This window comes from Phocoena phocoena, chromosome 2 (genome assembly GCF_963924675.1).
Source record: "Phocoena phocoena chromosome 2, mPhoPho1.1, whole genome shotgun sequence".
NCBI classification, from domain to species: Eukaryota; Metazoa; Chordata; class Mammalia; order Artiodactyla; family Phocoenidae; genus Phocoena; species Phocoena phocoena.
The window spans coordinates 29090571-29378928 of NC_089220.1; the positions used below are offsets into that span (position 1 = coordinate 29090571).

The window sequence follows — 288358 nt, forward strand, 5'->3', positions numbered from 1 at the left end:
AGCTTACCCTTCCCCCTCCCCATATCCTCAAGTCCATTCTCTAGTAGGTCTGTGTCTTTATTCCTGTCTTACCCCTAGGTTCTTCATGAGATTTTTTTGTCTCTCTTAAATTCCATATATATGTGTTAGCATACGGTATTTGTCTTTCTCTTTCTGACTTACTTCACTCTGTATGACAGACTCTAGGTCCATCCACCTTGTTACAAATAGCTCAATTTCGTTTCTTTTTATGGCTGAGTAATATTCCATTGTATATATGTGCCACATCTTCTTTATCCATTCATCTGTTGGTGGACACTTAGGTTGCTTCCATGTCCTGGCTATTGTAAATAGAGCTGCAATGAACATTTTGGTACATGACTCTTTTTGAATTATGGTTTTCTCAGGGTATATGCCCAGTAGTGGGATTGCTGGGTCATATGGTAGTTCTATTTGTAGTTTTTTAAGGAACCTCCATACTGTTCTCCATAGTGGCTGTACCAATTCACATTTCCACCAGCAGTGCAAGAGTGCTCTCTTTTCTCCACACCCTCTCCAGCATTTATTGTTTCTAGATTTTTTGATGATGGCCATTCTGACTGGTGTGAGATGATATCTCATAGTAGTTTTGACTTGCATTTCTCTAATGATTAATGATGTTGAGCATTCTTTCATGTGTTTGTTGGCAGTCTGTATATCTTCTTTGGAGAAATGTCTATTTAGGTCTTCTGCCCATTTTTGGATTGGGTTGTTTGTTTTTTTGTTATTGTTTATTTGTTATTTTTAAATTTTCATAACCTTGACACTTTTGAAGATTATGGTCCAGTTAATTTGTAGAATGTCCCTCAGTTTGGGCCCTCAGTTTGGGTTTGTCTAATGTTTTCCATGATTGGATTCAGACTGCATGTTCAACAGGAAAATCAGAGAAGTGACATGGCATTCTTCTCATTGCATCCTATCAGGTGGCACGTGATTTTGGTTGGTCCCATTATGGATGACGTTAATTTTCACTTCTTGATTAAGGTGATGTTTATGTTTTATTTTGGTTAAGTATTTGGAATGTCCTTGTTTATAAGAATTATACCACAAAGTGTTTAAGTATGATGGGGCTTCCTGTTGGCAACTTATTTGCAAATGGGCAGGAAAACAAGAGGTCCTTTCTTTGTCCTAGTTTTACAAATTTCTTTGCATTTAAAATTATTTCTAAGTTACAAAATTATCTAGACAAAAAGTGAAGTGAAAATAAAGATATTTTATTGGCCAAACAAAAACTGAGAGTTTGCTATCAGCAAACCCACTAAACAAAATTCTAAAGCACGTTTTTTTTTTTTTTCAGGTAGGATGAAAAAGATCTCAGGTGAAAGGTTAGAAATACATTAAAGAATAAAGAGCAAAGGAAGGGATAAATAAGTGGGTAATCTAGGAGAATATAGACTGTAGAATTTCAAAGTAAAATACATGACAGTAGTAACATAAATTAGAGGGAGATATGTGGAGTTAAATGTTCTAAAAATTTATTGAATTTTTGGGGAGGAAGGTTAGATAAACTGATTTCATTAGATTTTAATAAGTCATGGATATGTATTTTAATTTTTAATGTACACACTAAAAGTAAAAGAATAGAAAAATTATATAGAGCTTCAAAGTGTGTAAGAAAATAAAATGATAAAAAAAATGCTCAGTCAATCCAGAAGAAGGAAAAAAGGAGAGAAAAAGGAACATAAAACATATGAAACAAGAAGCAAGCACATGATAATGTAATAGACTTTAATTCAAATATATCAGAATTTGCATTAACTGTATGTGGACTAAGTGCTTCAGTTAAAAGACAAAGATTATTGTACTGGATAAAAAACAAAACAAAACCTAAGTATCCACTATTTACAAGAGGCACATCTAAAACATAAGGATACAAAAAATCTGAGAATCAAAGGAGAGTAAAAATATACCATGTTAAATAGAAGAGACAGTTGTATGGCTCTGTAAGTACTGAACAAAATAGATTTATTTTAAGGCAAAAAGCATAACTAGAAATAAAATGGTCACTTCATGATGATTACAGGTTCAATTTACTAGGGTGAGATAATAAATCCACCTTTGAACATATAAAATTATATAAAACAAAAATTGATAGAACTAACAAGGAGAAACTGGCAAATCCATAATAATGGGCTGTTTTAATGTATGTCTCTCAATAATTCATAGGACAAGCAGACAAAAGTCAGGAAGCACATAAAAGATTTGAACAACATGATGAGCAAACCTAATTTAATGGACATATCAGTATGCACAATACTGCATCCAATAACTGCAGAATACATACTCTTTTCAAGACCAAGTAGTATTTACTAAACTTGGAGATATCATGGGCTATAAAGCAGTCTCTGACAGACTTGAAATGATTGAAATAATAGTGTGCATTTTGTGACCACAATGCAATTATACCATAAATCAATAACAAAAAGATAACTAGAAAATAAATACCCTTGTGTATGCAAATCGTATTAGGTGTCTTTAGTTAGGTTATCCTGCAAATAAACAACCTCAGACTCTCCTTGACTTACAACACATTTGTTTTCCATTCATGTTAATATTTTCGCTGTTGCATCTCTGCCCCATCTGAGCTATGGGTTAGCCTTAGGTCTGCTTTCTGTGTCTCTTTATTCTGGTATCCAGGCTGAAGGAGCAACCTCTAAGTGGGACATGCCATTCTTGTGGCAGAAGGCACTGGAGTGCAAAAGGCCTAGCCAAACCACACAGTTTAATGTAAAAGCTCTGCTCCAATATAGCATACATGTAACAGTCCATGGGCCCAAGAAAGCCACATGGTCAAATCCAAGGTGAATGGGCATGTATTATCCTATTACAGTTTAGGAGGGAGTGACTAACTGAGAAAAGTAATATATCTACGCCTTAAGAAATCCATTTCTACATAACCCATGATTCAAAGAAGAAATCACAATGGACATTAGGTAAAAAATTGAATTAATAATTAAAAAACCCAACGTATTAAAACCCTAGGATACAGCTAAAGCAGTTCTTAGAGGAAGTTATATACTTAAATGCATATGTTAAAAATGAAGAAAGACTGAAAATTAATGGGATAAGCATTTACCTCAGGAAGTGAGAAAAAGAATACTCCATAGTGGTTGTGTCTTAGGAGGGTACTGGGTGGCTGGGGGACAGGAGTAGAAAGAATTATTTTTCACTGTGTATCCTTTTCATCTTTTAAATTTCATACCATATGCACTTATAATTTATTTTTAGGAAAACACGGTATTGAATATGGCTCATAATGCATCCATTTCTTATATGCATTTGGCTTGAGGGGATTGAAAGGAAAAAGAGGAAGAACAAAAAGAAACTAGTTTAGGAATGAGAAGGGAGACATAACCATAGTACAAAACAGAAAGATCAAAACAATTTTGAGAGACTGTGACATACAACTCTACGCAGCAAGTTTGAAGTCTTAGAGAAAAGGGTTCTTTCCTATCAAAATACAAACAATCAAATTTGACCCAAGAAGAAATGAAAAACCAGAATAGATTACTTATCATAGGAGAAATCAGAAAGATGATTCAAAATCTACTATTTTAAAAATCTAGTTTTTAATAAAGGGGGCCTGGTAGAGTCAAAGCTGAATATTACCTAACCTTTAAATAATGGATGATTCTAAAGTTATTTAAAATCTTCCAGGCTACAGAAAGAAGGTAAAATCCTCCAATTTGTTTTACAAAGCCAGTATAATTTTACAACCAAAACTTGATAAAGGTAGTACAAAAGTAGAATTATAGGCCCATCTCACTAATGAATATGTATTTGCAGAAATTTTAAATAAAATATCAGCAAAGAGAATCTAGCAAAAAGAACCTAGAAATCTCTCTCTCTCTCTTTCTGTCTCTCTCACACACACACAGACAAAACAACAAGAACAAACAACAACAGAACCCTCCTGATATAATCAGGATTGGGAGGGCTTTGTTAAGGTGATTCAATATCAGGACACTTTTCAATAAAATCCATGATTTAAATAATGGAGAAAAACCATACGATCATATCAATAGCTGCTAGAAATGCATTTGATAAAATGTATCTCATTCCTAATAAAACTCTAATAGTAATAGAATGAAACAACTTAAATACGTTGAAAGCTATTTACCAAAAACTAACAGCAAATATTGTCCTTCATGGTGAAACATGAAAATAATTTCCATTAAAATCACCATTATAATTTGACTAGCAAATTGGAAAACAAGAGAAAAGTTATCTTTTTGTTCTTGATGATATGATTAAATACTTAGAAAAACTGTGAGACTCTAGTTAAAAAAAGATAATTTGGTAGTGTGGATAGATTTTAAATAAGTATAAAGATCAGGAACTTTATTAAATGTGGAAATGGAAAAAGTATTGCATTTATAATAACAACAAAATGGAAAAAGTATTGCATTTATAATAGCAACAAAAATAATGAAATACTTTGACATAAATCTAACAAGACACAGGACCTAGGTAGAGAAAAATACAAAATCTTATCATTAGTAGTATAAAACCACAAAGATCTGAATAAATGCAAAGCCATATCATGTTCTTGGATATAAAGACAATATTTAGAATGTCAATTCTCTACAAAATAGTATATACATTTAATGCAAGTCCACTTACGGTGCTCATAGGTTTTTTCTTTTTCTTTTATAAAATTTTTATTATTATTATTATTATTTTGGCTGAGTTGGGTCTTCATTGCTACATGTGGACTTTCTCTAGTTGTGGTGAACTGGAGCTACTCTTCGTTGCAGTGTGTGGGCTTCTCATTGCGGTGGTTTCTCTTGTTGCGGAGCACAGGCTCTAGGCAGGGGAGCTTTAGTAGTTGCAGTGCGTGGGCTCAGCAGTTGTGGCTCGCGGGCTCTAGAGTGCAGACATAGTAGTTGTGGTGTTCGGGCTTAGTTGCTCCATGGTGTGTGGGATCTTCCCAGACCAGAGCTCGAACCCATGTACCCTGCATTGGCAGGCAGATTCTTAACCATTGTGCCACCAGGGAAGTCCCATAAGTTTTTTCTTAATTAGATAAAATAATCTTAAACTTTACACAAAGGATAACTGAGATACTGAAGGAAAAAAGAATATCAGATATAAGAACTTATTGATATAGGGATTGATGTTGGTATAGGAATTATTAGAGCAGTGGACCGCAACTGAGAATCCAGAATTGGTACACATGAGAGGTTAATACACAATAAAGAGGCATTTGAATTTAGTAGATAAAGGATGAACATGTTTAAATAATGTTGGTTCAGCTGGTTATTCTGCCAGAAGAAAGTAAATTTGGACCCCTATTTTACTTCATATCCACAAATAAATTCCAGTTGGAAAAAAAAAGATAAATGTAAAAAATAAAATAAATATTTTATAAGATAATTTAGGATGCTACATGTATTTTCCAAGGACCAAGGAGATCTCTTTAACCAAGACTGGAAATCCAGAAGTTATAAAGAAAAGATAAATATATTGGATGAAAACATTTTAAAAACTTTTATATTATAAATGGTACCATAAACTAAGTTAATGGGCAAATGATAATATCTGTAATGTAGATGAAAGTCAAAGACTTAATTTCTATAAAGTTAATCTTAACAAAAATTTCAGCTCATAAAAATTGACAAGAAAAATACTAAGTAATGCAATAGAAAAATGAGCAACAGATATGAAGAAAAAATGCACAGAACAAGTGCAAATATCTTCTGCCATATAAGAATATGCTCAAATTTCTCGGTGGTCAGGACAAGGCCATTGGTAGCACCTTCCCATAAACTAGAAAAGGTCAGGGAGCTTCCTCTGCACTGAACACAGCAGGGAAGCTTGGTTTTGCAAGCCATTTGTGGACTGGATTTAAGCCCCGACAAACTGTGTGCAAGCTGTACGATGCATGCTGCGGTCCAGACTAAGAGAAATGCAAATTAATCATGAAATATTGCTGTAAATCCATTAAACTGGCAAAAACTTGAGCTATGGTACCTGTTGCCAGCAGGGGTGTGGGGGAAGTGTGCTCTCATACATTGGAGTTGTTCCAGCCCTTTTGGAAGGCAACCTGGCAATATCTATTAAAATTAAAAATACAGGGCTTCCCTGGTGGTGCAGTGGTTGAGAGTCTGCCTGCTGATGCAGGGGTCACGGGTTCGTGCCCTGGTCCGGGAAGATCCCACACACCATGGAGCAACTAAGCCCGAACACCACAACTACTGAGTCTGTGCTCTAGAGCCCGCGAGCCACAACTGCTGAGCCCACGCACTGCAACTACTAAAGCTCCCATGCCTAGAGCCCGTGCTCCGCAACAAGAGAAGCCACCGCATTGAGAGGCCCACGTACCGCAAAAATAAAAAACATATTCCCCTTGACCCCAGAATCCTACTCCTAGGAATCTATTCCATAAAAATAAAAGTGCTAATTTGTAAGGACATGTGTGCGAGAATGTTTATTGCAGCATTGTTTGTAGCTGCCAAGAACTGGAAACATGGTGAATGGCCATTAATCAGGGAATGGCTGAAAAATTAAAATATATTACTCCATAGAATATTACATGGCCATTAAATGGAATGAACTGTAGCCTTGCCAGATGTCTGAGAGAGATATCCATGAGATACTGGTTAGTGAGAAAAGCAAGATGCAAAATGAGTGTAATATTATTCTGTTACGGTAAAAAACAGAACCAAAAACCCTCCTTATATATGTGGGTATATATGAATATGTATGTGTGAGTGTGTATAATAACAAAAGGAAATCTATGTGGACTCTAGATTGTTAATGTTGAGGGAAGAGAGGAAAAGAGGGAAAAAGTTGCCTGCGATAAAAACAGCAAGTATGATGTAATCCCATTCATGTAAAATTGTGGGAATATCTGTACATAGGTGTGTATGCACGTACATATGTGTGTATGTAAATGCAGCAAAGGAAGTTTACCTCAGTATTACTGGTAGGATGGTGAGATTTCAGTGGACTTTTATTTTCATGATTATTTCTTTATATATTGTTCCAATTCTTTATAATGGACACGGATTATTTTTATATCCAGGAAGAAGATGAAGTTATTTTCATTTTGAAAATAAAGATAGCAATGAAACCCAAATAAACCCCAAACTGGAAATACTAATATGACCCAGTAACACACACATTCTTATTTATAGTTGGCTGGAGGGGACTCAGCTTGAAAAGGGGATGGAAAAGAAAGAACAAAGCGAAGGTCTATTGCTCTGATGTATTGCCTCCATCGCAAATTATGGGGCAGTTGGGAAAATGTTCAAAGTCACACATATATTTGTTACAGCACCTCTTTTTGATGGTTTCACTGTGTCAGCAGAATTACTTGCTGCTTTTTGTAAACTTTTAGAAACTTTCAGTAGAAGTTTGATATTTTGGTATTTGTTTTTTCTTTATGGGAGAACACAGCAGGGGGGTGGAAGGTCATGAGAGGTAAAGGACTGTGTAAGGAAGAGGTTGGGAGGCCTCTCCAGCAGCTGGGGTCACTGGCTCAGTGTTGCTTGCTGCTTTGAAGGGGTACAGGGCTTTTCTTTGGCCTCGCCCTGCAGCATGCGGGATCTTAGTTCCCTGACCAGGGATCGAACCCTGTGCCCCCTGCAGTGGAAGCATGGAATCTTAACCACTGGACCACCAGGGAGTTCTCTGAAGGGGTACAGTTTTGTCTGAGAGAGATGTTTCCTCCCTGCTTTTCAGATGGCTAATGAAAATAGTATTATGTGATGTTACAAACCCAGCATTGCACATTTTAGATTTGAGAATGAAATTCACTTTTGTGTTTTGGACTTGAGAGAGGAGTCGATGCTGGTAGTTAGCCTGGGTTTACTTTTACTCAGTTATCCTTTCGCAAACTGAGAAAAACAAGGGAGATCTTTCCTGCCCTTAAAATGAGCATCCTGAGAGTATGGCCAAGAGTTGTTGAGAGATTTAAGTGGGCTCATATGGATAAAGTGCTTTAGAACAGGGCCTGCACTTGGGAAGCATGCCATAAGTATTGATCTTATTATTATTACCATTATTATTATCAGCCTTTTCTCGTAGGTTGGGCTTGACTGTCTGGTTGCACAGTGAGCACTTTGGTTTTTTTATTTTGGAAATGGCTAATAATATACTGTATTGATGTAGTTTAAGATTCTGAGACGCTGTGTGAATTACTTTGCATATAATACTTCATCCGACACCATGAACTTGAGGGCATTAAATTCTATTTGGTGGCAAAATTAAATCAATGGTTACATATAGTCACCTCCTAATGACACTTAGAGATTTAATAGGATATAAAAAATATTTTTGGCTTCCTTAACTAAATGTGGTTTTCGATAAAATCAGGTGTTACAGATGCTCTAGTTGGGATAGGACACATAGAAAGTATAGGTCTGCGGGATATCTAGCAGTTTTTGTCAAGGGTGTCTTTTTCTTTTTTTTTTTAAGGGTGTCTTTTTCTAATAATTAAAAAAAAGAACCTTTTACAACATCATGCGATAAGGATGAATTAAGGGGTTTTGCTCTTGGGTTTTGTATTTTGTTTCATCCAGATATAATGTCCCATCACCTATGTGACCTCTACAGTTCTGAGAGCAGAGTCTTAGAATACCATTACTAACTCTTTGTACCTCCTTCACCCTCCCTTGAGTTCTGGATTAGCTATTTTTTTTTATATTCATGTTCCTTATGGAACATTTTTTATTGAAATATAAATAGCTAGTTTGACCCACTCACTGGGAGAGCACTCCTGGTATTGGAAGGTCAGGAACCCTGAAAAGAAGGCAGGAAATGAGAAGGCCTCATTCCTCCTGCATTAGCTGTGAGCCAGCAAACCTCCTGCGGGGCTTCCAGATTTTAAAAGCACCCTGGTGCTTAATGACAATTGTGTGAGTGCAGAGCAAATGCAGGAAGACTCTGCCCCTCTCCAACTCATTCCATTTCTGTTAAAATAGAAACCAGTCAAATGTGCTGACCAATGGTAGCCTCAGTTTTTACTCTCCGTGTTCACCTGCCTGCCTTACTTTTGGAAATGTTGAGTAAGTTCCAGCTTGTTTTTGGCATCTCTCCTAAAGGGCTTTGTCTGGAGGACAGATTTGTATCTCTTTCCTAGCAGTACCATTTGCCCTTGATGCATTTAAGGCATCTGGTCTCCCTTTATTCTCTTGGTACGGGAAAGAAGATTGGGAACAGTCCTTTGAGTTCTCAGTCTGTGCTCTGGGCACCTCTCTCCAGACTGTCTGAGGCATAAATGTCTGTGACTTCTAGGCCAAATGAACAGTTATCGGAAGTATCAACCTTCAGGAGGTGCGGCCTGTAGGGCTTTTCCAAAAGGCAGGGCAGGGTATCTCAGGCCATTCTGCTGGATATTCAGTTTCAGGTAATTGACCATTCATCCAGGGGACATAAATAAGGGCTGTAGATACAACTTGGCATTCTCATAGAAAGAAGTAGAAGTTGTTGTAGATTTCATAAGTGAAGGAAGTAATATGGTGTCTGTCATATATTCACCCTGAAGTTGTATAGGGATTGTCTCTCCAAGTTCTCAAAACAGGGAGAATGCAGGTTCCAGTGTATTGCTGGCTGTCCCAGAAATCCAGGTGCTCTGATAAAAGTGGATCATTGCATGCTGGGGCTGGGTTTTTTTCTCCTTAAGAAAAAATCCTTGCAATCCTCCTGGGCAAACCTGGAATAACCAGGGAATGTTTGCTCCATATATTGTCGAATCCACTGAATATAAGTTTCTGGCAACAGAAGAAACTGGCCTGGCAAGCAATTTGAGGTAAGTGTGTGTGTGAAGTTTTTCTTCCCCTCATAGTGAATCATAGATATGATGCCAAAACAGCTTTGGCTATGGAACTGGGCATTTTTTTCCCCACCTGACTCAGCATGGGTGATAAATAAATCAACTGTGTTTTACTGTTTTAACAGTAGGTGGGATCATGGGTAATCTTTCTTCATAGGCAAGCCGTGTTCCCCACTTCCCCCAGCTTTGCAGATGGACTCACCAAAGCTCATAGAGGAAAAGGTGACTTACTTTTATTGACAGTATGCACATTTGGTAGACCCAATGGAGCAGTTCCTTAATTTCAAATAGGTGACCCTGCCATGGTTCTTACTCAACTGTATCACTTAGAATACATTCTAAAATTTGAACAATCAAGTTTTCCATTGCTGTATCCATTTGACAGGTGGCATGTTCATTACATGTCAATACCCTGATGTGGCATTAATTCAGGACTGTTTGCCATGGACCTAATGCCATTAAATCATTCAACAAACATCTTGTGAATACCTACGATGTTCATGACAGAAGGACTCACTTGTATCATCCTGATTCTTTTTCAACCCTTTTCTGCCTTGGAGGTATTTGTGTAATCATTGCCGGTTTGGCAGTTTCTTCCAGGGCTGGGACCCTGTAGGATTTCCCAACTTTTGCCGCTTTCAAAGTCTGTCTTCCCCACTAACTGACACTAGAGGGCGCTCAATTGCCAGTAACAAATTTGGGCGGGTGGACTTCGTGCATTTTTTCAAGACTTAGGTTTTATTCTTTTAAGTAAAGAACAGTTGCACAACTCCATCCTCCTCCTAATGGGGTGTCAAAAGAGGAGACACTCTAACGTTGACTAGATGTTGGTTTCCATGACGGCTTTCTCCCCGAAAATCCAGGCTTTTGAAACATCCCTGTTAACAGTAACTTGCTAGTACACACATCCTGGATATTACATTTAATCACATCCTATTGTCATCCACCACATCCACAACTAATCCCTAGATATCCCAAAAGGAAATTCTTGAAAGGACGGACTGCTTTATAAACTCAAAGAATTTACTGACAGACCAATTTACCTCCCATTTTGCTTTCTGTTACGTCTAATGCCCTTTTCCCTCGCGCACAGGCACGTCTTGCCTCCCATTTTGGCCGAGGATTATCTGGCTTCAGCAGATTTAGTGGACCACATGCTGTTTACCTCAGACTCCCCCTAACTCCACCGTCCCTTATCTTCTGTTCTTTCCCTTCTTTGTACCTCTTAAGCACCAAGGAGCACTCCATCTTTCATCCTCTTCCTAAGGAGAAGGGAGAAGTATTTCTCAGGTGCTTTTCCTTACGTCGCTTACGCTATGACATGTGTTCTTCCCAGAAATCCTTAGGAGCTGGTATCGATATCCCCACTTTATAGATGAATCAACTGAGGTACCGGGTTAAATCATAGGCCAGAGGTTGTATATCTTGTAAGTAGTCGAGCCAGGGTTTAGTTCTGAGGTTTTCTGATTATGCTTTCCTCTGTACCTCCCTCCTTACTCTTCAGTATTGTCATCAGTGTATCCAGTCACAGCATTCCTTGTCACGTTCCTTGGTTTTACCATAGGAGAGTTTAACCAAAATTCACAATTTATGATAAACACTAGCTAAAGACATTATGAAAATGAAAATAGACCCCAATTCTGATGAAATTGGCCCTTCTACCCCCCGTATAAATAAGGATTAAAAAGAAATCAAACTTGGGATAGGAGTAGCTTTGGTCATTAAGTAAAATAGATTCTTGGTTCAGCCCCCACTTTATGAGATTTCACTTTAGGAAGCACCCCAGAGAGGCTATTATGCAAGATCACAACACTTATATTTGACTTTATAGAAAGACCAGAAATCCATCGGCCTTCAGAATCTCTGTTAATGAGCTCATTTGTTTGGTCATAGTTATAGTTTCAATATTTCAAGCTTTTGAAAGGAATTGGCAAGGAATTTCCCTCTGTGTTACTTGGTATAAAGCAAGAGGCTAACGTGAATATAGAATTATCCAGTTGAAGGTTGAATTCTCTCCAGTAGTCGACGTTTTCTACTGTCTGATGCAGTTCTCAGGGAGAAAGTGGCCATAGAAATTTCTGGGTTAGTGAGCTTCTGCCATTATTATGAGTAAATAGCAAAAAGCACTTTACTGAGATATAAATTTATATATTGTACAATCACTCATTTAAAGTATACAATTGAATGGGTTTTATTGTATTCACAGATATGTGCAACCATCACCACTGTCAACTTTAGAACATTTTCACCTCAAGAAGAAATCCTGTATCCTTTAGCTATTACCTTCCTGCTCCCCTGCACCTGCCCTCTCCAGTCCTAAGTAAATCACTAATAAATAATAGTTTTAGTCTCTATGGGTTTCCCTATTCTGGACTTTCATATGAATGGAATCACATAGAATGTAGTCTTTTGTGACTGACTTCTTTCTCTTAGCATAATATTTTCAAGATTCATCCATGTTGTTGTATGTATCAGTACTTCATTCTTTTTTATGGCTGAATAATATTCTGTTGTGTGGATATACCATCTTTTGTTTATCCATTCATCTGTTGATGGACATTTGAGTGTTTCCACCTTTTGGCTATTATGAATAATGCTGCTATGAAAATTCATCTACAAGTTTCTGTGTGGACATATGTTTTCACTTCTCTTAGATCTATAACCAGGAGTGGAATTGCTGAGTCATATGATATGTTTAATTGTTTGCAGAACTGCCAGGCTGTTTTCCAAAGCAGCTGGACTATTTTACAATCCTACCAGCAGTGTAAGAGGGTTCTGATTTCTCCATATCCTCGTCAACACTTGTCATTTGACTTTTTGATTCTAGCCATTCTTGTGTGTATGAAATAGAGTTGTTTTTTTAATAGGATGGGATTTCTATTACTAGTTATAGTTATTTATGCTTTTATTTATCGTTTCAACTAGCAGGTATTAACCATCTGCTAAGCTTAGGGCCAGGCTCTGGAGATTTAAAGGTGCCATACCTACCCTCCACATTTTGTGGGAGACAGAAAATGAGATATTCTAAAATACAAGCGTATTTTCCTTTCTTTCTTTTTTTTTGGCCATGCCATGCGACATGCGGGATCTTAGTTCCCCAACCAGGGATTGAACCCGTCCCCTGCAGCGGAAGCACAGAGTCTTACCCACTGCACCACCAGTGTAGTCCCTTGAGATCCATTTAATCCACATAGGTTTACATCCTATACCCTACCAAATGGGTATGATTAAAATATTTAATATCAGCTTTATAAAAAGCCTTTTTAGAAACATGATAGTTTTCAGAGTCTTTGTGAGTGAGCCCACTTGTGTTTAGAAAATAGCCCTGTTTTTCAGAATTGTCAGTGAGCCCCAACTATTACAAAATGGCAATTATACAAAGTTTTGTCTGTTGTGCAGGGATAAAAAAATTTGGTTGGTGAGAACAGAGAACATATGGTGACTTTGGGAATCTAGGTACCAAAATAAATTTCATTTCTTGTCTAGACCCTAATAATCCCCTTTCACTGGATTTTGGTTCTCCTCTTTACAGGAACAAATTGCTTCCATTCTATTTTCTTTAGCAGTCCCACCTCCCTCACCCTCTATCATTATTTTCATTTGGGTTCTGGACCCCCTGGGAGGAGCTGTCCCCAGGCTGGCTGCCCCCGTTGGCTTAGATGCATTTAAAATGTACTGGGTCCTCTGTGGACTTCAGGAACGTTTTCTCATCTTCCTTTTTCCTCTTGAGTAGAATAAACATGGAGTTGAGGTCCTTCTGCAGCTATGCAGGCCAGAGTTCATCGCCTAGAGCGTCAGAGTAGAAAACATCTGCAATTCAGCCAGCCTCTGTCCCCTACTTTGCCAGAGTGTGGGACATTTTAGGTCCTGTGGCTTCTGTCCATCTCTCCTGCTTGTGGACACCTATTTTTATATGGTGGTGTAAATATATGCAGAACAACCAGGCTTAGTATGTTCTCCTGTGCTTGGCTCTTCCACTCTTCCTGGATGAGTCCTGCCTAATGACAGAGGACAAGCCCGAGGTCATGTCAGTGGTGTGAGTGAGGGAGACAGGTGCCTCGGAGTGTTACCGCACGTAAAGCAATACCCCGAGGAAAGCCCTCTTTGGGGGCTCTTGGTGCAGCCATTTTGCAGATGAAAGAAAGTTTTTTTACCAGGAAATGGCTGAGGGGGTGAGTTTATTTCTTTATGTGTGGATACAGTCTGAAGGGAAATTGGTTCATTTATGTCTTGGTCCAAACATGGTTCTAGTCACTCCCCGTGGTGGTAATGGTGGAAGGAAGTTTCCCCCCTCCCTGCTCCATTCTGTTCTTCTCTGCAGGAGCACCTAGCCAGGTGCTTTGATTTAGGATGCAAGAACTGCCAGGATTTCAGATATGGTGTCCATGTGGATGAGCCGAGGGCAGACTTGGAAAATTTGGGCTTGGCAGGTAGAGAGAGGAGTTAGCTATCTTAAAAAAATAGACTCGGTGAGAGCTCTATAACCAGTGCCTCTATTGGGAAGAACCGAGGCCCACTTGTGATTGTCTGGCATTAGTGAGGGAGAAAAGGGACCAGGGCCAGTCCTCAGAGTAGACTGATTACTCCCTGTGGTTTGAGTGGAGAAAGCTCTTGTATAAAAATATCCCATTCGCTGCCTTTCCTGGTGCCTGCGATTCTAATCAAGCCACTGCTTCTGCGTGCGTGTGTGTGTATGTATGTGTGTGTATATCTCATGAAGTCTTGATCCCTTTCTTGTGAAAGTTTTTTTTTTAATTAATTAATTTATTTTTAGCTGCATTGGGTCTTTGTTGCTGCGCGCGGGCTTTCCCTAGTTGCGGTGAGCGGGGGCTACTTCTCGGTGTGTGGGCTCCCCACTGCGGTGGCTTCTCTTGTTGCAGAGCACGGGCTCCAGGCGCCTGGGCTTCAGGAGTTGTGGCTCGTGGGCTCTGGAGCTCAGGCTCAGTAGTTGTGGCGCATGGGCTTAATTGGTCCGTGGCATGTGGGATCTTCCTGGACCAGGGCTCGAACCCGTGTTCCCTGCATTGGCAGGTGGATTCTTAACCACTACGCCACCAGGGAAGCCCTACTGTGAAAGTTCTGAGGTGTCCTAGAATCCCCTCTTAAGATGCAACTACCCAGGAGGAGTTGCTTCTTTAAGCCGATTCAGAACATGCCCTGAAAGAAAGGGTGGAGATTAGCAGGAAGGGATTTGGAAGGGGCCCTTAATGGAAGGTAGAGCCCATTGAGAAAGGAAAAACCAGAGGAAGAGGGTATAAGAGAATCCCAGCCTAGGTCACCATTCCCCCAGGGGAAGAGATTTATACTAACATTATGGGGGAGTTTGGACGATTTTTAGTAAGGCATGCTCCTCTCCCACAGTAGAAAGTCCTAGGGCTTCGCTGGCCTCCAGCCTTCAGGCCTTGACCTTGACTTCATATTTCTGTAGTCAAGGGGAGCTGGCTGCTGGCATTTCCAGGAGCCAGAAACCTGGCATTATCCTGGGCCCCTCCCATTTCCCTCAATCCCACAGCAAGCCAGACACCAAGTCCTGCAGGTTCTACTTCCTTAGAAATCACCGATCCTGCCCTTTATCTTCACCCCAGTGCCACCTACTAGCAGGTTCCCTGCCCTCCAGCTCAACCTCTTTCCAATCTGTGGTCATATTGCTGCTGCAATGAGCTTTCTGAAAAGGCAACCATTTCATTTTCACCCCTAGCTTAAAATCTTTAAGTATTGGGCTTCCCTGGTGGCACAGTGGTTAAGAATCCGCCTGCCAATGCAGGGGACACGGGTTTGAGCCCTGGCCTGGGAAGATCCCACATGCCACGGAGCAACTAAGCCCGTGTACCACAACTACTGAGCCTGAGCTCTAGAGTCCGCGTGCCACAACTACTGAGCCCGCGAACCACAACTACTGAAGCCTGCACTCCTAGAGCCTATGCTCCGCAACAAAGAGAAGCCACCTTAATGAGAAGCCCGCGCACCACAACCAAGAGTAGCTCCCGCTCACCACAACTAGAGAAAGCCCGTGTGCAGCAATGAAGACCGAACACAGCCCAAAATAAAAATAGATAAAAAACAAATAAACTTATTAAAAAAAAATCTTTCAGTGCTGCCTGGTTGCCTTCCAGATAAATCTCCATATCTCTTATTATTGGCAACAGCCCCACCTCTCTAGCTTTTTCTGTCTCATTTGTCCCCCTGCAACTACCTTCCTACTATGGGATCCCCTGAAATCATGATGCCCTGTCACACCTCCCGAAGGTTTTATATGTGCTGCCACCTCTGCGGGGACATCTCTTGTCCCACAGGTCATTGGGGACTCAGCTCGGGTATCACCTCTTTTTTTAAAAATAAATTTATTTTATTTATTTTTGGCTGTGTTGGGTCTTCGTTGCTGTGCATGGGCTTTCTCTAGTTGTGGCGAGAGGGGGTTACTCTTTCTTGCAGCGCAGGGGCTTCTCATTGCGGTGGCTTCTCTTGTTGTGGAGCATGGGCTCTAGGCATGTGGGCTTCAGTAGTTGTGTCACGCAGGCTCAGTAGTTGTGGCTCGCGGGCTCTAGAGTGCAGGCTCAGTAGTTGTGGCAGCCGGGCTTAGTTACTCCGTGCCGTGTGGGATCTTCCCGGACCAGGGCTCGAACCCGTGTCCCCTGCACTGGCAGGCAGATTCTTAACCACTGTGCCACCAGGGAAGCCCTCACCTCTTCTAAGACGACAACCCTGACCTCTTGTCTGGTTGGTGCCTCATCTAACCCCACAGTGCCCCCTGTTCTTCCGCCTCACGACATCATCACTGCCTTCTCCCCCTTCCCCTACCTTTCATATATGAGTCCTTTAAAGGTGGGGACTGTCTCAGGTCTCAGTATACCCCGAGGACCAGCAGAAAGGATCATAGTGGCACAGAGTAGGGAATCTACAAATATTTGATGAATGAATTAGATGTTCTTATGCTATGTTTTGGGTCTGGAAGGCCTTTTACCCCTTGGCTCACTTCTGAAATCTACCCAACCAGGGCCCAAATTAAATATGACTGTCTCCATGAAGCCTTTCTCTCCCACAGCATTAGAGGTACTTGCTCCCTCCATTGAGGCTCTTTGGCATATATCACTTCTCCCTTGTTTTATGCCAATTTATGAAAATCTCGATACCATGGAACCTTGAAAACCCAAAGGAGTGAATGCATTCAATAAATACCCGAGGGGGAATTCCCTGGTGGCGCAGTGGTTAAGAATCCATCTGCCACTGCAGGGGACATGGGTTCGAGCCCTGGTCTGGGAAGATCCCACATACCGCGGAGCAACTAAGCCCAGCTGCCACAACCATAACTACTGAGCCCGTGCGCCACAACTACTGAAGCCCACATGCTCTAGGGCCTGTGCTTCGCAGCAAGAGAAGCCACCACCACAATGAGAAAGCATGCGCACCGCAATGAAGAGTAGCCCCCACTCGCCATGGCTAGAGAAAGCCCCCGTGTAGCAATGAAGACCCAACGCAGCCAAAAATAAATAAATAAAATAAATAAATTTATTAAAAAAAAATAAACACCCGAGGATGGGATTATGGGCACCATGCCAAGAAAAGGCGAGACTGGCTGGGCAGACAACTTTTCCCTTTTAAGTCACATCAAGTAATTACTTTGCTTGCTTGTAGGGTTGGCCTACTATTTTTATTCTCTCTCCAGATGGATGGGAATTGCTTTTTTGAGGGTTGTTTCCACGTCTGGTTTATTTTTATTTTGCCACCTGTGCCTAGCACAAAGCCTCCCTTATAGAAAGCCTCCGATAGATGAGTGAATGAATGAACGGAGTGAGTGGAAGCAGCATGCATTGGTTTCAATGCGACTCTCCCTGCAACAGGAGGTTTCAGAGGTCTGGCCCTAGGAGCATCTCCCATATCCAGATTTTGATTTATTTTTCCCTGTGCTTTGAGATTTTGGAATGGATTAAGAACCCCTCCACCTCCATCCCCAAGAAGAGAGCAAACTAGATTACAGTTTTGATGCCCCCTCTTCAGCTCAGTGCCTAGAACATACCAGAGCTGGTTCTGGATCTCAGGGAACCAGCATGGCCAACCAGCTGCCAAGGCCATGATTGTTCTGTGGATGAATGGAGGGATTGAGGGTGAGCTTGTTCCTGTTTTTTTAATACCCACAAGACTTCAAACTCCTTCAGCTCCCAGAGCCCGCTGGGAGCTGCCTTTATTTTGGATGGCTTTTGTGGCGAGCTTCCTCTTTCAAATGAACTCTTTGGCTGTTTGTGAGGCCTGCATCTCCTTCTCTTACTTCTCTTATTTCCATGTGCCTTAAAGAAGTCAGCTGGAAAGGCTGACACTTGATACAGAAATGCCACTCTTCCCTGCTTCTGGATGAGCATCTCCTCACAGCTTTGATTCATTGTCTGCTGAAATAGTCTTCAAACTTTCTTTAAGAGAAAACAGATTCCAGTGCCCCTAGTGGTTCAGGTACTTGGGTCCTTGGTCCCACCCCAAATGGTCCTCTAGATAGGTGGTGTGGAACACATACTTAAGCGGGACCAGGGAGTTTTGCTAACTGATGCCAAAGCTGAGTTTGAGAAGACTACACAGGATGGATTAACGTGATTGAGAGAGGCCTCACCCTTCTTTCCCAGGTCACATACACTGTCTAGAGCAATGCTGTACGATAGAAACACAACATGAATATTTTAAAATTTCTTAGTAGCCACGTTAAAAAAGTTAAAAAGAGGTAAAATTAGTTTTAATAACATTTTTTATCTAACCCAGTAAATCCCAAATATCGTCATTTCCACATGTAATCAATATGAAAATTATTAATGAGATACCTTACATTCTTTTTTGGTCCTCAGTCTATGACATCTGGTGTGTGTGTACACTTACAGCACATCTGGATTCAGACTAGCCCCATTTCAAATGCTTAGGAACCACATGTGACTTATGGCTCCCATAGGGGACAGCACAGCTCTAGACTCTCCAGGTAGGGTGGGGAAGTGTTTATTCTGGACCATCTCTGTCCTCCAAATGAAGCCACCTAACCAACTAAATCATGATGAAAGAGATGGGGAGGGGTGGAGTGTATTCAAATATATGACTATCTATAGAGCTTTAGAGATGGGATTTCAAAAGTCTCTTGAGGGCTTCCCTGGTGGCGCAGTGGTTGGGAGTCTGCCTGCCGATGCCGGGGACACGGGTTCGTGCCCTGGTCTGGGAGGATCCCACATGCCGCGGAGCGGCTGGGCCCGTGGGCCATGGCCACTGAGCCTCCGCGTCCGCGTCCGGAGCTTGTGCTCTGCAGCAGGAGAGGCCACATCAGTGAGAGGCCCGCGTACAGAAAAAAAAAAAAAAAAAGTCTCTTGATATGACAGTCAGTAAGAGGACATTTGGGGGTTTAAGTAGTTAAACCCCCCAAACTGAACTAGTCCTATTTATTATTTCATTCTCATCAAAGTTGTTCTTTGCTTATTTTTCTTGGATTAATGAGTTTAAAATCTAAACTTGATGGACAGTTTCACTTTCTGATGTGTCTTTTTATTTGGATCCCCTTCATTCCTTATGCCAACAGGAAAGAATTAAATATCTATATAAAAATAATAATCAGCATGTATTGAGAGCTTGTTATGCACCAGACACTTGACATGTGTTACCTCATTTAAGTAGGTAAGTAGGTTCTATTATTACTGCCATTTATCAGATGAGGAGACTGAAACATTCAAGTTCCTAAGTAAACTTGCCCAAGATAACCCAGCTGGCAAATGGTGACCTCAGGCAGGTGGATACCAGAGTCCACACTTCTAAACCATATACAGCACTTCTTTGCAAGATTAATGTAAAATTTAACATTCTCCCCCAATTTTTAGGGTTCTTGTCTCATTTAAACATGTCTACTCTAAGCTCCTTTGCTTTTGGGCATTCTGGCAAAAAAATATGTGCCTTTTTTGTGAGGTGAGATCAGTACATTTTAAGTCCTATTTGAACAAGTTGCTCTCATTGCAGATGGGATTAATCTGCCAATTGACACAACGTGCCTTACTGTAGAAAAAATCTTGATCTATGACATAAAAACCAAAGTTAAATTGATAATAACTCTTATATGTCTTATAATTTATAAAAGGTGAATTCACAATTCTGTTTATTTAAAAGTCATACCTATGTGGACAGAGTTAAAATGACATTCCATTAGATTATAAAAGGCAAGGCTATAGTACTTAAAAAACCCAAATCCCATCTTTAATTAATAATTTTTTTTCAATTCAATCATTATAAAATGTAACTTAAATGTTTAAATTCTGGATTAGTTTCTCAAAATGAAGACATATCTGGTCTGCCATTTTCAAGTGTGCTGGATATTTGGAAATTATGCTGGTGTCTGCATCTTGGCCTTAACTCAGTAAATGACCATACATGCTTAGAGTATGTATTTTTTCTTTAATATGTAATATAAATTTGTCTTCCCTTTCCTATTGTAAGCCTTGTTCAGGGCAGGCACTACCTTTCCTGCTTATTTATCTAGCTGCGTATATTACAATGCACTGCTGTCTTCTAATCTGAATTGCTGTGCTTTTGATATCTCAAAGAGGCTTTGGGAGTTCTGACTGGTAGTTCAAACTCATACTTCTTGGGTCAGAAAACAGTGCTTACTTTTTAATGTTGTCAAGGCCCATCCCAGAAAAGTATTAGCTTTTGAACCAATCCCTTGACAAATTAATAAGAACAGGATTTTTTGAACTTAAAGGGGATAACTTTTTCAAACTGCAAGATGCTGTGCAAAGAAGTTACACAGGGAGGTTGGGGTTAGCAGATGTTAGATGCAGATGTAAATGATTATATATAGAATGGATAAACAACAAGGTCCTACTGTATAGCACAGGGAACTATATTCAATATCCTATGATAAACCATAATGGAAAAGAATATAAAAAAGAATGTATATATATATATATATATGTATAACTGAATCACTTTGCTGTACAGCAGAAATTAATACATTGTAAATCAACTATACTTCAGTTAAGAAAAAGTTACAAAGCAATCTATAGAACTTGACTCTGCTATTAACTAGGCAGAAAGAAGGGGTTAAAAATGTCAAGTCTTACAAACATACTGATTCAGTCATGTTCTGTTTATCTGTAACTCTAATAGTATATGGAGTTGAACTCTGAAAGTTGTGGAAGGTAAAAAAAATTTTTTTATTTTATTTTATCCATTGCTCTGAGGGGAGCACTGAGAAAGGAAGCGAGAGGGCACAGCTTTGAAGAACTGGCAATTTGGCATCTCCTCTCCCCCCTTTTCACTCCTCCCCCACTATCTTAGCTATTTGACCTGATTAAACAACTTTGGGATGGTAGCCAGATTTCTGTATACTGACGAGGCCCCTATTCATGATTTAGTGCGATTTCATCCACCCCGACCTTCCAGACTGCCCAGTGGAAGCTTGGCTTCGCAGAGGTCTCCTGATTTTATCAGGGGTTTGCCAGTGAGGCGTTCGCACTGACTTGAAGCAGAGACTCTGAACGCTTCGGGTCACATCGGATTATTCATTAGCAAATTCTTTTCACCTTCTATCTAATCAGTTAAAGTTGACGCCAGAATCGCGTGTGCTACTCCCCGAAAGAGAGCCTGGCAACACCCAGCCTAGGTTCCACAATTTCTGTCTAGTTACTCGCTTTCCTAGGGGTAGAAAGCGTTTCCAAAGTTCCCTTAAACCTCTCCTCCCCTAATCCTAAAGGTCAGAGCGTCAGGCCCCAGTTAGCTCTCAAGCCAGCCGGAATCTGACCATTTCAGAAGTTTCTGGTGTGTGCGAGAACAGAAGAGGTGGTAGTGGGGAACCGCCAGAGTGACCACCGCGCCTTACGTAACGAAAGCCCAGGCTGCAGGAGGGAGCGAGCCTGACATTGAGACATTGCAGGGGGAGGGGAGTTGCTGTTCTGGAGTCGCCAGGAACGGCGGCGGCAGTTCAAGAAACCAAGAGAGGAAGGTGGCCGAGATAAAGACAACACTTCGGGAAGGAGAATATTAAGAAGCCGCAGGACCCAGAGTATTAGCAAACGGCAGGACACGTGTAGTAATTTGTTAGACGAAACGGCCGCCTTTCAACTTTTGCACGGGAACAAGGGGATTTGCCCTTTGGGGGATTAAAAACGTAACAGCAAAGCCAAAAGCTAATGAATGGGGTTCAATGGTTTGTTGGCAATACTTAAATATTTCTGTCCAGGACTTAAACATTTCTGTCCAGGAGCGCAACTCTCTGCAGTTATTTAGAAAGTAGGGATTCAAACCAAACTAAAATACTCTCCCGTGCGTCTCCACTTTCCTCAATCCGAAAAAGAAGCTGCTCGCGCGGTACTGCCCCTTTAAGACCTGCTTGCTCTCGGGCTCTACAAAAGGGAGTGACCTCTGGGCTTTGACAGCTCCCCTAATAACTACCACCGTGCAGGCCCCGCCCACCTGGCGACCAGCCGCGCCGATTGGCCGGCGGGCCGGTATCCCGTGCTCTGATTGGCTCTCCGCTTCCCCTGAGCAAACCTTTAGAACTCCGAGACAGACAATATTCTGTTACATTGTAGCAAAATGGCGACTGTCATTCACAACCCCCTGAAAGCGTAAGTAAGACTAAAAAATGTACATATTCCGCGTGGTTTCAATTTGAAAAAAAAAAAGGCGCCTTCTGCGGACCGAGCGCTGCCTATGCACTGCGCTTGCAGGCGCCTACAGCCGCGGCGGGGCTTCTCTCTTTTCTTTCAGCTCTTACTTCTTCATCTTTTTTTTTTTTTTCCCCCAATGCGCAGAAATGTCAGGAGATGCAATTAACAAGAAGAAAATTGTTACATCTGTGTTCTTCTAAATTGGCGGACGGAGAGAGAGGGGTTATCGGCAGGGAAGCCAGGTGCTCGAGCGCTCTACAGCTAGGGGATCGTGGGCAGCTCGGGGACAGCACGGTCCCCTGAGTCCCCGGCTTCGCGGGGAGGTGAGCGCGGCGCGGGGGGCGGCCCTCCTGGGGGCGAGCGCCGGGCTGGGGTGGCCTGGGTGCACTTGGCTGAGCCCCGCGCCTCCGGAGCCCGCGGCCCCCGCCCCGCAGCTAGGTCCGCCGGGGTGAGCGGACCGCTGCAGCTCCGGAGTTTGCAAGACGCTCTCCGCCTTCCGATCGCTTGCGGGGAGTTTGTGCAAACCTTCCAGAGTTGGGAGGACCGCAGGGGGAGCAGCGGGTCCCGGGAGCCCTGGGGCCCAGGTGGTTGCCCGGGGCTTTCCTGCCGGGGCAGCCCCCGGAGCGTGACGGCGCTTCGGGCGGTCGCCGGTGTGTCTCCGGGTGTGTTTGTGGGGGAGCTGGCTGTAGTAAATTAACGACTTGGGTTAACTTGGGGTTGATTTGGAGACCGGGAAGCTGCAGGTCTTATGAATGGTGTTCTCGCTTCCCCCGGGTGAAAAGCCGAGGCAGGCGAGAGGCAGCTTGGGGCTCCCCGCCTGAGCGGGCTGCGTCTGCTCCCGGCCAGACGAGGGGCAGGTGCCTCTGGCCGCCGCCGGGAGACTTTGAGCGGACGCCCAGATCCGGGACGGAGGGGGCGGGCTGGGAGAGGACACGCGGGGGCCAGTCCCCGGGTCCGACAGCCAATTCCTGCTCGCCTTCCTTCCCCCTCCTTTTTATCCTGGCTTCCTTCCTTCCTTCCTTCCAGTCGGTGGAACTGTTAAGCCGCCAAGTCCGCTCGCGATCGCGGAGCCGGGGGTGGCTTCGGAAAACTAGCATCTCTCTAAAAGGGGTGCTATTGGCAGTAATGTTGGCAGAGGGGCGCTCCCTCCGGATCTCGGCGCGGCGTGGGTGGGTGGGTCTGCGCGCCTGGGATTAGGACTTCCCAGCTGGAAGTCGCGGGAGAGGGGAGGGAGAGGTGCGCGTGGGGGCCGTTTCGTGCCGAATTCTCGCGGGTGCGTGGCGGATGCCCACCCAGGTTCTTTCAACTTAGCGCATCCGCGTCAGCACCCGGGGCTCCCCTAGGAGTTGAAAGCCAGGTTCGCACGCGGGGAGGCGGGAAGGCGGCAGGGGGTTCTTAACGCGAAGGAACGCGCGGGGAGAACGGGAGGTGTTTGCACCAGCTTATCTCCTATCGGTAATAAGGGAAAGGGGTAGGAATGTCCCAGATCTCGGAGTTTTAAATGTCTGTATATGTATTAACGCTGCTAAGAGGACACTGGAAGCTGAGGCTGATTACAGAGCAGCCCTCGGCTTCAGTTCTCGCTCGGAAGCTCGGATAGGATACGCTGCACTTGAACGCCACAGCGTTTCACCCAAGAAAGAAGATGTTTTATGGCAGAATAAACGGGCGTAACTTCGCCGCATCTCCTCTCCTCGTCGCTAGCGCTGCCACGCAGCTGATGCTGTGAGTTTTTACCGAACCCACAGCCGATTTGGAGTTTTCACATTTCCAGCCGAAAACGCGTAGCGGGGCTGATGCCTCCTGGTAAACTCAAGTTAGAGAAATCTATTTTCACATGTGCGCCAGGTTTGTTGCCTACTGGGAAAGCGGTACCCTAGTTATTACCCGGGAGCCCGCTTAAGCGCGAGCGGGCGCAAGGTCTCTACACTGATTCCTGCCGCTCCAGTTTTTTATTTTTGCTTTTTGGACCGCAGAAGGGTGCGTATTTGGGGAGGGTGGCTGTGTGGGGTGGGGTTAGAAGTGGGGAAAGGGACAGAGAAGCGGGGAAAGGGACAGAGAAGCGGGCTGATTATTGGAATTAGTTCTGAATTATTACACTTGTACTTTGTGTAATTAGAAACAGTTGCAATGTGATGTATTTGTAATTCTGTGTCGCCATACACACAACACCCCAGCCTGCTTTTTCTAGGTGGCAGTTGAATGGTCATTTATAATTAGCCGCTCAGTTTTTTGCATCCCGACCCCTTTCCCTGGTGGTAAGGGTGTGTAAACAATACCCCCGACCAGCCGAGCCTCCTGCGCCCTAGATGGTTTTTAAACTGCTAACGTAGGAGCACGCATGTTGTTACAGCGAGACCTACAACATCTGCCTTTATTTTTAAAAACAACTTGTTTAATAGATCACCTTTTTATGTTTCATTTGTTTTTAAAAGTTGCTGATCAGGAAACAATACACACGTGAATAAATTATGCATGGGCTAAATTAGAACAAAGCGCAGAGACACATCCAGCGGAAGGGATGGATGGGGGTGCTGGGAGGAGGGGAGCAGGGAGAAAGGTTTGGAGAGCTATGTTTTTATCCTCCTGTGTCTCTCTTGACAATGAAACGGAGCTGAACAACATCAGCATTTTCTGTGTGCGTTCTGAGTCTTTCTCTCCCTTCCCTTAAAAAAAAAAAAAAAAAAGGCCAACACCAAGGACGCCCCCTATAGAAACTGGTCACACAAAGGTTTCCTCTAGGATTGGGGGATAAAGTGGTGGTAGGTAATGTTCTGGGAAGAAACAAGCCCAGGTTTCATGCAACACCTCTGTAGGGCTCTTCCTATGCTGAGTGTAGACCATTTTTCATCACACTAGCTTTTTCCACGTGGGACATTCAATAATTCAATAGCTTGAGTAACTGGATGGCACAATTTGAATCTCATTGCTTTGGGGTCTTCTGTAGGGCCCCAAGCTCCTGGAGCCACATCTCCTCTCTCAGCAGTTTAGCTTTCTTCCTGCCTGTCTTTGATCTCCCCTCAACTCCCTTTCTTATTCCTCCTCCTTGTACCCTTCACCCCTGTCCTCTCTGAAGCTGACAGCCTGGCTTTTCTGTCTGTTGTCGCCTTTAACATCTTATTACTGCCCAATAGGGTGTTAGAGGCAGAAACAAGAGCCGCCTGGACTGATCAGATCACAAAGGGGACACGGCAGGTGGCTCCACAACCAAGCAGTCACATCTGGGCTGATAGAATTTAAAAGCATCGATAGACATGTATGATGTGTAAATAGGTATTGCACATTATTTAATTTAGCAGCTACATTGTCTGAGCCTAGATGTGTGAGTCACCCTTATTTCTTACATGTACATGCAAGATAAGGGCCATGTAGTGAAGTAAAAGGCCATGTTATATAGGTAACATAAATATGGATTTGATAAAGGTCTATGTGTAAGTCCGCCACATTACCTATCATATTCTGGTTGATTTCTACATACCTAGGAAACAAAGCTTTTTTTTTTTTTTTTGCCCTGCTATATTCTTTTTTTGTTTTTGCTTTTAATATAGATTCTAATCTTATTTGACATTCTACTTCAGGTTAGCCAGCCTCCCCCAAATCTGCTATCAACAGTTTAAACAACTTACTCTTTTATTAAATTATCAAAACCCTGGTTTGTATGCACTTAACTGGGAATGTCTGCCACCTTCTGCCAGACTGGATTATGCACGTATATATCTATTATACTAATTGCCTGCTTAGAAAAGAGTAACAGTTATTATTATTTAATTATTCCGTATAAGCCAATAGGGATTTACCCCAAGAAACTATTTGTTTGTAAATAATGAGAGCAGAAAACTATTTGGTCATGCTTGTAACATGTGAACATACAGATACGTAATTGTATTGAAACTTTTTTGTAAGGAGTTTCCCTTGCTTGTAGGCATGGTTTTACATCTTTGTTTTGTTATTAAGGACACAGCTCTGGGAGAAGCAAATATACTTACTCAGCCAAGGTCAAGCAGCTGGTCATGTGCATAGATGGACCTCAGATCTTCATCTTTTTATACATTCTATGATCTGGAGACAGTGTATTCTAATCTAAAGTGGTTTTGTGCCTGTGAAAGTTGTGTAATTGTCGCCACTTAGAAGCCAGACCTCACTCTTGCTGTGGCACTCAGTTTAGATATCAGAGAAGATGGTGTAGGGGGGACACATTCCTGGTTCTAATCTCCTTCTGGCTTTTTCTGTTGGGGTGGGGGGGCGTGGGTAGGTACTAAATGGGGAACATTGCAGTTGGGAATTTGTGAACTTGCAGCTTTTTTTTTTTTTGTGGTATGTGGGCCTCTCACTGTTGCAGCCTCTCCCCTTGCGGAGCACAGGCTCCGGACGCGCAGGCTCAGCGGCCATGGCTCACAGGCGCAGCCGCTCCGCGGCATGTGGGATCTTCCCAGACCGGGGCACGAACCCGTGTCCCCTGCATCGGCAGGCGGACTCCCAACCACTGCGCCACCAGGGAAGCCCAAACTTGCAGCTTTTTATGGGCATTATTTTAGCCCCTTATGAAAAAGGACCCTCAGACATTTTAAGCTGACAGATGCCTAAGAACCACCTTCTGCATCTGCTTATGGTTGCCACTGGAAAAAAGAATCCTTAAAATTTCCAAACTTTGTTAGCACACATTATTTTTCAGTGGGAAGAATGTCTGGTTTGGATGAGATACCCATAAAGGATATTAATTTCTGCCAGAACCCAAATGAAGGCATCGTCACAGGTTAAACCTCTGAAAATTGCCGGACCTGCAGACCACCTGGGAGATATCCAGAGGTCTCCAGTTGAATGGGAGCTGCTCAGTTCCATAAAGTGGGCAGGAATTCAGAGGCAACTTAATTGGAGATTCCTTATCCTCCTTTGTCATTTTGGAATCATGCAGGTAGCTGAAATTTAGGTACGTCTGAGAAACACCGTAATGTCTAAAGCTGTTCCAGAGCCATCTGCTCAGATCAAGGCAAAAAATAAAATGCCACCGTCAACAGGCTTTGTTTTGAGCCTGTGCCGGGACAAAAAAGGAAACTGAGGCTGATGTTTCAGTTTTGAAAGTGCAGCCATGCTGATTGTAGTGGTGCTGGGGGTGGGTCATAAAAAGGCACCAGAATCCAGTCCTGTTTGTTATCCCAACCTCTGCAAAGTAACTTTTGTGGTTTCTGAGTGTTCTGAAAGTCACTAGAAGACAAATGTAGCCCAATGTGGCAAGCTCCTGGCCAAAGAAGTGCCACAACCACTGAAATAGTTTTTGCCCAGCCAGGGTTTTCCAGTAGGGGCCTATGTAAGCATGACCCTAGCTTTAAATAATCTTTAAACATGTAGGTATTTAACAAGAAAAGATCAAAGAGTGGCCTGGGGTGGGGGTGGGGAGAGGATAGGTAAGTGGATAAAACCACTGTGTGGTCTGGAACTTTGAAAAGATGATTGTTTAACAGCAACAGAGACTGATATTATGATCTACTGCAAGTTCCAAAGTTCTGTTTTTTTAAAAAATTTTTTAAATTTATATTTACTTTTGGCTGTGCTGGGTTTTCGTTTCTGTGCAAGGGCTTTCTCTAGTTGTGGCGAGCGGAGGCTGCTCTTCATCGCCGTGCGCGTGCCTCTCACTGTCGCAGCCTCTCTTGTTGCGGAGCACAGGCTCCAGATGCACAGGCTCCGTAGTTGTGGCTCACGGGCCCAGTCACTCTGCGGCATGTGGGATCTTCCCAGACCAGGGCTCGAACCCATGTGCCCTGCATTAGCAGGCAGATTCTCAACCACTGCGCCACCAGGGAAGCCCCCAAAGTTTTCTTTAGTTGTGTGAGCAACTGTGGAGAGATGAGGTGTTGTGGTGTTTTTGTAATTTGTTTCTCTTATTGGTCCGGTTACTAGTGTTTCACAGTCTGTCAAACCATATGGATGAATGGAGCTTGCATCATAAAACTGTCACTGAAAGAAGGTTGGTTTTTTTTTTTTTTTTTTGCGGTATGCGGGCCTCTCACTATTGTGGCCTTTCCCGTTGTGGAGCACAGGCTCTGGACGTGCAGGCTCAGCGGCCATGGCTCACGGGCCCAGCCGCTCCGCGGCATGTGGGATCCTCCTGGACCGGGGCACGAACCCGTGTCCCCTGCATCGGCAGGCAGACTCTCAACCACTGCGCCACCAGGGAAGCCCTCAGTTTTAAAAGTAGTGGTTAGGAGGTGTTTTGGCGGGGGGGTGGGAAAAGAGGAGCAACCTGTGCTGGGAATTTCTAGGTTGTGTGTTTGTGAATAGTAGTAGTGGGTGGGAGTGGCAAGGGAAGAGAGAAGCCTTGAGGAGACTAAGATTTAGGGGGTTGTGTTTGGAAGCAAGGAGGGGCAAGGGGATTAAGCTCAGAGCTCTTAATAATGGGGTTCGAATAGCCCACATTGAGTCCTGCGCTCTCCAGGCCTTAGTTAAGAGCCCAAGGAACAATGATGGCACATGTCTAATCTGCCTTGTGGTCATCTCATGTTGCTATGAAATGAGTGAGATTTTTTCATTGTTATTCACTTTGAAAATCTGCTGTTTGTATTAACTTCAGTTGGAAGCTCCACCAGAGAAGGTTTTTCAGTCCTCAGACTTTCACCAGCCATCAGCGTGGCCCTGTCTCAAACTCTGTCCCTCTTCCACATTGGTCTCTCACCAGTGGCTTTGCTTTTGTAGCTTCAGAGTAATGGAAGAGAAGAAGCTCTGGGAGAGGATCCCAGAGATCTGAGCTCTGTTTTCAGCCCTGCCACCCACCGGCTATTCGGTCTTAGACACAGGACTTCTCTGAGCTGTACATTCCTTGTCTATAAGACGAGGGTGATGCACCTTGATTGCCAAAGTTCCTCTCAAGTCAAAAACTTGTGGCTCTTACTATGGTTAATTAAGATGAGAAGGATACTTAGGGTCCAGTGTTCAAATTCTTCCTTGTTTTTATTTTATTTATTTAAAAAATAAATTAATTTTTTAATTTATTTATGGCTGCGTTGGGTCTTCCTTGCTGCACGCAGGCTTTCTCTAGTTGCGGCAAGCAGGGGCTACTCTTCGTTATGGTGCACGGGCTTCTCATTGCAGTGGCTTCTCTTTGTTGTGGAACACGGGCTCTAGGTGCGCGGGCTTCAGTAGTTGTGGTATGTGGGCTCAGTAGTTGTGGCTCACGGGCTCTAGAGCACAGGCTTAGTGGTTGTGGTGCACAGGCTCTGTTGCTCCCCGGCATGTGGGATCTTTCCTGAGCAAGGCTCGAACCCATGTCCCCTGCATTAGCAGGCAGATTCTTAACCACTGCGCCACCAGGGAAGTCCCCTTCCTTGTTTTTAAAGTGTGGCTCTAAAGGCGAGTTAAGACTGGTAGACTCTTCTGTAGTTTCATCTTCTCTGATCCAGTCTTGCCACATTATGCTACCATTTGGGGTTCTAATCTCTCCCTTCTCAGGGCCCAAGCCTGAGGACCAGGTGGTGGCCCGTTTAAAATGTGGACTTTTCTTCTGATTATCCCTTTTGAACACTTTTCTTCTCATTAGCACTCCAACTAGAGGATGGAAAGAGAAGTGGGAAAACTAATTAGCCTATTTTGTTGTTTACAAGCACTCAGATAAAGTTTTTGGTTGTGCAAAAGACTGGAATTATTGAGAACATCTATCTTTTTCTTCCTCTTTTCTTTAAATGTATGGAGGGAGACAGGGAACCAAGCAAAAGATTTTTCTTCTCTGGATTTCATTTATCTACAGTCTCCTTGGAACAGCTCTCCCCTCTACCACGGCACCCATCCCAATTAACATGTAAATAAAGTGCTTATTTCACTTCCATCTGGGCAGCTGCAGTTACCTGACTGTTCAGTGAGCCGAAGCAGGTGGGCCTGTCCTGATGTCTCAGTGAGCTCCCTCTGTTGTATCCCATGATAACTGCTGAGGAAATGGAGGTGTCTAGCAGACCCACAGAGTCTGGCCATACCCAAGTGGGTATTAGCAGTGTCTAAACTGGAATTCACTGCCTCTCATTCAGTGACATGCCTCCAGAACATCCCAGATTCTTCTGGGGGCATTATTATCAGGCTTTCCTTTGTGTGGAAGCTCCCTTGGCAATTTGCTACAAGTCTAAAGGAGGAAGAGGGGTTGTAAAACCTATCAGAATTCATAAAAGCCTAAATTGTGAGAGATAAAATGAAAGAAAAACAGAACAATATGGTCACCCTGACCTCCAGCATACAGAGGCAGCCCCTTAAATTTTTTTACTACTAGTGGTAAAATGCACATAACATGTATATTTAGCATATATGACATGTAGATGTGCCATTTTAACCATTTTTAAGTGTCAGTTCACTGGCATTAAGTACATTCATAATGTCGTGCAACCATCCATACTATCCGTTTCCAGAATTAAAAAAATCGTCCTAAACAAACTCTGTACCCATTAAACAATAACCCCTCATCCTCCTCCCGCCCCCATTCCAGTCCCTGCTAACCACCGTTCTACTTTCTGTCTCTATAAATTTGCCTATTCTAAGCACCTCATATAAATGGAATTATACAATATTTGTCCTTTTGTGACTGGCTTATTTAGCTTAGCATAATGTCCTTAAGGTTCAGCTTTGTTACAGCATGTGTCAGAATTTCCTTCCTTTTTATGGCTGGATAATATTCTATTGTATGTATATGCCTTATTTTGTTTATCTGTTCATCCAATGATGGGCACTTGGGTTGTTTCCACCTTTTGGCTATTGTGAATAATACTGCTATGAACATGGGTGTGTAAGTAGCTATTTGAGTCCCTGCTTTCAGTTCTTTTGGGTATGTGCTTAGGTCCCCCTTCATTTTTAGACTTATTAAAAACTAGGGAGTACATTTCTAGATAGTACAGGCAACTCCCTCCTTGTAAACTTAAAAAAAAAATACTGATAGTATCATAGAATTCAACCTTTTTACCCCCCTCCCCCGTGGAACAACCACTGTTTTGGGGAGGAGGGGTAAATGCCCTGGGAACCCAGAGACTCACTTCTCTCATCCCCAGCCACAAGGATTGCCTTCACTTTGTACCCCTAACCCCAACCCTTTGAGGGCAGTGGCTCCCTGTGGGGGTCAGGGTTTGGGTTTGGGGGGGCTCCAGAAACTGCAGCAGTAGTAGTTACCTGGTGAGGCTTGCAGTGAAGGTTTCCTAGGCAGAGTGGAGGTTTCATCTGGCAACAGGGGTTCAGGTGGAAGGAGCACCTGGGATGACAGGACAGCTTGAAAGTCAAGAGGTAGCAAATCTGGCCTATTTTTTCATAAGGTGAGAAGGGCTTGTATCTCCTTTCGCTTCCTTTCCCTGTACCCAGCCCTGCTTACCCCCTGCAAGGGGCCCAGATGAAATAATGGTTGTGAAAACATTTCAGAAGGTGTAAAGTACAAATGTGAGGTGTTACTAGAACTGCAAAGTTTCTCGTAGCTAACTGAGGCCTTCTCAGAGAGTCAGCAGTGTCTCATAAACATTACTATATTAAAACTAAAATAAACGAAAAGATCCTGGCATTACACATCATATCTAATCATTGTTTCTCAGTAAATGCAAAGCCTCACTCGTCCAGCTGTGTGTAAATAGCCCTGGGATCTCAGTGGGCTTTTTTACATCGTCTGGGTTTGAAATAGGTGAGAATATGAGCTCAAGGGAAGTCCTCATTTCATTTCCCACTGTCAGCCCTGTACTGAGTCCACCCGTGATCAGAGGAATCAGACGCTGGCGGGCAGAGGGAGTGCTCTCCTGGAACTTGGGCTCCTGTCATCAGCCAGTCTCTGGCTCCTCCTTCTACCAAGAAGACTCCAGGGAGGGAGAGGGGGTGACAGGGGGGCTGGGGTTTAAACCTGCTTGTGAGCAAGGAGGGTGTGCTGTTGACATAGGGAGTCAGCGGCAAGAATTGATCCTTTATACAAGAGTAGACTATGGACAGCATCGTGGCGACGGTCAAATATCAGAATGACAGAGTTATTTGCCAGCCTTGGAAATGCTTCAGATCCAAGCTTGCTGCAAACCCACAGCATTCCTGTACTTTATAAAAGCAAATTAAATGAGAAACGTCATCCCTACTCCCATTATCCTCAACCAAGGACTCTTTACATATATCTGTTTGCTGCTAGTTGAGCTCAGGGAGAACTGTCTCACCCTCTTTGGAGCTTTCTTCATCCTGTCCTGGCCAATTCTGATTGCGAGCCTGCCCCTCGCAGCTAAGCGGCATAGAGCCTCCCTCCCTGTATCTAGGAGCTTCCACTCCAATGAAGGCCTCCAGTCCGTTTCTCCTTCCAGACCCTTGTTCTTTGGCAGGGCAAAGTAAGTGCTTGTAAACCAGGAGGTGGACTGCTCCCTTAGGCTTCTAGTGAAACCACTGTCAGTTGTGGGGTTGGGGGGAGGGCAGAGGCAATGTGGTGCTGGAGGTGGGGGAGGGCAGGGTGGATGGGGTAGTTGAAGTGGAGAGAATATATTCTCTCCTGCTAATTATTTTCCCTGAGGACTTAGCCAATGCAGAACCATCTATTATCGTGGGAGTGCTCTATGGTGGTTTTGCCTGTGATGAATGCTAAGTGGAAACAAGCAAGAAAAATTAACAGGCGGCTGCTTCTGTCCACCTAATTAAAATGCATATCCAAATGCATAATTCCTTATGTTTCCCCATGCACACACCCCCTTCCAATCCCAATTCTACGGAGGGAAAAAAAACCCCACTTTCTCCCAATCATTTCTCTTGATTATATTTCCATCAAGGAAGAACTGGAGGGTTCCCTTAGAATAGAGAAGGGCCGTTTTTGTAATACACTAAAATTGCTGTTTTTTTTTTTTTTAACTTAGATTGGCCCCCAAAGTTCTGAGCTCTTTTTTGTTTAAAATGAAGAACAGAAACTTTATCTGACTGCAGAGAAAAGGGGGAAGGAAGGAAGTAGAGAAAGAAAGGAGGAAAAAGAAAGGGAAAGCAAGAAAGAAAAAAAAAAGAAAGTTCCCACAATTTCCACTGACCTTTTAGTTTTGCGCTAAAAGTCTGGCTTGGATCAACAATGAGAATTTTGAAGGTCTTTTTTATCTCCTATTCCTCTTCATTTCTTTCCCTGACTTTGCACTGCTTCCTCCAACCCCCAAAACAAACATAGCCCAGGTTTTTGCAGAGAGAATTTAGCAGAGGCATCTACCTGTGCAGATCAGGTAGAGAGAAGAAACAAAAGCCTCTGCATCTGAGGCAAGGTCAGAGATGCTGACATCATGGTCCCAAGTATGTCTTGAATCAAACAAAAAATATCTCTTTACCCTTATCTTCCTCACTTTCTGTTCACCCGAATGATCATTTTCTCCCCCCTTGGAAGAACAGCTTTATTCAGTGGTCATAAAATATTTAATAAGACACGAAACTTAAGTCACTGTGTTCAACTGGACGTCACTGCCATCTCTGCAGCAGCCCCCCTCCCCCGGCCGGCAGCCCCCCCCGCCCCCCGCACCCCACTCCTGAAGCCCCCTGACTGCCCTCCACAGAAGCCCCAGCTGTTGATTTATCAGGGCCGGCTGGCTCAGCAGTGCATGGAGATTGCTTTTAATTAACTCTCTTCATTTTTCCCAATCTTCAGGGAGCAGCAGCCCTTTAATGATTTTAATATTTTATCTGGATTTATATCCGCCTTATTTGTTGTTGTTTGACTTCCGCATTTGTTCTTCCTGAGTCGCTTCCTGACTGATATATATTTGTTTGCCCCTTCCCCCTGGCCCCCAAGACCTTCCAGGAGAACGGGTTCTGAAGAAGGCCCAAGCTTTCTTCCCAAGCTTTCTACCATTGCGCAGGGAGAGGTGCCTAGTGTTGGCCTGTGCCATGATTTGGATTAGAACTTTTGTCTTAGGAATCCCAGTCTCACCTGCCTCAGCAGAAGGAGTTTCTGAGCTTTTCATTAAAGAAAAAACAAAAAAATCTGAATTTTAGAACGTGAGGTCTCTTTGCCTCTTTGGTGCTTGCTGCCTCTGTAAGGGAGCGAGCTGCCCTGGAGAGCTGGATAAAAACTGCTTCCTGGGTCTGGAGGTCTGTCATCTTGCTCACCCCAAACTGACGTAGTTCAGTGGAACTGCTAGAGGACGATGACTTCAGGGCAGGGCTGGATGTAGGTGCAGTCAAGTCTTCCTGCCACTTTCTGCATCTTAGGTATGGCTGGGATTTGCTCAGCAACTGCTCAGAAGAGTAATTGTAGGTACGGTCTGAAAGAGGACCTGCAGAGGCACCAACTGCCTTCTCTATTTGAGGCTGCCTGCTCCCTCAGCCCTCGGTTCCCTGTTTCTGTGCCCACTTGTTACACACCACCATCTGAACACCTTCCATCCCCTCTTCCAGCTGCCTTTTGGCTGCAAAGTCTGCTTCTTCCCCCAACAGTCCCAGAGAGGCCTGGAAGACAAACTTGCGCGGGGGCTAGTTTTCAGAACCAGCTTGTCCACAGAATGCCCTTTTGGCATCTCTATTTGGTGATGTGTCTTCAGGGTTATTCGTTGCTAGGCAACTGCCAACTAAAGTTTGAGCCTGATCTGGGATTGCAGTGAATTGCCCTGGGTGACTTGTATCCACATTTAGGGACTTGGCTTTGCAATCCTGTGAACAGGAAATTGAGAAGATATTTTTCCATGTGCCTTTATGTTAAGGGGTATTGGTTTGTAAAATCTAGCCCACTGACTGGCACACGAATGTCTGTGCACACAATGTTTGTTCTGATGATGAAAATGGCGATTTCTTCCCATCTCCTTGTATTCATCCCTTGAGCTCTGCTAATCCTGAAAACCTATGATATGTCAGGTACTAAGCTATCTTCAGGGTACAGAGACAGAAAACCATGGCTTCTAACATCACAGTTTGGTGTTCAGGCAACTCAATGTTCTATTGAGTGTTTCTTTTTCACTTTTCCTTGGCAATTACAGGCCCTTTTGAGAATCCTATGAAAGTTCTGGATCATCTCCCCAGAAAAGATGCAGATAGGTGTGAACATCTGCCTATGGTTTTTTGGGGTTCACAGACTTGGAGGAGCCCATCAGCGGATGCCCTAGAGGTACATGGGCTCCAGGTTAAGAACCTCAGAATGAGCGATGTGGGTGAACTTGTTACCATGAAAGGATGCTTCTGTATCCCTGCTCAGACAGGTGGCACCATTCCCACTTCCCCTATAGTCTTACCAAACTGCTTGTGGCTCCTCAGCCCTATCCTGCCCCAGAGGCACATGACGAACATCTACTTGCTCATCTTCCAGACACTTCAAAGTCCCCTCTTCCCTGGCAAAGCCCTTGCTGGCCCTCAGGTAGAATTGGCCAACCCTGTCCTTGGCCCTATAGTCCCAAGCATACTCTTCTCTCCCCGCCACTGAAATACTTAACGCTGGTTGGTTAGAATGTAAGGCCTTGGAAGACTGGGAGGGTGGCTGCCTGTGCTTTTCTATCCCTATAGGATCTAGCATAGCAGGCGCTTAATAAATGTGTGTGGAGTAACTGAGCAAATGAAGCCAGCAGGCTCTTCCCGCCTAATTTGCTTCTAGCTCTTTAGAGTCCACTTGTTTCTCATTCTCTCCCTGGCAGGAGTTTGGAAAAGGCAGCAGAATTCCTTTCCCCCAATTCTTCAATTTCAGTAGTTGGAAAATAGGCACAAGCTTGCCCTGCTTGCATGTAGCGTGTGAGGCTGTGATGATTGTCAGCGTCATTTATTCTAGCCCTTTGTCTCTTTACCACTTCATCCTTGTGGATCTAAAAAACTTGGCTTTCCTTCCCTTTGGTCTTGGGAATTAAAGGCAAGTCTTTTTGCTCTGTCCTCTTTCAGGGACTAAGTAACCCAGGGCTTGTGACTAGCCACTGATAAATCAACCACACTTTTACTAAGTGCCTACTGTATACTCAGCTGTGTATGGGATTTCCTTTAGCCTTCGGTATACCTGAGGACTTTTATGGGTTTTTAAGATGGAAGAGACCAGAAGGTACAGGTACTATAATGGTTTAACCCAAAGTTGGGATCTGGTGAGAGTCTGTTGCCTGTCCTACTGAGCTTTGGAGGTAACTGTGGCCCAGTCACTGTTTTCAGATAGATATTCTTTGAGAGAATTTCCTATACTTTCATAATGCCTACATAGATATAACTTTCCCTATGACTCTCTCCCAACCATGTTCAGTGCAGGTAAATTCATGTGACAATGAAACAAAAAATGATGTCCTGGGGATCATGTGAGGGCCTTTATTCTTCATATTGAGAGAGAGAGAAATCTCTATCCTCATAACTTTTGCATGTCCTCTTGCTGCTTTTCGACCCTCCGGAACATTCAGTGTTGGGACCATGTGGAGGAAGGTGCCACCCTGGAGAGGCCTTTCTGTGTCAGAAGGAAGGTGAAGGCCAGAGGTGGAGACAGGCTATTCAAGTCAAGTTTTAACTCAGATTCTCGTCCACTAGACATCCTTCAACGTGGAGAGCTAGAAAAAGTGCTGATGGTGCACGAAGTATAGGCTGGAGGAGCAGGATTGTACCAAAGTGTTTGTGAATTTAGAGAGGTTCATACTGCACCAGCACCTACTCTGGAAGTTAACTCTCCTTCAGTCCCGGGTATAGCCCTTCAGTACAGAGGGTGCACATGGGGCCATCCGGTTCCTGGTGCTCATTTCCTTTCTGGGCAGCCATCCCAGTATAACAGATACTTATACATATTCTGTCCTCATTTTATCTAATTACACACATCTCTGGGGGATGGGAAACAGGTTTGGATCATTTGATTTTAGGTCAGTTACGCACAGGGTAGCTGAGATGAACACTGATCTACGGAGTTCTATGAAATTCAGAAATTTCCCATAGTTCCCTGGTCCATAGCACACCAGGGGGCATTGTTTGCTATCTCAGAGGCTGGAGATCCCAGTCAGCATGGGGGAGGGATAGAGCCTGACTGGTTCATGGGTCTGAATGTAGGAACCTTTCTGAGACGGAGCTAGCTCTTGCTATCCTTGGAGCAATAGGATTCTTTTATTATTTGGTGATCTGCCTAACTGAGAGACCCAATTATATAGGTCCCTCTTCTGGTGATCATTTACGTTCACCCATTATCTGCCTACAATGTGTTCAGCTTCTTGAGAAATACAGGACAAAAGAAGCTCTGATGGATGCAACCATCTCTATCATTGCCCAGTGTTGCCAGGAGTTCCTGTCTCCTTTGTGACGCAGATGAACTGGTCTGGACAATATAAAAGCTCTGAAGTGTCCCCACCTTTCTCCAAGACCCAGAGCTGGCAGCCTTGGGCAGTCCAACTTCCTGGCATCTCTGCTTCAGGCTCTATTGTAGCTTTTCAAATCCCCAGGAAGGAAAAGCCCACTGGTTACTCTTTTCTTTTACTTTCTGCTTCTTATTTCATTCCTTGACTCAGACCTAAACCTCCCCAATGCTCTGTGAGCCCTAGATAGAGGAATAATCCACTTAATGCTTCATATCAAGGTTTGCACCTCCAGCCTTGGCTTCGTTCTGACCTTGTCCCCTTCATCTGTGCCCTGTTGACATCTTTCTCCTTTCCCCATGCATCGCACCTTGATCAAAAAGCATTGAAGAGGGCTTCCCTGGTGGCGCAGTGGTTGAGAGTCCACCTGCCGATGCAGGGGACATGGGTTCATGCCCTGGTCCGGGAAGATCCCACGTGCCGTGGAGCGGCTGGGCCCGTGAGCCATGGCCGCTAAGCCTGCGCGTCCAGAGCCTGTGCTCCGCAACGGAAGAGGCCACAACAGTGAGAAGCCTGTGTACCGCAAAAAAAAAAAAAAAAAAAAAAAAAAAAAGCTTTGAAGAGGCACGAAAGGAAGGGAAGAGTATTCTGCCTAGTCCCCAGGAGGGCACACTCTATCTTATCAATGTGGGAGCAGGGAGAGAGAAGGAGGAAAAGGCAAAGCTTGCACACAGCAAACAGGTGAGAAGAAGCCGTGGAGAAGAAACAGAGTGCGTGAGGTTACATGGTGGGATTAACTGCACTCTGTGAGCAGTCCAGCCCCCGAGGGGTCTGTGAAATTGGAAGAGAGAAAGTGGTCCCATGGTGGGGATGTCAGAGAAGGTTTCAGGGAGGAGGTGACTTAGAGCTGAGCTTGGAAGGAAAGCGGAATCTGGTCAGGCTCAGGAGTGGGGGAGGCTGAGGATGGAGAAGGTCAGGCCTGAAAGGGACGTGAACAAGGATTTGGGAAGCATTTGAGTAATTCCTTAGAGAACCCTCTTCCTTTGGGGTGGTGGTGGGAGGGCCAGGTCGGAAGGGATGTGTAGGTGATAGCAAATGGATCCATTTGGCTGGATGGGAGTGGGAGGGATCTATGAACATAAGGTAAAAAATGAAATAGCCTGGGGCCAGGTTGCTCTGAGTGGAGCCCCAGCTTGGCAGCCAATTCTCGGGAAGAACTTGAACACCTCAGAGGCCAAAAGAGAGACACCAGGGGGAGGTAGGGGTTGCCATCCTGTGTCCCTCAGCAGGGAGGATGTCCACCTCCAGAGACTCCCTCTCACTGATTCTTGGTCCTTGGTTTCCTTGGTTATGTGTTCTGGGTCTTTCCCAGGGCACCTCCCAGAGGGGGTGGGGGTGAGGGGGACTCTCGGGGGCTTGCCCTGGATGAGCCATCCATCCCATCGGGTACAGGACAGCCCTGGCCAGCTGCTTGGGCACATTTGCCAAGTGGTGAAGGATTGTAGGATAAAGCCTGTCCTAGTGCTGGATCTAAAGGTCTTTCCCCCTTTCTATACTTTAATCACCACCCCCTTTCTTCAACAAAAGCAATAGTGATAACAACCCATACATGGTTATAAATAAAATACACAAATCCAGTCTAGGGAAGAAAACATAAATGCTGACCCTCGTAGTGCAATCAAAGGCTGGTGCCCCGACGATTGGTTTCATGGTTCACATGGGAGTGGGGTTTGCGGGGAGTGAGGTGGGAGTGTGGGACGGGGCGCAGGCAGTGAGGCTACAGGTCTCTAAGACTGTGTTTCTTCCTGGGAGCATGGAAGTGGTTTACTCTGAAGGTAATGCCTCTCCACTCCCACCCAGGCACCCAGGCACCCCGTTACCCATCCAAGCTGCTCACCTAATGTTTATTTCCTCCTGCCGGAAGGCCTGGGCCCCAGGGAGCTAGCTTTCAGGGGGAGGCTGGTGTTACCCCAGTCCTCAGGTTCTTTGGAGCCTGAACTCTTTGAGAGCTCAGATGCCCATCCTAGGGAGTGAGAGGGTGGCGAGCAGTGCCATGTGGCTTACAGCTTGGCTATGGGCTCTAGAGCTGGAGAGCGTGGGTTCACATCCAAGCCCCATGACCATGGGCAGGATTCCTAACCCCTCTGTGCCTCAAATTTCTCCTCTGCGAAGTGGGAGAGATGGTTTCTGCCTTTAGAGGGTTGTTGGAAGAATTAAACAAGTTAATACACGTACAGTGCTTAGAAGAGTTGGTGCTTCTTACCCTCGTAATAGACGTTGGCAGTGACCCCATTTTTCTATCTGTAAAATGCAGTCACACTAGCTGATTTTTCCCACAGTGGCCTCTTAAGGAATATGAGATAATAAGTAGGAGAAGCTCTGATTTTCTTAGAAGAAAGACACTCTAGAACTCGATGGCATTATTATTAGTAACTCTTAGAACAAATGTGCTAGAAGAGACTTTGAGAGAGATTAAGCTTCGGGATTCTTTGTCTGGGAGTTCAGGTTATTGCATGCCACTGAATCAGTGCTGATACTGGGTCCTTCTGAGAAAGAATGAGAATTTCACAGCTGCGGAAACACAACACATTGAGGTGAACCGTCATGTGATTGAACGCCTGGCTCCTGCTTCCATTCACTGACGCCTCCTCCAAGGGAGAGGCAAGTGTTTTCTGCCCGAATGAGCTCTGCCCTTTCCATAGCTAGAAAAGGGCTTGAACATCCTTCAGACCAGAGTGTGTAGGGGTGAGAGCTGGTCTGTGCACTTTTCTCCCATGTGGCCCGCCAACCCGTTGTCGGACACCTTGCTGATCGCAGCCCTCCTGTCCCGGCGGGTGTGTGTATACATGTTCCCAGCACACGCTTTTTGTAGGCAGCGATCTGTGCTTGACAAGCTGGCATTCCAAACTCCAGATCTTCCAAACACCAGACCCCTATGTTATTTTTAACTGTCCAAAGTTTTTTCCACGTCGTGTAATTGATGGGACTCCATAGCCTCGTCAGAGAATCTAAACTTCAGCTTGTTTTGCCTCCCTTGAATGGGCATATGTTTGATGACCAAGCAGAAAAACACCCTGTTTTCAGAGCTGACTGGTCTAAATCTTCATGTCCACCCCACACCCCGCACATCTCTGGGGAACAGAAGTGAACACAAAGATAACCTGAGCTCGCCTGTTTCTGTGGCTCCAGATAGGAGGGGGGCAGATCCCTTCTGTCTGTGACCTTCTTGTCCCCGCTCTCTCTCGGCGTCCTGATAGTGAGGGACAAAGCTATGTTTTCAGAGAGATAACAGGCAGGGCATTGAGGAGTTGGGCGTGCAATCTCTCCTGGCCCTCTTTTTCAGCCCCCACATTCCCCGAGGGGCAAATCACATTCTCATCATCCTCTGGGGACAGTCCTGGACAGACACTCTTATTTCAGAGAACCCGAGATCTTGTGGCGTCAGTGACCACCATCCTTGTGACACTGGAGAAGATTCTCAGCCCTCCAAGTCCAGGAGAAAGTGCGCCATCTCACACTGGCCTGTCATTTGCATTGTGAATTTCTCCAGCTTTGTGTGCCATTTCTCTTTTTCCTTCACACATCTCTCTAGACCATGGTGCACTTAGCACCTATGTTAGTCCAGCATGTACGGGTTACCAGCTACTGTGGCACTGAGTATACAGCGGTAAGCAAAATCGATATGGACTTCTATCTTTGTGGAGCTTGTGGTCCAGTTGGGGAGATAGACATTAATCACATAAATATATAAATAAAAGTTGAATCTGTGTTATGTTGGAAGGTCCAGGAAGATAGAAGAGAGTAGGCTGAGGGAATTGCTCTAGTCTAGTATGCTGAGCAAAAGTTTCCTTGAAGAGGCAACGTTTCATCCCAGGCAGAGCGAACAGCACGTGCAAAGGTCCTGTGGCATGTTGGAAGAACCAAGGAAGGCTGCTGTGGCTGGAGTGCAAGAAAGAAAGGGAAAGTGTGGCTCATGATAGGGTAAGAGAGGTCAGGAGGGACCAGAACATGCAGGGCCCTGATGGATATTTTAAGGGTGTGCACTTTCTCCTAAGAGCAGTGAGCAGTCCAGGGTTTAAGTCAGGAAGTGACTTAATCCCATTTATGTTCTAAAAATTTCCCCCTGGCTGAAGGGAGATTTAGCAATAGAGCCTGGAAAGGATGGGATGAATGAGTTCTGAGGAGGCTTTTCTGGGTAAAATTTAGAAAATAAAAATGAGACATGTGCGTGTCATGAAGGACAGGCATTAGCTGGACAAGGTTGTGACGATAGAGTTTTCCCTTGAACTGCTTCCCTCCTTCCGCTCATTCTCAGTTCCATTTGGTAGTTTTTATTTTTTATTTTTCCATTTGGTAGTTTAAAGAAGCTGACAGGCCGCCCCCATCCTCGGAAGTTTTTGATACTATGGAGAGATCTGTTTTCCTCCTAAGCAGAGTCTGGAGCAGTCCTCCTGCTTGCTGTCCCTGCTGCTCCCTCCAACTACCCTTTGAGCATCTCAAAGTGTTGCCCGAAGATTACGTACACAAGGGGCATGGGTGTGACTGGTGAAAGGTGGATTCTGGGCCGCCTCCTGGACCCACTGAATCAGGGCTGAGACCATGCACTCCGGTTCTTAGTTCTTCTAAAGCTTGGGAACCGCTGTTCTTTTAGCCCTGCACGTGCATCAGTAAGTGTAATGACGCTTTAAATGGGAGGTGGGGGGTAGATGGGTACCAAGTGCTTTCGAGGCAAAGAAGGAAAGAAGGTCTTCTTTAGGCCTCACAATAATTTGCTTGAGGAGACAAGGCTCTGGTAACTTCATTTACCAGATGGAGTTGGTGGGAGGAGGGAGCTCCAATTGATGTCTGACTCCAAGCACTTTCCTTTGCCTTTCTTTCTTCCCACTCTATTCTCCAGTGGGCAAAGGTTAAAAAGTACTGACTTATAATTTCCAGGTGTAGTTCCTTTTTAAAAAAAGATCCAGGGCTTCCCTGGTGGCGCAGTGGTTGGGAGTCCGCCTGCCGATGCAGGGGACACAGGTTCGTGCCCCGGTCCGCGAGGATCCCACATGCCGTGGAGTGGCTGGGCCCGTGAGCCATGGCCGCTGAGACTGTGCGTCCAGAGCCTGTGCTCTGTAACGGGAGAGGCCACAACAGTGAGAGGCCCGCGTAATGCAAAAAAAAAAAAAAAAAAAAAAAAAAGATCCAGTACCTTTTTGGGGGCTCATGAGATCCATCTAGAAAGTGAGTATCCAATTAGTACATGAAAGGGTGGAATTAGGTGAGTTAATCGTAATTATTATTATAACATTCTAATTTGGAAGATATCAAACCTGTACAAAAATACACAGAATAACACAAAGAACCTCCATGTATCTAGCACCCAACCCAGCTTTAACAGTCACAAGGGGGGTGGGCATCTTTTCAGTTGTTCAGACTTTGCTCTGTGATGCTCTCATTTCTATGTCCATTGGATAAAATACCTGATAGGTGAGTGGGCATCAGGAACAGAGAAGCTTTCAAAGTACCCCACCAACTAATGACCAAAGAGGGACAAAGCTCTTCTGATTCAATTTGTCTGTCAATTGTACAGCTCATAGGCAGAGCTAGTGCTTGGAACTGTAGATCTAAGAAATACCTTAGAGATCATTGATGGTCTCCCTCACTGTAGGACATTGCAGCAGAGGCCAGAGCAAGGTCTGGGGACAGTCCTCAGGCTCTGCACAGCTAATAAGAGGCAGGTCCTCCAGCCCTGCCTTCCTTACACAGCACAGAGGGTCTCTTGGCATTTTTGTTCTAGTATTTTCTAGCATGAAATTGTGGCACAGAAACCCCACCAGAGCCCTCATGGTTGAAATACCAGTATTCGACCACCTCAGCTTTTGCTTCCTCTTTGTGAAAAAGATCCTTGGTGTAGCCCAGCGGTGTCCTGGTCTGGCTAGGGTAGATACATCTATGAGTACTGGTGAAAGCGAAGTGGGTCACATGCTCAATCTCCCTTAGCTCTGCCTGCCCTAAAATTTTAGAAGCCCTGAAGCAAAATAGGGCAAGTTCGTGAGTGCCATAGACTTTCAAGAAAGGAAGAAACTAGTTTCACTGACCAGCTTCCTGGAGGAGGTGGGGGTGGGTGGTAGGTATCGATGGGTGGGTAGAAGTTAGGGAGTTGAGGATAGAGAAGGCTTCCCTTTAAGAGGGGAACCAGTCTCTCGGCACCGCACATCGATCAGGAATTATTTAGCACCTCCTGAAGCGGAAGGTTCTGTACTTCACAGTGAGGACGATACCGAGAAGCAGAGGATACAATTTTTATTCTCCAGGAACTTTCTGTCTAGTTGAGGGACAAGACATATGTTGAATATTAATAAAAGTGGCAGACTCTAAGACGGTAAGATGCAAGTTGACTTTTAAGATCAGCCTGAGGAAGAGTGCAGTGGAAACTAGGAGGTGAATCACAAAGCAGCACGTAGTAGCAATATTAATGGCATGGACCCAATGTCTTCTGCGTGTGTGGCCGTGTGCTGGATGCGGCGATAACTGCATCGTTACACGGCAGCTTTTAAAGTAAGAGTCACGCTCGTTCCAGCTACCATCTCTTGAACACCTATGTCTGCTCGGCAGCCCTGTGCTGTGTGCTTACACACATGAACTCATTTAATCCTCCTAGGAAGCAGGCAGTGTTAACTATTTTATAGATGAGAACACTCCAAAGAGTTTAAGCAACTTGCCCAAGACGTGAAGCATGGACCTGGGTCTGTCCATCCAAATGAACTTGGGTTCAAAAAGGAAGTGTGAATACCAGCCAGGCTGAGTAGTTGGGAGAGAGAAGGCTGAACAGGTAACAAAGGACCTATTATAGACACCTGTGTTAAAAGTTTGGCACTGATCCTGTAGATGTTGGGGCGTTATTTAAGGTATGTCAGGATGGACGTTGAGGGTGATTAATTTGCAGGATGGTTTGAGTGGGAAAGCTGTGGCAGGAAGCCACTGGGGTCTGCGAGGAGGTGGTGGTGGAAATGCGCCTGGTCAGACCAAGTAATGAAAACCCTCACAGCCCATCAAACTTAATTAAAATCAAATAAACACTTTGGCAAACCCGTCTCATACCAAGTAGAGGTAGAGATTCTGGATCTTACTAGGGCATTATTTCTGGTTTCAGTATAGCTGCAGGGACATAGAGCTTCATCATTATATAATATTTTAAAAATATGAATATGCTTCGCGTTGGTCGGCTACCTTACACATTCACAGTGTCAGCCCTCAGCTTGGTCCTTGGTGCCCCACCATAATCTCTTTTCTCACCCCTTTTTATTTCTCCCCGACAGCAGTTGTTTCAGTATTTTGCCATTTGCGTGAAATTCCTCTCCATCCTCTTACTCTTAGCAGATGATTTCACCCCAGACTTGTTCAAGAAAATCAAAGTCATGAAGCAATGAACTTCCTTGTCATTCTTGCCCTCTGCCTCATCATGGCAAAAGCCACTTCTTCAGAGGGGCCTCCCCTGCCCACCCCATGTAATACTGTCCCTGCATAACCCTCCCATTACTCTGGTGTATTTTTTTTTCACAGTGTGTACAACCATGAGAAATTATCTTTATGCATTTGTTCACCTGTCTTATGTTTGCCTTTCCTCTTGGAATTTACGTTCCATGAGAGCACAGACTGTGCCTGTCTTGGGCACTGTGGCATCCGAAGTCTTAGCACATAGTAAGTGCCTGGAGCAATGGAAGGTGCTCAGACGTGGAAATGAATGAGTGGATTCCCATGACTTCAGCCAGCGCTCATGATTTGATCTTCCTCTCTCCTCCTGACTGTCCTACTGCCTACTCAGCTCCATCGGGTTGTCCCTCCTCAAACTTATATTCTAAATAAAACTTTCTTCTTCCCCTAAAGCTGCTTATTCCTCTCGGGGTTCACTATCATTTAAGCAAAAATCTCAGGGTCATCTTTGGCTCTTCTCTCTCCTCACTCCTACATATACTTAGTCCCCAAGTCCTGTTGACTTAACCTTGGCAATGTCTCTGGACTCTGTCCCTTCCTCCATTCACCTCTCATTCAGGCAACATAAGTGCTCACAGGGACACTGGCAGGAGCTTCCTAAATGACTTCCTAATTTGTAATGTCTCCTCATGTCAGGCTATCCCTACCCACAGGGAGAGCTTTGCACTGTTCAGTTCCTTTTTACTTTCAGTGGTGCCTACTGATTGTAGAATCCATCCATCTGCCAAGCTACCCATCCATCCATCCATCCATCCATCCATCCATCCATCCATCCATCCATCCATGCTTCTGCCTATTCACCCATCCATCCATCCATCCATCCATCCATCCATCCATCCATCCACCCATCCACCCATCAATCCATCCACCCACCCACCCAACCATCTATCCTTTCCATCCATACATCCATCCACCCATCGATCCATCCACCCACCCACCCAACCATCTAGCCTTTCCATCCATCCATCCATCCATCCACCCACCCACCCAACCATCTAGCCTTTCCATCCATCCATCCATCCATCCACCCACCCACCCAACCAACCATCTAGCCTTTCCATACATCCATCCATCCACCCACTCACCCACCCAACCATCTAGCCTTTCCATCCATCCATCCATCCATCCACCCACCCACCCATCAACTATTTACTGAGAACTGATCATGTGCACTATGGGAGGTGCTGGGTAGAGAACTGAGAGCACAGTCTTTGCTTTCATATCAATTTTCAACCTTGTAGCGGGGGACAGATATAAACAACCCTGATCTTCAAGTGTTACAGGTGCTTTTTATTCATTCATCAACTATTTATTGAGTTTCCGCTATGTGCCACGCACTGCAGGTGCTGGGGATACAGCCAGTCAATAAAACAAAGTCCCTGCCTTCACGGAACATACATGCTAGTGAAGGAGACCAACAGTAGACAAAGACACAGGTATAAATGCTATGGGGAAATACAGTGAGGGTAAGGGGCACGTGTTTGTGGGTTGCCCCCTGGAGAGGGAATTCAGAGATGGCTTCACAGAGAGGGTGATGTCTGAGCAGATACCTGGAGGGTGGGAGGGAGCTGCACTTGCAGACAGCTTGGGAGGAAAGCATTCCAAGCAGAAGGAACAGCCAATGGCCTGTGCCAAGGCCCTGCTGGGCTGGGAATGTGCTTTGGGGAGTGTGTACAGGGCATGGTGGGATACAAAGGAGGGGAGGAATCTACTCTACCTGGAGGGACCAGGGGGCACTCCTCAGAGGAGGATGTCAAACTCCCTAGCATGACAATTCAGCCTCCCATTCCACCACCTGTCCATGGACTCTGAGCTTGAATCATGCCAGATTGTGGACTTTCCACCTCCAGGCCTTTGCTTCTCTGACCATCTCTGCCAGGTCTTCTTCCTCTGACCCCCACGCCTCTCCCTGATGATCTCTTCCAGCTTCCACTCACCCTTCAAGAACTGAGCCACCTCCAGGCAGAACCAGTTGCCCCTCTACGGGTCCCATAGCACTTTGTTCATGCCAGGGGAGCACTTAGCACAGTGACATCCGGTGAGCTGTGTCTGTGCTGGTCACCTCTGCCTGCCAGAGCTCCCTGTAAGAAGGAACCATATCTTAGACCTTCCTGGGTCTCCAGCACCTTGCACTGTTTTGGGCACACTGTAGGTGGTTCGGTGCATGTCGTGTTGGAAAACATCTTGTTTTGTTACCAGACCTCTTTATATAGACATATGGGCAGACATACATGCCCCTTTCCTTCACATCAGTTGTTTAAAAAAAGTTCTGCAGTTCTTAGTGAAAGCAAGAAGGTCATGAAATTAATTTGTCACCCTGATGCCAGCTTCACTCAGCCGACTCATGGGCTGGGAAGGGGTTTTTAAACATGTGTTTCTAATCGCTGCGCTAATTTTTCTTCCCTTTCTCAGTCATCTTCTCTTCCCCTCAAATTTGTGGGTGGTAATGCCTTCAGGTCTGGTGGCACCTGCACCTCCTCCTCCATCCCTTGAGCAGATGTTTTCCAGCCTTGGGCCTGATAGAAGGGGAGGCGGTCTCTGATTTAGGAAGGGTGAGAGGGAGTAAAAATGAAATGAGATTTCCTCCCCTCTCGAGATTCATTAGAACTTGCTTGTTTGCTTGAGAAAGGCCTGAAATATGTATGTTTTGCTATGAACTGGATCACATGTCTTTAAGGGGATTCTGTGATTTATTTTTTCTTCCATGATGGGGAGTTAAGACTATTTCTAGGTGTCCTGGGATTAATTTATTAATTCAGCAAATATTTACTGAGTACCTAGCACTATTCTGGGTGCTGGATACCAGCGGTGAAAAAAAATGGGCAAAATCCTGGCCTTCTTTAAGCTTTCATTCTAGCGGAGGCAGACAGATGGTAATCTAAGTAAGTGAATAACTGGGATGGTGCTAGATCTATCAGGGAGTTGTGGTAGGGGGTGTTGGGGGAGGACAGTTAAGGTGGCCAGGGGAGACCTCACTGAAAAGTGACATTTGAGGGTCATCTGGGGGAATAAGATTCAAGGCAGACAGAGGAGCAAGTGCAAAGGTTCTGAGGTGAAGCTATGCCTGATGTTTTGCAGAACAGCAAGAAGGCCAGTGTGACTGGAGCAGAGTTGGGGGAGAGTAACAGGAAAACTTTGGCTTATCTTTGGAGTTGGGAACCTACTGGAGGATTTTTACAGCATCACCCTGGCTGCTCAGTTGGGAGTGAACAGAAAGACCAGTAACGAGGCAGGGGCTGGGGCCAGGGTGGTGATTGCAAAGGTTGTAAGAAGCGGCTGGATTTGGAATACAAATTGTAGATAGGGAAGACAGCTTTTGCAAAAAAATTGGAAGTGGGGTGTGACAACAAGAGAGGCATCGTGGATGACTCCAAGGCTTTTGACCTGAGCAAGTAGAAAAATGGGATTGCTGAGCTGGTGAGGATCACGGGGGAGCAGGCGTGTGTGGGCCCCAGCTTTGCCCTTGTTAGGCTTGAGATGCTGATTCAACATCTGGATGGAAATGTCCAATAGGCAGGGGCATTGCATCTGCCCTTGTTGGACATCCACCCGGGGAGGACATTAGGATGTGGTCCAGTGAGTCTTGTTGGGACCTGGATTCAGATTAGTTGCGCTGGGCGTGTGCCATTGCACTCTTTTTTTTTTTAAATATGTATTTCTTTTCTTATTTTATTTATTTTTGGCTGCATTGGGTCTTTGTTGCTGTGAGCGGGCTTTCTCTAGTTGCCGCGAGCGGGGGCTACTCTTCATTGCGGTGCATGGGCTTCTCATTGCAGTGGCTTCTCTTGTTGCGGAGCATGGGCTCTAGGCGCGTGGGCTCAGTAACTGTGGCTCACGGGCTCTAGAGCGCAGGCTCAGTAGTTGTGGCACATGGGCTTAGTTGCTCCACGACATGTGGGATCTTCCTGGACCAGGGCTCGAACCCGTGTCCCCTGCATTGGCAGGTGGGTTCTTAACCACTACACCACCAGGGAAGTCCTGTGCCATTGCACTTTAATTAAAAAAATATTTTTAAAGCATATTTGGATTCAATTCAAGAAATATCTACCAGTACCAACTATATGCCAGGCATTGTGTTAGGTGCTGAGGGTAAACACAAAAGTAGGGCTGAAAGATTTTTTTCCTCTTTGAGTTTGTAGTCAATGGGGGAAAATGTGCAGAGCATGCATTTTTAGTAGAACAATGGTGAATCCACAATTAATACGAGATTAGACCCTATATCTTTTTTTTTGCGGTACACGGGCCTCTCACTGCTGTGGCCTCTCCCATTGCGGAGCACAGGCTCTGGACACGCAGGCTCAGTGGCCATGGCTCACGGGCCCAGACACTCCGCGGCATGTGGGATCCTCCCGGACCGGGGCACGAACCCGTGTCCCCTGCGTCGGCAGGCGGACTCTCAACCACTGTGCCACCAGGGAAGCCCAGACCCTATATCTTGATGAATAAGTTAAAACCTTCACTCATAACACTATTGCCATTATTGTGATAGAGCAAGAAAATTGGAAAATGTTTGTGGTTTTTCCAAATTGAATTTGTTTTTTGGCCAAGAAATTTGATTTGGAAGTCCTTGTGCCCTGATTGCAGGCATAAGTTATCACTGAATAATGCTAAACATTTTCCCATGACCACACATTCACATAGGAGGCCCCTGGTTGTATTATTGAGGTCGTATAAGTCATTCCTGTAAGGGAAGTTTTGTTTTTAAAAACTGCTACAGTCATGCATCCTAGTAAAACTTTACCTAGTTCACTGTCAAATGTGAATGCAAATCCTTTGTCAAAGTGGCAGCAAAGGTTATAAACACTCTGATACGAATGTGGCAAGTGGTGGGCCCGGCGTAGTGAGGTCTGGCTGCCCTTCCTCTGCCATCATTTACTTACCCAGTGGTTGCCTTGGTTTGGTCTTTGTGTCCCATGAAATGGGGAACCGGGTTGGGGTGGGTTGTTGGGTGTAATTCCATCTCTTGGCATCAGATAATGTTTGTCTTTATTTTGGACAAGATCCCACGTGATTCAGGGATGTCTTAGAGAATATACCCCTGACCTTAAATCTTGGAGCTACATCTGCAGTAGCCCCTCCTCCAGTGTGAAAACTCTGCGAAGGTGGCACTTTTGTCTTGTTCACCATCCCTGGCTCAGTTTCTGGCACAAAGTAGGTGATCGGTAAGTATTTGTTGAATGGGTCAGTGAAACGTGCCCCCCACCATCTACAGTCAAGCTGTTCTGCTTCTAAATAAACAGAGCCTGATAGTAGCTGACTTTGAACAGGGGTGTGTGGGAGTATTGCTCAGGCCCATACCTTCTGTCCCCTGGGCAAGGGTAAGGTCAGATAGAGTGGCCTGGGCACAGAATGTACCAACAGACCTGATGGATGATTCTAGAAAGTTTGGGGGAATGGTGTGGGAGTGGAAGAAAGCCACAGAAAAAAATGAAGTTGAACTGTAACAGTGAAAGAGAAGAGTTAGCCTAGGATGATGAAAAGCTCAGGTAGAAAGATTGCTGGCTGGGGACTTAGCTTAGCTTTTGGGAAATATTGCTTCCCTACTGGCCTTGAAAGAGGCGTCTCTTTTGCTGTATATTATGAAAAAATTCAAACATACATAGTATAATGAATGTCATATACCCATCACGCAGCTTCAACAATTAGCAACTCATAGCCAGTCTCATCAAAAGCCTACCCCGACCCTCCCATACTAGGGATATTTTGAAATAAATTCCAGACATCATTTTATCTATAAATATTTCAGTATGTCTCTGCAAAACAAAAGGATTCTGTTTAAAACCAAAGTCACAATCTCACTGGAGTTAACAGTAATTTCTTAATAATATAAAATATCCAGTTAGTGTTGAAATATATATGTCTGTGTATATATGTATGTGTGTGCATATAAACATGCATATATATATATTGTTTTAGTGGTGTTTCAAAATGAATTTATTATTTTTATAAAAATGATGTATATTTGTTACTAAAAATTCAAGCAACACAAAAATGTAAAAAGATGAGAGCAAAAATATTACCCCAAATCCATTAGATGAACGTCATTTTAGACACTTCTCCATGCCTATGTTTACAAAGAAGAACAAATAGAAGATGGGTATAAATGCTGTCAGAAATACTTTTTTATATCAAAAAGGAATCGCTGAGTAGTATTTTAGAGCTGAAAGGGCACCCAAGGCTCTTTAGCTTTTGCATAAGGCAGGGCTAGTCTGCAGAGCCCTTGAGAGCAGGGCCGTGCCTCAGTTATGTTTATACACCCATTCCCCCATCACTCAGGTGGCACTCAGGTGGTCAGTGACTGTAGTTTGAATTGAGGGGGCCCTTAAGAAATCACTCAGCCATCTTATGAGATAGAATGGCCCATGAGCTGAAATCACTTGCCGAGATCCCGCAGCTACTTAGGGCATGTGTGGGGCTGGAGCCTGTGCTCCCAAGTCCCCTTTCAATGCTCTCTCTCCGGACCATGGGATTGAGCTGTAGCAAAGCAGTTCAGTGCACAAGCTTGGAGTCAGACACACCTGGGCTTAATTCTGCTCTGAATCTTTCTCCTGACTTAGTGGCTGTGAGACATCTCTTACCCACACAGTTTGCCTACCTCAAAGGGCTGTTGCAAAGAGTAAAGGAGATAATGCCTAAAAAGCTTGTAGCATGGTTCCTAGCTCGTACCAGATGCCAAATAAATGTTAACTGTAATTATTATTATTTGTAGTAAGAGCAGCAGCCGTAGCAATAGTATCATTATTTTCTTATTCTACTAGAATTGTCAACTGGAACTCAAAGAGAGCTCAGCCCTTTCCTAGCCTCCACTCCCCTCAGGTTCCTGGTTGCAGATGGAACACAGTCTATAACTTTGACTTTCTCTTTCTTCCTGCCATTGGGAAGAAAAGCTTCTCTCATGTGGGAATCCTTTTCCCGTATTGCATCAGCTTCTTGTTGGCAGTTTGGTGGTCAAGGTTCGTGTGTCTTCTCACTGTATGTAGTTTAGTGGTGCTGCCTTAACAAGAGCTTTGCAAATAAGTATTCTAAGCTCTTCAAATAGAAACAGCGGGCAAAGGGCTGGGTGCAAGACATTTGGCCTTCCCCGTCGCCCCTCCAGTCTGCTGACTCAGCAGCTCTTCCAAGACCCTCCTCCAGGTCCTGGGTCTGTCAGGTCACTAGTGGAATCTGCTGGAAGCAAATTAACTCATGAAAAAAGGGCTAACAAATCGCTCCAGCTGTTGGTGTCCGCCCCAGGATGGCTGGCACTTCCCCAGTCACTCAGAAGAGCTCACCTCACATTTCATACCTCTCTGGGGGAGCCCCGCTTTCTTTTGCATGGTTACTGAGGAGCATAGGGGTTGTGCTGGGATCTCAGCCCTCACAAGACCTATGGCCTGTACACGTGAGGCTGCCATCTGTGCAGCCTGACACGCCTTCCTGTGCGGGAGGCCCGAGAGCTGGCTGCATGCATTATTCACACTTCTGGGTTTGGGTTGGTTAACCATTTGCTTCAAGTTGAGGCTGGGAAGGGTTGGGGGTGTGGGGGGCAGGTCTTAAGCATGGTCTTTCCTTCTTCCCTCATCAAATATGTGCTCTTTTCAAAATATCGTCTCCTGTGGGGTGGGATCCATGCTCCACCTGGGTCTGTTCAGTCCCCTGCAACTCCTGGAATGCAGTGTCCCTCCCTAGACCAGTGCAGGGTTTGGGGGGCCTTCATGAAGCAGGCTGGGAAATGCTTGCATCCTTCCAGAAGTGGCAGGCTGCCACTGTGACATTCTTCCTTCTCTCCTCACCCCTCTCGCCTCTCCCAAAGTTGCCTCATGGATTCCTGAGTAACTTGAGGGTGTTCTGGTGGGGGCCCTGCTGGCTACAATAGGGGTGATAAGAGAAGACGGAAAGGTGTTCTCCTTCTGCCTTGGAGAGAGTCGTTAAGGGGAGGATTTTGGGGGGTCAGAGAAGCCCCAGCAGCATCCCGTGGTGCCTGTGGAAGAGAATTTGAGTAATGGAGTGGGGATGGGACAGTGACTGATAATGTGTCTGGGCTGGAAGGAACCAGAGACATCCTCTTCCTCATTCTGTCAGTGGAGAAAGTCCATGTCATGCCTTGCCTGAAGCCATTGCATGAGATGGACTCTGTGAGGGCCCAAAAAATAGGCCAGGCCTTAGAGAAGATGCTCATTATACACTTGTTTCTGTCTTTCCTTCCAATTCACCCAGGTCTTTGATAGCAGTGGTTGATCCTAGATTCTAGAACATAAGTTTCCTGACGTTTCATAAGAATAGAAACTACACCTGAGTGCAGGAATCATTATCTGGGGCTACTGCTGATCACTCATGCCTTGAGCTGTTAAAAGCCCCTGAGATAGGGGTTCCCAGCTAACAGCACCCAGGTGTTCACTCCTGACCTCTCCATCTTCTCTCCTGGACTCACAACCCAGGGATGTCCATGTCTGCTTTGTATCAAACTGGCACATGGGATAAAGAGTCAGTAGAAGCCTTTGCTTTCCCTACTACCCCCTTGGCCAGTGGGACTCTGAGACTGTCTTAGTTCAAAGACTCTCTGTGCAGAAGCAGGGTGAGGTCAAGGAGAGAGCTCTAGGCTGGTACAGAGGAAGCCTGAGTTCTGTATCTCCAGGTGGCTGAGTCTTCCAGACTCAACCCAAGACCAGTATCACTGGAATGCATTTCAATGTTCTGAACTGACCAGTGCTGCTTCTACAAACCACACTGCCCAGGTCAGTTCACCACTCTGTGCCTCAGTTGCTTTTTCTGTAAAATGGGGCTAATAATAATGGTCTACTATCTCACCAGGGATAATGATGAGATAGCATATATGAAATCTCTTTGAAAAGAAGGCAAAGGGTGGGCTCAATTCCTAGTTCCCTTATTTGTATTGTACTGTGTGTTTTTTTCCCCCTGTCATGACAAATAAGCCATTTGAGAGGTAATTGCATTCATCTCACAGATAAAAAGGTAGCGAGGTAAGTGTACATCATCCTTGCTTAATAAATCAGAGCGATCATCATTGGTGAGTCAGTACTGGAGCTGGCAGAAGCTGGGCCCTGGGCCTCCCAGTTTGGTCTCCCCACCCCTCCTGCCTGTTACTTTTTCATATTCCATATCAAAGTCTCAATCGTTCTTTCAAGTCCCGTATAGTCTGGGCTCTGATCATCCGGGGACTGCACAATTCTTATTAATATTAAAGGTGAGATTTTTCTTAGCCTACTTCCCTTCGTTTCTAAATCAGTCTCTGGAAGGAGAGGGCAAAAGTAGAATTGGAAGGACATCTATGGCCCCCAAGGAATGCATTCTGGACTGTTGCAAATTCGGGCTCCCTCTGGTGACTTTAAGGCTTGTGATGAGTGAAGTGTGAACACTTAACTGATTAGCTACAGAACTTCTGTGACTATTAGAGTTTTGATTTCAGTGTCAGGCTGAAATCGACAATTTGATCCTGCTGCCCAGCTCTGCCAAATACTAGGAGTTAAGAGACCCAGAGTGTACATTTTCCTTCATTTCAGACTCCTAGTCACTGATTTGCTGATAATAACTGTATCTAGCTGTATTCGTGAGGAAAACAGATGTAAGTGAAAATTTTGTAAATGAATTGGATTTTCCTGTTGGCCTCATCACTTAAACCCTGGTGGTTTTTTTTTTTTTTTTAAACCTCATTTCTAATTCCTTTGCAAATGGTTAAGAGCCCTTTGAGATTAGATCTGCATCTCTCAAGCTTCCAACAGACGTATTCTCTAAATAAACACTTAAATGATGGAAGAGGTTGGTGTCACTTGCAAAGTCCATTCTTTAAGAGAAGAAAAAGATGATTTTTTTTTTTCCCGGTACGCGGGCCTCTCACGGCTGTGGCCTCTCCCGTTGTGGAGCACAGGCTCCGGACGCGCAGGCTCAGCGGCCATGGCTCACGGGCCCAGCCGCTCCGCGGCACGAGGGATCCTCCCGGACCGGGGCACGAACCCGTGTCCCCTGCATCGGCAGGCGGACTCTCAACCACTGCGCCACCAGGGAAGCCCGAAAAAGATGATTTTAATAATTGGAGGGATTCCAGCCTATCGGCTGTTTTTGTGAATTTGTGTGTTCTGGCCATTCATAGGGACCAAGAATTGGGAGTGCGAGTCGTGTCTGATTTGTGTAGAATGATGGCTTTTCAGTTGTGTTTCTCAGATAATCCCTAAGGACGGCGAGTCCAGAGGCCTCAGTTGTTTCCTAGGTATTAGAGGTACATTTCTGCCCCTGACCGATGCAGCTTCACCCTCCTCTGTGAAGTAGGTTTCAAGATATTGTCCTTTCTTAGCTTGGTGCATTTTAGATGAAGCAGCCAGAGTGTTGACAATATTGTGATGAAAGTTTATAATATTTTTTGTGTACAAGACAGCAAGCTATTTCCAAAACCTACTTGCTTACTTAGCACTGGCATGGGGACAAAATGCAACACTTGGGGAAAAAATGATCTTAGAATGACTTTTCATTTTATAATTTTAAGCATTTAAGATGTGATGCACTGATTGTAAAAAAAAAAAAAAAAGCACAGTACAGAAGGGCATAAAAAGAGGAAAAAAAAGAACAGGAAAAAAAAAAAAGACTTCTTCCCCTCTTGCCCATTCTGCCCCCCACAGTTAAGGACAGTTTTTTTGTATATCCTTCCAGATATTTTCTACGCCTCTGAAAGCATACACATGTATACAGAAGGTTATGTCAGAATGGCTGTTGGTAGTTGAATGAAAAAAAAAAAAAGGTCCATTGTAGGATGATTTCTTTTATTTCTTTGACTAAATGGTAAATTGAGAGCAAACTCATTCAGACCCTTTAGGAAAATCCTTTCTATAAAAACTTAAGTATCTCCAATAAGCCTGTAATTTGCCCATGGCATGGGCTCTGTTTAGGGGTGCAAACAGCACATAGTGTGCGACAAAGAAAGTTATTTGAAATTTTTGACAAAACACAGACTAAAAACACACAGTGTAGAAATCAGTGTGTAAGGTTACTGCCTGTGTGTGGAGAAGAGATTGTGGGGTGTTTTATAACATTTTTAACAGTGGCATACAACTTTTCCAGGTGTCTCAGAGCAAAATATTAAAGGTCGAATAAACGTTTAATGTGAGAATGTGTGACATTTATTGCCAAACACAGTGACAGGCTGTGATCCTTGTGAGCTGTGGGAAGCTCTGGATTGGTTCTCCTGAGATGGAAAGACCAGCCTGGCAGGGGATGGCCTCTGTGTACACACATATATCCTCCCCCTCCCCCTTTCAAGAAACGGGCTGGGAGTACCAAAACAGACTCAGTGTGGCAAATTGGGTCCAGATTTCCGTTTTTCCTCCCATGTTCAGTGGCGAGTAGGCTCTAAAGAAGGGGTTTTGAGCCCAAATCCAGTCATTTGAACTCTTTCTCTGGTTCCGGGCTTGGTGCACACAGAGCCGTGCTCAGGGCTCTCGCCCTGTTTCACTTTGCAGCCTCCTCTGGGATGGGGCAGTAGGAGCCTTGAGGGGCACCCTCAAAAGCAGTGGCTTCTCAGCCGCCTCCTCCTTTGCCCCAATTCTGTTGGTTCATTCTTCTCCCGCAACTTGACTCTCTCCGGAGAACAGATCTGGGGCCCAGGGCCCAGTGTTCTGTTTTCTCCTCTGCCCTCCCTTCAACTACCTGCGGTACCTCTTAGCTTCCACATCCTCAAAAGGGATAATGTTCTCCCTGAAAGCATCTTTTGAGGATTAATTGATGTTTGCTCTATGCTTTGAAGAGAGAATCCTATCAAGTCGCTCTGCTGTCCTCAAAGCTGGCCCTGGTTCCAGCTGGTGCCAGGCCTGGCCAATAGGGACGCTGGGCAAACGTGCCTCTCTCATTGGCTGCCTTTCTGGGCATATCGTTTGCCTGCTCAGTACCCACGGTAGAAGGGCGATTACCCAAATAGGAGGCACAGATCCTCAAGTGGACGTTTTGTACGTTGTATGTTTTTCACTTGGAGAAAGAGTATTTGCATCAAAATGATCATCCCACGGGAAGCCTGTTTGTGGCAATCTGTGACATTTCCTCGTTTGGAGATTGTTCTTTTCTCTCTCTTTTTAAAAAAAAGCCTTAGAAGTGAAGGAGCCAGAGTAGTTATAATCTGCCACCTCCCCAAGAAGTCCCTTTGCCTGCCATTTCTATGTTTATTGCGTGTGGTCGGGGAGGAAAAGGGCGTTACCTGGTTCATGATAAGCACTTTCATCTCAATGAACTCTTTGTTAGAGTTGCTTAATCAAAGGAATGGAAGCTGCAACCTACTTATTGGACAGATCCACATAATGCAGTGTGAGTTAAGAACTTGAGGGTTCTAAGGAGAAGATGAATAAGAAAAATAAGGTTTGTTTCAAGGACAGCCCAAACAGAGAGTTAGGAAAAAAAGGAAACGAGTCAAAGACACCTTAGCTGCCTTGTCATCATGGAGGACAAAGCTGGAGGGCCAAGCCAGCCAAGCAGGCTAGGGTCCTCTTCCAGGTCCTAGGATGGGTGTCAGGACACCCAGGATGAAGGATTGAGCACCTGCTGCTGACCGTTCCAATGGGGCGTTTCAAGGGGAGCCTGCATTGCCCACATTACCTATCAGCCCTCCAGCACCTGTTCCTTGTAGAGTCTCTCAAGCACCGGGGCTGGGGGTGAGTGTGCGGGTGGTTTGTTTCTCAGCACAGGTTTTATTAATAGCAATCATTGTTTCCCTTTTCTAAATTATATTCCTGGATTCTTGAAAAATCAGAGACGTGGCAACCCTGAACCTTCATTCCACCAAGGGACCACCAGCAGCTGCTGCCCCTTTTATGGGGCAGGGGGACAGATACTGGTTCACCAATTGGGGCAAATGTTGACTTCTCACCTGTGTGGGAAGTTCATGAGGAGATAGTGTTAATCCAGAAGCACATGTGTGAGCACACTTGTGTACAAACACACACACACACACACACACACACACACACACACACACACACACACACCATCCAGGATTTCGGCCCCGAGGGGATTACCTTATAGAAAGGTCACATCTCAGCAGGTTCAGAGTGTATAATCTGAATGAGAGGTTTGAGAAAAGTTAATCTGGGGTGAGATGAGGAGAATCAGATTATCATGGTACACGATAAAAGAGGTGTTTGTGATCTGAGTGTTGAAAAATACAGTGCTGGGAACGTCCCTGGTGGTGCAGTGGTTAAGAATCCACCTGCCAATTCAGGGAACATGAATTCAAGCCCTGGTCCGGGAAGATCCCACATGCCTCAGAGCAACTAAGCCCGTGCGCCACAACTACTGAGCCTGTGCTCTAGAGCCAGTGAGCCGGCGCTACTGAAGCCCACGTGCCTAGATCCCGTGCTCCGCAATGAGAAGCCACCGGAATGAGAAGCCCGTGCACCGCAACGAAGAGTAGCCCCCGCTCGCCACAACTAGAGAAAATCCCGCGCGCAGCAATGAAGACCCAACACAGCCATAAATAAATAAATAAATAGACCAGGGAAAAAAAAAAAGAAGAAGAAGACATTTACATTATCAATGAACAAGTAAAAAAAAAAAAAATACAGTACCTTTCTTCGGCCTGTCCATGCGTTTGGAGCAGCAGTGTGGAGGCGGGTAGTGACTAGAGAGAGGCAGGGGCAAGGCACCTGTATTTAAACCTCTGTGATGCTCTGGACATTGCCTGGGACACCCAGGAGCTTGATAAATAGTATCTAACAATAGGCAGCCTTGGCTTTGCTGATGAATTCAAATTTGAGACCTGGAAGAATAAGCTGTCTCCCCGCTTTCTCAGTTTGCTCATCAGCAAAACAGAGACACCACAGCAGGCACTGCAAACACAAATGCCCATAGGGGCCAGGCAGGCCGCGTAAATGAGTGAAGGGATGTCTGGATGGGAAAAGTAGAACAGGGAATAGAGAGGACTGTGGTAAAATGGAAGTTCATGTCCACCCATCGGGATGTCCAAATTCAACTCCAGCCATTTGCCACATGGGAAGGAGGGCCCACTGTTGCCAGGACTCCTGATTTTTCAAGAGAGGCTTGAAATCTGAATGTGTACATAAGCTCTAACAACTTTTTTTTTCACATCTGTATAATTGCTTTATAATGTTGTGTTCGTTTCTGCTGTACAACAAAGTGAATCAGCTATATGTGTACATACATCCCCATATCACCTCCCTCTTGCATCTCCCTCCCACCCTCCCTATCCCAGCCCTCTAGGTGGTCACAAAGCACTAAGCTGATCTCCCTGTTCTATGCAGCTGCTTCCCACTAGCCATCTATTTTACATTTGGTAGTGTATATATGTCAATGCTACTCTCTCACTTTGTCCCAGCTTCCCTTTCCCCCTACTGTGTCCTCAGGTCCGTGCTCTACATCTGCGTCTTTATTCCTGCCCTGCCACTAGGTTCATCAGTACCGTTTTTTTAGATTCCATATATATATATATATATATATGTTAGCATACGGCATTTGTTTTTCTCTTTCTGACTTACTTTGCTCCGTATGACAGACTCTAGGTCCATCTACCTCACTACAAATAACTCAATTTCATTCCTTTTTATGGCTGAGTAATATTCCATTGTATATATGTGCCACATCTTCTTTATCCATTCATCTGTTGATGGACATTTAGGTTGCTTCCATGACCTGGCTATTGTAAATAGTGCTTCAATGAACATTGGGGTGCATGTGTCTTGTTGAATTATGGTTTTCTCAGGGTATATGTCCAGTAGTGGGATTGCTGGGTCATATGGTAGTTCTGTTTTTAGTTTTTTAATGAACCTCCATACTGTTCTCCATAGTGGCTGTATCATTTTACATTCCCACCAACAGTGCAGGAGGGTTCCCTTTTCTCCACACCCTCTCCAGCATTTATGGTAAGCTCTAACAACTTTTGATATAACTAATTCAATTTTCAAAAAGCATAGTACAACCAAAGAAAACATACTTGTGGGCCATATTTGTCCCATAGACTCTAGGTTTACAGCCTCTTTGGATAAAGCCTGCTTGGTGCCTCCCTCCCTGGCTGCTGACTCTACTTTGCTGAGTGTAGGGCATGAGGAGGAAGGAGCTGGTGGAGGTGAAGAATGGCTGTGAGGACAAAGTTGGGGTGATGGTGGGATGTGAAACTTGGACCACACCATTACCAAGCTAGATGGGCAGATCTGGACTATGCGGCTTCAAGGAGGAGAGTTTCAGGGCCTGGCAAGAATTGTGCATGGAGGCAGGCCAGAGAGCAAATCTAGGGGAGGCAGCTGAGGGGAAAGGATGCAGTCTGTGGGTGGCAGTGGTGTGGGCAGCGGGGTGCAGAGGTCCGGGGACAGCAAGGGCAGCCCAGGGAGCAGGAGAAAGCAAGAGGGAGCTAGGTGGGTCCTGGGGCCGAGTCTGTTTGCCCTCTGCCCTGCTGAAGCCTGGTGGGTGTGTGTAGCCTCTCACCAACTATGCACAGAGGAAAAGTGTCATGTCCACACTGTAAGCTCGGTGTATTAGGCATCTATTCAGATAAGCATAAAACTTGGCCCAGCCCTCCCAATGTAGTAGGGAACGGAAGCCTGCCATACATGGAGAGAGGCAGAGTAGCATAGTGGGTAAGAAGAGTAAGTATAGGGCTCAAGCAACTTGGGTTTGACTCTGACCTTTGCCACTTACTAGCCATGTGGCCGGGGCACGTTACTTAACTTCTCTCTGAGCCTGGTGTGCTCATTTGGGGATAATAAATGTTCCTACCTTTTAGGGTTGTTGTGAGGCTTAAATGAAAACGGTGCCATAATGTGTGTGGAGCGCTTAGTACGGTACCTGGGCTGCAGTAAGTGCTCAAATCGAACTCATCATTATTGTGAGACAAGCGGTAACCTCAGCTAACTTGTGGTTAAGCGCAAAATCCATCGTCTCAGCAGAGAGCTGACACAGATACAGTACAAATTTACTCCTCCCCTGTTACAAATGCTTCCCTAAACATAGGCTCTCTGGCCAGAGCTCCTGTTTGCCAGGAAAGCGGGAGACATTGTACCCACCTGGATAAGGGTCATCTACTGAGCTTGGGTAAGTCTGTTTGGCCCCAGTATCACCTGGTTTACATAATGGCCCCAGTATCATCTAGTTTACATAATGGTGTTTTCATTTATCTTAACAAATATTTGATGAGCAACCTACTATGTTCCAAGCACTAAGAGAGGGTTTTGGGGATGCTGAGTAGAATAAGACAAGGTTTGGGACTTCAGATGCTGAATCTAGCATCTAAGGGTAAGCTGCTATAAACTTCCCCAAACAGAATGGCTAAAGAAGACAGGTTCTTATTTAATATAAGTCCTAGGGGGAATCATACCAGGCTGGCAAGGTAACTCTGTGAAGTCATTCTTGGGCCCAGGTATTTTATTTTATTTTTACCATTTTTCATCTCTTAGTCTTTCCAAATGTGGGAAGCAGGAGGTGAGGAAATCCAAGGCAAGCAGTTTGTCATTAAGGGGCTTCCACTCACATCTCATTGGCTTGAACTTAGTCACATGGCCACATCTAGCTGCAAGGGATGCTGGGAAATGTAGTCTGGAGCTGATGACCATGTGTCAATACTTAGGTAAAGCTTGGGGGTGGAGATTATTATAAAAAGGGAGAAGGAATGAATACTGAGGGGCAGTTAGCAGTTTATGAGTCAGGGAGATAGAGAAGTAAATGAACTCTCACAACACATTTAGGTAAATGCTCCTCATCAGAGTACCAGCTGTAATCCTTGAGTAGAGAAATATGTTGTGGTCTTCATGGGAGCCTGGGCTTGGGAATCAGACTTCTGGGTTCAAATCCCAGCTCTCTCTTTCACCTCTGACACCTGCCCCATAGGGTTGGTGTGAGGATTAAATGAGTTAACCCACACGAAACTCTTAGAAGATGGTCTGAACCAGTGTCAGGGCTCAGGAAGTATAAACCATTCCCACTGGGGAGTGAGGGTGGGCGTGTTTGAGAAAGTCAGTTGACTCAAGGGTATCTGGGGCAGTGCTCATGGATTCACCACCTCTCTCAGGCTTATGTCTTCCCGTGGGCCTTGTCTCTCTGGATGCAACATTGGGCATTGAACCCTTGGTCACTGAGAAATGGTAATGAAGATGAACAAAGCCATCTGAAGGGGCTGGTGTTTTGAGAAAATAGAATCAATTAGTGTTTGCCTGGACTGGACATAGGGGAGGAATTTAGAGAGGATGTTTCAAGGTCACACTTAGCCTTCTATAGCTTGAGTAGGAGCCAGTGCCTTTAGTTCATGGTCCACGGGCCTCTTCTTGGGTGTGTCTCCAAGTAAAGAGCTCCAGGAATTATTTTAAAACTCTACTACTCAGCTAAATAAAAGGGATAGTAAGCAGTGAGGCCTCACTGGGGGCCAGGGAGAACTTTGCCCTTGGGGAAGGCCCTGGTGGCCTTTCTAGGGCCCCTTCAGCAAGAGGAGAAAAATGAAAAAGCTGCCGCCACTGGGTGCTGCACTGGCAGGAATTGGGGTGTCCGCTTACCGGGAGCTGGTGTCCTGTGATATGCAGAGGGTATCACATTTTCCATCTTCTACAGGTGTTGTGTGGAAAAAGAACCTTCCTCGCTTTAGAACAAGAGCCTTAACTTTCCTTGGCAACTCACACAGTGGATAGATTTTAGCAGAAAAATAAATAGACATTGGAAAATTGTTTTCAACCAGCTTTCTGCACTCTCATCTTTGGGTCTGAGGAGCTTTCATACCTTTTTACCCCAGGTCTTAGAATTGGACCTCGCACTATTCTGGAAAGGAGCATAAGATGCCATGTCACAGTGGGCACCATTTTTGACTCTCTAAAAATATCTAATTGACTCCCAGGAAATGGGATGGACTTGGGAGAAGGGAGCACATATTGGAAGGTTCATATGCATTTAGGACCCTCTGTGCCTGTAGAGAGGCCAGCAAAGGTGGGCCAGTGGCGTGGGTGAAGCATCTGGCCTGGGTCAGAGCTAGTTCATGGGCAAGTAGGCAGTGGTTGCGTTCCTGCCTGCCTCTTGTAACCTTAGTTGATCTCCTGGATTTGACCTCTAGGTATCATGAAGAGCCTACATCTGGCTGGCCTGGGTCTTTAGTGGCCATGTCCTCAAGTTTTCACCCACATTTTCTCCAGCTCTGTGAACCTCATTTCTTCTCTATCACTGCTTCCCAGCTAGGCTTTCATTGTTCCTTACCACTGGGATGAATCACTTTATTCTTCTTCCCTTAAGAAAGGCTTATTAAGAGGGTGGGGGCGGTAGTGGGAGCTGATTAAACTTGGGTCTCCCATTCATTGAGGACTCAAATGAAACTTTGTTACCTCTGCATGAGATTATATTGTGTAGTTACCAAGGTGTTCATCACAAGACATCCAATGTATAGTCTGTGGCTAGACCACACTGTCCATGGGGCACTCTCTGAATTAATATTTTAAAAAAAGATCCTGTTATTCTCTTGAGATCATAATTATTTTACATTGTATTTAAGTTTGTGTGTGTGTATATGTAAAAAGTGTGAATTTGTTAAGTGTGAGCATTTAAAACGTGCCATAAGTGTAGTAATCCTGCTTTGCATTTCTTCCATTTTTTAATAACCTGGGCACCTTTTGAGAGGCCCTGTATTGGAGCCTGCTAGATCAGGGGTGAGCAATCCATTCTACACAAGAGGGCAATTCAGGAAAAGTAAACAAACATATTTACAAGTTTTTTTCCTCCCCCAATCAAAATGAAGAGAGCTTTATTGAGTCTCATGAGCCAGGAGTGGGTGGGGAGTCAAGGAATATTTATCCATATAATTTACTGAGAAGAATAGTATCAAGGAATTTTTTTTTTAAGTATTAAGGAATTTTATTCTTTTAATTTACTGAGGAAGTGGGCAGTGCTTTTTAGTCATTGAAAACTTACATCCAGGCGTTTGGAGAGAGTTTTCTAACTTTTCATTCTGGAATTAGACCTCTGGATGCCTGTGTGAACTTCATCACTGCATGGACTAACCTTGTAACCCACGGATCGGTGTTTTCTGTATATCAGTACCTCTGTTGCCCAGTACAGTGCCCAGCACGTAATAAGGGCTTAGTAAACGCTTGTTAGAAAGCAATATGATATAATGGTTAAGAAGGCAGATTCTAGCCAGACTGCCTAGTTCTGTCACTTACTAGCTGTGTGACTTTGGGCAAGTTTCTTAACGTCTCTGAGCCTCAGTCTCAGTCTGCAAAGTGGGGGTTATACAATCTTTACCTCACAGATGGAGATTGAATAAGTTAATGTATCTGAGCACTCAGAGCCATGCCTAGCATATGTAAACCCTGCATATGTGTTAGCTGTTACTGTAAATATTGTTATTGAAGTGAATGGAAACCACGTTTGTCTGTGGTATTAGAGCCTTATAGAGAATCTCTTTTCATCTCTGGCTTCAACTTTGATATCGTTGATCAGTTTTTCTTTCCAGTCTCTATCTGTAAAAATGGATTTGATTTCCATATAAAATAATGATGCCTTTCCCCCTCATTCCAAACATTTTTTTAAGAGAAGAAAAGCAAAAACGAAAATCCCAAATGTTTTTGAAGGAAACCTGGGTCCATCTGTAATGGATAGTGCATTGGGTTAACTACCCAGCTGGAGGCTGCACATCTAGATTTTGTGAAACCGCTCTTTTCCAAAGAAAGTGCCAGTTTCTGTTCCCACTTTCATCTCTTCTCACAGAAGCCTCTTCTGCCACATTCAGCTAAGCAGTCTTTGCATGGACAGGAGAGTCCTCGGGAATGACACATGCCAGATAAAACCTGGCTCCAAGAGCCCTGTCCACCTGATTATTTTCCTCTTAATCACTTTTATTTTTGTTCAGTGTTTTATTTTTTTAAAAAATATTTATTTAGGCTGCGCCAGGTCTTAGTTGCAGTGCGCGGGATCTTCGTTGCAGCATGCAGGACCTTTTAGCTGCGGTGTGTGAACTCTTAGCTGAGGCATGTGGGGTCTAGTTCCCTGTCCAGGGATCAAACCTGGGCCCCCTGCATTGGGAGTGTGAAGCCTTACCCACTGGACCACCGGGGAAGTCCCTCAATGTCTTATTTGTTAAAGTTTTAAAACTTGAAGTATAGCATATATACAGAAAAGTACACACTTATTCAGCTCAAGAAATTCTGACTAGTTAAATTTACTTGTGTCATCAATGTCCTGATTAAGAAACAAGAGGACAGAAGCCCACCTGTGCCCCTTTCAGTTACCACCACACCTCCTAGCCCTGCCCCCCACCACCAAGGGTGACCATTCTGATTGCAGCCCCCCATGGAGTGGAATCTTCTAGTATGTTCACTTTAGTGTCTGGATTTCCCCCATCAACATTGAGAGATTCATCCATAGTGTCGGCTGTAGTTATAGGTCTTGTAGGTTGTGCATTCTGGGTGCTGTGTAGTATTCCGTCATGTGAGTCTACTATGATTTCTTTGCCTGTTTCTATTCTTGATGGGCTCGTGGCAATTGCCGGTTTGGGACTTCTCTGAGTTGTGCTGTGAGGAACATGCTGGCACATTTGGAGATCTGAAGTGTGCATACCTGCCAGTGGGGCGGCTAGGTCCCAGGGTAAGCTATGTTCAATAGATGCTGCCAAGAGCTCGTCTGGAGTCGTGGTGTCCATCATCTGCTCGAATTTGATGAAGACAATTGTTCCGTGTTCAGATTTGATTTGAGTTTTAAAGCAGAATAACTTTACACTAATTCTGTTGATTTTTATCATTCCTATTGCTCTGCTCTCATGTGCTATGAGCCATATGGTAACCAGGCAAATTCACTTGAGTTGCCGTAACTGCTTCTTTTCAGGGAGGTTCTTGAAAGACTTAAAACTGCTACCTGAAATGGAAGGTTTAGGAGTCCACCCCTCCCCAGAGTGTCTCCTTTTTTTCAAGAACAGAAAATGCTATCACCACACCCCCTGCAAAAGAAGTACACCCCCTCTCCCCAACCTTATACCTTTTATTGAATGAAGTTTGGAGCTTAGAGAACTTTTGAGTGAAAATCAGATGTCACTGAGATCACTGATTTTCCAAAATCTGGTCACTGGATCATTCCTCTCATAACTTCAATTACAGCTGCTCCTCTTTGGAATGTGACAAAGCCCGGCAGGTGGAGAGTCAAAAGTCCCTCTGTCTAGTCCTGACTTTGGGTTGTAAACAATCTCAGTGCAAAAGGTGCTTCACGAAGGCGGAGAGACAGAGGCCTTCCTCTCCAGCCTCAGCAACTTTCTAAAGCGGGACCTTTGAGTCTTTTATAAATTTATTTATTTTTGGCTGCATTGGGTCTTCTTTGCTGCGTGCAGGCTTTCTCTAGTTGCCGCGAGCAAGGGCTACTCTTCGTTGCGGTGCTTGAGCTTCTCACTGTGGTGGCTTCTCTTGTTGTGGAGCATGGGCTCTAGGCCCACGGGCTTCAGTAGTTGCAGCACGCGGGTTCAGTAGTTGTGGCATGAGGGCTCTAGAGCGCAGGCTCAGTAGTTGTGGCACACGGGCTTAGTTGCTCCGTGGCATGTGTGATCTTCCTGGACCAGGGCTCGAACCCGTGTCCCCTGCATTGGCAGGCGGATTCTTAACCAATGCACCACCAGGGAAGCCCAGTACCTCTGAGTCTTAAAGGGAGTTTAAGTGAAACTCTTAGTTTTGGCTTACCCTCCCTTCCTTGACCCCCCAAACAACAAGCTAGAAGCAACATCCTATGGAATAACAGCAAAAATAGCACTTCACACACTGCTCCCTCATAAACTCACTCTTGAATCCTACCCCAGTGAGCAGTTATTATTTTACTTTACAGATGGGAAAATTAAGACCTATAGAGTTGACACCGTAAGACCCTGGAAGAACTAGGGGTTGGAGGTCAGACCAATGCTTGGGATTTCTACTTCTGAGACCAGGGGAGTCCTTTTCTAAGGGGACTTTTTTTTTTTTTTTTTTGCGGTACATGGGCCTCTCACCGCTGTGGCCTCTCCTGTTGCGGAGCACGGGCTCCGGATGCACAGGCTTAGCGGCCATGGCTCACGGACCCAGCCGCTTCGCGGCATGTGGGATCCTCCCGGGACCGGGGCACGAGCCCGCGTCCCCTGCATCGGCAGGCGGACTCTCAACCACTGCGCCACCAGGGGAGCCCTCTAAGGGGACTTGTAAGGATGATGTGACCATATTGGGAGCTCATCATCATGTCCTTTTGATGGATGACTTACACATCCAGACTTGGGCATTTTGTCTGGTAAGGAAATGGTCTTTGGTAAGAAGGACATATACACAAGGATTTTATAGCTGTTTTGTTTGTTAGTGGCCAAGAATTAAAGCTCAGTGAATACCCATCAGTAGGAAAATGGTCTGATAGAAATGGTAACTTCATACCATGGGTCATTACAGAACCATTAAAGGGATTTTAGCAACGAATGGCAGAATAAACAAGAGGGAGAAGAGTGTATACCTCTCCCCAGACCCCTATTTATGTATGTTTGTGTGTGTGTAAAATTACATGGGTATGGGGACAAATGTGGAAGGACACAGACTAAAATGTTAACATGGGCCACCTGGGGAAAGCAGGGTCAGGGGTGGGATGCTAATGTGGGAAAATAGAGTATAGGAAAATAGCATAAGTGATAAAATGCATTTGAATAAATTATATATATACATATATGCATAAAGAAACTCATAAAAAGAATATGCCTAAATAAAAAATTCAAATAAACAAACGAACTGTTCCAATAAGAACAAGGCTGTGAACCGTATATGGGTCAGTTAGCTTGGCAAGGATGAGAGCTTAGTCTTGTGAGCGAAGGCTTTACCCTCCAGGTCAGTTATGTTGCAAGTGAAGGACACGGGCAGAAGGGGATCAGGGAAAATGTGTGAGTGGCTGAGCACAGACACACTGCTGCATCTGGCAAACCGATAATCATAGGTACCATCTTTGAAGAGTTGGCATTTTCATAATTTCTCAAAGTTATTTATTTTTTTTTATAATTAAAAATTTTTTTTAAAAATTTATTTATCTTTGGCTGCATTGGGTCTTTGTTGCTGCTTGCGGGCTTTCTCTAGTTGTGGCGAGCGGGGGCTTCTCTTGCTGCAGAGCACGGGCTTTAGGTGCACGGGCTTCAGTAGCTGTGGCTCGCGGGCTCTAGAGTTCAGGTTCAGTAGTTGTGGCGCGTGGGCTAAGTTGCTCCGCGTCATGTGGGATCTTCCCGGACCAGGGCTCGAACCCGTGTCCCCTGCATTGGCAGGCGGATTCTTAACCACTGAGCCACCAGGGAAGCCCTCAAAATTAGTTATTTTTATCCCCATTTTATGGATGAGGAAAACTGAGAGCAAACACTCAAGGCCACATAGTGAGTGAGTGGTGCTGAGATTCAAGCCCAGGTCTGTCAGATTCCAGAACTCCTGCTTTTTAGGCCTCATCATGCTCGGAGTTCACATCCTGCCGCTCTTGGTGGGGTGAACAGGGCCAGCTTGCTTTGATCCAAACTGAGATTTCTGCAGGGCTCTCTCTCACAGGTATGGGTCCTAAAGGACAGGTTTTGCTATTGAAACCAGCCAAGCCATCATCTGGTGAATGTTCCTGTGTGTACTCACTGGCCTGGTTTTGGATGGTAAAGCTTCTTACCTGTGTGGGGGCAAAGCAGTCTGTTTGGGCCTCTGGTCCCAGGGGAACAGGGCTACATGGAAAAGTAGGGCATCTGGACACCTACCTCAGGACAGGTGAAAGGCAGTCTGGCTTGTTAAAAAGGAGGACAGTGTTACCAAGTCTGACATCTGGCCCCTGAACCATATCAGCAGCCTCTTTGGGAGTAAATGGCTGGGCTTTCATGGGGCTCTGTCTCCCACCTCTTCTCACCACTCGCCCCCTAGCCCCACTAAACACAAAAGAACTAACAGTAGTGGCTTGTTTGGTGGCCTGGTAATTGGGCTTTCATCCAAATCACTGAGTGCCTGTGCTGTCACCAAGGGTCCCCCAAAGTGAGTACATAAGATAAAAATCTCCGTTCTTCATATCAGTGTCACCTGGGATGACCTTTCTCTTTTCTTTGCCCTGGTTTCCTCATTCATAAAATGGGGATTGGATTTTTTTCCTGCTTAAGAATAAAAGAATATATTTATGATGTATGCTTTTTTTTTTAACACAAGAGAGATGTTATAGATTTAGCAAGATAAAGCCAGTTCTGTGTGTTAGGTTTCGGCTGAAAACAGCAGTGCTGCTGGCACCAATAGCAATCGCCATTTTTATTTCATAAGTCTGGACGCTGCCAATGCTGCAGGACCACTGTTTTCTAGCTGGTGCTGTGTCTTAACAATGGCATCGATGACTTCCAGGAGCAGTTCCGCTGCATGAAGGTTAGCTTGACCGCAGAGGGCGAGCTGGCTGCAGGGATGACCTTCCCTGGGCTCTCCTGCCTCTCTGCATGGCCCATGGCCGCCGTTTCCCTGCTGGGGCTGCAGCAGCTGGAGCTGGAGCCTCCGCCTGCTGCCTTCCGTCACTGCCCGGGAGAAGGATCCTCTGCGGATCCCAGAGCAGAGGACAGAAGGAGGAGAAAGCGTGCAGCAGGCTGTCGTCTTCACTTGAGGCTTTGGGAAGAGGCCTGCCCATGCCTGAGCTTTTGCTCCCTGCCCACAGGTTGTAGACGGAGGCTCCTGGCCATGGGCAAACTGCCTGGTCTTTCAGAGCCTCAGTTTCTCTATCTTTTTAGTGGAGCAAAATCTTTTTGGACAAACCTGTGTAGCTGTCATGATTGTGAACAGTCATCTTGTTATTAGTTCCTTGAAGACTGGGACTCCAGTACCTGGTGCAGTGCCTGGCACACAGTAGGGACCCAATGAAATGCTTTTCATTGACATGGAACCCCTAGAGCTTCATGGCTAGACAGCGTGGAAAGTAATCATTTAGGAAATATTTTTCTTTCTTCTTTTGCATTCTTCTGTGCATGATAATGGTAAGTATGGGGTTTGTAAACCTTTCCCTCTAGCCTTATTTTTCTTTGCCTTTATTTTACTTAAAAAGTGATTTCTTTCTGCCCAGTTAAGTAAAGCTGACAGGACCTTATCACACATCCCTGTCCTGTTTGCATTTCTGAGAGCTGGTGAAATCTGTACTCTGCTTCAATGCAGGGAGAGATTGACCAGATGGGAGGAGAGCTCCTCTGTGTCCTGAGAGCTGCTCCTAACTCTTCTCTGCTTCCATTAGGGCTGTAGAGTCTTCTCAGGTCCCCAGACAGTGTAGTTTACCTGGGTCTAGATTAAGACAAGGGCTAGAGCTCCCACTGGGCTCCCAGGCATTGGATAGGAGGATGTCCTTTAGAGAAAAGGAAAAAAAATCCACCCAGATGGAATGATAAAAGGAATGACATCACAGTAGGCATGGCAACCACAGGGTAATCATAATCTCCCCACGAGGTGGTCAGAACCCCAAGGGAAGACCTGGTTTCATTGTGCTCCGTTTCCCTTTGGGGCGGGCAGGAGCAGGGAGGCATGGAGGAGGGGTTACCATGACCTTACCCAATGGCTAGAACAGGCCAGAGGTTTTGCTTTTCACTCCAGATCTGCCTCCCTGCTCTGATGGTCTCTCTGGGGTGGTGGGGTGCCACCTCGAAGCATTTTCATTCTGTCACTTTACTATCCAGGGTTACCCTGGGAGTTTGGCGGGAGAGGGGGAGCAAAAAGAGAGGGAAGCACGTCATTGGAGAGGGAAGTAGAGATGAAATCATCATCGGGAAGTTCTGCGGAACCCCAGAGCTCCGTCCTCAGGTTCTGCTCCCCAGAGACTCTGAGCTCCTCTGATAAACTCACGGTCCGTCTCCTGTCCCACACTCGGCTTCTTGGGGCCTTGACTTTTGCAGCCGACGGTGTTGAGCTGGGTGTCAACCACGTAAGTTGTGCTAATTTCAAAGTCACTTGTGTCCAAAGCCCAATGAGATTCAGAGCAACTGCCTGAGGCACCGTGTGGACAGAGAGCTGCTGTATATATGTGGTGAACGCTGATGCTCTGGACAGCTCGGAATGCTGTCTCACGAGCTTGTCTTGAACATAGCGCAGGGGTTTTAGGTGTTGAATAAGGGGCAGGAACTGGGAGGTTGCCATTCTGGGGCTTCTGGGGCTTACCCTGGACCCGGAAATTATTTCTCTTTTCTGTCTTTGTGGAGTTACTATGGCCGGGTCATGCCTGGTTGCTGTCTCTCTGTAGGTCCAATCAGAGGCTGCTTGTTTGGCATTTTGGGGTCGTAGAAGTGAGGCAGCCTGGCCAAGGCATGAGTAGCTGTCATGAGGCTCCTGCTGCATCTCTGCTCATCAGCAGGGTCCCTCACCCCCAACCTGTGGACATTTGAAGACATTTAAGTGTCTTTTGAGAAGCATGCTCTTTGGCTTCTTTAATTAGAGTATCTGGAGTTTGGGCTTCTTTAGTCAGAATATCTGGGCAAGCTGGAGAAATTGCTTACCCAGCTCCTCTTGCCTATGGGTAACTTTGTAAAGTGAGTTTATTGTCTAAAATGTGTTTTTATTGAGATAAAATTCCTGTAACATAAAGTTCACCATTTTAACCATGTACAATTAATTGGGTTTTTTTTTTCCAGTATTTTATTTTAAAAGTTATTTATTTATTTAAATGGAAAGGATTAAAAAAGAATAAAAACAGAACCATGCCATTCTTCCGCCTGAAAACAGCATAAAATAATTCCTTACGACATTTATATCCAGTCAACGTTCAAATATTGATTTTTAGTATTTTAAAGTATACAATTGAGTGGTTTTAGTATATTCACAATGTTGTACAAACATCGCCACTCTCTAATTCCAAAGCATTTCATCACCCCAGAAAGAAGTCTTTTACCCAATAAGCAGTCATTCTCATTCTCCCCTCCCCCAGGCCCTGGCAACTACAAATCTGCTTTCTGTATCTATGGATTGCCCTGTTTTGAATATGTCATACAAATGGAATCAGACAATACATGGGGCCTTTTGTGTCTGGGGTCTTTAACTTACCATGTTTTCAGTGTCTGACCATATTGTACCGTGTATCAGTCCTTTGTTCCTTTTTATGGTAGAATAATATTCCGTTGTGTGGATATTTTATTTATCCGTTCATCAGGTGATGGACATTTTGTCTATTTCTACTTTTTGGCTATTATGAGTAATGCTAATATGAGCGTTCAAGTACAAGTCTTCGTGTGGACACATGTTTTCCGTTCTCTTGGGTATATATGCCTAGGAGTGGAATTGCTGGGTCGTATGTTAACTCTATACTGAATTTTTTGAGGAACTGCCAAACTGTTTGTAGAGTGGCTCCGCCATTTTACATTCCTACCAGTGGTGTATGAGGGTCCAACCTCTCCACATCCTTGCTGACACATGCAATTATCTTTGCGACTATAGCCATCCTAGTGGATATGAAGTGACATCTCTTTGTGGTTTTGATTTGCATTTCTCTAATGATTAATGGTGCTGGGTATCTTTTCATGTGCTTATTGACCATTTGTATATTTTCTTTGGAGTAATGTCCATTCAGATTCTTTGCCCATGTTGTAATTGGGTTGTTTCTCTTCTTGCTGTTAAGAAGTGAGTTTATTTTAATACATTATTGTTCCTTCCTCTACTCCAGCATGGTGTGACCAGCTTGGGGAGATGGAGGAGTTTAGTGGGCCACTTAAAATCAGGCTGAGGTCTCTGCTTCTTAGACCAGTCCTCAGTGTTCTTGGGGGGTGGGGGTCTCCTCTTCCTTGCCTACCCTCAAAACACTTTTGTTCCCCAGAGTTTCTGTCCTTGATTCAATTCTTGTTTTGCTCTCAGTTTCTCTCCAGTTGACCACCTCCACACCCATGACATCCATGACCATATGTATGCTGATTACTCTCAAATGCGTATATCTGACCCGCACTTCTCTCTGGGGCTCCATACTTACATATGCAGGTGAAACCTCAGCATGTTCAAAGCTTCCTACAGTCCTCTGCCAAACCTTCTCCTGGATCCCCCATCTGAATGACCAGCAGCGTCATTTACCAAGTCAGCCGAGCTGGAAGTCACCTTGGACTCCTTCTCTCTCTCAGGCACATCTGCCCTCTTCCTGTCAAGGACTATCCATTTGCTGTCTTTAATAGCCCACTCTAATTTGTCCTCAGTTCTTCACTCCCACTCTGTTCAGATTTTCGTCATTCCAATTAGACTCCCTAGTTTTGAGTTACTGCCATCCATCCATCCTCTGCCAGAATGATCCAATTATATCCATCCCATCTTAAAACCCAGTGCTTCCTTGTTGCCCTCAAAATAAACTTCTTATTCCTTTGTCCAGCGTACAGGCCCTCCTGGATCTGACCTCTACCTATCTTTCCAACCTCATAGCCTTCTGCCCATTCTCCTTTCAACCCTTACTTTGGCCGTAAGGAATTCCTTCAAGTTTCTTGAATGGGTTGTATTCTCTCAAACCTCCATGCCTTGAATGCTATGCTATTGGCATGAGTTTTATATATATGGTCAAGGGTAGATTTTCAGGGCTGGATTATGGATTCCATATGACCCAAATTAAATACTACTGTGAATAGAGAACATGGTGACTGTGGGTCAGGTGTGGATTTTGTTCAATAATTCATTTATGTGAAAGAATTTCCATACTGAATAGGAATTAAACTGCATTCTGTTGTATTTATGAACCACCTATATTGAAAAGGTGATGAACTGTTTCGGGAAAATTCTGACTTTGCCCCATCCATAACCTGTTGTGACTTTATTTTCTGAACCAAAACCACCATGATACATGATGTGACAAGCATATGTGTATTTGGGGAGCTAATGGGACAAAATATCTGAACTCAGATATGGATCCCAAGGTTGCCATAGCTGCTGCCTACTATGAGCACATACTTGTCTGGAGCCCTACGCCTCTTAACCTCTGGGATGTCTTACAACTCTTTCTGAGGATGTTGGTCCTTAGATAGAGAAGCTGTGAGAAACTGAAGGAATGAGTCCTGATTCCTTCCAAATAAATAAAACAAGTTAATTTAGATTATGATCTAGTGCTTTCTCTCCCTGAAATTTTTACGTAGAAAAATTTCACACCTTCTGAAAAGTTGCAAGAGTGGTACAATGAACTCTTTGCTTAGATTCACCATTTACTAATATTTGGCCACAGTAGTTTCCTCTCTCTCCTCCCATCTTATGCACGTGTGCCCTGCACCCCCCAACACCCCCTATCCCCCAAACGGTCTTTACAGTTCTCCTTGTATCTTGGTTATAGTATTTTGTATTTTGGTTATAGTATCAAATGGTCTGGAGAAGACAGATGACACATGATGGGGCAGAGAAAGGAGTTTCTGGATTCTCCTGTGGAAGGTGACTTCTTCTCTTAACAGTTTCCAAATGGAAGGAGAAGCCATAGGACTAGATCAGTGGCCCCTTCCGAGAACTTGTTAAGCCTCTCCTCATCTGAGGCTGCAAATCTGAGCAACTGTATTTTCAGGAAGGGTGAGGTTTAGTTCATAACACACCTCGCTCTTCTCTGGGTATGTCTTGGAGCCCCCAGCAAAGCTGTGTGCTAAAACCATAGCCTTGAGCTCTCAGCTCAGTGCTGCCGCTACCTGGAGCGCACTGAGATGATCCTGAGCAAGTTCCTTTCTCTCTCCAAGCCTCAGTTTCCCCGTCTGTAAGACGACAGCTTGGGTCAACTGCTCTTTAAGTCTCCTCCCTGTGATTATGTCCTATGACCCTGTGATGGTGAGAAAATCTCCGTCCTTCGGCAAATTGTCAGAAGGTGCTTAATGTACGTGTGAGGTGAGCCCCAGAAATGTATGTTGGCTGGGCTTCGGCTAGCACCATGTCTGGTTTATAATGAGGAGTGTTTTTTCCTCTTGTACGAGCTACCAGTGCTCTGTCTGCTGGGGCAGGAGGTGGGCTTGGTGGGGACAGAGGAAGCAGCGGGAACTCTGACCCCTTTGTTGGAGCCTCCCCACCTCCCCTTCCCTTGAGGTTGCCTGCTTGTTTAATTTGTTGTTCGCCTTGTTTCCCATGCCCTTTTATAGCTACTTTTTTTTTTTTTTGCGGTACGCGGGCCTCTCACTGTTGTGGCCTCTCCCGTTGCGGAGCACAGGCTCCAGACGCGCAGGCTCAGCGGTCATGGCTCACAGGCGCAGCCGCTCCGCGGCATGTGGGATCTTCCTAGACCGGGGCACAAACCCGTGTCCCCTGCATTGGCAGGCGGACTCTCAACCACTGCGCCACCAGGGAAGCCCTCTAGCTACTTTTGTTCAAGGATATTGCCACCTCCTTTTTCTGTCCCTGGCCTACCTCCAGTTTAAATATCTAAGGAGGATGAGAGCAACCTGACGATGTTGATGGAATGGTTGACTTAAATGGTGGACCTGAGGAAGGCTGCACTCTCATATGTGGGGCGAGAGTTACTCAAAGTCCAGGTAGTGGGTGGGTAGTGTGTTGATACAGATTGTTAGAGGGTTCCCCAGAGTTCTCACCCGCAGAGCAGGGGTCCTGGAGTGGCCAGACTTCTTTTATGGGTTTAATTCCCATGAGTAGGTTTTGAGAAAGTTCTGGTAACAGAGGAATGAACTTAGATGTGCTGGGATTGAGGAAAGAACTGGTGAGAGCAGGGTGATTGGGGGTTCATTTATTCATTCAATAAATGTTTCTTAAAGACCTTCTACATTATGGGCAAGGTCCCTATACCCGGAACATCCTAAATCTGGGTAGCCATCATTATGTGACAGACACTGTGCTATGTGGTATAGAAGAGGTAGAAATAATATTAGTAATTGCCGTACCCCCTCTGCCAACAGTCACGTGCCAGGCATGTTGCTAAGTGGGTTACATCGATTCCATTTAATCCTCCCAACTCTGATGGAAGGTGCTGTCCTCATCCTTCAGGAGAGGAAAGGGAGGCTTAGAGCAGGCACTCATTCAAAGTCAGGCAATGAGTAAGAGGCAGATTTGGGACTTGAGGTCAAGTCTGATTTCAAATCCCATCTTCTTAACCTCTGTGCCTCTCCTTCCTCAAAGCTGTTTTATGGACTGATGCCAGTTCGTGATGAAGTTTCCATTGCTCTAAAATATAAGGATGATATAACTAGATTTTTAATAAGGCTTACTTTATATAATTCAGTGGTTCTCGACTGAGATGATCTTGGCCCCAGGGGCTGTTTGGCAATGCCTGGAGACATTTTTTGGTTGTTACCAAAAAACTTGAGAGTGCGACTGGCATATACTGAGTAGTTACCAGGAATGCTGCAGAACATAGCACAGGATCGCTCCCCATTCCCTTCCCCCATCCCCACAGCAAAGCGTTATCTGGCCTAAAGTGTCTGTCAATCGTGCTAAGATTGAGGAACTCTGATTTTATTTGAAGGATTATCCCTAATCTTAAAACTATATTATTCTGACTTGTGGGACATGTATTGTGTCCTTTCTTTTAAGAAACAGTGAAGTAGATGGCAGTTGGGTTTTAGAATGTCCTTATTGGGCAAAATAAACAAGTTGGCAAGACTATGGTGATCTCTCTAATTTTTTTTTTTTTCTGTTGTTGTGAAAAGTTTCCTGAACTTTGAAATCCAAACATCAAAGAATTACTCCATCTAGGTATTATTTAAAAAACGCTGTTTGTTAAGGATTAAAGAAGGAAACAGTCTCACATTGCAGTTAAGGCAGGCAATGCCCAAGGTGCCCTTGGGGCTCCTGGATTTGATTTAACAACTAACGTTCATTGACCACTTAGTGCCCAGTACTGTGCCAGGCCCTATGGGAGGTCAAAGGAATTTTGCCTTGACGGGCTTGTGATCTCTGTAGGATAAAAAGTGAACATGCGGGGCTTCCCTGGTGGCGCAGTGGTTGAGAGTCCGCCTGCCGATGCAGGGGACACAGGTTCGTGCCCCGGTCTGGGAAGATCTCACATGCCGCGGAGCGGCTGGGCCCGTGAGCCATGGCCGCTAAGCCTGCGCGTCCAGAGCCTGTGCTCCGCGACGGGAGAGGCCACAACAGTGAGAGGCCCGCGTACCGCAAAAAAAAAAAAAAAAAAAAGTGAACATGCGTAAAACAAGTAGGGAACAAGGAAATAACCTGGCAGATGATGGCTAAGTCACTGGTTGATGCTAACGTGGCAAACCAAGGGGTTTCTACCGGAAAGAATTTTAGATTCCTGGTTTGGGTCTGCCATCAGGTAGTTTACGTGACCTTAAGCAAAGCACTTCATTTCTCTGCCTCTTGCTTTCTTATTGGTTTCCTGTCTTGGACGAGGGCCTCTCAAGCCCCCGCGATAAAGCCGTCTCTGACACCTCCTTTCCCTCCTACTGCCAAGGGGACACCCAGTCCTGTTGATTCTATTTTGGAAAGGTCTCCAGGGCCTGCTCAGTCTCTTCCTATTCCAGTGCATTCTTCACCCAGCGGCCAGAATAAACTTGCTAAAACATAAATCTGATCACGTCACCTGCCTCTGCTTAAAACCCTTGGTGGTTTCCTCGTTACCCACGGGACAAAGTCCAAGCTCCTTGGCAAGACTTTCCTGGCTCCCCAGCCCACCCCTCCAGTCTTGTTTCTCATGCTGTGCCCTTCACCACCGCTCACCCTGTGATCTGGACGCAGCATCACTTTTCTCTGAGCACAGACGGCAGGCCCACCTCCTCGGAATTTCCTTTCCTCTCGGCAAGATCATACATATTTTTTAAGGTCTGTCTCAGTCATCTCCTCTGGAAGCTGCCGCAGATCCTGGAGGCTGAGTGTGTGTCCCGTCTCTCTCTCCCACCGAACTGTGAAGCTGTTGAAGGTGGGGCCCGCATTTGTCTTGCTCTGTCTTGTAAACGTCATACCCTGCGTGGTACACAGTAGGTGCTCAACCGTTGCTGAGTAGAAAGCAAATGGAGAAAGGAGGAAAAATTTAGAGTGGAGATAACAGTGTTTATTCTTGGTTACCATCCAAGGTTACTCGTGGCATGAACGTGAGATAATATTTTTTGAAGAACTGAAGAATGAGAGGCTATACCAATGCAAAACAAGGTATTCATCATTGTTTTCAAAAGGAGACATTGTTAACTTTGGAACCATGGATGAAAAACCTTAGAATTGCCTCCATCACAGCATCATTCACGTGTGTGCACGTGTTTATGCCTAAACACACACACACACACACACACACACACACAGAGCAGGTCTAAGAGTAAAGGTTGTCGGGTGCTGGGAGTGGGTGTATCAATTAGAAAAATTCAGATAGCCAGAGCTTTGCACAATTCAGCGAAAATATGCCTCGTTGGTGCAGGAACAAACGTGGCATGAATTGTGACTCGGTGGCCTGGACCTGCTCAGGGCCTCTAGTGACAATAGGTCCTCTTCTTTCCCAGAACTGGGGCTGAGTGTAGAGAGGACAGTGGCAGGAGGGGGAGGGGCTTGGCTTCCTTTTTCTTTTGTGTCCCCTTTCTTTCCCCTCTTTCTGATTCCTCTGTTTTCTGAATATTATCTGCCCTAGTCACCCACATTGAACATGGTGCATCAAAGAAAGAAGAAGCAAAGAATTGGAAATAGAGGTCTGGACATGGGTAGCACTTTGCAAATACTATTGTACCCACCTTTATTATTAATAACTGCATAGGTACCTTATTCCCAGCACCAGCCCCCAGACTGTAATTCCATCCTGAGCAGGTATGTTCTTTGTATACTTTGGCACCCTCTGCAGGTGCCTCACACCGTAGTAGGTGTACACGAGTGTTTGCTGAATGAATGAGTGAACTCAGAGTAAAGACAAAGTTTACCCCCTGTGCCAGTTCCCTGGTGTGTTGTGTCTCTCTCTTGTTTTTGGTATTTTCTGAAAGGAGGGATTCTTCTTCCTTTTACCCAGATGGAGGACAAAGCAATTGTCTTTGACACTCCCTGTGGGTACCCCTGCTGCTGCCCCACAGGTTTGATATTTCTCTGGACACCACCTGAGGACTCAGAGGCACTGAGCCTTGGGCCTGGATCCCTCCTCTTCTCAGACTCCTGAAGGTTGCCCTGTCCCAGAGCTGGGGGGAGCGGGGCCCTACAGGGTGCAGGGAGGGAGCCTAAAGAATGAATTGGTTAAACTTTATTACAAAGGCTGGTCCTAATGTTTACAGGCCACTAGAAACCATTATTGTCTTCCCAGGCTGGGCAGACAGCAACTAGCTGCTTTGATGCGTGTCTTAGAGCGATAAGGAAAATTTATCCCTTGTTTTGACTTTAGAATTTCTTCTTGGTTTATTATTTGACGCACTAGTCAACTTTCTCTCCCAAAGTCCCTGGTCTCAGACAAGTTTTTCGAGTTGCTGGCAGGGGAGGTTCAGATTAGGATCCCATAACTTTGGAACTGGAAGAGACCTGAGATAAATGACTCTCCCTAACCTACCCCCTCCCTCTCCCACCTCTACCCCTATTTTCCCTCCAGAGCAGAGCAGTTCCTGGACATACCAGCTTCTCAAGGAATTTGCACCTATTGAGCTCTGAGCAGGGCGACTTTTCCCATGACCTTCAGCGAATCCTCCCGCCTCCATGATCATGTCTACTCTGCTGAGAAGGCTTCCTAGAGCCCTCCCCACACTCCACATTGCCAGCCCCTTACCTAGCATTCCCAGAGTACTGTGCCCTTAGATGGAGGGGTTGTCTTTACTCTGCCCTCTTCTGTGATAGGCTTATCTAGGCTTCCCCTGAGTGGGCTGGGCAGAGCCCTTGAGGGCCCTCACCCACCTCCCAGACAATCGATCTCCCCCAGGGATCCTTCTTGAGGGGTGTGACTTTCCATCTGGACAGATATGGGCATCAGGATGTAGGCTGCACCCACCTTGCAGTGGTCAGGTTTTTGTCCTGTGATTCTGTGGAATGTTCTATGTCCTGGACCTGAGAAGAAGCCCTCATACTGAAGCCTGGATACTGAAACTCACTTTTCAGCTGATTGAGTGAAGTGTTCCAGTGTGCTCTGTTAGAGATGAGCCAGCTTGCCAGATCTTGGGCACTCACATGCTTTTTGGACAAATGAATGGATGGATATAGGAATAAGGAATGTCAGCCAGTACTAGGTCAATCCTTATGGGTCTGTGTAGTCAACTCATTAAGTATTTACTGAGAGTATGCCGCGGAAGAGTTGGTGCTGGGGGTCAAAAGATGTGTCAGACCTTGTTCTTGACATTCAAGCATTTATATCTAGAGGGAAGTGAGACTCTTATAAGACAAGGCCGGTAAGCACACATGGAAATAGAGATACAGCGACTTGTTGAAGGAGTATAAAGGGTGGTGGGTTAATTCTGAATGAAGGGATCGGGAGAGCTTGGGGAAGGATATGGTTTTTAAGGATTTCAGTGAACAAGAGAAGAGAAAGGACAGCAGATGCAGACTGGTAAACAGCAAGGGCAAAAGTTTTGATACGTGACAGTACCCTCAGCTTGCCACAGACCAGGCCTGGCAGCGCCACCCAAAGCCACTTCTGTCTTCAGCCAGGGTGGCTCCAAATCCATCTCAGACAACACCAAATAATCCCAGGAATTTTTTCCAGGCGTCTGACCCTGGGGCAAGGCTTGGGGCAGACATTCCTTTCCTCCAGACTACTAGGGCCCCACCACGTTGCTGGATTTTGCTCTTTGGAGGGTGCATAGGACAAACTCAGGGATACCCTGGAGTTGGTGAAGGGTGTGGATAAGCTTCCAGCACTAGATCCCTCAGTCTCCATAAGTTTCTTGCCCCTCCCCCCAGCCGTTCTCATTGCCAGGACTGGCGTCACCCTCTTCCCAGGCTTTTCTACTGCTGTTCCCTCTCTAGGAAGGCCTTCCTCTCATTTCTGTTTGTCCAACTTCATCCACCCTTCCCCAAAGGCCCAGGCTCCTTTTGGTAGGAAATGCACTTTTTTTTTTTAACATTTTTATTGGAGTATAATTGCTTTACGATGGTGTGTTAGTTTCTACCTTGTAACAAAGTGAATCAGCCATATATATACATATATCCCCATATCCCCTCCCTCTTGCTTCTCCCTCCCACCCTCCCTATCCCACTCTCTAAGTGGTCACAAAGCACTGAGCTGATCTCCCTGTGCTATGTGGCTGCTTCCCACTACATTTGGTAGTGTATATATGTCCATGCCACTCTCTCACTTTGTCCCAGCTTACCTTTCCCCCTCCCCATGTCCTCAAGTCTATTCTCTACGTCTGCGTCTTTACTCCTGTCCTGCCCCTAGGTTCTTCAGAACCTTTTTTTTTTCTTTTTTTAGATTCCATATATATGTGTTAGCATACGGTATTTATTTTTCTCTTTCTGACTTACTTCACTCTGTATGACAGACTCTAGGTCCATTTACCTCACTACAAATAACTCAATTTAGTTCCTTTTTATGGCTGAGTAATATTCCATTGTATATATGTGCCACATCTTCTTTATCCATTCATCTGTCGATGGACACTTAGGTTGCTTCCATGTCCTGGCTATTGTAAATAGAGCTGCAACGAACATTGGGGTGCACGTGTCTTTTTGAATTATGTTTTTCTCAGGGCATATGCCAAGTACTGGGATTGCTGGGTCTTTTGGTAGTTGTATTTTTAGTTTTTTAAGGAACCTCCATACTGTTCTCCATAGTGGCTGTATCAATTTACATTCCCAAGGAAATGCACCTTTTTTTTTCTGAGCTCCCAAAGCAGATCTCCTGCAGAGGGCAGGGTTGGAGATTGGGCCCTCCCTGTCTGATGGGGCATGCCATAGGATGGCCATCCCAGAGACGGAAGGAAAGAATGGAGCTTCCTACTGTCCCAGTTTTATTAAAAACAAGTATCCAGGGTCAACATGTTTTTAACACATTTAAAAAAAACGTTGCAAACCCCCCTGATTTTTCATGTTCTCAAGGTAACTGCTTAGTTACCGTCCAGAGAGTGGGAGGAAACCAAGAAAGAGAATTCTTAATCTTGAGGAGCAGGATTGAGCACAGAAATGTCTTGGAAATGGAAGATTCCCTTGGCTCCTTTTTCCAGCAGCACTACAGCCGTATATAACTGGGCGAGCGCTCCCTCTCTGAGTTGCTTATCTCTGCCTCACATTCACAGACTTACCAGCCTGGAGTCTCCCTGGATTTTGGCCAAGCCAGTTGGGAATGCATAATAGCTGAGATATGGGATGGGGCGAGCCCACCACATCCTTGCACGCTGCCGTGAAGTTCTCCCTTCTCCCCTTTCCCTGCTTCCAGCCTTTCTCTGGCATTGGGAACTCGTCTTTGTGGTCCCACCTCTCTAATCTTTGAAAGAAGGGAGATTCAGATTCTGTGTTTGCAGGTGGCTGTGCTGGTAATTATGGACACCCCTTGGAGACTGGGAGGGAGGTTTGGGTGAGCAGATTTAGGCCAAATGGCATTTAGCTAGTTGCCATTTTGAAATCTCAGTTAAAGGGCCTTGTGAGCTTAAACCTTCTCTATCAAACCCCACCCAGTCACTTGCTTTTTATGACCAGTATTTTGGTTTTGCTTTAGTGTCTTTCTGTTTTGCTTTTTGACCTGGCAGAAATAGGGACGAGAAAAGGAAAGGCCACTGGAAAGAAGAACCTATCTAGCCTGATGGGAGCAAGGGCTGCTGGGAAATTTGGGGAGGTCTGGTTGGGGGTCTGGAGCCTGCACTGGAGGTGTGGGAGAGGCACATGGTGGGGGAACCTGCTGTGCGTGCTCTTGTTGTGGGAGCAGCTCTGTTTTGGGTGTATACTGGGCACAGTGGCTGATAGAGCTACAGTACAGTTGTGGAAGCTAAAGCTTCCTTGTTGAAGATGTCTTGGGCGCTGTTAGAAAGGGTAGTTTCCATTTCACAGACAAAAGCTGAGTCACTAGCTAGAGTTACCAGGGGTCTCCTGGTGTGTCCTTTTCTTCCTGTACCTTTAATGCAACACCATGGGATTCTGGACAATGGCTCAGTTCTCTTTAGGTGAGTGGGACAGTACTGACACACGCACAGGATTGTAATAAAGTCAAATGGCTTTGTTTGTTGTTTTACGTTTTTAAATTAAGTGGTGTGTGTGTGTGTGTGTGTGTGTGTGTGTGTGTGAGGGGTTGGGGGAGGGAGGGAGAGAGAATGTGAAGAATTTACCCCATAGCTACAGGCATGGGGGTGGAGTAAGCGGATGGGTTGATTGGTTATGGGACAAGGTGCTGGGGATGTTTGTTTCTAGGATAGCTGGTTTGATCTTTGTGAACCTTATCATTTTTTTTGTCTGTTTGATTTCATGTTAATATTCCTCCCTGTATTAGTCTGCTTGGGCTGTTGTAATAAAGTACCACAAACTGAGACACTTAAACAACAGAAATGTATTGCTTCATGGTTCTGGAGGCCAGAAGTCCAAGATCAAATTGTCAGCGGGGTGGAATCCTGAGAGCTGTGAGGGAGAGCTGTTCCGGCCTCTTGTAGCTTCTGGAGGTTTGCTCGCAGTCTTCGGTGCTCCTTGTCTTGTAGAAGCATCACCACGATCTCTCCCTTCATCTTCACATAGTGTTCTCCCTGTGTGCATGTCTCTGTGTGCAAATTTCCCCCTTTTATAAGGACAACAGTCATATTGGATTAGGGCCCACTCTAATCACCTCGTTTTAACTCATTACATCTGCAATGACCCTATTTCCAAATAAGATCATATTCTGAGATACTGGGGGTTAGGACTTTAACATATGCATTTTGAGAGGACACACACAATTCAATAACACTCCCCTTTCTTCTTCTGAAAAAGTTGTTGTTTTTTTGGTTTTTTAGGGGTTTTTACTTTTTGAAAAAGAAAGACCTCTATGTGGTAAAAAATTAAAACACTACAGAGAGTAAACAGGAGAGGAAAGTAAGTCTCCCTCCCATCCTCAGTCCCTAGTTCTTCAGTTTACTTTTTTTTTTGGCGGTGCCGCACAGCTTGTAGGATCTTGGTTCCCCGACCAGGGATTGAACCCCGGCCAGGACAGTGAAGGTGCCGAGTCCTAACCACTGGACCACCAGAGAATTCCCCCTAGTTCTTCAATACGGAGCCAAACACTGTCACTCATTCTGTTTCGTCCTTATGTCTTTCTGGAGATGTTCTATGAGCATAAATGTCTATCCTTTTTTTTCCCCCTTAAAATAGTTGCATTCTACGTGCCTTGTTTTTCTGCACCTTGCTTTTTCAATTTAACAATATATTTCAGAGATCCATATCAATAGGTTTACGTCTGTCCTATTTTTAAAAGATGCACAGTATTTCATTGTGTGGGTATACCACGATTTATTTAACTTCACCTCTCTGAACAGACATTTAGGTGATTTCCAATCTTTGCTGTAATGAAAAAATTTATATACACATTTCTGTACCCACTAGTGGAAGTCATCGATATATTTCCTTCTTAAAATTCTTATGTAGTATATAAAGAAGTACATTGAAGCGATATTTGTTAAGTTCCTACTATGAACAAATATTTGTTATTTCATCATATTGATATTCGTATTTACTTAGCCCAGTGGCTTGTCCTAAGTCACTAATGAAAATTCTTGCATATTGATCTCTAGTTTTGATTATTCTTTAGCATAGGTTCCTAGAAGTAGGTCAAATAATCTGGAAATTGTTAATTGGATCCTTATTGCCAAATTATATTCCAGAAATGTACCAATTTATGTTTTGCCAGCAGAGTGCTTATCTTACCCTACAAGACTAGCCTTATTATTAAAACAAACAAACAAGAAAACTTTGCAAATTTGGTATGGAAATACGGCATTTCATTGTTTTAATTTTTTCTTGTTTATTAGCTATTCTTTTTTTTTTATAAATTTATTTATTTATTAATTATTTTTGGCTGTGTTGGGTCTTCGTTGCTGCACGTGGGCTTTCTCTAGTTATAGTGAGTGGGGGCTACTCTTTGTTGCGGTGCACGGGCTTCTCATTGCGGTGGCTTCTCTTGTTGCGGAGCACAGGCTCTAGGCATGCGGGCTTCAGTAGTTGTGGCACATGGGCTCAGTAGTTGTGCCTCGTGGGCTCTAGGGTGCAGGGTCAGTAGTTGTGGCTCACGGGCGTAGTTGCTCTGCGACATGTGGGATCTTCCCAGACCAGGGGTCAAACCCATGTCCCCTGCATTGGCAAGCGGATTCTTAACCACTGTGCCACCAGGGAAGCCCTCATTAGCTATTCTTATTTCCTCTTTTGTGGCTTGTCTGTGTCCTTTGGCCTTTTATCTGTTAAGATCTTAATGCTTCTTATATCAATTTGTATGGGTACTTATTGATATTGATTTGTCATATCTGTCATATATGTGGCAAATGTTTTTCTTAGTTTGTGGTCTGACTTTTAAAAAATTATTTTAAACCAACTTTATTATGGTATAATTTACATACAATAAAATGTACTAATTTAAGTATGGAGTTCTGTGAGTTTTGGCAAATGTATATATCCATGTAACCACAACCACAACAGAATATTTCTATCATCCCCCAAAATTCCCTTGTGTCTCTTTGCAGTCCACCCCATTTCTTGCCCCAGGTGACCATTGATCTGCTTTCTGTCACTATAGATTAATTTTGCGGTTCTACAATTTCACATAAATAGAATCATAGAGTATGTATTCTTTTAGATCTAGCTTATTTTACTCAGCCTTTTTTTTTAAGATTTATCCATGTTATTGTGTATGTTTGTTTGTTCCTTTTTATTCCACTCTATGAATATACCACAATTTTTTATCCATTCACCACTTGATGGACATTTGGGTTGTTTCCGATTTTTGGCTACTATGACAGAAGCTGCTATGAGCATCTGTGTATAAGTCTTTTTGTAGACAAATTTTTTCCTGCCTTTTTGAGTAAATGCTTAGAAATGAAACTGCTCAGTCATACAGCAAGCATGCTTCTATATAGGCAACTGCCATACTCTTCCAAAGTGGCTGAGCCATTTTATATTCCCATCAGCAATGTATGAGCATTTTGGTTGCTACACCTCTTCACCAGCACTTAATATTATCAATTTTTAAAATTTTAGCCATTTCAGGATAAAAAAGATGTGGTACATATATACAATGGAATATTACTCAGCCATTAAAGAGAATGAAATAGTGCCATTTGCAGCAACATGGATGGACCTAGAGACTGTTATACTGAGTGAAGTAAGTCAGACAGAGATAGAGAAATACCTATCGCTTATATGTGGAATCTAAAAAGAAATGATACAAATCAACTTATTCACAAAACAGAAACAGACTCACAGACTTAGAGAATGAAATTACAGTCACCGGGGGGAAGGGTGGAGAGGGGAGGGATAGGTAGGGAGTTTGGGATTGACATGTACACACTGCTCTATTTAAAATGGATAACCAGCAAGGACCTACTGTATAGCACAGGGAACTCTGCTCAATATTGTGTAACAACCTAAATGGGAAAAGAATTTGAAAAAGAATTGATACATGTATATGTATAACTGAATCACTTTGCTGTACACCTAAAACTATCACAACATTGTTAATCAACTATACTCCAATATAAAATAAAAAGTTAAAAAAAATTTTTTAGCCATTTTAGTGGGTGTGATATAGTTTAAGTTTGCATTTCCCTGATGACTAACGATACTAAGCGTATTTTCACGTGCTTATTGGCTGTCTGTGTTTTTTTGTGAAGAGTCTGTTCAAATCTTTGCCCATTTAAAAAAATTGGATTCTTTGACTTCTTAGTACTGAGATGCTAGCGTTCTTTATATGTACTGGATATAGGTCCTTTGTCACATATATGTATGATGAACACTTTCTCTCAGTCTGTGTTTTGCCTATTCATCTTCTTAACAGTGTCAATAAAATTATATATAACACACAAGATGCCATTTTAACCATGTTAAGTGTACAATTCAGTGGAATCAATTACACTTGCATAGTTGGGCAACCGTTATTCCTGTTTTTAAGAGTCTTTTGAAGAACAGAAAATTTTGACAAAGTTCAAATTATTCTTTTCCTCTTGTGGTTCTTGCTTTTTGTGTCCTAAGAAAGTTTTGTCTACACTAAGGTCATGAAGATTTCCCCCTATGTTTTCTTTTGGAAGTTTTATAATTTTAGTGCTTACTTTAATTTTATGATCCATTTGGAGTTATTTTTTTGTGTATTACATGAGGTCAAGTTTGATTTTATTTATTTTTAATACTGATATCCACTTAAATTAAGTAGAACTTAGTAGATGTTAAGTATTATTCCTTTTTGTTAGCCACTGATTTATTTCATTGCTGTTTAGCTTAGAAATTCCTCACCCCCATTCAGCCATCAGATAGATGATAATTACCTATATAATTGTTTCTGTTTTTTTTTTTAAACCTCAGTTCTTTGATTCACTTGGAATGTGTTGAGCTTTATGTTAAGAGTTGAGGGACTGATTTGATTCCCCCTCAACAGTTAATTGAATAGTGGGAGAGGGAGTTCTAATGGGGACATAAGGTGGGCAGAGGGTAGAGCTTTTGTGAAATGCGGGCCGCTTGGGCTCGCCTGGGAAGACGTAGTTGTCGGAGACAAGCCAGAGAGGCTAGCTGGGGTACCGGCAGCCCATGGAGGACCCCTGGACTCTGTCCCCTCGGGGGTCATGAGCCACTGAGAGATATGATGGGAGTGTTGCTTTAACAATGTGTAGGTTGGTTCTGACCAGGAAGAGACAAGAGGGATGAGAACAGAAAGTGGGAGCTGGCAACTTCTAGCATTAAAGGGGGACTGACTGAGACAGAGAGGATGGGATGGGGGTGGGGGTGAGGAATTGCCCCCAGAAAGGGTGAAGCTGGAAGGAGGAATTAAACATTGACCTTGAGATTCAAGTTGACCTGTTGGGTAGAACTTCTCTGCTCTAACCAGAAATAAAGAAAGCAGGAGGAGAAACTGGCTTTCCGAAGGAATAAAAGAAACTTTATATTTAAAAAAATTTAAGTCTTTAATCCATTTGGAGTTAATTTTTGTGTATGGTGTGATATAGGGGTCCAGTTTCATTCTGTTGCATGTGGCTGTCCAGTTTTCCCAGCGCTATTTATTTATTTGTTCTTTGGCCACGCTGCGAGGCACGCGGGATCTTAGTTCCCTGATCAGGGATCAAACCCGCGCCCCCTGCAGTGGAAGCGCAGAGTCTCAACCACTGGACCACCAGGGAAGTCCCCAAAGAAACTTTAAAAAGATACTTCTGGAGAGAATTTATGACATTCCTTCAGAGTATAATCAGAACAGTGCCTTACCTTTTGTACATTTTAAAGTTTCCAAAATGCTTTTATACATACTTTCTTCCACGTTTTGAAATTCTTTCAATTATGCATTGTGTGATAGGCAAGGCAGATATTACCCCATTATCCGTCCTACAGAGGAGGAATGTGAGGCTCAGCGAGGTTAGCAGGCTTGGCCCAGTTCTGTTCTCTGAGTTACAGGCACTGCGGCGTGGGGAGCAGGAAGCCTGCAGTAAATTCTGATTTGGCTTCTATCTACTTGCTGGGAGCGTGTGGCCAGCCTCCCACCCTCAGTACCTCAGCTTTCTGATCTATTAAGTGGGGTTGATAATATCTGCACCCTTAGCCTCACACAATGGGGAAGTCCAAGCAAAATAACCTGTGTGAAAGAGTGCTGACAAATATACAGCAGGATGCAAACATCAATCTTATTAAGGCTGTAATTTCATCAAACTGGGGCTGGGAATCGGTTGGTCCCAGGGCAGGGAAAGCCGGAGACCCAGGGTCATGCTGACTCCACAGGCTGAGCTGCTGCTGAGGTGTCCAGAGGCAGGTACCATCTCTCATGGAGCGGGGAGGGGATGCAGGGCTCTGAGACGTGGTGAAGATGCCCATTCAGCCTCCAAGATTAACATGCGGACATCTGAGAGCTCACATGTACTGGGAAAAACTCTGGATTTGGATTCTGAGGCCTTGGGCTTGCACAGGATTCTCACCATGCCCTAGACCTGGGGTGGGATACTTGATCTCTCTGACTCTCAGTTTCCTTATCTCTGAAACGTCTCATTATAATACTCTGGAAATACGGAACTGCTTATAAGTTCCCCAAACTTGCTATGCCTTTGTGCCTTTGGTCAAAGTCCTGCTCCTTCAAAGCAGAGGTGAGAGAGAGAGACAGAGAAGGAGAGAGAGAGAGGAAGAGAGAGAGAGGTGCCATACTGCTGGCCCTGAGGAAGGGACATGAGCCCAGCAATGCAGGTGGTCTCTAGAAGCTGAAAAAGGTAAGGAAACGGGTTTTCTCTTCAGAGCCTCCAGAAGGATCTAGTCCTGTTGACACCTTGACATCACCCCAGTGAAACTGATTTCGGACTTATGATCTCTAGAACTATAGGATAGTAAATGTGTAGGTTTTTTTTTTTTTTTTGCGATACGCGGGCCTCTCACTGCTGCGGCCTCTCCCGTTGCGGAGCACAGGCTCCGGACGTGCAGGCTCAGCGGCCATGGCTGACGGGCCCAGCCGCTCCGCGGCATGTGGGATCTTCCCGGACCGGGGCACGAACCCGTGTCCCCTGCATCGGCAGGCGGACTCTCAACCACTGCGCCACCAGGGAAGCCCTAAATGTGTAGTGTTTTAAGCCACGAAGCTTGTGATAATTCATTATAGTAGGAATAGGAAACTAATACAGTGTACTTAAGATTCATCCCAGTTATTGCATGTATGGATGCATTCCATTGTATGGATGGATCAGCACTTGCATATTCATTTATCAATTGACAGACACTTGGGTTGTTTCCATTATGAATAAAGCTGCTGTGAACATTCATATATGTAGGTCTTTGTGTGGACATATGTTTTCATTTCTCTTGAGCAAATGCCTAGGAGTGGGATTGCTGGGTCATAAGTGTATATTTAATTTTATAAGAACTGCTAAAGTGCTTTCCAAAGTGGTGCATTCCCACCAGCAGTACGTGAGAGTTCCAGTTATTCTATATCCTTGCCAGTGCGTGGCATTGTCAGTCTTTTTAGTTTTAGCCATTATAATAGATGTTTAGTGATAGCTCATTGTGATTTTAATTGCATTTTCCTGATGACTAATGATGTTGAACATTTTTTCACAGGCTTTTTGGCTATCTATATTACTTCTTTTGTGAAATGTCTATTCAGTTCTTTTGGCCATTAAAAAAAATTGGGTCATTTGTCTTCTTATTATTAAGCTTTAAGAGTTCTTTATATATTCTAACTACATAACCTTTATCAGATATATGTTTTGCAAATATCTGCTCCAAGTCTGTGGCTTGTGTTCTTATTTTCATATTAGTGCCTTTTTTAAAGAGCAGGCATTTAAAATTTTGTTCAAGTCCAATATATCAATTTTTTTCTTTAATGGCTTATGCTCTTTGTGTCCTAAGAAATCTTTGCTTAACCCAAAGTCACAAAGATTTTCCTCCACATTTTCTTCTAGAACTTTGATAGTTTTAGCTCTTATATTTAGCTGTATGATCCATATTGAGTTGATTTTTATATATGGTGTGAGGTAAGGGTTAAGGTTTTTAAAATTAAAAAAAATTTGATAATGCCTTTGACTAGTTAGGGTACCAGGTTAATGCTGGCCTCACAAAATGAATTAGTATTATACTAGGTGCTGCGGGGAATGTAAAGGTCAGATCCAACTCTTGCTGGAGTCACACACATAAACACACCCCAAGAATTATAAAGGCAGAGTTTAATGAGCTCCATAAGGGAAGTACAGATGAACTGCTTTTGGCATTGCAAGAAGGAAGAGGCTGTGGGAAGCCTTAGGAAAGGCTTCCTGAAGGTGGTGACACTAAAAAAGCGCTTCAGTAGGGCTGAAACTTTGCCCGCCCTTGGGGTCACTGTTCAAACGCTAGTCTATTGAATGGTGCTCCCTTCAGGGCTCATAGAATAGAACATGGATGGCACCCACCTAGAGTTGTAAGCAGTGGCCCTGCTAAAATACATCTACCAGCTGAAAGACTATGGGGAAGGTGGGTGGGGTGGGCAGGGGTACCGTTTTAGAGAGGATTCTATTAAACTCATCACTGGTTGTTTTATATAAGAATGCTTTTGTCTCCCCAACTTTTTAATTAAACTCCCACTGATCTGCATCCTCCCCCCCATTGAATATGGTGCTGGAGGCTCTGCAGAGGAAGGGGCCCAGCCCTCATGGAGCACCCTGGCTCTGTGCTTGATCTCAGTTCTCCCACCAACTCTACAATCGCAGTTTCTTTATCTCCACTTTTGCAGATTAAAAAATGAGACGTGTAAAGGCTAAATGCCTTGCCCAGGGTCAGCGGCTAGTGAGTAGCAGAGCTGAGATTGCAGTCTGCCCCCCCTAGCTCCTCTCGGCCTCTGCAGCATTCTCCCCCTGGGCTCTGAGACAACTTCACTTCCGAGGAAGGCAGGCACATAGACAGGGAAGGAATGGGTGCCAGGGGGAGGTCAGGACGAGATATTTATGAGTGGGTTTGTTCTGATTTAGCAAAAACACTCAGCGCTCTGGGCCCGGCTGTGGCTGACTGGCTGTGTGGTCAGGGTTTGCAAAGCTTCCAAAGATCGTTTTGCTAGCAGGGCTTTAAAAGCTGCAAGCTCTCAGCAGTTTCTATCAGTCCAGATTTTTTCCCCCCAGATTGAATCCTGTCAGGGTTTTACTGGCTTCTGTGTTCCCAGATTGACTCATGTCTCCCTCACGTGAGCAGCCCTGCTTTGTCCTCATACTGCTTCCTGTCACCAATGCCTCCTCAAGAAAGAATTCTTTACCATTCTTTACCAGGTCCCCAACACCTGTCTCTTCACTCTGTCAGAACCCTCTGGTTTCTCCAAGAAATGTGGACTCAAGCACATCAGGGACAAAGGAACGCCAGGACCTAGTTTTGATCCAGCTTTGGGGGTTTACTCCTTTTCCTGGTCTCATGTTTTGAAAAGAGCACTCAAAAACAAGGGCACCATGAGAAGCAAATGCTTGAGGGGCTCGGATGCGCCTGGGAAATCAGAGGGCCCCACGTATGAAAGTTCCTGTTGCCCCTGACTCTGTTCCAATGCCCTGACCACGCGGAATGCCCTTATCCTCAGACCCCTCTCAGAGAGTCTTGCCGGCTTGCCCTGGGCATTGGCTTCTTGTTCTTTGTTTGGTCACCATGGGCCCTGCTCCTGCCAACTCAGAGGCAAACAGAGATAGGGCCGGGCCCAGGCTGCCCGGCATTGCGGACAGCATCACACACTGCTCTGTGTCAGCAGAAAAAGCATCCACCGTCACCTGCATCCTAGAGCCCTCCCCCCACCGCCTTGTGAGGGCTCTGCGCCCGCTGGCCCTGCCCACCAGGCCAAGCACCCTCTCTGCCCGCCAGCAGCGCTCCAGGAATTCTGAAGTGCAGCCCCGGTGGCCCTCGGTGACTTCATGGGAAGTGTTCTGGGTTGGTTCTCCTTGCCTCCACCTCCTTCCAGGACTTGCCGAGGCTGATGCCTCCAAGCCCCTCCCAGCTCCCAAAATACCAGCCCTGCCTCCTGGCCCTGCCAGAAAATGCTTAGCACATTAGCGGGTTTAGCTGCCACAGTTGCAGCCATTTAGGAAGCTGCAGAGGCACATAGATTTCATTCTGGAATTCTTTCCAGCTGCTCGCTATTTTGACAACACTGGGTGGCACCGTTACCAGGAACCTGCGGGGCCTGTGAGCTGGAAGTGGCTGGGGGCCTGGGGGTGGGTGGTGGGCGCAGCAGCCTCTTCTCCCTGGCTGGCCTCCCTCTTGCCTTCTGGAGCTAGCTTGGAACAGATCTTGGATACCAGTTGCCACTGTGCTGTGGCTTCTGCTTGTGGGAGAGACAAGAGGCAGAAAGACAGAGTAAAATGAAACAGCCCCACCAAACATCTTCTTGGACTCGCTGCAGTTGCTCTCCTGCCACTTAGTAGCTGAGTGCTAGTAAGAGAGTCACCAACTCTCCAGAACTCAGCTGTTCCCATCTGTGGAAGGGCTCACGTGACCCTCCGCTCCATCTCAGTATAATGTCTGGGGTCTACAAGAGATGATGTATGTGAAAGTGTTTTGTAAACTGTAAAGTGGCAAACATTTGTATTTCTGTGAGCTTCTGGAGGGCAGGGACTCTGTTTTGTTCATCTTTTTTTTTTTTTTTTTTTTTGCGGTACGCGGGCCTCTCACTGTTGTGGCCTCTCCCGTTGTGGAGCACAGGCTCCGGACGCGCAGGCTCAGCGGCCATGGCTCACGGGCACAGCAGCTCCGCGGCATGTGGGATCTTCCCAGACCGGGGCACGAACCCGTGTCCCCTGCATCGGCAGGCGGACTCTCAACCACTGCGCCACCAGGGAAGCCCTTTTTTTCTTTTTCTGTTTTGCGGTACGCGGGCCTCTCACTGCTGTGGCCTCTCCCGCCGCGGAGCACAGGCTCCGGATGCGCAGGCTCAGTGGCCATGGTCCATGGGCCCAGCCGCTCCGCGGCATGTGGGATCCTCCCGGACCGGGGCACGAACCCGTGTCCCCTGCATCGGCAGGCGGGCTCCCAACCACTGCACCACCAGGGAAGCCCCTGTTTTGTTCATCTTTGAATTTCTTCTACCATGTTGGTTTGTTGGATAGAAAAGTAAATATGGTGACTTTCTGGAAGTATCTCATTTGCCCATTGATGGTCACTGTGGTGAAGAAAAGTAAGGCTATGGGGGTATTAGTTTGGTAGGACTTTTGTAGCAAAATACCACGGACTAGGTGGCTTAAACAACAGAAATTTATTGCTTCATAGTTCCGGAGGCCAGAAGTCTGAGATCAAGGTGTCCGCAAGGTTGGTTCCTTCTGAGGGCCGTGAGGGAGAATCTGTTCTAGGCCTCTCGTAGCTTCTGGTGCTTTGCTGGCAACCTTCAGTGTTCCTTGGTTTGTTGAAGCATCACCCTGATCTCTGCCTTCATCTTCACACAGTGTCCTCCCTGTACGCATGTCTCTGTACCCAAATCTCCCCTTTTTAAAAGGACACCAGACATGTTGGATTAGGGTCCACCCTCATGACCTCATTCTAACTAATTACATCTCAGCCCTATGTCCTGACATGGTGGACAGGGGTCTTCTGAGCCCAGGGGCCAGTGGAGGAGAGGGAAGACCAAGGCAGTGTGCCAGGCCTGACTAGGAAAAGAGTTCTGATGCCGATGCAGGTGGTTGTGGGTGAGGGACCCCATTTTCTACTACCATTCTTGGATTTGGGGTGTGGGGGTTTGTTCCTAGACTGAGTTTTGGGTTTTTTTTCCTTCTGAGCAGTTCCTGTTAAATAAAATCTCTCCATTTGTGTTTAGACCCAAATGCAGTACCTGTTCTTGCTCTTCATCCTCCTTTCTTTTTCGTGCCCCTCTTTCCCTTCAAGACACCGACCCCATACACGCAGGATTCACCTTTCTTCCAACTCTGAAACGTGGGTACTCAGTTGCCAATGCAGGACATTGCGGGGTGAATATGGGTCCCATTCTCTGCCCTTCCCCTCCTCCTTTTGAAACTGCACAACTCAGGTGGGACTCGAACCCAGCCAAGACTTTCAGATTGGGTCTTGAACTTGAAACAGGAGGGAAGGAGGCGGGGCACAACCTTTGAAAGAATGCCATAGCTCGAGGACATGACATAAACCGATTAAAACCAAATGGGTCCAAGATGGCGGACAAGTCGACTTCCACTAGACCTTGAGCCTCAGTACATGCTCATTGTAACACATCAGCAAGCTAAATGACACACCCGCAGGCCCCATGACAGTTCTAAGGCGACCATAAGGATCAAAAAATGGGCGGTGGCCCAATTCCTGGAAATCCCCGCCCCTTCCTGAAATAGATGGAATACTCCTCCCACTCCTTAGCCTATGAAATTACCCACCACTATAAAAACTGACAACCCCATATCCTGGTGCCTTTCTCACCTTCTGAGATGGCCCACACTCTGTGGAGTGTGTTTCTCTCTAAGTAAATCCACTTCTCACCTATCACTTTGTCTCTCACTGAATTCTACGATGAGACATCAAGAACCTGAGTTTCATTAAGTCCTGAAACCAGGTGTGTGATCTCAGTTGGAAGATTGTGGGGTTTGGCCAGGTTCAAGTCCTGGCCATGTGGATTCAAGTCCTAATGTGAGGTACACAGTTTCAAACCCACTGGCTGGGACTCGAACCCACTGTCTTTTAATTGAGTCTCAGGACTTAATGAAGCTCAGGCTCTTTATGTGTCAGTGCAGAAGGAATTCAGCAAGAGGCAAAGCCATAGGTAGCAAGTGGATTTATTTAGAGAGATATACATTCCACAGACAGAATGCGGTCTGTGTCAAAAGGCAAGAGCAGCTGAAATACGGGGTGGTTAGTTTTTATGGGCTGAGTAATATCATAGGCTAACGAGTGGGAGGATTATTCCAACTATTTTGGGGAAGGGGTAGGGATTTCCAGGAATTGGACCTCTGCCTACTTTTTGACCTTTTATGATCAGCCTCAGAACTGTCATGGCACCTGTGGGTGTGTCATTTAGCATATGCTAATATACGGAGGCTCAAAGTCCACTGGAAGTCAAATCTTTGGCCAATTTGGGCCTAGCTGGTTCTAAGCAGTTTATGTCGTACTCACAATTCATTCTTTAAGGGTTGTGCCCTGCCCCCTTCCCTACTGTTTCCCTTGTCACCCTTTTTGTCCCCCACCACAGTCTCTTTTCGGGGCATATCTCTGATGGGATCCCCCTCATTCCATGAGCACCCCCCTCTGCTCTGGGTGCTTGCACATCAAAGCATGTTCTGGGTGGTGTTCCTGGACCATGGTGTTGGTGCTGGTTGTGAGGGTACAGGGATGCCTTGGTGCCCTGCCTTCTGTGTTTGAGGCTTCACTGCGGGCCATCCCCATCTTTCCCGTGACATGCTCCAATTTAGGAAGCGGCTGACAAGGAAGAAGGCATTTATAAAAACCACCCCCTGAATAATAAGAGGGAATCTACTGAATTCTTACCATGTACGAGGCACAGTGCTAGGTGCTTTCCATCCTTTTTCTTATTTATTTCTCTCAGTAATCCCAAGAAGCAGGTACTTTCCTTATCCTCATTTTGCAGGTGGGCAGTTGAAGTTTTGAAAGAAAATAAAGGAAATATGAACTTCCCAAACTGTCAGCTAAAGAGGGACGCATACAGTCCTCAAGTAGAACCTCAAGTTCTACTCTTCTTATCCACAGGGGGCCTCAAAGGGCGGGCAATGGCCCACCTGCATCAGAATTAGCTGGAGAGCAGAGTGAAAAGTCAGGCTCCTGGTCTCCACCCTAATCTACTAAATCAGGGGAGAGTGGGGCGGGGCGCCGGGAGTCTACATTGCATAGTTGTTCCTCAGGGACTCTGGTACACGCCATGGGCTGTTAACCCTTCCCAGGGGTCTGCTTCTTCCCCAGCGCCTTCTTCCCTTCCTGTTCCACCGTGGCTGCCCAGAACCTGCCCTTCCCCACAGATCGCGTCTGAAATGTAGGGCACGTGTGCTCTGCAGCCCCACGTCCTCCTTCCCTAGTGTTGAGCTCTCCGGAAGTTCTGGTGCAGGGAGGGCAATCGGGTGTAGGGGAGCAGAATATGCCACCCCCAAATATGTCTCTTTGGCATATTAATTATTTTAAGCTGGTTATTTTCTAAGAAACAGACGACAGGGAAAAAACTCTGAACACCAGGTAGGAGTTACAGCTTTGTAAGCAACATTTACATTGGTAAGGGAAATCTCCATTTGTAAGGGCATCTCCCTCACTGTACCAAAGAGTTGACCAAATCTCTGGAAACACTATCCATGGAGAAGGCAATGACTTTAAGCTGCCGAACGACCTTACCCTTTTTGGCTCTGCTTTTGCTGGTCACCCCCCAGAGCTGACCCCCCCTCCCCCAGTCCCAGCAGCCTCTCTGGTCTTCAGCTGAGAATGGTAATTAGGATGAGGACTTGGGCCGTTTGGGGGGAATTACTCAGTTTTCCTGGATTTCTCCTATGCATACATGTTATTAAATTTTTGTTTGCTTTTTTTCCTATTAATCTGTCTCAAGTCCAGGTAATTCTTAGACCAGCCAGAAGAACCTAGAAGGGTAGAGGAAAAATTTTTCCTCCCTGACACGGGCTTGCACACAGGTTGGGAGAAAGGGTGGCTTGTGTGACCTGTGCTGACCTGCTGGCTTCTTACCCTTTCTCCATGTCCCCGTGTCCTTCCCCGGCTCCACTCTGCCCCAAGGCCCTGGTGGAGGGACCAGGTCTTGGGTCATCAGGCAGTAGCCGGGCAGGGCTGGGCAGGCCTGAACCGTGTTTGGTGATGATATTAAAGTTTCCCGTGACTGAAAAGGAAGTGGATATTCTGGAGTGAAGTCTTTGACCCTGGCAGAAGCGTGGGGTTCTCCCGGGGCCTCCATTAGAGTCACACATCTGTTCTCTGCTCTGTCTTCCTCTGCACACATTCTGCCTTCCTCAAGGTTCTTCCTGTACCCACAGTCCCATTTTGCAGCCCCTCATCAGAAAAAACACACCACTACCAAAAAATAATGCCCCCCCCCCAAAAAAAAACCCAGTATATTTCAGCAACTTAAAACTTTTTTGAAGGAAGAAGTTACCGTTGTCCTACTTACTAACTGGGTGACAATTACTTAATCACCCATAAACTTTACGTTCTATTCTATGGAGCCTCTGCCCCATCTCTTTTTCTGAGATATACAAGCACACCATACAGGGTATATTCTTCATAGGCTCTTAGGAGTTCATAGGACGTTGGAGCTAGAATGTAAGCCCCATAAGGGCAGGAACCTGCTGTATCCCCAGAGTCTAGAAGGTGTCCGACATGTAGTAGGTGCTCAGTGAACACTTTCTTTTTTGACTGAATGAGTATTAGAGCTGAAAGGCACTGCCAATAAGCTTGTCCAGAAGGGCCAGATGAGCAAACAGAGGCTCAGAGAGGTGAAATCACTTGCCTGAGTTTGCACAGCAAGTAGGTGGTCTGGCTGAGGCTGGAACTCAGATCAACAGGACTGTTCCTGAACTCCCAAGAATATCAAAATCCAAGCCATGTCTTCTGAATTACATTCTATGAGGGCTGGCCAAAAAAGTTCGTTCGGGTTTTCCTGTAACATCTTACAGAAAAACCCGAATGAACTTTTTGGCCTACCCATTATGAGCCCAGAGACCTCTGGCTGGTTCCCTGGTGGAAGAAGCTGTTGAGACCCCTCTCTCTTTCTGGGTCCAAGATCTCAGAGGTCTGGATAGAAGCAACAAGCTTTTGGGAGGGTTTTTTCCCCCCTCCCAGAATAGACAGCATCTCTGAAAATGCTAGCTTGGATTTCTAGGCTGGTATTCTAAACACTACCTCATCCTAAAAGTAAATGGTGAACTATTTTCACACACTAGTAAAATTTTAATTTGGAAAACTCTTGTCCTCGGAATGCAAAATTCACCAGTCATTTTATATCCTGTGGGCGGACCTAGTTACTAGAACCTTCTTGCCAATCCCACTTGTGAGCCCCACTTGTGGAGAAGGACCAGTGGGATTGGACCAGCTTAGTGGCTTTTACTGTTTGAGTTCAAAATGTCTTGTTTGTTTAAAAATGTTCATTCAGTTCAGGGTTCTCCCCTCTGCCCCCCCAGCACATGCACTCCTCTTTACAAAGTAGGACATTTTGATTCTATAGTGGGGGTGATGGTGGTGGAAAGTTAAAATTGTTAATGTGAGCGTCCATCAGATATTCCTAATTTCACCTAATTTCTGCCGCTCTCCAAAGCTGACCCTTACTCCATTTCTGATCTCCCCTCTTCCAGACCTTCCATCCATCCTTGACCCTTTTCTTTTCCTTCTTCTTTTCCTAATTATCACTCGATCCCAGATCTTTACCCCAGTTCTAACCCTCACCACATCCCTCACCCCATCTCTGAGCTTATCTTTTCCAATCCCTGAGGTCAGGGTAGGGTGACCTTAGGAAGAGAGGGAGGTTATCTGTTTCTCACACTACCTGGTATTTTCTAAAAGCTGAAAGTTTAGTGGTTTGTTTTTTAGGCATTGTCAAAAGGCCCTTCTGTCAAAGCTAGCCAAGTCAAAGGGCAGTATGAAAGTTATGCTGGAGTCACTATCATGCCCCCTTTCTAAGCTGTTAATAATAATAAAGTATTTTTTGAGCCTTTATTACGTATTAAGCATATAGCACTAGGCACTTTCTCTAGTACTTGTTTGCCAAATCCTCACAGCAAACCCTAGGAGTCAGGTATGTTAATCCTTATTTTATTGATGGGAAAACAGGAACAAACCTCTTAAGGAGTTTGGTCAAAGGCATACAGTAAATAAGAAAGGCAATTACAGAATTACAGAGCCTTGTGTCCTGAAAGGCAATTACAGAATTACGGAAACACCTTGTGAGGTGTTTCTTTCAAGGTCCTCCTTGTGGATGTCCAACTGGTGGGCCTGCTTGGATATCTTGGTGCACTGTGATGGTGGCCTCTGAAATGCCCAAGATCAGAGAAAGCTCTCCTTCTTAAACCCTGTAGGTAGGTAGGCAAGTACTCCCTTGGGCCATGCTAGAAATAAACCTGGGAATAGTTTTCCAAAGGGACGAATCGTATAGAGATGAGATTTGGTATTGAACTTCTCCCTGATCTTGCTGCATTGCGACTAATATTTAAGCACTGGGCAGTATGGGGACTAAAAAGAGACCAGCCTGTCCTCCAGGATCTCACAGTGCAGGGGAGACTGACACAGTTAATCTGTGGTAAGGCACACGCTACCGTGCTAAGGGAGAGTGGGTCAGTGAGCGGAGGATTTGGGGAGAGCGTGTCACATTTCAGGAGTCATTTGGTTGCATTTCCACTACAGGTTTTCCGTGCTTCCAAAACAGTCTTCCTCGCAAGAGTAGCCTCTCTCTAAGTGAAAGAGATTATTGCAAATGTAAAATGATTTCCCAGAGTTTGCAGGACTGAACTTTGTTATTTTAAGAGGCGATGAGTAGGGGCTGGTCAGAGTGCAGTGGTGTTTACACTTAATTGATCATAGCCAGTTACAGATTTCTGGGACTTCCCTGGTGGTCCAGTGGTTAAGACTTCGCCTCCCAATGCGAGGGGTGCAGATTCGATCCCTGGTGGGGGAGCTAAGATCCCATATGCCTGGCGGCCAAAAAACCAAAACATAAAAACAGAAGAAATATTGTAACAAATTCAATAGAGACTCAAAAAAAATAAAAGAGGTGATGAGTATGGAGGTGCTTTGAGTTCTTTACAGCCCTTGGCTGATGTGAGGTGAGAGTTGGAGCCAAGGTAGTAGATATGGAGAGATGGGTAGAGGGGTGAGGACTGGGTCCTATGATTGCCCTATAGCCCCACCACCTGGCCCCGGCTGCAGGGAACTTTCATTGAGGGAACTAAATGAAAGACAAGAATCAAGGTTCTGTGGGTTTCAAGGAATACATGGCTAATACTGTCAAATGTTGGTAAAGCAGCATTATGACTAGGAAGTGGTAAAAAAAAAAAAAGGAGGAAATTAATGACTATGAAAAAGTAGTTCTGAGGAAGGATGGTGAAGAGCTCAGCAGAATGGACAGATGAGAATATTGTATATTTGAGGAGCTTCTCAGTAAATGTAGGAATGAGGTTGGATCATTGCTAGAAGGGCCTTTGACGATTTAAAAGAATAATCGTGCAGCCCCTGTGTTAGTGTGTGGTGCAGGTGAGAGGAAAGGAGGCTGAGAAGTGTGGAGGCCTGAGCGGGAGGGTGCCCGGCCTGGAGTCCAGGAGAGGCAGAACACAGAGGCCACCCTTCAGGAGGATGGGCCCCTTTGGAGAGAAGAGACACCTTTTCCTTAGAAACTAGAGACAGCCCTCTTTCCCACACGCTTGCTGTTACCAGGACACACGAAGATGACCCTGCGTGTCCATGGCATGCTGTTCCTACTCCTTTGCTCAGAGTTCAGGCTTCATCTCAGCTTTAGAAGCAGCAGACTTTCTCCTTCCTCCGTGACAGCCTATGGAGGCCGGTCCCATGCCGGGCTGGGGCTGCACCAGGAACTTAGAAGCATGCATGTGTGTGTGTGTGTGTGTGGCCAGGGCTGGTAGGGACTCTCATTTGGCAATAGTAGGAAACTAAGGCTCAAGAGAGGAGAGTGATTACTTCTTTGTTGTTTCCCTCAGTTGCTAGCTCGATGCCTTGCATGGGGCAGAAATGAAACACCTGTTTCTTGAATAAACCAAGGAAAGAACTAGTTATTGCAGAGAGGTGAGAATTCAATATTCTGATTTTTTTTTGGTCGCTGTCTTTTCCATGACACCATCCAGGGTTCTGTGTATTTTATACCAAAGTCCCTGGAAACTAGTTTCATTGGAGTAGTGAAATGGCATCTCTTTATTAAAGTGGAATGGATTCACCGAGTAGAGGCAGGTTCAACTACCTTTGTGTCATCCCTTATCCTTGGTGTTTTCTCATGCCCCACCCACCCCCTGACTGCTTCCTCTACATTTTGCCTCGTTATTGAAAAAAAAAAAAAAACCAACCTTCCCACTCCTTCCCCCAATACTCTTTATCAATTCCAATGAAAGAAGTCCTTGTACTTAGATAATTACGTGGAAAAAAGAAATCCTGCCCTCAGATAAATGTGAAAGGGTACCAGCGTGGGCAGTTTTCAGTCTTTATTTGAATTAGGGATTTTGTGGATTGCTGTTGTTTTGTTGTTGTTCTTGTGGGATGGTCTCCAGTATCCCAGTGTTCATGCAATGTCTTGACTTTACTATCGCTTCTCCTAGGATAATTATAGGTTGGCATAATGTAACTATTGTTCTGTTTCACAAAGAAGCACTGTCATAGAGTGATAGGATGGGGCTGGGGGGGTATGCAGTGTGGATCTAGAAGGAGGATCTTTGTGCTTGTGTGAGTGTGTATGTCCTGGACAGCCATGCTGCATCTTGAATTATTTTTCTTATGCCATTCTTTGGATCCCTAGCCACCTGTGCCCTATTCCCCCAGTTGTTCATCCCTTATTTTCTTCACCAAGTTCCCATTTTTGGCTTCTTTATACTCTTCCCTCCTGGGGTTATCACTGGGCCTAGTTTGAGGACTTCAGCTAGAGACGCTGAGCAGGGGTGTTGAAGGAAGTGTTTAAAATTGTTTCAGTGCCATCTCCAAATACAGTTGTATTCTGAGGCACTAGGGGTTAGGACATCAGCATATGAATTTGGACCTAATTCAGCTCATAGCACCCTTAGAATCAAGTATTGAAATAAACTGAATTTAGAACTGATCTTTGGATTGTTTCAAGGAAAAAAACATCATGTTTAATCACATTGCTTTTACTTAAAATATTTGTAATTAATCATATTTTAGTTACAGTGAAATGGTTATTTTACCTTCCTCTTACATATTTAATTTTTAAGAAAGTAATAAAATGATTTTTAAAATAAAAAAAAATTGTTTCAGTGAAGTTATTTTCCTGAGTCTGATGGCTCAAGGGCTCGTGGTATTGCAGATGACCTCAGACATCATCCAGGCCAACCCCTTTCACTGGACATCTGAGTTGTTCAGAGCCCTTGCGCTACAAAGCTCATGTTACTTTCTGGGACATATTGGATAACTGGGCATTCATCCACTCATTCAGCATAAGCTTACCAAGTGTTTGCCATGAGGCTAGGTCCTGGACTAGACGGTGGGTATATAGTGATGAGAAGAAAAGGGCACCAATCCTGCCCTCATGGAGCTTCCACTCCAGGTGCTCAGGTGAAAGATTTGCAGGTGTTGTTAGGCCCACTCAACCCTTGTGGAATCCAGGGTTGGGGGACATGCTGGCCTTGTCTCTTGAAGCTAGAAATTAGGACCAGATCTTCATGGCCCATGTGTCAGCTATTGCCAGGCAACACCTTTCTTTCTTTCTTTTTTTTTTTATTAAGGGTAGTGAGATCTCTTAGACTGAGATCTCCCTTGGAGATTTTTAGGGTAATACCTGTCTCACATTTCTCCTTCTCTCCCACCTCCCCCTCTCACCAGACTCTTCTGCACTGAGGCTGGTAGTTATGTGTAGAAATGTTTTGGATTCTAGCCATAAGCAGTTTTTTTTTTTGACCAACCACCACAGGCATCTGAATGGGATGACTACCTATGTTACCATGAACCTCAGAGGCCATGGCCTTCACAGTTCACCCTTAAAGAAGCAAAGGCAGGCTTCACTGAAGCCAGGCGACTTGAGGGCCACTGGGCTGAGATTCTGTAAACACGCTTAGAAGGAGAGAAGATCTTTTCTGTCCTCGGAAGGAACCTGCCTCAGTCTTGCCACCTGGAAAGGCAAATGTTATACTAAAAATTTATGTTCTTTATCTAACACTCAAATTTAACTGGGAATCCTTATTTTATCTGGTGACCTTACAGGGCAGGGTAGGTAGAAAGGTGGGCGGTGGGCAGTGGGCAGGTACCCTGCATCCCCACAAGGCTGACGGTGGCAGGATGTAGTTATTGGAGTGCCGAGGTCCCGAAGGATGATGTGACAGTTCCCCATGAGCAGGGTAGCGAACAAGACAGATCAGAAGACAGGAGACTGAAAATCTCTGCCATTTGGAGAAATCGCCACGGAGGAATTGTACTCTCATGAGCCAAGAGAAAAGAGTGGTCTTTAGCCTTGCTTCTCACCCAGTTGTATCTGAAAATACATTCCGTAAAATAAACAAATGTATTCCCTTTGTGTATATTTTAAAAAGAATCCAAATTCTTTCCTCCTGATGAATTAAAACAAACACCCAGGGCTGAAAGTCCATGTGCTCAGGGACAATCAAAATTGTGTCTCAGGCCTGGGGCTGCTTGGGGGCCTGTGCCTTGAGGTGTGTGCTGATGCGAGGGGTTGGGGGCTCAGCACCTTTGCGCCCAATCCTGGAAGTTAACCCTGAACTTTGATTTCTACATGACTCTCAAAAGCATAATGTATGAACACTGGGCAAGTCCTTGGAGATCAGCCAATCTGAGAACCAGAAACACTCAGAACTGACCAGCTGTGAGGGGTCTCGCTTTACGGATGAGGAAACTGAAGCCCAGAAAACTTAGTGACAAACTTCAAACACCCAAAGCAACAGAGCGGGGTGAGATCCAGGTCTCCTGACTCCCAGGTTGTATGTGTTTTACTGTGACTGTATACTCACTGGTCTTGTAGCCTCTCTCAAATACAAGCATACTGAGGGCAGACACCGTGTGCCTCGTCTGTTTCATAGTGTCCCAGGGGGCCAATGACAGTCCTGCACACCAGCTGTTCCTGTTAGCCACAGGCAATGGCACATTTGCTGACTGGTACCCACATCCTGCCATTTGTTGGTGCCATTCCCTTTGCTCCTCTGTGGCAATTTATTTTACATGGCTTATTCGATGCTTGTGATTCCTGGGCTCTGGGACTGAGTCATCCTGAAGGTGGATGCCTGGCAGGGATGGTATACACCATCGAGAGTTATTCTCAAGGAAACTAGTACTTCTTACCCCCCAGCAGCTACCCTTCTTTTATGTCCTTGGACTAGTTATGTGTGTAGCTCTATTTTCTCCCACTCTTGTAAGCAGTCATTTCCTGGCTGTAAGGAGAGATGAAATGCAGAGCCTCACATGTTGTGTTTGTGACTCACCTTTGTGGTGGCTTACCCAGCACAACTGTGCCTTGTCCAGGTGCGTTGAGTATGGGTGCTGCTTTCCTGGTCTGTCCATATCCCAAGCAAAGAGACAGCTGAACCTACCTGGTTATGGCATCAGCCCGCAGTAATCCCTGGAAAGATTCTTTTGCTCAGAACTTTGTGATGACTTCACAGAGACAATGAAAGGGGGACTGTGGTTCATAGTGGAGTGAATGGTATGTGGTTTCCTAAGTGATTGCCTGTGAGCATACACAACCACAATGAATGGTTCACAGTGTGGTTCTGTGTGAATCACCAGTTACCTCCCTGAGGTCATGGTGATGCCTTCAGCCAGGGGGCAGAGGAACAGGCCTTGTCCTTGCTCTGAGCCTTATCTCTCTAGCTGCTATCTCTCTGTTTGTTTTTTTTTTCTCAGTTCTTTGAGCCACTTAGTGTCCCTCCATAGCCACCCTGGACTCCTCATATCTTTGCTTCAAGGCCCGAGCCTCACAGATCCATTTGTGGACATCTGCCTGTGATGACTCCAAGTCCAGACACCAAAGCACAGGGCCTGCATCCTTAGTAATTCTTTCTGTTTGTGCGGCTGCTGCCCATATCTGAGTAGATGCTGAGGATTGACGAGAGGCCACTGCCTAGGGCCAGTTTTTCATGTGAGGTAGCTGCCTGTGAATGCCAGGAATGGCTCCTTCTTGTGCCGCAGTATTGGTGGGATTATGTTAACCGCCCTGGCTTGGGAGGGAGGAGAATAACTGCGGGGTGAACGCTACCCAGAGAGTCTTGTCCCCTAGTGTTCCAAAGATGAAAGCCACATGGAATTAAGCATGTGGTTATTTCCTGTCCCATATTATCAAGTGATCCCTGAATGCAGTAGCCTGAGGGTATTATTCTTTGTCTCATGCCTATTTGTAGGTAGGCTCAGTTTGCTTGTCTGCCCATCTACCATCCATCCATTGGTTGATTAACTGATCTATACATTCATGCATCCATCCATCCGTCCGTCCATTTAAGGAGACAAGGCAGGTAGAGTAAATGAGGAAAATGGGCTTGTTAAATACAATAGGGAGTGGTGGGGACTGTGGTGAGCTGGAGAGTACAGTTTACTGAGCTGCCATATATAACATTTTCTGGCTCTGACCTCTCAGGTTTGATGTGTGGCACCTGATGGCCAAAGTGAACCATCTTTATCTCAAAAGCATTTGGGTTGGAGTGGCCTAGAGCTGTTTGGATGGGGCCCCTGGCCTCTTCTTCAGCCTTGTCTAGAGTGTCTTGGTAAAACCAGACTCTGGAATGTGCATCAGTCACGGCTTTTAAAGGTTGCAAATGGCAAGAAACTCAACTCGAACTGCTTAAGCACGAAGACAAATGTAGGGGCTCATGAAACTAAAAGTTCGGTAGCACATCTGCTTCGTTTGGGCCTGGATCTAGGGGCTCACCTAGGTCATCTGGATTCCCTCCACCTCCCCTCTCAGTTCTTCTTTTCTCTACATCTCCTCTGCAGAGCGGTCTGCTTCATGGGGGTCTCCCAGCAGCTTCGGATATACAGTGTGTTAGCTTTTCCATACCGAGAGAAAGTAAGTGCCTCTTTCTCACAGCAATTCCAAGTCTGGCCCAAATTTGCCTGCCCTGGACCACATGTTCATTCATCTTTGAAGCAATCACTAAGGCCTGGAGAGGTGGTTTTCTCACTGGCCAGGGCTGGGTCACAAGCCTCTCTCTAAAGTTGAGGGATGAAGTGGGGTTGATTTTACTCAGCTGATGGTGGGGAAAGCTGGTTCCCTAGAGGAAATCGGAAGTGTTGTTACTGGAAGGAGGTGGAATGGCAGCTTGGCAGACAGATAACCCATGCCCAGCGCAGGGGGGATGGGTTGATGTACGGTGTCTGTGAGCGAGACCCAGGACACCGAGCAGGACCAGAGCTGCCTACTCTTTCAGCCCTACCCGCCTGGTTTGAGTGGCGACCACTCCTGACCTCTGTCCCGCCCTCATCCGGCACAGGATGAGTGTAGCACAGGGCTGAGTGGGCACAGACTATCTGCCCTCTATGCTCCGAGATGCTTGGGTCTAAGGAAACCTGATGCTCACCCCAGAACTATGGCTTTCAAAGGTTTTGCAGTTTGGGAGAGGGCAGTAAACCAAGAGGGTCACAAAGTGCTCAGAGAACTCTGTGAACTTCCAACCTGGTCCTGCCATTGTAGGAGGAGTCGCCAAGACTCGTTTCAACAGTGCCTGACCTGGGCTTGGAACTCGGCTACACTGATCCCATGACTGGGCCCAAGGCAGGAACTGAGGCTGTTGGAAGAGCCTTACTTGGAATTTGGAGACTTTGACTTTCCACCCTGGGCAGAAGCTGCTGGAAGAGGAGTGGGACCAGGCTGTATCCTCAGCAGCTGGCAGCCCCTGGTGTGGCCTAGTGGGGACCCAGAGTTCTCTATTGGGACTTTGATCCCGGACAGTAAATCAGGCAGGTGTCAGGTTTGACCTTAGTCACATGGAATCCTCAGTGCCAGAAATACCACCTCTCGGATTGAGCAACAGTTTTCCCCTCACCATCAAGGATAATTTTAACTGTTTCCTACCTTGTTTTTGAAAAGATGGCTACCAGAGAGCAAAATGTGGGAAGAAAGATAGAGAAAGGGTAAATGGAGCTTATAGAAGGATATATTTATAAAAGCACTTGAAACCATCAATAAGTAAAACTCTGCTTAGTAAGAAGTAGAATTATTGATGGCGAAAAGCACCCAAGAGCCTTCATACTCCATCTCATTTGCTACAACAGCTCAGTGAGGGGGTGACAGGGGAGGGTCATTTTCCTTTTAATATCTATCTTACAGAGGTAGAAATGGTAATTAAGAGAATTAGTAAAGTCTTGCAGTTATTGGAAAAGTTGAGTCTAGAACTCAAATCTCTAAACAACTAGTCTAGTTTTTTAGTCACCGTACCCTACATTATAACTTCAGGTGAAACTTTCTTTTTCACTTGACTAAACTTGGTGAAAAAGAATGTTGACTGAGAAGAAGAAAGGAAGTGGGTCTTCTTATTAGGTATCTTATAACCCAATTTGAGAAGATTCCTTAAACCAAGGTATCTCAATAGAATTATGCGATCTGACATAGTTTCAGCTTTCCAGCATGTCATTCATTAGTTCACAGTTTTATTGATTCAATACTTTATTCATGAAGCAGTTACTGTGTAACTGTTATATGCCAGGCCTTGTATTGGCTATTGAGGACATAAAGATGAAAGAGACACTGGTTCCTATTAGTTTTGCTTCTTACCAAAACGCCCCAAGGCTTAGTGTCTTCAAAGAGCAACCATTTATTTTGCTTACTATTCTGTGGGTCAACAGCTTGATCTGGGCTCCGCTGGGTGGTTCTTCTGATCTTGGCTGGGCTCACTTATGTGTGTGTTTCTGGTCAGCTGCTGAGTAGGTTATGGGCTGGCTGGACTAGAAGAGCCTCAGCCAGGATGGCTTCTCTCTGCTCCACATCTATATTCACCCTCCCACAGAATAGCCCACTCTTCCTCACATGCCAAGCAACTAGGCAGGCTTCCAGGAGAGCAGGGTGGAAGCTTGCAAGGCCTCCTGAGGCCTGGGCTTGGAACTGGCACAGCCTAGCTTCCATTGTATTCTACTGGCCAAGGCAAGTCAATGAGTGTATCCTAGCAGACGCTGCAGCTGCAGGAAGGCAGTTTTACTTAGTGTCCGATCCAGGTGCTGTGCTTAGTCCTATCCCCTACATGCCTTGCTTCTCACCTTACCCTGTTGGGAAGACCTACCCTCTCTCCTTTTTGCTTTTCTCTAATTCTACCTACCTTTCAGATTCTACCTTCATAAAACCTTCTGGGGATGATTCTAGACTCAACTGACCTCTCAGTTCTTTTTTATCAGCAACAGTATTTATAGATTACATTTAGCACTCACAGCGTATTTGAATTAGGGGCTGAAGATGTAAAGAATATCCTTGCCCCAAAGAGGTCTACTTTCTAGGAAAACAGAAACAATAATAATAATAAGCAAAACCTACCTCACAGAGTTGTTGTAAGGATTAAATGAATTAATAGGCACAATGCCTCTCAAGGTGTCTAAAACGTGGTAAGGGCTCCATAAATCTGACATGCTAAGGGTTTTGTGTGATATTTAACCATTCAACCATGTAAAAGGCAAATTTTCCTATCTCCTTTACAGAAGAAGAAAGGGATGCTCAGATAAGTTATCCAGTTTTCCTGAAGTCACGCAGCTAATTTAGCAGGAGATCTGAGATTCAAATTCTAAAACTCTTTTTAACCTCACTTGAGATACTTCAGTGCAGGAATCAAGTGACTCACGATGTTGTTGTAAGATAAAGTCCTTTTTCTTTGGGTCCCGGCCTCAGTTTGCCCATCTACAAAATGGGAAGGTAGAAAGATTCATAACGGGAACTGTTGACTGTAACCTGCAGCCCGAATTGATCACAATACAAACTAAAATACTACGCCATTATCTGTAAGAGAAAAAGACACACAGGGGAATGGAGTATGAGTTTGTGGAAGAGAAGAGTAATTGGGCCTCACACTCGTCTTCTTTCTGCATAAGGTAAACTGAGATCCCTGTTTCTGGACTATGTGCCGACTAGGAAATTCTGAGCATGAATTTAGGTCTTTGGGTGTCTCTGCTGGGGCCCCTCTGGCCTCACAGGGTCAGTCTGCATTGGGCTGAGTGGCCCTTCTGCTTCCTAGGGCCTGACAGGGCCTGCTGGTATTTGCTGACAGTCAAGTAGTTCATGTCAAACTGGTTTATTTAGTGACTGGGCTGATAAGAGCAGAGTAACTGACCAACGGGACCAGTAGGTAGCTCATTGGTTGCCATTCACTAAGCATTTATTGTGAACCCAGCGTAAAGAGAAGGGTGTGTTTCATTCTTTATTCCTTATGATATAAGTGGTAAGTTAGTACATACTTCTAGTTGGAGAAACAGAAGCTGACACAGACACTAAGTAATGGAGCCAGGGCTGGGTGTCCAAAGCCTGTGCCCTTAGGCACCATGTGCCTTCCACTTTAATTAGATTTTTTTCCTCAAAGTAGGACATCTTCAATATTCTTTTAATTTTTATTATTTATTTTAAAATTAAACTATAGTTGATGTACAATAGTGTATAAGCTTCAGGTGTGTACCTTCAGTATTCTTGAGTTTAGGGAGGAACCTTACTCTTCACAGTCTCACTGTTGCTATAACAGTTCTCCAGTGCCCTTTGCAGCAGAACCCACCTTTGGCAGACAGACTAGGGGCCCCTCAAAGATGTTCACACTCTAACCCCTGGGACCTGTGAATATGGGGAAAGGGACTTTGCGGATGTGATTAAATTAAGGACTTCGAGATGGGGAGGTTATCCTGGATTATGTGGGTGGTCCCGACGCAGTCACAGGGGTCCTTGTAGAGGGAAGCAGGACGATCAGAGTCAGAGATGGTGATGTGACAGGGGAAGCAGAAATCGAAGTGGTGCAGTGGAGGGAGGGGCCACAGACCAAGGAATGCGGGCGGCCCCTAGAAGGGGCAAAGGGCAAGGAAACAGATTCTCCCCTAGAGCCTCCAGAGGGAGCACAGCCCTGACTACACCTCAATTTTAACCCTCTAGGACTCATTTCAGACTTCTGACCTCCAGAACTGTCAGATATAAATTTCTGTTTTCTTATGGCACTAAGTTGTCATCATTTGTTACATCCAGCAGCAATAGGAAACCACTGTATCACCTTTTCACGTCCTGTTGAATATTCCAAAGTTCCAACCTGTGAAGGCCTTTTCCTCTTTTGTGACCAAGTGCCCTTTAAGCAAAGGGGGTAGAAGCCCTTGACCCACCACTGGGAAGATCTGTGCTATGAGTTAGGTTCCTGCTGGTGCGGATGGTTTGTACTGAATCAACCGCACACTCACGGTTGAGCTTCTGAGCACTGATCCTATTGGCTAGACAGCTGACTGGTGGTGGAGGTGCTATCTGAGCCAGTGGCATTGAGCTGTTTTATTTTTTAATACATTCTGCTGCTCTTCATCCTGGTGGACAGAGAGCCTAGTGGAACAGACAGTCCTGTCTGAGGGTGACGCCAGCTGTCTTTTCTGCCACTGATGGTAGCAGCGAGTGGAGGTGAGACCCCAACTCATAGTAACAACAGCTAATATTTACTCATCGCTCGCAGTGAGGTTATGTCATCTGTTCTCAGTGATCTACGAAGACGGTCCTATTATCCCCATTTTACAGATGACGAAAGTGAAGCTCAGGTCAACAAGTCAAACAACGGATACATGAGGAACCAGGAATCAAACCTGTCCTCCTAAGGCCAACGCCCAGCCCTTCACTGCTTTGCTGCCTCTCAGTGGTGTGGCATGCATGGAGTCGGCACTCCTGACACTCTTACTGGCTCAATGAATGAATGGCTGTCACTCAGATAGGCCAGGAGCAGCTTTGTGAACCCCCATCCAGGAGTGGCAGGGTAGACTGAGGGGCTGCTAGGAAACCCAGCTGGACAGAGAGGAATTTACTCCTGCTGGTGCAAAGATAACATGGAGCTGGCTATCTCACTTAGCATCTTGTGCCTGGACTTGTGGGCGGGCCCAACTAAATTCTTGTTGAGTTTGCTGGTGTCTTCTCTCCAACAGAGCTCCAGGCACCAAGCAGGAGGTGGGGATGGTGATTTCTCAAGGTCTCCCTTTTCCTGGGGCTTCTCTCACCCCATCTTTGGATGCTCCAAAGGGCCCAACTAGGGTGGGAGTTGGGTGTAGGCTTATTAATTTCCTTTCTTCCTCCCGGAATATGGAAGAGAGAAGGGAGGAGAGTGTTGATGGATTTAAACTTAGTGTGAAGCTGTCGGGGGAGCCCACATGGCCTTTGCCTGCTTAGAAATTACCATGTCCCTAATAGATTGCCAGCTTGTGTGGATACGTCCTCCCTTTTGCTTTCTTTTATGTCTTGCTTTTGTGAGAGAGAGTTTACCACTGATGAACCTCATGGCAGATAATGAATAGAAGGCAAGTGACCCCAGCTGCCTCTGCCCCTCCTACCATCCCCAGGAATGCCTTGTCAGCCATAGTGGTCTTCTTTGCTCAGCCAGTTCATATGGGACGATGCTCCTTCATTAAATTGCCTCATGACTGCTGTCTGACAGTTTTGGTTTCCTTCCTCTCCAAATCTCCCTCAACTTATGACTTCATTTGCAGCACTGGTCAGAGCAAGGCAATTCTATTGATTTTCCTTCTTTTGTTCTCAGTTTCTCTGTATATTAATTGTGTCTAATCATGTTTGCCATTCTCCTATCTTTAGGGGAGATTAAACTGTTGGTGTTTAAGGGGAAGGGCAAGGAGTGTTTTTGATTAGAGTGAGAGTATTCAAATTACAGCAGTACACAGATTTAGAACGAGTTTTGTGTGTTTCAATATATATTTTTAAAGGACATTTTCTGTCTGGCTGTTTTCCAAACAGTCTACAAAATGCTGTGGGAGCCATTCACCTAGAGATGTCACGTCAATGGTTTCAGATTTGGAGGGACTGGGGGAGAGGAGATGGGAGCCATTCACCTAGAGATGTCACGTCAATGGTTTCAGATTTGGAGGGACTGGGGGAGAGGAGATTCAGGATGGCTCTGGAGGTTTGGGCCCCGTCTCACGCTGGGTCGCTGGAAATGGCTTCCGCTAATTGGACCTTGTCCTGTCAGGACACATCAGGCAGGGCCACGGCGACACCCGAGCATGTGGGGGTGGAATGGTCTGCAGGAGCAGGTGTCACTGCTGCCGGGCCCTGGGAGTGCTTTGTTACTCTGGGGAACGAGCAGGCCAGCAGTCATGTGGACTGAGGTCAGGAGGCTGTGCCGAGCTGGGTTCTCCAGGAGCCCAGGAGCCAGGACCAAAGCGTGGACTATTTTGGGCTGTGTGGTGACAGAGCTGGGGTGTGTGTGTGTGTGTGTGTGTGTGTGTGTGTGTGTGCATCCTCATGAGTGCGTGTCCTCCAAAAAATCACTCCCAAGACCAAAAATGTGTTTTTTTTGCCATTGCCTTCCAAAAAAGAAACAAGGTCTTTAGTCCCTGAATTGGGGGAATGGGGAATATTAGGTCCCACAGCAGGGAGACTTCCTCCCTTTTTGTTTCCACCTGGTCCCTCTACCTTCCCCTTCACAGTTGCCTCATGACTGTCCAGGGCAGGGGCGTGGAAGGTCCGAGCCTGCGGCGGGTTTTGTTGAAATGCTGGTGTGTGCCCCAGGCTGAGCACACAGCTTCCTGCTGGCTCTGCAGGTTCCCGACCCCCGGCTGATCAGTGCTCGCTGTGGCCAAGCGATGCCGTGCCCCTTGGACAAAGTGATTCCAGGCAGCACGGGGCCCTCCACACCCTTCCCTAGCCCATACCCCACTCCACCTGACTCCCGTCTGGCCGTGGGCGGCCAGTGACTCAGCTGCCTGCCCGGACTGGGTTCGCGTCTGTGGCGCTCCTGCAGAGTGAAGCGCTGGGCTGTGAGAATGCGTGGACTGGTGGGAAGTTAAAGTCTGTGGTCTTGGACTGGCCTGTATTCTAATCCCAGCTCTACCACTTAGTAGCTTTGGTTAAACGCTCTGTCCTCTTTGAGCTGCAGTTTCCTCATCTGTTGATTTTAGGGCGAACGTCTGCACATGGCAGTTGAGTTCTGTACCTGCCGCACTGTGGTGGCCCGACAAGTGGTACTGTGATCACTGAAGTTGGGAGGTTGGCTTTGTTTGAGTCACTGGTGCATATCTGCAGGGTCCCCAGCAGCCTGCCCAGGAGAAGCCTGAGCCCAGCAAAGGATACCCCTACCCTGGACCCGATAACCTCTGCTTTCGTTCTTGTCCCAGGCAACAGCTTGTTGTGGCCCTTGCAGGGCTGCCCTGGAGCGCCCCTTTCCCCCCAGTATTGCCTCAGTGATTGGCAAAGAGCAGAGGCTGACAGGAAAACCTTCCAGCCAGCAAGTCAACGTTTATTTCCAGGTCTTGGAGGGAGACAGCCCCCAGGCCATGAGGAAGGGCCTGGCGGAGGCAGCCGCAGTGAGCAGGGGCAGTAGAGGGGGCAGTGACCATGGTGGGGGGACTGGAGGAGGAGGCGTTTCTGTGTTTCAGGGTTCCAGCAGAAAGCCACGGAGGAAATGAGGAGTGTTTAATAAGATGGCTATTTATGAAAATGTGGACAGGGAAACATACAAGGGGATGGCAGCACCCTAGGACGAGGTCAAGGGGAGAGGGGAAGTCACTGGCATGGCAAGGGGTAGCTGTGTGGAGTGGGCTGCCCGACAGGAGCTGGGACCTTCAGTAGATGTTGCAGCCACCCCACAGTGACCCAGTGAGGAGGCGACTGGGGGAATTAAGTACCCCATCTCACTCTTTTTCTTCTCTCTGATCTGCCGCTGGCCCAGGCCACCGGAAGCAGAGGGGAGGGAGCAAGTGGCTGATCATACAAGACTCCTGGGGGCACTCAGCCCGAAGAAGTATGGCAGAGAGGACCTAGCAGGGCCAGTGCAAGGCACTCAGGAGGCAGACAGAATGGGGACTGAACTCACCCTGCTTCTGTGTGGTCTTGGGTGAATGTGTGACCTCGCTAAGCTTCAGTTTCCTCATCTGTAAGATGGGGATGGTAAAGACATTCTCTCTCTCATAGTGGGGTACAATGAAATACTAAGTACTCAGCAAGATTCCTGGTACACTGTAAAGGCTCAATAAATGAAAATTGAACAGATCGGAGGGTTTGCGTGAAAGTGTCCAACTGAGCAGCCGCCATGTGTTCCATAAGGCCCAGTGGTATATCGTTTATACAGTGCCTACGGGATATTTATTGAGTGCCTCCTCTATGCCAGGTACCCAGTCTTAGGCACTGGGAATACTGGGGTGAGCAAACCAGACCAGTCTTTCTCCCAGGGAGCTGACATATCTAGTGGGGGGAAGACAGGTAGTAAGTAAATATAAATAAAATAAGTTTTGATAGTTTTGATATCTAGTGGGGGGAAGACAGGTAGTAAGTAAATATAAATAAAATAAGTTTTGATAGTTGGCAAGGTGCTGAAAAGGCCCTAAACCAGAGAGATGGGTTAAGAATGGGTGCTGTGGGTCAGGAATTCGGGGAGGGCCTTTCTGAGGGGGTGGGCTGAGCGGAGCAGAAGCAGCAGAAGCAGCCCGCCCTGTGATGATGAAGAGAGGGCGCCTGTAGAGGGAGCTGCAGGTGCAAAGGCCCCGAGCCAGGAGGAGGTTGGTGTCTCTGGGGCAGACAGGCGGCTGGAGCATGGGGCCAATAATGGTGTCTCCCTGCAGGGTGGACGGGGGGACTGGCACCTACACATGTGCAACTACACACGTGCAATGACTGTTAGCTGATGGCTGTGCTTATTATCACTTTAATGAAAATTATTATTTTAGAAAAGAGTACCGTAAATAAGTGGGTAGGTACAATATAAAATGTTCCGATGGATCAGCAAACTTTTACTGTCAAGGCAGCGTGAGTGGAATGCTGAAGAGTGGAGATTCTGAGACAGATGGCCTGTTCACATCCTGACTCGGCCACTCCCTAGGTTATCTTGGGCTCATGACTTAAGCTGTCTGAGCCCCAGTGTCCTCACCTGTAATGGGGGATAGGAGGAGCATCTCTCTCACGGGGCCATTGTGCAGATGAAATGCATCTGTATTTCTTTTTTTTTTTTTTTTTGCGGTACGCGGTATGCGGTCTCACTGTTGTGGCCTCTCCCGTTGCGGAGCACAGGCTCCGGATGCGCAGGCTCAGCGGCCATGGCTCACGGGCCCAGCCGCTCCGCGGCATGTGAGATCTTCCCAGACCGGGGCACGAACCCGTGTACCCTGCATCGGCAGGCGGACTCCCAACCACTGCGCCACCAGGGAAGCCCTCTTTTTTTTTTTAAAAAAATATTTTTTATTAAATTTGATTTCATCTGTGTTTTTCACTTATTATTATTTTTAAATTAATTAATTACTTAATTTTAATTTTTGGCTGTATTGGGTCTTTGTTGCAGTGCGCAGGCTTTCTCTAGTTGCGGCGAGCGGGGGCTACTCTTCTTTGCGGTGTGCGGGCTTCTCATTGCCGTGGCTTCTCTTGTTGCAGACCATGGGCTCTAGGTGCGCGGGCTTCAGGAGTTGTGGCGCACGGGCTTAGTTGCTCCATGGCATGTGGGCTCTTCCCGGACCAGGGCTCGAACCTGTGTCCCCTGCATTGGGTGGATTTTTAACCACTGCGTCACCAGGGAAGTCCGTATCGCTATTTCTAAAGCGCTTAGAAGAGTGTGTGGCCCGGTCAGTGGTACTGCTGAGACTCAGGAGCAGATGCTGGCACAAGGGGACTTGAACCAAGGCCTGCTCTCAGGAGCTCCCAGTTGGGGCTGGGACATGTGTTTATAGAGACCCCGGCCACCCAAGGCAGCGTATGATGGTTACTGCATAAACGGCCGGACCATTACTGGAGGGAGCCATCATCGGAGCGCTGCGGGTGGGGACAGAAGGCTTTCAGGAGGGATGTGAAGACAAAAAAAAAAATTAACGCTAACCAGATCTGCTGGCATCAGTCAGCTGAAGACAAAAATAGTTAAATCAGTCTGCCCCAAAACATTGCTTCTACTTTGCCTGTGTAGCCCTTTACTGCATCCCCTGGCCTGGCCTCAACTTATCTCTCATGTCTGTCAACACGGGACAGCCCCCCAACCTCCTCGGTCAGCTCCAGTGAGCCTTTAAATCTGCTGGAAGTTATTGAGACTCTTCTTACCCTCAACTTCCCTCAGGCCAGAGAGGCGAGGAAAGGTTAGAGGTCAGAGGACTGGAGCTGGGGAGCTGGGAGGGCTGGGTAGAGGTGGAGGGCAGGGTGGGTGGAATTAACCAGAACCCTGTGTTGTCTGGCAACTGGCAGATTCTTCTGGTAAGATAAGTGGAAGCCTCTGCAAGGTAATTATTAGAGAGCATAAATTCCCCAGATAACCTGTCCTCAGAAGAGATATTAATGACTGTGGGGCAGGCAGGTGCTCCAGGCTGCTCCCTCTCTGCTATATTGACTCCTGTCCCCGGCCTCCTCCTCCCCTTCCTCTTCCTCCTCTGTTACCTTTTCTCTAATCGGCTGCCCTGCCCGTCCCTCTTCCCCCACAGACGTCAGCCTCTCGCTCAAGTTGGCTCTTCTGTTCCTTTCTTTCTTTTCGCTTGCCTCTCAGCTCGCTTAATGACGGAGTTCCCAGAACACAGCACGGCCACGTGCATCCCTGTGGTTGAGCAGGATTGGTAGATGAGGTGCAGCCCCTGTGGGAAGGAGTTTCTAAGAAGAAACGGAGGCTCTGAGCTTCACTTGGGTCCAGGTCCCCAGAACGAGTCAGGGTTGGGCTCAGTGAAGGGCCTGGACTGGACCTGGTCCTGGGGATTGTAGATCAGGTACTGAGCAGTGCAGGCAGGTGGTAAGTACCTGTTGGTACATCACTGCTCTTACAGTACTTTCTGAAGCCCCCTCTTCTCTCCAGGGCTGATATTCTCTAAATATTTATTTAACAAATATAAGAAGAGGCAAAGGGCTGGCTGAGGGGCCACCAGAGAAGCCGGGTCACTGGAGGCAACCTCTCCTTTCTCGTCCCCAACAATTCAGTTCTGGCCCGTGACCTGCACCCCAATTCTTGACCAAACTGGACATGTCTTCCTTAGAAGCCCATTTACTGCTATCACTGACCATGTTCCGGGTGAGGGGAATCTCACCGTTCTCTGACTCTAAACAGCTTATCAGTAGGGTGACCTGATCATTTATCAGCCAAGCAGAGGCACTTCTGAGAGGGAAAGCAGAAGTTATTAGCAGTTATGCCAGGACCTCAATGTGAACCGAGACTGTTCCACAAAGACCGGGTCCTACTTCTTGAAGTTCTCTGCCTGAGATAGTGCTGGTAAATATAAGCCTCTGCAACTTTCCACATTCCTGGTGGGGTTTTACTATGACTTAGAGATTGGACCCAGGGTGCTGCCTGGCTGACCTGCCTTGTCCCTTAATTGGGCTCTGTCCATATTCCATCATTTGGAATATGTGAGGATGATTCTCTCCATTTGAGAGGTGGGAGCCCAGGGCCCAGAGAGGCTGAGAGACTTGCCTACTCCCAGTGATTAAGTTCCAACTCTGACCTAGAACGGAGGTCCAGCCTTGATTCCCACCTCAGCCCGTCAGGGGCCAAGCACCATCCCTCTGTTCCATGGGATGGACCATCCTCATCAAAACAGCCAAGGGCTGGGATGCTTCTCTCAGCCTTATGCTGATTCTGATCGCTTTCTGGGGAAGAGAGAGATGGATGAGAGAGGCAGGGAACACCAGGGGCAGAGGAAGCATGAAGCATAAATGAGAGTCTCTGCTGTGCCTGGTTGTTCCTGACGGTTTTATTCAGAGTGAGGGGGACAAGTGGGTTTTAACACCTCCTCTTTGACAGAGGGCACCCCAGGGAGGGGCACTGCTCTCAATTCCCCCACTGCCTCAGCAACAGTCTTTAACTCATCAGGAGGAAATGAGGTCTGTGCAATTGTATGAAGTATCATTTTGCCCATTGGCCGAGAGTATTTCCTAAGTGCAAAAGGGCTTTCAAGGGAGGCTAGAAAAAAAATTTCAGTGATGAGTTTTACTTGCTGTGGTTAATGATAATTATTAAATAGGTAGGGTGAGCTAGTGCTTGTTTTCCTTATTATTAACTGTATTTATGGGTTTTTATTAAGTTGTACCCAGCTGGGATAATTGTAAAACTATCTGCTTAAGACTCTTTGGCCTCCCATTCTATTTTCTTTCACCCCAAAGGTGGAGTCTTTTCATTATTCAAGGCTTATACTGTAAACCAGGAGTTGGCAAACTTTTTCTGTAAAGATTCAGAAGGTAAATATTTCAGGCTTTGCAGGCCGTGCGATCTCCATTGGAACCACTCAGTTCTACCACAATAGCATGAAAGTGGCCACAGTCAGTACATAAATGAATGGGTGTGACAGTCTTCCAATTACACTTTATTTATAGAAATTCACGGTGGGCTAGATTTGGCCCAGGGACTGCAGTTTGCGGACCCCTACTGTAAACAGTGGAGAAGTCCCTGAACTGGCAGCCTGGAGGCTGAGGACTGACTCTCAGCCCTGCCCCTGTGAGACTGGAGGAAGTCACCTCATCTTTCTGGTTGTTGGTTTTCCTTGCAGTACAACAAAGGCATCAGGCCAGACGGTCTCTAACGCTCTGGGGTTCTTAACTCTGACCCTAGTTTATGATAACCTGGCATCTTTCTTTTCCTCCCTTCAGTAGATGTTCAGACCCACAGGGCCTCTCAGAGTCCATCACCACTTGTGCACCTTCCATATGGCTGTGGTTTCTAAACTACACCATGACATTTTGTATTTCTCTGATGGTATCTTCTCAGGCAGCCCCATAACCAACCTACTTCTTGAGTTACTGAGGATGACTCTGTGATTGGAAAGTTTACCTCTGGACTGTTTGGCAGTTTGGGAAACTGAGGCCCCAAAAGAGAAGTAGCTAAGATTACCCAGCAAATTGGTGATGCTCTTAGAGAAACCAGGTGCCTCCAAAAAAAGACGTATTGTCCAAGTCATTCCAGTTCTAGAGGCTCAACTCACCGTGAAAGGGCGGTGGTGTCCCTGTGGGAGGTTGATAGTGTAGCAGCCGAGAGCAGGACTGAAATTGCCTGGGCTTCTGTCTTCACAATGCCGCTTAAAACCCTAGGCACATCGCTTAAAACTCTGAGTCTCAGTTTCCTAATCTGTGAAATGGGGGGAAATAGAAGGATGGGGTTGTTGTGAGGATGAAATGAGATTATACATATAAAGTGCTGAGAACAGTGCCTGGCACACATAGTAAGTGCCCAACAAATGGAAACCTTGCCACTGTTATTTTTATGATCATTATCATCTTGTCATCCTTCTATAAATATGTTGAGGGTGTCTCGTCCTCATTTTTATACCAGACTCATCTTCACCTTTTGGGTTGGAGATGTGGGCTGAATGCTTTTCTCCTGTTCTGTATGTTAACTGACTCTTGATGAGGTGGAAAGACTGGGGGAAGAAGGTGAGGAAAGGCATGGGAGGGGAGGAAGGAAGGAAGGAAGGAAGGAAGGAAGGAAGGAAGGAAGGAAGGAAGGGAGGGAGGTAGGAAGGAAGGAAGGAAGGGAGGGAGGGAGGGAGGGAGGGAGGTAGGAAGGAAAGATGGAAGGAAGGAAGGGGACTTGGGAAAATAGGTCCATGAGGAAAGGAGAATCAGGTTCTAAATCCAGTCATGTTTCCTAATAGTTGTTGGGATGGGAAGAAAAATACACCTCCTTTAAGCAGTGTGGAGGTTTTGTATCCTTTGTCATTATCCTGGGATGTAGAGGTTATGAGGGCAGATTTAGGTATTTCTAGAGTGCACTCACCTTTCAGTTTTGGTCTTGAGTTTTCAAGACAGTTCTACCTTTTCCACCAGAGAATTTAAATTTGGAGACATGACCAGCCTCTCGGTTAGCCTGGCTTTGTTCTGTCTTTATTAAAAGGTTTACAAGTATGTGCCTCTAAAAGCAGCAGGCCTGGGACAGTTTTCCCAGGGGGCTGCCAAGAGAAATTGGGGTGACTCTCAACCTTGTGGCAGGTTAGATGAGACTCAGTGCTTCTTTGTTTGGCTTGATGTCCCTTCGAAGGACGGCCCAGAGATCATTTGGTCTGCAGGGTGTTTGCTTCGGCAGGCTGATTTTAACCAACTCTGACAGGAGGGCAGAGGTCTCCAAGCGAGGTCAGGACCACAAATCCCATCCCAGCAGGTGCATGATGGGGAGACAGCGCCCTCCAGATGACCTTCAAGTTCCCATTGATTTCCCATCAAGCAGTGCTTCCCCACCCGCACGCTGCTCCTGCCTCTGCCACTACCGGTGGGCTTGGGGCTCTGGAAGAGGACATGTGGATCAGCTCTCTGAGAACGTACACACAGAGGACGTTAATTCAGAGAGAGGCCCTTTCAGGGAATTGGAGTAAGTTACTCTGGGGACCACTTCTGGCCACCACTAGTTTATGGTGCCAGTATCAGTCCTGGAAAGTCCTTTTTGGGCGTAGAAAGGAGTGGCTGATACCATGAATGGCAGCATTTATCCACTTGGTCCCACTTCTCTCCAGGCTTTGGGGTGTATAGGTGGCGTTGTGGGGTCCTGAGCAGGATTTGGGTATGGACAGTAGACTTGGTCCCTCACCCACTGTCACGGGTGTGTGAGAGGATCGGAAGTGAGAAGGTGGAGGTGTGATTTTCACTGCCTGTGCTGGGGGCACAGTCCTCTCCTGAGCACTGAGCTTCTTGCCCTCTGCAAGGCTGGGCTTCCATACCCTCCAAACTCTCTGCTGCAGGTTGGCCTGGATCTTTCATTTATTTGTTCAGCGTTATCTGACTAGCATTTCCTATGTGCCAAATCCTGTGTTAGGTGTAGGGGATGCAGTTATCAGGAAGATAAAGGTCCTTCTCGCCCAGAGTTCACAATTTTGTTACGTAGAGGTGATCAGCAGGCCAAGAGAAAGCAGAGACTTTTTTATATTTTTATTTTTTTTTAATTTATTTATTTTGGCTGCATTGGGTCTTCCCTGCTGCTTGCATGCCCTCTCTAGTTGCGGCGAGCAGGGTCCACCCCTCGCCGCGGCGCATGGGCCTCTCATCACGGTGGCCTCTCTTGTGTGGAGCACAGGCTCCAGGCACGCGGGCTTCAGTAGTTGTGGCTCGCGGGCTCCAGAGCGCAGGCTCAGCAGTTGTGGAGCACGGGCTTCATTGCTCTGCGGCATGTGGGATCCTCCCGGACCAGGGCTCGAACCCGCATCCGCCGCATCGGCAGGAGGATTCCCAACCACTGAGCCACCAGGGAAGCCCCAGAGACTTTTTTAGAGCGGTAAATATTATGGAAAAAACAAAATAGGATATGAGATAGTAAAGGCTAGAGCAGGAGTGGAATAGGTTGGGCTACCCTAGATTCAGTGAGTGAAAAAAGACTTCTTTGAATAGAAGCCAGCCATGAGAAGATCTGGGAGAAATGTATACCAGGAACAGGGAATAGCATGTGTAAAATCCTGAGATGAGATGATTTTAGTTTATTAGAGAGACAGAAAGAAGTGCAGTGAGGATGGAGTCCAGTAGGGAAGGGGGGTAGGAGACAAGATGAAGTAGGAAAAGTGGGCACAGCCAGATAGTCTGGGGGCCTGTAGCCACGGGAAGGAGTTCAAATTATATTCTAAGTGCAGTGAAAGCCATTGGAGGGATTTAAGGAGGAGAATGTCGTGATCTGATTTCCATTTTAAAAAGATCCCTTGGACTGCTGCATCGAGAATTGACTACAGAGGATGTGTTCTTTGTGGCTGTGTTTTAAATGCCAGACCAATATTCCCTTTACTGGGGAGGGCAGCACTGAGGCTCTCATTTTCCAGAAGCAAAGATGGGGTCTAAGGATGTGTTTGTCTCTAATCCATGGGCTGCTTCTCCTGGCCATCACCCTCGGGGGACAGCATACTGGTGTCCAGCACATAGCTGGGATTTCAGAAAGGACTTAGTCTATGAACCAGGGAAACTAAAAATACTTAATCAATGAAGTTTCTGTGGTGGGTGTGTATTTTCTTTCTAGGTATGCTTCACCCTAGATAAAGCAACCCCCCCACCCCCCCCACGCCCCCCCACCCCCGCCCCGCCACTTTTGAAAGTTGGTTGCATTCTACACATTCTTTAGCCTCTGGAGGAGAGATTTATTTTGTCAAGTCTGGATGCCATTTGAAAGGCAAACCTTGGATACAAGAAAAGCTACAGTCTTCCTCCCCCCCCCCCCCCCCCCCCCCCGCAGAGCATCTCCCTTTTCTCACTCCCCTTCCCCCATTCTCCCATTATTCACTGGAAGGAGTCACACTGCTTTTCTCCTACCTCTAGTCTCCTGTCCTTGGCTGCCCCTTGACTTCAACCCCAAGTTGCGTATGTCATCAGAACGCCCAGTGGCAGCTCAGGAATCATGGCCAGGTTCTCAGTATAAATTCCGTCTTGCTTAGGCAGCTTTGCATAATAAGTCCCTGAAAAATCTTCACCAGAGCAGATGCCGGAAAAAGGATTTGTTGGGTCCAGCGGGCCTGAACGTCAGACTGAGCGGCATTTCAAATCACAATGGGAGTTTTAGGGTTCAAATTCTTCGTTTGACTTGGCTTTTGCAAGGCGATACCCTCGTTCCCCAGGTGCCTTTCCTGTGATGTTAGGAAGGTCAGAGTCGCCTCCAGAGTGACCGCCCTAAGGAAGTCAGGATCTCCGTACGGTTGTCTTGACCAGGCCTTGTGGATGTTTTGTGAGAGATGCGGACTTCTGTGGGACTCGTCTGCTGCAGGTGAGTGCTGCCAGGTTAATCCATGTCTGCTGCCTGAAAAACATTTCCCACAGGAACGAAACAAGCTGAGTTAAAGTCAGTGAACCAGGCTTTCCTGCTCTGCTGTTACAACATGGCTGAAGAGCGTCACAGGGTTCTCTTGTTCTTGCCCTTGCTCTGGAGTTTGGGGGAACTGTCCTTCAATTAGTGAGTCTCATATTTCTCAGAATCACCGGGGTAATCTGTCAAAAATCCAGATGTCTGGATCACAGGCACATCTCCAGCATCAGAATTGCACAATGCCACCCCACCCTCCTGCCCGCATTGATGCTGATACAAACCAAAGTTTGAGAACCTCTGCCCTAGATCCCTCTTCTGGAAGGTGGGGTGACGGCATTCTTGATAAGCACAGAAGGGGTGTTTCCTACATCAGCAGAAGAGGAGCAAGTCTTCCTGGGGTGATCTGATGACAGCACAGCACAATATTCAGTGAGCTTCTTACAGAGTTCACAGAAGAGGAATGTTGGTTCTGCATCTTGGTGTGAGTACTGTAGATGGAGAAATACAATCTCAAGAGCTGAAGCGACCCTTTTTAAGATGATGAAGAGAATTCAGTAGAATTTGAACTTATAGGATATCTGTTTTCAGATGCCTAACCCTGTGCTCTGGAGAAGCCACGTAACTTCAGGCTCACTTCACTGTCATCTGGAGAAAGAAGGTCCTCAGCGTCCCTCAACTGTGAAGCTTCCATGAGTTTGCTAAGGATGGCGTGACATTTCAAACAAGCAATCTGTATTTATCACATGCTTCTCCATTCTCAGCACTGTGCTTGGTGGGGTAGCACAGAAGTATATAACTCGTAGTCCCTGTCTTCAAGATGTTTATAATCCAGTTGCGTGGGGAGAGAGAAGGACGGTGGTAGAGACTGGCCAAACATGAGTGAGACAATTAGGGAGCTCAGAGAGGCAGAGAGCAAGAACCATTGGCAGGAATAACTGGGGAAGCTTCCTGGAAGAGGTGGGACTTCAGCCAGCCCTTGAACAGGGTAAGGTCAACCAGGCCAAGGCCAGGAGGCAAGAAGAATTCCAGACTCGGGGTGGGGGGGGGGGGTCTGAGTAAAGTATTTTGTTGGGGTCCAGGGAAGGCCTGTCTGCTTCATATACGCAGGAAGGTCAGATAAGGATTCATTCATTCATCCACTCAGTCCTTCATCATCAACCCAACACAGCAAGCTCTGCTGGGCTTGGGGATAGAGCAGCAGACAAGCCAGATGCGGTTTCTGCACCTGGGGCAGGCTTTAGACTCCTGAGATCACCGTGCAGCATCTACTCTGTTCTCCTTGCTGCCTGAGGTTGGCCTCACCACCCTGCTGCCTAATGTCTTGGGTTGGAGGTTTGTGTGGGTACCTGACAACCTCAAAGATACTGTTGTGTGTATGTGTGTCACATGGAGGGCATTAGCCTGCTCAGACAGAGGGTCAAGTGATAAAGTGGCAGAAAACACTGCTCTTTGAAGGAAGGAGAGAGGAATCACCACTGATGACAGGCATTTACCTCTGTGAGTCAGAGGTTCTCATTTAATTATCTTGGAGCTGAAGTAGGAGCTATGTACCCATATTGTGGGAAGGAGAATTTAGGCTCAAGGAGAGTAAGTAACTTGCCCCAGGTTCGTGTAGCCAGTAAGCAGTGGAGCTGGACTCATCTGCCTGATTCCAAGTCTCTGTTCTACCTCAATACCAAGACTCTCCAAGGGCCTGAACAGCTCAGTAGAAGAATTTGGCACTCTTGGGAGCCATCTTGGCTTCTGTACTGAGGAATGCAAGATTGAAAACTGGGTTCGAGGGAGACTTCTTTCTGTCAGCTGGGTAGGAGGAGAGCTATAGCGATTGCAGTCAGGACACTGCTGCAGTAACAGGGGCCGGGTGCTGAGGACTAAGTGGAAGTGCCTGCGAACGTTCTTCTAATATTTTTTTTAAAGTTGCAAGTAGACAGTCATGTAATCTAAATCACCACCCTATATGTGCAAAAAACTCAGAAGACCATGCATGCACCATATGCTTTACTGCTCTGATTGAAACTCCTACCATAAGTGAGTGGTATATGAGTTGTTGAAAGCAATTCAACAAAGAATTCTCGGACACTTACAGTGTGCTGGGCTCTCTGCTAGATGCTGGAGGTGAACCACTGGAAAAGCCAGGTGTGCAGGGCTGCTGGGTTACACTGCTCCAGTACGATTCACACTGGAGTTTATATGAAAGGTGTGCCTGGTGTGGTTTAGTGTAAAATCTGAATGGCTGTGTGCAGTGGCCCTGAGGATGTGGTCCCCGCCCTCATGGAGTTTGTAGTCTAGTAGGGAAGACAAGTATTAAACATTGAGTTGAGTTAAAATTGCCATTGTTAATAGTATTATTATTGTTGTTTTTGTTGGAAGAGGACAGAATGAGGAGGAAGGGGATTGAATCTCTCTCTTAAAATCCTCTATCTCCCTTCCTATTTTATATAAGAAACCCTGTCTTAGCTGGGGCTGCTATAACAAAATAACCATAGACTGGGTGGCTTAAACAACGGACATTTATTTCTCACAATTCTGGTGGCTGGGGTGTCTGAGATCAGTGTGGCAGCATGGTCTAGGTGAGGTCTGGTAAGGGCACTCTTCTTGGGTCACAGGTAATTGCCTTCTTGCTATGTCCTCACATGGCAGAGAGAGAGAGAGAGAAAGAGAGAGACAGAGACAGAGAGGGAGGGAGAGGGAGAGAGAAAGCGATAATCCCATCTTGGGTGCTCTACTCTCATGACCTAATTACCTCCCAAAGGTCCCATCTCCAAATACCATCCATTGTGGGGTCAGGGCTTCAACACGTGAATTTCATGGGTGTGGGGGGGATGCAGTTCAGTCCATAGCAAACACTAAACTTGGTTTTCTTTCAAGGGCAGCTTGAGGAACAGTGTAACGGTGAGGAAAATGAAAAGGTTCCCCCACCTCGGCAAATATTGCCCCCTGCTTGCTAATTATTACAAAACACGACACAAATGGGAGATGGCTTTCCGTGCCACAGTTAGAGTTAAACGTGTTTAAATGCAAACAGGAGGAAGTTAGCAAATTGGTGTAGATGAGTTTTAATGTGTGTGTGTGGGCCATTGTGGAAGTTGGGCAGCTGAGTGAGACAGCAGGAAAGCCAGGTGCCCACAGAGAAGAGGGGCCGATGGGGGAAGGCAGGGCCAGCAATCTGCCACAGGCCTGAGCTCCTCTTTATCTCTGCTTATCTCTGTTTATGAGCACAAATAGCTGTGATGGGCCAAGGTCCTGTTTTTACAGCTGGAAGGGACCTGTGGCCACGGGGTGGGAAAGGAGAGAATGGGAGAGCTCCCCGAGACATGAAAGACTTTGGTGCCAGCTGGGCTGAAGGATAGGGGAGGGTCAAGGACACGGTGCTGGGGAGAGACAGAGCAGGGTTCCCTCAGGTCCCCGCTCCCACCCCTGTGGAGACTGGGGAGGGAGCAGTCTTTGGCAGGGCATGAAGAATTCACTCTTGGACACATGTTTGAGGCAGGGCAGGACACTTGTCCTTGGGTCAGAACATGGGACCACAGGGACAATGAAGAGGGAGGGGCCCTAGGTGTCTGGGTTGGGGGTCGGAGTTGGGAGTCTGTTCGGCACAGTGGACATGGAATCTAAGAGAACAGGCAAGGTCTCGAGAGAGGGAGGTGGAAATGTGAGGAAGGGGAGCAGGGCGTCTTGGAGAGGGTATGACAGGCTCTGAAAATCACATGTGGAGCCTAGTTGGCAGTCCTTTTAGAGAAGTCTTATTTTTTTCCACTCTGAATCCTCTTTGGTGCCTAGAATCCATTTCTCCACAGATATGCTCAAGGAGGGCCACCGGAAAGCTCTCAGAGCTAGGATGGCTCTCTCACTCCAGAAGGGATCGCTAAGGATCCCACAAAACCCTTCACAAAAGCTCCAGTGCGGGGCAGCCAGCACTGCTCCAAGCAGCAGGCCGTGAGGGGCTCCTGCTCTGGCAGAGAGCCCAGCACTTTGTTACCCCTGCCTTTCCTGCTTCTGATTCCAGCCTTGAGTAGCCTGAAGTCAGTTGTTGATGAGACCATCATTCTACTCTGCCTCGTGCCAGCTTCTTTGAGCCCAAGACATCTATCACCCTGTGGAAAATCTAGCCCCCTTGGTTTGATGCAGACAGGTGATGGCTGAGGCTGGGCCGTGCCTGTCCCAGCCTGGGGCACACTGGTCACCACTGCACGAAATGATTCATTTGCTGCCAGCCTTTCCCAGCTTCCTCTGCCCCTTCCTCTGCCCCTTACAACTTTCTTTTTTTTTTTTTTTTAATATTTATTTATTTTTTATTTTGGCTGTGCTGGGTCTTAGCTGCGGCATGTGGACTCTTAGTTATGGCATGCATGCGGGAGCTAGTTCCCTGATTCGGGCCCCCTGCACTGGGAGTGAGGAGTCTTAACCGCTGGACCGCTAGGGAAGTCCCTTTCCCTTGCAAGTTTAATGCAAATGTCACCCCTGGGATCCTATCAATGTGGGATTTTTTTTGTTTGTTTCCGGTACGCAGGCCTCGGGCCTCTCACTGTTGTGGCCTCTCCCGTTGCGGAGCACAGGCTCCGGATGTGCAGGCTCAGTGGCCATGGCTCACGGGCCCAGCCGCTCCACGGCATGTGGGATCTTCCCAGACTGGGGCACGAACCCGTGTCCCCTGCATCGGCAGGCGGACTCTCAACCACTGCGCCACCAGGGAAGCCCCAATGTGGGATTTTTAAAAAAGAAATACCACATGGGGAGAGGAGAGATAAATTAGGGGTTTGGGATTAACATATACATACTACTATATATAAAATAGGTAAACAATAAGGACCTACTGTATAGCACAGGGAACTATACTCAATATCTTATAATAACCTATAATGGAAAAGAATCTGAAAAAGTATATATATATATGTATGTATAACTGAATCACTTTGCTGTACGCTTGAAATTAACACAACGTTGTAAATCAAGTGTACTTCAATTAAAAAAAAAAAGAAATACCACATTGAAAAGGACATTTGTCCCCTCTCCTGTTTAAATTGCTTTCCATGGGTTAGGGAGACCTGGCCATTGATTTTCTTCTAGAGAACAGAGCAAGCCCTGTGAAGCTTTTGGCTAATTAACTTTTGGAGAAGTGCAGCTTGAATTTATCAGAGGATGAAGTCTCTTTTCTCCTCACATATCTTAAAAAAGGCTTTAAACTTTTGTTTCCAAATCGCTGCCAATGCCTGGCCTGTTTAAAAGTGACTTCCCTGGGGACGATGGCAGAGGGTGATGGCTGTCACACTTTTGTAGCTTCAGTCTTTAATACGGTTGTTCCAGTCCTCAGAAAATCTCCCCTGTTTACATAAGGGAGGTATCATTCACACAAAGATTACATTTAAAAATACACATTTCCCCGCAGCATGCCTGTTACTAATAACATTGCATGTTATGAAAGTGGAAAGTATTTAAGATGAAATTAATTTTCACCCAGTGAGCCACTTTGTTTGACTTTTTCGTTCCATTCAGTATGGGGCATGGACTTGGCCAAACGCACTTCTCATTTTCAGCAAGTTCACTTTCTTGTTTCTCTTTTTGGGATTGAAGCTGTTGGAAGCGAGTTCCAGGCATATCGAGAAAAGTCTGATTTGAGATCCTATTGTAGATTTCTTTTGTACTGGCTTCCAGAAGTTTGTTTTGAAAATGGAAACCCTCTTCTCTCCAGTTGATGAGTTTTTTTTTTCTTTATTTTTTATTCTTTTGAAGGCATCTTTATTTATTTTTTTAACATCTTTATTGGAGTATAATTGCTTTACAATGGTGTGTTAGTTTCTGCTTTATAACAAAGTGAATCAGTTATACATATACATATGTCCCCATATCTCTTCCCTCTTGCGTCTCCCTCCCTCCCACCCTCCCTATCCCACCCCTCTAGGTGGTCACAAAGCACCGAGCTGATCTCCCTGTGCTATGCGGCTGCTTCCCACTAGCTATCCAGTTGATGAGTTTTAGTGTACAATTTTCTTCCTTCCTTCCCCTCCCTCCCTCCTTCCCTCCCTCCCTCCCTCTCTCCCTCCCTCCTTCCCTCCCTCCCTCCCTCCCTTCCTTCCTTCCCCTCCCTCCGTCCCTCCCTCCTTTCCTTCCATGGTTTCTCTTTAAGCAGAAGTTTTGGAGTTGGAATAGTTAACATCTTTCTTGGCAGTCTGTCAAAATATCCTGGGAAACCAGATAACGGCTTCTCACATCAGACGCTTCTCTGTCGTGTGTTCTTGTCAGTTCTCGTCCATGTGATGTGACTGGTCTCTGTTATGTGGAGGGAAGCTGGAGCCCCCAGGACACCCTGGACAGGCTGTGTGTCACCTTGCCTGGGCTGAGCTGCCCTCGACAGTTCTGTTACACTGAGCTGCATCGCCTTAGCAGAAGGAGGTATTTAAACTGGTGGGACACAGATGTGAACGCTTCGCAGGAAATGGTTCTTTATTTTTGATCAATCTCATGATCCTTGTTACTAACTTTGATTACATCAGCTTATGTGCAGTTCCATTTTATAGCATTTTGATGGGCTTTCATTCCCCCTCCCCAATTCATTTCCAGCTGTGTGACTATTATAATTTGATTACAGTTAGGTTTTGCAACTGCTAGACACTTTCTGAGCTGTTATGCCGTCCTTGCGAGAGGGAAGATGCCCAGAGGTAAAAAAGGAGCAAAGGGCTTTTTTTTAGGAGGCACGTCCACAAGTAGTTTCCAAAAGATGCCTCAGAAGCTTCAATGATTGTATCCTCCCAGAATAAGGAATTTGCTTTAAGATTTTTGGTACAGTCTGACCCATTGACTTTTAAAAAAGGGTAAGAAGACAAATACTGTATGATAACACTTATATGTGGAATCTAAAAAATACAACAAACTAGTGAATATAACAAAAAAGAAGCAGACTCACAGATAAAGAGAACAAACTAGTGGTTAACGGTGGGGAGAGGGAAGGGGGAGGGGCAAGATAGGGGTAGGGTATTAAGAGGTACAAACTATTACATATAAAATAAGCTACAAGGGTATGCTGTACAATACAGGGAATATAGCCAATATTTTACGATAACTATAAATGGAGGATAACCTTTAAAAGTTGTGACTCACTATCTACTGTACACCTGTAGCTTCCAAAATACTGTACATCGACTACACCTCAATAAAAAAGTGAAAAAGAGTACAGAAGAATCCATTTAAATTTTTCTTTCTTTACTGCTCTAAATATTTTGGTTAAGAAATATATTATGGGCTTCCCTGGTGGCGCAGCGGTTGAGAGTCCGCCTGCCGATGCAGGGGACACAGGTTCGTGCCCTGGTCCGGGAAGATCCCACATGCTGCGGAGCGGCTGGGCCCATGAGCCACGGCCGCTGAGCCTGCGCGTCCGGAGCCTGTGCTCCGCAGCGGGAGAGGCCACAACGGTGAGAGGCCCGCGTACCGCAAAAAAAAAAAAAAAAAAAAAAAAGAAATATATTATTTTAAACTTAGACCCCTCCCCCCCCCCCATTTTGGCATCCTTGGATCTACATAGACCAAAAAAGAGGGACATTCATAATGTCCCTTCAAAATGAGCTACTCGAGTCTCCCTTTTGGCTCTGTAATCCCTGAGGCTCCTCCTCTTCCTGCCTTTTCCTCACTCTCCTCACTAAGAATCTCTGCTTTACCTGGTAAACGTCATGTGATTACATCTGTAATTCCTTGGGCCATTATTTTTTTTAAATTTATTGTATTTATTTTTGGCTGCATTGAGTCTTTGTTGCCGCGCGGGCTTTCTCTAGTTGCAGCGAGCGGGGTCTACTCTTTGTTGCGGTGCACGGGCTTCTCACTGCAGTGGCTTCTCTTGTTGCCGAGCGCGGGCTTCAGTAGTTGCGGCATGTGGGCTCAGTAGTTGTGGCTCGCAGGCTCTAGAGCGCAGGCTCAGTAGTTGTGGCACACGGGCTTAGTTGCTCTGCGGCATGTGGGATCTTCCCAGACCAGGGCTCGAACCCGTGTCCCCTGCATTGGCAGGAGGATTCTTAACCACTGCGCCACCAGGGAAGGCCCCTTGGGTCATTATTAACCTCTGCCATATGCCTATCTTTTATTTGTTAGGTATTTGATCTCATTGATTATGTTTGTGTTTTAAGATTGATCAATTATAGAATGTTGTATTTTTGGTTTTTGAAAAGGACATTATCTTAAAATTAGTAGCATCACCACATGTCCAAGGATACCAAAGATTCAGACACCTAAAATTTACTGTGCTTAATCAGATCACCACTCCAGCAAACCAGAAAGGTCTTTCTATTTGTGTATTAAACTCTTGGAATTGAATTATTTTGAGGTCAAAAATCAACTATTATTATTTCAAATGTTTCTTTTGTTTGTTTTCCATCAGAAAGTTATTTTTCTTTAAGTGTGTGGTTTTAAAAGATTGGTGCATGCCCTTCTTCACCTCCTTCCTCCATAATAGCTCTACTTTTACAGGATGTTTCCTCTGACCTTCTAGCCTTTTCTATGGAGTGTTTCTCTTCTATTGTAATGGAAATCTTTGTATCTGTGCTGGTGGTTTGGGTTCAATCTAGAGTGCCTTTGTTGGTTACCACTGAGAAAAAAGTGTGGCTAATGGGGGATTTTAAGGGGCAGGGGGCTCTAGAAGCCTGGTGTCCTAGTAGATCCCATGCAGAAGGTTGTTCTAGAGCTACTTCCATTCTGGAGTGGGACCTCATGCTTCCTAGAACAGGGAAGTGTCACTTTTACCGGTGGCTTATTCTTGGGGTCCTCATTTCTTTGTTAAAGGGGTTTCTAAGTTTCCTGGTGGATTTAGTACAGGAAATAGAACCTATTGGAGACCTGACACTGAGTTGGATTCTGATGCTTGGCAAAGCTCTTGGTACACATTGCCTTGGTCTTCATAACCGCAAAATCTTCCCTGGGAGGTGGGTGGGTGACTTCAGTTTCCTTCTGCGTGTGTTCTGGTTTTCCCTGGCCTCATTCCTCCTCTCTCTGTCTCCCGGCAGGCTCGGGGACCAGTTCTACAAGGAGGCCATTGAGCACTGCCGGAGTTATAACTCGCGCCTGTGCGCAGAGCGCAGTGTGCGTCTCCCATTCCTGGACTCGCAGACCGGGGTGGCTCAGAACAACTGCTACATCTGGATGGAGAAGAGGCACCGAGGCCCAGGTGAGCCATGCCACCCCTGGGACTTGCACATGTTCGGGATCCCAGCCTGGATGCAGGCCGACTAGAGATTGTCTGGCAATCCCCGCAGCTCGGGTGTGCATGGGGGTGGCGCAAGCTGTACAGGGAGCCTAGGATGCTTTCAAGAAACTCAACTGCTTCTATAACTCCAAAGTGCTCCAAGGGTGCTCCAATGATGGTGTGGGACATTGAAGCCACATTGGCAGGGAGGGGCAGAGTGAAAGAAGTCAGGATGCTTAACCCAAAAAAGGGAAGACTGAGGCCATGACAGCCCTCTTCACCTTTTACCCTGTGTGTTGGTGTAGCTTAGTGGTTATAAGCTGGAAATCCGCAGTCAGATTTTGGTTTGAAGCTGAGCTTTGTCATCAAACCTATTGCCCTCAGGTTCCTCATCTGTAAAATGGGATAATAATTGTACCTACTTCAGGACTTTGTCAGGATTACATGAAAATCTTCATAAAAAGCTCATAACCTGCATTTAGCACATAGTAAGTATGTGCTCCAAAAATATTGGCTGTTATTGTTGATATTATTTTTATTACTATTACTGTGATACTAGTCTTCTAGGCTCCAGAGAACAGAAGAAAGACCAATAGGTGGAGATCAGGGAGGCAATTATAAGAATTCAGTTTTCTGGCTCTATAAGGGTATATTACAAAAATTTGTTTTTAGTTTTTAAAGTTTTTTATTTTTGGCTGTGTTTTGGGTCTTTGTTGCTGTGCGCGGGCTCTCTCTATTTGCGGCAAGTGGGGGCTACTCTTAGTTGAGGTGTGCGGGCTTCTCATTGCAGTGGCCTCTCCTGCTGTGGATCAAGGGCTCCAGGTGCGTGGGCTTTAGTAGTTGTGGCCCATACGCTCAGTAGTTGTGGTTCGTGGGCTCTAGAGCACAGGCGCAGTAGTTGTGGTGCACAGGTTTAGTTGCTCTGTGGCATGTGGGATCTTCCCTGACCAGGGCTCAAACCCATGTCCCCTGCATTGGCAGGTGGATTCTTAACCACTGTGCCACCAGGGAAGCCCTAAAATTTTTATTATGAAAGGTTTCAAAGCCATACAGAAGTGGAGAGAATAGTAAAATGAATTTCTATGTACTTATCACACAGCCTTAACACCCAGTGATCAACTCATAGCCAATCATTTCATTTATACTCACCTCCCACTTTCCTCCTTGAACCCAGGTTATTTTGAAGCAAATCAAGACAGCATATTATTTCATCTGTAAATTTTTCAGTATGTATCTCTAAATGGTAAGAACATAAACATACCAACCATAGCTATCAAAGCTCAAAGTTAAAAACAAGACATTAATAGCATCAAATATTTGTTGAACATTTATTTCCCCCTATAGTTGAAATCAAGATCCAAATAGGACTCTCCTACATTACAATTGGCTGATGTGTCTCTTAAGTCTCTTTAAATCTGTAGGTTTCTTTCTCTCTCTCTCTTTTTCTCTCGTTATTTGTGGAAGAAACTGGGTTGTTTGCACTGTAGGGTTTCCCAGAGTCTGGATTTTCTCACTGCATCCCCATGGTGTTATTCCTGTGAATTGGTAAGAGCAGATTCACGTTCAATTTTTGGGGCTGGAACAGTTCCTAAGTGGTGATGTGTACGTTCCTCAGGAGGTTCATGGGGTCTAGATATCACTCTTTTACTGATGTTAGCAGCCCTTGATGAAAATTGCCTAGATCCTTTATACTATACAGGGTTGCAGAATGGTGCATTCAATTCGAGGATATCATTATTTCTTCATTTATTAGCTCTACGGCATTTATAAAGAGAAATATCTCCTCATTAAAGTTTTAGTTATTGTGTGGTATAGTTCACATATGAAAGGATGGATAAATGATTTTTCTCCTTTATTTATCAGTTTTCAAAATAATGAGTTGGTTCCCTAGTATTCTCCAAAGGTGATCAATAAAGTTATTTTTATTATCTTGAGTACCATCATGAATTCACAGATTTATACATTTTGGCTACATTTTAATCCATTGCAAGTATTATTCTTGATGCTTAAATTGTCCCATCTTTGGACAGTAGGGGTTTTGTCCGGTGCTAGTGTTTTGATACCGCCTAGTAGTTTCTCTAGCATCCTTGATATCCTAATGTTGGGACAAATGTTTCAGGCTCATCTTGTACATGTCCTGGACCAGACCTAGAATCAGCTATTTCTCTAAGAAACCCTGTTTCCTCTTTTTTTTTTTGCGATACGCGGACCTCTCACTGTTGTGGTCTCTCCCGTTGCAGAGCACAGGCTCTGGACGCACAGGCTCAGTGGCCATAGCTCATGGGCCCAGCCGCTCCGCGGCATGTGGGATCCTCCTGGACCAGGGCACGAACCCGTGTCCCCTGCATCGGCAGGCGGACTGTCAACCACTGCGCCACCAGGGAAGCCCCTATTTCCTCTTTGTAGGAATATTATTTAGAGACCACAATCTGGTGGTGCTCATTGCTCCTGGGTTGGTTGTTGATTCTAGGCCTTTGCAGTGAGCAGAACTAAGAAATATGATTTCTTGTTTCATTATTTCTCTTTTTAAGGGAAAATACATTATGAAATTTACTGGTATTTCCCATTCAATTCAGTTTTCGACAGTTTTAACTATCTTAATTCTCTGTCTCCTTTCTCCCACACCAGAAAAGGATACTGGCTCTTAATGATGCCAGCATAATTACTTATCTGTTTTATTCTGTGATAAACACACAGCAATATCAGAATAAAATGAGACTGCCATCAATAAGGTTACTTAAATGGTTTAAGTTTTTATTTCTTTCTTTGCAATTGTTTTTTTGTCCTTAGCGTATTTCCTATTAAGGATGTAGAGTCAAATTACTGTGTTTAAGGTCACTTAAAATAATTCCTCTGTGTGGTTGTACTACTAACTCAATACACAGTTGGATTTATTTGTTTCATTTTTGCTTTCACTTATTAGGTATTGCTGGGGTTTTTTTTGTATTTTATGTAATTACATTTTTAAATTAACTTTTTATTTTGAAATAATTATAGATCCACAGGAAGTTGTAAATATAGTACAGAGAGATCGCCTGTACCCTTCACGCAATTTCCCCCAATGGATATATCTTGTGTAACTATAGTATAATATCAAACCAGAAAATTGACATGGATGAAATGTGTGTGCATAGCTCTATGCCATGTTATCACATGTATAGATTTGTGGAACCACCACCACAATCAAGATACAAAACTATTCCATCACCACAAAGATCTCCCTCATCCTACCCCTTTATAGTCACACCCACCTCTTCCTCTCTTCATTTAAATCCTTTATCCTCTCACATTTATAACAACAGTATCTTAAATATTTCCTCTACATACGTTGGAAACCACATCAGACAGACGTCTAATTCTTGCTTCAATTGTCAAATATAATTTAGAAAACTTAAGTGTCTGTTGTATTTACTCATATTTTTACTCTTTTGCTGTTGTTTCTTCCTTTCTGATGTTCCAAGATGCCTGCTTTTATAATTCCTTTCTGATTAAGTACTTTCTTTAGCCATTCTTTTTAAGTAGGTCTGATAGTAACAATTCTTAGTTTTCCTTCTTCTGAGAATGTCTTGATTTTTCCCGTCATTACATTTTTTTTTTTGGCCACACTGCACAGTATGCAGGTTCTTATTTCCCTGACCAGGAATTGAACCTGTGCCCCCTGCAGTGGAAGCGCAGAGTCCTAGCCTGGGCCTAACCTGGACCACCAGGGAATTCCGCCCCTCATTCCTGAAAGATATTTTTATTTTATTTTATTAATTTATTTTTTTATTGGGGTATAGTTGCTTTACAATGTTGTGTTAGCTTCTACTGTACAGAGAAGTGAAGCAGGGTTCCCTGTGCTATACAGCAGGTTCTCATTTCAAGTGTTGATCTATTTTATATATGTTAGTTTATATATGTTAATTCCAATCTCCCAATTCATCCCACCCCACCTTTCCCCCCTTGGTGCCCATACATTTTTTCTCTACATCTATGTCTGTATTTCTGCCTTGCAAACTGGTTCATCTGTACCATTTTTCTAGATTCCACAAATATGCGTTAATATACGATATTTGTTTCTCTCTTTCTGACTGACTTCACTCTATATGTCAGTCTCTGGGTCCATCCACATCTCTACAAATGACCCAATTTAGTTCCTTTTTATGGCTGAGTAATATTCCATGGTATATGTGTGCCCCATCTGAAGGATATTTTTTTTGTTGGATATAAAATTCTGGGATGACAGTCCTTTTATTTTAACACTTGAAAAATGTCTTGCCACTGCCTTTTGGCCTCAGTAGTTTGTGATGAGAAATCTGCTGTCATTCAGATTGTTTTCTCTTATAAGTGAGGTGTCATTTTTCTCTCACTGCTTTTGAGATTTTTTTGTTATTAGTTTTCAGAAATTTGATTTTGATGTCTTGGTATAGATTTCTTTGAGTTTATCCTTGTCAGGATTCACTCAGCTTCTTGAATCTTATGTTTTTTTGCCAAATTTGGAAATTTTTCAGCCGTTATTTCTTTGAATATATTTTCAGCCTCACTCTCTTTCCCTTCTCCTTCTGGGACTCCACTGGGAAAGAAAATTCTGGAACTCCAAAATGTTAGATCTTTTGTTATAGTCCCATAAGTCCCCCAGGCTCCCTTCTTTTCTCCTCCTCCTCCTCCTCCTCCTTCTTCTTTTTTCCAATCTATTTTCTCTCAGTTGCTCAGATTGGAGGATTTCTATTATACACTCTTCAGATTCATTACTTCTTTCATCTATCCTCTACATTCTGTTGTTGAGCCCATTCATTGAGGGTTAGTTTGGTTTTTGTCATTAGTTCTTCTTTATATCTTCTATTTCTATGTGGGACTTTATATTTTTTCATTTGTTTCAAGTGTTGATGATTGTTTGAAACATTTTTATGACGGCTACTTTAAAATCCTTGTCAGATAATTCTAACATTTGTGTCATTTCAGTGTTGGTACCTGTTGTATTTTCTCATTCAAGTTGAGATTTTCCTGGTTCTTCATATGACTGATTTTGATTGAATCCTGGACATTTTGACTATAATGTTATGAGACTCTAGATATTATCTAAATCTTCTGTTTTCACAGACCTCCTCTGACACTGTGCTGACAGGGGAAGAGAGGTGCCCCTTGTTACTGTCGGATGGATGTGGAAGTCCATGTTCCCCACTCGGTCTCTGTTGCCACCCTGGTGGGGGAGGAGTACCTTATTATTGCTGGGTGGGGGTGGGAATTCAGATTCCCCACTAAACCTTCACCAATACCACCCTAGTTGGGAGGAGGAAGAGTGCCTCATTACTCTTCCCTGTGCGGGCTCCACTGACACGACGGGGGGTCAGTTTGTCACTTCACCTTCTCTGACACTAACCCAGCAAGGGGATGCCCTGCTAGACTGCCCCTTTCCTGGTCCTTTAGCTAGAGAGAGCAGGATTTCCTTTCTTTCTTTTTTTTTTTCCAATTTATTTATTTATTTTTGGCTGTGTTGGGTCTTTGTTGCTGCACATGGGCTTTCTCTAGTTGCAGTGAGCAGGGGCTACTCTTCGTTGTAGTGCACAGGCTTCTCATTGCAGTGGCTTCTCTTGTTGCAGAGCATAGGCTCTAGGGCTCTCGGGCTTCAGCAGTTGTGGCACACAGGTTTAGTTGCTCCATGGCATGTGGGATCTTCCTGGACTAGGGCTCAAACCCATGTCTCCTGCATTGGCAGATGGATTCTTAACCACTGCACCACCAGGGAAGCCCTGAGAGCAGGATTTTCTTGGGGCTTCTTTTGTCTACATTTGTAGGTGTTTCTGGATTATCAACTTTTCCAGAACTCTGTCTGGGATATATAAAGCAAAAGGAATGCCCAGGGAACTCACCACCCTGTTGTTTCTTGGGTCTGAAAGTTCCTAGCTTGTCAGCCTCTTTACCTTTCAGTATCTTATTTTTGTTGTGTAAACAAAGTCTAAGAGTTTTAGTTGTACTTAGTGGGAGGAATATGTAAGAGTATATCTACTCTATCTTTCCAGAAGCAGAAGTCCCTGGGTTGTTTTTTCATTAAAAATGTTAACAGCTTGGGCTTCCCTGGTGGCGCAGTGGTTGAGAGTCCGCCTGCCGATGCAGGGGACACGGGTTCGTGCCCCGGTCCGGGAAGATCCCACATGCCGTGGAGCGGCTAGGCCTGTGAGCCATGGCCTCTGAGCCTGTGTGTCTGGAACCTGTGCTCTGCAACGGGAGAGGCCATAGCAGTGAGAGGCCTGCGTACAGCAAAAAAAAAAAAAGAAAAAAAAAAGTTAACATCTTTATTGAAGCATAACTGACATACAGTACTCTGCACATATTTAACATGTACAATTTGATAAGTTTTGACATCTGTATACCTGTGAAACTATCATGACAATCAATATAATGGATATATCCATGACTCCCAAAAGTTTCCTTGTGTCTCTTGTAATTCCTCCTTCCTGTTCTTCCTCCTACCTCTACCTTATATGTCTCCCAATCCCCAGGCATGCTTTCTATACTGGAATCATATAATATCTACTTTGTTTTTTGGTGGCTGGTGGCTGGGGTCTTGACTTCTTTCACTCAGAGTAATTACTTTGAGATCATCCATGTTCTAGCATATATCAATGATTCATTTTTTTATGCTGAGTAGTATTCCATTGTATGGCTATATCACAGTTTATTCATTCATCTGTTGATGGACATTTGGATTTGTTTCCAGTTTTTGGCTATTTTAAATAAAACTGCTATGAACATTTGTGTATAAGTCTTCATATGGACTTATAATTTCATTTCTCCTTGGTAAAGTACCTAGGAGTGTAACGGCTATATCATAAGGAAGGTATATATTTAACATTTTAAGAAACTGTCAGGCTGTTTTTCAAAGTGGTTGTACCATTTTATATCCATTCCAGCAATGTATGAGAGTTCCAGTTCCTCTATATTCTCACTAACATTTGGTATGGTCAACTTTTTAAAGTTTTAGCCATTCCTATTGTTATATAGTGGTATCTCATTGTGGTTTTACTTTCCATTTCCCTAATTAATGATGTTGGGCATATTTACATGTGCTTATTTACTATCCATGTATATCCTTTGGTAAAATATTCAGATCTTTGGACCATTTTAAAATTGGGTTGTTTGCTGGTTTTCTTGTTAATGAAAATAGATACAAGACCTCTCCAAATTTGTCCTTCTTTTTTGAAGTTATTTCAGCTATTCTAGGTTCTTCGAACTTCCATAAGAATTTTATAATCAATTTGTAAATTTCTACAAAAAGTCTGCTGGGATTTTGGTTGACATTGTGTGGAGGTTTTTTTAAAAAAATATTTATTTATTTATTTTTGGCTGCACTGGGTCTTCGTTGTTGCGCACAGGCTTTCTCTAGTTGTGGGAATAGGGGGCTACTCTTCACTGTGGTGCGCGGGCCTCCCATCGCAGTGGCTTCTCTTGTTGTGGAGCATGGGCTCTAGGCACGCTGGCCTGAGTAGCTGTGGCGCTCAGGCTTGGTATTTGTGGCTCACAGGCTCTAGAGCGCAGGCTCAGCAGCTGTGGCACACGGGTCCAGCTGCTCTGCGGTATGTGGGATCCTCCTGGACCAGGGCTCAAACCCATGTCCCCTGCATTGGCAGGCGGACTCCCAACCACTGCACCACCAGGGAAGCCCTTCTGTGGAGTTTATAGATCAACTTGGGGAAAACTGACGGTTCTCAATATTGAGTCATCCAACCCATGGATATAATATATCTTCCCATTTATTATTATCCCTTTTAATTTTTCTCATCAATAATTTTTAGTTTTCAATGTACAGTTCTTTCACATTTTTGTCAGATTTATCTCTAAGTGCTTAATATTTTTGATAATATTGTAAATGGATTAAAAAAATTTAAATTTCTGATTTTTCTTTGCTAGTATACAGAAATACAATTATTTTTTGTGTATTCACGTGAATCCTACAATCTTGCTGTACTCATTTATTAGTTCTAGAAGCTTTCTGTAGATTCCACAGAATTTTCTACATAGTTGATTATTTTAGTGAATAAAGAAAACTTTTCAATATCTATGCATTTTATTTATTTTACTTCTCTATTGCACTGGCTGGAATGTCCAGTACAATATTAAGTAAACATGGAAAGAGTGGACATCCTTATGTTGTTCCTGATCTTAAGGTGAAAGCATTCATTCTTTCATTATTAAGTATGATGTTAGGTGTAGGGTTTTTTTGTTTTTTATTTATTGCCATACTGCGTGGCATGCAGGATCTTAGTTCCCCCAACCAGGGATCACACCCCTGCCCCCTGCAGTGGAAGTGTGGAGTCTTAACCAGTGGACTGCCAGGGAAGTCCCAGCTGTAGGTTTTTTGTAGTTGCTCTTTATGAGATTGAGGATGCTCCTATTTCTAGTTTGACAGTTTTAAATCAGGATTGGATGTTGGTTTTTGTCAACTGATTTTGCTGAGTCTATTGAGATGATTATGTGGTTTTGCTTTTGTAGTTTGTTAATATGATGAGTTACATTGATTGTTTTTTTAAATTTATTTATTTTATTTATCTTTCTTTTTGGCTGCATTGGGTCTTCGTTGCTGCGTGCAGGCTTTCTCTAGTTGCGGCAAGTGGGGGCTACTCTTTGTTGTGGTGCGCAGGCTTCTCATTGAGGTGGCTTCTCGTTGCGGAGCACGGGCTCTAGGTGCGCGGGCTTCAGTAGTTGGCGGCATGCAGGCTCAGTAGTTGTGGCTCACGGGCTCTAGAGCGCAGGCTCAGTAGTTGTTGCGCATGGGCTTAGTTGCTCCGCGGCATGTGGGATCTTCCCAGACCAGGGCTCAAACCCATGTCTCCTGCATTGGCAGGTGGATTCTTAACCACTGTGCTATGAGGGAAGCCCATATTGCTATGTTTTTAAGTGTTCTAATATTTTCTTCTCCAGTGTCTAATCTGACATTAATTCCATCCAGTATGTTTTTAATCTCACACACTGTAGTTTTCATTTTTAGAAGTCAAATTGGAGTCTTTTAAAACAAACTGTTTTTAACTTTTAAACATATGGAATACAAATAATAACTGTTTTAGTGTTCTTGCTGCTAATTCTAACATCAGTGTCAATTCTGGGTTGGTTTCAATTGATTTTTTTCCCCCTCTCATTGTAGGTCATATTTTCTAGCTTCTTTACATGCCTTGTAATTTTTGATTGGATGTCCAACTTTGTGAATTTTACCTTGCTGGGTACGGTATATATTTTTTATTCCTGTAAATATTCTGGAACTTTGTTTTGGTTCACTGTCAAGTGACTTGGAAACAATTTGATCTTTTCTTATCTTGCTTTTAAGATTTGTTAGGTGGAACTGGAGCAGTGCTTAGCCTAGGGCTAATTATTCCTCATTAGTGAGGCAAGACCATTCTGTGTACCCTACCCAGTACTCCATGAATCATGAGATTTTCCCAGCATGCTTGTGGGAACAGACTATTCTCAGCCCCTTGTGCAAACCAGGCACACCTCTGTTCTTACAGGTGGTGCTTTCCTCGGCATTGAGTAGATTCCTTACAAGCATGCTCTCATCAGTACTGAGCTGAATACTTGAAGGGGACCCTTTGTGTATCTCCGCAGTTCTTTCTCTGTGCCGCTTTCTTCTTTTTACTATTCTTTTCCTTGAATTCTAGTTACCTTGGTCTTCCCAGACTCTCAGCTCTTTCTCTTCAGTTCAGACTCAGGAAGTTGGCTGGGTTCTACCCATGTTCCTCCTCCTTGTGCTACACTCTGGAAACTCTCTCAAGGAAGTAAGCCCGGGCAGTCATAGGACTCATCTTGTTCATTTTTTTCTCTATCTTGGCTTCAGGTGGGAAGGTAAATCTGGTCCTTGGTAAACCATTTTAGCTAGAAGCAGATGTTTGTTTTTATATTTTAATTTAATTTAATAATATAAAATATTTACATGGTTCTAAAGTCAAATCTACAAAGCATGGTATATTCAGAGAGAGAGTCTAGCTCTATTCTATCTCTGTTCTTTTACCCTGTTCCTTTCTTCTTTCTAAAGGCAACTTTCTCTTCTTCTTGTTACTATTATTCTGTTTTTATTTTCCCTGTAACTTTTTTAAAAAATTAATTTTTGGTTTATCTTTCCATTAAAAAACTCTGTGCAAGCACACAACATATATGTATGTATATATATGTGTGTATATCCCCATTTGTTAAAGAAATGGTAGCTAGGCTACGCTTATGAGCTGTATGACCCTGCACCAGTTACTTAATCACTGCTTTCCTCACTATCCTCATCCTTTAAATGTCTCGTAGGCTTTTTGTCACAATGAGATAGCATTGAGTATAAGGTGCTAGCCTAGAGCAGAGTAAGAGCTCAGTAAATGTTAGCTACTGTTACTCTGTCAGCATTTGTGTGTGATGGGACCAGTGAGGGGCTTGGGAACTTCTGGGCCAGAAGAAGCAGGCAGAATTATGGATTTGAGGTCTACCTTGCCAGGGCAGTCCTGGCACATGGGACACTGAAATTGAATCTTAGAGAGAAGCTTACAGGGAAGAATGGGAGGGGAGGCAGGAAGGGGATGGTCGGGGAGCCAGACAGAGAGCCACGCTGAGTGCTGTCACGTGGTGCCAAGTGCCCAGGACTCCAGACTTTCAGGGAAGAGAAGAGGCACTGTGGCCTGGGGTGGTTCAGGAATGCTCCACTGAAGAGGCGGTCCATGAGATCAGGGCAGCTCTTATATAAGCCAGGAGAAGAGAGGATGACAGCACTAAGAAATGACATGGCTATAAGTGCTTGGGAAATACATCTTCCCCACTCCTCAAGCCCTACCCGGGGCTTATCACTCATCCCTCCAACTCTGCAGTTGGTCCAAATTGGCATCCTCAGCCACAAACATTAATGGAGCACCTATTATGTGCCGGGCCCTGGGGAAATAAATATGAGTAAGATTTGATCTTGTTCGAAGTTCCTTATGTGAGAGTTTTTCAAACTACAGTTGTCTTGGTGAATCTCTGTTATTCTGGTTCGGTAGGATTGGACTGGAACCAAGCTGCCATCTGCCCTTTTCGATAACTACTTCTGCAATTCTGATGCCCAGTCTTGGTGAAGAATCCCAGGCTCACGAGCAGGTGTAGTCACTGCCTCTTTCTTCCAACTCCCATTGCCCTCCAGTTCTCCGTCCTCTCCGTAGGCTCTCCTTCAAACCCAAGCAGGTGGATGGGGTGGGTGGCTGGGATGCAGATGACACCTGTTCACTCTTGGGACCGAGGGTGGACAAATTGGCATAAGTATATAACAGGAAGGTAGATTTTGATTCAAAATAAGGGCAAGGTGAGGCTCTTTATCACAGTAAGAGTTGGCCAACAGTCTGTCCTGTGAAGTAATGAGCTTTCTGTTGTGGGGAGCCTCGGGCCACCTCCCTGAGCTGCTGCAGGCAAAGCCCTTCTCTGGGTGGGTTTGAATGCCACTGCTCAGCTCTGGTCTGGGGAAGAGGAAGCCATTCTGTTTCTTCTTTTCACATCTGTTCCCATCCCATTTCATCTTCTGAATTCTTAATGGCTCATGCTGTGTCTGTCAGAGATGCTCACACACTCAGGACCCACCTGCTGAACGCAGGACACACATATAACAAGTGATTTGCCTGGAGTCTGCCGACTGCTCAGGCACCGAGCTCGTCCTGCTGAATTTTCCTATGAAGCCAGTTCTCCCACCATCCAGTGTGTGAGTTCCCATGTGCATGTGCGTGTGTGCATGTGCGTCCGTTGTGCTTGCACCTAAGTGTACCTGGAGTTGCAGATCAAAGTAATAGCAAAGCAGTTTGCTCAGTGGGGTGTGTGAATGGAGGAGTTGCTGTGGCCTTGGTTACGGGGAGGATTGGTCCCCCCTCTTGTCTACCGCCTCCCCCTTCCCCTCTTCCATATCCCCCCTAGCCCCAGGCTCCTTCCTCCAGGTTAATTTCCCAGGCCGCAGCTGTGCCTCTATCCTCCCCCTCCCCCCTCCTCTTCCTCCCTCTGTCCACCACACACATGGGCTTGAGTTATGTGCCTCCTGTTCTAATGAGATAAACAATATAACTCTCACGGGGCTCTGCTCAGCCCTCTATAAGTGGAACTCCAGGGCTGAACGTGTTGGCCCTGTAAAGGCACCCTGGTGCCTACCAGCCCAGGGAGGAGGGCAAGGAAGGGGGCTGGAGCCCTGAGAGAGTTCTTGGGGCCATTTGCTTGTTGATACGAGTTGAAGCAGACATCAAAGGCAGGCCTGTTTCCACCCTTGTGGCTAAAGGAGCAAAGAGCAGCCTTGTCATGTCACGTGGGCAGAGAGTCCAGGCTCGTCTAACTCAGCTAATTCATGATAATTAATAACTGACATTTGTACAATGCTTCATGGTTATAAAGAGCTTCTTCTTGAATATGAGCTAATCCCCACGACAGTCCTTGTAAGGTGGGTATTATTACCGCCTGTATCTTACAGGCAAAGAGACAGGCTCAGATAGGTGTGGTGAGATTTCCAGGGTAGCAGGGAATGGGGGTATGAGGACTCGCCCTTGTCCTCTGCACTGTGGAGCTTCTCCAATCTACTAGAGAAAGTTAAAGAATGAAATAAAGACAATCCCTTCTTCTGGACATTCAAACTACTTACTAAAATGGACTCTCCTGGGAGAGTGGACCCACAGCCACAGGCTGAGTGGCCCCAGGCAGCTGACCAACAAGTGTGGTGACCGCAGTCTCAGGGAGGGTGGAAGACTTGGACGAGTGCTGACAGTTTTGACCTCTTGTCACTTAGATCTTTTGCGTATGCTGGCCTGGACCAGTTCCTTCTCACTAACCTGCTTTTGGTCAGGTTGGAAATACCATGAAGCAGCGCGTGGGGCAAGAAAGAGCCTAAGGCACAGAGGCTCCGGTCTTGGCATGGGTGAGGTGGGTTCTGTGCTCCGTTCAAGGGGTCCTTCCTGGACGGTTTGGATGTGGATGGAGGAGTCTCCTGGAGCCAGGAACAGCAGGGGCTAAGGGTCATTCACTTCCCGCGTTTCTGAGGCTGGTTCAGTTGTGGTTGAATTTATTTGATAAGCATTTCTTGATATGCCCGCCAGGCACTGTGCTAAGCACTGGGGATACTTGAGGTGGACATGGTTCCTGCCACCCTGGATCTTATAAAACCAGTGGAGATGACAGTCTAGTAAGTAGGCAGTTAATGACAGTGGCTTGGGAAAAATACAGGGAACCTTGGGAATCTACTGGAAAAACCATTAGACTAACTAGTCTTGGTACATCAGAGAGGACATCCAGGCAGTAACTAGATGATGCTTAGACATCCAGAGGTTCTTTGTCAGCTATTATAAAAAGCTATAGAGTTCTTAAATAGAAAAGAGTTGCTCAATTCCCCCACCCACCTACATTTGGATTGGGTAGCTCTGGCATGGATTTGGGGCATTGGTGTTAATAAGAAGTTCTCCAGGTGATTTTGGCTTCAGCCTGGATTAAGAATTGCTAATCCAAGATAAGTGGGATTATGGGACCAGTTCTGGGATATAGAGCAGCAGGCCAGCCCTTGTACTTGGCCTTCTCTGGGATCCTGGGGAACACTAGCCCCAGAAGTGGCCAAAACATCTGGAAGGGACTCTGACTCAATGTACCCATTCAGGAATTATGAGGTGAGAGGTGACATGGCCCTGGAGTGAAACACACCAGAAACATCAAACTATTCCCAGTGATGCCTTCCCTCAAACAGAGGTCAAAACTGGATCTCATACGGGAGCGAGACCATGCTTATTTTTTGGATTCATTGTGTCTTCTATAAATCAGTCACAAGTCTGGTCCTCAGAGCTCAAGGCACTCAGAGCTTCAGGATCCTCCTCTGTGCAGAAGACCTTACAGCTATCAACAAAGTCAAGTATTAGAAGGACTCTAGGACATGATGAGCCCTCAGCTCATAATATCAGAGATATTTCTGGAGCCTGTAGGCTCTGTCACCCTTGATGGTTTCTAAGAATCAAAGGGGGAAGGGTCAGAACCTCCAGCTTGTTCACAGCCTGGCAACCTGTGGGAGCAGCTGTGTGATTAAAAATGAAACTTAGCACATAGAAAGAATTGGAAAATTTTGTTTCCTTTAACGCTGGTCCTCTGCTTTGGACCCAAATCTATGCATGGGTAGAGATGACAAGTACAAATGAAAAATGAATGAATGGACGTGTAGCAATGAAATTTTTGTAAGTTTTTCTCTGAAAAATGCAAAAATGAAGCCGTTTTTTCTCTTAACTTTTAAACCCCCCAAAATGGAAGACAGCAGATGGGAATAGGGTCCTGATGTTTTCTACTCATGGTCCTAGGTCTAGGAAGTGCCCCTCTCATAGGAGGCTGCCTGTCTCTAACAGCTGTCCCATGCCATGTTTACTACAGAAGACTGAGTTGTGACTTCCATGAAAGTGAACTGGAACATATTCTTCCATTCACTCACTCACTCACTCACTCATTCTGCAAATGTTTAGTTTGATTCTTCTCTGGTCAGCCACAGTTCTGGTTCTGGGGATTCTGACCTGAACAAGACAAAGTTCCTGTCCTCACCAGGCTTTCCCTCTAGCGGGGGTGGGTCAGTGGGCTTGCTGGTTCATTTTGGGGTGCATTGAGCAGTCTTTTTAATCTGCTAACCGCCTAACCAGTCTTCAGCCCTCTTCCTCTCCCCTCAGCCTCCACCCGCTGCCCTTTTCTCTGGGAACAAACCAGGGTCTAGTGCAGGGAGTCCACATTCCTCCAAGGCCTCTGGCTGCCCAGCATATGCCACAGGAGCCACGAGAGTGTTGTCTGTTGAGCTGGAAGGCTCCTCATGGGGTGCTCGGCATGACAGATGATGCTGCTGTGGAGCTTTCGTGTCAAAAGCCAAATCTAAATGGTGATTCTTGTTGGGAGACCATGTGACACATAAGGCCAGCCGCTGAACTCCTGCCCATTTTTTTTTTTTGTAACGCCCAGGCAGGTGGGCAGGGCTGTACAGGTATGCTGGCTATGCAGGCTTATATTCTGATGGAGGTGGCACAGGGCTCCCTTTGGCTTCAGCGAGCTGCCAGCAGCTATCAGTGGGTGGAAGAAGCCAGTGGGTAGGAGATCTAGCGCCTTGATCCTGTTTCCTTGAAATGTTTCCCAATCCAGGCTGTCCGTAGGTAGACAGAATGACTTCTGCTGCTCCCCCCTTGAAGGGAACCTGCTTGACCTGGACAGAGGGGCAGTTGATGGGCAGTAGCTGGATATGCACTGCCTTGGAAACACTGTGATGAGGGTAAATCTGGAAAAGTCCTTCTTGTGGTTTGGAGGTCCCTCTGATTTTCTTCCTAGGCCAATAGAGCAGAACTGATTTTGGTCACAGTGATGGCTCATTTTGGCATGTGTCTACTGAGGCAGCATGGTAGAGCAGACAGAGCAAGGGTCCTGGGGTCAGATGACCTAGATTCTGCCCGGGCTCTACCATCTACCAGCTGTGTGACCTTGACAAGTCACTTCACGTCTCTGGGCTTCACTTTCCTCACTGTGAATGAGAAGGTTAGATCCAGCCTGGAGCATTTAATCTTTACACTGTCTCTGTCCACAGGCCTCGCCCCGGGCCAGCTATACACGTACCCTGCCCGCTGCTGGCGTAAGAAGAGACGATTGCACCCACCTGAGGATCCGAAGCTGCGGCTGCTGGAAATAAAACCTGGTCAGTGCCCTGTGGAGCTTGGCTGGGCCAGCGATGGGAGAGGTCGGGGGTGCTGGGCTGGCTGAGGACAAGGTTGCTCTGCCGCTTTGTCCATAGAGCTGAGTTTTCCAGCAGAGTGAACGTGCCTACATGGCGCTTTCAGGAATAAACACATCCACGTGCCCCCAGCCTCACCAAGCTTCTCTCCCTCTAGGTGTTTCGGGCCTTCCCCTTCCTCTTGTCTTTCTCTTGCCACCCCAGGAGAGGAGAGTAAGCAGGCACAGTGTGGGAACAGGCCCAGGATGAATGACTTTCCCAACAGAGCTGAAGGAGCTGCAGCTCTTTTGGGCCAGGTGATGCCTTCCCATGGCTTCAAGTAAGGAAAACTCGTCCTAGGCTGTCTCAAAGGAGGACAGCGCACCATGCACCCTCTCCCACCCTTACTGGAAACGAGCTAATGGAGCATCTTACACGAGTGGGGCCAGTCACTAAAAACAGAACCCATCTTGGACATGGAGATGAGAGAGTTTGAGTTCAAAATTTGCCTCTAGGTGATGTTGATTGCTTTGTGGCCGTGCAGAAGGAATTGGTTAGTTTTCTTGACTACTGATCTGTTGTTACACTTCTGAGCGGGTGGCAGTCTTCAGACCTTGCTGCAGCAAGGCCAAGTGATTGCCCTGGGTCCTTAGCTTTAAGGGAATGTCTGGTTTGGGGGATGCCAGAGCTGCGACATGACTCAGAGTGGTGGCCACAGTGCTGTTAAGTGGGGCAAAGGCAGAGCTGACATGCCCCCTCCCACTGTCATCAAACAACATAGGCCTGTCAAGGCTGGCTGCCTGGCAATGTTACCTCACTCCTGCCTTTTCACACTGGCTCCTTAGGCTGTGTTTTTTCTGCAAAATCTCTACTTAACGGTTCTTCGGGATGCTTTCTCACAGTTCCCTTGTTAAGCATGCTTCAAATTTTCACTCTAACTCACATTTCACTTGTGCAAAAGTTTTATTTATTAGGGGTGGGTGCTCCACCCAAGTTCTCAAACGGCCTTGCACAATTTACAGACCCTTGCAGACACTCCAGGGTGATGACTGGGCTGTCCCAAACTCCCTGAGATGCAGGCTGTAGGAGAGCCAAGTCTCCTGGATCACAATTGTGAGCCACATGTGTCATTTTACATTTTCTAGTAGCCACATTTAAAAAAGGAAAAAGAAACAGGTGAAATTAATCTTAACAATAGATTCTATTTAACTTAACATATGAATAATATCATTTCAGCGTGTAATCAGTATAAAAATTATGAACGAGGTATTTTACTTTTTTTGGTATTGTTTTTTAATTCCATTGTGTATCTTTTAACACATTTCATTGCAAACTAGCCACATTTCAAGTGCTTATTGCCGCACGTGGCTAGTGGTCCCCATATTAGCCAGAGTGGTTCTAGAATTACACTCAAAGTATAATCCAGGGCTTCCCTGGTGGCGCAGTGGTTGACAGTCCACCTGCTGATGCAGGGGACACAGGTTTGTTTCCCGGTCCGGGAAGATCCCACATGCCGCGGAGCGGCTGGGCCCGTGAGCCATGGCTGCTGAGCCTGCATGTCCAGAGCCTGTGCTCCGCAATGGGAGAGGCCACAACAGTGAGAGGCCCGTGTACCGCAAAGAAAAAAAAAAAAGGATAATCCAGTTAAGGATTACCTCATCACTCATCCGTGCCACTTCCAAGAGACCGGGACTCAGACCACTTCCAGATCTGGGACAACAAAGGAGGAAGCCCATACCTCCAAAATAAATTGTTCTTATTGACAATCGTTTATGTTTAATAAAGAAGCTGTAGATGGTGTGGAGTCATGCCGTACTGACTTGTGGTCCGGCCACCTGTAAGTCTTCAAAACCAGTGTTTCTCAAACTTCAGTGTGCGTACTGGGGATGCAGTCCTTGGGATCTGATAAAATGCAGATTCTAACTCAGCAGGTCTGGGGTGAGGACCAAGATTCTGCATCTCTACCAAGCTGAGCTCCCCTTGACAGGCTCTAGGAATGCAGTTATGTCTATGATTCTTGGAGCCTCCCTTGGGCTCTACCATCAGTAGAGTTCTCAGAGGAGAGAGTTCCCCTGACTTGTGAGAGACTGGACACCGGCCTGGAGAGGAATTGTCTCAAGGCATGAGTTTCCTTCCATGTCAGACCTTTCTATGCATAATAAGGAGATGCCACAAGCAATTTGTCACGCCAGCACCCGGTTTGTCCCTCCTGTCTTCCTTTGCGTCCCTGCCTGAGTCCAGCCAGTGGCGGGCAGCTTTCAGCAGCAAAGGCCAGGGTTAAACGTGGCTTAGACTTGTCCTTGACCCCAGGTCTTCAGAGCTGAGAGCTTTGTCAGGAAACCAGGTCAGGGCAAGGGGAGAGGGTGTCCACGCAGGAATCTGAGGGGCCTCGGAGCAGGTCTGAGGGCAGGGCTGCAGAGGCCCCGCCCAGCACAGAGCTCATCTATGGCACCACAGGGTGGTGAGTGGGGAGCCCATCATGGCTGCTGTGAAGTCGTTTGTTCCTGGGCTAAACTTACACTGATGGAGTCCTCCCTAGGCCTGCAGTCCTCAGCCCGTCTCCCTCACTGTGAATATGCCATCCTGCCTATATTTCTTTACTACTTGCTGAAAATAAAAATGTGTCTGTGTGTGGGTGGGATGAGGATGACAGCTGGGGCGAGCTCTTTGGAATTTGAAAGCATTCGCAACGTCCCTGGACCTATGTGTTTCTCACGCCTGACATCACCCCTCCGATCAGTCCTGAATAAACATCTTGCAAACCTCCCACTTGCCTGGGCATCTGAAGGACAACACACGCAACATTATTTCTCTCCGCTGACTGACAACGGAGTTCAGCGTTCTCTGCAGCTTGCACCTGGCTGCAGAGGTGCATGCAAGGTGTTTCAGGGCACAGCCATCACAACTCAGACAACGTGAAGAGGGGCAGGAGCCTGGTGCCAGAGAGGGGCCTCCCCTGGACCGTTCCCCCAAGAATGGAGCTCTGCGCTCCCAAAGGGGAAGCTGAGCTGGCAGGAGAGAAAGGTGGATAGTGAATATCCACCAGAAGGCCCTGAAGCCGAGCAGATGTTGGGCAAACGCCAGCTGATTAAAAAAGAGCCTTTAATTTCACTTTTTTTTTTTTTGAATGAGGAAAAAGGGCTGGGAACAAACTTTTAACTTGTGTCCTTCTGGGTTAAATCCTCAGATAGTCTGCTTCGATCAGTTTAGCATCTTCTGACCCCAGACCTTTTGGTCCCTGTGGTCTGGAGCAGATTTTATCTTTGTTTTAGAGATTGGGAAACTGTGGCACTGAATTAGGAAGTTAATTTCCCAAGGGGCTATCAGTGGTGAAGCCAAGGAAAAGAACCCTATGGGGGAACCTGTTGGAACTGGCGCCATGTTGCTCCAGGACTCAACACGCACATTCATCCTGGTGTCTCAGACCTGTAGGGCTCCCGGAATGTACCTGAGGCCTTGTAATGCCCTTCCGCTCCGGGACACTTAGGGAGCAGCCTGGCTCTTTGCCACCCTTGCCAAATTCCAAGGGTGATGGGAAGGAAGGCAGCCAGGAATAGGGTTCTGGTTCTTTCTCTTCTTTTTTTTTGGCAGCCACTCAGTGACTGGGCATGAATGACCGGGATAATCACCACCCTACCACATGTTGGGGGAACGTGAACAGTCAGGCAGGGACCCTCAGGGGATGGTAGGCTAGGGTACGGCCCCAAAGCAGAGGGTGCCATAGCTGGCCAACAAGCAAGTCACAGGGGCCCTCGGAGGGGTGCCCCCCAAGGGGGCGGTCCAGGCAGAGGCCTGAGTCCCACCTGTGAGGGCAGCGGTGGAGAGGCCTGCTTTGCCTGCCTAGGGTGCTGTCCCTGCTGCACTGAACTGCCAGGACTCTACAGATGGGAGCAGGCTGTGGCCAACTTCCCCAGCTTTTGAAAATCCTGCATCTTAATTAGTTCCCTACTGCTTTTGTACATGGCCCACATTTTAATAATCTCCCGGCTTCTTCCACCGTTTTCTCTCTGATGTTCGGTGCGATTTCTCTTCTCGAGGCAGTCCCCCCGACTCCTCCGGCACCCTCCCAGCCCGGGAACAACTTACGGAACGCTGCCGATGTGCCAAGCATGTAGCCTGAGATCGATGAGCCTGTCAGCTGGCTCCCTCTGCCCCCGCCTCCCCGTCTCCCGTGTGCTCCTCACAGGGATGAGCCAGGTGGGGTGGGCAAGACTGGGGGAGGTGGGGGCAGGGACCCGTGGAGCCCCCAGCCAGGTGTGAGCCAACGGACAGCGTGACCTTCCCCTGGCCCACAGAGGAGTCTGGCTGTGCTCTTCCAAGGGGGAAGGACGCTGAACTCCCACCCCATATGTCAGTGCTTATCTGTCTCTGCGAGGGGGTTCCTTGAGCGTGGTATGGCGGGGAGAATGGATGCCTTCAAGTGCATCAGGGGGAAATGACCAGTCATTTATCTCTTTCCTGCAGTGTCAGAGCTGCAGCCATCCATCCTGGAGGCCGGCAACAGCAGCTTTTTCACAGCTTTTGTTGGCCTCGTGAGCTGGAGAGAGGTGGGCAGGCCACTCCGGCCCCTGCTTTGTGCCCTCCTGGCAGTCTGGGGGAAGGCGCTGGGTCCGGGGGACTGGGCCTGGGCCTATGACACTGCTTGAGTCTCTCAGGGCTCTGGGAGCCTGGGCTGGCCCAGGAAATGGGCGGCAGCTGGGAGTCGGCTGGGTGGCGGCGTGCACAGCTGCTGCAGGGTTTCCATGGCTGGGTTTTTCAGTTGGACCTGGGGGAACCATGTTTAGAGCGTAGGTTGTAAGGCTGTCGCCCTGTTACGCCAGGGCCTTTTTACTTGTATCTCTCCCTGCTGGAAGGCGCACATTTTGAGTGCAGAGGCCCACTCAATCCTTCATCTGTATCCCCAACACCCAGCGCCGGACTTGGCACATAGTAGGTGGACAGCAAAGATTTATTAAAGGGACGAAGGAAAGAAAAGTGCCTGGTGTCTGTTCTCAAGCTTGAAGAACGTGGCTTAGCTCTCATCATGCCCATTGCACGGATGAGGGAGATTGAGTGGGAGAGGCGGAGCCTTCGGCCGCTGACCTGGCCTCCCCATCTAGCACCCAGCCTGGCCCGTGGGGCCTGTCCCAGCTTTGCCATCTTGCCTCTCTTTGGTTTTAGCCCATAGGGGCCTTCATGATGTCGAACAGCTGTGCTCTGCAGGAGAAAAGGCCTGGGTTCAAGTCCAGACCTCTCCACCCACTGGCTGTGTGATTTGGGGCAGTCACCTAACCACTCTGACCTTGATTCTTCACCTGAAATGCAGATCACGGCAGCTGCTCTGCTTGTTTCCCGGGGTTGTTCTGAGGGCCCAGTGGGAGGGTGGAGCTGGAGGACTTGGCACTATGATGCCACCTCCACGCAGTGCTGCTAGGTGGGCCGAGGGGGCCTCAGCCGACCCTGCTCTGTCCCCAGCACGTGCTCATTGCAGGCAGCTCACTGCCCAGCTGGAAGAGTGTGTGCTGTCTGGCCAGAATGGGAACACAGTCTGCATTAGAGTCTTTTTTTTTTGCAGTACGCGGGCCTCTCAATGTCGTGGCCTCTCCCGTTGCGGAGCACAGGCTCTGGACGTGCAGGCTCAATGGCCATGGCTCACGGGCCCAGACGCTCCGCGGCATGTGGGATCTTCCCGGGCCGGGGCACGAACCCGTGTCCCCTGCATTGGCAGGCGGACTCTCAACCACTGCGCCACCAGGGAAGCCCTGCCTTAGAGTCTTTTAAAAGCCGGAGTCTAGTATCTTCTATCCTGAGGAGAAAAGACCTGGCGTCTGGCTGTGGGATCTACCTTTCCCAGAACCACAGCTTGCCCAAGCTCACCCCTTGTGTCCCAGAACTGAGTCCTCTCGCATACATTGTCCAGAGCACAGAGATAAACTTGGAAGGCTTCCTCTCTGTTTTACTAACGCCTGTCATCCCGTGGCGCTGGGCCAGGCCTGTCTGGCTGGGTCTTTTCTCCTGCCCTTGGCCTAGGCTGATCTGCCTTCTTCTCTGAGAACCGTTCCTCTGTGGACTTGGTCCGGTATGGCTCTGTACCTGTGCCCCTTAGCACTGGGCACCCAGCCTCCTTCACTGTGTGGGGATGCCCCCTGCTCAGGGGCTAGGGGCCTGCCCTCTGGCTGTATCTAGCAACCAGGACATAGGCACCATGAGGACAGGGCCCTCTCCTAAGTGCCGGCTTGTTGGTGGGGCTCCACACCTACTGCAGTCACTCCTAACTAGTTTCCTCACTCTGCCCTCACCTTCCTTCAGTAGACTTCACAGTGATCCTGTTAAAATATAGCCATCATCAATCTAAATGTCCACCAACAGACGGATGGCTAGAGAAGATGTGGTGCATATATGTAATGGAATATTACTCAGCCATAAAAAGGAACAAAACTGGGTCATTTGTAGTGACGTGGATGGACCTAGAGACTGTCATACAGAGTGAAGGAAGTCAGAAAGAGAAAAACAAATATTGTATATTAACGCAAATATGTGGAACCTAGGAAAATGGTACAGATGAACCAGTTTGCAAGGCAGAAATAGAGACACAGACATAGAGAGCAAACATACGGACACCAAGCGGGGAAAGCAGGCGGGGGGAGTAGTGGTGGTGGTGGGATGAATTGGGAGATTGGCTTGACATATATACACTAATATGTATAAAATAGAAAACTAAGAAGAACCTGATGTATAAAAAAATAATAAAATAAAATTAAAAAAATATACATAGGCATCATAATGTCACCCTTTGCTTGAAACTACCAATGGCTTCAGAATTAGAAGGCAGCATTCTCGCAATGGCCTACACAGCCGTTCAAGGCCCCAGAACTCTCTGAACTGGGCTCCTACCCTTTCCCTGGCTCACTGTGCTCTGGGCAGACAGGCCTCAGTTTCAGGGCCTTTGCGCGATGGTGCCTTTGCTTAGGACGTCCTTTCCTATTAGCCGCGTGGCCTCCTTCCTGCTCCTTCAGGCTCGTGCCTTCCTGGCCACATCTAAAAGTGGAACCGCCCTCCTATAACCCCCGATGCTCCAGCTTCCCCTCCTCTGCTCTGTCTCCAGAACATTGATTACCATCTGCCATACTATGGGTCTTGCTTGATTATGTCTTGTTTCTCCCCCACTAGAATATAACTTCTATGAGGGCAAGAATTTCTGTCTCTTGTTCACAGCTGTGTCCTTAGCACCTAGAACAGCGCCTGGTACATAGTAAGTGCTCAATAATTATTTGTAAAGTGAATGAGTAGAGCAAGGCCTCTGCCACGTGGTTCTGCTGTGATTTCCAAATCTGCAGCATGGGACCCCCTGGAATTGAAGCAGCATCTCGGCCTGTGAGCTGAGTCCCATCCTCAGCCTCCTCTGTCCTCTTAACTGCTCCAGACTTGGCTTCCTCGCTTCCATTCCCCCTGGGCCCATGCCCAGTTGCAGGGAGCTGTGTCTCACCATGTCTGATGGTCTGAGAGTGTCAGAAGGTGAGGAGTTTTGCTGAGAAGTGCAAGGAGAAGGAGACTTTAGAAGGGGAAAAGGGGGGGCTCACATGAATTGAGCATCCTCCCTGTGCAGACACTGTATATCCATTATCTCATCTGGCCCTGTAAAAACACCGGGAAGTGGGCTTTGTTGTACGGATGAGGAGATCAAGGCCAAGTGTGCAGTGTGGGGTACAAGAGCTGAGATTTCACCCCAGACAGCTTCTTGCACTTTCCAGCAATCTGTATTCCCTTGAATCATTTCACCACTCAGTCCATTCCCACCATCCTTCCGCTCCCTCACCTTCCTGCTAAGTTGTATTGACGTGGTCTGCTGACCAGCCCAGTGGTGAGCTTCCTTTGATAGTGTGGGTGTCTTTCTATGTCTCAGGGATGAGGGAATGCTTATCTATGCTTCCAACCTCTGGGTGCTGCTTCCAGGGGCCCATCATTGCATGTTGGCTTAGGGGTGAGTGGGTAGGCACAGCAGAGAGTGGGGACCACAGGGCTCTTGGGGCCATGATCAGTCCTCCTGTTGTGTGCATATCTTGGGCTTCTAAAAGAAGCAGTAACGAGGGCCTGCAGGGTGCAGCCTGGGTGATGGGTCCTCATTGTGAACCTCATCTATTTTGAGCTTTATGAATCACAAAGCAGGGAGTCAAATGCAGCCAAGAAAATGGCACCCCTGAGGAATGCACAGATGGATTCCTGGGCCTGCCACCATCTCAGGAAATCAGGGCTTTGGTCCCCTCCAATCTCTTCCTCCATAGGGTGAGAGATAACAATACCCCTCTCCTTCCCCATGAGCCCGAGAGTCTGTTGGGCATAAATGAAAAAATGATTCCTAAGCTTCTTGCTCCTTGGTGTAAGTTGATGTATAAACCCACGGAAATGTGATGAGATTAACTCCTCAAAATAATAAGTGGCCAGAAGAGAAAACTGCACATTTGTAGTTTTAAAGAAAAACTAGCGTCAGGTGGAAAAAAAAATCTGAGCACTCATGATGTAGCAGGAGGTTTGTCTGCCATTGTCTGTGGGGTTTCTACCTCCTCTGCACCATAACTCTATCTCCAGGCTCCTGCGTCAGAGAGCACCCGTGATGGATGGACGGATGGATGTGCCTTGTCAGGGTGTTTCACCACGATTTCCCTGGGGGCAGTCTGTCTGTTGGCAGAGCACAGCCTCCCCAAAGATGGTATCTCTTGCAAACTCGACAGCTAACAGACAGCTCCTCTCTTTGTATATGTCCCCAAAGAAGAACTGTCTTAATCTGTTTTTATATGGCATATTTTATTGTAATCCATATATGACTTGCAGGTTCCCAGTCCTCCATCCTGAGGCAAAAAATGCACAAGGAGTCAGAGGCTCCGTGAACCTGTGACATCCAAGCGTTTGCATTTTTAAATGACCTGGGATTTAATTACTCACCGTGCTCCCATGTTGCACTTTCAGCCTCGTCTTGCCTGCATCCTGCTAATGAGCTCAGTGGTTCCAACAACCCAGTGGAAGCCTTGCATGTGGTGCATTGGGTGGCAGACTTGGGGCACCTGTGTCAAAAGCCTGTGGCTTTGATCTCCACCCGAGAGGATGGCTGCCCTGTCCACAGCCCTGGGGAGAAGCCATTGTTCTTCACTGGTGACTTTTTCTTTTTTTGTTTTGCTTTTATTTGTGCTTTCCTTTCCTCCCTGCCTTCCTTCCTTCCTGCCTTCCTTCCTTCCTTCCTTCCTTCCTTCCTCCCTTCCTCCCTCCCTCCCGCCCTCCCTCCCTCCCTTCCTTCCTTCCTTCCTTCCTTCCTTCCTCCCTCCCTCCCTCCCTCCCTCCCTCCCTCCCTTCCTTCCTTCCTTCCTTCCTTCCTTCCTTCCTTCCTTCCTTCCTTCCTTCCAAGACTTTCTATGCTTCAATCCTTGTTTGTCTGAGAGGTTTTTTCTTATTTGGAAACTGATTTGCTTCAGCTTGCACAGAAGCTGTCTCTGGTGTGATGGATCGTGCTGGAAGTCACCCAAGGAGTATCTCTGTTCCCAATTAGAAGTGCAGGCAGTGCTGCGTACGGGGGCCTGGGGAGGCGGCTGGCTTGGGTGACAGCTGCTGCCGCTCCGGAGAGAGTACCGATCCGTGGGTTTGTATCCATGTGTATAAAATCAGGCTAATTTAAAGATGAATTAGGGGTGTGTGTTTTAGACCATTTTCTTTTAATGTTAAGTGTTTGATGGCTCCTGTCAGGTTATGCGGTCCCCAAATTTGTGCAAGGGTCAAAATGAATACGCTTTTAAAGAATTATTAAATCTTATATCCAGATTAGCTGTATTAGAATAAAAACGAATCAATGAAATCCCTAAGGGCTCCATAGGGAGTGTGTCTAGGACGGGCATTGTGCAAGAGCTTGGACCTGTTACCTTATTTTTCCTTCCCTCTGGGACCTCCTGTGGTCTGGAGCCAGAGAATGTACCCTCTGCTGCTTTGTTGGGAGGGCATTGGTTAGCCTGTCACTCTGACCTTGCAGGCTTTACCCATAGTGCTTTGAAACCAGGGTTTGCCAGGGGTCGGCTAGAATGTTGTTCTGGAATGGTGCTCAGTCGGGTATCAAGTAGACAAAACTAAGAGCATATTTAACGTCCTTCCATTTTTTAGAAGCAAAACCGTAGCAAATGTTCCTTTTAATTCTGTAAACCTGTAGTGTTTAGTGTGGTAGCCACCAGCCACGTGTGGCCGTGGAATACTTGAAATGCAGCTAATCTGAATTGAAATGCACTGTAAGTGTAAAATACTCACTAGATTTCAAAGACTTGATGTGAATAAAGTAATGTCAACTGTCTCAGTAATTCAAAAATACGGATTACACATTGAAGTGATAATGTTTTGGATATGTTGGGTTAGATAAAATATATATTAAGATTAATTGTGCCTGTTGCTCTTTACTTTTATTAATGTGGCTACTAAAAAGTTTAAAATTACATGGATGGCTTGCATTATATTTCTATTGGACAGCATTGCTGTGCCATTAAATCAGAATCATTCAAACTTTGATAATAATAGCATGTAACATTTTTAGGACACTTAGAACATCCCGGGCTCTTTACTATATGATCTAATTTTGAATCTTGTTTTGAAATGAAAAAAAGCAAAGCCAAAATTGGTAAGCCTCCTTTTCCACTCTGTTTCTCACACTAGTTTTTGTGGGAATCTTTTCAGAGTTTCTTTATGCAGTGTATTACCATGTTTAATTCTCACACCAACACTATGAAATAGATACTACGATCATCCCCATTTAACATAGAAGGAAACAGACTTAGTGGTTTAGGTAACCAGCCCGTGGTCCCTTGGCTAATACATGGCAAGGCCAGGGTTTGACTCCAGGCGTTTCTGAAAGCAGAACTTCTATGAGCCAATTAAATATTTTGGTAATTAGGCAAGGATAATGCCACTAAATTTCTCTGTGACCCTGGGAAAGTCTCTGTGTCTTTCTGTGCTCTACTTTCCTCGTTAAGTGATTGGACTCCAGATGCTGTTGGGGGTCCCTTCTAGCTCTTCGAGTGTAGGAGAGCCCATTTCACTCTTCCCATTTTGCTTCTCTTCCCCCTCGTGCTTCTGACCCTGTGCCCATCTCAGAGGATCAGAGGACCAGAGGACCAACAGGGTAGACTGAATGATGGGAAAGCAGGATGGAGGAATGGTTAGCAGGAGAGGAAGAAGAAGCAGTAGGGCGAGCAGCATGAGGGAGTTTACCGGTGATGGACCGCTCAGTACCGTTGTGCGGAGTGAACACCCCATGGGGATGTTCGCATAGAACGGAGCCCAGGACCTTGACACAGACCTGCCCTCAGCCTCAGCAAAGGTCTGCCTTTTATCTCGAAATATGAAAACTGTGGAGGTGGTCTAGGAGGGCAGTGAACACGCACAAAGGTTTGGGAAACAACTTTTCAGATTGAGGCAAGGTGAAGTCCATATAGCGTAGAGATTAGGTGAATGGGTTCTGAGGCAGATTGGGATCAAGGCTGGACTTTGCCCCTTACCAGGTGTCTGATACTGAGCAAGTTTAAGCCTCCCTAAGCTGCAGCATCCTCATCTGTGAAATGGGATGATAACTGTGCTCACCACTTGGGTGGCGGTGGGGATTAAGTGATACGTAGCAATAACAGCTGACACATTTTGAATGTTTACTATGTGCCAGGCACTCCGCATGTACACAAGCATATCAGTGCTTGTTGGGACTCAGCCTAAGCCTGCAAACTTCTAATAAGAATACAATGAGTGGGGCTCTTGTCACGATCTCAACCGCGTCTAGGAAAGATCCTTTGGCTGCATTCTTGTCCTGCTGTGTGGCTTTTGGTGAAGTTACTTAACTTTTCTGAGCCTCAGGTGACTCATTTATAAAATGAGATGATAGGACTTCCCTGGTGGTCCAGTGGTTAAGACTCCATGTTCCCAATGCAGGGGGCAGGGGTTCGATCCCTGGTTGGGGAACTAAGATCCCACATGCTGCAGGGTGAGGCCAAAATAAAAAAATAAGAAAAAGAAAATGAGATGATTAAAGCAGATGATTTGTAAGGCCTTTTCAGCTCTAACATACTGTGCAATTCTGGAAATAGGATTTATTTAGTGTTGAGAAGGCTAAGGGGGATACTAAAATATGAACTTCATAAATAAAAATATATATATGATGATTATAAATCTGAGGGATGGTGAACAGCTGTTCTCTTTTGGCTGAGAACAGGACATGAGGCAACCTATTTTAATTGTTTTAGATTCGTCATTTGGAAGCCTTTTGTGACTTGGGAGAAAGACTAATATGTCATTGGAGCAGGCTCTGGAGCTGCACACGCTGGCCTCACCAAAGCAGACAGTTGGCTATTTTTCTGTGTGATGTAACTTCACCACACAGCCCTTCCTTGACCCCCGATCTAAAGTAGACACCCCCCCACACACACTGTATTCTTTCTTCACATTTCACCCTGTTGCTTTTCTCTGTAGCACTTATGACATTTTGTAAGTGCATATTTATTTTGTACTTAGCATTTAATGTCTGTCTATTTTTTTAAAAATTTTATTTAATTTATTTTTTATACAGCAGGTTCTTATTAGCTATCCATTTGATACATATTAGTGTATATATGTCCATCCCAATCTCCCAATTCTGTCTCTTTAGATTGTCAACCATCTAAAGGCTGGGTTGGTCGCTATTTGGTTCACCTACTATGTACCTAGTTCTAACACAGTGGTCATCACATAGCAGGTGCTCAGTAAATATTTGTTGAATGAATAAGTGGGTGAATGAGTTTCAGAGGTGGTTGATGTGGGGGTAGTACTTCTTGATGGAGGTGGATCCTCTGCTTGCCTTTTTTGGTAAGAAAATCCCAAAGACCTTGTCTTTCAAGGGACTTTAGATACTGTTTCTCCTTCCCACCATCATCTCCTGGGGGCTGGCCATGCATGGGTGTGAGTTTCTTCAGTTTTAATGGGCTGCCTGAGCACCCTTTCTTATGGGCTGGCCAGCCTGCATCTGGCTCTGGTGGAGGAGCTAGAAGGGGAATGTGGAGCTCCATTTGAATAAAGGCCAGTGGAACGCGGGTTGGTTGTGCTCGTTATTTCTGTCTGTTCCCCCAGAACAGCCTTTTGACCTTCTTTACGCTGCCCTGTGCCCCAGGAAGCTGACCTCAATGGCTGCATCAGTGAGGCTCCCTTACCCTCTGGCTTCTGGTTGAGCTTGGCCAGTGGGAGGGCAAAGCAGGAAGACAGGGCAAGGAGAGAGAGGTTGGGTGTGTTGTACCCGGGTTCTCTGGCCCGAGAGCTCTCCATGGCTCTCTCTAGGTCTTGCAAACACACTCTTTCTATCCCTCCAGTGATAGCAGGGCTCATGACCCCCCACTGTTAACTGCCCTGGTGCTTCCCCATTCCTTGTCCCCTAATTCCTGTCCACACCTCTGTAAACTCCATACAGATGGGCCATTCGTTCCCCTGACCGTTTGCTCCGGCACCACCCCCTCATGGTCTTGCACCTGTCTTACCTGATACACGGTAGGGACTACGCATCTAATCGCAGGGGGTATGAAGTGCAGGGTCCGGGGAGAGGTTGGAGGAATATTTTGTAGTAAATCTGAGTATGATCGCCTGTACCTGAGGTTTCTGTTTTTAATGAAAAAAACAGAAAAAAACCCCCCAAAAACCCCAAACAAACCAAGAAGCCCTCAACCACCCTCCCTTGGGTTAGGAGTTGAAGAATTCTTGAGAAAGGGGTTCAGTTTCTCTCTCCGATTTCTCGCATGGGCAGGGCCGGCACTGGCTGCCACTGCTCAGGTGGCCCCATGATCTCAAGCCCCACGAAGCCAATCAGACTGATGTCTTCAGAACAAACGCCCCAGTGTGCGGGCACTGCAGCTCCCAGCTGCTGATCAGGGGCCTGTTAGGCATCTGCTCTCGTTCTTTTTCTTCACTGGGCTTCAGAGGCCTTTACTTCCCTGGTGAGTTGATAAGAACAGCCTCTCTGAGGTTGAAATAGCTTTTCATGGAGCAGACTGGAGCTGGGCAGCCAGCATGGCCGGGGGGAGGTCATGGAGTTGGCAGACAAGAGTTGGCATAGAGGGAGAAGATAATAAAACTTGAGGCCGACATTGGTGCACTGCTTTAGAGTTTTCAAAGCGCTTGAAGGTAAAGGAACACATTTATGCTCCACAAAATGGCCTGGTGGGGTGCTGGGCATTGTCGCCCTCACTTTGTAGATGTGCTAAAGGGCTCGGGGGTCCTTGAGGGCCTCGCCCAAAGTCACAGAGCCGGAGGGTGGCAGAAGCAGGACAGAGACGCAGGCCGTCTGACCCCGTGTGCTTCTGGTGCCCCTTCTGCCCCGTCTCCGCCGTCTCTGAGGGAGCAGGCAGGGCTGGGCTCTGGCTCTGGGACTGTGAACTGGAGATGGAAAAGCTGAACTCCAGTGTTCCTGTTTGTCCCGGAGGAGAGATCGCAGGCATCTTGAATCCTTGCCGGGGGCTGCGGTTCCCGCATGCCCCCAAGGGCCACCCTTCCTGTCCCTCCTGTCTCTCCTGTGTCCAGTGGCCTGACACTGCTTTTCTGTCCTTGTTTTTCAGAAGTGGAGCTGCCTCTGAAGAAAGATGGGTTCACCTCAGAAAGCACCACCCTGGAAGCCTTGCTCCGTGGCGAGGGGATCGAGAAGAAGGTGGACACCAGGGAGGAGGAAAACATCCAGGAAATACAGGTATTTCTGTGCTTGCGGGACGGGTTGGAGCTGGCCCCCAAGCATCACCGTCGTGCTTCCGGAACTCCAGCCCCAGCTCTGGTCATTCTCTCAAGGGCCAGGGCTGCGTCTCAACTTCCCACCACAACTGGGAAGCTGGCCTTGGTCTCCCTGTTCGTCCACTCAAAACGTAGTTTTGGAGCCTACTGTGCGCCAGGCACCGTGCGAGGTCCTGGGGACACCGTGGTGAGTGAAACTGACCGCATCCTCTTTCCCGCCCCCTGGAGCCAGCAGCCACAGCCCAGGCTTGGAAAGCTCGGTCGTCCGGGGCAACCAGCCCCCGCAGGGATCCCCACCGCACCCCTGCCTCACACACCCTCATCAGCTCTAGTTCACCGGCTGTCTTGTCCTTCCCCAGCACCATCCACCTGTCCTTCAAGGCCAGTTTAGAAGTCATCCCCCAGGCAGGTTGGTGGCTTCCGTCCCCATGTGTTTACCACCCTCTGTGCACAGCATGGCTAAGGCTGCCACCACGCAGGGTCACCACGCAGGATGACAACGGTGTGCTCTGATGGTGTCTTATTTATGTGTCTTGAGTCCCCATTGTTGAATCCAATGGTTGGCACAGAAGCTCGTAATATTAATGAATACAAATATGAAATCATAGTTTTTAATAATTAAACATAATGAAATTATTAAAATTAAATTACATTTGTATTACATTAATACTTTATATTAAAATTATATATTTTATGTTATACATATATTATATGATTACATATTTATTAATTTTATATCCAATCTAATATTTGCATATTAATTTATTAACATTGTAATTAGATGACTACCAGTAAAATGTTTGGTTTGCTTCGTCAGTACCACAGTGTGTGGGTTCCGTCGAGTCAGAGACCGTGCCTTCGTGTTCACTGTTGTACCCTCGGGGCCTTGCACGTGCTCAGCAGAGTCTGGTCTCAATAAAGGTGTTCAATGAGTCAGTGAACGTGGCCTCCTTCTCTGCCATTCCTGCGTTCAGATGAATGGTCCAGTCTTTTCCGTTTGGTCGTCACAACATGGCTTATATTGTTCCCTTCTCTACTTGTCAGACCTACAGCCCTAGTAAAGATCCTTATTGACCGAAACCTTTATATGTCTGACACACCTTGGAGTTGTCTTCGACCCCTGTCTTTCTCTCACACCCAATATCCATTCATCAGGAATCCTGTCCACTGTGCCCTCAACACAAATCCAGAGCGTGGCCCCTTCTCACCACATCCACCGCTGCTGCCCTGGTCCGAGGCACTCACATCTCCTGTCTGAACGGTTGCAATTGCTTTCTAAGCAGTCCCCTGCTCATGGCTGAGAGGGAGCCTTTCCCGTGCTCAAACCCTGCACTGGCCCCTGTTCTCCCGAGAAAAAGTCGTGGTCCTCTCACCTCTCTCTGACTCGCTGCTTCCTCTCTTCCTGGCTGACTCAGCTCCAGGCGCACCGACCCTCGGCTACTCACGTACACACCAGGTGCGCTCCACCTCCGGCTGTGCTCTGGCTGCTTCCTCTGCCTCATGGCCCTCTCCCCATATGCTGGGCTCTCACCCTCACCTTCTTCCAAGTTTTGGTTCCTGTCTCTTCTTCTCTGTGAAGTTTACCCTGACCACTGAATGTAATACCACATCCTGTGCCCTCTCCGCCCTGCAGCACTCCCGATTCTCTTACTCTGCTTTCCTTTTCTTTTTCCCCATAGGTTTTACCAGCATCCAACATACTTTATAATTTACTGATTTATGATGCTATTGTTTATTTTCTGTTTTCTTCTAGTAGAATGTAAACTCCTCAAGGGCAGGAATCTTTGTCTCTCTTGCTTGCACCCCTTTGTATCTCAAGACCTAAACAGTGCCTGCACATAGTAGGTGCACAATAAACATTTATTGCGTGGATGCACGAGTGAACAGATTCCTGTGAGTTGCCCGTCTCCAGTCTGTCCCCTCTCCATCATGTCCTACTTTGATAGCTGACCTTTCATCCCAAAACACAATGCTGCTTGTGCCATGCCCTCGTTTAAAAAACTTGGCTAAAACACTTTTGTTTCTCGCTAAATGAATCTAAAGTGATGAGTGTGATCTTCTTGGGCCTCCTCTCTCCGCTCCTAACCTAGTTTTCAGGCTTATTTCCCACGATTCCTTTACTCCCTCTGTTCTCCAGCCTCCTTCCCTCCGTGCCTCTGGTCATGCTGTGCCCTTTATCTGGCATGCCTTTTCTTCCATCACCACGTGTACAAATTCCACCCACCTATTAGGCTCAGACCTGATACCACCTTCCCCATGAAGCCTTTCTTGATCACCCCCCACCCCCTAGTTCTCTTTTTACCGCTGGCATTTAGGGCACCTAGTACTTTCTTTTTCTTCTTCTTCTTTTTTTTTTTTTTTTGCTATTCATGTATTATCCCCCATTTTTGGACTTTTAGATCTTTGAAGTCACCATCTGTCCCATCTGTATTGCCTGTTAAGAGTATTTTTGCTCAGTTGGGGTAATTTGACCGAGTCAATGAGTGGGACAGAACCATTGCCCAGAAGCCTTGATGCTCTAGAGACAGGCAGCCCTTTCCTTTTCAAGCGGGCGGTGGGTTCGAGTCCTTCTCAGGCAGCATCGGGCCAGTATATGGGTTGTCATTGTCGAATCGTCATCATCACCATCCTCCCCGACGTAACCAGAATGTCTACTATATGCAAAGCATGGGCCTGCGACCTGCTGTGCTAGGAACTGAAACCAGGACCAAAAGCCAGATGAGTTTACATGTTTTTATTGGCTTTGATTATTAAAATAAAGTGCACATGTAACAAATGGACTGTTTTGTTCATTTTTCCATTCATTCCATCAAAGTTTATTGAGTGCCTCCTCTGAGCAGGCATTGTGCTGGGCTCTGGGGTAACAGGGGAACCAAGAGAGACCTGTCCCCTCTGCTCATACTTATTTTGTAGCATGACATACAGACAGAAAGCAAGTAAACAAACAAGTAAAGTAACTGCATTTCAGGATAAATGCCATGAAAAGAACAGAGTATGAAGGCTCAGTATAAGAGGAGGAACGGATTCTAGGTAGCATCCTAGGGGAGACAAGGGCTATACCCCGGTCCTGTGAGATGAGAAGGAGCCAGTAAAGTGAGGGACCTGGGAAGGGCTTTCTGGGCAGAGGAACAGTGCTCTTGAAGGCATCGCGATAGTTCTGAGCTCGTTGTGTGCAAAGAACGGAGGCTGGTGTGGCTGGAGCAGGGTGCCAGGGAGGGAAGGGCCGGGGAGGCACTTGGAGAGGTGGGCAGGGCCAGACCTGCAGGAGGCTCTTGGATTCATGGGACGTGAAAAAGGAAGCCATTTGGAGGATTTTAACCAGGGCAGTGAATCTGTGTTTCCTTAAGACCCCTGTGGATGCTGCATGGAAAGGAGACTGGATGCAGGGCCAGCAGTGCAAGGAGGGAAATAGCAGAATTTTGCACTCTTCCAGCTGGAGATAATGGAATCTTTAAAGAGGAATTCCTCTGATACACACACAATAAAAAAAAAAAGAGGAATTCCTTCTTTTTAAAAAAAGCACAGCCACAAATGATCATTATCATCACCGTAAAGACTGGTTAGAGTAACAGGGAGCAAAGTTGTTTTAAAATGTGTTTATTTTCCAGATAATGTCCTTGGACAGGGAATGAAAGTGTGTCACGGGGGATGAGCTGCATCTCTAGTTGGACACCCCTGCCCTTCATTCCTAATACAGGATGCTCCCTCTGCTTCCTGAGCCCTGAATACGTGCTTTGTTTGTTAGGAACTCCTGGCTTCTCCCGAGTTGAGTAGAGAGGCTTCTGGTGTCAGGGCCACGTCACAGGAAATGCAGAAACACAGGAAATGCAGAGACACAGGAAATGCTGCTGTCACATGTGAGGCCTGGGGCTCGGACCAGAGGTTCTAGAGACACAGGGAAGCCAGTGGGAAGAGGGAGGGAGAAGTCAGTTTTCTCCAGGATGTTGAAGCTGTGCGGCACATCTAGGGACTAGTGAAGCTACCTTTACCAGCTTTCACCTTCCAACCCAGAGTCCATATTGCGGGTAATAAATACCTTCATAATAAAAAATGAGAGTGGCACCAGAACTGCGCTGAGATGCCAGAGGCAATGATCTTTAAATTCGAGGCACTTGGAACTTACCATGATTAAATGACTTCAACACCCAGAGAGTTTGCAAGACGGCTGTACAAACAGCAACAGTTGTGGTAAGAACGACACCTTGTATTTATGCTGCATCTTTTCACCAAAGGCTGCAGAGCATCTGACTTGTCATTGTCTCACTAGTGTTCCCCCCTACGGTTCAGGAAACCCAGGCGCAGGAAGGCTAGGACGCTTGCTGTGGACTCGGGCCAGCGTTTCCTAGCTGTGGGCCAGAGGTCGTGTCTGGCAGATGCCGTTGCTTCTCTGTTAGGTGGCTAAGGTTGGCCCAGAGAGCCTAAGCGCTATCAGCTGATGGCTTCCCATATAAACCTGGTAGAGAAGCCAGAGAAGAATTTACTAGACCTATTTTGAGTTCTTTGGGAGGATTTGGCGATTAGCAATATCCTGATCCCTGTGATGGGAATGGAACTCTCTGACAAGAAGGCAATGGGAGAAGGTCACTGGAAACTCACCCCTGGGCTTCTTGCTTTGAGGACAGGCCCAGGGCATTGTCCAGGAGGCCACTGGAACCGTGATGGTGATACCAGAAGTCAGTACCATGCATGCTGCTTTCTAAGTCTTTTTTAAAAAAATTATTAGCAGCATGGTTTTTTTTTTTCAATTTTATTAATTTTTATTTTTTGTCTGTGTTGGGTCTTCATTGTTGTGCGTGGGCTTTCTCTAGTAGCTGTGAGCAGGGGCTACTCTTTGTTGCAGGGTGCGGGCTTATCATTGCAGTGGCTTTTCTTTTTGCAGAGCACGGGCTGTAGGCGCACGGGCTTCAGTAGCTGTGGCACGTGGGCTCAGTAGTTGTGGCTCGTGGGCTCTAGAGCACAGGCTTAGTAGTTGTGGCACACAGGCTTAGTTGCTCTGTGGCATGTGGGATCTTCCTGGACCAGGGATTGAACCTGTGTCCCCTGCATTGGCTGGCGGATTCTTAACTACTGCGCCACGAGGGAAGTCCCGCTTTCTAAGTCTTTTCGTAGCTTGTGTGGTTGTCGCACTGTTACCACAAGGATAGGTGGATGCTGTAGTCCTGTATAACTTGGTGCCCACCCACCCTTCTAGCTTCATCTTAGGCCAGTCTCTTCCTGAGCCACTGAGCTCTGGTCACATTGGCCTCTTCCTGCTCTCTGGACAAGCCATATTCCCCTCCCTGCTTCAGGGAGTTTGCTCACGCTGTTGCCTTTGAGTAGAATACTTTCCCTCCTCTCCTCCCTTTGGTCCCTGTCCCCAAGGTTAGTCTCTGTCCATCCTTTACATCTAAACTTCCTTAGTTCACTTCCACAGGTAAGCCTTACCTGACCTCAGATTAGGAAAGGTCCCTTCTAACAACCTCTCATAGGACCTTGAACTTGCCTGTCACTGTTTTCATAGCAGTTGTAATTATATGGTTATGTATGTTGATTGAATCTGTCCTTCCTTCATTAGACTATAGAGTCCACTTGGGGCCAGGACTGTAGCCATTTTTTGGCTTATCTAGCACAGTACCTGCCATGTAGTCAGCCTTAGACAAATGTTTGTTGAGTGAATGAATGAGTTCCTATTTTATAATTGGGGAAACTGAGGCATGAAGCGATGATGACTCACCCAAGGTCACACGGTGAGCTTATAAAGAAGCCCCCAGGGCTTCTGACATGGAATCCGTGGGCTCCCCTTCCCTTTATCCCACTTCCACTCTGGGGGGCTGGATCCTCTGCCACAGTCTCTTATCCCTCCCTTAAACCTAGAGATACGCAGCTTACCTCCCCTTTCCTCCCCTACGCCAAAGCAAGTGAGGTGCTCAGGTCCTATAGGACGTACTGCAATATGCCTTGGAATTCTCAGACACAAGGGCTGAGAGAGAAATGGGAAACTCTGAGCTGATGAACCTGACCTTGCTTTGGTCTTGGATTCTGCTATCTGATCTTGAGCAGTCAAAACTGTTTTCAGCCTCAGTTTATTTACCTGTAAAATGGAAATTGGATTCTCTGCTGCAGTGTGACTCACGGGGCTGTTGGAGAGAGAGAATTAAAGTTATGATCTTTAAGCCCCATTACAAGTAATGTGCTGTAACGAAAATCCATTACTCTTAAAAAAATAACAATGGAAGATTATGAATAACACATTCATGTCAAATTCTGTTCAGATGGACAGGAAGTTACTTGTTTTCATCAAACAGGGCAGGATTCCAGAATGCCAGGGAAAGGAGAAACATATTTTCATATATTTGAGGTGGCCCTTTAGGAACAAAAGGAAAATTACATGAAAGTAAGTTTTGACCAGACATCTTGGGCCCACATAGAAGGGTACCCCTACCAGAGTATTCTCTTTTTAGAACACATTTCTTGGGCAAAAAGAGTTGAAAATGTCGGTGTTCTAGGAGGAGTTGGCTGGATGGGTCCCAGGAGAGAGAGTTGGTACCGCCAAGAGCTCCAGTTCCTGGCCAGCCTTTTGGAGGCCTAGCTTCCCAAGCCATGGCAACATCTTCACTGTGTTAAAAAAAGCACACCAAAACAGAACACCCTCCGAACTACCCTCTGATGGTTTTCTCCTTTGCATTTTATTTCTCAACGCTTCTATTTTCTTGTCATTTCAGAGGGTTTTGGAAAATGATGAAAATGTAGAAGAAGGAAATGAAGAAGAGGATTTAGAAGAAGATATTCCCAAGCGGAAGAATCGGACCAGAGGACGGGTAAGCCGTGAAGGGAGGAAAGAGATTGGGGAGGCCGGGGCCTGGCAAACAACGGGTCCCTAGGTTCAAAATCCCACTGCAGCTAGATAGAGGGTGTATCCATGGTCTTCCTTGCAGGGCACCCAGAGAGGAAACCTCCAGAAGAATTCTGGTTCTCAGGTGATAGCCTGCGAGAGTTTAGAGCTGGCAAGAGGGAGAGAAGAGGCAGACGGTGCCCCGAGGGGATGGTGAGGGTCTGGGGAAGGTGGAGGTTGAGGTGTGGGTGAGGGTGGAGGATGAGGGGAATGTGACCGCTGTCCCCATTCCTCAGTCATAGAATAAGGCGGGAAGTGTCCTGTCCCTGGGGCTATCCCAGAATGACAGGGTCAGGACACCTGCTTTGGGGTACGTTTCACTAGGCAGAGAGTGGGAGCAAACTGGGAAGGCATGGGGGCTGCAGCTGATGGTTCCCAAGCCAGTGTGGCGGGGGCTTTGGAGGCGTGTGGGCCTGGAATGTGACAAGAAAAGGCCAGAAGCCTGGGGAATGGCAGAGGGGAAATCCGTGGTGGAAGGAATAAAAATATGAGGGTGACTCTTAAGCGGAGGGAGCGAAACCTGAGCGGTACTCTCTGGCATTCGGGGTGGTCCTCCAGAGTCCTCACGTTCAAGCCCAGAGGGGTTTTCTGGGATTACCTTCAGGGCTCTGCAGGAGTATCTGACAATAGCCAGATGCAGCGGGACCTGCGGGGATGAACTGCTGCTTCCCATCTGGAGAATTAACTCTCTGAGGCCTGTCTGGCTCCTTCAGGCTCTAGGCGGGATGCTTACCCCTCCTGTGGACTAGGGACTAGTCCTGGATGCCCTGTGAGCTTGGGTCCAGTGATAATTATGGCAAGCCTCTCTATTCCCGTGGTTCTTACGTCTGAGTACACATCAGAAACACCACAAGAGCCTATCGAAATGCAAATTTGCAGGACCCACTCCCGGGAGTTCTGATTTAGGAAGTCTGGGGTAGGGCCTGGAGAGCTGTATTATAAGCAAGTTCCTAGGTGACTGGTGCAAGGGGCCTAGCAGTGCCCATGCTGAGCTGAGATGCTCCGACTTGGACAGGAGCTGGAATTTCTCAGTCTGGACAGGGTGGTCCTCTGATGCTGCACACCTTATAGAGTCACAACTCAGCTTCAGCCATGATCAATGTTTTGACACTCTTGTTTAATCCTTTCTTTACTCTCACTTTTGGTTGGTTTGTATGTTTGTGGGGTTTGTGTGTGTGTGCGCGGAATATTTGAATGCAAGCCCCTAGACATTTTTTCATTTAACCTGTACATACCTCAATGTATATCTCTAACAGGTATCATTATCATACCCAATAAAAATAACGATTCTAACATCTACTATCCAGTCCCTGATCCTTTCCCCCTGATTTTCTCAAAAATGCCTTTTTATAGTTGGTTTGTTTGAAACTTAGGTCTCTTGTATTCTATAATATACTTCTTCCTTGCTACTCCCTACCACATACATATATTTTTTTTTTCTCCATGCCATTTATTTGTTGAAGAACTTGGGTGGTTGGTCTTGTGGAATTTCTCATATTCTAGATTTGGCAGACTGGTGGTGTTTAATGTGTCCCTCAATCCTCTTTATCTCCTGAAAACTGGTGGTCTGATGAGAGACTTGATTAGATTCGGGATATTTGTGCGTGTGTGTAAATATTTTTTGGTAAGGCTAGACTCTCTCTTAGGTGTGATGTGTGCTTCTTATTGCTTCACATCTGGAGGTGTATGCTGTCCACTCGTTCTGCTTTCAGTGGTGGTAAAAATGATCAGTGGATTTGGGTGTTGTCAGCCAGATCTCTCCTTAGAAAGTGTCCCATCACCTTTTCACCTAATCATCTTAGTGGCCCCTGATGAACTTGCCTGGATCCATGCCTTCTTTGGGGGTTACAAAATAATGGATATCTTATTCCATTCTAAAGGAGGCTTTAGAATGTGGAGTTTCTGGGCCTTTTGTGAACTCCAATTGCTGTGTACCTCCAGGCCTGCTTCCAACCCTTGTCTCAGCCCAAACCAAACTTACTCGAGTAGATGATGGAGAATGGTCGTCTTTACATCTTCTCCACTCCCAACTGAAATCTAGGCGTTGAACTTGTAGTTGGCAAATACGAACTGGGTGTCTTCTCTGTAAGAACACCGGCAGAAGCAGCAGCAACAGCCATTTGTACTTACTGTATACTTCCTATACATCAGGCAGTGTGATGAGCGCTTCACAATAAGAGCTACGTTACTGGACTATACCACAGTGCATCATAAACACAACAGGTCGATAGCGATATCATAAACACGACATCGATGGTGACGATAGGTCCTTTATACTGCATTCTCTATTTCTGCGCTCTTCTTTACAGCAGCCACTGGCCACGTGTGGGTGGCTACCAAGCACTTGACGTGTTGCTAATTCAAATTGAAATGTGGTGTAGGTGTAAAATATTCACCATATTTCAAAGATATAGTAGGAAAAGAATGGTGAACACTTCATTAATATTTTTATACTGATTACATATTGGAATGGTAATACTTTGGATAGATTGGATTAAATAAAATGTATTACTGAAATTAATTGCATCTGCTTCTGTTTTTACTCTTTTTTAAAAACGTGGCTACTGGAAAATTTAAAATGACACGTGACCCCCATTATATTTCTCTTGGACAGCACTGCTTCTTTCATTCTCATACGTGGGTATTATTACTCCTAGAGAGGTTAAGGAACTTGTTCAAGGACATCCAACCTAGTAAGGAAGAAGCTAGGACTTGAACACAGGTCTGTGCTTTTTCTACTGGGTCACATGTGGCCCAGTGCCCAGCATGTGACCACTGACTATTTTGTTGAATGAATGATGGAAAAAGAACAGAAAGTCATATTTCAGATTTATGGGAGTTGAGCAAAGGCCTGAACACAGCGAGGGGGTTGGATGGGGCCTAGACTAGCTCTGGGCCCACCCGAGGCTGGCCAAGGGGCAGCCAAACGGCTCTGCATTGGGCAGTGACATTGTAGACATCCATGGTGGGAGCCATGGGAGGACCTGGAAAGTGCAGGTGAGCCTACCTGTGCTGGAATAAGGTATGGAGCTGCTTAACCCACAGGCTCAATGAAGCTGCCCTTTAAGGCGTATTCAAGCTGCCACTGGCTCCTGGAGGACAGTCACTCCATTTCTGTTGTCGGGACTGAGGTCTGAGGCTGAGGCTGTACATCTCAGTATGCGGCCCTTGGGCCGCAGCATCAGTGTCACTTGGGAGCTTGTTAGAAATGCAGGTCCCCCCCAGACTCCACCCTAGGTGGGCTGAATTAGAGTCTGCAGTTTAACAGGACTCCCAGGTGCTCTGTGTGCTCATCGAGGAAGTCAGGGCTAAGGTAGTGATGACAAGAACAGTCTCTGCTTTGTTTGAACCGTGAGTTCAAATCCCAGCTCTACCACTTACTAGACTTTGGGTGGTTCAGGTAACCTCTGTGACCCTGACCAAATTGAATAAGTAGGCTGGGTCTCAGTTTCCTCATCATTAAAATTGAGGTAATAGTACACAGCCAATTTTGAGTGCTTAATAAAGGCTAGATATTATTAGGAGGGTGCAAGCAAAGGGAACAAATCTCAGAACCTTGACAATGGAGATTCCCTGAGGGGTGAGAGAAATTGAGGCCCAACAATGAATAATTGTATCTGTGGTCACTTTAGCCCAACAAATCAAAGCTCTTTAAAGTTCATGGAATTCCTGTGAGTCATCCGTGTGAGTATTACCAATCAGTAAGTGTTTATGATGCACTGTGGTGTAGTCCAGTACTTTCAAGCTTTAATGTGCATACAAAGCACCTGGTGATCTTACTCAACTGCAAATTCTGATGCAGTAGGTTTGGTGGGTGGGGACTGAGATCTTGCTTGGTTAACAAGATCCCAGGAGATGGCAGTGCTGCTGGTCTGAGCACCTCACTTTAGATGGCAAGAGTATAGAGCAGTGGTTCTCAATTTTTTTTGGTCTCAGGGATTCTTTACTTACAAATTACTGAGAGCCCCAAAAGCTATTGTTCTGGTGGGTTATAACTAGTGATAATTCCCATATTAGAAATCAAAACAGGACAAATGTTAAATTTAAGAATACACATGCACACAGAGTGATGACATCATTGTGTCGTGTAGCCGCTAGAAAACTCCACTGTGCACTTGTGAGAGTGAAAACTTTCAAATGACATTTTAGTACTATTACAAAAATAGTTTTGACACTGGAGACTCCCTGAAAGGGTCTCAGGGACCTCCAAGGATCCCCTGACCACTATTTGAGAACAACAGATACAGAGCGACTAGCTCTCTGCTCGGGACTGAGTCTGTCCGAGTTGAGAGTCTTTTAGTTGTAGGAAACTCAACTTAAGCTTAAGCAAAAGTGGGAAGTATTTGAAAAGCTGCTGAGCCATTGTCCCATATTTGAGCAATTTTTGAAGATTCAGGAAGGACAAGAAGGTGGCAGGGATTTAGGATTGGGAAGGAATAAGGAACCCAGGTAGCTCTGGCCTCTACTTCTCCTTCCTTTATTCTTCTCTTGCAGGATTGCCTCTCCTGCTTCTCTGTGCACGTGGCCCCATAGTTCCTGAATTTATGGGTCCCCCAAGTGACCTGTACTAACTAGAGTCACTGTTTCCCAATTCTGAGTACCTTGGGGGTAGAATCTGGTTGGCCCAGCTTGGGTCACATGCCTATTCCTGAGCCAGCCAATCAACGGCGGCCAGTAGGGCAGGGCTGTGTGGTGCAGTCTTGGCAGCCATGGCCCACCAATGTGTGAATGGGGAGGTGGAATGGGGAGGAGTGGAGTCGGGTGAGTAGTTCTCAGAGAGGGAGGATGGTTTCTTTTGGACATCAGCTTCAAAGTTTTCTGTAACAGATTCTGGAAACCTGGGCCTCCGCCTTCTACTGGCTCTGTGACTATGGGCAAATCATGAACCCTCTCAGAACCTGTTTCATCAAGTGCCAAATGGGAATAATATTACTTGGTTAAACTCAGATGGTGTTGTAGGAATTAACTGAGCTAATATATGTGAAAGAGCTTTGGATGCTGTGTGCCCAGCATAGTGCTAAATGTCACGGGTTCATACTAAAGTACGAAGTGTCATCTTTGCCCTCGAGGACCTTGGAATTAAATTGAGGAGAAAATGCTGATAGTCATGATACAATTAGAAAGCAGCAGGCTTCTGACCGTGCACTTACCAAATGCAATAAGAGTTCAGAGGAAAGAGCACTTAACTGGGCAAGGAGGGGAAACAGTTTATTGAGTACTTCCTGTAGACCTAGTTCTGTCCCCTGTGGTTTCACACCCCCTTATTAGCACTACAGCTCTGCAATGAAGATGTTGCTATGCCCATTTTACAGCTGAGAAAACTAATGCTTAGAGAAGTAACTTGTCCAAAAACACATGCTAGTGTTTAAACCTATGTCTGTCTGACTTTAAAGCTGATGCTTTACTCCTCAGTGTGGCAAGAGGAAGATTCTTGGAGGTGTGGCATGTTAGCAAGGCTAAAGCATGGACCAGATGTGGGTGGGCAGAGTAGAGGCTGATCCATGACCGGGATCAATCAAAACAAAGACTTGGACATAGCATCAGCATGAGGTGATCCTGGTAGGACTGGCACTAGGTCGTCAGTGGATATGTCAGTGGGCTTTGGATGGCAGTGAACGAATGGATGACCATGGGCTCCCGTCCTTCACTCCTTTTGTCTAATTGGTCTGAGACTCGTGCAGGATGGATCGGGTAGGGCAACGCAGAGGTAGAACCCCAGCTGGCGGGTTCTTTGAGCAGTTCAGGGGTTAATTGATGAGCTCCTGGATTAAGATGTGGAATAGAAGGGAAATGCAAAGCCTAAGATGGCTTTTGAAGGAAGACACAATAGCACTTGGATACAGAGAATGAAGAAGAAGAACCAAAGATGATTAACTCACTGACCAGCCGACTGATGGATTGATTCATTTATGCAGCAAACATTTATTAAGTGCTGCTTAGGTGACTGGCGCTGTGCCAGGTTCCAAGTATAATGGTCACCCAAATAGACGTTTTCCACCCTTATGTGGGGGAGATGGAAAACCAACAAGTACACCAACACACATATAATATAATGTCAGACAATGCTATGTGCTGTGACATGGAGCAGGGTAGGGGTAAGAGACCGATGGAGGGGATGAGTGAACATGCATTGGTCAGGAGGGCTTCTCTGAGGAGGTGACATTTGAGCAAGACAAGTAGGATTCCGAGTTTCCAAGCTTGAAACATTCCAGGAGACTAGAAGTGTGCTCCAACCACAGGAGGCGTCCCTTGCCTGTCCCCTCAATGCCCTATAGCCACAATCCCCATTTTGCAGTTGGGGAAACTGAGGTGCAGGGAGAAAGCGGGAGCAGCAGCCACCCTGCCAGCAGCCCTGCAGAGCGCAATTAAACCCTGGCTCTCGGCAGGGCCCCTGCTTCCTGCTGGCTGCTCCCAGCTCCAGCTCTCCTCCTCTTCTCCTGGGTGGTATTTTTAGTCTCCCAGAACCTCCTCCCTGAGTCTGCTGTTGCCTCTGTCATTCTGCTTGACTTGCTTTCACCTGCTCCCAGGCGCCTGTGACAGGGCTGCGGGCGGCACACGTCAAGCTGTCCCCGGCTTCTCCAAGGGGGGCTGGGGGCGGGGCGCGGGCAGCTGAGGGTGACCACCCTCAATGTGGGCAGGCGGGGAGGCCTGTCAGTGCCTCGGGGTGACTGCCAGTGCCGCCCAGCTCCCTCTTGGGGTCAACTCTGAGTAATGAGGGCGAGGGGAGGGGACTGCGGGCTGGTGCGTGTGCAGGGGTGGGGGGCGGGGAGGCTAGGAGGGGAAGTGCCCTGGAGGGGAGGGAAGGAGGGAGGTGGAACTTTGTAATTTGTTTTGGAAAGAGACAGCCGAGGAGGTGGTGGCCTTGGTAGCTTGGCAGGTGGTGTTGATTGTGAAGGGTGTGTGTTTGGGGAGAGTGTGAGCCCCCGTAGGGCTGGGGTACAGGCCTTTCCACTGTGACATCCCCAGGGAAACTGTGTGTGTGTGTGTGTGTGTGTGGGTGGGTGGGTGGGTGTGAGCAACTCAAGGCCTTTTGACCATGAAGTACCCCCGGGGCTCACTTTTCCAGACCAGGCCCCTGGGACTGCCCCATTTTCCCTGCACACCAGGTGTTGCCATGTTTTATTTCTCATCTGCTGTACCTTCTTCTCTGTCCCCAAAGACCCCAGCAGGCCCTTTCCTTGGTTGGGAAGTTTACTGCTACTCATTACCAGAGAATGACCTGGAGGAGGCTAGGGTGCTACCCATGTGACCGGTGTGGGACTTACAAAGGTCTAAAAATAAACCTTGCCATGTTCTTGTAGCCACTGGCCTGGGGCTGCGCAGCCGCCAGCTCCCTCTCTGGCTGCTCTTTTCTATCCTTGGAGGTAGAGCCCATCCCACCCTCACGCCGGATGATGCTGGTGGAGATGCACACAGGGTGGGGGTCTCAAGAGTCCAGCCCCAGGAGAGTGTGGGGTGTCAAGGGCTCTTGCCACTGGCTGGAGCCCCGAGGCAGACCACACAGGGGGGCCTCAGCGGAAGCTTGCCCTATGGAGTAGGCTGAGCAGGGCGGAGGGGAGCTCACTCCCCGATGCTAGGCCTGGCTGCCTCTTTTTTTTTTTTTTAAAGCATTTTCTGGTCTATCTCATCTTTTTAAAAAAATTATTTTATTTATCTTATTTTTGGCTCTGTTGGGTCTTTGTTGCTGCACGCAGGCTTTCTCTAGTTGCGGCGAGCGGGGGCTACTCTTCGTTGCGGTGCCCGGACTTCTCACTGCGGTGGCTTCTCTTGTTGCGGAGCACGGGCTCTAGGCACGCGGGCTCAGTAGTTGTGGCTCACGGGCTTAGCTGCTCCGAGGCACGTGGGATCTTCTCGGACCAGTGCTCGAACCTGTCCCCCGCGTTGGCAGGCGGATTCTTAACCACTGCACCACCAGGGAAGCCCTGGCTGCCTCTTGAGAGACTTGAGCCGGAGGGGAGCGTGAACACAGGAGTCTGGGGTGATAGCTGCATTTACGCTACTTGCTCTAATTCGCCCATTATCTGGGCAGCTGAGGGGAGCTGGGTTGGCACCCACATGTGGTTTCAGCGAAGCTGGCTAAGGAGTTGGAGGAAGAGATCCTAGGGGCAACAGCAGAGGATGGGAATTCTGACTGCTCAAGGCTTTGCAGTCAGACTGTCCTGAGTTTGCCTCCTGGCTCTGCACTTAGTGAGCAAGTGACCTTGGGGAAGCTACTTAACCCCTCTGTTGCCTCAGTCTCCTAAATCTGCAAAATGGAGATAATAGTAGCACCTGCTTCTTGGAGTTGTGAGGATTCAATGAAGTGATACGGGTGAGTAGCTGAGTGATTTGGGTAGGTTACCTAGCATCCCTGGGCCTCAGTTTCCTGGCCTGTAAAATGGGGTTGGTGTATGAGAGACTACAAATATAGTATAAAGTTGAATGAGGAGATATGGGTGAAGCGCTCAGGGCCTCACAGAAAACGTGCTCAGGAACCGTAGTGATTGTCAGCATAACAAGCATGCCAATATTCCCGTGTCTCCCCAGGCCCGCGGCTCCACAGGTGGCAGAAGGAGGCACGACGCCGCCTCTCAGGAAGACCACGACAAACCTTACGTCTGTGATAGTGAGTATGGCAGACGCTGCCTTCCTGCCCCGGCCCCATACTTCCTGTGCCGCCCCAGCCTCAGGCTCGCTGGCTTCTGCTCTCGGGCCTGCCTGCTGCTGCCTCACCGCAGTCACGCCCTGACCTCCCCTCGTTGCTGCTCCAGGCCCTGGTGTTGCTTGCAGGAAGGAGAAGCAAGCCCGGAGGCCTCCCTGCCCTGTGCTCCTCTCCCTGCAGCGCCCTCCTTCGTGGCTTTCCTCCGGCTCTCTCTCTTTCACTCTCTGTCTCCTTAAGGTTCATCCTCTATTTCTTTCTCTGTTTCAGAGAATTCAAACAAAAGCATAACTCAAAATCCTCCAACAAAGGTACTTGGCTCCTGTGGCTTTTCATTTGTTTCCCTTTAACTTCCTTTCTCTTTCTCGCTCTCCTGTCCTAGGTGGGGCAGGTTATGAATCTTTCTCTGACCATGACTTAGTTTAATAAATGGCCCTCGATCCATCTCCAGCTTCTCTTGCTTGCTTCTGAAACATCTTTGGACAAGCGACTGCCTGGCTCCTGGGTTTAGGGTCTGCAGACAGAGATGGGGAGGGGCCAAGGGGCAGAGCAGCGGGGGCGGTGGCAGCGGGTGGACCTCCAGGGACCTGCAGCTTTCCGAGGGATTGCTGTCAGCTTGAGAGAGCTTTTGTCTTTCTCACCTATCAGAGCACTGGGGGGTGGATTTTTTTTTTTTTTTTTTTTTTTTTTTTTTTTTGCGGTAAGCGGCCTCTCACTGTTGTGGCCTCTCCTGTTGCGGAGCACAGGCTCCGGACGCGCAGACTCAGCATCCATGGTTCACGGGCCCAGCCGCTCCGCGGCATATGGGATCTTCCCAGACCAAGGCACGAGCCCGTGTCCCCTGCATCGGCAGGCGGACTCTCAACCACTGCGCCACCAGGGAAGCCCCTGGCGGGGGGGGGGGGGGGGGGGGGGGGTGGATTTACAAGCCTTGCCTTAGGGACGTCCCTGATGGTCCAGTGGTTAAGACTCCACGCTTCCACGGCAGGGGGCCTGGGTTCAATCCCTGGTCGGGGAACTAAGATCCTGCATGCCGTGTGGTGCATCCTTTCCCTAGTTATCTTCTCACAATATCGGGTGCCATCTGCTCGCTCCATGGCAAGGGCAGCCCTCGAAACCTCTCTCCCTGACCATCTCCCCTTCCCACCTTCTCCTCTCTGAGGAAGCAGAGCTCCGCCGTGGGCGAGAAGGGGCTGCAGTGAGGATGGCAGCGGGACCGCTGAGGCAGGGCCCCGGGCACAGTGGTTCCTCGGGCGTCCTGCCCGTCTTGCCAGTGTCTGCAGTCTCTGTGAAAGTGGGAGAGACCCAGGGGAAGATGGGGTGCAGGGAGTACATCGGGGGTGGTGCCCTTTTCCTCCCTCTTCACTGGCCTCTTTTGATTTCAAAAAGTTGTTCTGTGCCCGGTGGGGTGACAGCTGGTTGGAGAACCTTTTGCTAGAAGAACTCAAACTCCATGACCCCCACTTGGCTGCTTAAATACACCGTGCCGATGACATTCCTGAGACGACTCCTGCAGGTAACATCTCCATCCCAAGCCGAGGCCGGTTCAGCATGAGGAGGGAGCAGGGCATGGGTCTGATGTCTCTCGGCAATACCAGGAGGTGCCTGCTTCCGCCTGGGTCTCGCTTCCTGGATGGGGTTCAGTTTTGTTCTGATGTATAAAAGCCCAAGCATGCTAGCCCTCGGAAGACTGATTCTGGGCTGGGAAGGGTCCTTCAGACCCCCAGGGGGCAGGCTTTCCAGCTGTGTCTGGCCAGAGCAGCCCAGCTATCAAGAAGGCCAAGAGCTGCTTTGGCACTGGGCATTGCCACTGCATTCCTCTTTCAAAAAGCTGTATTTTCTTAGGTGATTTTCTGCTACCGCAGATAGTGGCATTACCTTTCACGCTCTCTCTCCAGCTTTCATTGGGTTCTCAGCCGGAAATAATCCCAGACACACCCGTGCGCCCTTCTCCACCCTCCCCTCAGTTCCTGTCTTCCCTGCCTTTGCCTCCTTAGTGTTGAATCCGCGTAGCGCCCTCGCGGGTGTCCCTGTCTGGCCTGGCTCACCCCCCGCCCCCGAGCCCCTGTGGCTTTTGTTTAGGGCTCTCAGTGCCATGTGCTGTTTCCTGTTCCTCTCCCCACGGGCTCTGTGTCTCCTCCTGTTTACCCTGTGGAGCTTGGGAGGCCTGATTGCAGGCCTGGTGGCAGCTTTCTGGAAGTCTCAGGGGCTGATGTCTTGGCTCTGCCTGCACAGGCGCTGCCTGCTTTTTCCTCCCTCGGCGGGACAAGGTCTGCCGTGGAACGCCCGTCTCTATCCTGGCTCTCTTAGGAAATTGTGTGGCAGCTCAGTGATTAATAGACTTTATTTTTATCTGGTGCCCTTCAGACATGTGATCCTTTGGGATACGAATGACCTTTGGAGAGGTCACAAGGCCCACCTCCCACCCCACCCCAGCTGAGCAAGGAATGCTTTTAATAATCTCTAATGCATCCTAAGTAGAGAGGTGTCTTGTCAACTCCTTGAATGTCCCCAGGGATGGTGTTACCATAAGCTGCCCTTTCTTCCATGATTCCAACTGTGCTTTGAATGATTGTTTTTTCCTTAATAGGAGCTGAAATTTTTCTCTCCTACAGGCCCGCTTAGCTTTTGTGCATCTTTTCCCAACAAATAGGCACCTTCAGGATTTCGTCTATGCTGGAGGCCCTCATGACATCCCCTTGTATTCCTGGTTTACCTAGGGACGCATCCCATAATTTCTGCGTTGGCCCGCTCAGAATTCTCTTCCAGGTTTAATTTAAGCTCAGCACTTTCATTGGAAGTAGCACCCAGGCCAAGTGGTTCAAAGAGTAACAGACACATTTCCTTGTTTATTTTACACGTGGGCTTTTAACACCACCCACATCTGTAGAGAATAGAAGTAACTGGCCACCCCGTTGCACTGTGTACCATCTCAAACACTTCCCACTCGGTGCCTGTCCTGACCCCCGGGCCAGTGCCTCTCCAGGTGTGTGCTCTTTTCTACTTCCTCATTTGATTTTTCCTGCTTCCATAAATCACTCTGTATTTGGCCCTATTGAGTCTCCATAAAGAGATACAATAATATGTGACTTCAATATGCAAGATTCAATAAAGGTAAATTTAAAGACATTGCCCAGTAGTTAAATTTAATTCACCACAGATTCACAATCCCTGCCATTTTTGTATTGTCTATGGATTGATTTGCATAATCTCCACTCCATCTTTCGAGTTATCTATGAAAATATGAGGCCACCTTGGACCCCACCACCTCTTTCCGGGTTTCTGTGGAGTAGTTGTAGCTATTTTTCAGATGTGATTGTATTTAACCATTCCTGGTGTATATTCCTATATAGTTGTCCCGCTCTGTTCTCAGTCCAAGCTTCCCTTTCAAGGTGGGTGGTTGAAACATTATCTTAGCTGCTAACTTCAGGTGATAGATAGTTTGCTTGTTACCTTTCACTCAGCCCTTGAATTTATTCCATCTCAGAGAAATATTGAAATCATCTGAACATAATTTATTTTTTCCCCAATCCATGGTGTGTGTGTAGATGAATACTTCATTTTCCAGCAAGTAACCAATCTCTATTAATTATCCTGAAAGTTTACCCAGCTTCAGGATTAAAGTTCTGTTTCTTCCCTTTCAACCTCTTGCCAAAGGGAAAGTGTTCATTCCCTACAGCAAAGCACCTACATGTGACTTTGTAGGAAAGGCTGTTGGTGCTGGTCAAAGTGTGGACCTGGACCACCTGGGCAGAGATAACTGAGATGTTTATTAAAATGTGGATTCTTGGGCCTCACACCAGAGCTCCTACGTCAGAATCACTGGGAGCAGGCCTAGGAATCTGCATTTTTGAGAGCTTCTCAGGCAATAATTATGAATACTGATTTCTGAGAATGACTGGTCTACTGCATTCAAATTCGAAGGCTTCTGGCCTCTGACTGATCAACCCTTTTATTATTCCCTGTTTTTTGCATCTGGAAGTTCTGGAATCTCCAGGAATTCTCCAGGCAGAGTGCCACCGGCTTGCGTTGCTGTTTTAGTTGGTCTCTTTAGAATCTTTCCTTTCCTGTTCTTTCAACATTGATATAAAACTCATTAGTCCGAAATAAAATTCAGCAACCCAGTACTTGACTTTAGTTTACTTAATGGCTTTAAATCCCAATAATGTAATGAACTCCCTTTTATAGGTGAGATGATAACTGGGGATAGACATATGAAAGAAATCCTTGGGTTTGGGCTACTGAGATATTTTGAAAATAATTTCAAGAGTTTGCCATTTCTCTTCCTAACTGTTCCCAGCTCTGGATTTTCTGTTAGCATCACTGGGGAAGACTCTTGATGAGAGACTCACTTTTCTATTTTCTTTGTTCAAGGAGCATCATAGGAAAGAAGATGGTGGTGATGGGGTGATGTTCAGGGAGAAGGAGAACATTTTGTCTCTAAGTTTCAGCCGTTTAGGGAGGAACAAAGCACCCATTTGCCCTTCTGCGGGGCACAATGGAAGTGATTTGTGAAGTTTTTTTTTTTTCCTTTCCCAATTTTTTCTTTAAAAAAAATTAAATTTAATTACATTGTAGAAAGAACACTTAACCTGAGACCTACCCTCTTAAATTTTTAAGTGCACAATATATGTTGTTCAGTAGGGGTACATTGTCGTACAGAAGATATCTAGAGGTTTCTCATCTTGCTTGATGGAAACTTTATGCTTGTTGGTTAGCAATTTCCTATCACCCCCTCCCCACCAGCCCCTGGCAACCACCATTCCAGTCTTCGATGCTTTGAATTTGTCTACTTTAGAGAACTCATATAGGTGGACTCACGCACTATTTGTCTTTCTAGGACTGGCTTATTTCACTTAGCATAATATTCTTGAGGTTCATCCATGTGATTGCGTATTGAATAATGCAATATTCCTTTTAAAGGATGACTAATATTCCGTTGTATGTGTATACCACATTTTCTTTATCCATTCATTCATTGATGGGCGTTTAGATTGTTTCCACGTCTTGGCTAGTGAGAATAACGCTGCAATGAACATAGGAGTGTTAATATCTCTTTGAGATCTTGATTTCAACTCTTTTGGATAAATACCCAGATGTGGGATTGCTGGATCAGATGGTAGTTCTATTCTTAATTCTTTGAGGAGCCTCCATACTGCTCTCCATAGCGGCTGCATCATTTAGCATTCCCACCAGCAGCGCACGAGGGCTCCAACTTCCCCACATCCTTGCCAACACTTGTCTTTTGCTCCCAGCTTTTTCTGATTACGGTGATAACCCCTGCTGATGGGTACTTGTGTGTGCAGAGCACTGTGCCAAGCATTTCTGTAAATCCCCACACTAAACTTGAGAGGCAGGGACAATTGACCTCACTTTAGGGAGAAGAAACAGGCTCAGAGGGGTGAGGGGACTTGTCCAAGATCACACAGCCGGTTAATGCTAAAGCAGGGATATGAATCCTCATTTCTCCAACTCCAGAGCTGACACACCCCAGCACATCTCTGCACAAACATCTGGCTAAATGTGCCTTCCTCCAAACCAGTATGGAGTTTGGCTGTCCTAAGAGCTGAGGAAAAACATGCTTTAACTGTGAATGAATGAGCACTTGCTCATTATTTTTATTTTTTATTTATGAGGTGAAGCCCTGGCTACTGTTGACAGACGGCTTCCAGGTGTCAGATTGGTAAGCTGGAGTCAGGCAGTAATTATAGCTGAAGTGGAATGGAATAGTTTACATAATTTTGAGCCTTTTAAATTTAAATCTATTAAAATCACTCTGCCTCCCACCCCTAACTGGGTCATTAGGGTAGCTTAGTGACAAAAGGCAAACAGACGTGATTGAAGCCCTCCTGGGAACTTGACACACCTCTGAGTCATGTCAGGTATTCACACATCAGGAGTGATCCCTTTCAACTCAGCCTCCACATCAGCAAGAATTTTGTCCTCTACCACCCTCATCCCACAGACGTGTATTTTCGATCGTGTGGCCTGTGACTTCACAGTGTTTCCTCCCTTCTAGAAATCTGGTGCGGTGTAACTCTGTCCAGTTGGGGCAGTGTCAGAATAGGGTCTGGGTTCCTCCCTGCCCTTCTGGGTGGTGTATACCCCAGGGAGAATGTATGGGGCAAGAAGCAGGGTCTGGGGGTGTCGTCTTTGTTCCACCCCTCAGTGGCTATGGTACCACTTTCCTCATTTGTCAGTGATGGGGAGCTCCTTCCTTGAGTCTCTAGAGCTCCTCAGTCAGCCGTCTCCCCGCGCCATGAGCTCCGTTCTTCTCAGCTTAACAATGAGGCTCTTTTCCTGAGAGATAGGATGCTGGGCCGTGGGATATCAGGAGACCACCCCGCGGGGCCGAGAGCAGCCTGGATTGGCGCATGGGGCAGGCATAGTTGCTCCCAAGGCGTTCTAGAAACTCTGCTTGACCTCAACCTCCTTAAAATCACTCCGGTTTCCCCCATACCTGAGTGCCCAGGAAGAATCAGATGACTACTGCAGTCTTATTAAAAAAAAATTTTGAGGGCATTAAGGTCCCCCATTCTCTAAGGCTCACGTGCTTTTCTCTTCAAGCTGCAGTGGTAAAAGCCAATAACGCGGCCTTCAGGCTGGCCGCCCTTGCCGCTGAAGGGAAGCCGGCCTCATCCCTCAGTTGTTGCCGCTATTATCTTGCAGGTTCTTGCGTGGGGTGCAGCGGGGGAGGGGTGGGAAAGGCTCCGTGCTCCAGAAACTTGATTTGTGGAGCAGGGCCTGTGGCGTGGGATTGATCCCTGGAGACTGAGTGCATTTGTTCCTGCAAAGCTGGGTCTGTTTAAATATTTAAATGTCCTCGCTTCATGGACACAGGTTGCAGGTTGCCGCAGCAGGGCTGGTAGGAGACAGGGCTGGGGAGAGGCTGAAATTTCTCATTCATGCCCTCATACCCTCTAGCTCTCTCAAGAACCTTGCCCGTTGACCACCAAACCTAGGTTTGCCTTTTCTGGGCTGTAACTCACACCCTCTTTTATTTATTTATTTAATTGGAGTATAGTTAATTTACAGTATTGTGTTAGTTTCAGAGGTACAGCAAAGTGACTCAGTTAAAAATATGTTGTTCTTTTTTTCAACTGTTTTCCATTATACGTTATTACAAGATACTGAGTATAGTTCCCCGTGCCATACAGTAAAGCCTTGTTGTTTATCTATTTTATATATGCTAGTATGTATCTGTTAATCCCATACTCCTAATTTATCCCTCCCCCCTTCCCCTTTGGTAATCGTAAGTTTGTTTTATACCTATGTGTACACCCTCTTGAATTACTTTCTTATCCAGTCAGAAACAGTATACGTTCATTGCAGAAAAATCAGAAATTACAGATAAGCATAAAGGGAAAAATAAAAATCACCCATAATCTTACTCTTCAGAGGTAATTTCCACTTTGTTTTGTTGTATCCTATTTTAGGGTTCTCGCTGTCTCTGTTTACTATACCCTCCCCCCAATAAATGATACATACCACTTTAACCCATCCCCCCCACTCAACAACACATGAGGACCATCCTCCCATGTCAATAAGGACATTTTTATGACAACATTTTAAGGCTATATGGTGTTCCATGATATGGCCATGCCCCAGTTTGCTCAGTCATTGTTCCACTTGTTGGATGTTTAGACAGTTTAAAATTTGTTCACTATTAAAAACAATATTGCAGCTATATCTTTGCATAATGCTTTTATTATTTCCTAGAAGCAGAACTGTGAGGTCAAAGTGCCTGGTGCACAGCCTTTGATTTCTCTTATTTCAAGTCCTGGTGGGGGGTCAGGGAAGTGGGTTAGCAAGAGCTGCACAAAGAAGGTGCGCTGACTTTGGAGTGAGAAGCCTGAGGTCAGATTGTGGCCCTGCCACTTGTTAGCTTGTTATCCAGAATTTTTCGAGAAAATTGTCTTGCTGCTGGGAGTGTCCATTGTCCTGAGGTGTGGAGTGAGGATGTACACGGTTAGGAAAGCTACATGTGATAATATATATTAAAATGTTTGCACATGGTATGTGCTTAATGACTGTTTCTTCCACCTTTGCTTTTTCCTTATTTCCTCTGTCACCAATGTAGTTGGCAAGATAAGGCTGATATCCCAGGAAGAGATAACACAAGCAGTTTTCATTGAGTAGGCAGTGAGCACTGCAGGAATCCAGGGGAGGGAGTGGTCTGGGGCTGGGGACCGGTATGTCAGAGGGTGCTTCCCTAGGATGCCAAGCAGGTCCTCAGTGAGGGTGTATTGAATTGACGGACGTCTCCAGGGAAGGAGGGGTATGTGGGAATCAGCCGGAGGTAATAATAGTAATGGCAAGTTTGTTGATTTATAATATGGGCCTGGAATGTTAGGTTTCATCTATATTAATTCTTTAATCCTTGAAAAATACCAGGAGATAGATGGCATGATCATCTCCATCCTACAGATAAGGATTCTGTGGAGAAAAGGGGTTAATTAACTTTCCTGAGGTCACCCAGTGAATAAGTGGCAGATCCAGGACTTGATCCCAGTTAGCAATCTCTCTCTCTCTCCCCTGCAATCTCCCTATCCCCCCACCCGTCACTCATCTCTTCCTGGAATCTACCTTACCTTGTACATAACTCTGCATAGGCTACCTCTCACATAGTATGATAACAGTTTGTCTATTTGTCCATTCTTCACGCTAGACTGTGAGCCTTCTGAGGGCAGAGACTGTGTCATATTCAACTTGCATCCCAGACCCAGCACAGTGGCTGCTCCCAAAATGTTGAATGTGGGATGCACATACCAGGACAGAAGATAGACCAGCATGGCTGAAGCAGAGTGTTTGGGTAGGGAGATTGAGGGGCACAGAGCTGGATAAGGATGCTGGGCACATTAGACTGAGCTGCTTAGAGTTCGGCCCGTATAGTCAATGGTGAATCATGGATGATCCTGGAGACGTCTCTGGAATGGTTAATCTTGAGGATTAGGTGTTTACGGGAGAGAGCCTGAAGCCTGTGGCTAAGAGGAGCCTTTTCCAGTCAGGAAGGAGAAGACATGAAGTCTGGACAGTGGTGAGAGCAGGAACAAAATGGATGGGGCAAACAAGCAAGACTTTATGAAAGAAAAATCCACAGAACCTGGCAGAGGACAGACAGTATGTGGGGTACAAGAGAGAGGGAGGTGGCAACAGGGACTCTTCAAGTCTTGAAAGTCTTGAGCTTGAGTAATGGAGACATGAGGGAGGCTTAACTGGAATATTCTAGAGGAGGAGGAGGTAATTTGGGGAAGTGATGAAACTTTGACATATGGGTTTGTGGACATGGCAGGACATCCAGGCAGAAATGTCTAAAATATGCTAGTATACATTTGTTTTCCCAAAGTTCGTGAGGATCTTATACCGGTGTCGCAGGTGGATGGGGGCCTGCTTCAGGTAAGGGTCATTGAGACGCACTTGGTAGGTCAGGACTCACAAATCAAGGATCTGAAGGAGCGTTTATGTCAGATACTCACCCCGAGATCCCCAAAGAGAGCCCACTGGCCAGATTCCCAAATGTTTGGAGGCTACTATACTTTATGATATTGCATCTGATTTTTTTGCCTTTCTCTGTTTACCTTCTCCAGAAATGTTGACAGTAATATTTAATATTTAAATTATTTTCCATGAAGATTAAAAAAAAGAATGATATTTGACTCTTTAAGTGAATTAAGGACATGCTAATGTATGATTTCACTAGAATAAGGAATTAAAGACACCATCTCTATAAGGGATGGTGGCCCGAAGAAGATGGCTCTTGAATCAGAAGCCCAGGATTTGAGTCTTTGCTACAACACTCCCTAGCCACGGCCTAGGACAAATCACGAAAACCTCTCTGAGCCTCAGTTTCTTTTTCTGTCAAGTGAGGGCAATAAGATTGATCTTAGAGGGTTTTCAAGAGGGTGAAGTGAGACCGTGTGTAAAAACAATTAGTTCACTGCCTGGTTCATAAATATGCTCAATAAATATTTTTTTTTCTACTAATTCAAGAAAGGGTATTTATTTCACACGCGAGTCCCCAGTGGTGTTTTGTGCTCTGGCTGCTGGCGTTGTCAGAGATCAGGGAAGCATTCTGAGAGTGAATGATCAGAAAGAGCTACTGTTTGTTGAACATTTGTTGCGGGCCAGGCAACGTGCTAAGTACTTCACAAGGATGGACTCACTCAGTTCTCACAATACCCACATGAGGTATAAAACTATTATTATCCCCATTTTACAGACAAGGAAACTGAGGTTTGGAGTAACTTGCCCAAGGTCACACAACCAATTAGCTGACGTAGGACAACTGACCCCAGAGTTCACCAGAATCATGTTACCCTGCTTCTCAACAGAGCAGGAAAGAGTTCTGCTAACACATTTAATGCTTTGGTTTTGGAAGTTTCTGCATTTCTCTGCGGGGGATCCAGAATCAGGTTATAGAGTATTTTGAAATGAAACCTTGTTGCCTATCTCCGTTCTTCCTGTTTTTTTTTTTAAAAAAAACATGTAGCCACGTTCACATACAGTAAATTCCTACAATACGCAGAATGCCCTCCCTTGATGAAGACACAGGACTTGTGGATCACGGGCATTTGATAGATCCTGGCTCTGGGCTCACTCCTAATATATGGGTCAGTGCCAGACCCTGAGGAATGTGGCTTTGAAAAATCAGGATATTACACCCCCCGCCCCCTACTCCAGCCCCTGTGTTTCTGTCCAGAAGAATTCAGCTTAAAATAAGCATCAAGGGTGGCCTGGAAGAAGACATGAAGCCACAGAAGGGCATCTGCCTACCTGGCTTGGTGGGGTGGGGAGAAGGGTGTAGGCAGCCCCTGGGTGGATTCTGTGGCTGGGAATCTACATCATTTTTCTGTCACAGTTGAGGGAATAATTGCTTCAGGAGGCACACAGTCCTCAGAGGACCCAGAGAAACAAAGCGTTGTGCAGTGTTAGAATGGAAAGACTTAGAGATGGTCTGATGCAACTGCCATATGTTACAAATGGGGAAACCAAGTCCAGAAAGCTGTGGGATTTGTCCAAGGATGTACGGTGGGTTAGTATCAGAGCCAGGGCCAGACGCCAGGTCTGCAGAAGGCCACCCGCGCTGCTGGCCTCTGGCTCGAGAAGGGGTGGGGAGGGAAGCCCACCTGTGCTTGTCCAAGAGGAGCTTCTTGGTGCCTAAATGTTGCAGGACCTGGGCCATCAGTGAAGCCACCACTTTTATCACTTGAGCTTTGTGGGGCCATCATTGGCTCTTGAAAAAGCCTAGGCATTTAACATAGTCGTAGGGATTAACACCCTACCCTGAGTACACAGGTCTGAGCTAGTGGCCTTTTGCAGTGTTCCCTGGGTTTTGTCCCAAGCTCATTCACAGCAGGGCTTTTCTCACTTGGGGCTTCCTCCCACCCGGGGGATTGGTGTAGACGGTCCTCCACCTGCCTTGATGGTTCTGCAGAGAGAAGACCGAGGGTTTTCAGGAAGGTGTGGAGGTCCCCAAACATCTGAACCGGTCTGGTAGGCTATGATTCTCTTGTCAAAATGGCCCTTGTTTATATTTGTCTTGGCTCCAGGAGGACATAAGTTTCAACCTTAGATGGGCTGAATGGCAGAGAATTTGATGTCAGAGTGATTGTGGAGGTGTGGGCAGGATAAAGGTAGCAACAAGGGAGAGGGGGAGCCCTCCCCATCCTGAGTTCCAAGGAGCAGGGAGGACATTGGCTCCCAGGGGTAGCTGGATCTGGGAGGGAGGGTAGCCCGAGTGGGGTGGGCAGGGCACAGATCCCCACCTCCTCTCTTCTCACCCTCCGTTCTCCTGCCAGTGCCTCCCAATGACCAAACTCCACCGGAAGCAGAGGGCAAGAGGCCATCGAGGTCAGCTCCAGGCACTGGGAGGGGTTGTGAATGGAGAATGACTAGCACGTCTTTGATTCTGTGTGTTTCAAAGTCAGACAGACCTGAGTTCAAATTTCGACTCTGCCATTTAGTGAATTGTTTCAATGCCCCCCAGACTCAGTTTCCTTCTCTGTAAAATGGGATGATAATCCCTACCTCCTGAGCTGTTGTGAGATTCAGTGTAAGAATGTGTGCCTGCCTGATAGTCCGTAAGTATGATGCCTTGGAGGCATCAGCAGGTGACAGGCACTGCTGGGTCGATTTTACAGAAGAGGAAGTCAAGCTGCAGAGAAAGGGAAGTGGTGTCCTCAGGGCTGTGTGTAAGTGCCACAGGGCAGAGCTGGGAAAGAGATGTGGCCTGGTGACTCCCAAGGTCCAGGCTTTGTCTCTTGGACGCTCATCCTGTAATTGCTTTCAGTCGCTGCTTTCAGGCTCTCGGAAACCACTGGCTCAGATACCCACTGCGTGCTCCAAGTTGGGCTGATGAAAATGTGCCAGAGTCATTAAGTTATCAGTGGGGAAGGCAGCCGCTTCTCCCTGGCAGGAAGGATTCTGCTGTCTGCTGCAGCCGGCTTTGTTCCCACAAACTGCCCCTGATTGTTCCTCCCTCCTCCCCCTTCTCCGCTTCCTCCCCCATCCTCATAAGGGGTGAGTGGTGTAGGGTTGCAGTGGGGTGGCAGAGGTGTGTTGTAAATATTCTGAGGTGGCACTGAAGGTATTCATAACTCCAGACAGGAGGTCCTGCCTGGCGATTGCAGCTCTGGATTGGGAAGTGGGCAAGCACTAATTCTGCAGCTTGACAGATGGATCTGCCCCAGGGGGAAGGAGAGAGGGGAAGGCAAGCTGGACCTTCCTCATTGTCACAGCTGTTCCTCTCCACGTGCGTGGCGCCTGGAACACACAATCCAGGTGCGTGCTGCCAAGGTGAAAAGAAGGACCTGAGGTTGTGCACAGGCTTGTGCCTGGTCCCAGGGGTGATGGCTTCAGGGGCGCATGACGCCAAGGAGCTTGCCCTGGGGAGGGAGCCTGGAGTGGGAGGATGGGGGCGCAGCCCTCTCTGAACGCTTCAGCTGTCTTGGGGCTCAGTCTGATTCTGCACAAGAGTGGGGAGTGAGATTGCTGACATGATAAAGGGATAGCAGATGGTTCTAATACTTTATTTTCAGAATGTATCTTTCCCAACATTCTTTTCCTTGCAACTCCATCACCCCAGACTTCAGAGGACAAACTGCTAGTCCTCCCCACCCCCTTCCCTTTAGGGTTTATTCCCTTTGCCGAGCCACAGTGTTGACAATGGCAGCTGACGATGGCTGAGGCTTACTGTGAGCCCTGTACTATTTTCAATGTATTCTCTCTCTTTTTTTAACATCTTTATTGGAGTATAATTGCTTTACAATGGTGTGTTAGTTTCTGCTTTATAACAAAGTGAATCAGCTATACATATACATATGTTCCCATATCTCTTTCCTGTTGCATCTCCCTCCCTCCCACCCCTCTAGGTGGTCACAAAGCACGGAGCTGATCTCCCTGTGCTATGCGGCTGCTTCCCACTACCTATCTACCTTACGTTTGGTAGTGTATATATGTCCATGCCACTCTCTCACTTCATCCCAGCTTACCCTCCCCCTCCCTGTGTCCTCATGTCCATTCTCTACATCTGTGTCTTTATTCCTGTCCTGCCTCTAGGTTCTTCAGAACCTTTTTTTTTTTTTAGATTCCATATATATGTGTTAGTATACAGTATTTGTTTTTCTCCTTCTGACTTACTTCACTCTGTATGACAGACTCTAGGTCCCTCCACCTCACTACAGATAACTCAATTTCGTTTCTTTTTATGGCTGAGTAATATTCCATTGTATATATGCGCCACATCTTCTTTATCCATTCATCTGTTGATGGACACTTAGGTTGCTTCCATGTCCTGGCTATTGTAAATAGAGCTGCAATGAACATATTGGTACATGACTCTTTTTGAATTATGGTTTTCTCAGGGTATATGCCCAGTAGTGGGATTGCTGGATCGTATGGTAGTTCTATTTGTAGTTTCTTAAGGAACCTCCATACTGTTCTCCATAGTGGCTGTATCAATTTACATTCCCACCAACAGTGCAAGAGGGTTCCCTTTTCTCCACACCCTCTCCAGCATTTATTGTTTCTAGATTTTTTGATGATGGCCATTCTGACCGGTATGAGATGATATCTTTTTGTAGTTTTGATTTGCATTTCTGTAATGATTAATGATGTTGAGCATTCTTTCATGTGTTTGTTGGCAATCTGTATATCTTCTTTGGAGAAATGTCTATTTAGGTCTTCTGCCCATTTTTGGATTGGGTTGTTTGTTTTTTTGTTATTGAGCTGCATGAGCTGCTTGTAAATTTTGGAGATTAATCCTTTGTCAGTTGCTTCATTTGCAAATATTTTCTCCCATTCTGAGGGTTGTCTTTTGGTCTTGTTTATGGTTTCCTTTGCTGTGCAGAAGCTTTTAAGTTTCATTAGGTCCCATTTGTTTATTTTTATTTCCATTTCTCTAGGAGGTGGGTCAAAAAGGATCTTGCTGTGATTGATGTCATAGAGTGTTCTGCCTATGTTTTCCTCTAAGAGTTTGATAGTTTCTGGCCTTACATTTAGTTCTTTAATCCATTTTGAGCTTATTTTTATGTATGGTGTTAGGGAGTGTTCTAATCTCATACTTTTACATGTACCTGTCCAGTTTTCCCAGCACCACTTATATGTATTCTCTCACATACCTTACAACCGTGCAGTAGGTGGGCTGTCATGATCATCCCCATTTTCCGGAGAGGATGCTGAGGCACAGAGAGATTTAGCTACTCACCCAAGGTCACAGTCAGTCAGCAACGGAGCTGGGATTTGAACCCAGGCAGTTCGGATCTAGCCTACCCACGCATCAATACAGAGCCTGCCTCTCTGAAGGGAGGGTCGACCCAGAAGAAGGGCCAGAGCTGTTGGTGGCACTAAAATGACCACTGCTGAGTGGCTAACCCCTCTGGCCAGGCTTCCTAGTTACCTCAGAGGGAAATTTTGCCCTCGACTAGAGCTGGCTGGGTCCTGCATTCACTGTGGCAGCTCTTACACGATTAAGGTGGCTGTTTGGAATAACTTAGTCCCAGATCTCTACCCCCTGCCCCAAATGGTTTCCAAGGCCAGATGCATAATGTACAGGGCCCAGTGCAAAATGCAAATGAGGGCCCCTTTGTTTAATAGTATTAAAAGTGTCAAGATGGCAAGAGCAAGGCTTTAAACTAAGTGTGGGACCCTTCCGAACCCAGGACCCTGTCTGAATGTACAGGTCACACGTCTACGAAGCTGGCTCACAAGTGTTCAGAGTGGCAGGGAGATGTGATGAAATACATATAGAAGGTGAGACAGTGCTAGATTTTCCTTCTCTTCCAAACCAGTCAAAGCAGGACTTCCAAGGCGTTTCTCTTCATCACAATGTAGCAGTCTGACCCAGATGCTCTTCAACCAAAATAAATCTTAGAAATCTCTCGTCCCTAGGATGAAGTCATTTGAGGGACTGGGACTTGGATCAGCAGCTTTGTTTTGGGGCCAGGCATCTTGCTCCATGAACTCCAATCTCTCCTAAACCTGCCTCTCAAACTCCCCTCCCCCCTGCCTCCTTCCCTTTAGCCTACGAGCCTGATCAAGACCTGTTCTGTTAAAGGACAATCCCCACTCAGACTCCCTGGACTCTGCAGTCCCATCTGTCCACCAGCTGACTCCTTCCCCTTCCACAGCCATGCTGGACGGAATGGTCCTTCGGCCCCATCACCACTTCCTCATTCCCCAAAGCATCCTAGCTTCCTGTAGCCTTGCGTCATCCTACTCGAGGCTGTGGATTCTCTGCTCACTCAGGTGACCTGCTAATTGCCAAGCCCAGTGCTGTCTTCTGAGTCCCCAGCCTTCTCGGCCCTTCTGGGGCATCTGACGTTATCCTGGCTCTGCCTCTGTGAAATGGGGATGCGCGTGGCTGTGAGCTGATTTACTTGAAGTGCCAGAACAGGCCTGGCACATGGTACATGCTCAGTAGCTGTTAGCAGGGGCCGTGACCGGTGGTGTCATCGTTTCTGTCACCTGGAAGCCCTGCTCCTCTGGCCTATGTTGCTCAGTCCTTTGTGAGTGTTTCTTAAAAATTTTTAATCGGTTTCTCTTTCTTCACCAGACTCTTTAAGATACCGGTGTTTTCTGAGTTCTGTCCTGTGTCCACCTTTCTTCTTTCTCTCCTCCTTCTCTCCTGGCACTTTTCTCTCCATATCCATCACTTCTACTGCCACCTGGCAACTCCAACATCCACATCTCTTTCCCAAGCACCAGGTGTATAAGCCAACCCCAGACTGAGCTCATTCCCTTCCTTCTTTAAATCTGATTTTCCTCCTACGTGCTTCCACCCAGTTGCCCAAGTCAGAAACCTCGGTATTTTTATTGATTCCCTTAGCTGACATCGAGTGCAGGCCCCGAGCTCATCACTGGGGCTGCAACAGTGTGCAAACACACAGGCCCTGCCATGCTTGCTGCTGGTGGGAGAGACACATATTGATACACGACTAGTCCTGGGAAGGTAACACACCAGCGTCCTAATTGTGATTGGAAAGACTCGAGAACTGAAGGATTGTGAAGCGTTGATCAGGCAAAGTGGGGCTGCGGGACATTCTGGGCAGAGGGAAGAGCTTGTGCAAAGGCTCTGTGGTGGAAGGAAAAATGTTTAAGAAACGAAAGGGCCAGTGGGCAGGAGGGCTGGGAAGGAGGCAGAGGTGGCTTCGGGTGAGGCTGGGGGGCTGGATGGGGGCTGGATGGCGCGTGGCCAGGAAGGCCGAGTTCGTGGAAGTCGTTTTGCGCTCCTCCTTTCTGCTGACTCCCACCCGCTCCCCCTTCTACCAGATTCCCCCTAACCTCTCTCCTACCCCGAAGTCCTCATTGTTCACACACGGAAAATTAAAGGAGCCTATTGCCACCTCCAAATCCATCTTGTGCACTATAACCTTAACCAGTATTTCTAAAATGTAAACCTGATGAAGTTGGTCCTCAGGATGCATACAGTCCTCCCCCACTTCCCACTGTCAGGATAAAGTCCTGCCCACCTTCCTCTCCTTAGTCCCCCTCACACCCACCCCGATGCCCCCTTCCCAGTGGCTTTACTGAATATCCCGCAGTTCCCCAGAGGTGCTGGCGGGACGTGCTTTGGTGCCCGCATGCCCTCCTCCTTTGTCTGCCTGGTGATGTCCTGCTCTCTCACAAGCTGCAGCTCATCCACCTGCTCTGGGAAGCCATCCTCGCACCCCACTTAAGCCCGTGAGCTGGCCCCTCCTCTTTGCGGGGCACAGGCTCGCATTGGTGCATTTATCCCACCTCCCTCCTTGCTAGTTGACGTGTATATCTCCTCTGCTAGACTTCGGACTCCTGGAGGGAGGGGACTGGGGCTCATTTGTCTTTGTCCTCCGGTGCTTCAAGGCTGGGTACACATTAGGTGTTTAATAAATGTTTCCTTGAAGACCTGGTGATGAAGGAATGACATGATATAAGCAGGTGGTGAAAAATGAAGCTCCACCTGGAAAGCTCTGCATACAGGGATTGTGGTTAAGGGCTCTGGCTTCCAGGGCCACCGTGGGCTGTCCGCTCCTGTTTCCTCTAATAACTGAACACAGGTCTCAAGGCTGCCTCCTGCTGCCCCCTCCTGCCACCTCCATCCATCCAGAAGGGCAGGCGCATGCAGGGCGGGGAGAGTTAAGCCTCAATATATTCAATCTTCTAGCAGAGTGGTTCTCAAACTGTAGTGTGTATCGGAATCACCTGCAGGCCCTGTTAAAACACAGATTGCCTGGCCCTACCCCGAGACGTTCCGCTTCGGTAGGTCCGGGGTGGAGCCCAAGAAACTGCATCTCTAACAACTTCCCAGGTGATGCAGATGGGGCTGGTCTGGTGACTACTCTTTGAGAATCTCTCTTCTAGCAAAAGGATCTGCTCTAAAACTTTCTATGGTATTGGGGAAGGAGATATGGGAAGCTTTTTGCTTGGGTTTGGTTTTGTAGGTTTTAAGAACTATTAGTGTGAGATTAATGTGGATAGATGGAGCCGATTCTACACACTTACCTCCTCCCCCATCTCCTCGCTTTCCTACAAAACGTTTCTGTGTTCACTCATCAACTATTCAATGGGTATGTTTTGAAGGTGTAAAATGTGCATGGCAGCACAGCAGGTGGAGTTGTTGACATCAAGATGAAATCGATATGACACTGTCCTTAAGAGAGGTCCTCCAGTGCAGTCATAACTGTAATTCAAGGAGGTCAAAGAAGAAATGCCTACTCGGGTGGGTAGTGAGTTCCCCATCGGTGGAGTTGTTCCAGGAAAGCATCTAGAGTGTTCGTGGGAATAAAACAATTTGATAGTCAGTTAGACCAGGATCTTAAAATCCTGGAATTCTGTGATTAAGGAAGATGGTGGTAATTGACACAACAAAATGAAACAAATAAAATACTGTGGAGTGTGCAGTAGGGAGATCTGCAGAGGCAGCTGAGGCTTCCCCATATAAATACTGACATTATTGGCCTTATTTTTAATAAACATTTATTCCTCACCAGCAATATTCCTTGTAATGAAATGAATTTATATCCAGTGACCCCATAGTTTGCTGTTTATTGACCTTAGATCATTTAAAAGTTAAATAGAAAAAGTCACAAGCAGGCCCACGGTGTGCCTCAGGGGTCTCCTTAGGTCCCACTTCCTAAGGCAAATGGAATTGAGTTGTGTAGTGACATGTTATTATTATTATTTTTTGCAATATGTACGAGAGAGAGAGAGAGGGGGAGAGAGAGGGAGAGAGGAGCCAATTGTAGGACTTGAATTTATAGTCACTAGGTCACCGGCTTGGTCACCAACTTGATCACCAACTTGAATTTCAGACTCTCATCTTCTTAAGAAAGTCCAGCCAATTCCCAGATTCCATAGGAGAGGTAAGGGTCAAAGTCCCTCTTTCAAGGAGGGTACAGCACTTAAGATGTGGTAGACCACACTGAAGCCCCTTGCCCCTCACTACTGTTTATTGAGCATCTATTAGGTGTTGGGTACTGAGTGAGATACTTTACAAATATTATTTATAATCCCTCAAGGTAAGTAACACCATCATCATTTTCAGATTTAAAAAAAGGCACAGGGCTTCCCTGGTGGCACAGTGGTTGAGAATCTGCCTGCCAATGCAGGGGACACGGGTTCGAGCCCTGATCTGGGAAGATCCCACATGCCGTGGAGCAACTAGACCTGTGAGCCACAACTACTGAGCCTGCATGTCTGGAGACTGTGCTCGGCAGCAAGAGAGGCCGCGGCAGTGAGAGGCCCGCGTACTGCGATGAAGAGTGGCCCCCGCTTGCCGCAACTAGAGAAAGCCCTTGCACAGAAACGAAGACTCAACGCAGCCAAAAATAAATAAATAAATATATTAAAAAAAAAAAAAGGTGCAAAGAGATTATGTATCTTGTCCAACTTCACACAGAACTCCTTAATTTATTTTTGGAAGTCAGCACAGCTATGCAATTGAAAATCATGGTAAAAGGCCCCAAATTATTTATCTGTCTCAAGTCTGAGTATTAGATGCAAAATGCAAAATTAGAAAGTAGAATGCAGCAGTATATCAAATAGATAATACACCCTGACCAAATGGAGTACATTCTAGGAATGCAAGAATGGCTCAATAGTAGGAAGCATTAGGAAATCAACATAATTCACCATATCAGCAAACCAAAAGAGAGTCATATATTAGTAGATGCTGAAAGGACAGCTGGTAAAATTCTCCTGTAATAAAACTCTAACTCAGGAATGAGAAGAACTACTTAAACTTGATAAAGACTAAAAACTAGCTACATATATCATTCTAAACAGTGAACCACTAAATCCAATTTCACTACAATTGGAAAAGCTTGCTTTTGCTATTTTAAAATATTGTCTTGGTGATTCTTACAAATGAATTAAGCTAAGAAGATACAATAGTTTACATATATATGAGAAAGAAGAGATGACATTATCCATTTTTGCCAATGGTTATAATACCTGAAAAACCTAAGAGAATCTTGTAAGAAAGGAAACCCCACCAGAAATAATAAGGGTAGGGGGTAAGAGGGGTGGGTAACAGCTCTTCTCTATACTGTGGAGGTCATGCAGCTGGTCAACTTTGGCACCTGGAAGTGGGATTTGAACCCATGTCTGATGAGGAACTCTGTACTCTTTCCACCTTGGGAAGTGTTTACACTCACTGCTATAACCCAGTCATGTGAAGCGAGAATCTCTTAAAGATGGCAACCTCAGCTACTCCAGCAGATCCGGTGGGGTTTGCTCTGCTGGGGAGAGGTGGGGACGAGATGAGAGGGTTGGCATGAGATTTTTCCTGGAAGACCCTTGTGGCTTCTGGTACCAGCAGTGCCATCCCTCCACAGGCTGAGATATTGGGCTTTGTGACAGGGAGGGTGGTGGCAGTGGTCTAGTCTTAGCCATTTAGGTACTAAGCAGCCGACCAAGGGAGCTGCCCCTTTCTTCTTCTTGGGTCCAAGAAATCATATTTGTGTTGCTTGTTGCCCTTGTCTCCTACTGTCCACCTGAGAGGTAGTGCCTGCTAGGACACGTTTTTAGAGATTCGGGATATCAGAGGCTTCCCGGGCCATCAAGGGCACAAGCTCTTGGTTGCGACATCTACCAAGGATGCCTCAGATTCATAGTTTCAATGGTGGAAGTGGAATGTGTTTTTCTGGCACAGAATCACTGAGTGATAGATCAAAAATATGATCCGTATAAAGCTTTTGTACTTCATACAGAGTCAACCAGAGGGTGGTGGAAGGAGTACTGCGCAGGAATCCAGGAGACCTGGGTTCCAGTGGCTCTGCCACAGCCAGCTGTGTGTTCCCAGGCAAATCACTTAAGCTTGCTGGGCCTCGCTTGCTTCATCTGTGCCATGGGGTGTTGGACTAAATAGACTCACAGTGCCTTTTAACTTCAATGTTATAATAAGTGTCACCCTTACCAAAGTTATAATACTTATCACCCTTACCACTGTTCTAAGTGCTTTGCATAGAGATTAACTCATCATAACAACCAAAGAGCTAAGTACTACTATTATGCTTATTTTCCCTCTGAAGAAACTGAGGCACATAGAGTGCAAGTGACTTTCCCAGGGTCTCACAGCTAGGAAATGATGGTGCTCTTACACAGTTCAACTTCCGTCTTCTATGGTTTTTCTTTACCTGGGTTCTTTTCTTTACTTGTTGCAGCGGTGCTGGTGCTGGGGTGAGGGTCGGGGGGTGTTGGGAGTGGGAGACACTTTTTTGGGGAAACCCAGCTCTGGGGTGGATGGATGGGAGTCACTGCCTGGGAGAATGATGGCCGTGGCTGCAGAGATTGCTAACATTTGCGTTTTCCCTTCCTTTCCTCTTTTCCTCTCTAGTCTGCGGCAAGCGCTATAAAAACCGGCCGGGACTCAGTTACCACTACGCTCACACCCACCTGGCCAGCGAGGAGGGGGATGAGGCCCAAGACCAGGAGACCCGGTCCCCACCCAACCACAGAAACGAGAACCACAGACGTGAGTTCCCAGTTGTTGGGTTGGGGGAGTGATGAGGTGGGTGGGCAGGGCTACGGAGCATTCCTTTTTGTTCACCTCGGGCATCTTCTGGTGGCACCTGTAGATTGGTCTCAAGGACCTGTGGTGAGTTGGCTATTTCAGCAGAGCCACAGATGCCCCTGTGGGTCAGCTGGGTGGCACACCCAGCTCTGTTCCCAGAGGATGGGAGGTAAGTGTTAAGGCGGAAGAGAAACATCCTTACCTGGCCATTGTCAAATGCCAGACCTGCTACTCTTTTCCCTCAGCTCCAGAAGATCCATTCACAGCTGCTAACCTGAGGTGGGCAAAGCTGTGGGGTGTGTCAGTTCAGGCAGACATTCCAAATGTCTCCTTGGCCACCAAGGGACATAGAATATTCTTGCTTCATTGTCTCAGCTCTTATAGGGTCACACTTTTGGTAAGGGCTCTCCTGCCTTAGAAATATGGCCCTGGAGCCTCCATGCTCTTCACTTGAGCACTCAGTCAGCAAACATGACCTGGGTATACTTGTCACTTGGGATATTGGGCTCTGAAGACCCAAAATAATCCTGAAGATTTGTGTTTCCATTTCTATTCTTTCTTTCCTTCCTCAACTTCCAGTTATGAATTAGGGAGTCACAAAGGGTTTAGCATTCACCATGTGACTTCCCTCTACAACATTCCTTATGGTTTCTGGGCCACCCCCAAATCAGAATGGGAAGGGATAATGGGATCTTTAGGGCTTGCTTCAAGATGTGGGTCATTCTAGGATCATGGGGTGAAGAATAACTGTGGACATGGCACGTGTTTGTTGCTTTTTTTTTAACATCTTTATTGGAGTATAATTGCTTTACAATGGTGTGTTAGTTTCTGCTGTGTAACAAAGTGAATTAGCTACACGTATACATATATTCCCATATACCCTCCCTCTTGCATCTGCCTCCCACCCTCCCTATCCCACGCCTCTAGGTGGTCACAAAGCACTAAGCTGATCTCCCTGTGCTATGTGGCTGCTTCCCAATAGCTATCTGTTTTACGTTTGGTAGTGTATATACGTCCATGCCACTCTCTCACTTCATCCCAGCTTACCCTGCCCCCTCCCCATGTCCTCAAGTCCATACTCTATGTCTGTGTCTTTATTTCTGTCCTGCCCCTAGGTTCTTCAGAACCTTCTTTTTTTTTTTTTTAGATTCCATATATATGTGTTAGCATATGGTATTTGTTTTTCCCTTTCTGACTTACTTCACTCTGTATGACTGACTCTAGGTCTATCCACCTCACTACAAATAACTCAATTTAGTTCCTTTTTATGGCTGAGTAACATTCCACTGTATATATGTGCCACATCTTCTTTATCCATTCATCTATTGATGGACACTTAGGTTGCTTCCATGTCCTGGCTATTGTAAATAGAGCTGCAATGAACATATTGGTACATGACTCTTTTTGAATTATGGTTTGCTCAGGATATATGCCCAGTAGTGGGATTGCTGGGTCATATGGTAGTTCTAGTTTTAGTTTTTTAACGAACTTCCCTACTGTTCTCCATAGTGGCTGTATCAATTTACATTCCCACCAACAGTGTAAGAGGGTTCCCTTTTCTCCACACCCTCTCCAGCATTTATTGTTTCTAGATTTTTTGATGTTGGCCATTCTGACAGGTGTGAGGTGATACCTCATTGTAGTTTTGATTTGCATTTCTCTAATGATTAGTGATGTTGAGCATCCTTTCATGTGTTTGTTGGCAATCTGTATATCTTCTTTGGAGAAATGTCTGTTTAGGTCTTCTGCCCATTTTTGGATTGGGTTATTTGTTTTTTGGATATTGAGCTGCATGAGCTGCTTGTATATTTTGGACATTAATCCTTTGTCAGTTGCTTCGTTTGCAAATATTTTCTTCCATTCTGAGGGTTGTCTTTTCGTCTTGTTTATGGTTTCATTTGCTGTGCAAGAGCTTTTAAGTTTCATTAGGTCCCATTTGTTTATTTTCAGTTTTGTTTCCATTTCTCTAGGAGGTAGGTCCAAAATGATCTCGCTGTGGTTTATGTCATAGAGTGTTCTGCCTATGTTTTCCTCTAAGAGTTTGATACTGTCTGGCCTTACATTTAGGTCTTTAATTCATTTGTTTTTGTGTGTGGTGTTAGGGAGTGTTCTAATTTCATTCTTGTACATGTAGCTGTCCAGTTTTCCCAGGACCGCCTATTGAAGAGGCTGTCTTTTCTCCATTGTATATTCTTGCCTCCTTTATCAAAGATAAGGTGACCATATGTGGGTTTATCTCTGGGCTTTCTATCCTGTTCCATTGATTTATAATTCTGTTTTTGTGCCAGTACCATACTGTCTTGATTACTGTCGCTTTGTAATATAGTCTGAAGTCAGGGAGCCTGCTTCCTCCAGCTCCGTTTTTCTTTCTCAAGATTGCTTTGGCTATTCGGGGTCTTTTGTGCTTCCATACAAATTGTGAAATTTTTTGTTCTATTTCTGTGAAAAATGCCATTGGTAGTTTGATAGGGATTGCATTGAATCTGTAGATTGCTTTGGGTCATTTTCACAATGTTGGTTCTTCCCATTCAAGAACATGGTATATCTCTCCATCTGTTTGTATCATCTTTAATTTCTTTCATCAGTGTCTTATAGTTTTCTGCATACAGGTCTTTTGTCTCCTTACTAGGTTTATTCCTAGGTATTTCATTCTTTTTTTTGCAATGGTAAGTGGGAGTGTTTCCTTAATTTCTCTTTCACATTTTTCAGCATTAGTGTATAGGAATGCAAGAGATTTCTGTGCGTTAATTTTGTATCCTGCTACTTTACCAAATTAATTGATTAGCTCTAGTAGTTTTCTGGTAGCCTCTTTAGGATTCTCTATGTATAGTATCATGTCATCTGCAAACAGCGACAGCTTTACTTCTTCTTTTCCGATTTGGATTCCTTTTATTTCTTTTCCTTCTCTGATTGCTGTGGCTAAAACTTCCAAAACTATGTTGAATAATAGTGGTGAGAGTGGGCAGCCTTGTCTTGTTCCTGATCTTAGAGGAAATGGTTTTAGTTTTTCACCATTGAGAACAATGTTGGCTGTGGGTTTGTCATATATAACCTTTATTATGTTGAGGTAAATTCCCTCTATGCCTACTTTCTGAAGAGTTTTTATCATAAATGGGTGTTGAATTTTGTCAAAAGCTTTTTCTGCATCTGTTGAGATGATCACATGGTTTTTATTCTTCAGTTTGTTAATATGGTTTATCACATTGATTGATTTGCGTATATTGAAGAATCCTTGCATTCCTGGGATAAACCCCACTTGATCATGGTGTATGATCCTTTTAATGTGCTGTTGGATTCTGTTTGCTAGTATTTTGTTGAGGATTTTTGCATCTATGTTCATCAGTGATATTGGCATGTAGTTTTCTTTCTTTGTGACACCTCTGTCTGGTTTTGGTATCAGGGTGATGGTGGCCTCATAGAATGAGTTTGGGAGTGTCCCTCTCTCTGCTATATTTTGGAAGAGTTTGAGAAGGATAGGTGTTAGCTCTTCTCTAAATGTTTGATAGAATTTGCCTGTGAAGCCGTCTGGTCCTGAGCTTTTGTTTGTTGGAAGATTTTTAATCACAGTCTCAATTTTAGTTCTTGTGATTGGTCTGTTCATATTTGCTATTTCTTCCTTGTTCAGCCTTGGAAGGTTGTGCTTTTCTAAGAATTTGTCCATTTCTTCCAGGTTGTCCATTTTATTGGCATATAGTTGCTTGTAATAATCTCTCATGATCCTTTGTATTTCTGCAGTGTCAGTTGTTACTTCTCCTTTTTCATTTCTAATTATTTTGATTTGAGTCTTCTCCCTTTTTTTCTGATGAGACTGGCTAATGGTTTATCAATTTTGCTTATCTTCTCAAAGAACCAGCTTTTAGTTTTATTGATCTTTGCTATCGTTTCCTTCATTTCTTTTTCAATTATTTCTGATCTGATCTTTATGATTTTTTTTCCTTCTGCTAACTTTGGGGTTTTTTTGTTCTTCTTTCTAATTGCTTTAGGTGTAAGGTTAGGTTGTTTAGTTGAGATGTTTCTTGTTTCTTGAGGTAGGATTGTATTGCTATAAACTCCCCTTTTAGAACTGCTTTTGCTGCATCCCATAGGTGTTGGGTCATCGTGTTTTCATTGTCATTTGTTTCTAGGTATGTTTTTGATTTCCTCTTTGATTTCTTCAGTGATCTCTTGGTTATTTAGTAGTGTATTGTTTAGCCTCCATGTGTTTGTATTTTTTACAGGCTTTTTCCTGTAATTGATATCTAGTCTTATAGTGTTGTGGTTGGAAAAGATACTTGACATGATTTCAATTTTCTTAAATTTACCAAGCCTTGATTTGTGGCCCAAGGTATGATTTATCCTGGAGAATGTTCCTTCAGTACTTGAGAAGAAAGTGTATTCTATTGTTTTTGGATGGAATGTCCTATAAATATCAATTAAGTCCATCTTGTTTAATGTGTCATTTAAAGCTTGTATTTCCTTATTTATTTTCATTTTGGATGATCTGTCCATTGGTGAAAGTGGAGTGTTAAAGTCCCCTACTATGATTGTGTTACTGTTGATTTCCCCTTTTATGGCCGTTAGTATTTGCCTTATGTATTGAGTTGCTCCTGTGTTGGGTGCATAAATATTTACAATTGTTACATCTTCTTCTTGGATTGATCCCTTGATCATTATGCAGTGTCCTTCTTTGTCTCTTGTAATAGTCTTTATTTTAAAATCTATTCTCTCTGATATGAAAATTGCTACTCCAGGTTTCTTTTGATTTTCATTTGCATGGAATATCTTTTTCCATCCCCTCACTTTCAGTTTGTATGTGTCCCCATGTCTGAAGTGGATCTCTTTTAGGCAGCATATATATGAGTCTTGTTTTTGTATCCATTCAGCCAGTCTATGTCTTTTGGTTGGAGCATTTAATCCATTTACATTTAAGGTAATTATCGATATGTATGTTCCTATTACCATTTTCTTAATTGTTTTGGGTTTGTTATTGTAGGTCTTTTCCTTCCCTTGTATTTCCTGCCTAGAGAAGTTCCTTTAGCATTTGTGGTAAAGCTGGTTTGGTGGTGCTGAATTCTCTTAGCTTTTGCTTGTCTGTAAAGTTTTTAATTTCTCCATCAAATCTGAATTAGATCCTTGCTGGGTAGAGTAATCTTGTTTGTAGTTTTCCCCCTTTCATCGCTTTAAGTATGTCCTGCCACACCCTTCTGGCTTGCAGAGTTTCTGCTGAAAGATCAGCTGTTAAGCTCATGGGATTCCCGTGTATATTATTTGTTGTTTTTCCCTTGCTGCTTTTAATATTTTTTCTTTGTATTTAATTTTTGATAGTTTGATTAATATGTGTCTTGGCGTGTTTCTGCTTGGATTTATCCTGTATGGGACTCTCTGCGCTCCCTGGACTTGATTGACTATTTCCTTTCCCATATTAGGGAAGTTTTCAACGATAATCTCTTCAAATATTTTCTCAGTGCCCTTTTTTTTTTCTCTTCTTCTTCTTCTGGGACCCCTATAATTCGAATGTTGGTGCATTTAATGTTGTCCCAGAGGTCTCTGAGACTGTCCTCAATTATTTTCATCCTTTTATTTTTATTCTGCTCTGCGGTAGTTATTTCCACTATTTCATCTTCCAGGTCACTTATCCATTCTTCTGGCTCAGTTATTCTGCTATTGATTCCTTCTAGAGAATTTTTAATTTCATTTTTTGTGTTGTTCATCATTGTTTGTTTGCTCTTTAGTTCTTTTAGGTCCTTGTTAAACGTTTCTTGTGTTTTCTCCATTGTATTTCCAAGATTTTGGATCATCTTTACTATCATTACTCTGAGTTCTTTTTCAGGTAGACTGCCTATTTCCTCTTCATTTGTTTGGTCTGGTGGGTTTTTACCTTGCTCCTTCATCTGCTGTGTATTTCTCTGTCCTCTCATTTTCCTTAACTTACTGTGTTTGAGGTCTCCTTTTCACAGGCTGCATGTTCGTAGTTCCCATTGTTTTTGGTGTCTGCCCCCAGTGGGTAATGTTGGTTCAGTGGGTTGTGTAGGCTTCCTGGTGGAGGGGACTGGTGCCTGTGTTCTGATGGATGAGGCTGGATCTTGCCTTTCTGGTGGCAGGACCGCATCCAGTAGTGTGTTTTGGGGTGTCTGTGAACCTATTATGATTTTAGGCAGCCTCTCTGCTAATGGGTGGGGTTGTGTTCCTGTCTTGCTAGTTGTTTGGCATGGGGTGTCCAGCAGTGGATCTTGCTGGTCGTTGAGTGGAGGTGGGTCTTAGCATTGAGCTGGAGTTCTCCGAGAGTGCTCTCGCTGACTGATATTACGAGGGGCTGGGAGGTCTCTGGTGGACCAATGTCCTGAACTTGGCTCTGCCACCTCAGAGGCTCAGGCCTGACACCTGGCCGGAGTACCAAGACCCTGTCAGCCACATGCTGGGTCATCCTGGAGAAGATGGACTGAAGCCAGGAGAAAGCTAGAGGATGGGAGACCTGTCAGAAGGCTTGTTTGATGAAATCAGGCCCGGGATGGTGACATTCTTTACCCAGGCTCTACTCATGAAGGGGAAAGGGGTGCCTCAGAAGCCGAGCACATGCTTTCACAGCCGAGGCACATGTGAGCGCAGATTCATGCCATGTGTTTTTAATTTTGCTCAAAGGATTTTGTGGTAGATGCTCTTAAATTGAACAATTCAGTGTAATTAAAGGGATCAGACCTTTAATAATGTTTAGACTCTAGGGTTTGAGGGTGATTCCTGTGCATTTCAGTCAGTCAGCTCAATTAGCTGATGTCAGTTGGTTGCCTTCACCAAATATTTGAAACAATGAACACACCTTGGCCAAAACCTTCCTTTGGATTAGTGTGGGTTTTCCCCTAATCTCCACCCCAACTTTCCCCCTGTAGCATTGCCTCCTGTCTTAGTTTCCTTGGCTGCTATAACAAAATACCAAAGATTGGCTGGCTTAAAGAATAGAAATTTGGGGGCTTCCCTGGTGGCGCAGTGGTTGAGAGTCTGCCTGCCGATGCAGGGGACATGGGTTTGTGCCCTGATACGGGAAGATCTCACATGCTGCGGAGCGGCTGGGCCTGTGAACCATGGCCGCTGAGCCTGCGCGTCTGGAGCCTGTGCTCTGCAATGGGAGAGGCCACAATAGTGAGAGGCCCGTGTACGGCAAAAAAAAAAAAAAAAAAAGAATAGAAATTTGTTTTCTCACAGTTCTGGAGGCTGGAAGTCCCAGATCAATGTGCCATCAGGGTTAGTTTCCTCAGGAGCCTCTCTCCTTGGCTTGCAGGCGGCTGCCCTCTTGCTACCTCTTCACATGGTCATCCCTCTGTGCACGTGTACTTCCAAAGTCTCTTTGTGTCCAAATTTCCTCTTCCTTTTTTTAAAAAAATAAATTTATTTATTTTATTTTTGGCTGCATTGGGTCTTCATTGCTGCATGCGGGCTTTCTCTAGTTGTGGCGAGCAGGGGCTACTCTTCATTGCAGTGCACTGGCTTCTCAATGCGGTGGCTTCTCTTGTTGCAGAGCACAGACTCTAGGCACGTGGGCTTCAGTAGTGTGGCATGCGGGCTCAGTAGTTGTGGCTCGTGGGCTCTAGGGCGCAGTCTCAGTAGTTGTGGCACACGGGCTTAGTTGCTCTGCGGCATGTGGGATCTTCCCGGACCAGGGCTTGAACCCATGTCCCCTGCATTAGCAGGTGGAGTCTTAACCATTGCACCACCAGGGAAGTCCCCAAATGTCCTCTTTTTATAAGGACACCAGTCAGATTGGATTAAGGCCCATTCTAACAGTCTCATTTTAACTTTTGCTCTTTCATCACCTCTTTAAAGGCCGTAGATCCACATATAGCCATATCCTGAGGTACTGGGCATTAGGGCTTCAACATATGAGTTTGGGGGGAGGCACAGTTCAGGCTATAACACCTTCTTTAATTCTTGCTCTCTTTCAGGGTTCAAGCCTCTCATGTGACAGACCCTTTGTTTTCTTACCAACTACTGTCATCTGGACAGAACCTGAAAAGCAGGCAGGAGGTGCCCACCTCCCTGTGCCAGCTTCTGAATAGCTATGATGCTGAGGTCTCTACCTGCCCCCTGGGGAGAGGTTCCCTTGGTCCAGTCACCCTTGTCTTCCAGAAAGGAAAATGTATTGACCTGTACTGGTCAGTTGGTTTTTGCATTTCCCTGTCCCTCCTCTCATCCCTTCTCTGATTTAAGTGGCGAAGGCATAGCTATTGTCTCATGCTGCGAGGAGTCCGAGAATGATCTCCTTTGATTTGGGTTGCTGTCTGGAAAGTGTTTACTAGTGATGGTTGCTCTCTCTAAAGTATTTATTAGCTTGGTATTATTTCTCACTTCCCCCAGTGCTGGCTTATCTCCTTTACATCTCTTCTCAAATGTCAGTCCGTTTTGTCCCTGTGTATAGGTGCTTTCCTTGAGCTGCGGGGTTTGGAGTGCTTCTCTTTGGTCTGAGTCTCTTTCATGTGTGTGCACGGTGATAGCAGCCACAGAGGAAGGTTCCTTGTGACCCCCAAGTACACTGCGGACCCCCAGTGGGTCCAGGGAGTCTCCTCCTTAGCCATTCCTGTGGGCCCCTCCTGCCTGTCTGTTGACTTCCAAGATGGGCACTGGCCCCTATTTTTCTTTCTCCACCAGGATCTCCTCACGCAGCTTGTGGGTCCGTGTCTTCTGTCTCTTCATGTCTTCACCGTGAGGCCAGACAGCCTTGCTTAGGGAGGAAGCTGCATCTTTTCTCCTGGTTGGAGACGCATCCCTAAGTATCCGGCCGTATGTTCTCCTCTCTCTGTGGGTTTGCCAGTGAGCACTCCCACTCCAGCCCCCCTCGACTCCCCTTCCCCTCTCCCTGCTGATGAGAAATTGGGTTCTTCATAAAGGATCGTCCAACTACTCAAGGGATTTAAATTGCACAGAGGACTTCCCTGGTGGTTCAGTGGTTAAGACTCCCCACTTGTACTGCAGGGGACACGGGTTCGATCCCTGGTTGGGGAATTAAGATCCCGCATGCTGCGCGGTGAGGCCACACACACAGACACACACACAGACACACACAGACACACACACATACAAAAAACTGCATAGAAAAGAATAGCTGTACCTGGTCTCATCTGGGATCTTCTCACACGAGGAGGGTTCCAGAACCCTCGCAAACACCTTTTTTTTTTTTTTGCGGTACGCGGGCCTCTCACTGTTGTGGCCTCTCCCGTTGCGGAGCACAGGCTCCAGACGTGCAGGCTCAGTGGCCATGGCTCACGGGCCCAGCTGCTCCGCGGCATGTGGAATCTTCCCAGACCGGGGCATGAACCCGTGTCCCCCGCATCGGCAGATGGACTCTCAACCACTGCGCCACCAGGGAAGCCCTACAAACACCATTTTAATGACATCTCCACACGAGGCCTCTGAGAAGTCTGTGATTAGCTCTAACTTTACTGGCGGGGAGGGTACGGCAGAAAGGCCCTCAATGTCCACAGAAGCCCTCCCTTTCCTCTTCCCCAATTTCTCTGGATAAATCCAAGAGACAGCGGCTTTTCCCAGGTTCCCTGCACCACAAACACCACCAATCTGTTTGCTTCTCTGAATGTGTGCTCTGTTCCCTCCCACATTCCCCTGGTGAGCGGCCCCCCAACCATTTTCTCGTGAGTGCTAATTGCCAGCATCATTACTAGCGGCCATTAGCTGCTCCCACTGTTTGGGGTGGGGGTGGGCCCCCATCCATCCTGCCCCTAAATGCCACTGGCACTCTGTGGTGAATTGAATGTGACAGCTCTGCAGCACCCTAAGGTCTCCGCTTTGTGATCCTCCCTTGGCAAGGTTTTTGGAGTGGGGGAGGGAGGCAAGAGAGCTTGATCCAAGAGGCTAATCTGCAGGTCCCCCAGGGAAAGTTCTGGATGCCAGTGAGGTGGGAATGCTGACTTTTCCCTCTTAAGCAGAGCTACAGCGGGAACCCCGCTGCTGGTGAGCACAGGCCTATGGGAAAAATAGCCCTACAGACTCAGGAGTTGTCAATGTCACGGGCATCTGCGTTTGTACCACCTGCAGCAGTAGAGACCTTTTGACTTTGGTCCTCCTGCTGTCCCTTGCTGCATCCCCCCGGCTGTGTCTCCAGCAAAGCCCATTGCTCATCCTTGCTCCCGCTGCTGCTGAAAGGGCAGAGCGGAGTGCTGGAGCCAGCACTGACTGCCCCCCGCCCCTCCACCCCCCGCCATGCTGCCCAGTGCTGCCAGCTCAGCACTCGACTGCCATTCCTCCCACCCTCCGCCCCCTCCCAGCTGATGTTCTCCCGCCTTTGTTCCTCTCCTAGTCTCTCATTTTCTCCTGAATATACACTGTTTGTCTCCTTGGTAGGTTTGTCCCCTTTCCTTTGTGTCCTGACCTCTCTGTCTCAACTCCAGGCAGCCCGGGGATGCTTGGAGCTCAGACACTCCCGCTTGGGAGATAGGATTTTCTGATGGGGTCTTCCCTGCCTGAGCTGCTGCCCTTCTCCTCCCTGTGGGAGGCTGGATTCTTCTTCCTTCTTCTGTTTCTCTGACCACCTCCATCTGCTTTCTACAAATGAAATCACTGTGTGTGTACACATGCGTGTATACGTGCATACATATAGATACACACACACATAGGCTACATATATATGAATAAAAGGAGGGAGGGTTTGGGCAGGTAGGACTCAGAGAGGTGCCACTCTGAGGGATCCTGTTGTGACCCCTTAAATGTCACCTTGGGAAACGGTAGCAGAAAGAGCACTGGGTTAGAATTCAAAACTCCTTTGACACGGGCTCACAATGTCAAAGCTCTTCTTGAATTTCTTTTTACCTTCTCTGCACAGTGGGAATCTATTACAGACGATGTTTTTAAGGTACCTTTTTTGGGGGGTGGGTATGGGGATGTCTGAGGTCATGGACCTGTATGAAAAAGCGGTGTGAATAATTTCAGTCTGATACATTCATCTGTCCATCCATCGATGTATCCATCTATCCACCACCGTCTATTGGTTTAGTAACCTTGTATCGAATACTGCCTTGGTCCCTTTCCTTGAGGAGCTCTCAGTAGTGAGCAGGAATGTGTAATAGGGTGTGCATAGAATATGGTGTAGGAAGCCAAGGGCTCAAAGCCACAGCACACTTTCTACTCCTTAGGGCAGTAGTGTTCTAAGTGTGACATCAGCATCACCTGGGAACTTCCTGGAATTGCAGATTCTTGGCTCCATGTGGTAACAGGTGCTCTGAGGGTGCGGGCCAGCAATCTATGTTTTAAGAAGCCCTGCAGGGCATTGAAAGCTTCAGAACGTTAGAAACATTAGAACGTTTAAAAAGCATTAGGGAGTTTGTAAAGGCTTCCCTGAGGAGGTGACCTTCAAGTTAGCCCTTGAAGAATGAGGAGAAATTTACTGGGTGGGAGAGGGCTTCCCAGATAGAGGGAACTGCGTGTACAAAGGCAGGGAGGTGTGAAATAGCATGGTGCGTTCAGACAATTGGTAGTAGTTGTGTCTGACAGTGGTACTGGGGAAATGATGGAATGTGGGCAGGGGCCACAGCTGGAAGCGTCTTCTCTGCCAGGCTGTGTAGTTGTCATCTTGTAGGAAAAGGAGAACCATGATAGCAATTACTAGAAGTAAGAACAAATGATTTATAAAGAAATATGTGTGGCATATTATAAATTCTCATACGGGGCTTCCCTGGTGGTGCAGTGGTTGAGAGTCTGCCTGCCGATGCAGGGGACGCAGGTTTGTGCCCTGGTCCGGGAGGATCCCACATGCTGCGGAGTGGCTGGGCCCCTGAGCCATGGCCGCTGAGCCTGCGCGTCCGGAGCCTGTGCTCCGCAACAGGAGAGGCCACAACAGTGCAAGGCCCGCGTACCGCAAAAAAAAAAAAAAAAACGAAAACCAAACCAAACCAAAACAAAACAAAAGAATTATCGTATGGTGTATCTCTTATTTAATAGCATAAATGAATGTAAAATGCTCTCTACAGCATACTTGGAGCTCCTATGAGGGAAATGTGTTTTAAAGTATAGATCTATAAAATTTATTCCAAGCCTATTTCTCCGGTCCCTGGAATGGAAGTTGGGTTGTCCTCAGTCCCGGGAGGTCTCAGTCTTCTGTCTAATAGTGGTGGCCTGGCATATAGCTAGGCTTTCAATATCTGTCAAGAGAAGAAAAGTCCCCACACCAGTATTCCTTTGGAGGGCATGTTGTACTCTACAGAACTGAAAGAGGAGAGCCGAGTTGATTAAGGGTAATGCTGGCTGATTAGATAATCTGAAAATTAGTCTGATAATGTGCAAATTATCTAAAAGAAGCACATGATGTCATTGCCACACTGATGGGAAAGATCGAACAGATGTTAGTCTTCTGACATCTCTGTCCTCTAACATACAGCCCAGGGGCAACGGATACAGCTTTAAGAGAGAGCGTGAAAATCACGTTTGACACAAGCTTAAGAATTTTGGATCAGTCTGAAAGGTGCCTGAAAACCTATAAAACCCACACAACTCACCACTTACCCAACCTTGACGCAGGAAGTTCAGGCTTCGTTACTGGGGAGAGAGAGGGCAATTCAGATCCAGGGCTCTGTCTGGAAAAGTGAGCTGCTTCTCGCTCCCCAAAGAGCAAATCTGGAAACTAACAACTGGTGTTCCTTAGGTGAATTATGATTTCACTAAACAGTTTACAGATTACAAAGCAAAGAAGAATCTGAAGTTGCTCTGGCCTTGAAGGTATACTTGGAGTTAACTCTCCAGACCTGTGGGTCATCCACACTCTTGACCCAGAGACTGAGAAAATGTCACTGGAATTGGCTGGGCCAGTGTGTGAAACACAACTTGGCCACCCTGCCATCTTCTGTCTGTGTAGATGTGGGTCAGTACTTACATTTCTCTGCTCCTTCGTTGCCTCATCCGTAAAACAGAGAGAACCATCATTCTGCCCTCACGGGGTTGCCGTGAGCCTTCCTGAGGTGACGTGGGTGTCTGGCACCAGGCCCACACTCTGAGGGTGCCGACATCCCATCTCCGTGCCATTCAGGCCAGCAGAGCATGTCCAGGACCACAAATGGCTAACCTGCATCGGGGCCCGTCTGTGGCCATGTTGATGCTGAGAAGCTAACTGCCTATGGGGGTCTCACTGGCATCAGGAGGAACTATCAGAGCCTGGCACATCCTTTGCTAAATCTTAGATAAGGGACCCCAATCCTTCCACATAAGCTAAACATGAGTATTTACTGAGCACTTACTGTGCATGCACCCACTCGCGGGGCCAAGTGTAACTGGGGCTCCAAAAAGATATAACATGTGGTCTCGGTCCCAGGACAACTTCTGGTCTAATTGGGGAAATAAGATGGATATGTGAAACCTGGTGGGAGGAAACTGTGGAGCAGAATCTAGCCGGGTGTGCATCCCTGTATTTACCATCCCGTTTCCCCAGGATCCGCATCTACCTGCCATTTGCCTTTCTGTGAGCTTCTTTTTTTTTTTTTTTTTGCGATACGCGGGCCTCTCACTGTTGTGGCCTCTCCCGTCGCGTAGCACAGGCTCCGAACGCGCAAGCTCAGCGGCCATGGCTCATGGGCCCAGCTGCTCCGCAGTATGTGGGATCCTCCCGGACCGGGACACGAACCCGTGTCCCCCGCATCAGCAGGCGGACTCTCAACCACTGCGCCACCAGGGAAGCCCTGTGAGCCTCTTTTATTTCTCTCACCTTTTTGGCCTATTACCTAGAATGTTCGTGATTGAAGAGTTTTGTGTCCTGATCAATGACAAGGGCAATAATACTTGCTGACATTCCTTGAATGTGTCAGACACTGTGCTAGGCATGCCACATTTATCTCATTCATTCCTCACAGTAACCTTATAAGATAGGTGCCATGTCCCCTAGAGAACACCAAGGCACACAGAGACTGAGGGATGTGCCCTTGGACACAGAGCATGAATGTGAATTCTCCAGTCATGTGTCACTTCTTGGGAAAGCCTACTTATTTACACCTTTGATCCTTTTTCCTGCCTTTTCAGAAATAAAATTATTTTACAGAGGAAAAGAAAGAGGGAAAGACATGGTGGAATACCTACTTGTGCCAGGCACTTTGCACATGTCATCTCGAGTAATGTTTGCAAGTCTGTGAGGCACGTGCCATTACTCTCATTTTACAGATGAGGAAACAGAGGCTCAGAAAGGTTGAGGAACTCTGCCCAGGTCACACAGTTAGCAAGATGAGAAGCTGAGATGTGAATGTGCTTGAGCTGGACACCATTCAGTTATGTCAGGACATTGGAACCTCAAGTGATGGATCCCAATCTCAACCTGGGATGTTTATCATAGTCCTACTGATGTCCCTTAATTTCCCCCTGTAGGCCAATTGTCAAGTGCATCATATTGCATAGTGGCTTTTCAAAAGAAGTGAATGTATTAATGGGCAGTATCAAGGTCAGCCTGGGCTGTGTAACAAAATACCATAGGCTGGGTGGCTCAAACAATAGGAATTTATTTCTCACAGTTCTAGAGGCTGAAAGTCCAAGGTAAAAGTGATGGCAGGGTCGGTGTCTGGTGGGGACTCTCTCCTTGGGTTGGAGATGACCATCTTTTTGCTGTATCCTCACATGGTCTTTGCTTGGTACATGTCGGTAGAGAGAAGCAAGCTCTCTGGTGTCTTTTCTTATAAGGGCACTAATCCCACCATAAGTGTCTCATCTCTCAATACCATCACGTTGAGGGTTAGGGCTTTAACATATGCGTTTTAGGGGAGAAACAATTCAGTCCATAGCAGGCAAATTTAATCTTCAGAATGAACTTTAGCTGTTTATGATGTTACATGAAACCCCCCTTTACAAATTCTGCTTGAGACTTTAATTCGTAAATGAGTTTTGCTCTAGAAAAAAATCACACATCACTCAGTTCAATAATTTTCCTGCATCTTTCTCTCTCATTCTATGTCTCAGTCTTTCCAAGCTCTTATATCTCTTTCTGATCTTGTTCTTAAAAAAAAAAAAAAATTATGCGGTACTTGAAGTGAAAATCCTAGGATTAATCCTTGGCTCTGTTTTCCTTCACCACCCTTTTGGCTACCCCTCCAAAATATACCCCGAATCAGTTTCCGTTTCTCCATCCCTATCACCACTGGCTCTTGTCTGGATCATTGCAACTTCTTTATTAGTCTCTCTGCCTTCGTTCTTACCTCTTATAGTCTTTTCTCCAAGGAGTAGCCAAAGTGGTCTTTCAAAAGTATAAAATAGATTATGCCATGCCATGCTCTCAAAACTTTCATCACACTTGAATACAATCCAAAGTCCTCACCTTGAGGGCCTGCATTTTTGCTTCTCAAAGCGAGGTCAGCAGTATCCACATCACCCAGGGCTCAGGTGATCAACCTGTCCAGGTTGGCCCAGGATATTCCCAGTTTTAGACTGAAAGTTCTGTGCCCTGGAAACACCTCAGTGCTAGGCAAACCTGGATGTTTGGCTACCCCATGGGGAAGCGTGTAAGAAATGTGGGCTCTCAGGCCCTACCTGGACCTATGAATCCTAATCTGAATTTTAATGAGATCCCTAAGTGATTTATTTGCACAACACTCAAATTTGAGAAGCCCTTGCCTCTAGGGCCCGCTGACCACTCTGACTTGAGTTCCCTCGGGTGTGTTGTTGTATGTACCCGTGGCAGGATAGCATCAGGTGGGCCAGCTAAGAGCCACACTGCCTGGGTTCAGGACCAACGTAGCGTGACTTTAGACAAGCTTCCTCGTGCCTTAAGTATCATCTGTGTAAAATCAGAACACTAATGCCTCTGTATCATAGGGTTATGCAATGCTGAAATAAATTAATTCATATACAGCACAGCACTAACAGATGTGTATGACACAATGTGATATGACCGTCATGTGTCTCAGAGCCGTGGTCCTCCAGCTTGAGCACATCAGAATCACCTGTTCCTTAAAACGCAGACTTCCGGATCTCCCACCCCAGAATTTTGGATTCAGTAGATCGGTGGTGGAGGCCTAGAATTTGCATTTTTAAGAAGTCATGTGAACTATGTGGACCACTGCCTTAGAGAAATCCAGCTTTCAAAGACCGATGGCCAAGCTGTGTTTCCCTTTAATTCTTTTTACTTTTGGACGCACCGAGTCAGGTAACCAGGAAACAGGTTGCATTGTTCAATCTGGGGGGAGAAACTTGGTTTTCATTCTTTTCCTAAGGCCCTGTCCTACCACGGGCAAATGTCTCTGTGGCTCCCAGCACCCTCTTCCCAGTTTGCTTTCTGGGTGTGTTCCTGGTCTGGGCCCTCATCTCTGGGCTGGGCTGCCTGTCAGCTCTGTGGTCCCTTGACTCTCTCCTCACCCTCAGGTCTGATGCTTGAGACTCATCCTTTTCTTTTCCCTGAGTACTGCTTTTTAGTCTGAAGGACACAGAAAATGCTGGTCCCTTGTGGACTGTTGGGGTTGACATCCCCGAGTCCTGTGGAGGTGGTGGTGACGAGGGGTGGAGAGGGGCAAGGCTGAGCAAGAGAGGAAGGGAGCTTGCTGAATTCTGCCATCACAATGATAATATCCTGACAACTGAAGCAGACGAGGCTTATCCTGCTCTACAGCACTGGGATGTCCTGCATCTCTCTCAGGGGAATGACACCACTTCATTCACAGCCCTTTTGACATAGTTCCTCTCACGTGAAATGTTTTCCCCCTCAACTGACTCATTTGGTGGCAATAACAAGTTACTACACCAGGGCATGAACTGATCCACATGACCTGCCACTGGAAAATGGAAACATCTCGTGCTTTCCTTAATCAGCACTGAGAAAAGTCATCAACTTCGCTTAGTCTCCTTCTCACTCTTCCGAAGCGTCAGTAACAGACCTGGGGTTGCTGGCCTAAGGCTGGAGCACAAAGGACATTACCGAAGGGTCATGTGACCATCTAGTCCCAGAAGTAGTGACATGGTGTCCAAACTCCTGGCAAGTGGCAACTCTAGCCAGATACATCCATTAAGATGGAGACATCAGTGTGAGCAGACACGTGATTTCTGATTTTACAGCACAGTGTCTTGGAGTAAATATTTACCAGGTGTGTGTCTAACAGTATGAGTTTTGTGTTCCATAAAGATAGAGGAAAAGGAGATAGGTACAGGGAAGGGTGGGATGACTGACACACAGTTAAAATTTTTAGAAAGATTCTACAGCTACCAAAGCACATAGTAAGACAGGGCCTATATTCTCACTGGACGGTTCGGGGCTCCTGGCAAGAGACCAAACATGAGGTTCAAGGGGCCCTGGGGGCCAAATAAGCCTGGGAGTTCTTAACTCCTTCCATCCTGGTTTTCCAAGAAATGCCTAAAGGAGAGGATTCCCGTGGGAGGGCAGACCCACTGGCTTTCTCCACCACCACTTTATTCTCTCCAGTGGGCTCCCCCACTCTTTATGTTGCTTCTACCCCTCACTCTTTTTTTTTTTTTTTTTAAATAAATTATTTATTTATTTTTGGCTGCATTGGGTCTTTGTTGCTGCACGAGGGCTTTCTCTAGTTGCGGCGAGCGGGGGCTACTCTTTGTCGCGGTGCGCGGGCTTCTCATTGCAGTGGCTTCTCTTGTTGCGGAGCACGGGCTCTAGGCGCGCGGGCTCAGCAGTTGTGCCTCGTGGGCTCTAGACCGCAGGCTCAGTAGTTGTGGCACACGGGCTTAGCTGCTCTGTGGCATGTGGGATCTTCCCGGACCAGGGCTCGAACCCATGTCCCCGGCATTGACAGGCGGATTCTTAACCACTGTGCCACCAGGGAAGCCTTGCCCCTCGCTCTTTATGTCCCCGGTTATGGGCAGGACTGATGCTGGCAGTGCCTTAGGATGGTCACTGAGGACTCGGGACACTTTACATCCACTGAATTCCTGGTCTTTCACTTCCCTTTGCCTGGCAGTTGTGTTTTTTTCCCCCTCGCAAAAGCCTCTGTGAAGATTTGCCATCCTTTCATTAAGTATTTATTGTCAGTTCTGTGTCAATCACTGTGCCAGGTGTTGGGGATTCAGAGATTAAAGACACCGCTCCTGCCCTCAGGGAGCTCACGGCTAATAGGGAGAGAGATGTGTACACAAATATGAAGCAAGGATGAAAGGCTGAGCTCCTCTGGGTTTGAAAAACTTCGCTCTTCTTTCGCCCTATTATAATCCTCAAATAATAGGCCTAAAAGGGGACTTAAGACATCTAGCATATTCTCTTGCCTCTAGATGGGCCTGCACTCGAAGAAACCTGGGCCAGGGACACCTTCCCAGGTGCAGACGCCTCTCCAGAGAAGCCTGCTTCTGCGACCGTGCCTGTAACTGCTGAATCGCGCTCGTGTCCAGCTTTCTGGTAGCGTGCACTGCCATTTCAGCTCCTTCTGTCTCCTGTTGTCTTTGACAATACGGTGACTTAGGCCCATCCATAAACCCAAAGGCTTATTAAATCAGCCCTCGGCCTTCTCGTCTCCAGGGGGACTAATCTCGGGGCCTGGAATCATTCTGCATTAGCAGTACCCCCTCCTAAATCCCTATCATACACTCACCCTGTGCGCAATGCCAGGTGGCAGAATGGTGCGTGAGGTCTGACGGTCATGTGCTGAGTGGACCCTGGTGTTCGTTTCCCCCACCGGGCTCCCCAGCTGCCCCGCCTTCCACATTCAGGGAGGAAGGCATCATTTGTCTTCCCTCTGGAGCCCCAGGGTGGGACCAGAGTTGCTATTAGGTGGCCAAGAAGAACCAGCCTGAATGGAAGCCCAACATCTTTATTCCTTGGATCCGTGGGATTTATTTTTTCATCAGTTCTAGGGAAGCAATGAAAAAAGGTGTCAGGCCTTGGGGATAATTTATATGAGTAAACACGTAAGGGGTGGGGTGAGCGAGAGCATGAGAATTAAGGCCATTTATCCAGGCTTGGAGGCTCTGTGTGCCCTCTGGTCCAGCCTTCCCCACAGTCTTTATCTTGCCACTTTAACCCTCTCCTGGCTCTACTCCACTTGGGCCCAGCACGGATCTCTTCACAGCCTCAGCCTTCCGCTGCCTCCCCCGCCCCTCCCGGGTCCCTCATTAAAGGCTGGGTGGAAGGGAGCAGGCTGCAGCGGTGGCCTCCAGCTGAGGCCTGCTCGCTGATTCTGAAGGGAAGGCACGTCGGCTCACCCCCTCCCTCCCCTCCCGCCCCGTCTCCGCAGCTTCCTCCTCCAGCCTGGCCTGTCCAGTGTGCCCTGTGTGGCCAGCCTGAGGCTGCCTTCCGCTCTCCGTCTTTTCCCTTCCCCTTCTCTTTACTTCGTCCTCCGAAGATGCGCTCTGCACCGCCAAATGGCACCAGGCTAGGATGCTTTACACTTGAGAGATGAAGTAATAACAGGTGGCAAGACCAGAGGCTGCTGGAGCCCAGGATTCTGGTTGCCATGGCAACATGTCAGCCCCGTGGAGGGACGGAACTGTCAGCCGTGGAGGGTGGTGGGGGAATGAGTGAGGGGAGCGAGGAGAGGCACAGCGCCTCCTGGAGGGCTCTTCTCTGTGCCCCTGGGGTCCCGGAGCGCTGCACACCCCTGCTAGCGGGCCCTGGGGAGACAGCTGCTGGCCTGGGGCTGGGGTCAGGCTGGGTGGCGGGCACGGGACATGGCCCCGCGTCTGTGCACACCAGGCCCTGGCAGGCGGTCGGAGCGTCTGCCCAGGATGTGAAGTCACGCTTTCGTGGATGTGCCATGGAGGAGCCTAAACTTCTGGCTTGCTTCCTCTTTCCCTAGGACACTAGGGCTGCAGCTCTGGTCTCGGCAGAAGCAGGTGAAGGGCTGCTGCTTGTGGCCAGCCTGTGCCCATCGCTCATGTTCCTCTTGAGCGGCAGGCAGGCGTATTGCGGCAGAAATCAGGCTGAAAGGGGAAAAGACAGACCTGTCTAGGGGCCTTGTTTGCCCTCGACACGTGGCCTGACTGAAGTAAAGAACCCTGTAGTATGGTCATGTGCCACACTGCCCGTTCCAGAATGACTGCTTCACCCTTTCCCGAGTGCGCTGGTGGGACTCTTTGGGGCTTGGCTTTTCCTTTCTCTTGGGTTGATTTATTTGAATGTTCCCTCCCACCTTCTGTTATTATTATTATTATTTTGGGGGATTTCCTCATGAACTTTGTTCTGATTTCCATTTGTTTTCCTTTGAGCTTTTTAAACTTATTCCCCTCCCGCCCCCCAGGTAAACCCCTAAACTCTCAAGGCTCACTTTCTTTTCTCAGCAGCTTCCTTGCATCGCTTATATGATCTCAGCCCATGAACATTCATCAACAGAAAACCAAAGCGATCATCGCGGAAGCTGCCATCGAGATACCACTCGGGTCTTTGGCCTCTCCGTCATCTTGCTCTATAAAGTGGGACTCAATTTCCCATAAGCGGAAGCAGAATCTCTATTTAAATGCACTTGCAAGGTCTGGGCGAGCTTCCTATTTATAGCAAAATCCTTTTTATAATGACCTCATAGACGGTGCCAGGAAATTGCTCATGGATGGGTCAGGCCAAAGGCCAATAAAGCCACGGTGTGAGCTTTACTTAAAAAAATTCCTTCATGAGCCTCTGGAATTCTTTGGAGAAGTGTTTTCACGGAGTATATGACAATAACTGGGGCCACCGGGATGGATTACAGTGGTAGAGACATTAAACTTAAGTTCAAAGGGAATTTCCGCTTCATCAGGCCAATCTCAATACTTTATATCACTTTGGGCTTCCCAAAGAAAGTACTGGGTGAATCACGTTTATGAAATATTATATATGCAACGTTGGCTCTGGACTTCCCGGAGGCAGAGAAATGTGATTAGAGACAAGAGTCTCTGAGGACACAGGCAACCCCGGGGGTGAATCCCGCTTCCTCCACTTCTTAACTGGGGCTTGAAGCCAGCCCCTTAATCTCTTTGGGCTTCAGTTACCTCATCTGTCAACTGCTCCCTACTTCACAAAATGCTTGTGAGAATCAATGAAATAGTGTGTGTAAAGCATCAGCATAAGATCTGTCACCATTTTGTGGTATCATATGTGTCTGCTTCATCTTCTCAACAAACAGTTGAATGGGGGGCGCTGGGTGGGTAGGCACAAACTGGTGTCCCCTTCTCAAGAGACAGCGAGTCCTAGTCTTATACTTTTCCTGTATGTCTGTGTACAGGACGATGTCTCACCTACCAGAGTAGGGAATAGTACTGTGTTATTCTTCCAGCAACCCAGGGCTCTCGGCCACCCACTCTGTGTACTCGGGGAGCTAGACATGACCCAGGCCAGATGACCGACCATCCATTTGGACGTGGACCAGCTCTTCGTTTTGGAGACTGGGGAAATAAACCAGGCAGTGAGTGATATTCAGAGTGACAGATAACTCTGCCTCAGTCCCCCTAGGAGGAGCTCCCGAGGCATCACTGGGCTGCCTACCTACCTCTCTGCCATCCTTTTCTAAGCCATTCATCTCACACATCATTGTTAACCATCTCCTGTGTGCAGGACACATAGGTTTTCCAACAATGGGTTGGATGTGGTCCCTGATCTGAAGGAGTAAACCACTGAATATGGGGTGATGAGGCAGGTGTATACCTGTATAGACAAGCGAAGGGTCATAGAAGCAATGTCAACAGCGTGCTCTCCCTAAGGCCTGACTGGTCATTTCTGGCTGGGGACTTGGGAGAGCTCCATGGGAGAACCCTCACTAATCCTAAATACCCCAAAATGTACGAGAACCAGAGGTGAAACCCATTGATTAGTCCATCCCATGCCATTTTACCAAGATGGAAGGAAGCTTGAGCTCACTGTTGTGAGGGGAGAGTAGGAACTGAAGTGGAAAGGATTTCACTGGAAAATGAAGTCTAACTGCTCACTATCACTTTCTACACTGGGCCCTCGCTGGACTAAAATGGTACCCGCTCACCTGGCATGTCACAACTGTACATACCAGGGCCTGCAGCTGGAAGTTCATCACCATTTTCATCCCTTTGGCCAGGAGCTTTGTATAACCAACAAATATATGCGGGGACCCTGCTCTGCTTCCGTCTCCTCGGAAGCTTCTCTTCATCAGGTGAATTCAATCCTCTTCCATTGGTCTTTCTCCATAGGATTGATTTCTCCATCACTGTCTGCTTTGCTCTACTAGATTGTTTCTGAATTTTTTATTTCTTGCCATGTTAGAGTCCCTGATTCGGTAGGGTGTTCTACCAATGGTCTGTTGGTGGTGAAAACTGTAGAATTACCTGGGCATTCTTATACTCTATATTCTACTTCTTCATCCTCATAAATCACAAGGAATAGTGTGTTGGAGAAAAACCAGATTCTTTGTTGCTTAAAGATTTTGTGAAAGGGGAGAAGATCTGGCCTAAAAGGGGGTCCCGAAGAGAACAGGAGGCAGGTGATGAGACTGGGCTTCCTGAGAGCTTTAGTGTGACGATATACATGGGATTCTTTGATCACTCTTCATGCAGGAAGCTACGTACGTTGTGATTGGCATCTCCACGTTTTATATCTAGTTCATAGCAATCATGAAACTTAGCTCTGTTTTACACTCAGCCCGTACATTTACTATAACCCACTTCTTCTTACTGTTCATCTTTTGATTGATTTCCATGATAGTCGCTTAATCAGGAAACCCCGAGTTTATTTGCTTCATAGACATACTTGGATTTTCTTGAGAGAGTTCTTTTCTTTTTTTTTTTTTTGATGCAGACCATTTAAAAAGTCTTTATTGAATTTGTTACAATATTACTTCTGTTTTATGCTTTGGTTTTTTGGCTGAGAGGCATGTGGGATCTTAGCTCCCGGACCAGGGATTGAACCTGCACTCCCTGCATTGGAAGGCAAAGTCCCAACCACTGGACCACCAGGGAAGTCCTGAGAGAGTCCTAAAAGTGGTTAAGATGGCAACTGAGAAAGAAAGAAGAAAGGGACTTCTTTCTGGATTTGGGCAATGAAAATTTTATAGGCAGAATAAAATTTTTGCGGACGTCCTGCTTTTTGGAGGTTATTTGCAAAACCATTCTGTATGACACACATCTGTCTTTGAGATGCAGTGACTGATGAAGAAAAACCCACACTCCGCAGTCCACAGGGTGTGGCCCCCTCCTCCGTCTGCCACAAACAGCCCACATTTTTCTTGCAGAGAATTGTCTGCCTCCCTGAAGATGAAAATCAATGACTTAGAAACTGATTAAACAATCCAAATAGCAACTGATAAATGGATTAACCCTCTATAATGCAATTCTGTGAGCTTTTGTCTTCCGCCTTCCCCAGGTAAGTTTTTCTATTCCTAGAGGCAAAGCAGAAGCATGGAGGAAGCGGAGGCCAGGGGGAATCATATTAAAGTCGGTGAATCCGTTTATCACTTACTGTCTGGATGGTATTTCTGCTCACATATCTGCTTCCTTTTACAGATTTGTACCCTGATTAATGTTAGGCAGTGAATAATGAACGATAGGGGCAGACATTGGGGATAGGCGAGAGGAAGATACCCCGGTGGTTTAGGCTGATCCCATAAACAGAGAGACTTTTTTTCTTAGTCACAAACAGGGAGCGTTAACATGACCAAGAAATGTCCACAATAGGGATCAAAAAACAAGTAAAATGGAAGGATTTCTTCTCATGCAAAGAACCTGTCCAAGGCTTTTTAACCAGCCCCTGGACACTGAGATTTCAGTGCTTGAGGACATGTGCTGTTTTCACGAGGCTTTGTTTTGAAAATCATGTCCCAAGATACTCCTTTGTCTTTGTGTAGGGCCTTTCCGTAAGGGTGGCTTATGAAAGTCTTAAGCCTCCCATATGCTCACTAACTCACCGTTCAACCCATCTCTGGTATGAGGCTGAGCTAAGTGTTCAGTTCTGATTCTAGGCACTTGGGGTCTGCTGATTAACTAGTCTTGGGTGCTTTCCATGACCAACAAGTCTGGACTTCAGGGAGACGGGGCTGAACAAGAATGGACACCTGTGTACCTGCCCACCGGTGCGTCAGAGTCCCCCAGAGCATCTTCAGGGTCCTTCCTGCAAATGATCCCCCATCGGTGCTTCTTTGTTTTCCTTTTCAGAGACAGAAGGAATATCTCCTAAACGAGAGCATCTTTCCCAAGGGCAAGGCCTAGGTAGTGACCTTTCTCTCTTCCTCTAGTCACACCACTGTTGATGGTTACCATCTGATGTTTGGGTCCCAAGGGCTCATTGTTCAGGGATGAGAGAAGTTCACTTGGTTGGTAAGGCCTTCTGGATGCTTCGCTGATCCAGGGATCCAATCAGAAGAGCAGAGTAGTTTCTATAAAAACACAGAGCTGACAAATATTACAATCAAACTCAGCTCTGGATGGCTTGCAAGACATTGGTACGGTTGAACCGAGGAGAATCATAAAGAAAACTTTGCCCAAGTTAACAACTTGGTTGTAACAAAACCTCAGATTCTAAACTTCATATTCTTTCTGGAGCAGATTCTGCCATACCATGGGAGAAGAGGGGCCAGTGGAGACCCACCAGAGCCTAACATTGGATTTTTTAAAAAATGTTTCCACAGCCCAGAAAGGACCGGATGGGACAGTCATTCCCAATAACTACTGTGACTTCTGCTTGGGGGGTTCTAACATGAACAAGAAGAGTGGGAGGCCGGAAGAGCTGGTGTCCTGTGCAGACTGTGGACGCTCTGGTGAGTGTGGCCCCTTCTCGCATCATGTGCCCGTAGACCAGGAACTCTTCCACTCGTACTTCTCTGCCATCTTGTGGGGGTCAGGGGCTGAAGGGTGGGTGCAGAAGTGACGGTGATGATACTTCGAGTGGAGATGGGTTTTCAGGTTATTTTGATTTGTTTCTTCTTGAGGCTTAAGAACTAGAAGTTATGCCCTGGGATCTGGGGAAAAGGGAAAGAAGCAGGTTTGGGCTTTTGTCTGTCCGGCCTTTCTGTGAGGTGGATATTTCTTTGTGTGTGTTGTTGTGGACGACAGTGAGACAGTGTGGAAACACCCGGAGACACAGGCAACGTGCTTCCTTGTATCGGGTGACGCGCCCGTAACAAAGAGGTGCGTTGGTTCTGCAGAAGTGCCCGGGGCAAACCGGAAGAATGTGGAAACGTGAATACTGGGAGAGCAGCCACATCTGGAGCTGTGGGGGGCACAGACCCCTGTGCTCCTGGGTAGCTGCATAGATGCCACCCCATTGGCCACTTATCCCATTTTCTCACGTGGAAAGCAAAAGAGAGCCCGGTCGATCAAGGAGGCAAAGGGCAGTGTTCTTAGGACTCCTCTGCAGTTGACTTGGCATGTTTTGAATTTTCATCTTCAATCTATTCAGAGACTAAAATTGGTCCTGTTCTTCCACCCTTAGAATGAGCACAGGTCTTCAAGTTTTGTGCAAGCTGTTTTGCTTTCCAATTCCATTATTTTGCGCTGGACTGTGGTTGGCTTTTCATATTGTTTTATGTTATAACAAGGCCAAAGTGCAAGGCAGGGAGGAGAGAAGGTTTCAGACTCATCTTTAGTCTCATCAACTGCTGACTAGTAGGTGAAATACAGTTCGGTTGGGTGGTTCGTTCCACCAGCCAGGAGTCATGGCTCCTTCCCACCTCTCTACCCAGCATCTGTTCTACTCCTAGTCCTGAGAGAAGGCCTGAGATGACCACACCCGGCTTTACTATAGCAGCTCAGTTCTTCCCTCGCTCCTTCCGCAGACATTAGCTTTAGTCCTTTTGTATTTGGTTTTGGGTTGTTTAAGCTTTAAGACTGCCTTGAACAGCAAATCAGTAATTGGAAAAGCACTGTGGTTTTTACTGCATACAACCCTCCGCATTTAACCCTTAAGGACACTGACAGGGTGGCCCATCTGTGCAACTCTGTCAATTCCTTCACTTGCCAAACACGATACCTAACGCTGAACTCTATCCTACTGGTGCCAGCTTAGAAGAGAGGGCCCATGTGATAGTGGAGGGATTTAGATACTCAAAAAGAAAATGCAACAAATGAAATTCACTTCAGCATTTTTAAAAAGCAAGCGATCAGACAAAATCTCTACCACCAGCAACAAAGTTACTTGGTGCCATGATGCTCTAGGCAGAATTTTATGGACTGCTGGGGGTTTGGGATGAGTTAGAGAAGGCAGCTTCAGAATTCTCAGTGAAAACTTCTGAAATTTCTCCTCTCCCTTTCCTACAAAAGACGGGTACTTGGATCTGATCCGTGGGGGACCAGAAGTGGGCAGTTGGTTTTTTCTATACAAAGCTTCTCTCTTCACAGCCTTTACTCAGCTGCTTCTTCCAAGAATCTGTCTGCTATGTGACTCAGGGGGCCATTTTATACCAGCCTAGGTGTTCTCATTGCATTCGCCAGGGATTAATTTTGGTGGATAATTTAGTCAAGGTCTGACTCCGATGTTCCTGAAATAGTCAACACCTTGGGAATAAGCAGGTGGCATTAGCCCATGGGATATGCTTGTTAAGGCAGGTGGGCCAATACTTCTTCTCTAGGGCCTCCCTGGAGTCCTTCCAAGGAAGAGTGTGGAGCTCGGAAGAGCTGTCTTTTCCTTTCCATCTACTCCACTACCTGCTTTTCCTGGGAGAAAAAGTGAGATTCCGGAAATTGGCACCCTAAGTGGTGCCTTATGACCTCACAGGGGGCAGTCCTGGGGCCCATTTGGGACGTGAAAAAGTTTCTACCGGAGTTTTATAGACTTCAGGATACAGTCTTTTATTCGGCATTTCCACCTCTACTTCCCACTTTCTCAGTGCTCTGAGTTAGATTTGACAACCCTGGACTTTCTGGAGTAACTCAGACCTGGGTGTGTTTAGGGCCTGGTGTGTGTGCGTGCATGCCTGTGTACACACACACGTGTATGTGTATGTGCACGTGTGTGGGTGCAGATCACAGAAATGTCCTCCAGTGGTTAAAGAAAACGGGAGACTCTTTTATTACCTACCACTTATCAGATTTTCCAACTTCTTTTTGCTTTCAGTGCAAATGAACTACATGATGTAAGGGCAGAATTGAAAGGGTATGGAAAGAATGGGATTAGAAACGGGTAAAAATAAAAATAAAACGGATGGAGGCTTAACCACCTTGACTGGGTTATCTGACAGTAATACCTTTGTAAAGCTGACTGTCAAAGTGAAGGACAAACATTGTGCAAAGGAACGCCAACTGAAAACACCAAAGAAATACCAACCAGGCTTAAAAACCACCAAGGAAACGCATTGTCTGGGGTGGGTTGAGCGAGCGTGCATGCGAATGTGTGCCTTCGGAAGAGAAGAAAGAAAGATCGTGGTTGAATCTTGCGCTGTCAGAGCTGTGGACAAATATATTATGGTAGAGATGATGCCTTTTCAGGGAGGGGAGAATCCTTTTCCCTGGAAATGTTGGCTTTGTCCCGTTACCCCAAACCCCGTCACCAGGTGACACACCCAGTTAATCCCTTTTGGTGTGAAATGGTTTATGATTTTGCTGTTAAGAATAACACTGTAATAATGTAATAAGAATATTAATAATGCTGTCTGTTGCTTAACCCATGTGCTGATATATTCATCATACATGTCAGCTCATTTGGGAGGAGAAGGCAGGAAGGAGAAGGAGGCAGCGGCCGCAGCACGCACCACGGAGGACTTATTCGGTTCCACGTCAGAAAGTGACACCTCAACTTTCCACGGCTTTGATGAGGACGATTTGGAAGAGCCTCGCTCCTGCCGAGGACGCCGCAGTGGCCGGGGTTCGCCCACAGCAGATAAAAAGGGCAGTTGCTAAACGCACGGAATGGACTTTCTGGGCAATTAGCCATCACCCTGTGACTTTGGTCATTGCTCTGGTTCTGATATATATATTTTTTTAATGAAAGACAATTTAGGTTTTCCCTTCATCCTTGCTTTTTCCTCTCACTTTCCACTTGTCCCTCCCCCCTCCTTCCCTTTATTTAGGGTACATACAGCAGAAGCACAGACTACTGAAACAAAACAGAACAAAAGAAAGAATGACAGTCCTTCAGAGAGATGGCATCGTGATGTACTATTTATTTTCCATAGAAATGGGAAGTTAGGCGGATTATCTCATTTTTTGGGGGGAGGGGATCTTTTTGACGTGAGCAGAGTTGATTTCCTCAGTTTTCCTATTTATTGGCAAAACGAAGAGAGGAGGAACATTGGGTTTGGAAACAAAGAACCAATAACGTTAAAAAATGATATTTTATATCTTCTAGCTATGATTAGAAGCAGGCCTTTTTTTTTTTTTTTTTTTTTTTTGAGACAGAGAGAGAGAGAAGGGAAATCAAAGAAACTGAAGTAATATCCTGTTTAGAAGAAAGCCTGTATGGGGGAGGATTTCCTTGACGGGAGAGGATGGCACTTGGTACCCCACGGAGCTGGTGGCTCCCCACGGCAGACCCCCTCCCCATTTCTCCTCCCCCGACCTTTCCATCTTCCTCTCTGCTTGTGAGAACATGCCAGCAGTTCCTGAGAAGCCGGGCAGCCTGTGTGTGGCCCCCGTCCAGCTCCTGGGCCCTGACCTGCAGCGCCTGTGGGATCCTCCTTCTCCGTCAGCAGAGCTGCTGTTTTCTTGTTGCTGGTTTTTTCCTCACTTTCCTCCTGGTGGAGAGCAATTTCCAAACACAGGAATGGAGTATAAGCAGAAAGTCGTGGACTCAACAGTGACCAAACCACCCGAGGCCGCGCTCATGGAAGAAAGGACGTTACTTCACAGTAGATTTCCCTCTCCCCTCGCCCCTGTTTAAAAACGTATAAATACCCATTGGATGATCAAGTCTCCCATATTTCTTCTATTTTTTATAGTGCCCTCCAGGCACTTTGTTTTATGTTTCCAGTAGCACCTCCTGAAATAAACCAAAGCAACACTTGCTCAAGGCCCCTGGGGTGATGAAGACCATCTACCTTGTTGGCCAGCCAGTCCCAAGGATGAACAGCTGTGCGGTCCTAGTCAAAAGGTATGTCCTGGCTGACGTGTCTTACAATAAGGGAAAACCATCATAGTTGTTTTAAGTTTATTCCTTCTTTCTTTTTTTCCTTTCCCCCACTCCTAACTTGTCTTTTGTTTCTCTGGGTTCGGACCCCCTTATTCGTGTGGGAGTGGCCACTGGAACATCTTCTACCCAGCCATCTGCTGTCTGTGTGTGCATGCATACCTCTGTGGGCCCGGGCCTAGGTGTGGGATCTGAGGCTTGCTTGGGCTCTGGGAGGCTCTGTGTGGAGAATGGTGGACTTCTGGCTTCAACTGCAAGAGAAAACGGCTGGGGGGTGCTTGGCTAACTCTGCCTTCCTTGGCCATACCTGGAAGCAAAGTCCAGGGAACTGAGGTTCGAGTTGGCTGCTGTCCTTGGGTAGAAATTGAGGGGGCTGCGTGTCTAGGGTGGAGTTCCTTGCTCCAGTTACCAATTCAACAGCCAGGGGGATGCATCCAAATGAAAGAAGATCTCGGATTAGGCACAACATTCAACCTAGCTGATTTGAAGATTCTAAGCTCCCACTAAGTGTGGTCAGGGTCTCCGGCCTTCATGAGAGCGTAGGTCCAGAGCTGTAGGCACTGCCCTTTGGCTTGGGTTGGGAGATCCAAGAGGCTGCCCAGGCAACAGGCTGTAAGTGTCTGGGAAGATCTGCTTTGACAATCCAGCCTTTGCAGAACCTCACGAATTAGACCTCTCATTAAAATAACAAACCAACCCAACAGAAGAAAGGACCAAGCAAAGAAACCAACAAAAGGACTCCTTGTGCTTCCCTGGTAGCCTGAGACAGACAGGGCTTCCACTTTCCTCCTGCTTGAAATGTGTAAGTGCTCTCCTGGGCGTTTGTGCTCAGTTGTGAGAGGATGAAAGGAACCACGTCACCCACTTTGGGGATGTTCTACCTAATCTGTATGTGGCCCTGTTCCTAGGAAATATGGCATAAACCTCCAACATTGTAATATTCCTACGTGCTCACGTGTGTGAAAAAGCCAACGTAGTTAGTTCCAGTTGGTTTCTGCTTAGGGGATACAACCTGCTCTTGCTGTCATCCTCCACCTCTTTACTTCATCTGTTCTGTTACTTTGACTCAGACATTGGATTCACAGCATTACGACTTGCTCTCACTGGTAAAATGTGAGCGTCTACATTAATAAAAGTATGTCCGACCAATCTATACTGTCATTTGTCATCTTGTATTGGGTTCGCCAAAAAGTTCGTTCAGGTTTTTCTGTAAGAGCGTATGGAAAAACCTGAATGAACTTTTTGGCCAACCCAACAGTTGTTTGTAGTCCTGAAATTCTCAATGACAGCTTGACTTTGAACTTGAAATTTTTAAAAACCCACATAATCAAAACAAATTATAAAAAGTCCCCTCATTTCAGAGTCTAGCTTGGGGTTCTGAGGGAGAACCAATAATGAACTGTCTAAGCAAACTCCCATGGAAAGATTTATCTGAGGATGGCTATTGCTTATGTATTTTAGTTTTACTGGTATAGCTTGATCGTCAGTGTCTCTTGCTAGAGGTGGCAGATAGCCTCAGCTTTCTCAGTTGGTGTAGCCGAGGTGAGCGTAGTCACGCCTCTTAGCATTGCCTGAGTACCTCGTCTCACCTTGCTAACAGTATCTTTCAGCAGACTCAAAATTTACATCCTTTAAAAAAACAGGAAAAGAACTGGAAGGGACTTTGAAGATAATCAAGTTCAAATCTTTCACTTTTCATTGAGAAAGGTCAACCCGGAGAGACTGAGTTACATTTGAGAGGGTAAAATGGACATTGCTTTGGAGGAAAATGTCTTAAGGGGAAGGAAGAAAACTCTAAAAGGAGGCATAGGAGGAGGAAGCTGGCTTTCCTGGATTTCCAAATGCCTTGATGGTCATTGTTATATCTTTATCCTCCTTTCTTTATTTAACAATGGCCAAACATTTATATGCCAGGTCTTGTTCTGTTTCCCCTGGAATAGTTCATTTAATCCTCTTGACTACCCGTGAGGTAGGTGCTTGTATTATCCACAATTTACAGATGAGGAAACTGAGGCTTAGTAATTGAATGTACCTGAAGCCCTGCAGCTAATAAGGAGCCAGATTTTTGTCCTTGGCAACCTGACCCCAGGACTCATACTATTTACTTTTGTTATTGTTCTGTGCTGCCCCTTGCATATACATGGAAAATATATATATACGTATATATCTCTCTTCCCTTTTCTCAGGCCTTTAAATGGTGACTTTATTAAAAGCAATTTCAAAACTGAAGAGTAAGCAATTAGATCCCAAAAAGATAATTCCAATTAAAATTCTGTGCAGAATTTTATAGAGAGCTCCTCTTCTAAATCATCATTTCCATACGTTCCCTCCTGATGCCTATTAGGGACAAAGATCTATTTTTTGCGACCTCAGAAATTGCAAGAGTTGTGTGAGCAGTCAGCGCATCTATCGTTTTGTTGTTGCTTTTGTTAAAAAAAGTATCGATACTCAAATATTAATATAAAATAAATTAGAATCATCAGGATGAAAATGGTCTGACCAGTTTCCTTTATCATCATGTCAGTAAAGCACCACCCCAAATCCTTCAGAAATGTCACCTAATTTTCTGAGACCTAGCCCAAAGATAGGAGAATCAAAGATAATAGAACTTTCTAAATTTGTTGCAACATTCAAATCCCCTGGGGGGAACTGCTGATGTAAAGGTGATTATCGTTGTTGTCTACCTGTTGTTTTTTCCTACCTAGGACAATCTAATCCTTTACATCTGTTACTGAGACTATGTAGAGATTAGACCCTCTAATCACCATTAACACTGGGAGTGAGTGTTAATTTAATTTTTTATAGGTACCTTAAAGTCACCAATGCAATTTGCTGCTGGTATTTTAGAGAGAAGGATTTAATAAAAATATGATGTTCACATCAATAGTGTCCCTTTAAGTCTTCCTGCTTACTTTGCATCTCTCTTTGCACCTAACGGGTATTGCCCCACTGCCTTTATATAGCACTTGAGGGAACACAAGATCATTACTTGGGGAGAGAACTAAAGACTGTTTGGAGGTTCTCACTTCATGGTGGAATAAAGTTAATTAATATTATCCCAATATGCCTCCTGTTACATCTGATCTTGAACTTAAAGTTTGAGCAGACTCATGTATTAGGAATTTTTCTGTGGGGGATTTTGTTCAGCCGTTGGAAGTGACATTACTTGTGTTGTGTATTTTCTGAGTGAGGCATTTTTGATCCAGTGAGTAGAAGACTAGAGTAGACAAGTTCTGGGTTCTGGACTCAATTCCTATGTGAGTTTGTTTCTGTGTATCTTTGCCATGGTTTCTCTATCCCTGGGATATGGATGTTCCTTACCCTATCATAATATATAACCAACATTACCTGGGTTCTGGGCTCAATTCCTATGTGAGTTTGTCTCTGTGTATCTTTGCCATGGTTTCTCTATCCCTGGGATATGGATGTTCCTTACCCTATCGTAATATATAACCAACATTACCTCACCGTGATTCTTAAAACAACCCCGTGAGGTAGAGTAGATGTTATTTATTTCCGTTTTGCTTATGAGGAAACTGAGGTCCGTTCAGGTTAAATGACTGGTCTGAGGTTCCAGGGTCAGTAGGTGTTATCTGGGTCTTCTAATACTCTCTCCTCAGGCTGTAGTGATGTCTCCACAGATCTCACTTTGAAGATTTCTTGAGTAAAATTAGTCAAGGGCTTTGAGGTCTTTCATTCAAGACCTTACTGGATTGAGAAGAGGCATCTGACGCTGTGAAACCAAACCAAACCAAAAAACCCCCAAGCTATCATCATCTTAGAATCCTGTGGAGAGGTTAGGTCTAAGTCTTCATGAACTTTCCCAAAGAACTGAGGTTGAGCTTTCTAAATGGTCAATGTGCTGATGGTGACATCAGGGTGGGGGTGAGGGTGGGAGGGGTGAGGTGGCAGGGAGTGAACACTCCAGGCTGTGTTTTGTTCACACACCCAAGTACTTCTAACACTGAAACATTGAATTACATGATACTGTTGCACTTAATAAAAGTGATTTCTGACCATTTACTCAAAATGACAGTTTAGGAAAAAACGTTCAGCTTGATTGATTTACAAAACAGCTGAGAGTGATGGAAGATCCCTGTCAGAACTAAACTTTACCAACTTTTTATTGGCTAAAAAGCATTGGCAATTAGGTTTCCAGAGTATTTCAACACTGGTCCTTAACCAATGACTAAGACTTAAATTTTTTTTTAAGTTCTGAAATAAGTTCATACTTACAAAAAACTTGCACAAATAATACAAAGAATTCCCACATACTCTTTACCCAGATTCTTCAAATAACCACAGTACAATGATCACAACCAAGAAATTCACGTTGAGGCAGTACTACAATCTACAGACTCTATTCAAGTTTTGCCAAGTGTCTCACTCATGTCCTTTTTCTAGTTCAGGGTCCAATCCAGGATCACATGTTATGTTTAGTTGTCATGTTTTCTTAAAGTTCTTTAATCTGGGGTAGTCAGTTCCACAGTCTTTCTCTGACCTTCATAACCTTGACACCTTTGAAGGATACTGGCTACCATTTCATAGGAAGTCCTTCACTTTAGGATTGTGTGCTGTTTCCTAATGATTGAAAGCAGGTTATGCATTTTCGGTAAGAAGACCACAGAAATGAGGTTGTATCCTTCTTAGTGCATAGTATCAGGGGGTTCATGACTGATTTACTGCATTACGAGTGACTTAGAAATTTGGCCCTTAAGCTGAGGTTCAGGCTAGTATGTTTGTAGACCTTGGAGGAAAATATTTTCACTCATTTTGTGGCTAGGGACTGAGTAATAGCAGCCCAGCCCTGTGAAGGATAGGATGAAATTAAACATGGGGCCAGTGGATTTATCTGCAATCTAATTGGGCAGACTAGATATTCATAAGTAGTTAAAAATGTGTAAGAGTGTCATGGGGTGGTATGTGATTATTTTTGCTGGGAATCACAGTAGTCAGGGAGATTTTCTTAGGGGAAGCCATCCAGATCAACAAAGAGCTCTAGCTTGACGACTTAATCTGTAGGCAAAAGTGTCTATTGTCAGAGAGAATGGAGATAGAGCTCAACAAAAAGCAAAGCTGGGAATCACAACCCGAAACATGTAAAATGGCAAAAATCACATTATTTTTTTTAAAGTGCTTAAGTATTGTTCTGTAGCATTTTGTTCATGTCACTAGGATTAGTGCTTATTACAACATACTAGGATTTTTTTGCAGTCTTTCTCATCAAACAGATGATGTGTTCCTCGAGGGCAAAGATGATGTCATTCGTGTCCCTTGGACAGTACCCGACACCATTGTGCCATAATTATTTGTTGAAACAAACAGAACTGAGCAATGTTTCTGAGCTAATTAGTGGAAGGATTTAGTGTCTCATTCTATGCATAGTGGATGTTCAAGAAATTTTGTTGGCAGAAAGGTTGAAGTTGTAGCTGGACTCAGCATCCATTGGTCAAGTGAGGAGGTAGATGAGAGCCAGGAGGCAGTGATGTGGGGTGGGGGGAAGTGAATGAGGACGTGAGGATGGGGTGAGGGGGAAGTTGAAGATGTGTGGAGGGATGGAAAGTAAGCCTCCTGACGGGGACTGAGAGGAGGAGACCAAGACATAGCAGGACATTCCCAGTGGCCTGCAGTTGGCCCAGAAAGAGAAAGTGGATTTAGGAGCAGAAAGTTGGGAACCAACCAGCTATTTTCGAGATGGCTTAAGTAGGGCAGAAGAAGACTCGTGTGTGTGTGTGTGTGTGTGTGTGTGTGTTGGGGGGTCAAAGGTAGAAATTTGAGGAAATGGAAAGGGCATGGGGTATGGTTATGAGACAGACTCACCAAATGAGCGGCAGAGGGGCCAGGGGGTCTGGGGCATTGGAATAGGGACAGGAAGACTCCTCGCAGGGGGTGAAAGTCTGACTGAAAGCCCAACTTGGCAGGTGCTCTCTGGGAGGTCTGGAGAAAGGCCAGCTGTTCTGTCACTGGAGTGAAGGGGCTGGAGGAGGTGGAACAGTGAAGAGATGAGCATGAGGGAAGAGGAGGGGAACCTGGGAAGGGGCAGCAGAGAAGCATATCTGAGAGGGAGACAGAGGGATGGGATGGGATGGAGAGGAAAGAAACAGGAACAGGTGTGGAGGGAGGGCTCGGTGGTGGGTGGAAATGAGGCCTTTCTCAGCCTCCCTTTGAAAGCATAGGTGGATGGGTAGAGTCTTAGCTTTGGAAGTCCATCTAATCCAGTCCTATACACCTGACCAGTGAGTCATGCCTTGGGTACTAGGAGAGATAGGGGATGGGAAGGGGAGTTTCAACTTGGAAGAGGCTGATTGACTCATTTGATTTTGAACTTTGTTCCCTGCTGGCTTGGCCGCTTTCCAGTTGGACCCCACCCCACCCCCGACCCCCGCTTTCCTCCTTCCCTCGCCACTCAGAGTGAGCTGGACACTCTTGGGGGCACCCACCTCTGCCCTCAAGAACTGCTTCTGGGGTGAAATGTGATAGTGCTTGGTTTTCTTGCTCACTCCTTTGTGCCGACTACTCCATTCCAAAGACCAAGATAACTCGGCAGATTTCGTTTCGGCTAGAAGCAAAATCCATGCCTGGTTGGTAACCATCTAGGCTAGAGGACCCACCGGGTTTGAACTGCCACCACGTTCCAAGGCTGACACTTGGGATCACGGGGCTGGTTGAGGACTGGAACAGATATCTTGGCTTGATTCTCTGTCTGAGTAATTCTGACACCCTTGGAATCACTTGGGGCAGGATTAGGGGTGAAAGTGTATGCATCAAAGCAGTGTCCTTTTGGCCTTTAGACCAAATGGGGCATCCGTTGGGGTTTTCTATGACTGCAACTGGTCCTGTACCGTAGAAACTACTCATTTCCACTTAGGTGACAGGCGACAGATTATATCATAATGGTCTTTCTGGAGTATTTTAACAGGGAGAAGATTGTTTGTTTCATTTCCAAGTAGAGGAGAAAAAAAAAAGATTTTGCCAACGCCCAGTTTTGCCTACTACGCCCCCTAGGAATTGAAAAGTCCAGCTGCATCCTGTTTCTTGTGTCATTCTGTTGCCCAGGAGCAACTGACCTGCCCCAGTCCTGATTGATTTCGAGCTGCTGTTGTTAAAGGCACAAGGAACACTAGTCTGGTTCTTGTTGTACACAGCCGTGGCCTCATTCATGTGGCAATTAGTTAGTTGTTTCCGTTCTTTCTTTTTTTTTTTTTTTCAATTCATTTCATTTCCACCACTTCCTTAATTTAAATCTTTCTTTTTTAGGCAGTTGTCCTGTGCTGTTGTTTTTTGTTTTATCTTTCATTGCCTTTCCCTCTGCAGTCCACGCTATGGCCCGGGGACTCTGGCGTCCTTCAAGCAAGCCATTTCCGAAGAAGGTGGAAAGAAGCCACGAGGATTTGCACCTCTTCCTCCTCCTCTTCCTCCTCCTTCTCTTCCTCTTCCCTTGCCTGGCCCCCTCCTGCGCATGTGTTTCCGCCAACACAGGAGCCTGGATTGTGGAAAAGCCTCCAGCACAACTCAGCTCAGCTCACAGAAGTCTCTGGAATGGCCTCACTTTGTGCAATAAGAAGATTTTTTTTTTTTTTTCTTTTTAAAATCCTCCATTACATTTTCTGTAAGTGTCTGTGAGAAAGTATCCAGGTCAGACTGGAATTGCTCTACAATAGAAATAACTGAACACAAACAGACTGACAAAAGAAAAAAGACTTAACTATTTTATTTATTTCAATATTTAAAAGAAAAGGTGCTGTTGTGGCACAAGTATTTTTGTTTAAAGTACCTTCAACTTCAAAAGTTAAAAGCAATTTTGTGAAGACGTGAAAATCAAAAGAGGACTTAATGTAAAATAAAGACTGCATATTAACTCTAAGGAAAAGTAGCCCACATTTTTAATAAGAGAATAAAGATCAACTCTGCTCTCTCAGGCTTTTTAAAAAGCCATTCATGTATGTTCTTTAGGTATTTTTATTTCTGCAAGTTGGATGTGGTAAGTGAGGAGTGATCAGTTTCTTTTTTTCCTTCTTCTTCAAAAGTCTATTGAAAGTGTTTGATTATGTGTTAAGACTTGACTGAAATAAATTAGCCACAAGGGCTATCAGCAGTCTCTCTGCTCCCCCCAAAACAAACAGACAAACAAACAAACTCTCCCCTCACCCAAGGCAAGCCCCATTTATCTGAGGTCAAGAAGCAGCCTGCCTCCTGGTTATCATGTCTGACAAGGCCTAGCTCTGAAAGGAATTCCATCTAGTGATTAAATGTATCTCTACGAGTTCAATAGCTTTGAACAAAGACAGCTTTGTTTAAAATAGTACAGTGAAGGCAGAGAGAAAGAGAGAGGGGAAAAAGAACAAAAAATAAACATCAGCTGGGATGATATTAATTCTGTTCCCTAACAGCTCCTAGAGGAGACTTGCAAAGGGAGCCGGCTTTGGGGGCCTGAGATGCTGGGTGTCCCCAAGGCAAGGAAGGCCAGCCTGAAAGACGGAAGCCTCAAATTCAGTTGCTGGTGGGGGTAAAAAGGAGAAAGGCGAGTGGTCTGACCTGTCCTTCTGTGGCCATGTTGGTGGAAGTGAAGGTGGATTATGAAATGCATTCAGCATTGTGTCTGAGGCCTAGTGAAGGAGCTGGGGTGACCGGCCGGGCCACCGGGTTCTACTCCCAGTCTTACACGTTCATGCTCTTGAGTTTCCCTCACTGGCGAGCAGAGTCATAATGATCAATGCACAGTCTAACGCTGGATATTCCTCTCCGCAAAGGTCTTGAGTGGCAGTGTTAGCGAAAGGGTTCTGAGCCCGAGAGTCTCTCTTTCGCCTTTGCAAGGGCAGATTAGATGGGCACGGACTTCTTGCCAGCCCTTTCAAGGCCAGTCCCTGGCGGAGATCACCAGGAGGGTCTCTGTATCATTTTGTAGTCCTTCCTTTGACATTTTCTGAGAGAAAATGTCCTTTTTCACGATGCTAATAATTATAATAATAATCCACTCTCCAGCCAACTCCCACAAGTTATAACATGTGTAGAATCATGACAAAGCTTTGCATAATGTAGGGTTTGTATCAAGTTTGTGTACGTTTCTGTTAAATAAAAGTCTGTTTCCAATGCTCCTATAGCATCTCTGTAAATTTTGCTTTTCCAACCTCATCCTGCATGAGTTCAACTTTCATACCGTCCTGTAGAAGGGACTCCTGAAAGGATTCTGCCCATCTGCATGCCCGGGATGTGTTGAACCCTATTGTTTTATTTAGAAGCACAGACTAGAACAGAGGTTGCCACTGGCTTAGCTGACAGGAGGTGGCTTGGAAAGTGAACAATGTCCAGGGTTGGTACCAGCGTCTGAGCTTTGAGTCTGCCAGAGTTGCTGTCACCTACCCGCCATCACCACGGCCGCTGTCAACCTCTCCATGGCCTACATGGATTTATGGAGAGCCTAGTTATGGATACTGACTTAATATACCCGTCCAATGTTGCCGTCGCACCTGTGCTAAGACAGTCTTGCACGAGAATGCAAGATTTAGCATGTGCTTGGAAAAAGCTGAGAAAGGTAGTGATGTAGCCTGAAAGGTAGTGATGTAGCCTCCCCAGCTGCCAGTTGGTGCAGCTGTAAACCTACCACCCCCCTGCCTGAGAGAGGTTTCTCCCATCTTCTCTGTTGGGTCCTCCAGGTCAGAGAGAACAGGACCAGCCTCTCGGGCCAGGTCTTGCCCTCTGAGCATTGCCAGCACACGCTGAGGCCAGGTGGAGAGGGAACGTGACATCATGTCGCTCCTGCTAGCATGTTCTATCTTACTTGAAAATGAACGTCACCTTGTGACATTCATTATGGACTTTATACGTTTCTCTAGCAGTAAAAAGGATTCTTTTCCCCCAATCTACCCTCCTTAGGCTTTTTTCTTTTTTTTTTTTACTGTGGCAAAATATACATGACATACAATTTAAAATGGTAACTGTTTTTAAGTGTATGGTCAGCAACATTATTTACATTCACATTGTTGTGTAGCCATCACCACCATCCAACTGCAGAACGTTTTCATCTTCTTCAATTGAAACTCTGTACCCATTAAACACTAACTCTCCATTTCTCCTTCACCCCAGCCCCTGGCAATCACCATTCTACTTTCTGACTCTGTGAATTTGACTATTCTAGGTACATCATATAAGTAGAAGCATGCAATATTTGAAGTTTTGTGACAGACTTGTTTCTCTTAGCATAGTATCTTCAAGGTTCATTCATGTTGTAACATGTCAGAATTCCATTCCTTTCTAAGGTTGAATAATACTCCATTGCGTGTATATATCACCTTTTCTTTTCCCATTCATCTGCTTATAGATACTTGGCGTAGAAAGGAAGTTTTGCACATTTATTACACACCCACTTCCTACAGCGACTCATTTGAGACATTAGATCCAATTCAGAGGTTACCTAGAGGATTCAGGATCTTCTGAGGAGGAAAGTGATTACACCTGAAATCTTTCTTCTACTTTATACCTTGGAAAAGGGTACTTTGATGGGCGAACACTTTCCACCCAAAGTGTGTTTTACCTCACGACTAAGTCTTTCTTTGTAGAGACTGTCTTTGGGCTGCTTGTAGGGATGAGATGTCTAGCATGGAGCTATAGTATCAGCGTAAATAAGGATAGAGGAGACCCAGGAGAATCTAATGTCTCTAATGGCAGGTCCTGAGGGCAGGGACTGCCTTTTCCAAATAACTGATGGTGAGTTGTTGGCAAAACCTATGTGTGCTTTCTGTCTGTAGGTGATCACTGACCAAGTGGGAGGGGGAAAGTATACACGTGAGCCAGAGAATGAGAAAGATGAAAAGAAGTCATTTTTCCTCATCCATTTGGAAATATATTAGTTTGTATAAAGGGTTAGCTCTGGGTTTGACATTCAGATGCCTACAGAGCAGGTATCTTTAGTGAGTAAAGCAGGCCAGGGATGAGAAAAGGAACAGGGCCAGGGAGACAGGGAGTAGCCGTTATGCTGAGCTTCAGGGCACAGGGGAGCAACAGAGAGTGTTAGGGGGTGTGTAGAGCCAGAGAGCACCTGTGCTCTGAATGGGGCAGCTGCCACCAGCTCAAGGGATGCTGCCTGAAAGAACACGGGCCCAGGCTTCCCAGGTCTTCTGGGTTTTTAAGAGGGGCCAAAAATTCAAAAATTTTGGTGAGATCTCCCTATTTTAAAATGTTGGTTGTAAATTAAAAACACTGAAGATCAACTTTGTGTGGGTGAAAGCAAAGGTGAACATGTGGCAGACACCCTCTGAAGGCTGTGGGGCAGCTCCCCAGGGCTGCGAGTCTGGGTGAAGTTGAAGTCGAGGTTAGGATGCCTTGACCAAACTCTTTCGTGACAGCAGAACCTTGACTTAACCTATGGATGTGTCTAGTGTATCCTGCCTTAGAACTGTGATGTGCTGGGAATGGGTCCCTGGGTTGCTCTCTGGATGGAGCTAGATCATTATTCACCATGTGCTAGGGATTCAGGATGGGGTTCCAGTAAAAGAACATTCCCCCCATCCAGTCCTTTTCCCTCTGAAAGAGCTCCCCTTTACACCTCTGGGCACAGCTGTATAGTTTAGAGATATGTTTTTTATTTCACTTTATTACTGATGATGAGTTATCTCTTATATCACATTTCTTTTACCCTTCTTTTCTAAGACCTTCAAATTATTCCATGAGACTAGAACGGAATTCAAGTTTTATTGTATCCCCAAACCAGCAAATTCACAACTGCTTTTGATTTAAAGAAAAACATATATGATATCTCACGAAGCGTCTTCTGAAATAAGATACATATAAGATGTAAAATACTTATAAATTTAAATTAAAATTCTGGAGGGATATATATATTTATATTATTTATAATATATATTTATGTATACCATAATATATATAACATATGTTTATATACCATTATTATTACTCTAGAATTTTTATTTAGATTTGTCTTGTGATTTACATCTTACATGCATCTTATTTCAGAGGACACTTTGTAAGAGAGCCAGGCCAGATTTTATGCAAAGTAGTATGCAAAAACTACTCACTTGGCTCAGGGGTTTTTTTGTTTTGTTTTCTTTCGTCAGGGTGGAGAGAAGGTTATTCTGAATAAGCAATTTGTTTTCCTTGTGGTTTATAATGAGGGGTTTGCAAACTTTTCCTATAATGACCCAGATAATAAATATTTCAGGCTTTGCAGGCCAGAAGTCTGTTGCAACTACTCAGCTCTGGAGTTGTAGCATGAAAACAGCCCAAGACAGTATGTAAATGAATGGACATGGCTGTGTTCCTATAAAACTTTATTTACAAAAATAGGCAGCTGGCCAGATTGGCCCAGGGGCCACAGTTTGCTGATCCTTGATTTAGAAAGCAACTATTATACTGTTAAATTGGATGGTGATAATATTTAGGGCATTTTCTAGGTCTCAGGACTAAGGAAAGAGAATTTCACATCATGAGGTGAAAGGCTAGGGGTGCATTTCAGGGTCAGCAATGTCAACTGTATTGGGGCCTATTTGCAAAAATGTTTCAGAGCCAAAATATTCCATCAAAAGATTTTAGAAAGCTGTCTACTAGATTTTCCAGTTTGAGTGCCGAGTCCAAGCTACAATAGTGCAATGCTTATCTAAAGAGTCTGTCAATAATCTAGCTAGTCTATGTGCTGGCCATACAGAACGGTGGCTCTGGGAATGTGATGACTAATGTTTATCTCTGGCAACTTAAGTATGAAAAAAGGCCAACTTTAAAATGGACGGATTTGTGCAAATGCGTGTCATCTTATGAGATAAATGATAATGGAAATTTAGTGGCACCTGACACAGGAGGCATGGAATTGCTGTAGCTAGAGAAATGGTCTCTTTCTGGTGACTACCGATTCTACGATGACTGTGGCTCTCTGAAATCGTTAATCACGGGGTGTTTAACAATTGCTGTGATGCCTTTGAGGACGTTGCTGTGACGCCTTTCTTTCTAAGAACTCAGATTCTGTGGTCATGTTCAGAATTAGGAGACTTCCCCCACCTCCTCAACCTCACGTCCCCAAAGAACTGTTAAGAAATAATTTTCCTCCCTGGATGGTGGGGAAGATTCCTGATACCAGACATCCTATTGAATTAAAACCTTCTTACAGGGACTTCCCTGGTGGCGCAGTGGTTAAGAATCCGCCTGCCAATGCAGGGGACATGGGTTCAATCCCTGGTCCGGAAAGATCCCACATGCTGCGGAGCAGCTAAGCCTGTGTGCCACAACTACTGAGCCTGTGCTCTAGAGCCCACGAGCCACAGCTCCTGAAGCCCACGCGCCTAGATCTTGTGCTCTGCAACAAGAGAAGCCACCGCAATGAGAAGCCCGCGCACCACAACGAAGAGTAGCCCCCACTCGCCACAACTAGAGAAAGTCTGCACGCAGCAACAAAGACCCAACACAGCCAAAAATAAATAAATAAATAATTAAAATAAATAAATTAAAAAAAAAAACCTTCTTACAAATTGAATAGGAGGTGATCCTGAAGGGTGGCCTCTGAGCTAGTCATGCCAGGTGGCAGCAGCTATGCCAAATGTACCCAAGATCCCTCTTTAGCCCTTATTAGAGGATGCTCAGTTGTTTGGAAAGGATCTGTAACTTTTCAGATCTCAGGATACCTTTTAGTGGTGCTTATTGCTAGGTTCCCCTGGTTATTTCCAAGTTTCCTTAAAAGGGGCAGGGGTTGGGATGGGCATGTCATATGTCCGCTCCATTTGCTGCAAGCTCTGCCCTGTGATCACATCTGAGGTCACCCAGATGTCAGCTTTTAGGCATAGACTAAAAAAAGGAGAAAGATTCTTCAGACCAAAAGTTAGAAACTCCTGTTATGTATTTTACATAAACATGGTATAAGCGGCACAATCCCTTGGTTACCTGATCTTTCCTTACACCAGAATAGGAAATACTTTGTTGAGAGGTGGTAACAGTGGCCGTCAATGGTTTAGCACCAACCTGACTGATACAATTACATTGACTGTGCCGTTAGTGATCGACCGGCAAGGCAAAATCATAGCTGAGATGGATCTGGAAGTCCTAGTGGAGCACTAGCTGAAGGAGTGTTGTGTTGTTTATTTTTAAGTGAGCATGTTACCAGGCCGTGTTATATTGGAATAACGTGCAAGGGTTGGAAAGTACTTCGCCACCCTATTTAATATTTGACACCGCCATGTTCGAATTAGCTGAAAATAACTGTGGAAAACCCAAAAGGTACAAAAAAGATTAACAACATGTTTAAAGGGATGGACAGTAAGCCCCTTAAGAAAAGGTTAAAGGATTTGGGCTTGTTTAACTTGGGGGAGAGAATTAGGGGTCACTTAGTAGCCATCATTATTTGCATCATTGAGAAAAATAGACTGACCAGTTGCCTTTGGTCTCTAGAGAGGACAGGAGGAACACCTTGGGGCTTAGAACAAGTTGACAAACTTCTTTTGATATCAAAGATTTTTGACTATTGAGGTTCAAATGGAACTTGCTGATAGTCAAGGATTTCTCCTGCGTGGAGCTAGGGACGTGGGCTAGATGACCTTTTGGGGACCTGTCTACCTCTTCAATGCTTTGAATTGCAGCTGGGCAACCTGAAAGAGTGAGTGCCTGACTCACCACCAGGGTGTGGGAGGCATGGGGAAAATTAGTCTCATGAATGCTTATTACGATCATTAACTAAAATTATATTTCTAGGCTTGCTCCTATTCACCCTGGAGCAATGTCCCAAGCCCGTATGGGGACCCTTCTTGTTTTGATAGTGTGAGACACCAGCTGGAGAGTGAATGAGGTGCAAGAGACATTTTCCTCCAGAGAAACACCAAACATGTGAAAAAGGAACAGTGAGAAGCAGCAGAAAAAACCACTAAGGCCAAGAGGCCACAAAGTGAAAATTGTTCTGTTGAAACTCCACCTGAATTCCACTCCAGTTCTCAGGTCATCGGACCCCACCGTGTCCAGTGTCATCCTTGGTGCATGGACCTCATAGTTGCTCATATGGCCTGGATATTATTCTCAGCTGGATTTTGGTTGAAGACCTCACTAATATACATGGTTGTCTACTCTCTTCTCCTCTACTTGGTGGGGGAAGAAAGGTCTTATTAGAAGACAAAGTTAATTTTATATTTGTGTATATTAGACAAAAATTCTGTTTGGGAAAGGCAGTGATCAGGATGCTTTCTAAATAACTTAGAAAAGAACTCCTATAGAATGGTTTTGCTTGGTATTTGATTTAAAGAAGTAGCAAGGATTGTGCTGTATTTAGGGTGTGAAGTCAACTTTCTGGGAGCCAGAAGTATGTAAAAGAGGTTGGGAATGGAGGTAACTTGTGTAAGAGGGGGTGGAGGAGGGGCGTGATGAATTGTTAGCATGAACACTTACGCTGAAACTGCTACTTGGCTGAGTTATGGGTTCAGAGAGATTGGCAGTTGGTAATTTTGAAAACTTCTTTAGTTAAAATAGATTGTTTTCCCTCCGTAGACATCCACCTTTCGTCCACAACTGAAGAACAGATCAGTACATTTTGACCATATGCTGTTACCTTGCATAATGACCCCCTAGTTATTGGTTTGCTTTATGATACTGATCAATGAATCAAACATTTATTGAAGGCCTTCTATGTTGCAATACTGTGCTAGGTTTTGCAGGACACAACAGAGGAGCAAAGGAGAACCGAAACAAACTTTTGGGGGTACTTTCTATGTGCTAGTCACCGATAGGCTTCTTATAGGTGTTAGCTTGTGAAAGCCATATTTAGTCCTTTCAGGTTAAGATTATTATTCCTGTTTCACAGAAATGGAAATTGAAGCTCAGGGAGATGGAATTGACAAAGATAGTAGTCACAGCTGGTAAAGTCTGATATTTCTAATCAAGGGTTTTCTGGCCCTAAGACTCCCTCCACTGTATAAGACAGCTTTTCTGTTCATGAGGAGGAGAGACAGGCAATTAGTATATTATTTAAGACAAGACCATCTAATTAAGTGTCAAGTTCGTGCAAAATGGGCCCAGCAAAGGGAGCTCAGCGAAGCATCAGATGGGCTCAGCAAAGGGAGTTAGGATTAGGAGTGCAGGCTGAAGTATGTCTTCGTGGAAAGATGAGTAGGGCTTCCCTGGTGGCGCAGTGGTTGAGAGTCCGCCTGCCGAGGCAGGGGACACGGGTTCGTGCCCCGGTCCGGGAAGATCCCACGTGCCGCGGAGCGGTAGGGCCCGTGAGCCATGGCCGCTGAGCCTGCGCGTCCGGAGCCTGTGCTCCGCAACGGGAGAGGCCACAGCAGTGAGAGGCCCGCGTACCGCAAAAAAAAAAAAAAAAAAAAAAAGATGAGTAGAGCCGGGTGGGTAAAGAGAAGGCAGGCCACTGACAGCAGCAGTGGGGAATGTCTGAACAAAAGCTCAGAGGTGCGAGTAACACTGTAGGTTTGAAGCCATCACAGAGATGAGCCTGAAGGGGGTTGGGGGAGATCCTGGGCTGTAGTGAGGAGTCGTAGGAATGTAAGTAGCATCCTTATTGTGGTGGGGCCTGATCCATAGCAAAGGAAACAGGAATGGTAGGAAGTCAGGGGCGTCATGAGTTCTCGAGCAGGAGAGTGTGATGTTTAGGATGGTTACGCGAGGACAGCCCAACACACGTGTCAAGAAGTTTGGGTTTCGTACATGCTTCCCACCAGGCTGCCTCTGACCCTGTTGTGGTTATAGGATCCTAGCCCTATGTGGGGAAAAGAAGTGATCAGAATTCCTTCTAAATGCCTTTTAACAGAACCCCACTGTATCCTGTCTTCTCTGTGACATTTGTCCAGCTGATGAAAGGTTCATCTTTCTCGGTATCAAACGATTCCGTGGGCATCGTCCGTGAAGTATACTCTGAAACCAGAGAATCTTCTATTATACTACCGATTGGTTTGCAGTGCATTTGGGGAGGAGTATGGGATATCCCAAGAGGCTGGTTGGCCCCAGAGAGCTTTATATCTGACAGACCAGTTGAAATTTGGGGTCAAAATCTATGATTGTCCTCCTAGTCAAGTTGGAGAAAGGGTTGATTTGGAAAAGCACCCTTTAGACTGAAAGGTCAGTGAATGTCACTGAGGAAAATCAAGGCAACCAGGCTTAGATTCTGGCCATGGCCTTTGTTTGGGTGTAGAAGCTCCTTTTGGTACCACTGTCGGGACATCCATAGCTGATTTACATGTTGGAGGATGAAGAAGCTGTGAGATTGCAATCCCCTGTCCTCATTTCCATTTCTATCTCATACTCCCCACTTCATCTTGTTGATGGATTCCTCAGTGGCCCCTGAGGCTGGAAGAGGTGTAGCCGTGTGTGCAGACTATGGACAGTGAGTCCAAAGTTCATGGGCCATCTTCTCCATGGTAGCCAAGTATGGTTGGCTCTTCCTGACATGCTAAATCATAGCCACCACACTCTCCATGGAATCTTCCTGGCAGCCTTGACAGGGGTTACTGTCCCACTTAGCAGATGAGAGACCAAAACTCAGAAGCGTTAAGTGACTTGGCCAAAGATACACAGAAGTGGTAGGGCCCAGACTAGACTCCAGATCTTCTTTCTGATATTAACACGAGTGCATCTGCATTGCTTGTTACTCGCCTGTAATGTTCAGTGACAATTGCCTTGGCTTAGGCCCGGCTAAAAGTGGCAGAGCCCTGGACAGAAAAGGTCATCTGACAGCACAGAATTGAAACCCTGTGAATTGAAACAGTAGAATAACCACCTTCCCTGGAAAAATGATTGGATCCACCCCTTCCCCTTCCACCCACCCGCCCAACACTTATGCAGCACCTGGGCCTCGTACAGCACTATCTCACCAAACTCTTTCAAAATCGCTCTCTCCTTCACCTGCCTTTAGACTGTAACATTGCCATAGATCTGGAAGAGCCAACGTTCCGGGGCTGAGTTTTAACTGCCTCTAGCGCAGTGTTCTGTGTGTTTCATGCATCTACATACTGGCTTGAAATTTCCCTGCGTGTCCCATAGAGAACACCTCAGGCCTGCCTCAAATGGTGCATGAAGTCTATCATAGGCAACCCTCAGAGTGGGTTTTGCCCTGCTGAGGCTGAGAAAGTTGGCTTTAAACGAAGTCTCTGCCTGGTGATTGGCGCAGGGAGACAGAGCTTCAGAGACAGCAGCTTGTCCTCCCTGCTCCCTCTCCATTAATTCCAGGAAACTCTGCAGCTGCTGTCCCTGCTCTCCTGTCCTCCTGGTCTCTCCCCTGCGCTAATCACAGCTCACTTCTGCTGCATGCCTCATTTGGGAGAAGAGTGCTCCAGGGCTCCCAAAATGTGAAGAGGGAAATTAAGGATGGTTGGCCAAATGGGTCAGTCCATCGTCACTGGGACCGCCATCCTCCTCCCTGGAAGGCCCCTGTGCTTTGTCCGGGGCTCACTGGGTGAGAGTTTCCCCGTGGGTTTTTCCCAGGACCAGGTGGGGCTGGCTTTGGATGCTAAGGAGAGAAGGGGGACCAGGCTTTCTGAGCACCAACTACACGTCATCATAGGTTCTCTAATCTCCTCACCTCTTTTAACGACCTGTGATGTTGGGCCTATATTACAGCTGAGGGAACTGAGGTGGAGAAAGGTTAAATAGTAATTTGCCCGAAACCTGGTAAATGCATATGTCTATTTGACTTCAAAGGCTAGGTTCTTTCTTTCCTTTTTTTTTTTCTTTCTCTTCCTTTTAACCATTGCCCAAGGAGGTGGACCCTCCCGCGTCCTCCCCCTCCTTCCTTAAACCATGGGCTCTGGGCTTCTGTTCATTCTTGTTTCCTCTCCTCCAGCCTCCTCTGGGAACCTGGCTTTTTCCTATAGTAACAAGAATCCCACTGGCTACTGGGCAAATCCATCTTCGCTGGGAGTCCTGTTACCCATTGGCTGGCCAGCATTGTGGGTTTAGCCATATGCTAATGAATCCAGGTTTCCCAGCAAAGGACAGACTGGGCAGTTGCAAAGAGCCAGCTGCCCTGGCCAGGCCTGTCTGTGCCGGGCAGCTCCGTAGGACCATTTTAGGTAGCTGCGCGCCTGTCAGGTGGGGAGCAAAGGGCTCTCTCTGACTCCCAGGTAGGGCACTTTCCCTTTCCTGGGACTTCTTTCCCTTTCATTACTTCTTTTTAAGTCCCCTGGGCATCATTTGGTTGACCTGCTTCAAGAGAAACTCAGTCTCCATCTTTGTAACTAAGGAGTCCAACCTGGTATTGGTCAGATGCTCTTGAAAGTTCCAGGGCGCCATTTTAGCGAGAATGTGACGTTATAAAAAATTAACCTTTTTCTTCCATCCCCCCCATCTTCCTGCCTTACCCCCATTGTCCAAGCGAAGGAATGTTTCTAAGGAGAGTCCCGCTTCTGTGAAAGCCTTTAGATCTATCCCTTCTGGAAATTTCTCCCTCCCAGTAGGCTGTGGAAAAGGGAGCTGGACGCCAAGCGGACGGTACCCAGGAATACTTTAGCCTCAGGGTTTGATGTGCATTCACCCTTCCGGAAGGCAGGGTCAGGAGGGGTCAGCTGGCAAGGCCCCAGGGGCTCGTTTGCTGTCGTGGCTGAACAGGAGCAGAGGCAGCCCTGGGAGCAGGATGCCAAGATGCCAGATCCCCCCAGGGGACGCTCCCAGGGGACAGTCCGCACTGTGGAAAGATTTAGGAGGCCTGGGTGAGAGTCCCAGCCCTGCTGCCACCGTGCCCTGTGACCCTGGGCATGTCGCTTTACCATTTGGGGGCTCTGTTTCCTTGTGTTTTTTTTGTTTTTTTTTGCGGTACGCGGGCCTCTCACTGTTGTGGCCTCTCCCGTTGCGGAGCACAGGCTCCGGACGCGCAGGCTCAGCAGCCGTGGCTCACGGGCCCAGCCGCTCCGCGGCATGTGGGATCTTCCCGGACCGGGGCACGAACCTGTGTCCCCTGCATCGGCAGGTGGACTCTCAACCACTGCGCCACCAGGGAAGCCCCTCCTTGTATTTTTTAAAGAAGGGTTTGGACCAGGTTGTCCAAGGTTCACCCTGGTGCTGACAGTCAGAGGCTCGGGTGGATCACATCAGGAATGTGACAATGGGCATCCTGTCAGAGAAACTGGTTTGCATTTTTCAAGCCCCTGGGGTCGCTCTGGTGGTGGAAGGTTTAGGCACTGTTGCGGGGGTCGTGGAGGGGAGATGGTGGTTTATATGTTTATATTCCCCCTGCAACCCCCTGCAGCATGACCACTGATCATGTCTGGGAGGTAGCGGCCCCCTCCGCCTGCTCTCTCTGTCCACCCACACGTGTGACCCCCCTGGCCCCCCAGCTCCATCCACTTCTTCTCCTGATTGAAGAGGCAGATGGAGACCCGGCTGGGTTAGGGTTGGACAGGGCATCTTCCCTGTGGGTCCGGGGTGCCTGCGGAGGGCACACCTGCCGAGAATCACTGCTGTCTCCCAACTCTGACTTCCAGAGTCAGGCCCCACTGTCCCGCCCGCTGGGCCCGTTTCAGACGAGGCTGCGTCGGCCCCATATGCTGCCCTGTCCTAGGCTGTCGGGTGCAGAGAAGGGCCCTCAGACCTGGTCCGACAGAGGAGGAAACAGAGACACAGGAGAGTCATGGCCCAGACCTCAGAGCTCCCTGGAGGCCCTGAGGGTGTGAGGCTTTGGACTCCCAGCTGAGCGCTCTCTCCCTCGCCTCCAGCTACCCCTTTATCCAGGCTCTGTTCCTCCCCTTTTGGTTTCAGGGAGCTAATTAACTTCTTTGCCTTTTAAGCCGTCCGGTTCCTCACCTTTAACTGTGAGGGCTGGGTTTGGAGGTGAGCTTGACCTGGTTTTGCCCTAGGATAATTTGGGAGTGCTTTTCATCCCACATCCTAGATTAGCTGCCAGGGCTGGGACAAGCAGTTCGCCCAAATCCTCACGCCACCCTGCCGAGTCCTCAGGTTCCCCTCCAGGCAGTGGGCAGTGTGGACAGGGGACAGCGGGTTGTGGAGAGGAAAGCAGCACCTCGGCGCAGGTGGGCAGCCCTCTGACTTGGGAAGCTGCCGGGTGGTCAGTGCTCTCCGCAGGGCTGCTCACTCGCACCCCGTCCCCCCGCCTCAGCGTCCGTGTGTCAGGAGAAGGTCTCTCTCCACTGCCTGTTTCCTGTGGCCCAGGGGTTTGGTGGTTACCTGTGGGGAGGTTGGGATAAGATGTAGGTTTGCATCTTGCCTCTGCCACCCCCTTACCAGGTGGTCTTGAGTAAATTACTTCACGGCTCTGAGTTTTAGCTTCCATCAGATGGGGACGGTGACACCCAAGTCACAGGCTGTTTTAAGAATTAAATGAGGAAGTGTGTTCAAAGTGCCTAGCACCTAGGAAACACATTGACAAATGGTAGCCATTAATAGTAATAATACTACCACCCCTCTGGGGAAGACTCAGAGAATTGAATTTCTGCCTCTCGTTGAGAATTCAGCCAGTATCCTGGTTGTACCTCCTGAGTAAGCAAGGACCAAAATCTCTTTTCTGGGTTCTTATTTTCATTCTCTTACCCATTCCTTCTCGCTTCCTTCTTCTTTGTCTCCCACCTTTTTCTTTGTCTCCTTTCTTCCTTCAGCCGTCCTTCCCCCAAGATTTACTAATTCTTCCGCTTCTCACCTTCTCTCTCCTCTCTGTTCTCACGATTCTGGAACCGTGATGACCTCTTTTCTTTACTTCTTCATGGTCCGAAATGCATCCTGGCCGTTCCAAAAGCTGGTGCCATCATCTTTTCTGCTCACTGTGAGTTCCACCTCCCAACCCCAGGAAGACCCTGCAGTCCCCCCCACCCCGACTGCAGCCTCCCTTCCTGGCTGCAGGGTCATCACCACCTCTTGAGATGGGAATTTTCCCACAAGGGTCCTTTGCCATCTCGGATCTTTCTTACTTTCTATTCTTCGGGTTCCCAACCACCGTGGCAGTGAATATATGAGTCTGAAACACAGCAGAGAGGTCTGTGCTTTGGGAGTGACAAGTGTGTAGGTGATATTTAGGGGAAGTGAGTCTAACTAGATAAAGTTAAGAGACTGGAGTAAGGAAGAGTATCCAGTAAAGGAGGCTGAAAAAAGGCAGCGTGGAGGCGGGAGGAGGGCAGGTGAGTATGCTGAGGAGAGAGTGTGCAGAAAGGGAGATGGAGAGTACAGGCCCTTTCAAGGAGCTGTGCTAAAAAGAGGAGCAGGAATGTGTCTCTCGATGGAGGGGGGTTGCTTGGTCAGGGTCTCCTTGAGAGATGGGTTCTCTTCTGTCAAGAGTGTATTTGTACGCTGGTCGACTAGAGAGAGAGAAACTGATGATGCAAGAGGGAATTATAGCAGGAACAAAGTTCTCAGGGAGGTGTGAGAGGTCGGGATCCAGGCACAAGCAGCAGCTGGAAGAGTTGTTCCTGGCAACAGGAGGGAGACAGGCGTAGGGGCACAGGTGCGGGGAGATGGGTGGAAGCCCGTGGAGAAGATGAGAACGTTTTATGCTTATTGCTTATGTATTTTTTCAGCTAAATGAGAAGAGTGCGAGAAAGGCATACGAGGTATGGGAGATTTGAGAAGATGGAGAGATGAGGGAGAATGGTTTGCCAAGATTTGTGGTCACCATTCAGTGGAGACTGGTTAGCACAGGGGTGTGATTTGCTCTGCTTGGGTTCAGCATGGAACGGGTGGAGGGCTGGGCTTAAGTGGAGTTGAGGTGAGTAGGAAAGAGGGGTGAGTAGATAGAGGCAAGGGTGTGATTTTAGGGGTGGATAAGGAGGCTATGGCTATGGGCGTATGAGAGGTGATGACTGAGGGGGTGGTAAGTGGTAAGAAGCGGTGAGCTCGGTGTGTTGGAGCCCCTGACCCCACGGACTGATGGCATCGTCAGTAAGTTAGGACCATGCTGGCTCTTACTAGCTGTGCTCTTTTGATTTTGGCTCAGGTATGTCCTTCTTAAAATAGTTGAATAGACGCTAAAATAGAAAATGGTGAAAAGCAATGCTTGTTCTGGGGCTGTTGAATTCACTCATCATTCAGTGAGAGCAGTTTAATTAGGTTGCAAAGATTTTCAACGGTTCACGACGACACAATGGAGGTGATATCTTACATCTCTCCTACCCCTGTCAGATCAGTCCCACAAACACTGGGGTGGGCTCCTGTGTTTGTTCTCAGTAGCACAAAGGAAATATTCTAAGTGCTTTTTTGTCTGAAAGGCCTTATCTTGGGGAGAGAGTGTGTGTTGCCGGTCTCAAGCTGCTGATAGGAAGCTAAGGCCCTCTGTTTATGCACAAGACCCCCCAGGTCTCTGGCAAACACAACTGCTATCGGGAAGATAGCTTATGTGTGTCTGGACACTGGCCAGTATGAATTGATGTCCTTTGCATCCAACAATCACAGGACTGTCTGAAACACTTAAGAGTATGTTGACAGTAGGCTCTGAGGTTGAGAGAAATACAGAATTTCTGGGAATGGGAATAGAGGGTTACTTGTTAGTGCCAAAACCAAGCAGAAGAGTGGTAAAACCTTGCCTTCAAAAAGAATGTTTTCCATTTTAACAAAGCCATAGCACATACCCTATTGCTGTGATCCTCACAATAAAAAGATGAGGTGGGCAGGAGAGATTTTGGAGCCCTCTTTTGACCAAGGTGGACTCAAGGTAGCTGGTGGACTTGCCCATGGTCCTACACACCTGCGTCATGACACAGTTTGTCGATATGCAGGAGCCTCGAGGAGAGTCTAGGAAGCAGAGTGTCACCAAGCACAGCCCAAGGACTCTGCATCAGGACCTGCATGTTTAAAACCTCTCCCCTGTACCCTAAAGCTGGAAAGCCACTGGGTCACCAGAATGGCGTTGCTGTGGGCTGGGGAAGTGGAAAGACCAGCAACTGATATTTCCTCCCTGAGGTCTTTGTTCTCCAAAGAAAAAGGAAAAATTCCCCCTTGAGGCCAGGAGAGTGAAAGAGGTGTGTTCTTTGGATGTGTGTTGAAGGAAGAGAGCATACAACAGTCTTCAAGGGGATTGAGAGACTGGGTAGAGGGCACCCCAGTGGTTAAGATCCTAAACAAGGAAACCTGGTTTTGATCAGCCCACACGGGGGCCTCGTCCACAAAGCAACTTGCGACTTGCCATACCCGTTTCAGCCACGGAGTTTTGCCCTTGACAGTGACCACGAGGGGCTTCTGGGGAGGTCAAGGGAATCCTTCCTGATGTCATTCTTAAAGGTGGCACACCGTGGGTGCACTGGGTGTGCTCGGGCAGTTTGTCCAGCCTCTCAGCACTTTGGTTTCCTTGTCTGCATTGGAGAGCAGAAATGTCTTCACAGAAGTGGGCTATTTGGACTGGACTTGAAGGCTGAATAGAAGTTCTTAGGGTGGGCACAAGTGGAAGTGATATTTCATGGATCCTTTTATTCATATATGAACTGACGGATTCACTCACTCAATGAGAGTCTTTTTGGTGGAGAGGTGGGGAAGGAAGTCAGATTAGAGAGAAGGAAGACTGGGTGGGGTTTCCCAGAAAGAGAGGGAGCGAATTTAGGGCAGTGCATCTTGCTAAAATGCAGATTTAGCTTCATAGGTCTGGTGTGGGTGTTCCTAACAAGCCCCTAGGTTATACTCATGCCACTGGTTCATGAACCACACTTCATGTAACCGGAGCGTAGACTATCTGCTTGACAAGTTTGGCTGTGAATGGGAGTTGAGAGACGGCTCAGAGAGACCTTTGTGTGCAGAAGTGTGAAGTGCACAAAGAACAGGAGGTTTTTGGGGGTGGGGGTGGGGAGAGGGAGGATATCACGGCAAGTACTTTTCCTTGAGGCTGTTGCATAGGGTGTAGAAGTGGCTGGGTCAGTGGTCAGAAAGAAGATGAATCTAAGACAGGCAGCTGTGGCCAGGCTGCAAAGAGGCTTGCATCACGGAGGAGCTTACTTCCCGCCGTGGGCAATGAGAGACGTAGGAATCACTTAAGGAGGGGTGGATTAGTACCTCATAACTAATGAAGTAGAAAAAAACACCACTATTAATTTTTTTTCTTTTTAGAAAGGGTCTTTCAGATGATTTTCTGTGTACACAGAAGTATGTGACTGCAGGAATACTGTCTGTTAGTCCAACCACAAAACAAGGCCACCATCTGGTTTGTGGTCCTAGTTGTTTCGATAGGGTCTCTGACTCACAGAAAGGCAAACAGGAGTTAAATGTCTGTTTGGTGACCTCCTTAAGGTTCGAATCCTTAGTGCTCACATGAGACTTTTAACCTATTAAGCTTAACAGTTTCCAACTCAGAGGTAGCAACTAGGTTTCTTCTTGTATGCAAACTCACAGAATGGTCATGGTGGATTGGAGTGCTGTGTGGACAAGGACCCAAGGTCTCAGCATGAGGAGCGAAGAGAACGTTGAATTGATTAATGATGTCTGCCGTGAGTATGGGATGGAACAGTGGCACATATGCCACGTATTTAGCTCTCTCTGAAGGGAGGTCAGACTTCTGGTGATGAATATCCTCTCATACCTATTCCTCAGGTGAACCAGAGCCATTTCAGAGACACTCAGTGCCTTAATTTCCCTGGCTATGGAACGGTGTTGATGACCACCTATCAGAAGGGCTTTGTGAATCTTCATACAGTTGTGAGGCTCTTGTCTACAGTTACAAAGTACCAGGAAAGGCTTTCCTTTTGCGTTACTCTAATATCGATGGGTATTTTCGTACTGAATAAACTTTGTGTCTTAGGGCATCATTTCTATTAAATCTGAAGACAATGCTGGTAACTGGAAATAGTCATTGATTTGCTTTCTCTTGTTCTATCTCAACTCCCTAATTTATCCAGAGGAAAAAAATAAAGCCCATGTAAAATCAACTCCTCCAGCTTTCTAAATAAACAGCGAGATCAATTCTCATTCATGAATTTGTTGGATAAATATTTGATTGTAAGGAAAAGTCAGATTAATCTTAGATTAGAATTTGACTGCTGGAAAATTATCTATGAGTTGGACTGAGTGCCCGAAGATTCAGGATGAGTGCAAAGCTGGTGCTGCCTTCGTGTTGGGGGTTGGAAGTAAATTCTGAGTTAATACAAGGCCAGACAGATGGTGCTGGGTTTGGAGCCCAAGGATGTTTCTCCTTTAAGTAGGGTTGGTTCAGCTTGATTTTAGTGTCCTTCTCGTGGAGGGTGTTGAAGGATATCAAGGACCTCAGGCGCTCAAGGAGCCTGGGAGAGAGGCTTCAGGGGAAGCTGGTTGTCATCACCGTCATCCTCATTTTCCATTCTCCTGCCATCACAACTTGGAAAGTGGATTAGTGATGTGGGGGATTTGGGGGGTGAAGAGGGAAAGGATTAAAAGGAGTTGGTGAACCATTTTTGGGGCTTCAGGGTGGGTGGTAGGGTTGTAGGTGTCTTGATTGTGGTGCAATCTGGTGAATGCAAAAGGGGGGCCCCTATCTGCTCTTCTTCTTCCTCTAAATAACGTAAGAAACATTCCTATCCTTTCTTAACTGACAGTGTACTCGAGGCGTCTGGGGCTGATGCGAACTTGGATTTGGATGCTAGATGTCTTTGTGTGCTCCTCTCAGAGGCTCTACTGGGGGAGCTGGTGGTGAGACGTCCATCCTGGTAGCTCCATGTGGGATAACTGGCCCAGCAAAGCTGCATGGTATAGTGAGGTGGGGAGAGGGGAAGGACACCTCCCCACCCCAGCCTCTGGCAGAGAAGCTGTGGCCAGTGGGGTCAGGGGACCTCTGTTGAGATTCTCAGGAGCTGAAGCCCAATAATGTCGCCACAGGCCACTACCCTACTTCCTGCAGCCTCCAGGGCCCCTTTGCGTGGGCTGGACTGTCTCACTGCAGGGTGAGTCTTCCCCAGGGTTTTCCAGGACTAGCCACTGCCAGATGGTGAGGGCTTGATGTCCTGCCTCGTGTGAGCAAGCCCAGCTTCCTGAAGGATTTCGCTAGAGGCATGGAACACTGAGGCCCAAAAAGGCCTTAGGGGACAACTAGTCACCTGTGTGTACACACTGAGGAAACTGAGGCACAGAGGAACTCAGTGACCTACATTACTGTGCCTTAGCGAACTTCTTGTGAATAAAAGGGGAAAATGCTATTACATTTAACAGCTTCAAGTAAGGAGCTGAACGCAAGCTGGGCCACCACGTTTGGGTTGGCCACCTTGGGTCATGATGCAGTGAGAGACCATGATGCAGAAAGGGTCCAAAGGATGAGGGTGTGAAGACCTGGCTTCTGGCCCTGGTTCCACAACTTGCTGTCCACCTGAGCCATTCTGAGCCTCAGTTTCCTCACCTGTAAATCAGGAATACTTATATCTGTCCTGCCTACCTCACAGGATTTTTTGTGGGGAATCAAAGGGAAGCAGGGAATAGACAGGTATTTACTTAAAAATGTTATGAGAATTATCGTTAAGATGGCCAAGCATTGCTTTCTTTAGCTAACATACTGGCTGTAGGTTGCTGCTCTGCTCATATCAGTCTGTGGAACTTCCAGGAAGTCCCTGACTTTCTAATATGGGGGGGGGGGGTTTGTTCCAGAAAACCTACATAGAAAGCTTGCTGGAGGTGAGAGAGGGGCTCAGGAAGGTGGAAGGAGGGTGGAGCAGGGTGAGGGTGAGATGGGAATAGAGGTCAAGACCAGAGGCCAAAGATGGCATCTTCTATGGTGAAGAGGTCCCCTCTGGCCCACACCGTGCAGACAGGTTGGGACCAGGAAGCCACAGACGTGCTGTTGTTGCCTGGTGAGGTTTCACACCTATTCACTTCTTTTTTTAGTCATCCCCATATTGTTGCATAAATTGTCTTAGTACCCACTATTTGTTGTTGTTTTTTTTTTTTTTGCGGTACGCAGGCCTCTCACTGTTGTGGCCTCTCCCGTTGCGGACCACAGGCTCCGGATGTGCAGGCTCAGCGGCCATGGCTCACGGGCCCAGCCGCTTCGCGGCATGTGGGATCTTCCCGGACCGGGGCATGAACCAGTGTCCCCTGCATCGGCAGGCGGACTCTCAACCGCTGCGCAACCAGGGAAGCCCTCCACTATTTGTTCTTTTAAAAAATTAACAGTCCTGCATGGAGCAGAGGAAATGAGATAAAATCCCAAACCCCACTTCTGCCCTTCATTGTTCAGCCCAGTGCTGGTCCTTCTGTGTCTGGGACTCACCTAAGCAGGAGTCCTGTCAAGTGCCTGGTTTTTCTAGAGCCTTCACACCAGACCCCTTACTTTTTCTCCTTTGCTACTGTTTCAGTTATCTGTGGCTACGTAATAAATTACCCCAGATGCAGCAAACATTTATTATGTCATAGTTTCTGAGGACCAGGAATCTGGGAATGGCTCAGCTGGGTGGTTTTGGTGCGTGTTCTCTCAGGAGGTGGTCGTCAAGATGTTGGATGGGGCTGCGGTCATCTCCAGGCTTGACTGGGGTTGAAGGAGTCACTTCCAAGCTTGCTCATGTGGTGTTGGTAGGGCTGAGCTCATCTTGGGCTGTTGGACTGAGGGCCTCAGTTCCTTACTGGCTGATGAACAGAGGCCCCTCTCAGTTCCTTGGTATGTGGGCCTTTCCATAGAGCTGCTCATAACATAGCAGCTGACCATTTTAGGAGGAGGGAGAAAGAGGGAGGGAGAGAGAGAGAGAGAGAGAGAGAGAGAGAGAGAGAGAGAGAGAGAGGGAGGTCAAAATGGAAACCTGAGTGCCTTTTTATAATTTAGCCTCCAGAGTTTCATATTGTCACTTCCTTTTTTACTGTATCTGTTAAAGCAAGTCATTAAGTTCAGCTCACACTCAACAGTTGAGGAATAGCCTCTCCACCTCTTGAAAAGAGGAGGATCAAAGAATTCGATGGCATTTTAAAAAAACACCACAGCCACCAACATTACTGGCTGGTGATTATTTCCATCCTCTCCACTGTTCAGTCTGTCTTGCACTGCTGCTCTCCTGCCTGGGCACCAGCATCTCTCCTGGATCTGGCCATTCTTGGAGAATATGCAGGGCCACTCGACCAAACTCTGGAACTGTGGGAAAAGCCTCCACTAGGACCTGCCCCAGCCTTGCAGGCAGGGCTCTGACACCTGGGACTGAAGAGCTTCAATCCAAGGTCAGAAGGAACGAACTGGCTTCCAGAGACTTGATGCATCTCCTAGGGCAAGGATGGAAAGTGATGCTGGCAGGGCCTAGCTTTGGCCATGGAACCTACATCAAAAAAAATGACCCCTGCTATCAACGAATGGAATCAGATAAAGGCAATATTCTTAAGACTATTTTATATGGTATTTCCAAACCTGAGCCTGATGGACAAAGCCTGTGGAAGGAGAAGCATGTTGTGAGATAATCTACTGGTGAATTCTTCCCTCTACAACGCTGAAACCACCCAGTCATTCAGAGAGTGATGAGGGTCCGCTACTCTTGGGGATCAATCACTTTACCCAGTTCTAATCAGCAATGGTTCACAGCGTAATACGTTCTCTTCAGTTCTTATCTTACTTCATCTCTCCCTTGATGGTGGTGGCCATGGAAGCCATGAAGGGCTCTCTCCAGGTTCTCCTCCTTTTGTGACCATTGTCTCTGTCTTTCTCACTGAATTCTCTTCTTGATGCCCTTTCATGCCTTTAGTTCTGGTGGTTACCCTCCCCCCTCCTCCCAACGAGGTCCTTTTTATTTTTCAATCGGTGGTCTCTCACTGAGTATCTCACCAAGTGCCAAGGTTTCATCTACCACCCACACCTGATGATTTCTAAGTCTGTATCTCCAGCCTGGTCCTCTCTCCTGAGTATAGACCTGTATTTTCTCAGCGACCCAAGGACAACTCCAGTGAAAATCTCATCACACTAAGTGCAATGTACCAACATGAATCTATTGTTACTCTCTGCAAGTCTGCTGTCTCCATCTCAGCTAACAGTGTTATCATCTACTCTGTGGCCCAATCTAAGAATCTTGGTGTTATTTTTAATTTTTTCCTCTTGCTCACACCAATGTCCAGGCAAGAATCATGTCCCATTGACTAATTCTACCTCTCAAATGTTTCCTACATTAATCACCACTGCTTCTAGGCTGGTTCTATGCTAGTGCCCCCACTAGAACATAAGCTGCATAGGAGTAGGAACTTTTATCTGTTTTATTCACTGCTCGGCACCTCACACAGTGCCTGGCACATTGTAAGTGCTCAATAAAAATTTTTTGAATAAATGGATATTGTAACTGGTCATCCTGCCCTAGCCGTCTCCACCATACCCTCTGTCCTAACCACCAGAGTCATCTCTCTGAAGTATGGGTACAAGAAAATCAGCTCCCTGCTTAAAAAACTCTGAGGATTCCTCACTGCTTACAGAGTCAAATTCCAATCTGTATGCCTGTATAAGGGGCCCTTCACAATCTTTCCTCTTACCTCTTCAGCGTCATTGTTTGCCACTTCCCTTTTCTCCTGCTCTTCTTGAGCTACTATACTTTGCCTGAATAAACCATGCATCTTAAATTTCTTCTCCCTGTAATTCTCTTTACCCTTGTTTTCCCTTAGGAAATTCGTCCTTCAAGGCCCAGCTCAAATGCTACCTCCTCTCAGTGGCTTTCCCCAAGCTTCCCATTATTGACTGCTTCTCCATCTGTAAGCACTCTATTCATTCCCCTATTATAGCGCTTATTACACTGTATTATAGTCATTTCAAAAAATATAACCTATAATCGTTATCTGTTGCTGTATAACAGATTACTCCAAAACGTAACAGCTTAAAGTATAAATATTATCTCATCGTTTGTATTGGTCAGGAATCTAGGTGTGGTTTTGCTGAGTGTCTTTGGATCAAGGTTTCCATGAAGTTGCAGTCAGATTGTCATCCAGGGCTATGGTCTCATCTGAAGGCTCGACTGAGAGAGGATCCTGTTCCAAGCTCACTGGTATGGTTTTTAGCAGGATTCATTTCCTCCCAGGAAGTTGGGCTGAGACCTTTCCAAGGACATCTCACAACACAGCAACTGACTTCCCTTAGAGCAAATGAGTGAGAAAGCACAAGACAGAGTGCCAAAGATGAAAGCCAAAGTCTTTTTAAAACTTAATATTAGGAGTGACATCCTATCACTTCTGTCATATTCTACTTGCTGGAGGTGAGTCAGTTAAGTCCAGCCCACCCTCAAGGGGAGAGAATTACACAAGCTTATGAATACCAAGAGATGGGGATCATTGGTGGTCATCTCAGAAGCTGCCTATCACACCTCCTAAACCTGAACTCCTCAAGGCAGGATCCACGCCTCATTCATCTTTGAAACTTCAGCACCTAGTATAGTTCCTGGCAGTTGTAGGTGCTCATTGAATTTGGTCAAATTCAATAGAATTATTTTTCTGTAAGAACCTGATCACGATAAAGTAAATTGCAAAGTCAGAAGAACCCTCAAAATTAGAATTAAAAATGATTTAAAAGATAAAATGAAAGACAAAGTGTTTAAGTGTCATGGACACACTGTCAGTCCTCTATTTCCAGGCACTTCTATGATTGCTTCCCAGCAGCACATAGAAAAGGCCAGAAAAGCAAGAAAGCATCATATTCCTTTTGACTTGGTACAGCTCTGACATATTTTTGAAAGAAAAAATTGGAATGCCATTGCAAAGCTCCTCAGACGACTCGAGAACTTACACCACCCGTGAGTCCATCATCCAATTCATGGAAGATCAGCAGTTGGAGGATCACGGACAATCAAGTGTTGACTAATCACTGCTCTTTTCTACCAGCTGTCCATCAATTATACCATAAAATCCTCCCAGACAGGAGATTGCAGGGTCTCCAATCTGAGCAACAATTTCTTCTTCGGGTTCACTTTTCCAAAGAAAACCCAAAGCCTTTAGCCAGCGCCCATGGCTAGATGCTCATGATGTCCAGAGAGGCCTAATATGCACAGCCAACGTCAGGGATTCACATACGATATTGATGTTGGGCTCTGGACAACGATTCAGTCTGGGCTCCATGCACTGCTGTGGGACAAGCATCACTTTGGCAGATGGTTGCCTCCAATCTACAGTTCCAAGTGAAGATTTAGAAGGAGACTTAACCTGAGTTGCTCATGTTGGGGACCCTCTTCTTCCATTCCTGCCTGGTAATATCTGCCCACTGTCACACAAACAGCTCAATATCGCTCATGATGAAACCTTACCCAAGGCCTCTGCTGCCTGCAGACTCATTGACCACCCATCTGTACAGACCCAGCGTTTTACATGGGGGTGGGTGGTGTGGTTGATGAAAAGTGCTTTTAGTTTCCAGATTTCTTGTGCTTTCTGTCATGGTATTGGACTAGGAATGGGCTAGTTCAGTGGAATATTTGCCTGAAATTCTAGCAGAACTAACTGCTTACTTTAATTTCCTTCTTAGTTTCTTTCACATTGAGTGTCAGCTGGCAAACTTTAGAAGGCTTGTTTATTTCACCAACCAGATGGGCAATTTGGGATCACCAATACCTCTAAAAATAGTGTTTGTAGGTGGCATAGACAGAGCCACAGCTTTATGGATAACAGATTCCTATCATTTCATTTAACATATTGGAAAACTAAGGCCTGTGAGGCAAAGTGACTTTTCTCAGGGACTCAGACGCTGCATCATATATCAAATTGTGTTACTTGCTCCATGAGGGCAGGTTTTGGTTTTCCCCACTACTGTATCCCCAGTGCCTAGAACACTGCCGGCCACATTTATTTATTCAAAAAATACTGTTGAGAGAATGAGTAAATGAATAAGTTATCCTTGGTACTCAGCCGCAGTGACTAATTAGGGGCACTGGGATCATTATTGTGGTTCTTGACATCTTTCTGGTACCTTGGCCCCAACCTGGGACAGTCAGGTAAGTTATATAAAAGCAGGTCAAGGCTGTCCCATGCCCTTATTTCACTTTAAGAGGACCAACTGAAGTGCCCTCAGGTTTATATATGAGACTACTCAGACCACACTTGACCATGAAAACTTGGGGAATTTCTAGGGCCATTTGAGAATGGAGCCATGAGCCCTTAGTGATTGAGCCCATTAAAAGTGCTCCTAATGTCCTTGCTTGAATGGCTTTCTATGATTATTAATGATAATGATTGAAGCAACAATCCCTGTGGCTTGTCTCCTGTGTGACATCTGGGTGCCCTAGAGTTTGACAGCTTTGAGGGAGGATAAACAGACCCCTAAGATGGGTCAGACTTGCTGATGGTAAAGTGTTTTAGCCAAGCAAAAGGCAGCCATGGCATCCACCATCATTTATTTTGAATGCGTTTTTGTTTGTATGGTCTTTATCCTTTCTACTCTTTCTCTTCTTTGTCCTCTTTGAAGTACATTAAAATGGTGAGAAAAAAGGGAGCCATGCAGGTGCCTCTGGAGTGCCATTGTGGTGCTTGATTTGCAGATGTCTTAGTATTAGAAGAACATCTGGGGCAGATGGGAGGTAAGCCTGTAGACCACTGTAGAAGGTTTGCAAAGCAGGGCTGGAGAAGCAATCTATGTGAGGAAGCAGTGCCCGGATAACATGCTTGTCACAATGTATGTGCACAGAGTTCAAATTCTTGATGGCTCAGAATTGGTTCCTCCCTTTACAGATTAAGTATAATAACTCAGAGCCTCATTCCTTCCACCTGACAAACTGGGTCTCAAAGTGGAGGAGGTTAGAAACAGGAAGATAAGGAGAGAAAGAGAGAAAGGGAGGGAGGGAGAGACAGAGACAGAGAGAGGCAGAGAAGGAGAGAGGGAGAGAGAGGATAAGTGAAAATGAATGGATCTGATGGAGTGAGATGGCTTCCCAAAGTGAGCTAGTAATATTTTTTTCTCCGCAAATTACTCTTTAACATGGGTGATTCAGATTTGACTGCACCGTGCGTAAATTCTTTAGCTAAAGCTTCTTCTATATTTTTGCAATATGTAAATATTAGAAATTGTATGTGTGTATGAATATAGAGAACTGCTAGAAATTTGAGCCAAATTAGTTTCTAATGAATGCCTATGGAGACTTGTTTTTGGTGCTTTTTCAGATTGGAATCGATCCTACATATTTTATATCATATGATTTCTATAAACCAGGCGTCAGACCAAGGAGTGCAATTTGAGTTTTGCAGTTACTTGCCTGAGAACTGTGGATACTTAGGTTTGCCTTTCCTGAGAAATTAGTTTTTAAGAGATCAACATTGATGAATAAGGTAATAAAATATAATTGGGTGTTTATCATTTCACAATGAATAAATAATAGACCATGCTAGTTCCACAGTTATTTGTATCTATTTTATTTATGTTTTCAGCACATACCTAGCAAGATAATTTTTTTTCTGGAGCTCTAATTTAATCAGCGATGTGGCTTAGCCTAGTCCAAATTAAATATTGGCAATAATGTAATGAAAAACCCTTTTAATAAGGATCATAATGTAAGAGACACATGTCATAGCCATTTGTAGATTTCTTTTTGCCCAGGGTTTGTTGAAAATGAACTGTGTTTCTCTCACTGTGCTGAGTATCTATAGCGTGACACTGACTGGTTAATGGCTCTGTTAGCTTCTAAGTCACAGTTGTAATGTGAACTCAATCAACAAGGTATATTTCGATATTTTTGTCCCTAAAAGGTTGGAAATATCCATGTGTGTGGGCAGTTGTGTATGAGCATGTGTGGAAGTAGGCAGCTGTAAATATAAAACTAACGCTGGTTTTGCCTGGATATTCATCTGTGTGCCTTCTCACTCAAATACCGCGAACTCCTGTTCGCTGTCCCTGAGCATCGTCAGTGTCTATGCACATGGGTTCTGGAAAGCCATGACGTGTATCCTTCAGGTGGCAAGGGGGCAGTCCCTGCTTTCAGATGCCTGCCTTCTCTTTTTCACTGAGTTCAGCAGACTGCAATTTCATACATACCAACCTCATGAACAATCTTCTTTCTGAGAAGCGTCTCACATCCTGCTAGTTTCCCTTTTCTACCCAGCTGCTGAAATAGCACCCCAAAGCCAAATCTCCGTTGTCTGAAAGCCCTGTCCAGAAGTTAGGTCTTCGCACATGGTGGCCATGGGTTATATTTCCTGTTTCAACTTGTAGGGAAGATTGAGGTCCGTTTTGGAAGGAGTTAGGTCTGGATTAAGAATGTCTCTTTACACCAAGTTCACCACTGGACCAACTGAACAAACGGGCAGAAGATTTACTGAACCCTCCAAATAGAACAAATTTGGAGGAACACTCAGGAAGGACTTGGTTTTTAATGATCTGGCTGGGATGAATCATGCACACCATGCCACTTTCTAAATCCATTTTGGTAATTGAAATCTTATAAATGTCCTGTTGAATCATCTCACCCAGGGGACCTGGGAAGTGTTGTTTCCCCTTCACTCCATTGGACTATTTAAATAGCAATGCAGGTATTCCTCGCTTTAAGAAAACTGGATATATGGAAAATCTAGATTTCCAAGCAAGTATGCTAGAGAATGATGGTTAATTTTACAAAACAGATTAAGACAGGAATCTTTAAGTATTGGGTGGCCGTAAGTAAATTGCTTTACTGCCAATGTGCCTCTTTATTTTCTACCACCCTTGAATTGGAAAGACTATTATCCACTTACTTCCAAGGATTTTAGAAATTAGTTCTGGGCAAAAATAAGGACTTCTAGCAGTAAAACTTAGATATGGGCTTCTAGCACTTTCCTTAGCAACTTTTCCTTTTGTCCAACAGTATGCTTTATTCCAGTCATTTCCATGGTAGATAAGAAGGCTTATCCCTATAGTTTTATCTGGGAAATGACTTTTCCAGTTTGTAGAGAAAGGCAACAGACAGGCAACCTGTTCTGGTGGCACAGAAAGGAGGACTTAGTTCTGGGCATAGTTTTTGCACCTGCTAATGGCAGCTTGGGTGACTTAACTCTCTGTGTCTCACCCTCCGCAGCTGAGAAGTTGCATCCCCTCCTTTCCTCTCCCACTTGAGTCTGAATTCTGAACTGAAGGAGCTCTGTAGCCAGAGCTGAGGCTAATCTTAGTCCTACATTTTACCTGGGGTGGAGGCTGTGTGAGCTTCGTTCCCTTCCTTTGGGTGTGAAGGTCTTTGGGGGGAGACTGGTGACTTTCTCAAAACTGGAACACAGAGAAAGCCCATGGGATTTTTTGAGACACTTCCAGCAGGATTTTCTCAAGCCCGCTTGCTACTGTTCACTGGTCCCAAGCTATCCCAGAAAATGTCTTCAGCGCTCAGCACAGTGGTTGAGAGGTCTTGAAAAGAGAGTTGGCTCTCAGTAAACACTTGGGGAGTGTTGTTGGCTTCATGAAGCACGCACCCCCCCACCCTCACCCCCGGAGGCATCCAGAGGCCAGCTGTGGAGTTACATGTCACGCTCTGGAATGTGCTGACCTTCCTTCCCGGGGAAGGTGACACTGCTGAGGGTATTATTATTAGTAGGGCAACTTCTGCTCAGCTCTGTCAGCAGGCCCTCATTCAGGGTCCTTATTGAGCAATGACAAACTCATGAACCTTTGGCAGTCAACACCGCTGACCACCCTCTCCTTCTTGAAAGCTCTTCTCTGGGCCACTGTGACCCATACTTGCACGGTTTGCATCTTACCTCTCTCCAGCCATCCTTCCAGTTTCCTCTGTTGGTCCTTTCTTTTGATCTTCAAATAGTTGAGTTACTCAAAGCTCAGTCCTAGACTTTTTTCTCTCTTCTTTCCTCTTCCTTTCTCTTTTTTCCCTTTTCCTAGATAATTTCATTAACTCTCATGGTTTCTATGACCACCTATTTAGCAAAAGCTCCTAAATTTATGTCTAGTTCATATTTCTTTTGAGCTCTAAACCCCTATATTCAACCATCCACTTGACATTTCCACCCAAAGTCTCACAGACTTCCCAAATTCAACATGCTCAAAACAGAGTTCTCCTCCCCCTCCCCCATTTGGTCCCTATATGCTTTCTGTAGTTCCTCATTTGAGTAAGTTTCACTGCAACCCACCTTGTTTCTTAGGTCGGAATCTTGAGACTATTTCTCATCATCTCTTTCCCACACTCCCAATGCTCAAATAATGGTCAAGTCCTGTCAATGATTTCTTTAATATTTCTCCAAGCTCCACCTCCACCATCCTTGTCTCTCTCCTAACAGCAGCATCCACCTCCAAACTAGTTTCCTGGCAACAATTCTTACATCTCTACATTCCCTCTGCCCCCCATCCCCCAGTTCTTTCCTTAGACAGCAGCTCCTTCCTTCCTTCCTTTCCTTTCCTTTCCTTTCCTTTCCCTTCTTCCCTCCCTCCCTTCCTCCCTTTCCTTCCCTCCTTTTTGATGACTTAAATTTTTCTTTGTGTTTTTCTTATTTAAAAAGACCTTTTCAACTTTTTATATTGAAATAATTATAGCTTCATAGAAAGTTACAAAATATATTACTGAGAGGTGCCATGCACTCTTCACCCAGTTTCCCCCAATGTAACATCTTCCGTAACCATAGTACACTATCAGAACCAGGCAACTGACACGATGCAATCACAGATCTTATCCATATGTTATTGGTTTTACATTCACACACATGTGTGTTTATGCATGTATGTGTATACTTCTATGCAATCTTACCAGTACGTAACTCACTGCAGTCAAGGTTCAGAACTGCTTCACCACCCAAAGATCCCTCGTGCTGAAGGAATGCTCCTTTAAAAACACAAGGCAATTCAGTCACTGCCTTGCTTAAAATGTTTTAATGATTTTAAAGCCCCAGATCCTTAAATGAGGGCCACAAGTGCCCATGTAACTTGGCTGTAGCTACCTCTCTGGGCACTTCTTGCCCTCCTCCTTTTGCTCGGCAAGCCTCTGCCTACTGGCCTTTCCCTTCTGTTGAATTTGCCGAGCTCCTCCACTGCTCAGAGCCTCTCCACGTGCTGTTCTCCTCACGTGGAATCCTCTCCCTCGCCCACTCAGCTAACTCCCCCTCATCTGCCAGGTATCAGCTTAAAGATCTTTCTCAGGGAAGGTTTCCTTGACATCTCAGACTAGATTTGATTCTCCTGTGATTTTTTCATTGCCAATTATGTTTTTTCTTTACAGTACTTACACAATTATAGGTAAATAGGTATGCGTGTAGTTTATTAATTTGAGTTCTCTCTGACCAGACTAGAAGGATTTGGGGGTGAGGGTCTTGCCCACCACTGTATCTTTTCCGTCTAGTGCCATGGCTTGCCTAGCAGATGTTCAATAAACCCTAGCTCATGAACAATTACTGTAAGCTGGCTGGTTGTGGCTGGGTGTGCCCTAAGGCCGCGGAACAGGGCAACATCAACCTGCTGTTCTAGGTATATACTCCATGAATTCATCTTCAACCTTACCAGATGTCCTATCTGAGAACCTGGGCATCTATGGCCCAGACCACCCAGAACCTCAAACTGGTATTTTCTCTCCTATTCCCATCCCAGTGTTCTGTGTGAGAGATCAGAATAGGGAACAACCCTGGCTAGTGTTCTTCTTAGACAGATCTTTGAGATGCTGTCAGGAATATCAGCTGGGTGTTCATCCAGGCTTTTAACGTAAGGCTTTGCTCTCCCCAGGGTCACTGGCATGGTGTCACTTTGAGAGGGTTATTCAGAGCTGTGAGGGTCTAAGTTGCATGGCTCCTGAGAAGTCCTAGAAATGCTTTTAGATCAGTCCTCTCCTCAATGCTCCCACCTGCTATTTGCTAGGTGTCCCCAACTCCCCTCACCATGAGTCATTCTGTCCCCACTCTCACTCTCAGAGATAACTCATTGTGGTTTGCATTGGTGGCAGCCCAGATCTGAAGGGTCCTTATAGTGACTGAATAGACAGTATTTCCCCCAAAGGACCATGATAGAACTCTGTGAGGGTTTGGAAAAGAAGAAATGGGGGCCTCATGCTGGGATGTGGCTTTGCCAAGGAGTGGTGGTACCGCATGGGATCTTGACTGTCTGTGGGGGACACTGGGTTGGACACTGTGTTGGTTGCCCCTAATTGGTGCCCCATCTATACTATCCTTCTTTAGAAGCTCACAATCCCTCACGTGAAAGAGGCGACACATGCACTATATGGTGGATTTGGCAGAATTGGGAGAAGGGTGAACCCCTAGCAATAGGCAAAACTATCAATTCTTTTGTGACAGAGTCAGTAAAGGGCTTTGCCCGGGGTGTCTGGGCAGATCCCTGTCTGATTCACAGCCCTGGGAAACCAGGGGTCATCATCCAAGTTTCCCTTCCCTGCCAAATAGGAGGTCAAGGTCTTCACATTCTGGGGCTCACAGTTGTCCTCCTGCTGCTGGTGTCTCTCTTTTGGGCGGGTGGTGGCTGAGAGCAGAGCCCAGCTCCAGTGTAGGTCTGCTGGGGCTGGGTCCTCTAAGATCACATTAATGTCCCTCCCTGCTCTTATTATTGGCTTGGCTAACGTGATACATAGGATGGAGAGAAGAGTTAGAGCCACTGACGAGTCCTTTCAGGATAGACCTGGCTGTTGTGCTCCCTTGCAGTGGTGCTCCACTTCTTCGCCCTCCCTGCCAGGCTGCTTCCCTCCACAGGGCCTGTTACTGTGCAGGGCGTGGACTTCTGCTTGTCCTCTGGGCGTGGGCATGGACACCTTAGGTAGCAGTGTAGTGCCTCCCAGTGCCCCCCGAGCTCCGTTCCCGGGAGCCTCACAGGTTCCCTCTGATCTCCTCCCCGGTGCCCTAAGGCAGTGTGCACAGCTTTGCAGGTCAGAAGGCTCAGCTGCAAATAGCCCATATGTGTTACCTCCCACCACAATTGACGCCGGGGAGATAATGCTGCTGACTCTCACGGTGTCGCCTTGTGCTGTGCGATTTCCTTTCTCCTTCTCTCTGATCACCACTTTCTGTCCTCATCAACTGCTTACATCTCTGGGGGAACATGGCTCTTAGGGCAAGAGGACTTGGATGACGTCTCTCCTCAGCAAAAGGCTTAATACCTATTTCTCTCTTTGGGCGTTGATCTGATGTAACTGTGGGTGGTGGTGAGGATGGTGGGTAGGGCTCCAGCCAGGCTCCCACTTTACTCCACAACCTGTGCTACCCCACCCTCCCTCCAAGTTGGCCACGATGTTGTGGCATTGAGGGGTGACAGGTCAGACCCTCTGGCCCTAATGCTGCCATTTCTGCTTCCTCCAGGTCACCCCACCTGCCTGCAGTTCACCCTGAACATGACCGAGGCTGTCAAGACCTACAAGTGGCAGTGCATAGAGTGCAAATCCTGCATCCTCTGTGGGACCTCGGAGAATGATGTGAGTGTGGGGCTTCCCGCATGGGAGGGAGAAATACAAGGAGCTGGGAGTCCTTCGAGGATTGGAGAGGAAGGCAGGATTCTCATCACTGGACTCCTGGAGAAAATATCCATCAGGACCTCCTTCTTGACTTTTGCCCCGAGGACCCTTGGGACCCTTGTGCTACAGGGACCTTGGGTACTCTTCGTGCCTGTGGAGAGAGGTGCAGGAAGTGATGGCCAGAGGCTGCCTTGCTGGCCGTTAGCCCTCAAGGGTTCATTGATAGACAATGGTGCCCACTGCTTACGGTTGGGATGTGCTTGGCTCTTTACACCACATTCTGGAGTGTGTCATCTCACTTGGTCTAAATGTTAAGTATAATAGATGCAGAATTTTAAAAACCCACATTTTGTTATGGACAATTTCAAATATATACAAAGATAGAGAAAATAGTGAAACTGATGTACCCCCATGACTAGCTTCAACAATGATCAATACATGTCCAATCCTGTTTTGTAAATATTGCCACCTCTTTCTCCACGATATTATAGTCCTAGTCATAATATCATTTCACCTGTAAATACCATATGTGTCTAAAAAAATAAGGATTTATGTTTTACAGCTTGTGAATATATTTATTTTCAAGTTAAAAAAAGAGATAAGGACTTACTTATTAACAAAAGTAACTAAAATATTAACAATAATATTTTTAAAAATCAATGATTCCTTAATATAATGAAACATCCAGTCAACATTCCTATTGCCTCAATTGTCTTAAACATTGTGTTATAATCATAAATTGTTTTAAAACGTTTTTATTTACAATTTATTTGAATTGGGATTCAAATAAGACTCATACATTGCAATTAGTTGATATGTCTTTAAAGTTTCTTAATATATAGGGTTTCCTTCTATTTTGATCTTTTTTTCCCTTGACTTTTTTTGGCGTTATGCGGGCCTCTCACTGTTGTGGTCTCTCCCATTGTAGAGCACAGGCTCTGGACGTGCAGGCTTAGCAGCCATGGCTCACGGGCCCAGCCGCTCCGCGGCCTGTGGGATCTTCCCGGACCGGGGCACGAACCCGTGTCCCCTGCATCGGCAGGTGGACTCTCAACCACTGCGCCACCAGGGAAGCCCTCCCTTGATGTTTTTGGTTGAAGAAATCAATTTATTTGTTCCATAGAGTTTCCCATGACTGTATTTTACTAACTGCATCCCTGTGGTGGTGTTTGACATCTTCTTCTGTCTCTTTTATTTCTTGTACATTGTTGCTTAGAGCTAGAGGCTTGATCACATCCAGGTTCTCTTTCTTTTTCTCTGTCTCTTTCTTTCTCTGTCTCTAAAATATATAAATAGCAAGACTACTTCATAAATAGTGAGGTATACTTTCATCAGGAGGTATGTAATACCTGGTGTCTCTCTTTTCATGACGGCAGCATCTTCGACTACACTGACTATTTCATTAGGGGTCACAAATAGTGATGTTCTTATTCCATAATTACTTCTTTGTTTATTAGCTGGAATAATTCTATAAAGAGAAACTTTTCCAACCTCATATTTGGTTACCTTCATGTATAGATTATATAGAAAAGGCAGGATAAATACTAGATTCTTTCCCTTTATTTATCAGTTTTCAAAATAAGGGGTGGATTCAACAGGTATTCGTGATCAAACCCTCAAGAAAATAGAAATTGTGGGATATTTTCTTAACATGATAAACTTTTTATACCTTAGAACTAAAGCCATTGTCTTATTTAATGGAGAAATACTAGAGGCATTTCTGCTAAGATCAGGAACCAGGTAAGGATGCCCACTATCTCTATTACTATTCATAATTTTTCTAGAGATATTAGCTAATGCAATTAGACAAGAGAAAACAATAAGTATAAGAATGGCAACAAAGTAGAAAATTTTTCTCTATTTCATAACTTTAATAGTATATCTGGGCAAGTCTAGAGAATGAATAGTAAAGCTAACTCAAACATTAAAGGTAGCAGCATATAAAATTACCATACAAAAATTAATAGCTTTCATATGCACAAATAATAACCAGTTAGAAGACATTATGGTAGAGAAACTCCACTTACAGTAGCAACAAATAAGAAATATTTAGAAATAAACTTAACAGTAAGTATGTAAAACCTAAATAAAGAAAAATTTTAAATGCTTTTGAAAAGCCATAGAAATAAATTTGAACAAATGAAAAGACATTGTGTGACCTTGGATAGAATGACTCAACATTGTAAAGATCTCAGTTCTTCCTAAGTTAATTTACAAATTTGATTCAAACCCAATAAAAGCACCAACATGCTTTTTAATGGAACTAGAAAAGTTGATACTAAAGTTCATATGGAAAAACAAACATGCAAGAATAGCCGAGGAAACACTGAAAGACAACAAATTATGGAGGGAGTCTAGCCCTGCTAGATATTAAAACATACTGTAATGCTTCTGAAATTAAAACAGTATGGACAAAAAGACCAGTGGAATGGAATAGAAAACCCACAAAGCGACCCAACTACATATGGACATTTAGTATAAAATAAAGGTTGTATCTAAAATTACTGGATCAAAGATGGACATTTTCATGAACAGTGCTGGGACAACAGGGTAACCATTTGGGAAAAGATAAAATTAGGTCCATATCTCATGTAATATGTAAGAACAGCCTTCAAGTGGACTGGGAATATAAATATAAAAAATAAAACCATACTAGTAATAGAAGAAAACATGGATGAATTTCTCTTTAAATATAAGGAAAGATTTTCTGTGAATCGAAATTCAGAAGGAATAAAAGAAAATGTTGACAAATCTGACCACATAAACATTTGCATAGTAAAAAACACAATAAAGTAAAAAGACAACTGACAAAATGGGAGAAAATATTTGCATCATATACCACAGATAAAGGTGGCAATATATAAAGAACTCTTAAAATTTGTGGAACAAGGGACCATAAACCTGATAGAAAATGTGAAAAAGATATGAAAAACAGTTCACAAAAGATATAAAAATGACCCTTAAATATTTGCAAAAAAAAGTTTGAATGCACTCATAATTAAAGAAATTAAAATGTAAACAAAACTGAGATATCATTTCTTACCCATAAGAATGGGAAAGAAAAGTATGGCAGTGCAAAAAAGTATGGCAGTGCATTCTGTTACTGAAGCTGTGGGAAAGGTGGCACCATTATATATTGTCAGTGGGAATACAAAGTGGTACAACCCTTCTGGAGGGAAATTTAGCAATACCTAACACAGCTAGTGTGCACTTAACTGTTGACTCAGCTATCTCACCTATAGGAATCTACCCTAAAGATATACCCACAACTCTATGAAAATACTTATGTGTAAGGTTATTCATAGTCACACTGTTTATAATTGGAAAATGTTGGAAATGACCTAAATGCTTATACACAAAATGGTTGAATAAAGGATGGCACAATGAAGTACTAGGCAGTTGTAAAACAACAACAACAACACAATGTAGATATTTATGAATTAATATGGAGGGATTTCCAGAATATATTGTTAAATAAAAAAGCACAGTAAAAATGATATCTACAGTAAGCTGCCATTCTTGCAAGAAAGGCATAAGAAAATATACATGTATCTATTTACTTGTGTGAAAGAAATACAGGAAGGATAAGCAGAAAACTAAAGAGATTGGTTATCTACAGGGTAGGTGGAAATGGGGTAGAAAGAATGGGGAAATGGGGGTGGGATAGTAGGGATGGGGGGTAACACTTCTCTGAAAATACCTTTTTGTATAGCTCTGACTCTTTGAACCAAGGTATTGTTTCACATACCCCCAAGATAAATACTGAAATTCAGCCAGGAGAAGCAAAAATGGAATATGAACAGTAACAAATGAACTTAACTATAATATAAATAGTAACATGGCCATACTGAAGGGTAGGGAAGGAAAAAATTAACCTAGATAACTTTGGAAAGTAGTATTTGACTGTGTATTTCAAGGCTAGAGACAGAAATGACTATACACATATTATATGCTAGTTAGTAAATTTGTTTCTCACAGGCATGTGAGTTAGTCATTCTGAAACTACTTGATGTGTCTGCAGGTCTGAACTAATACATATATATTGTGAATAATGAGAGCCAGGTTTCCCAATGTCCGAGAAAGAAAAATCAAATAAAGGGAGAAGGCTAGACTGAACCCTGTGGTCCTGGGTTGGAATAGGGGGTATCAGTATGAATTTATGCTTTTAAATATAATATATTTTGTTTATATATTATATATCTATAACTATTTATATGTACACACACATGTGGATAAATACAGAAATAAATATAGATGTGCACCTACACGTGCATTTATTTCCTAACTCTGTCGTAAGGGCCTAGAAGCAATGACAACCCAGAAGCAATGAGGACCCATAGCACCCAGATATTGGTTTCTAAATACCATTCTCCAGTAAAAGGAGCCAGGGATTCTTGGAGAAATAGCTGGAGCTGGGAAAATGTAAGAGGAGGCCAGAGCCTCCTGTGGTACTAGAAAGTAAGGAGGTGCTAAAAAATTGGTAAAAGACACAGGAGCCAACTTGAAGGAATTCCTAATGGCCCAATCTGGAACAATTTGAGCCACAAAGTAAATAATGATAGTATTGGATTATAACCCAAAGACAAAATAAATATTCATATTAACATTTTAAAAATTGAATAAGTGAATGAATTAATGAATGAATGGGGAAGAGGTAAACTCTTCCTTAGAGCAGGATTACAATTAATAAATGTAGAGGGCAGAGGGAAATCACCAGTAGACAAACATCATGGTATGGTTGTTGTAAGCAAGAATCATCAATTGATGCTAAAATTAGCGGGCAAAAGTATTATGAGAAGCAGAATAATTGCTTGATCTCAAAGTATCTCCCCTACCCGATTACTTATTAATATGTTACAAAGGTAAAAACCATAACTTTACCGTGGAAAAACTACACTACAGATACTATACTACCTTAACTATAGGATCAGAGTAACATTACTAGTAATAAGATACATTGGTGTCCGTGCCCGCCCCCCCCCCCCCCCCCATTCAGATGCACTGAGAAGATCTCCTCTTATGGAAGAAAGATCAGACAAACTCAGACTGAGTGATATTCTACAAAATCACTGGCCTGGACTCTTCGAAAGTGTCAAAGTCATGAAAGACAAAGAAATCAAGGAACTGTCACAGATTCAGGGCACTAAGAATACCTAACAACTAAATGGAATGTAGGATCCTGAATTGAATCCTGGGGAAAAGGACTTAAGTGGGAAAAAAAACTGCTGAAATTCAAATGAGGTGAGGTCTGCAGATTAGTCAATAGTTTCATGCTAATGGCAATGGTGATTCCCTGCTTTTCATGATTGTGCTGTGGTAATGTAAGATGTTAACTTTAGGGGAAGCTCAGTAAAGTGTGCGCAGAAACTCTGTATCATTTTTGCAACTTTTCTCTAAGACTAAAATTATTTCAATATAATAAATTAAAAAATGATGGGATGTTTCCCTAGCATCTAACAAAAGTGACAAAGTTTTTAGAAAATAGTATCTTTATGGACTCGAGGATTTATACATACTTGATTTATTTCAATCCATTACAGTTAAAATTGTCCCATCTTTGGGACAGTGTTCCCACTTTTGTTCCAGTGGGAACACAGTTTGGATCCTGAGTCCTTCTGACATGACCTCAGTAGTATTTGTTTTTTTAATATTTATTTATTTTTTGGCTGCGTCAGGTCTGCACACGGGATCTTTTGTTGCAGCGCGCAGACTCTTTGTTGAGGTACAGAAGCTCCAGAGAGAGCGGGCTCAGTAATTGTGGCATGCAGGCTCAGTTGCCCCGCAGCATGTGGGATCTTAGTTCCCCGACCAGGGATCGAACAGGCGTTCTCAGCATTGCAAGACGGATTCTTAACCGCTGGACCACCAGGGAAGTCCCTGTCTCAGTAGTATTTGTTTCCTTGCTTTCCAATATGTAACGATACTTATACATTTCATGCTCCAGACCTGGAATCAGCCATTTCTCCAATGACTCCTGGTTCCTTTTAGTGGGCAATGGTTTTTAGAAGATATAATATGGGTGATGGGGTGCTAATTTTTACTGCATTAGTCATTGTTTGGGAGCATTTTCAATGGACAGAGCTAGAAAATAGGTTTTGCTTGTTTTAAAGATAAAATACACTGAATTTACACTGAGACTTCCAATTCATTGCCAGAACTAATTATAGGGTTTTTACTTAACCTTATCGCTCTTACATCTGTATTTTCTTTTAACCATGTCAAAATTTTTGCTTCTCATTACCAACATAACCACTCATTTGATACACACATAGAATATCAATTCCACTATTAACAACACTAATATGATTGCTGGAAAGAAATATATATATGTATGTATATGCATATTTGCACTTGTTTTTGTCCTTAAGATATATTTGACTGAGGAGGTACAGTCCAACTACTTGTTTCCAAGTCACTTGGAATAGTTTCTTTCTGTGTGGTTATGCCACCAACTAGTACATGATTAGATTCATTTGTTTCATTTTTCATTTTTTTTTTTTTTTTTTTAGTGACAGTTACCCTGTGAATTTTGCTTTATGACCATGTAAAACATTTACTGGCAAATTTTTAAAATAAACAGTATGTTCAAAGAAATCTAACTTCTATCCCTACCTCTTTTACACTCTGCTTATAGGACCATTTAAAAAAATTATGGTTTATCTTTCTATTTTGTTAAATGGAAACGTGTATGTGCACATGAATCCATAAGAAAGTGGATGCATTTTCCTAGAAAATGGTAGAAAGATACACCTGTTTTCTTTACTTTGCGTTTTCACTGAATATCCCAGAGGTTACTCCACAGCAACGTATAGACATAATCTTAACTCCTTCCTACAGTTGCATAGCTCTTCATTAGTTTATTCAACCAGTCCTTTATTGATGGACATTTGGGTTGATTCTGGTCTTTGGCTTTACAAATAGTGTTAATGTAGAGGTTTTTTGTTGACTTGGCAGAACCTTAGGGGAGGAATCAAGGAGTGAGTCTGCTCGGGCAATAGGGGGTTCCTCTCACATAGCCAGGGATTTACCCTGCACATCCCAGAAAGGGATTCCCATTCTACTGGAACTGTAGCCATAGGTGAATTCTGGTTCTTGACTACTTGGGAGTAAGATGTCTTTAAATTGTGTTTCTCACGGGGGTCCACATGAGCTGGGGGTTTTTTTGGTGGTTTTGGCTGGCAATTATCTGAGAAGCAAATGGAAAAGAAGAGAATATGGCGCTAGACAATGATCAACCCATGAAAGAGAAATTTAAACCCACAGATGCCTTGGTTTCCCTTTGGGAAAGTCCAATCCAGGATATTCTACCTCCTTGTATTTCTCGTGTCAGCACTAGAGTAGGAGTTATCAATGTATTTCAGATATTAATAATACTGTTTCTCACAAGTCTCTCCCTGTTTTCTGTCCCTATCCTAACTGGTTTCTCCTTGTATTATCCCTAAATCATATTGTCATTTAGCTTATTTCAGCTCCAACAATAATGGTGTAACTCTTTTGGAATAAGCCACACTGTTCTGGTTTTCATCCTACCTTTCTGACTGCTGTTTCTTAGTCTCTTTCTTCTCTGCCTGGGCCTTAGCTTTGGTGTTCCCCAAGGATCTATTCTTGGCCTTCTCCTCAGTAACTTTTTTGAGTCCTTGATTTTTCAGGAAATTCAACGAAAGCTATGGATTTACCCTTTGCTCAGAAAAATGTACCTCTGTACCCATACACAGAGTTGTGCATATAATTTCTAGGAGTTCATGAACACCCCTCCATGAGCACAAGTTCAAAGACATCTGCTCTCACGTACTCTGGGCTTCCCTTCCCAGGACCTCCAGTGCCATCTCATCACCGGTGACTCCCCAGTCCATATCTTACGCCCAGGCCTCTCTCCTGACCTCTAGCTGCCTCCAGGCACCCTCACCAGGTGACCTGTAGACCTACAGATCATGTTCGTAGCTGAGGTTGCCTTCCGCCTCCCACAGGTCTGCTCCTCTGCCCACGCCTTAGTGGATGGCTACATCGTTTGGCTTGCCGACCAAGCCACCACCTAGAAGACATCCTTGATTTCTTCCTTATCACTCTCTACATCTAATCAATGACTCTCAGATGGAAGCAAGCCCCTTTTCTCTCCCCCAAGCCACAACCCTAGTTCAGGATACCATCGTAAGTTTTCTCTTACCTGGACAACTATAGTAGCCTCCTAAGTGGCCTTCCAGCCTCAAGAACTAATCTCTCTCCACCTGGATATCTTTTCTTATACAGCAGCTAGTGAGATCTTTCTATACTGCAAGTCTGACCATGTTATTCCTCTATTGCTAACTCTTCGAAAGCTTGCCATTGTCCTATTGAAAGGTCTTAGCGTGATATAAAAAAAAAGATCATTCATGATCTCTCCTGCCCCATTGGCTTGCTCACAGGGGTTTTCAACTTCTATATCTACTTCTTCTAGGATCTCTACAGTGGTGAGAGCCAAGGTGAGATTTGATACAGAACTTAACTTTGCAGACATCTTATAAGCCATCAAAGCAGGCCCAAAGGTCACTGAATAGAACAGGGCTGAACCTGGAGAATGGGGACCAGATGACAAACACTTACTGAGTAGCTACTATGTGCAAGGAAGTTCTGAAGGAGATGTGGAGATGAGTAAGACAAGGTTCTTCCCCAAGGGCCTTGCAATCTATAAAGGAGTGGACAAAAGAGGCATGTTCCAAATGGACTGGGTGTACACGTCTACCACATGCCAGGCTTTGTAGCATAAAGAAAAGTGCAATTAAATGTCCTAAGGAAGAGAAAGTACTATGAGGATGCAAGAGGGGTCAGAGAAATTCCATTTGACGAAGATTAGTGAAGGCTTTGTGGAAGAGAAGTGTTTGAAGACTTGAAGGGTGGGTAGGGAATGGTCCAAAACAGAAGGGGTCAGGCACTGGGAGAGTCTCCAGGCAGAGGGAACTGCAGGAGCAAAGGTGCCTACCGTGTCCTTGGAAGTTAACCACAGCACTGGAGGTGACTGTTCTCATCTGGCTCCAGCCTCCAGCCCCCGAAGAGGCTTTTGAGAGCTGAAAGGTGGCATTGCATTTCTCTAAACTTGCATAACGAAACCCTGGAAAAGTTCTGAGGTGTTATGGATGTTACCAGCAAATATGGTTGCTGCCCATTGCACAAATGGAAAGAGTGAGGTTGAGAGGAATTCAATTAAAATTTGCAAACATTGAAAGCACTTTCTAGGCACTAGGCAATCATCCTGGAGAACACAGAAATGCATGAAATTAGTTTTCCACCCTTATGGAGGCAGAATTATTGGCTATGTGAGTTCAGAAGGATAAAGAATCCCTTTAAGCTTGGGTGTGAGGTGGTGGTCTAGGAAGGCTTCTTGGAGGAGCTATGATTTGAGCGGAACTCTTAAGTGGGAGTAGGATGTGCATAGTTTGGGAGACGGAGGGGGAAATTCCAGGTGTGGGCAAAGCACAAGGCATGTTCAAGGGACAGTGAGGACACTAAATGGGGTCTGGAAAGGGGCATCCAGGGAAGTTGATCAATGGAAATAAGGCAGGCGCAGTAGGTGGGGGCCAGATGTTGGTTCTAAATAATTCAAACTTTCCTCCTCTCCTCCTATTCTGCATTCCACTAGGACCAGCTCCTCTTCTGCGATGACTGTGACCGCGGCTACCACATGTACTGTTTAAATCCCCCAGTGGCTGAGCCCCCAGAAGGTAATGGTGATGAAGTCAACAATAACAACAGCAGCTACTTCTAGCACTTACTGAGCCCTCACTAATGTGCAGGCCTTGTGCTAAGGGCTTTACGTGTCTTGTCTCATTTAATCGTCACAACCCTCCGGACCAGGTATGACCACTCCCATTTTACAGATGATGAAACGGAGGCACAGCTCAACCAGCTGAAATTTCAACCTGAGGGCCAAGGAGATGTTTCCCAGACATATGGCTGAGAGGGTGGGGGAGGTGTGAGCTTCTAGAGGAAGTGGTCCAGACCCGGTGATTCCTGGTTAAAGAGGCACAGCCAAGGAGGGAGGGTCTTCACTGTAGTTCAACCAATCATCTCTGAGCACTTTCTGTTCCCCCCCCACCCCCACCCCGAGCAGCTGAGCGACAGACTCCAGCACATTTTCAGAACTGGGACTCGGTCTCTGAATCGTGAAAGTCAAACTAAAACAGGGCTTACAAAAAGGTTAGGGTCGAGGGGTGGGGCTTGAGGGTCGGGGGCGGGGCTGCTAGTAATGCCATCTCATTTCTTGTAGGGAGCTGGAGCTGCCACTTATGCTGGGAACTGCTCAAAGAAAAAGCCTCAGCCTTCGGCTGCCAGGCCTAGGGCCCCAGGTCACAGAATGGGGCTTGCTGCCGGAGAGGCTGAAGCAGAGCCCAGTTCAAATCAGATCGAGCCCCTACTCCCGTATTTCCAGACAGACCAACTGCAAGGAACATCAGTAACCACAGAGGGCGTGGACACGTGGAACCGAGGGGGCGAGACATCTGCTGAACTCCTACACACAGGTTTCCGTTCTTCAGCCAGCCCCTCCTGTTTCTGCCAGAAAGATCGTAAACTTTTGAAGAAGGACCCCAGCCACAGTCCTGTGGACCCCCCTCACCTTTACCCTAGCACTGCGGCCCTCTCACTGGTTCCCATTTAAGGAGCCACTGGTCCCATTTTGTGACCACCCATCAGTCACTCATGCGTGGTTTGGTGTTTTCTATCTATTGTGTTCCAAGAAATCTTCGCACAGCCTCCCTGCCCCCAGCTTCGCCTCTTCATCCTGAACCCAGCAGAGGAGCAAAGGGCTGTGGAGAAGTTTTTATTTATTACAAGTCCCGCTGGAAACTTCTAGACTCGGAACCTAGAGGCTGTCTAGACGATGGAGCCCTGAAATCCCTCCTTGTTCCTTGGTCCCAGTGAAGAGGAAGAGCTGCTTCCCCAGCAGATATCCAGTGGCATCCACAGCCAGGGCGATCTCTTGATGGGGCTGGGGAGGGAGGGGGAGGCCCTGAGGGGTGGACGGAAATGTTGTGAAGATAATTCTGAGGCCCCGCCATAGCCAGTCAGTATTCGCTGTCCATCAGGAACGGCCTGGCAAGGCACCGGACCTTCAGAGCTGGGGCATCCTTGAGGAGAGACAGGCCACAGCCTGTGGCAGAGGAAGAGACCGAGACCCTGCCTTCCACTCAGCCTGGGTCTGGAGCTTTCCCTGTGGGACTCAAGAACCAGGAAGGTGAGTGAAGGCTGCCAGGTCAAGAATCTGAATGTTGGTCCCAAGGACTGCAGCTCTGAGAAACCCTTCAGTATTGATGTGACACCACGAATTCCTTTTCCCAAGTAATTCCTTCCTTCCACATAGTGTATGTTTGCCATTGTCTACTGAGACCTGACTCTGGAAATTTCAGGCTGGGGGAGGAATGATTGTTCCCTAAACAAATAATTGGGGTGATGTGATTATTTACGACCAGGGCGACAATCACGCAGAAGCTTCAGCTCGAGGGCTGCTCTTATCTCCTAAGCTCCCCAGTACATGCTGGACTCTCCTTTTGAGAAGCCAGAGGTGGGGAGGCTCAGTTCCCAGAAGTCTGTGTTGGAAGTCAGCCCTGTGGGCTGGAGCGGACCGGGCTGCCTTTGACTCGCCGCAGCAGTGGCAACAGCAGCAACACACAAATACTGACACATTTCTGGAAAAATCATTTGCCTAACGGACAGGTCTCAGTGAGCAGGACCCTGGCGCACGCTCAGCTTCCTTGACATCAGCTCCATCTCTGTGGTCTGGCTGCTTACAACAAAGGCCCAAGTTATTTTTAGTCCTTCAGCTCCTGAAGAAGCCCCTGGAGCCCCAGAGGCTCTGGCCGCTTGGGCTACCTCTGCCGGGCTGCGGCCTTCTCGCCGAGACTTGGCAAGAGCCCTTCTTCCTGGCTAATTGCTCTTGGCCGGCAGACCCGGGGCAGCCTGGCGCACAGCCGAGCTGTGCTGGTCTCCCCCAGGTCCTCTACGGGGTGACCTGTGGCCAGCGACGGGAGTCAGTCTCCTGCAGGAGCCTGTGTCCTTGGAGGGGGTTCCATGCATACATAATGACCTCGTTTAAAGGGCCTGACCAGATGAGATTTTCATCTTCCTCATGAGATATTTCCTTCCCCCTGCTGGTTGGTGAACCCGTTTTGGATTCCGGAGGCCCAGGGAGGGTCTGGGAAGTTGCTACGTGGTCGCATCGTCCATTTACCCCGGGCGGGTCATATCAGAGGGCCAGATTTCTTCTCCTGACCACTCCGGCTCTCTGTCCTCCCACAAAACCCAAAGTGAGCGTCCTCAAAGGCTGGTTATTGGTTTTGAAAAATCACCTTGATTTAATTTTAGGAAAAAAGTCATCAAAATGTTCTCAAAAGCCACAAATGGCTTAAAAGTTAAAAAAAAGCAAATCTGAAACCAAAATAGTGACCCTACAAGTGACAGACCCTCTTTGGAGTGTGTGCAAATCTGTTCCCCACCTCAACGCAGATGATGGGGTGGCTCTGTTCTCCCTCCAGCCACACTTGCCGCCACAGAAGCTGAGAGGGTAGGATTGGGTCTCGCAGACCAAGGACGGTGCTGTAACCTTTCACAGGGATGAGGGTGGCCAGGAGTCTGGACCAGACATCAGGAAGGCCCATAGTTCCCTTCCCAGTTTCATTTCCTGAAGGATGGGCCCAACCCCTTCTTCTTTGGAGACCTCAGTTTCCCCGTCTGGAAAATGGGGACAGCAAATCCAGCCTGTGAAATGGCACTTGCAGGATACTGCAAGCAAACAGAAGTCATGGTCACATTTATCACCTTCTGTATTGAGAAAAGGAAAGTGTTGGTCAACAATTGCTCTTTCTTTGAGCCCCAGAGAATGAACTAGAATCACAGGGTGCACATGGATGGTCAGGGTTTTCGTTTTGCCCCTGCCATTGAGTAGCTGTGTGACCTTGGGCAAATCACTTAACATCTCTGAACCTCAGTTTGCCCAGCTGTGAAATGGAGAAAATACTTGTCCTGCCTGTCCCACAGTGACATCAGGAGTCTTAAAAAGCATAATGTTATATAAATCATCACTGGAGAGCTGGGCTTGTCAAGTAGGGACCCCAAATGATTTCTATACCCCCTTTCTTGTGTGAGTTAGCCAAGGTTAGACGCCTTCTTGGAATCTCCATTTTGACCAAAGGGGGTTTATATTTTAAGGAAGAGGCTGCCTGTGGTCGGGGCCACTAGGTCAAGCTGTGACAAGAAAACTGTGACTGAGCATGGACCTGTGGTGGAAGGTGAGAGATCTATCCTGGGGCTGGGGATTTCAGAATGAAGATGCTCCCTTCTGTAAGGTCAACACAGCCTAGAATGGGGTGCTAACTTCTGGAGAGGGCTATAATTCAGCTCAGTGTAACAGTCACTTAAAAACTTTGGTTTAAAGCCCAGCTCTGTTAGTTTCTAGCTGGTTGACCTCAGGCAAATGACTTAACCTCTCTGAGCCTCATTTCCCACATCTGTGAGGCAGGGAGATATGGCTTCTCCGGCAGGGATTTTGCGGGGACGAGAGGTAATGCTGCTGAAGGTCCGGGCATGGGCCCTGGCGTGGGGAGGGACCCACACCTTGGTAGTTCTGGTCACTGGGTCCAGAGGCCACCACGTGGAGATAATGGTGCTGTTGCCTCACAGCTCAAACCCTGGGAACAGCCAGGGTGCCTTTCTTCTGCTTCACCCCGATGTTGTGGCTCCCGCCGACCAGAGAGGAGGTGAGGCTGCGGGATCCCAACCGGAAGTTGAAACCCTCTGTTTCCTGTGGGTATTTTTGAAACTGCTTTTCGGGCCTGTAGCAAATCCAGTTGGAGGCACTGGTGTGAGGAATTAGAGACAAGGCCCCTGCCAGGAGATTTACCTTCCTGCGGCTTTCCTTCTAAACCCCCCACTGGCTCAGAGCCCCTAAGGCAGGAGCCAGCAGGTCCCAATGAGCCCCTGCTCCTGTCATTGCCCCAGGGTCAGGTAGGGAGCCAGGCAGGCCTAGGAGAGCAGTTGCTTCCCCAGACTCAGCGCAGGCCGTCTGGGACCACGTAGCCAGCCCGCGGGGGTGGGGGAGGGAGGGAGGCCAGATTCCTTCAGAGCTGGGGAAGATACCAGGTTTTAAGGCTGGGGAGGGTTAGGGTTTCACAGTGATGGTTGCATGATCCCCTGGAGAGTTACACTCACGGTGCATCTTAGTTAGTCTTTGTGCTTTGAACATAGCATGATTCCTTTTGGCCCTTCCCTTTAAAAGTTCAGATATTTTAAGGAAGAAAAATTAGAGGATTGTTATTACTTTTCCTATGGGGGCAAGTTTAGGAGAGAGATCTATGCTCTTGAAGAAAGATTATGGGCACACTTAGGCTTCCAGACTCAGAGAAGAGGGGCCCCTAGTATCCTCTTTGAGTCGTGTGTAGGGGGTTGGTGGGGAGCGCTGAGGACCATCCACCTTCCCTGCCCCTCAGGTGGTTCTCAGACTGAATGCAGGTGCTGGGACGGCAGCCTCCCTTCCTCTCTCGCTCCCCGACCCCCCAGCCTCTCCCCTGCTGCCCACTGTGGGCCCCTCCTTAGGGCGTGCCCGTGCCCAACCCAAGGGAGACATGGCTCCCGGGGGGCCAGAGCCGCGCTCACACTCCCAGTGAGGATGCCCTGACCACCACGCCTGCCTCCTTTTCAGAGCTGGGCACCGCTGTCACCTGTGGTACGTTCCCATCCCTGGAGCTGGGGGGGAGGCGGGGCGGGGGAGGAAGGGGCGGCCCTGAGGGAGGAGTGGGGAGGGTCAAAGATCTTTCAAGTAAGGCAAAGCGAAATGAAGAGAAGTAAAAGGAGGGGGACCTGAGGAGGGGGCCAGAGACCTGGTTTCCACTCACGAAGAAGTCCTGCACCTAAATAACTAGAGGGCATGGAAAGGAAGAGTTATTATAACCCCACCCCCTCCCCGCCCTTTTCTTTCCTCAGGCCTGAGATCCTGGCACCGTGCTTTTCTTTTTTTCCCCCAAAGGCCCAGCCTTTGTCAGTTCTGGACACCAGGACAGCTCTTCCTTTTTCAAGGCCCCCTGGCCTCTGGCTCCCCGTTGGTTGGGGGGCTTTAGAGGGCAAAGCAGGCAGGAGTGGTGCCCCTCACCCAGCTGGAGGTAGGAGGTACAGAGGGTCTTCTGGTCGATGTGGATTTTCCCAACCCCACAGAAAAAGTGTCCTTCGAACTTAGTGAGATAAGCTGTTGAGGTCCTCCTGGTCTGGATGGAAGGATGGGGCTTGGTGGGGAAAGAGGTGGCAGCAAAGGACGGGCTAGATCACGGCCGGCAACCTTGGGAACAGAGGATTTCTAGGCGCTGCTTCCAGAGGGGTCAGGCCTGGGAGGCCCTCCCCATCCAGTCCCCGAGTCCAGGATGCCAGCATCTGGGACACCAAGAGAGGGGGCACCTGGCCGGTCCTCCCCACCGCCCGGCAAAGTGGATGGGGTTCCTCCTACCCCTGTTGTGTGCTCCCCTTTTTGCGATCTTACCGCCCCCCCCCCCAAAGGATGCGATTGGATTCCTCTGGATGTCACGTGAGGAATGGGGAAGTGCGTGGGAAGCACAGATACCTTCATTTGCCTCAGGCCTGCAAGCCTCCCCACCTGGGCCCACGGCCCTGCTAGTTTCCTTGGGTCTAACTGGTCAGTGGTCAGAGGTGGGCTCTGCAGCTGTCAGTGGGTTGAGTTCCTGAACATTCCAGGGCTTGGAGGTCTGGTTATGATTCTCTGCAGCCACCAGCCCTGGGTGGGGGTTGGGGGGGAGAAACAGCAGAACAGATGGGTTAGTTCAGGGCCTTTGAGGCAGCTAGAGCGGGGCTTTGACCCTGGGGAGCTGGGTCCCTTTCTAAGGAGGTGGGACAGCTGAGGTAATTGTTCTGAGAGGGAGGCCAGAGGGAGAGGAAGATGTCCTTGGGTGCTGCCTGCCCGGGTGCCCTGGCTGTGAGAGCAGGGACGCCCTTTGATCCTCTCAGCAGCTGCTCCCAGGAAGCCTTGGCTGCATGGCGCCTTCCCCAGGCTGCTGGGAAGAGAGGCCCAAGGAAGCGCCTGGAAGGGTCTGGGCCTGCCCAGAAGGAACAGGGGCTCCCTGTGTGAGCGGAAAGCTTCGGAAGGGGCCGGGCTCCCGGAGGAGGCGCTCTGGGCTCTGAGTGAGCCCTGGTCGTGTCCCCTCAGATGGCTGAGGGGGCAGGACGGGGGTCAGAGGGCGCGGGGACGCCCCTGCTCACGGCCTGTGTTCCCAGCCCCCTCCCTGTCTTCGCTCCAGTGTTTTGAAAGAGGGTCATTGCAGGCTTTCCCCCTCTTTGGCCCCGCCAAGAGAAGGAAGTATTTGTGCTGATGGTGACATTTCCCAGGCAGGCCAGAGGAAGGCAGGGACCGGGACTGGCGGGCAGCCAGAACCCTCTTTGACAGGAGATATAATGACTAATCCTGACCTCTAGCCCAGGCAGAGAGCAGAGTGGCCATTCAGGATGGCACCAACCCAGTCTGGCAAAAAAGACTGCTGTGGTGGGGAAATGAAGGGGTAAGTGGTCGCTGTAGGAAATGGGGGGGGGTGTGAGCCCCCAAGACCTCTCTTCTCCCTCAGCAACATGACCCCTCAAGTCTCCAGGTTATATTCACACTCACTGCATCCCATTTGCTTGCCTGTCTGCATCCGTATCATTCCTATCAATGTTATTAACATGGATGATGAGAACAGAGACGTGCACACACACACACACACACACACACACACACACACACACCCCTCGCATAACGAACTAAAGCGAACCTTATGTGTTGCTCCAGGACAAGAGGGAGAACTGCCAGTAACCAGGAGCTGCCAGACAAGATGCTTTCCTTCCCCCGGGTTCTCCCAGGCTGGCTCCCCCAGCTTCTAGCCCCTGCACAACCACAGGGAGTTGAAAAGGGAGCCTCATGCTTGGAAAACCACTGGCTGCAAGGACTCTCTCATCTCTCCCCTTCACTCTCCCCTGCTTCTTTGGGGAAGATGTTTGGCAGTAGTTGGGAACCTGGAAAAAAAGTCTCGATTCTGCTTTGTCTAAGGGATTGCAAAGATTTTATAGGTAGAATCGGGGCTGTGGGTTTTACTGACGTTGCCCTTTCATGATCGTTCCCCACCGAGACCTTGGTTCTCCTCTTTCTTATCCAGGCTTCTCCCTTCCCGCACCTCCCCCCCCCCCACTACCCCCATCCCTCCTGCCATGCCAGATGTTGCAGGACTGGGTGGTGGTGGAAAGAAACAGTAGCACAAAAGAAAAAGAAAATAACCCCCCTGCACATTTTCACCACGTAGTTGAAGAGGCCTAAATTAGGTACTAGTAAAAAAGGAAAGAAACACAAATATGTCAATGAGAGCATGAAAACAGAACAATCCCAGAGCAGAGTTGGTAGGGGCAGGTGGCTGGAGAGAGGTGGGGTAGGGAGGCAGAGTCCTGGCTCACTGATGCATCTGGTCCACGTGGCATTTGGGAAAGCAGAGAGTCATGCTTTGGCAAGAAATGCTCAGATGCTTAGGGAGCCTTTGTGCCTTGGACCGGGAAAGGGAGTGTGTCCATCCTCGTTGCCCACCCCTCATGTGCCATGTTGGCCCACTCTGGGCATCTTTCCTCCAGAGGAAAATGAACACACTTCTTGCCTGCCATGATTGGTTGCTGGGCAGGCTGGTGCTGGCTAAAACACTTGGCCGGGTATTTCCCCAGATGTGCTGGGGAAATAAAGCACACCTCGGCCCAAAGTTGCTGCTTTTCAGCCCCCAAAATTACACTCCCCCAAGGGACCCTGGTCACCCTGGCGTGCCGTCAGGGGAGGTATATGTGTATCTGGGTCTCTCTGTTTGGGACCCATGTTCATCAGTAGAGGATGAGGCTTAGGTGTCCAGTTATTCTCACCCTTTGGGGGTTGGGGAGAAGAGAGCAGGTGACCTCAGCCTGGTTGCTTTTAAGTTTCCCAAGCACTGGCTGCCCTTGGAAGACGAGCATCCTTAACATGAACGGGAGTGAGATGATGAAGCCACCTGGGCTGGAGTATGTCACCAGCCAGAGGGACTCTGAACCTGTGCCTCCAGCTGCTGCCTTTCCACTCCTGGGACGGCGGGCAGGCAGGTGCGACTGGCAGGGCCTGATCAGAGGTGGAAAGTGACCCACGCGATGGTCTAGTCCAGTCCCCACTGGAGGAAGCAGAGATGAATTGTGGTGGGACGGGGGCCTCATGCATGGGTTGGGTGGACTCCCATGGAGACCCCAGCCAGGCTGTCTCAGCTGTGCAGCGTTTCTGGCTTGGTGCGGGTGGGCAACACGAAGGCATTTTCAGTAAATCTCCTATGGCCTCCTTTGGCCAGGTGTCCGTCAGATCCGAGTTTCACACTCCGTTAGACTCCCGTTGTCTGTATTGACAGCACCAGAAATTGGCCATTTGCTCCAGCTCCCGCTTCCTCTGCACATGTCACAGCAAGATTCCAGCTGAAGAAGCCGCACCAAGTTGGCTCTCAGGCTGAGCGCCTGGGCTGGGGGAAGGGGCGGATCTGCCCCTGGGTAGGTGTCAGCTGAGATGGACTAAAGCAGCCTTCACTTTCTCTTGGGGGCAGGCTCTTCCCTGGACAGCACGTGACTCCCAGCAGGCGGTTCTGGAGATCTCTGTGGAGAGTCCAGGGACACGAGGCTTTCATGATGCTTGGCCGGGAGTCAGGTTTTAAAGTGCTTGAGAACCCACAATGCATTCTGGAGCTTGATCCATCCATCCATTTGAGAGCCTGTGGGCGAGGCTCTTCTGACTGACCCGGCTTCACCAGTCTCTTTTGCTGGCAGGAGGAGGGAGGGGAGGCCCATCTGACTTGGATCCCAACCAGGCCAGACTGGCAGCATGGCCCCCAGGCAGCTGGCCTTGGACCCCGACCTCACAGCCCCGCCCCCCCCACCGGCCAAGGCTCCATGAAGGGTGGACACCGCTGGCCCAGTGGGCTGAGCCCTAAGACGGTCTCCCCTCCACCTCCACTCAAGTTTACTCTCAGGCTGTGAATCCAGTCTGCTCAGACCCCTTCCCAGCCTGATGCTGACCCACTGGACCAATTAGGAAATGGAGGCCTGGGGGAGAGACTGTCCCATCCACATCACACAGTCCACCAGCGCGAGAGCCAGAACAAGTCCTCAGACAGGTCTGTGCCTCCCTTCCCAAATGTGTTTAGACTGAGGGCAATTTTAAAACCCGGTTTTGATAACATTCCCCTCTGAGAGCCAAAAAGTGGAACATCTCTGCCAGGAAGCCTAGAGAAATTGATTTTCTTCTCGTAGTTGCCTAAAGCCCCACTGTGTTTCTCCTCAGAGAGAGGCTGATTCTGGTGGCTTTGGTGGGCTTCCTGGGGTTCCTCTGGGTGGGCTGTGGCCCTGGGGTAGGAAGGCTGAAGGGGTCCCTCGGAAGGGGATGGCAGGAAGCTGGAGCCTCTGCAGGCTCCGGTTGAGTCAGAGCATGAGGAACCTGGGAACGGGTCCGTTTAGCTTCCACACTGCCTGTCCCAGCCAGTGAATAGACCGAGGATGCCTCACAGCCTCAGGAATTTACTGTCCCCAGATTGCTTTGGGCTGTGGTTGGAAAGGGGACCCCTGGAGGAGATGTTCCAATGATCCCCAGTTGCCGAGGATGCATTTATATCTCTAGACCTGCAGATAAGATGCAAATTCGGGGTCATTTTTTGCAGGTGTGGGCACAAGAGAGGAGGCCATTTTCACAGTGTATCCCCGTCATTCTGAAATGCTTTCTTGTCTCTTTCACCATGCCCATCCCCACCCCCACCCCCCGCCGCCTCAACCCTTTCTAAAACTCTTAGTCATAAAAGAATGGCCAAGAGAGTTGACCTCCAGCAATAGAAATGCCTGCTAACAAGGGTCTTCCTTGTTTGCTCCCTCGAACTCCCTCCCCACTGGACCTTGGGATCCAATACCCCATTTCCTCCCACTGATGGGACAGCTTAGAGTCGTCCAGCCCTGAGCTGCTCGGGTGCTCTGACAGTGTCCAGGGCTGAGGC

At 46.3% G+C, this 288358-nt stretch overlaps 1 protein-coding gene across 1 annotated transcript; it reads left to right on the top strand.

Moving 5' to 3' along the window:
- The first annotated feature begins 24058 nt into the window (after positions 1-24058).
- DPF3 (double PHD fingers 3) lies at positions 24059-226979 on the top strand. The gene is given in 11 exon segments (XM_065870834.1): positions 24059-24139; positions 24141-24239; positions 24242-24261; positions 131772-131932; positions 147477-147584; positions 162164-162291; positions 169031-169126; positions 177727-177805; positions 199149-199286; positions 223775-223903; positions 226777-226979. Coding segments are annotated over 11 exon segments (1242 nt in total).
- Positions 226980-288358: the final 61379 nt, after the last annotated feature.